Source organism: Melanerpes formicivorus, unplaced genomic scaffold (assembly GCF_026170545.1).
Source record: "Melanerpes formicivorus ecotype bairdi unplaced genomic scaffold, bMelFor1.0.p_v2 SCAF_1, whole genome shotgun sequence".
Classification (NCBI taxonomy): domain Eukaryota; kingdom Metazoa; phylum Chordata; class Aves; order Piciformes; family Picidae; genus Melanerpes; species Melanerpes formicivorus.
In genome coordinates, this window is record NW_027142353.1 from 56908428 (window position 1) to 57196785 (window position 288358).

At 42.0% G+C, this 288358-nt stretch overlaps 4 protein-coding genes across 8 annotated transcripts; 2 read left to right on the top strand and 2 right to left on the bottom strand.

Moving 5' to 3' along the window:
- The first annotated feature begins 17136 nt into the window (after window positions 1–17136).
- Window positions 17137–77490, top strand: PSPC1 (paraspeckle component 1). Of its 4 annotated transcripts, none has more exons than XM_068144461.1 (9): window positions 17137–17661; window positions 19437–19738; window positions 22174–22269; window positions 23250–23446; window positions 27161–27245; window positions 27986–28094; window positions 46250–46307; window positions 50386–50555; window positions 53810–60090. In XM_068144461.1, the coding sequence occupies exons 1-9, from the start codon at window positions 17281–17283 to the stop codon at window positions 53993–53995; spliced, it is 1584 nt and encodes a 527-aa protein (XP_068000562.1). In that variant the 5' UTR covers window positions 17137–17280; the 3' UTR covers window positions 53996–60090. The 4 variants fall into 4 exon arrangements, 2 of the variants coding, with proteins under 2 accessions (XP_068000562.1, XP_068000575.1); XR_010988088.1 differs by lacking the exons at window positions 46250–46307; window positions 50386–50555; window positions 53810–60090 and adding exons at window positions 72353–72438; window positions 75094–75204; window positions 75469–77490 and having other exon boundaries at window positions 17141–17661; XR_010988087.1 differs by lacking the exons at window positions 46250–46307; window positions 50386–50555; window positions 53810–60090 and adding exons at window positions 69223–69474; window positions 72353–72439 and having other exon boundaries at window positions 17138–17661.
- Window positions 77491–78374: 884 nt separating this feature from the next.
- MPHOSPH8 (M-phase phosphoprotein 8) lies at window positions 78375–109744 on the bottom strand. Of its 2 annotated transcripts, XM_068144446.1 has the most exons (14): window positions 109412–109744; window positions 101812–101967; window positions 98912–99751; window positions 94878–94980; window positions 93570–93818; window positions 92973–93098; window positions 92798–92886; window positions 90683–90823; window positions 89828–89914; window positions 86006–86160; window positions 83505–83659; window positions 82468–82595; window positions 81464–81547; window positions 78375–80678 (listed from the first exon to the last, which is right to left on the bottom strand). In XM_068144446.1, exons 1-14 carry the CDS (start codon window positions 109661–109663, stop codon window positions 80637–80639), a joined length of 2607 nt encoding a protein of 868 aa, XP_068000547.1. In that variant the 5' UTR covers window positions 109664–109744; the 3' UTR covers window positions 78375–80636. The 2 variants fall into 2 exon arrangements, with proteins under 2 accessions (XP_068000547.1, XP_068000548.1); XM_068144447.1 differs by lacking the exon at window positions 93570–93818 and having other exon boundaries at window positions 109412–109741.
- A 4886-nt stretch (window positions 109745–114630) lies between these two features.
- CENPJ (centromere protein J) lies at window positions 114631–134952 on the top strand. Its single transcript, XM_068144491.1, has 16 exons — window positions 114631–114649; window positions 116195–116707; window positions 118844–118967; window positions 120235–120367; window positions 121682–121787; window positions 122065–123703; window positions 125443–125575; window positions 127360–127525; window positions 128837–129076; window positions 130202–130301; window positions 131242–131339; window positions 132620–132718; window positions 132830–132970; window positions 133059–133143; window positions 133237–133357; window positions 134641–134952. Exons 2-16 carry the CDS (start codon window positions 116282–116284, stop codon window positions 134831–134833), a joined length of 3804 nt encoding a protein of 1267 aa, XP_068000592.1. The 5' UTR covers window positions 114631–114649; window positions 116195–116281; the 3' UTR covers window positions 134834–134952.
- Window positions 134953–136297: 1345 nt separating this feature from the next.
- On the bottom strand, window positions 136298–190421 carry RNF17 (ring finger protein 17). Its single transcript, XM_068147881.1, has 39 exons — window positions 190161–190421; window positions 189900–189985; window positions 189163–189254; window positions 188391–188446; window positions 187284–187339; window positions 185269–185344; window positions 182675–182755; window positions 181858–181958; window positions 180998–181169; window positions 179434–179510; window positions 176636–176710; window positions 174848–174960; window positions 173500–173580; window positions 172541–172702; window positions 170864–171050; window positions 169798–169966; window positions 167788–167975; window positions 165961–166099; window positions 164878–165031; window positions 163971–164086; window positions 161388–161508; window positions 160395–160512; window positions 158808–158870; window positions 157324–157521; window positions 155464–155614; window positions 154945–155063; window positions 154143–154233; window positions 152472–152587; window positions 151842–152149; window positions 149779–149942; window positions 147187–147306; window positions 146138–146218; window positions 145355–145480; window positions 142168–142278; window positions 141485–141641; window positions 139651–139786; window positions 138270–138459; window positions 137821–137923; window positions 136298–136934 (listed from the first exon to the last, which is right to left on the bottom strand). Exons 2-38 carry the CDS (start codon window positions 189971–189973, stop codon window positions 137825–137827), a joined length of 4638 nt encoding a protein of 1545 aa, XP_068003982.1. The 5' UTR covers window positions 189974–189985; window positions 190161–190421; the 3' UTR covers window positions 136298–136934; window positions 137821–137824.
- Between the last annotated feature and the right edge of the window lie 97937 nt (window positions 190422–288358).

Genomic DNA, 288358 nt, shown 5'->3' on the forward strand with positions numbered 1-288358 from the left:
AGGCCCCCTTCAGATACTGGAAGGCCACAATGAGGTCACCTCAGAGCCTTCTCTTCTCCAGACTGAACAGCCCCAACTCCTTCACTCTGTCCTCGTAGGAGAGGTGCTCCAGCCCTCTGCTCATCCTCGTGGTCCTTCTCTGGACACGTTCCAGCACCTCCACATCCCTCTTGTAATAGGGGCTCCAGAACTGGACACAGTACTCCAGGTGGGGTCTCATCAGAGCTGAGTAGAGGGGGAGGATCACCTCCCTCGACCTGCTAGCCACACTTCTGATGCAGCCCAGGATCTGATTGGCTTTGCGGGCTGCAAGCTCACATTGAGAGCTCATGTTGAGCTTCTCGTCCACCAGCACTCCCAAGTCTCTCTCCTCAGGGCTGCTTTCCAGCCAGTCACTGCCCAGCCTGGATTTGTGCCTGGGATTGCCTCGACCCAGATGCAGGACCCTGCACTTGCTCTTATTGAACTTCATGAGGTTGGCTTGTGCCCACCTCTCCAGCCTCTCAAGGTCCCTCTGGATGGCCTCCCTTCCCTCCAGCGTGTCTGCTGCACCACACAGCTTGGTGTCATCAGTTCTACAACTGTAGCAGCACAGTTTCTTTAGGTAAGATTGATCTGACTGGCATATTTAACTGCAGTAAATATAATATATTCCAGTGAAATAACCAGGAATTTGGGACATTTGTCTCAACTTCAGCTGAGTAAATGAAGATTTAATATTCTGCCACTTAACAGTCAATTAAGTAACCACGCTTACTTTTTACTTCCAAGTTAGTCCCATTCCGTCTCTAAGTTCAGTAGAAATGGCTCTGTAATTGTAACTAACAAGAAATGTGTAGCTTTAAAACCCACCTTGTCTGGGCACACCTGGTATTTGGAATACTAGATAGATATATCTGAGTGTTTTTGCAGGTAGATAGTTTTGCGACCAGTTCCCAAACAGATCCACACAGATCTTTAAACCTGCTCAGTGTAGGAAAATACAAAGGCAAAACACATATTCCTATAAAAATGTCAACTTGGCAGCAGCTCTTGTCTCCAGGAGTGGCAGCTAAGCAGGCTGATGGATATTCTTCCTTCCTCATTATTTCACTGTGTAGCTCAACTAGCTGATTGTATAGTGATGATCTCTGAACTACTTTTAACGCAATTCCTGTCATTCTACATCAAATAACTTTGCATATCAAGAAGACCCATGTGATCTGTGAATAGGAGACTTCAAGCTTTATCTCTCTGTGTCATTCATCCATTCATTTAAGCTACCTAGAGCCTTTCTCACACTTCTACAATGTGCTTAGTTTTCCTCTTTGTACTGTTTGCTCTTCTGATCCTCAAACATTTCTCTGGGGAAAAGAGACTTGTATCAGAATATGGAATATATGTATTTTTAATTCCTGGTTAACCAAAATTTCTGTCACACTCTCAAAATGATTTGCATCTGAGGATGCTGGGATAGGCTTCCCTGAAGTGATATTGAAATACACAAAGAATGTTTTATAACAGCAAATACAGTGCTTCTCACAGGCAGCTCTTCTCTAGGTTAAACATTCACACTGTCTGGATGGACTACAGTCTGTGTTCACAGATTTATGTGTATTTTTCAAATATAGTATCACCCATTTTGCACAGTATGGTCTTCTGAAAGTTCACTTGGCAAGAAACAGTTCTTGCTTAGTGTGAAATCTGGCAATGAAATTTTAAATTAAACCCAGCATGTTTCAGCCTACATCCTGGCAACTGATGTCTTACTAAAACGTAGCAATTTCTGTCAGTGCAAGAGAGTGTAATTGAATGCTCATCTGTCTGCATTTATTAAAATAAAATTGTGTGTAATGTTACAAGATCTTACAATGCAATCTTCAGTACTTGTATTGGTCACAGATAAACACAGTGGTATACTGATACACTTAATGTTTTACATTGCAGTATCACTTAGGAGTCATACTCCTTATAAGCATCTTAATCCCTGTTCCAAAGCATTTACATTTTAAATATGTTCAGTTGAACGTTATACAGTCTTAATTTACTAATTAATATTGGATTTAAAATCAGTTCCACGAGGTCAATCAACAGCTGCTCTCAAGTAGGTTGCAACTGCAGTTTTAAATGAAATGGAATTATAGAAATTGTATATTCACATAATATCTGACTCAGAATTCAGAAAGAAGCAATTAGTTGAGGATATATATATCTACCAAAAATGTTCCACTTAGCTTCCCCAACATACACATTGCTTCTCTCCTTCACTCTCAGGATTAGCTTGAGGCAATCTTAAATAAGAAAAACAAAATTCCTTTCCACGAGCTATTTGGATAATTCATAGAATCATAGAATCAACAAGGTTGAAAAAGACCTCAAGGATCATTCAAGTCCAACCTGTCACCCAAGACATCATGACTACTAAACCATGGCACCAAGTGCCATGTCCAATCCCCTCTTGAACACCTCCAGGGATGGCAACTCCACCACCTCCCTGGGCAGCCCATTCCAATGGCTAACAACTCTCTCAATGAAGAACTTTCTCCTCACCTCGAGCCTAAACTTCCCCTGGCACTGCTTGAGACTGTGTCCTCTTGTTCTGGTGCTGGTTGCCTGGGAGAAGAGACCAACCCCCTCCTGGCTACAACCTCCCTTCAGGTAGTTGTAGAGGGCAATAAGGTCTCCTCTAAGAATATTTCTAAGGAACATTTAATGAATGTATTTTTCAGAGTTTTTAGCTATTTTTTACATCTATCCCTTTCTGCAAAACACCACTCCAAATAGTCTCATTGCCTAAAAACTAACAGTACACATGTAGCACCTTAGAATTTATATTGTATTTGAAACTTTACAGATTTTAATTTCTAAATAAAAACCTTTAAAGATTTCCTTTTAAAGTAGTTCTGATGAGTCACACTTTAAAAAAATACAGTGTACTTAACAAGAGATATTATTAAATGGAAAAAACCAAATTAGAATAAACTTAGAATAAACCAAACCAGGTTGGAAGAGACCTTCAAGATCATCGCGTCCAACCCATCAACCAATCCAACCCACCTAAACAACTAACCCATGGCACCAAGCACCCCATCAAGTCTCCTCCTGAACACCTCCAATGATGGTGACTCCATCACCTCCCTGGGCAGCCCATTCCAATGGCCAATCACTCTTTCTGTATAGAACTTCTTCCTAACATCCAACCTAAACCTCCCCTGGTGCAGCCTGAGACTGTGTCCTCTTGTTCTGGTACTGGCTGCCTGGGAGAAGAGACCATCATCCGCCTGTCTACAGCCTCCCTTCAGGTAGTTGCTTGTTTCACCCTTCTACATCTAACTTGCAAGATGCAGTGAATATTCCTACAACTGCACCGTGAGAGCTGGTCCAAAAACTGTTACTAAAATCCAATTCCCTCATGGAGATGATGGTATGTTTGAAGCTGTATCTGAAGCATTTTCATGATCTTCCCCAGACCACCCAGCATACCAGGCAGGACTCTGTCTCACTGGGCACCTGTCCTTACAGCCTCATCCAGCAAGGTACCCACATCCACTGAGATATGACACATGACAAGGCAACGATGGATAGGCGAGGATGACTGCAACACCTCTGTTGAGGATATGGTGAATATTCCTTGTAAGAAATTTAATTAGGTCATTAAGATACTTCAATGTGTCCAGAGGAGGGCAATGAGGCTGGTAAGAGGTCTTGAGCACAAGCTCTATGAGGAGAGACTGAGGGAGCTGGGGTTGTTTAGCCTGGAGAAGAGGAGGCTCAGGGGAGACCTCATTGCTCTCTACAACTACCTGAAAGGTAGTTGTAGACAGGTGGGGGTTGGTTTCTTCTCCTAGGCAGCCAGGGACAGAGTCTCAAGCTGCAGCAGGGGAAGTTTAGGTTCAAGGTGAGGAGAAAGTTTTTCACAGAAAGAATGATTGGCCATTGGAATGTGCTGCCCAGGGAGGTGGTGGAGTCACTATCCCTAGAAGTGTTTGAAAAAGGATTGGATGTGGCACTTGGAGCCATGGTTTAGATGTCATGAAGTGTTAGGTATTAGGTAATAGGTTGGACTTTGTGATCTCTAAGGTCTTTTCCAAACTGGTTGATTCTGTGATTCTGCGAAAGGTTAAAAGGAAATCTGCAAAATGACATTATTGTCTTTCAAATATATTTCCTGTCGGAGAAGTATCTTGTAAGAGTAAACACACATTGGTTAATTTGGCCAAGCCACCATTAAGGTAAGTGATGGTCAGTCCTTACTTTTCCTCTAAGACGGAAAGGATCCTGTTTTGGGAGACAGCACTTGGCCCTGATGTTTCCAGACATGAACACACATATCAGTGTAAATTCAACTTCTTTATATATAAAACTGAGAGCATAGTTGCAAAGATTTCAGTGCTCTTGAGTACAGGGTGCCATCCCTGGAGACATTTGAGATCAGACTCAATGTGGCCCTAGGCAGCCTGATCTTCCTGGTCTGGTCTTGCCTGAAGGTGCCCCTGCTCATTGCAGGGGGGTTTAGTGTAGATGACCGTTCAGGGTCCTTTCCAGCCCAATGCAGTCTGTGAATTAAAAGTTAAAACTTGTCGTATCTTAAGTGTTTTATATTGTATATAGGCTTACTCTCATCAATTTTGTCCTAATATGGCAACAAGGAGGATATTTCAGATTCCTGCACTGTTGAAAACCACTCAGGTCTCCAGCACCATATCCTGTTCTTCATTGATGACCATTTCCCTTCTTCCCAAGCGCAAACATTCACCTTCTGCACAGGCTGAAGCTGTAGGCCCTGGCACACTGAGTGCCCTCTTTAAAAATGGCGGCCATTTCACATAGTTCTCAATGGGAGCGAAGCCACCATTGCCCTCGGGCCTCCATTTTGAGAGCTGTGGCGGCAGCTTTGTGGCTGGCAGGTGGGTTGGGCTTCTCGGGGTGGCCACAGCCGAGGCCGGCAGGCAGTGAGCTCAAGCGGCCAGGAACAATGGCAAACGGCTGTAAAATGGCAGAGAAAAGCACATCAGCCAGTGATCGCAGCCCACTGGGAAGAAGGGGAGGCACCGGCATTGTGGAAGGGATAAATTATTCATGAGGTTGCTTACAGGCGACTTTATACATCAGCCGCTGCTGACAGATAAGCTTCCAGTTAACAGGAGAAGAAAGGTAGCAATTAAATAAAGAATGAGACCATCCATGCTAAAAAAGCATAGTCTATGGTAAGAGATTGGAATGTGAAATGTGTGATGCGATGCAGGTCTATGTGGATGTGGAATAAAGGAAAGAATTACCATATACATAAAACAATGTATGTGTTTTGTGGCATACACAGAGTAACTGCATGAACGTAGTTCACTTGGGAAGCCAAGCCAGCCATTTATTGCACGTGCAGCTAGATATATTGCTGTTTGTGTAGCCCAGCTCTTTTCCCCAAGCTCATGCTGCTGTCCACTTGGACAGGTTTTGTGCAGTGTATTTTCCTTATATTGTTAATCTTTATGTCTTTTATGGTGACAATCACTGCTTCTTGGGATGGAGGGCACTAGTGCACAGCCCATGCCAGAGAGAATCATTTCAGTCCCCAATGTATTTTGACCATCTGTCTCCTCATCCTCCAAGCACTCTGTCTGGGGCATCTCCCACTAACAGCAGAAAAACAAAGTGAAGGGGATGTTGCCATGCTGTTAGATTAGGATTAAGGTTTTCATCCTTTCAGTGCACTTGCCCTGCAGGTTGGCACATGATGGTTCCATGCACTGGTCAAGCACCTCCTTTCCTTCCATTCCAGGGCAGATTATGTTGCATTACATTCTCTATTGTCCGTGTTCTAGACTTGGTCTTATCTGTCTTGACAGATGTGCTGGATGCCACCGTTCTCCCATTATTTCCATTTTGTTCCCATTTATATCTTCCTCCTATGATTCATATGATAGTGGGGCTTGGAAAGATGCCTTTTGCCACTCTTCAGTGTTACAAAGTGACAGGTGGACTCACCAAATGCTTATCTGTGTGTATTGAATAGCATTAGGTATTTGTCTCTGACTGTAGCAGAGTCTTCTTTGCCTTATCTTGTCTTGATTCAAACCTACTGTTCATGATTCTTTTGCTATTCTTATTGAAAGCAGAAAATTCATTCTCTGGCCAGTCCACTAATTATCAAATTTAAACTAATGTTTATCTCCTGAAAAGATCATGGACTCATAGAATCCTTTAAGTTGGAAGAGACCTTTAAGATCTTCAAGTCTAACCATACCTAGTGCTAAACCATTGTCCCTCAGCACAACATCTATGCATTTTTTACACACCTCCAGGGATAGTGATTCAGCCACCTCCCTGGGGAGCCTATTCCAATGTTTGATAACCCTTTCAGTGAAGAAGTTTCTTTGAATATCCAATCCAATTTCCCCTGGTGCAACTTGAGGCTATTTCTTCTGGTCCTATCACTTGTTACTAGGAAGAAGATGCATTTTGATGGCTAAGAATTGCCTAACAACACTCTAGTTCTCTGCTTAGTTTTTGATATTCAGTCTTACAGCTGTCTTTATGGCCAATTTTGCCTATGTTCAAATTCTTTTCAGGGCAAACCCTACAGGAAACAATGTATGAAGCTGCTAAGCCACTTTCCATCATATCTGAAAAGTCATGACAATGTGGAGAAGTTCCCATTGACTGGAAGAGGGGAAATATAACCCCATTTTCAGAAAGGGAAAAGAGGAATGATAGGCCAGTCATTCTCACCTCTGTGCCCAGCAAGATCACGGAGCACATCCTCCTGAAAACTCTGCTAAGGCACATGGGAAATGAGGAGGTGATTTGTGGCAGCTAACATGTTTACACTAAGGGCAAATTGTGCCTGACAAATTTGGTGGTCTTCTGTGATAGGGTAACAGCATTGATGGACAAGGGAAGAGCAAAAGATGTTGTCTACATGGACTTGTGCAAAATGCTTGATACTGTCTCTCACAACATCCTAGTCTCTAAACTGGAAGGACAACCTTCTCTTACCAGACCTATTTATGGGTAGACCACTCGGTGAATAAGGAATAGGCTTGATTATTGCACTGAAAGAGCGATGGTCAATGGTGCCATGTTTAAGTGGAGACAAGTGATGAGTGGTGCTCCTCAGGGGTCAGTACTGGGACTGCTGCCATTTAACATCTTTGTCAGCAACATGGACAGTGGGATAGAGTGTACTCACAGCATGTTTGCCACTGACACCAAGCTGTGTGGTGCAGTCATCATGCTGGAAGGAAGGGATGCTATCCAGAGGGAATTTGACAGGCTTGAGGTGTGGGCCAATGCCAACCTCATTAAGTTTAATAAAGCCAAGTGCAAGGTGCTGAACCTGGGTTGGGGTGCAGGCTTGGGTGGAGGATAAAGAGCAGTCCTGAAGAGAAGGACTTAGGAATGCTGGCTGATGAGAAGCTCAACATGAGCCAGGAATGTGCTTGCAACCTAAAACTGTATCACAGGCTACATCAAAAAAGCATGACTACCATGATGAGAGAGGAGATTCTCCCCCTCTACTCTGCTCTCATGAGACTCCATCTGGAGTACTGCATCCAGTTCTGGTGCCCCCAACACAAGAAGGACATGGAACTGTTAGAGCAGGTCCAATGGAGGGTCACAAAGGTAATCAGAAGGCTGGAGAACCTCCCCTATGGGACCAGGGTACAAGAGTTGGGGCTGTTCAGCCTGGGGAAGAGAAGGCTCTGGGGATACCTTAAAGCAGCCTTCCAGAATTCAAAGGGGGCCTACAGGAAAGATGGCTTGCAGTGATAGATTGAAGACTAATGGCTTCAAACTGGAAGAAGATTGATTTAGATTAGACATTAGGAAGAAATTCTTTATAGTGAGAGTGATGAGACACTGGAACATGCTGCCCAGAGAAGTTGTGGAGGCTCCAACCCTGGAAGAGTTCAAAGTCAGATTGGATGAGACTTTGAGCAGTCTGGTCTAGTGGAGGGTGTCCCTGCCAATGCCAAGGTGGTTGCAACTGGATAATCTTCCTTCCCTTCCAACTCAGACCATTCTATGATTTAAATTCTGCTGTGGTGTGTAGTTGTACCTTGCCAGAGTATGGCTACCAGCCAGATTTAGGTGACCTAGGCCAGGATCATCTCATACAAAGATTCCACCCGGTGATGTAAGAAAGCAAAACTCAAAATAAACTCAATTATTTCTTAATTTGTTTTGAGCCATGACAAATACTGAGAAAAAAACCCAACATTTTGCCTCAGAGAGCTTAGGCAGAAGTCATCAAGTTATTAGTAGCCAAATAGAGCAACCTTCTCTTACCAGACCTGTTTTCCATACACAGGTTCAGAGATAGCAGTATCCCATCACACCTGGATGCCAAAAAGTCTACTCTTCCTACTCACCAGCTGAGTTAGACTCTCAATTTTAGTCTTCATTGAGGTGTGACATACCTTAGAATGTCTGTGCACATATCTGAGGAGACTCTCCTTGCAACTTTCTGAATCTTATCAGCAGTTTGTCAGGATTGGGCTGTCTTCTGGTCACAGTTTTCCCTTGAGTGTGAACCAAGTAATTTCATCTGCAAAAAAGTTGAGTTAGTAACTTTCTGTGACCATATAGTTCCAATTTGGTTTGACTATGTCCAAAGGAATTGGGAACAGGACTTCAGACATTCCAGGACCATGGAACCTCACTGGGTATCAGGTACTGTTTTCAAATGTCATTTGCCCCAGAGACCAACTGAGGCATTCATGCTTAGCCACTAGACACACACCCGTAGCTCAGGCATGTGTGTGTCCTACCATGCAAACAGTACAGGTTGCTCAGGTTGTTGTTTTTACACGTGTCTTACTTTGTACATTGTACATGGCAAAGTAGGTTGTATGGAGGATGACTCTGTAAGGCATCAGATGATCATGTAAGCTGATTTGCAGAGTTGTAGTAGAAGAATCTGGCTTCAATTTATTATTTTTTTTTTCACTCTTTCCAGTCCTGCTCCTACAAGGAATACATTAAGTCTTTTGTCTGATAAAAGAAATTACCACAGTGGCCTAATTTTTCTCAGAATTGGAACATCTAATGAACATCACTTGCTTTGGGGATTTGTCCTGCTCACATTTACACCATAGGATAACAGGGATTCTGTGTGTGATAATATGCTATTAATCTTGGGAATTGATACTTGAAGAGTTCTTGTCCTTTGAGGATTCACAGTGCTTAAGAGTTAATTCATATTACATTACCCTTGCGAAGCAAATAAACAGTTCCCCCAGTGCAGCAACTGAGATATTAAGAAGATCAAGATTTTGGTGAACTGCATGTCCCATAGACAACTATATAGAAATGGATTTGGTTTTGGACGTAATAAGTTGTGGTGGGTTAACGCCCATTCTGAAAACAAAGCGGGGAGGGCTTGCGAGTGCTTAGCCCTCCCTGAAGGGCAATTTCCCCCTGGGAAACCGAGTCTGTTCCACTCCCCCCTCCCTGCCCAGCTAGGGTATAAAAGGGAAGGCATTGGGTTCATTAATTCTCCTTTTGGCTCCTGCCTCTCCTGGATGAGAGCTACTGCGGCTGCCTTCCTGCTCCTCTGCCACAGGGTTGGGCCTGATCCTTCTCCCTGCTGCCTGATAGGGTGCTCGGTGCTTAGTTGATTAAGTGGGTTGGATTAGTTGATAGGTTGGACATGATGATCTTGAAGGTCTCTTCCAACCTGGTTTATTCTATTCTATTCTCTGTGCCTCTTCAGAGAGAGAGACTGGTTTTGTATTCTTGTTTCTTTTTCCCCCTCCCATCCATCCTTGTTCCTTGCCCTTGTGAACCTTACCTGTTATTCTTATATATATATTGTTTAAAGAAAAGTCTTTACCTCTCTACTTCCAAGCCAACTCCAAATTATTGCTTGGTGCATTTGCTCCTTCCCTTTCCTTTTTTTTCCTCTCTGTTGGGAGGGAGAAGGTGGGGAGGAGGGGAGAGACTCTCAGCCTTGCCCCCATCTGAGCTCTTAACTCCCAGTTAGGCTCAAACCACTACATAAGTACTTACCACTTCCACTGATTTTAGCCTCTGTTTTTGCTCACCTGCTTTTGAAAATACTGACTTAAATAAATTGCCCTGGGTCATAGGGTCATGCATTAAATGTGTTCACAGGAAGTATCTGCCTTTGCTTGGTCTGACATTCAGATAAAACCCCAACTTTAGTCCCTTTTACAGTCTTTAGTATCAGGAGAAACCAAAACCTAACACAAACAAAACACACAAAGAAACACCAAAAAAAACCCCAACCAAACAAAGAAGGCTCTTATATTTAGTCTTATCTAGAAGCTGGCAAGATGGGAAGCTATGTTTTAGATTTCTGTATGAAACAGCACAATTCCTAACAGATTTCTTCATTGCTGGGCAACGAAGCAATCTTGCTATGCTACAGATTTAACCAGTGACTCGCAGTAATTATCATACAGTGTAAGTAGCACCATGAGGTCTTATGGGAGCAGCTTATTTTGCCTGTAACTAATCAGTTCACTGATGCAGGGAAGTGCTCAGGGCAACAGCTCCCTGATACTAGGCTTAGGTGGGGTCTCAGCAGAAGTAGAAGCTAGTTGGCTACAGAAGAGTTGTCTTCAAGTGCAAGAGATTTTCTTTGAGACCAAGCTATCACTGCAAGGCTGCCTGACCTGCAGGCATGTAGAATAGTTTATTGTATTTGTTTGATGAATGAGCTAAACTCTCATTTATTTTGGGATTAAAATTTGTTTGAGAGATTGACTGGGGAGCCTGTGGCCTTCTTTTATTCTGGTCTGAAAAGAGGTAAAATGGACCATACTGGACTATTACATGGACTATGACATTTAATGTTTCACTAGGGTAAAAGTTTATGGTTAATTTTACTATCACAATTCAGTGTGTTACACTTCTCAGCTGCATGTCTGGTAGATGAGCTACCTCCTTGCCAAGTTAACTTTACCTTAATCCCCAAAAGGGCTAGGAGCAAGAAATGTGTGTCCATGTCTTATTTACTCCAGTTCAGCCTCCTGTTTTAGCTCAAATCCACTTTGGTGAGCAGTGTACTGGAAAACTGGCAAGACTTAGAAGAGAGACAGCTGACACAGATGCAAAAATTTTAAACTGCAGCAGGATCTGCTAGGCTTCTTCCTCAAATTCCTCAGGTTGGAGTGTTTTGGGGACAGGGCACTCATTCAAACTCCAGCTTCTTTCTTACCTGGCAATGCAGTGAAATCTCTTGCTCAAAATCATTAGGGCAACAGGGAATCACTGAAAAGAATGGCCCATTATGGCAAAAAAAAAAAAGAGTCTTCATGAAAAGAAACTAAGATTGTCACTGCTTCAAACCCCATTACTTCCAAATGAATGGTGTAATAGCCAGGCATGTCTCCTGCTTATCTAGTTATTGAGAGTTAGGTGTTTACAGCATTTGCAGGCTGTCCCATGCTTCCAGCTATTGTAAGTCTTACAAAATAGGCTCGAGGTGAGGAGAAAGTGCATCCCAGGAAGAGTAATGGGTCATTGGAATGTGCTGCCCGGGGAGGTGGTGGAGTCACCGTCCCTGGAGGTCTTCAAAAAGGGATTGGATGTGGCACTTGAAGCCATGGTTTAGTCATGAGGTGTTGGGTAATAGGTTGGACTTGATGATCACTGAGGTCCTTTCCAACCTTATTGATTCTATGATTCCATGGTTCTGTGTTTACTATGATACTCTCATAAGTGTCTTTGACCAACAGCTGTTTATCACACTTCCTGTGTGTGATGCCACAGCCCTCTCCTACTCTGAACCTATGCTCCAGATGTGGTAGGTTAACACCTCCCTACTACCTGTACATAAATTTGCCCTAGAGCAGAGGAGAGGTGTTAGCTCTGCATCAGGATTTCCGCTAATTAACAGGGTTTATCCTCAACAGTTCACAGCCTACTTATCTTCATAGTGCTCTTTCTCTACTCATGTGATCCCAACAGCAAATTCTTCTTGCATCATAAATGGTGTCACAAGTACTAAGGAAGAAAATACCTTATGGATATGGGGTTAGTATTTTTAATAACCTAGCATTGTATCAATGGTATGTTTCAGTTCTGAGTGATTGCGCTGCAAAGATTTCTTCCATTACCTTAGTGTGTTTATTTGGATGGTAGCTGCTATGTGGAGGCCATAATCATGAGCAGACTGACAGGGGTTCTTCTTCATGGTATGCAAAGTATGGGATGAAGAGTAACAGGTTCTATGATTTGGTAGTACAGGCTCTGTCCAGCCTGATCTAGTGTGGGGTGTCCCTGCCCATGGCAGGGGGGTTGGAACTAGATGATCCTTGTGGTCCCTTCCAACCCTGAATGAAACTATGAAACTATGAAACTATCTCACATCAGTGTTAAAGCATCAAAGATGGTTTAAGTTTGCCTGCACACCATGAATCACAGTAAGATTTCAGAGGAATGGAGAGGCTTCCTGGGGCCAGAGAAAGACTCCTAAAGTGCAAACAGGAAAGCCTCAGGGGCCTGTGGGGTGTTTTGTTTGAGCTAATGGCCCATCTTGGTGGCAAATTGCAAACGCTCAAGTTTGTGTTAAACAGCTCGGAAGAACATTACCTGAATACAATGCACTTGTGGCACTACTCGCTTTCAGGGCTGGGAGGTCAGCCCTCCCGGGTCTTTGCCAGTTAACTGTTCCACATAAAATACCTCTTCCTAAACTAATCCCAGGGACTGTCTTTCAGGAAGCTCTACTGCCTGATGTGCTGACAGCACAGCGAATGATTGTTTAGAGATAAATTAATGCTTGAAGTGTAATTCTTCTACAGAATGGGCAAAAGACACTATGATGAAAAATACTAAAACTGAGGTGTATTGTAAGCACTAGTTATGTTAGTGGGGAGTGTAGTCTTGGATAAGCTAGGCAACTTTTGTCGAGCCTATATGTCTATCTACACTGCACACTTTCACAGACAAATATATTTGCTGATATTTTCAGACCTTGGTTCCTTGAAATCAGTGTTAATTGAATACTAACTTACCATATTTGGATAATTCTGAAACACTTTGTTTTCAGTCACATTAAAAAAAATCTACTAATAGGCTTGCATGGAGGTGAACACTAACCATGTCAGATCATATTGAAGGACATCGAAACACTTGAGCGTGTCCAGAGAAGGGCAACAAGGCTGGTGAGAGGCCTTGAGCACCTTGAGGAGAGGCTGAGGGAGCTGGGATTGTTTAGCCTGGAGAAGAGGAGGCTCAGGGGTGACCTCATTGCCCTCTACAACTACCTGAAAGGTGGATATAGCCAGGAAGGGGTTGGTCTCTTCTCCCAGGCACCAGCACCAGAACAAGGGGACACAGTCTCAAGCTGCACCAGGGGAGGTTTAGACTCGAGGTGAGGAGGAAGATCTTCATCGAGCGAGTCATTCGTCATTGGAATGGGCTGCCCAGGGAGGTGGTTGAGTCACCATCCCTGGAGGCATTCAAGAGGGGAGTGGACGTGGCACTTGGTGCCATGGTCTAGTCATGGGGTCTGTGTTGATAGGTTGGACTCGATGATCCTCGAGGTCATTTCCAACCTTAGTTATACTGTGATACTGTGATGTTTTACAAATTATTTTATAAATGTGATTAATACACATTTATCTCCATGTGTATCTTGATGAATTCTGCTAATATTGAGGAGATCAGAATAAGGAGGTTTGTCCCCCAAGTATAAAAATATAAAATCAATTGGAAACCAGAGAGGTACTATCTTTGAGGTGCCTTCCAATCCAAACAATTCTGGGATGATTGTATTATAGGTTTTCCATCTTTCTTTTTCACTCGATTTATTCTATTGAATTTCTACTTGTGATTCCAGTGCTTGCCACCAGATGGCAGTGCAATGACACGAGCTTGTAACCACTTTTAAGCGCATGACGAGAGGTCATCCTCCGATGATTACAAATAGGCATCACTTCTTCGCATTGCATTAAGCACCTTTTTCTCCACACTGTTATGTTTATACCACCAGGTCTGCTGGCATAGATATGACAGCTAGTGTTTTAAATATTCGTAGTCAGTTTAACTTTGTAAGAAAAGCTGAGTAGCGGAGACCAAAATCTACCCCAAGATGAATTTGTCCAGATATTGCCATGATTAATACTGCAAACAAACAGTGTCTTTAACGGCAACAGATGAAGAGCAACAGCAGATACCAAGTTTGTCAGGTGTGCCCTGGCTTTGCACTTCTGAACAGGATCCCAACCTCAGGGCATCATCCCCTGCCTACTGCATTCCCTACCTTTTCAGTGCAGGATTCCGTACCTTCCCATGTTTCTCCGAGGCTACATGAGTCACAGTATCACAGTATTACAGTATCACTTAGGTTGGAAAGGACCTCGAGGATCATCGAGTCCAACCTATCAACACAGACCCCATGACTAGACCATGGCACCAAGTGCCACGTCCAATCTCCCCTTGAACGCCTCCAGGGTCGATGACTCAACCACCTCCCTGGGCAACCCGTTCCAATGAGGAATTACTCGCTCGGTGAAGAACTTCCTCCTCACCTCGAGTCTAAACCTCCCCTGGCGCAGCTTGAGACTGTGTCAGAGAAGAGAGTCTCATAATATGTGTAAAGGCACTAATACAAGAAGCATTACCTTTTTAAAGTCTTAAAATAAATTTGAGGCCAAACCAAACTTTGTTAGTACAAAATTAGTGTTGTCCAGTGTGTCTTTTTGAATGACAATTTGAGTAAATTTGGGCTTAAAACAATTCTTCAAGAATTGTAGAGTGAGAACAAATTACTGTGTGATCATAACTCTTATTCCCCCACACTTGTGAAATTACTTTCATGTAGTTCAACTGCCTTCAAAGTATTAAATATAATAACACCAAACTTAGGGAGAGTGGCTGGAACCATCTGGCAGAACTCCTTCTGTGATACAAGTTTCAATTAGTAAGTCATAAGAATCTAAGTTGATGTTTCAACAGAAGGGAAACATTGGAACAAGATTTCAAGAGATCCATTTTGTCTCCTTTCAAAACACTTTCTCCTTGACTGGTGTCAGTGGCAAGGTGAAGCAATACAATCCACAAAGGTTTGGGACAGTTGGGTAGGAGATGTCTGGTGTTTTTCTGATGAACCAGCAAAATGTGAAAGACATTGTAAATGAAGGGGAGGAAGTGATTCAGCATACCAGATATCAAGTTCTTTTTGAATACCACACTAAAATGCTTGACTATAGGGCATGTGCAAATAGTTTAAAGCCAATGCAAGTATGCTTATTGTGGTTATACCATGGGTCTGACTAATGAAAGTATGCTATGGATGCATGAGCATGTTAGGTAGATAGATAGATAGAGAAGTATTTAGATATATTAATAATTTTCATGTTTCTGAGAGTTGGAATTTTATTGTTCTGTATTACTGGAACATCATTTACTATTGAGACGTTACTACAGCTAAGTTAAGGTAAGAATAGTATGGAATTTGTAAACACTGCTGCTCCTCCTATTGATTTTTCTATAGCACATAATGGTTGTAGCTTTTATTACTAGCCTGATTTGAAAAGCTGTGTCTGAACACCATGGCAATTTTATTACACAGCATTGGCAATAACTTAACAAGCAGACGACTACAGATCTAATGTTTTGCATTTGCTGTATAATGTATAGTCACGTTATTTCTAATATGTATTTTACTCCCTTTATATGCTTACTAGTTTTAAAAGCTATTGTTTTACTGTAAGTTGATTCCTTTTTTGTCTTAAGGCTAGTTATTGAATCCTAAATACACAACAAACTTTTTGGACAGGAAGGTGATTAAGCGTTAGAGGTTCCATACTACTACTTTAATACCTCCCTCATGTTCCAACACTGCCTGACTCACTGCCTTTGTTATGGATAGTTACCATTCACTTATAATCTGAATTTTCTGATTTTCAGAGGTTTACATCTGGGTTTAGTTCAATGTCCCTGAGTCTGCCTCAGGAACTGGTGGACTGATAAATAATTCATGTGGGAACTCATGTTTTCTCTGGATCTTGGTACAGATTCAGGAATAGGAAGAAAGGGATTGAGACCTTAAAATATTCCCCAATGGACAAGGAAATGCCTGAGCAATGGATTCATGCCTGTTGTCAAATGAACTTTTTCTTGAATATCATGCTTTGTTTTTTTCAAAAGAACAGCACATGCACTAGCTGAAGCACCTAGTAGCAATATGACATTGTTTGTTGGGTTTTGTTGTTTTGGTTTTTTTTTCCCCCCCAGAGCTATAGTTGTATTAACAACACAAATAATGCAGTTATTTTCTCATGAAGCCTTGCTGTATCGTCCTGGAGTTCTGCTGTGTAATGCAAAGCTATGCAGGCACTTGAAGCACAGACTGCTGTACTTTCTATGAGGCCTCAGGCAGACTGGTGAGCTTTGTCTGAGAAACCATATGCCAGTTGAATTACTCGTTGAAGAACACAGATCAGGTCAAGCAGATGTGTGTTTAGATGAGGAGAGAAAACCATAGTCTTGTGCTGTAGTTAAGAGGCATGTAGTCCTAGCTGCAAGAGGGGGTACCCAAGGAAGGAGACATTGACCTGACACCTCTCAGAAGAAATTAACTGCCTTTATAAGGAAAGGTGCTGCCCTATAAGAAATTGTTCTATGAACAGTAGAACAGGCCTCTCTCCAGACTTGTCTCCCACCCCTAACGGCGGTTTTTTTCCTGTGCGGTGCGCAGGTCCTCACTCCTTTCCAATGCCAGTGCTTGGGCATTTCTTCCCCCGGGCTATTCCCTTCCAGGCGCCTCAGCATCTCAGCAAAGGGTTCTTCTGCCGGGGGGTGTACTCTCGCAGAACTTGCAGAATATGAACATTTCTGAGACCACTACTCTGATCCAGCATGGTTGTGTTCGCAGCTGCTCTCCGGGCAGGTGGGCGGGTCGGGCACTGAGGGAGCCCGACTAGCAGAGAGCAGCAGGGAAACCTCTGGACGAGTTATCCTTTCGGGCAATGCAGCCTGCTGGTACGCGTCTGTCAGCAGACGCAAAACCCGATCTCTCACGGTTTGAGGCATACTGGAGCTGAAAGCGAATACCAACGTCGGAGGTACAGCAGAGTATATGGGACGAACGCGGCGCCCCCACCGCCGCGCGCAATAGCGCATGCGCCAGCCCCTCCCCGCGCCCAGCGACGAGCAGGAGCAGTGGCAGGGAAGGCGGCGCGGGCGGTGCCTTCCTTAGGGAACTTACAACTCGCCGAGGTGGGCGGCGGCGCCATTTTGAATTGGCTGCGGGTCGGTGGTAGTACCTGGTGAACCGAGCTCTGCGTTCCCCGAGAAAGACCAGCGAGGAGGGAGCGAGGTCTAAATATGGCAGCGAATAGGAACCTGAAACAAGTTCGGATCGAGAATAGCTCCCCAGCAGCGCCGTTGGGCATGGTGGGCGGTGGTGGCGGCGGAGGCAACCTGAAGGGATTGCGGGGCCTAGAAACGGAGAGTGAGGCATCGGCGGCCATGGCGCTGGTACCAAGTAAAGAAGGTGGAGATGAGGAGCAGGAGGTCGGGTTTACCATCGACATCAAAAGCTTTCTCAAACCTGGCGAGAAAAGCTACACGCAGCGCTGCCGGCTGTTCGTGGGGAATCTGCCTACCGATATTACCGAGGAAGATTTCAAGCGCCTCTTCGAGCGCTACGGGGAGCCCAGCGAGGTCTTCATCAACCGGGATCGTGGCTTCGGCTTCATTCGCCTGGTGAGGATTAGCGCGAGTCTCTGGCTGCGTCGTAATTCGGGGACTGCCTTTGGAAGCGGGAGGCTTCTGGCCCCTTGTTCCCCCTCCCCCCCTGCCTTTCCTCATCGAGCGGGTGTAAAAAAAGACAGCGGCTCTTCCTGCTGCTAGCGCTGTTTCTCCCTTCTTCTCCTCCCCCTTCCCCTATGTGCCTCCATACAGGCAGATCGGAGGCCTGCATTGCGAGCAGCATTCCCAGCTCCTCGCGTTTAGCTTCCCACCTCTCTGCGCGGCACTCCGCTGGCTTCAGGGCCCCTCCACCGGTTACCGGTTACGTGTTGCTAGCACGGGTGTGTAATTATTCCGTGAATGGAAGATGCGGTTGCGTGATGTTACTCGTATAGTACCTGTACAGTAACTTCCCTTATTTACCTGGGAGAATTTGTCGTATTTAAGGTCCAGAAGAAAAGACCTCCTTTATGCAATAGGAAATTTGAGCCTGCCAATTCCTTATGAAAACAGTTAAAGTCTGGATAGGATTTTGTTCAAAATACTACTACTTACACATCGGGAAAGCAGAACACGTAACCAAAGGTCCGAATTCTTTGCAATTCTAAGATTGTTTAAATTATTTGTGTCCAGAAAAGATGAGATTTTTAGGGATAATACCGCATTCAGTGCTGTATTCAGTGCTTAAATTGAGCTTGCAAAAAAGGATCACCTTGTGAAAAGTTGATGGTACTGTTTTAAAATAGCAGTGTGCAGGGTCAGTTGTCATGATTGCTGTATCTAGAATACACGCGTTTACATCATTCTGGGAATAGCTTTAGAATGCTTTGGGTGTATCTTGTTATGATTTTTCTGCATATGTTTTACTGGGTTGTCATTTTAAAGATAAGAGCTTGTGGCATTCTGCCCCTACATCATTTTATACCCTGAGATTTCTCCAGCCTGTACTAACAATTTTCTGGAGGAACTGTGAAATATTTACATGTCATTACTCAATTTGTGTGTAATATAGATTAGTTTTCACCTGAATTTCCATGTTCTGTTATGTTTAGGCAATATGTTATATTTTTAACAATTTACTTAGTCGAACTGTAGACAAAATGGCAGTGGTCTAAGGAATAATTTTTTTTTTAATTTAAGGAACGGCAATTACCAAACTCGGTGAAAATCTCTGAAAAGAGAAAAAAAGCAGTTAGAGATGCAGGCTGTTTCATGGATATGGGTGCAGAAAGCCCGTAAATGTGATAAGAATGAATACATAAGCGTAGAAGGTTATTTCCTCATCTGTTGACGTAATTCAAATTAGACATTCGTTGAGAGTTCATACAACAGTGGTAATGAGCAACTGGGCTATTTTCACTTACCTGAAAACCAACCCCCTAAACACTGTAGTGTTATCTTTGTAAGTATTGTTTCCTACTCTGTGGAGCTAGGGATGCAGAATTGAGTAGGTAAATACGAAAAACCATGACGTTTTCAACCAACCTGAAAGCTTTTATGGAGCAGAACAAATGTGTCCCTCATAATGAGAATCTAAGTCTTGTAATGCACGACAGAATTTTGTGCCATTGCAGACTTTCTTGTAGGAGAATAAATGCATATTTTTTTAAATTGGAGGATGGAAACTTTAAAGGGTGAGGTGAAAGTTTAGTGACCCTGCTGTTACTGCGTTCAAGTTGAGGAAAAAAAACTTTGCTACTTTTCTTGCAGGAGGTGGGTGGAGGAATATGAAAGTGATTACTGTTGTCTTTGAAAATCAAATACATAAAATATTTTATGTCTTGAAAAAGGAATCTAGGACTCTGGCTGAAATAGCAAAGGCAGAACTTGATGGTACTATTTTGAAGAGCAGACCGCTTCGAATTCGATTTGCTACACACGGAGCTGCCCTAACGGTCAAGAACCTTTCGCCTGTGGTTTCTAATGAGCTGCTGGAACAAGCATTCTCGCAATTTGGGCCAGTGGAAAGAGCTGTTGTTGTAGTAGATGATCGAGGGAGAGCTACAGGAAAAGGTTTTGTGGAGTTTGCAGCAAAACCTCCAGCACGGAAAGCTCTAGAAAGATGTAGTGACGGGGCATTCTTGCTAACAACGTAAGTTCACAGGCTTTTGTTTGAACTTGTGTGAGTATATATTTGTACCGTGAAAGAAAACTGCATTCATGGGTGTTTCGTAGTTATTTTTCAAGTTCTTACTCCATTTAAAGTCGTCTTTTTCAAATTACAAAGGTCATGAGATAAGAAATGGAAGTGTTGTACATGAATACCCCAAATACTCCTGGTTTGTTGTGTGTTTGTGATTGGGTTCTTCCCCCGCCCTTTTATTTGTTTTTATTGTGAGGAAAAGCACCTTTCTGCGTATCGTTTATAAGACTTGTAATTACCTTGAGAGTCTGAGATATTTTTCCTTTCCTTGTCTATATACCTTAGTTTTCCTTCTCTACACAGTAGGTTTTTTTCTAGTATTTGCATTGCTTGCACTTTTCCCAGTAAATGTGACCATATAATTTTGCTTTATTTCGTAGCAAAGCAGTGCACTGCATTGCTGATACTCCTTTAAACTCGGAATGCCTGCATTTGGTTCTATCTTAAAAGTCCTATGTATGGCTTGAAAGGCTAGAAGTGAAGATTGTGACAAGCCTCTAGAAAACTTCCTGTTCCAGGGGTGAACAAGCTTGCACGTTACAGCACTTCTCTCTTGCATCTCTTTTCTGTGCTGTGCTGAAGAGAACTATGAGCTACTGTGCTTTAACACAATCAACTAATGACAGTGTGGAAGCTTGCTGCCATCAGAGTAGGGAGCTTGTAGTATTTCTTCTCTTCCTGCCCTGGCTGTGTGTGCTTTTGATCTTATGTCTGAGAACTTTCTGATACTTCCATAAGCCACTTGCTCTTGCTAAAACAACAGGAAAGTATCCAGCTGGTTTTGTTGGGTTGATTTTTGGTCGTTTAAGCACATGAAAGTGCTTGCTAATGTGGATGCTGTGAAGATCAGGTCCAGCAGAGGATAAGGCATGAGAAAATGTCAGGAGGTGATTGCAGGTGGGGAAAGGGTCTATTGCTTTTGATAATCCTATAAACGTTGTATGCTATTGAATTGGTGGCTATATAGTAAATTCAGTCTAGTAGGCCTGTAATGGTATCACTAGGTGCCAGCAATTTGTTCTTCCCTTTCGGTTTTCTTGGCATTAGTATTTGCATGGAAGCACGGTGAGCCAGACAAGGGAACTAATCTAATTCAGTGTTACATGAGAACTCTCCTTGTTGTGAGGGAGAAAGTCCAGTGTGTGAGGGACAGCGTTCTTGTTTTACCAGCTGGATAGATTATTTGGATTGAAATAACCATTTGACTGCGGCCTGAGTGGGTAGAAAGCACTTAGTCTTTATCTTATTTAGGTGGCTGCCACAATTCCTAATGCACACAGTTGCAATCATAATTCTCATGGATCTGCTGCCTTGATACTTAGATGTTGAGCTAAATATATCAAAACTAGGCATTTGAAATGTTAATGTAGAGATTTTAAATTAGAACTTGTTAACACCACAATTCAGTTGCATTTGAGTAACAACTGCCAGTAATTGCCATGCAGATAACAGGAGAAACTGTTGCCAAGTTGTGCTCTATGATTCCAGACTTAATCTTTTTAATTCACAGTTAGTGCCTAAGGTTTTTTTGTGTGTGCTGTCAGTGGTGTTAGAATATATTGATGATTCCCCACCCCCCACCCCCCCTTTTATGTGAAAATATCTGCAAAATGAAATCAAAAATGTGTAATACAGTAAATAAGCACTGGTATTTTGAAAATAGTATGTCTAGCTCATTTCTTACTGTTTTAAGGTGTATATGATAAACTATGCTCTCAAGACTGATGCAGAGAGCTTTTTAGACAGATCAGTATCTGTATATTGCTATCCTTGGCAGTACTAGCCAATACTTGCATCTGATTACTACAGATGATGAGAGTTCTAAAAGTTATTTCCAAAGATAAATTAGGATTCTGATTTGTGAGAGTTTGGTTCAAAGACTCAGTTTTAAATAACTTAAGCAGAAAACATTTTCTAATTACCACTGGAATATTAATGAGAAATTATCAAGATATTTTCAACTTGGGAGTAACTTCCAAAATAACTTGTAACATTCTGGAAATACGAATAGGTTTCATTACTTTGTTTTGGGTTTGTTTGGTGCTTTCCTAGTATAATCATGGCCCCAGTATTGCCTCACTGATGAAAACAAAAAGGCGGTTCCTTCCTAAATATTTTGTAATTGTTTTTGGGTACTTCTGAGATTTTTATTTTTAATCTTTAAATACTTTGTGGCAAGCAGAAAGTAAATTATGGATTTCAGGTTGAATAGCTGGTTTTGGTATAGAAACAATGATTTTTCAAAGATAATTCTTAATTAGGGTAGTTCTGTGATTGAAGAATTTGCAAGAGACAGAAATTATAGATACTATTAATATACATTAGCTTTCTGGACCGTTTCCTGAAAATACTAAAACAACTTCTGCTTCATTTATGTCTTCTAGAACACCTCGACCTGTTGTTGTAGAGCCAATGGAGCAATTCGATGATGAGGATGGGCTCCCAGAGAAACTAATGCAGAAAACACAACAGTATCACAAGTAAGTTGTGTTTAGCTTTATTTTGTAAAACATGATTTATGTGCTTGCTTAGCTTGGTAAATATACACTAGGTTTTATTTTTGCATTTGTGTAACAGGAAGTTGTGTTTTGTATATTGTCCTTTGTGCAAAAGATTCAATAGAACCATGCCAAGATTTCCTTACCATAATAAAAGTTCAGACTTCTGTTGTTCATTTAATTTTCTGTACGTTTACTGAAAAAGCTGGCATGCAGTGAAATTGGAGCTTGTTGCCATGCAGACTGTAGTCTATAATGGATTAGAGGTGTGGTCTAATCCTTTAGAGATTTGTATACCCACAGTGTTTTTTGTTCTCTGAAATAGCCCCATAGCCTTTTGTGAAGTCAGTGGAGTGTAAATCTCTGCAGTTTCTCTGGCTCTGATAAAATTTTGAGCATGACATAAAGTGAGTGTTGATCATGAGGTGAAAGAAGTTGCCTAATCTGATAGTATTAATTTTTAATATTGATTTCTAAATGTCAATCAAATTTTGTGTTGCTTAAATCTAAAATGCTTATTTTGGTGAGGCTGGAGAATGCAACTCCTTAAAAATGTGTCGCTATTAGCTGCAGTATTAGTGTTAGAACATGATACAAAATGTTGGCATCTTTTAATGCTGAGACTCTGACTAATGTTCTGAGCTGTCTAGTAAGCTTTGGTATTGATCAAAACTGGTTTTATGAATTGACTGCTTTAGAAGGCTGAACACTGTTACAGCTTAGTATTTTGTACTAATGCAAATACAAATTTATATCTGAAATTACATAAATAGATGTTTATTTGGACAATTTATCTGATCATGACTTTTAACAGCTGAATTAAGCTTTGGTTTAGAATGTAGGCATCTGACAAGTTGAAGTAGATCTATACTTGAAGTGGTTGTCTATAAATTCTTTTGACTCTTACAGCTGTTGATCTAAATGTGTCCTTCTCTACATTTTAACTACAAAATTTTTATTAGGGAAAGAGAACAGCCTCCACGTTTTGCTCAGCCTGGAACATTTGAGTTTGAGTATGCTTCACGTTGGAAGGCTCTTGATGAGATGGAAAAGCAACAACGTGAACAGGTTGACAGGAACATTAGAGAAGCCAAAGAGAAACTAGAGGCAGAAATGGAAGCAGCTAGACATGAGCATCAGCTAATGCTGATGAGGCAAGGTAAAATCAGATCATCTGCTAGTATTAAATTTGTTTTGTCACAGATTTTCTTTGTGTAGAATCTTGAGCTGTGTGTTAAACCTAGAGATTTTATCAGACTAATTAAATGCATTGAACGGAGAAAAAGGAAGTAAAGTAATACTTGCCCTTACACACATTACTTGATAGTTTGGAGAGATGGATTAAGAAAATGAGATTAATAAAACTTTTGACATGCCAAATAGTTAGCACCTGAAATGACAACTCAAGCTGTTGTTGGTGTGTTTTCCAAGAACAAAATGTTACGGCTTTTGGTTTGCGTGTAAGCACAGGGTATACCTTACAAGTGAGGAACGGATGTTGAAGTAACAGCAATACCTGTAAGAGACAGGACAACCTCCTCTTTTCAACTGGACACAGATATTTATTTTTGTGTGTATCTGTGACTGATGCTGGAAAGATGGTTCAGTGCTGGAAATACAAGTTGGTTACATTCACCACTGACTTTACTGAGTGTCAATATTTGACAGTGCTAATGATCCAGTTCTAGAGCTTATATTTATCTATTTTTTTAAGAATTTATCCACCTGTTCTTGCACTTGACAGCAAGGTTAGGGATTTCATTTTCTTAAATTACAATTCCTTAATCAGATTTTTAACTGAGGCAAGGCAGAGGCATTTATTAAGATAAAAAAGGTCTTGATGGTAACACATGGGAGAACAGCTTAGGTATATTTTGTGACTACTAAGGTTTATTCTAAGGACACTGTAAGGGAAGAAATGTTCCTTCTTTTGAATATCTGTGAAGCTCCAATTTGATATGGAAAAGGAAGAATTATCCCTTCCATTAACCACTAAAGCATGAATGCTTTTGGCGTTAATACTCTGGTGAGGAAACATTTTCATTAATGTGGCAGGAAGGATTTTTCCCTTGCTGTTTGGTTAGGAGTGCCTTTTTTTGATACAAAGTAATTTGGTATTTTGTTCAGGTAATTAAACATTGGTAGATGAATAAGTAGAAATCTAATTTGCCAAACTCTAGGGATTAGTAAGCATTCTCTTTTTAGTCAACTGTACAGCTTCTGTGAGTATAAGGAAGGTGCTTTTTGTCTCTTACATTAGCTCTATCCAAATTGTGCTGGTTGGAGTGGTGTCTTGGGATAGAAGCTCAGACCATGCCAAGAATGTTACATTAACGAGCTGGCATCACAGGGATTTTAATAAAGATGACATGAAACATCTGAAGCATCGTGACCTAGAATTAATGTTTTTTGTATGTCTGATGCACAAACCACAGATATAAAGTTTTCATTGAAGTAATTATCCTGACATTGAAAATGCAACATATTGTCAAGAGCTAAACAGATGATGGAAAGAATGAGCCTGCTAGAGTCCATACACTCTTACAGGTGAAAGCTTTATAGAAGCTGCTTTTTGGAGAGCTAGTGGGACTTGAGGACATTGAGCTAATACCATACCGCAAAATCCTGAATACTTAATACTGAAGGTAGATTTCATTCTTTCGATATGTGTAATTTTTCACTTCTAAGTGTCATGTTTTGACAGATTGAGTCAGAAGTAATTTGTAAAGCAGAATATGTGTTTCCATGTGTAAGTAAATTAGCATGGTGTTTCTGATCTACTTTTGGTGGTATGCTTCAGATTTCTGTAAATACTCTGTCATAATGGTGATTAAGTAGTTCATGCAAATACTGTGAAACATGACTGAATTCAACCAGAATCTTCATTCCTCATCAGTTAACATGGAAGCTGGGTGGGTTTTTTCCCTTTCTTAGTACCTGATATATAGTATCTAAACCAACCTAAATATTTTTCTAGACTTGGTATTCCTGCTTGTAGGATTAACTTCATAGGTGATGGTACACTTTCACCTTCTGTCCTCTGCCCTGCAGGAGGTTGAGGATAGAATTAAGACTTTGCCCTTTCTTAAGGACAAGAAAGTGCAGAAGCTAATAATAATGCGTTTTGTCTGCTTTTTTCACAGCTGCTTTGGAGCACTTTTTATCTATTCAGAGAAAGGGACTGTGTCCAACATGCGTCAGTCCAGAATTGTCATCATTGCAGATCTTTTAATATGGGTGACTTTGTGCACAGCCTGAACCTGTAGATCTATATTTTTATCTGGCTTTGTGCTAAGATTCTGCTGTTGTCAAATGGTACTGGATCATGAATAGATACATTGAACTTCAAAATATTACCAGTTTCAGGAAGGGCAATATTCTGAAATATGCTGTGGAGAAAAATGAGGAGAACACTGGGAAAAGTAGAACTCTATACCTTAAGAATAAAGGAAAGTAAAAGATACATTTGTAGGGGGAAAAAAAGGAATGCTACATAAATTTGAAAGAAAATAATTGCAAAGGAAGTCTCTTTTCCCACTGTAGTCAGTATTAAGCATAGAATATATTCTTGATCTCTGTAAGACCCTGAAACAACTTAAAGGTTAATTTTAAAAGAAAAAAAATACACCTGTACTCTGAAATGATCTGAAGATGTGTGTGTGTTTGTTTTTGTTAAAACAAAATGCTTGTGGCATTCCCTGAGTATCAGGATAACAATGGCCCAGCTTTCCATGTCAGGCACAGTTGGAAAGAAGCCACCCTCAGTCTTTGTGATTTGAGTGACTCTTCAGTGTAATGATACTCTACTGAAGTGTGAAATGTGTTAATTTTGCAGAAGAGATTGAAAAAGCAAGCCTGCAAAATGTTACTTGAGAAGGGACTTCCAATGTCAATAAGGATGCTGTGGAAGTGGTAATCTTCATTGCTAGAAGACAAATCCATGATGTTTTGGCAAAGTATATAGGTCATTGTAGTTGCATTTGGTTACGAAAGAAAAAAGTTGTTGTATGTGCCAATGCAAATTTGAGAAGTGATTTGCCATAGCTAAAAAAAGATGCTTTAATTAGTATAGTGATGAAATGTGTAAAGAAAAATGTGGAGTATTTGAACTAGAGCTTACAAGGAATATTATAGGTGGTATCATGGAATGTTCTTTCTGGTGTCTATAAATATCATGTGGCTAATATGCTATGAAGATTGAAAAGGTGAACAACTGCTTCTGAGCAAAAGACAGAATTAGTACTCACTGAAGAAAGCATAAATTGCCAGGCAGAAATCAATGTTACTGGTCAGAAACTAGTACAGGAAAAGCAAATAGTATTACTTGCATCCTGCTTTTTAAGAGGATATGACTGTTTCTTTCTGTTGCTGTTAAAAGTTTAATCATTTGTGACTATAAGCCAAGTCATGATAAATCTTCACATAGGCTTAGACTGCATGCATATGAAGTTCATACTGCTTTTTTCATGCAGTGATCTCACATAAGTCTGTATATATTGTACTGATTTTCTTGCTAGTGTGATTTTTAGCAGTACACAGTACATGGCATTGTGAGGAAATTGATGCCTTGCCCTAGATGTAAAACCAGGGTGTGATTTAAGAGATGGCAGGGGTTTTTTTCTCTTTTTGTTTAAAAACTTCAAATATCTGTTTCCAATAACCTGCTTTGGAGGCTTTGCCAATCTGTATGTTTCTGTGAGCCATGGATCCAGTGTTTGTTTTTTTTCCATATGCTAGACTTTATGGGAAGAAAGAGTTAAATGCATCAAGAGATTCCTTTAGAAATCAAAACTGCTGGCAGTAACAGATTTTTTGTTGTTGCCACGTTGTTGATTGGCAGTTTTTACCTTTATTATGTTTTTAATTCTGTCAGATCTCATGCGACGTCAGGAAGAGTTAAGGCGTTTGGAAGAGCTTCGCAATCAAGAACTTCAAAAGCGCAAGCAGATACAGTTGAGGTACTTTGTCTTCTACTGTGCACAGATCTGACATGTAGCTGCTCTAGGTCTGTGTGAATTTGGGGCCTCCAGCTTGTAGAGCTTGCTTTTAGATATCAAATAAAAATAGGCTGCTAAAAGGTACATTTCGAAAGCATCATACTTGATGTTTCTGTTAACATTCTTGAAAATTGCATCACTTGCACTGATAAAAAAGAATGATGAAGTATTTTTTACTTCTTGTTCTGTTCTAAATTTCAGAGCTTTCTAAATAGCATAGAGATGTCTTAATGTAAGTTTTCTTCATAGTATTTATTTGAACTTTATGACTGAAATATGATTGTAATACAGCCAAAATTGATATGAATGTGCTCCCCAGATTTAGGGGCAGGTGATCTGCATGTGGATTAGTAATGTTGCAAATGTGAGGCTTTCAGGGGTATTTTCACCTGATATTCTGGGCTGTAGATGACAAAGAGCAAACCTCTCAGAGTTAAAAATGTGTCTTTTGGCAATATTGAAATGTTTGTTTTAACAAAATGAAAACAAACAACACCCAAACAAAGCAAAACAACAACAAAAGGAACATCCCAAACAAAAAACCCAGTGCAGTATATGAAAAAAGATTAATAATCATTGAATAATTTCAGCCGTGAAAGACCACTAAGACTGAATTTTGTTTATATGCTTGGTCTGAGAGTGAGAATAAGCCTGAGCAGGTCAACAGAATTAGTTGATACAGTTTTTGAACACTATTCTAGGCATGAAGAAGAACATAGACGTCGTGAGGAAGAGATGCTACGCCAGAGGGAGCAAGAGGAATTACGTCGACAGCAGGAAGGAGGATTTAAGCCAAATTTCATGGACAATGTAAGTAAAATTCTGTGATGAAAATCCAGATTGTAGAAGAATTTTTTTAAGTGGTAACATTTTTATAAGCTATCTGTTGAGCTGCCAGCTTCTTGTTTACTACTTTTCCTTTAAGTTTCTGATCAAGAGTGAAGTGATACAAATTTAGTAGTGTGGCCATTTATGATGGCATCACTGTTTTGTTGTGGTTTTTTTTCCCCCCTACAATCTGGTGATGTAATGCTTAAGTGAATGTGTTCAGATAATAATTGACCTTTAAATTTTAAATCAGTCTGGACTTTGTGAGCGTGTTTGAATTGCTTGGTTTGTTTTATGCTTCGTAATACACCTCAGAAACAAAATGGGCAACATTAGTTTTATATAGTGCCTATAATCTCTCTCCTCTTTGAACCTACTGTAAAACTAGATGAAGGAAACCTCAAAGTTTTTACTAGAGGAGACCAAAAGGTTATAAAGGTGGAAAAAAACCTCATGTCTTCTCCTGTAATTTATATATATTAGTAATTTAGGTGTGTTCTGCCTCTGAAGACTCATCCTGCAGGACTAGCAAAGTGATGGTGTCAGAGGAGTAAGCTTCTAAATTTTCATGATTTTAGTCAAGGGTATGATTTTTTTCCCCCTGCTTGGTCTACCAACCAAAGCAGTTGGATGAACGCAACCTGTACTGTGGATGCTTTAATTTCATATGAGAAGGATATTTACTGTTACAGCTATTCTTGGTGAGGAAGTATTTGAATAGGTGATCCACACAGTGCTCTTTTATGTTGCTACAACAGCTGTAGTCAGCAGGAGGAGATTTTGTGCTGCATTACAGATACAACTTGATAAACTGCTGTTTCCTCAGCTACTTTCTGAGTATGTGTGTTGTGGAATAAATACTTATTTTACATATTCTACCATAGCATTTTCTGTAGGGTTGAGAAGAATGTAGTACATATGTTCTGAGACATCCTAATAGAACGTAGAAAATAATAGGTTTTCTGTTCTCAAAGGATATAACTTTTCCCATCTTCTGCCCTTTAGTGTTTATAGTCAGGATGGGAATGAAGTAAAATTGTTCCTTTCATGTTGCTAACAGCTATCAGTTGATTTTGCTGATTGTGTTTTGAGAAATGTAGCAAAACCCAATAATGTATTTCCGTGTGTGCTCACAGTGTAGAAGAATATTTTCAGGCTTATCTTTTCTTTGGAGTGATGAAGATCAAGATTTCAAAACTCATAATGTCCTTTAGTGTCACACATACTATACATGCCTTGTGAAAGAGCATATAAGAGTTGTTTGATGTTATTTAGAAATAGCAGTTGCTGATTGTGACTTCTGTAGTACCAAGTGCAAAATCTCATTTCACCTTAAATGTCTTGACATGGCATCTTTGGGGTGGCCTGACTTTTCGACCCTCTAAACCACTGGGTCAAAATCTTGTGGCTGATGTGTAAGACTCATGATACTTACTGCAGGCAGCTGCAGAAAGGGAAAGCTGGGGAGCCAACCCTGAAGCTTTAGATGGCAATAGCTCCCTCAAATTCCATTACTGTTAGGAGATTGTGGCCTGGGGATGCTGGGGAAAACCAGTTAAGATTGGCCACAGTAACCTTTACTGGTTTTCTTCTTGCAGTTGTGTTGAGATAATGATGCTTATTCTCTGTTCTTAAATTGCTTGCCACAGTTTGGCTGTCCGGGTGCTTCTCTGCATCTTTAAATTCTGATCTCTGTAAACAGAAACTGTTCCAAGTTGGTGTGCTGGATAGGGCAAAAGAAGGCAAGAGGAACGGTTCAAATTGAAAGCACTTCAATCACTATGCATAATTTTTATGACTCCTATATAGTGAATTTTTGAGGGGTTAAAGTTGGAAGAATGCTTTGTAAGAGTGCAGCCTTCCCACTGGGTTGCATTACTGGATTTGTATGTTCACCTGGAACTAATTAATACACCACAAGAAAATGTAGATGTAGCAGTGCAGTGGCCACCCTACCAAAGCTGCTGTAAGTTGTATAAGGAATATCTAGTAGCAGTGGTGGTTTTTTAATGTTGTGAAATTGAAGTGGCATGTACAGTAATTTTTTATAAAAGTTTTCTCTAGTCTTTACTCTTCTGGTCATGTGTTTGCTTGTATTTGCTTGTGATGTCCTGTGAACTCTCTTAGAAGAGGAACTTGAAACAAAATTGGAAGTAGTTTGCTTGCTTTCTTTAGTCACTGTTTCTAATAAGGGCACCTATGTAACTCTAGGCATGGCCTAGCAGTTTATAGGCATTCATTATAATGTATCTTTAACTGTACTGGGGTTGTGTAGTATGAAGAGGAATTGCAAAAGCCTTTGCATTTTGCATCAGAGAAGAATTTTAAACCACTGCTTCAAATTGCAAAATGCTATATCAGATTTTTTTTTCTCAATTTCTTACACAACTACATTGTTTTTTAATTCTCACTAGTAATTTTTCCACTGCCAACAGGCTCCATCTGCTGATTACTTCTAGTCTAAGATTGCCATTGTATATGCACTGAAAAAAGGGATTATCTGTTTTAAGAGTTTAGGAATTGCCTTTTAGTGAATGTTTTATGATACTGGTGGGTAGTTCAAACTGTGATCAAGACATTCTGTTGACATAATCCACATAATGTATTGAAGTCTTGTACCAACCATATATTTAGAAGGTAAAATAATTTTTTCTAATCCTTGTTTTTGTTTCTTAAAACCTTTGAAAAGCTTTGGAAAGTAAAATTCCTGCACTTACCTTCTATCCCTTTTTACAATGCAATATAAAGAAGGACATAAATGGTAAGTGCAATGACAACCAGAACTGGAACCTCTCATATAAGACTGCAGTATTAGGCTGTTTTGTTGGAAGTTTCATTTTGTCTTTCCCCAATGTTTTAAAATTTTATTTTTCAGTATACTACCTTTTTTTTTTTAATCTTGTAATCAAGTTTAATGCAGCCACCAGTTACTTTTATTCAGTTATAGATTATAAAAATATTTTGTGTGGGGATTTTTCTTCCTGAAGCGTTCTTGTTCACAGTGATGCTGTACATGGAAGAATTTGATTAAATAGATTGTTAGTCTAATGGGGAGCCTAGTGATGCCTAAACAATTTACTTACCTAGTTGTATGATCTCTAGTAGATAAGTTACTGATAAACACTGTCATACTGATTAGGATGTTTCCCTTCCTTTGTTGGAGTCAGTTGGAATCTGCTGTTACAGCTCAATAAATACACGTTCTAATTTCATGGTAGTTTAGGAAACTTGTAATTTTGCTAATGTTTATTTTGCATACATTTCTTGCTGATGGTGACTAGAGGCAATATTCTGTTCTTCAGCAGCACAAATCTTTTTTTTTTTTTTTTTTTAATACAATCCTTATGAGTGCTAACAATATGTTAACTATTCAGACTGCTGTGGTTACTATCCAGTTGTGAATGGCTTGCATAGATTGACATTGCTAAATCTCAGTCAGAACATTTTAACAAAGTAATTCCAGTTCTAAGAACTGCTTTTAAACATTTCACCAACTTAGTCATTTGGATTTAGTGCATTTCATGTGTATACAAAAAAAGACCAAAAGATGTAGGAGTCGTCTTAGTTTTATGGTGCACTTAGTCATTTGGATTTAGTGCATTAAAATAGCTTTCATGTGTATACAAAAAAAGACCAAAAGATGTAGGAGTTGTCTTAGTTTGGTGGTGCACAGGTTTAATCCTGTAGTGGCACTGCAACATCACCAGTATCAGCCTACAGCTTTCAGATCTTCTTACTGATTGCTTAAAGAGGAAGATGAGATATGGTTGTCCTTGCCCTCTTCCCTTCAAGAAATTCCTTCTTTAGGCTTAACTTGCATGTATAAGAAACTGTTCCTTGTGCCCTCATCAGTTTAAATTTTTGAAGGCTTAGTGTTCTTTCATGTAAGACTGCACATAATTGTTTTTATTGCCAAGTCTTTTTCAATTACTTCTAGATAGTGTTCTGCTTTCCATTAATTTTTCTTGCACAGAAGCATTCTTGCTGAAGTGTAAGTATCAGCATAAAGGGGCAGCTGCTAAATCAGAGGAGACTGCCTCAACAGCAGATTGTGGTGGACTTTGAGCAAAAGTTGTCAGACAGATGAGAGCAAGTCAAAAAAAAGCACATCCCAACACGACAACAAAGCTCATAGCCTCAAGAATGTCAGGAACTTCATTAAAAAAAAATAAAAAAGCCTTGCATGTGCATTCTTCTAAGAGTTTTGTCCTTTGGGGCAATTTATAATTGTAGCTTCCTCTTTCTTTATTTTGAGCCTACTGAGGTATGTGCTGACCCTCACTTACACATTTGCTTGCGAGTTTAGTGTATGTTTTTTAAATGGCTATCAGACTTCCTTGGACTTCTGTAATACATGAATAGTTTTTTTGCTCTTCAGTGAATAGAACTATTTCTTCTTCCCCTCCACTTCTGATTCCGTTAATCGTGCAAGCCCCAGTTACGTAAGGCGTTTGAATTTTCACTGAATGCAGTTGTTTCCTGCCTTATTGCAAATCTGCCTTAGTGTATTGCTGAGTAAGTAAATTATTAACATTTCCCATGGATATTAACATAAATTGTTTTCTACTAGTAATTAGTTTTGATTATTTTATCTTGACAGCCTAATGTACTTGGCTGACGGTTGGTGAAGTTTGATGAATAAAGTCTCTGTTTCTTAAACTGTTATGAAGCTAAGCTGCTTTATAATAGCTCTATTCTAGAGCTTGGTTGGGAGAGATGGATTACTTCCTTATTGCAATTCAGAACATATACTTGTGTCAGAAATAGTTTGGCACCTTAGAAGTCTTCTAAGGTAAAACTGTCTTGGAGAAAAGCAGGATCATTAAATGTAAAACTAAAAAAAATCCAACATGACAAAACATTCCTGCTTTCTTGACTGTAGTTTACTGAAGTGTATGTATAAAACAACATAGTCTAGGCCTTTGATCAAGTGGTTTATAAATAAGCAGTTTGCATGTTTGTGAGTGGCCTTAGTTTTAGGAGTAGCACGAAATCGATTTTATTTTCACAGGGTTGCATAATGTCCACATGTCAGTGGACAGATACTTAAATCTTGCATTTCTCCTGTACCCTGGTGGCTTAGATACTAAATTTGGTCTTTAGGTAAGAATATCAACTCCTTAACAGGCCTTAAAGTACTTGCTTTGTATTATTTTCAGGAACCTTTAACTACCTTGTGACCCAGAAAACTACTTTAACTGTTATACGTACTTTCAGTATGAGAACACACTGCATAAAAATCAGTGCAGAATTGCAGCCATCTTTGTAGCATGTTACAGATTTGTATACATAAGCCAAAGCTGTTTGTGGAATAAGGTACTTGTAAGTATTTGTTTCAGTATCGTTGTAGGGTGGTTCGTAATTAACTTTGTAGGTTGGTTCTGTGTATATCAAGGTAATTCTACTTAAGGTAATTCTTCTGTAATGAAGCAAATAAACATTACCATATTACATTTCTATTCTAACTTTATCTTTCAGTATGTGTAAACTGGCTGTGATACGTTACAGATATTTAGGAGACTTTGCCATCATCTTCCAATGTTTGCACAAAGTGCTTTAGAACACAGTACTACTTACTTCATACTCAACTTGCAGACAGAGCAAGTGACAAATCATAAGTTCATTTTTATGCCTTTATGTACCTAAATGCTCAGTGTGAATTTAGGTGTTGTGGTACTGCGTGTAAGCATTTTGCAGGTTTGTTTTCTTCCACAGTAATTGATAAGGGTATTTTGTCCATGTTCTTTGTTTAAACTTAATTGTCCACGTGTTTGCTTAAACTTAATTGACTTTCAATAAGAATGGCAAATAAAGAAAGGAAGAGAACACGTTTCAGATTCTTCTAATGTGGTTGCTAAATGTCATCAGTTTCTGTCAGCCTTAGGGCTTCATAAGCCTAACATTTAGCAGATGATGTGTATGTTCAATTATAATGGAAAGACTTAAAAGCATCTGGTGTGCTTGTTTACAGAACACTCCAGTTGCATACTTAGGTTCTTCTATTGCTTTGTAGATAAGAATGAAAGAAATAATCCATTAAAGAGCAGATTTAAGTATATAATTTTTTTAGTGTAATTTCTGAAAATTGTTACTGTGTTACAAGTTTAAAAAATACACTTCCTCAAATACTGAATTTTTTGGGTTGTCATCTTCTGGCATATAAGAATGAAGCTTTTATAAATAATTTAGAAAAAGCATCTGTTAATGTGTTTGATAAATTCCCTGCATATTTTTAAGCAGCTAATATTTTTGCCTTAATTTTAATTGTTTTTTTTCTTCCTCAGCTTCTGGAATTAAGCTTGACTTGGAGTTTGTACATGTATTTACCCAGGCTAAGAAGAAACTGTCTTTCATTTTTTCTGCTTGGTACCTATTTTGGACTCATCCACCTGTCTTAAGTCTTGATCTTAATTGGTAGTCTTAAGACTTGCAGCCAAAATAAGTTCTTCTGTTTAGATAAGTTTGTCTTCATTCCAGAGGGTCTCTGTTTAAAGAATGGATAAAACACTCAAGAAGTAATAAATGATACTTCTGCAGAACTTCAGTTTTCAAACTGAAGAAACCTGTTAATGAATCTGTTGCCTCATGAAAGGAAAACTTATTTTAGACCTGGTTTCTCTTCTTGAGGAAGGCATATTTAATGAATATGAATATTCCAGATGCCTTCTGAGTGTGTTTGGGTTTTGTTTTGTTTTCTGGTGTGAGCAGTGAGCTTTTGCTTAGCTTCTAATGTTTTGCTTTAGTAGCTCTCATGAAGTGCAAAATTTAAATAGTGGCAATGCAATAAATGGAGACATAGAATTAATTTGTCTTAATGAGATTGCCTGTCTTTTCATACCAGGCTAAATGCTATTTTTCAAGTAAAATATTTAGGGTTTTTCTTACTAATATTTCACAAGCCTCCTTTCTGTTGTGTAGGCATCATCTAGGTTTGTCTCGTTATCAGAGTTAATGCTTGGTTTAGATCACTAAATCTTCCATGAGGAATATGGAATTTAAAAGATGTTTCTGTCTTCCCTCATGCCTTTCTGAGGTTTCTATTTTAATTTTCCAGAAATGAGGTGTTATTTTGAGATGAATTAACATTTTTAATAAGTAGTGTGGTTTGGAGAAAAAAGTCAAGAAGAGTTGCTGTAGAGCTGTTTTAAGTGTACAGGTGGATGGAGAGTTTGATATCATGATTAATGGAAATTAACATTTTAATTAATATGATTTACAGGTTAAAGATGTTTTTTCTGAACATCCCAGAAGCACAGAATGGTTTGGGTTGGAAGGGACCTTTAAAGGTCATCTAGTCTAACTCCCCTTCAGTGAGCAGGAACATCTTCAACCAGAGCAGGTTGCTCAGAGTCTCCTCCAACTAGACCTTTGTCGTAGGGTTGCCAGGGTAAGGCCCAAAAGCCTCCTCCCTCCCCCCTGTAAAGTAAAGGGAAAGAAAATTGAAGGGAAAGGGAAAAAAAACCTCACAGCTGAATTAGCAAAGCAGTGGAGCTGTATATTTACAAAGCAATGTAGGATATGCAGGGGAATATATACAAATTTACAATATTTACAATATATACAAAGATATACAATAAAGTAGCACAGAAATGAGAGTTCCCCCCTCTGCTGAGGGGGTTCCCACCTCCGCTCTCCCCTCTCTCCCCCCTTTCCCCAGAGTGGGTTAGAAAGAGAGAGAAAAGAGAAAAAAAGTTAGAAGCAGTTTTGTGTTAATTGGAAAGCAGTTAATACAGGCCTGGTGGCTTATCAGTTTTCAAGGCCAAAGCCTTGGCCGAAAGCCCAGGAGCTGCAAGCTGCTGCCCGAAGGAGAATCGGAAGAAAGACTGAAGATAAAGTGCCGGAATGCCCAGGATACCCTTCTGCACTCCCAGTTCAGAAGGTGCTTCCTCCCACTCTACCAATGAAATTAGTTTAGATTGTTCTTTTCATTCACCAACTTCCGTCCACCATATTCCCTTTCTTAAAGGCACAGCCTCAAACGGTCACAACCTTGAATGTTTCTAGGGACAGGGCACCTATCACCTCTGGGCACCCTTTTTTATTATTTTGCCAATCTTTTCTTAAAAGTTTTTGTCTAGTCAGAATCTACCTTCTTGGCAATTGCTTAAAACCATTGTCCTGTGCCCTGTCACTACTTGGCTCTACAGAAATGTGTTCCCCATTACAATATCCTGCCTTGGCCAATGAGCCACTAATTTAGACTTCTCATTGTGTATCATGGAGTGTTTGTATTTTTCTGCATGACGTAAAACACACTGCTTTTGCTTGTATTACTGGTGGAGTCTTGTGGCTAGGTTAGCTGGTAAGTTTCTCTTGTAAATACATTAATATGAAAGATCCCATGAAGTTACTGCAAATTTGGTTCTTCAGGCTTTGTTTCTCTCACATATGTAGTGTTGATTTTTATAATACTTACAAAATTATTTACTTAAGAAGTCTTTGTTCAGTCCCACCTGTCCTCTCTATTAAACATGAATTTCTGTAGAGAGGAACTTGCATGTTCTTACCTAGAGAACCAGCTCTTCTTTTTCGTTTGTAATCATTGTGATGCTTTGTTGTGTGCCTAACACAATTCTGACCTTTAGATCTATAGTACATTAAAAAAAAAGTAGTGTTTTGTTAGATTATCTTTTGATGAAAGCAGACACTACATCTTAAGAGGGTGCAGACTTGGGTCAGGGAATATAAATTGAAAGCAAATTTTCTTAATCCATATGGATATGTTCAGATGACCAGTTTGTTAAACTTCTTATCGAAATACTTGAATTGCCTTTAATGTCATGTGTTGTTTTCCTTAGTCAGTACACTGCTAGACATCTTGATTCATTTAAGTCTGCCTCATCATGCTCCTGTTTCACAATGAATGGCATCCAGATTGTATAAAAGTACTAGCTGGAAAATGATGGGAGTTGAGATTCATGCCAGGAAGTTTTGCTGATGCTTTGTTCCTGTTTTATATGTTCAAATACTGTATGTGTGGTCAGGCCAGAACTTTGTTGGGGAAATCTTAGACATTGGACTGCTCTGAATGTGAACAGCATTCATAGTATGCATAAAACACTGCACTTGTTTTTTCAGAAGTTTCTCCTGCAGGATATGTTTGTAGCAGTGAAAAACTGGCTTTCAGATTCTTTTTGCAAGTACTTGCTTATTCTAATTACTTAGTAACTCAGTGCAGCTATGGAGTAGTAATTAGAGTTTTTGTTACAGTTTAGTTAGCCTTTATAATACCTACTTGGTGAGAAAAAGCTAATGCACTTCTCTGGCAGAGAGTTATGTTTAGTGTACTGTGGTTATAACTAGTGCTGCTTATAAAGTGTTGATTTTATGTTGTTATGTTTGATGTTCCAATTGAGAACTAGCTAGATTTTACGTAACACTTCACGGCAAAGGATATTCTTCTAAGTGAACACTGATGACTTCTATTTCATCTCCATCCTTTGTCTTGCACTTGGGGAACATGTTTTCAATCAGTCCAGTGTTCACTCTGTTTTAATATTTACCCTACATGTGTTTCCTGTGCAAGGAAAACTTAACATCTCAGCAATCTAAAGTGCATTGTTTTATAACACTTAATTTTCGTTATGTGTTTAGTGTATTTTCGCATGATGGTACAGTTAGACCAGACTATTTTACCAGTTAAACAGCCCTTTATCTCCACACCTGTCAATGTGAATTGTGGAATTCATCTTGAATCCTTTACAACTTCTGTGAAAGAAGGGAATTCTCCATGCTCCTGTGAATGTCTGTTTTGATATTTAACCTATTCTCTTGACCTTCTTTAGCTAATATAAAACCAGAACAATTTTAAGCTGCAGCATAAAATTCTCTAATATGCCTTTGAAGAGGTGAATATATTGCTAATGTAATTGTATTACATGTATCAGTTGTGAACTTGGTGATGTGGTGGATACTGCTTTCAAAAAGTAGTTTTGCAGGTAAGGTAAGTGCCTTTAATAGCAAATTAAAAAATATTTGCATTGTGTTCAGATGTTGAACTGTATGTAGTGTTAGCTTTTAACTTCATTACTGTCACTCAAAAAATGAAGCTAATAGAAATGTGAGAAGTGGCTTTATATATTGAATGCATGGATCCAAAGTGTCTCTTAGCTATGATGGGACCAAATCCATTGACAGAAAGTTGTAATGAGAAAATTTCTATGAAGAGAGTTAACATACTTTTTTTTTTCTCTCTCTTAAAGGATTTCTAGATCTATTAATGTATTTACATTCTCTGTGCTCCTTTGTCTTCTGAAAAATGATCTTAATTCTGAATTTTAGCTTAATGTATTTGAGAAGCAGAAGATGAAAGGGAATTGCTGACAAAATGCATGTATTCTTGTTTAGCTCTCAAATGATCAAGAGCCATGGCATTTGGGGGGGGGGGGCGGGGGGGAGGGGAAGTCTTTGCAGCTATGCCCTTAGTGGTTAGCTGCAGACAGTGAAGGGACATACCTGGTGGGGTGTCCCATTACCTGAACAGATGACATACATATCATTGAATCCAGACATGGGGTGAAAAATACTTGCACTTTATTCCTATCTGCAGTTTATATGCAATTCCTTTGGGGCCACGTTTTGCCTTCTGGCCATGGAATAACAGCGAGAAGCCTTTTTAGTCAGTCTTACTCCATAGATGTATATACAGTGTTTTGTAGCAACAGGAAGTAAGAGAGGTCAGGGAAAAATCCTCAGAAATAGTTTTATATTAATGCTATGTATTTAATGCAGTATTAAAATTCAGAGAAGCAGGAAGTAACTACAAGTCAAAATATTGAAGCAGAAAAGACGTTATGTCTCAATGTAGAGCTAAGTTCCATAATCAACAGAGTAAATCTGCAGTAAATCTTCACTTCTTTTAGACTATTTTTATTAACTGTTTAGGTTGTATTTTGTTTGGTTTTGCCATCTAATAGCATTCTGAAAGTATGAGGTCTGTGTAAAACAAAACCGCAGGAGCGCATGTGATAAGTCTTTAAATAGGGCATAAGGTTTAAAAATAAAAATCATTATTCATGTTTTAATTCAAGTTATTGGCACTTCTCAGATGTGATGTCTGAGGTCAGTAGATGAAGACATTCAGAAAAATCTCTGCAGGCATGCAGAAAACATCTGTTGTGGTAATGGTCAGTTCTTAGTATTATAGGTAGGCAAATATTCCTGCATCTAAATCAGTCTGATAAAATATCTATTCCTGAACGTTTATGTTGCTACCTTTTCTGGTTCAGGCAGTAAATATTGTTTTGTTAATTTCTTTTGAGGTGAAAGCCAGTAATGATTACTAACATATTTTTCACATAATTTTGAATTTAATTTGTCTTTTGTAGTTCATTAGCCTTATGCCTGTAGTCCAGAGCAGTGATTACTTTGTTTCTCATGACAGTATTGAGGAAACATCTCCATTGTGTAGCACTTAACAAGTATTTTGAACTGTGTTCCTCATCTACTTTGCTTTCTACCTCAAACTTAAAATACTATCCAAAATTATTTCAAAACTTAACAGTGAGTGACTCTTTAGTGCAGAGAGGTTTTTCACCTTAATGTATTACACATTTTCATTTGGCTTTTTCTTGAAAGTGCAACCACCAACTCTTAACTTCTTTCACCACCTCTGTGTTTCTACAAGGTTTTATTTTTCCCCTTGCTAATTTTAAAGTAGTAGCTGAAACATATTTCAGGGCTGGAAAAAGCCCAGTGTACCCTGTTGAGATTGATGAATAGCAGAAATGTTTGTGTTGTGAAAAATTTAATTTCTTTCATGGTGATGTTTTTGTCTGTATTTTCTAACAAGAAAGTAGTTGGTTTTATTTTTAATCCACTTTCTGGGTGTGTAAGTCTATACTCTTCTCCAGGATATCATGGGTTTGGTTTTCTAGAGGTTGAATTAACTAAGCATTTTTTATTTAGGGGAAAAAAAAAATCAAATAAAAGGACACCTGAAATGTAACCAAAATCTGGTGGATAATATAATGGTGGTTCTGTATTCAAATGGAAAGAAAAATGTGTAGACTGCTGTCTTGTAAACAGCAGTCCTGTTTGGAAAGTATGAGTTACAGTTTTTCATGGCCAAAATGCAAGAACAGCAGGTATATTAATTTTTTGAGGGGGAACTTAATACACTACTAGTTATGTTGAAACTAGTCTTAAGAAAAAAGATGACTTCCATCAGTTTCTTGAGAATAATACTACAGATTAGGGGGTGATCTGCTGGAAAGCAGCTCCATAGATAAGGACCTTGAAGACAGTAAGTTACCCATGGGACAGCCATGTGCTCTTATAGCCATGAGGGCCCATGATATCCTGAGGTGCACTGCGTATGGCCAGCAGGACAAGGGAGGGTCTCCTTCCCATTTATTCTGCCCTGGTGGGACCACATCTGGAGTATTGTCTTGTTCTGGGCCTTCCCTGTTCAAGAGGGACAGGGTCTGTCTTACAAGAAAAGGCTGAGAGACCTGGAGCTGTTTGCTCTGGAAAAGAGAAGACTCAGAGATCTTCCTAGTGTTCATAAATACCTGAAGGGTGAGTGTCAAGAAGATGCTGGAGACTTTTCAGTGGTGTCCTGTGCAAGGACAAGGGACAGTGGACACTAACTGCAACACAGGATGCTCAACTTCAGTGTGAGGAAAAACTTCTTTCCTGTAAAGGTGACAGAGCACTGGAGCAGGCTGCCCACAGAGGTGCAGTCTCATCTGGAGACTTCTGAGACCTGTCTGGATGCATTCCTGTGTGACCTGCACTTGATTCTCTTTTGGCAGGGTGGTTAGACTCACTGGAGGTCCCTTCCAACCCCTGCTATTCTATTATTCTGTTACCTTTTTTTCCAACTTAGAGCTTTTACTGGAATACGTGGATCTATGTATATTACATGCAGAGATGTGATAGGTCTTTCATGTTTAGAGCTTTTTAATGGTGCTACTTGCTGAGTCATCTCCACCTCTGTTCATGACTCGATTCACCAAGGAGGAAATTAGCTTTAACTATTTGGTCTAGAGTTCTTCTCAAAGACCTAGTCCTGTTGACATCTATTAAACCTAATTAAAATTCTTTTCATTAAACTTCCTTTTTAAAATGGGACTGTTTAGTTTCCTGAACTATTTCTTTCCTAGAATGTGTATGTCTTTTATAGCTATATTGACTTTATCTAAATTATCTGTTTGCTTTGTATGGGAGCTTACTTTTTCCCTCCTCACTTCTCAAACTCCTTTGGGTAGGAGCTAACATTCAGTCCATAGCATTCTTGAATAGTTGAGGCTGGAAGAGATCTCTGGAATAATCAAGTATAGCACTGAGCTCAGAGGAGGAATTAGCTCTGGATTTAGATTGCAGTGCTCAGTAACACACAGAAATCTTGGATTTTGAAAGATCAGTATTTTTCATTTAAAATTCCTTACTATTACTGCATGTGATACTCTCCTGGGATGTTTTAACTTTCGGATCTTACATAGGAATCTTAACTGATGGATAAGCTAAAGAAAGAACTGTGACGAGGTCAGCGGAAGAGAAGGCTTTTATTACTTTCACTCCTTGCTGGCAGCTTAAGAAAAGACAAATCATGTACAATCAAAACTATCCCCCAAATTCTGTTTTTGATACTAAGCAACTTCAACTACTTCTATTATTTATCTTCTTAAAATGCAGACATCTTTCAATAAATTAGTTTTGTGTAAGGTTTAAGGGTCTTATGTCTCCTGGAGAGGCCTTTGGAAATAATTTGGGGTTGTTTTCTGGAAAGAACGTAATGGAATAAAGCACTGTAGAAAGGAGCAATGAATTCTAGTAGAAGGTACCGAAATGTCATTCCTATTTTGATAGAGTCTGCCAGAGGACAGAATCTGGCTTCCATATTAATGAAAACAAGTGGAAATTAACAGCACTGTGAATTATATTTCGATCTACATACACACAACCTAGATTGTTTATGTAAGATTGCAACCTAAAGTGCTAATTAAGTTACTGATTTTAATGTGCACATTTTCAGGTAGTGTGGTGGGTGTTCTTTTGTTTTATATGGAATTTTTTGATGTGTCTTAGCATTATTTTGGTCACCGTTCCTTAGCTGAAAGGTGAGTGAATAATCCTGTGTTGATTGGGAAGTGCATCTACTGGCCACAAAGAACTGAAGAAAACTCTATGATCTGTCATGTTAACATTTCTTGGTATTTGGTGCCATATTGGTGAGAATATTACAGTGTTATTATTAATTTATTATTGCATCTTTCTGACAGTTTTGTTACTGTGAATATTACCATCAGTATATCATTTGGAGATAAGATTTTTAATTTTCAGGGGGGGATTGCTGCAATTGCAAGGCCTGTTTCTGGGGGAGAAAATAAAGGAAATATTGGCTTGCCAGTTAAAAAACCCCAAGGCTTATGACTTCCTACATTTTGGCTCTCAGTGTGAAGAGGTAATTGCATCACATGTGTCAGTTCTGAGGTGTATTTTCGAAACAGTTAGTTTCATGGTTTAATAGAGTAAACTTAAAAATACCCTAATGTATTTTAAAAACCCTAGAAGAATCACCTTGGCAATTCTCTGCATACTTAGACTACTGGTATGAGTTATGACTGAGGTGTAAGACCACTGCACGTGATACACCTCAGATCCTCAAGAATTTTTGTGATACCTGTAAAAATGGGAAAGTCTATACTGTATTAAATGTATGGTATATGTGTAATTTGAAAACCAATGTACTCCTTTTTGTGTAGATCTGCTTTTTGCAGCTGACATTAAAATGAGTTGTAATTGTGAGAAAATGATTTTAGATACAGGCATTTAGAAACATAATAGTAAGTGCAGTGCTCTAGTTGCCATCATAGCAGGTTTTTTTAAAAGCAGATTTTCTCAGATGAATCAGATGTGTTGAGGGTTGTTTTCACTAGTGAGCCCTGAAGCATTCTACAAGAATCCTTCAACAGAAGTAATTTGGAGAGTTTTTCAAGTTGTGTGAACTTCTCTGCTTTTACAGTAGGATGTTATCCCTTGTTTGCTTCCCTTTGTTTTGTGGTTTTGTTGCTGTTTTTGTTTACCATCCCAAAGGTTAAAATACACTTTATTACCATTCTTTGTCTAACAGCTTGCTTTCCTCCCTGTAATTGCATCTCATTCATTTTTCTTGCTCTCTTGCAGTTTAAATTGCTTTCTCAGGTACCTGGTGACTTCAGAGGTTCTTAGTCATCTCCTCACATATTTCTTTAGTAAAAGTTAAGCCCTCTCTTGCTGCTTAGTTAACTCTACTTTATGGGTGGTTATGGGTGGCTTCAGGGAGGGACTGAAGCAAATTGCTACTCCACAGAGGAATGGGCAATCACATAGTGAGGAGAAGAAGCTCTGAGAAGATAATGCTATCATTGTCATGTTTATCAAAGTGCCTGAGTGTTCAAGAACAAAGCCCTCAGGTGGGCTGGAATGTCAGACAGCAGTCCTTGGGCAACTGTGTCATTGCTGCGTGTTGGTATTCCTTTGTCTGTTGCATTTTGGACAAACCCCATGGGATAGTTGACCTATCTTAACTGCGATAACTTGTTTATGCTCACACAGTGTATAGCAGTCTGGATGTGATTTGTCTGGGATTTTTATCTGGACTCCTGCAAATGCAAGTTTTCACTAATTATCCAAGTAGATTTTTAATAATTAATGTCAAGTACTCAAGTACATTAATGATATATGTTGTCATTTAATGCTTGCAATGAGTATTTTCTTTGACAGGAGATTTATCTTAAATGTGTTTATTCCTTATTAATGGTATAGAAGAATTTCCCTGTACTGAAAATTCACAACATGACAAGTTGTGAACATGCAGTATTCTTTGAAGCACATTGATAAATTAATGGCAGCAGAGATAAGGCATATTTATGGATCTTGAACCTACAGCTGAAACGTTTTTTATGTGGTAATAATGCAGCATTGCAGTTAGAGCTACAGAATGGCAAACAATTGCTTCATTATTTTTGGTACAAAGGGAAGAGTAGACTGGAAAAAAACATTACAGGTTCTGCCCCTCTCTTTTGTTGTACTTAACTGAAGAGTGGCAGCATTTCAAGCTGAGAAAAAAGCAGCTTCTTGCTAGGAGGAACTCTAGTGTGCTTGGAAAAAAAGTTAGTTTGCAAAATGCTTCAGTCCTTAATGAAGAAAATTCAGTTAAGTTCTAGTAACTAGTACAGCTTTAGAGCTGTATCTTTACCTAGCTGCTGTTGTACTTGGCCCTGTGCATATCACATAAAAAAAACCTGCCACCAGCTTGCAGTTGAACCTGAGATGGGTGCATGAAGTTAGTTAGGTGCAGTAGTTAAAAATCCAGTACTTTACCTTGTAACTAAAGAGTATCTTGCAGCTGTTTGATATGTCCTGTTTCCACACATGTACATATGTGTGCATGGAGTCTGGTTAATGTAATTGGTGGTCATGGTGGTTTTCTACCTTGTTGGGCTAGGGGTTAACATTTGGGATGATGACACCACTTTTGCTGCTTTGTATCAAGGCTGAGATGTGAAAAAGGCTGGTAAGGCTGTAGGCTCATTTTGTGACTAACTTATTGGTATCCATTTCTGGGTATGATTGACCCTAATAGGGCTGCAGATTTTAGTTAAAATGTCAGCTGACATTGCTGTAAAAGGTCTGACAAAGTAGTTACATGTTCTGTTACGAAGTTTTAACATGGGTTCTAGAGCCAGAAGAAGAGGTCTTTCCTAGTGTTCAGGGGCCTTAGGTAGACCCTTAAACCTGCCTGTGTCTTCTAATAACAAGGCCTTACTTTACCTTTTCACTATGCTTTATTCTTCTGAAAATGGTGCATAATTTTAAGTACATTTTCTGGATTAATACAAGTTATTAGAAATGAAGGTGCATACCTGAGAGCATTTTGTTGTGTGTCTTAAGATAATTTCCCATACCAGGATATTTTTACAGAACTGCTGATTCTGTTCTGCTAGATACTGGTGTCTGCTGCTTTAATTGTGTAAAGGCAGAAATCTCCTGTTTGAAACCACAAAAATGCTGTGAATGTGTTTTGATTTTACTAGTTTTTCAGTTTAAAGCTTACTTTTTAGCAATGCTGATGCAGTTGCCAAGTATATGGGATTGTTTTCAAGATGCATCTGAACTTGCACTCTTTATTAACAGTAATTCTCAGGTAATAGTTTTTGCATATGCTTATTCTCAGCATGTGTGTCCATGCAAGGGTGGAACAGACATAAATATTCTTGCAGAAAAATTGTGTCAAAACAAATTTGTGTAAGTAATTATTTTTCATTTTCAAATGTGAGTTTCTTTCTATTTCATAGTTTTGATGTAAGCAGTTATACTAAAATTCTTTGGAATTACCTGTGATAGGTGTACTTTGTTTTTCCCGAAGTGATGGTTTTGCCACTCTTGGGGAGTGTCTTTTGAGTGTTGTTTCGCAGGAGGCCGTGGTTCACGATCAGTAATGTCAGAACTGTTTTGCTGTTGGGTGAATAATCATTAATTGAATCTGAATTGATTTGGCAAGTTATGTATCTGTGTAGTATAAATGCAATGTTGCATAGGTGATGTTGCCACACTTTTATACTGATTTTAAAAGGCTGGTCAGTATCTGAAGTGACATTTCAATGACATGATACATCAAAAAATATGCCAGAACCATATTCACCACAGAAATGAACTGGCAGATTGAGTTTATATAACCAGAGTTTATATAACCATAACATATCGGAGCTGGGTTTTCAATCAATCATTTTTTTGACTTTTGAAGCCAGATTAACTGTATTACTGAACCACTGCCTTTATACAATACTGTAATAAGACCCTCTTTATTTACAGCTAAAGTGTAATTATACCTCTTATTAATGAAAAATGTGCAGATGGATTAATTTGCAGTTGATCACGTAACTATTTGTGAACTTTAGATTGCTGCATCTGATAAAATTGGGATATTTAATGAGTATTATGCAAAAATATATATAGCATTGCTATATTGCACTTACTATTCCACTTGATTTTATTACATCAAGGGGAGTATAGTGAACTTTCTTCCTTGTATGTTTTTGCAGTCAATGGAAACTTTTGAAACATGAAAATTTGTGTTTTCGTGGAGTAAACGGGAATGCTTTGAGTTCTAAGAATGACAGGTTGACCATGAAAACTATGTTTGCTTTCAGAGAGAACAGGAAATGAGAATGGGTGATATGGGTCCTCGTGGAGCAATAAACATGGGAGGTAGGGATCTGAAGGAAAAAGGCTTCTGTAATGTAAATTTTTTTTCTTTGGGACTGTACATCTTACTCAAGCACTATTAATTAGTGACAAAGACTGCTAAAAAGGAATAAACAGTATTAGGAAATAAAACATTTCACATATTTTTCTTCCCAGCAGCTGGGTGTTTTTCCCCAAGGTGAATCTGCATTATTTTGACTACTTATGGGGAGAAAAAGTACAATGCGCAAGTTAAGAGAAACGAAAAGGCAGAGGAAGGTGGTGGTCTAGAAATCATTTGATACAAAAGAGGAATTTTCTGTTCAGAAAGTATTTGGCATCGTTTTGGAGAGACTACCTATTCAGAGAAGTTTAGACTGTAATTGCATACACTGAAATGATGTTGAGTTTTAAAACTTGAAGTTTTTGCTGACATATCTGACAAAAGAGAAATGAACAATGTGTTCCACGTTCTACTAACGTATTGCAAGTTTGGTTTTGCAAATAGTCTGTTTACTTTTAGCACTGCTAAAAACTTACTGAAAAGTGTAGAAAAGTACATTTAATTATTAGTGCTTGCTCTTTATATGCAGTCTGAAACAGTTTAGCAACTTAAGTGGAATATCTGCTTTTAAACAAGACTGAAACATAGACTGTTTCTTAAAGAAACACCCTAAATCTTACTAAATTGTATTGTTAATATATATCTCTTGGAAGCTCCTTGATGTTAATTCAAAATAATTTAAAGTGATAATGTAAAGAAAAATGAATACTGTCTGTATTTAAAATTTGAAAGCACATACAAAACTTGGTAAACATTGTTGCTTGGCCTTTTGGATAATGTGATTTTTATAGACTAATGACTCTGTTTGCTCCGGATTGTACAATACCTTATTAATCATTTCCTTGACTTTATTTGTTGAGGCACATTTATAGCTGCAAAATAGAAATAGGCTTTTTCTTTCAATGAAGGCAAAAGTTTTAAAAAGAATTCTAAAGCAAGACATTGTGAAGCTATCTACAAATAATGAGCTGAAGCATAAATCATGACTAACTATTTTATAATTGTACTTCTGCATATTACTGCAGTCTGCTTGAAAATTGCATGTAATTAGGAGATTTGTTAAACACTCATGTTGTGCTAGCTCAGATCCATAACACACCCTTTTTACACACAGATTTTAATTGTGTATTCATAGCAACTTACAGCCCTGTTCTTGGCAATTTTTAATGCTTGACAGGGATGTTCTTCATTGTCTTGTTTTGTAAGCTTTGTGCCATGTTTTATTGCAAACACTCCTAGAAATAAACATGTAGATCTAAAAAGTTACAGAACAGTCAACTACTATTTTAAAAGGGGAAAAATACCCTTAGTGATCAGGTAAAGATTGTGTTTGTTGCCACAGTATCTGGCTTTTATGTTAGCTCGCTGCAGAGATTTTTTCAAAGTGCACTAACAACCCTACCAGTACAACAGAGAAAAAAACCCACCTTATTCCTGTGGTACCTCTTTAAATAATAGACATTTAATTTAGCATCCTTTCTCAATACTTCTGTTGGAGTTCTGACTTTATTTTTAGTTGGCCTTTACCTGTGCCATTTGGACATTCTTGCATGTGACACAATGGGGAGCTGAAATGCATCCAGCAATGGAAATATTTGCATGGTAGTAGAAAACATGGTACCTCTGTGATGGATTTAACTAGTGTTGGGCTGACTTATGCAGGACCATTCATTTTTACTCTGTTTTTTTTTTTTTTCTCCTGTGGCAGACAATTTCTGACAGTGTATGCCTCATAGCAGTTGACTGGTTCTGTAATGCTAAGTGTAGCAGATAAACTTCTCAAAATGGGGAAAAAAAAGGCTTTATTTGGAACTCTATGTTGATGAGCATTATCAGTGATGGCTTGTTGCCAGCTGTGTAGTTAGGCTGTGAAAGTACTTTTACAGCCTTGTGGCATGAACCCTCCCAATGACTGCTTTCCATCTTTTGCTGAATTGGGTCCAGTGAATTAACTGCTGACATCAGAGTCCCACTAAAAAAGGCATAGTCAGGTGGTTAGCTCTTAGGGTCAGCTTTGGATCTAGGAGGACTTCTCAAGTACAGCTAAAAGTACCTGGGAGGTCTCTTGCTGATACTCTGCAGGGTTGAAGTCTTTCCTTGCCATACATTCTTCAGTTGTCCTCTGGTCAGAACTGACTCTTGCCTGAAACTGGCTTAATGATACAGAGTTGCTATACATCACCCTGAAAGCAATGTGAGTGCATTTGTGTAATACATAGAACATCTTGGTTGAGGTTGAAGGATGAGCAAGCACTTCTTGCGTGTGGCCAGCTGGCTAAGTTTAGCGAGGCTGGTAAACAAGCTAGTAAGAGATAATTGAGCATTGACTGCTCTTAGTTGATGGCACTGGCATTAAGTGCTGCCATTTATGATAGTCCTGCAAGAGTGCTTTTAGCCTCTGGAAATAAAGATCTCTCCATATAGTGGCAATTTAGACTTCTTGTTTTCCTTCCATATTTAATCACTGGATGCTTGACACTAAAACCAGGTTTAGAGTACATTCAACTGTAGTTCTTTTGAAGACTAGCACAGTCTTCTACCTGCTGCTTGTGCTGAGCATGTTTGTGGGTAGGTTGGAAGTATCTGACTTGCTCATACCTTTGATTTGGCTTAGCATCATAGGGAGAGGTCTTGGAGTTTCTAATTACTAAGCTTAAATGAATTTTGCTTTTCAGAATCACAGTTTTTTTTCTCCTCTATTGCTTCTTACAACCTTACTTAGCACTTCACACATGCTACTGCGTTGCATGGATTGTTTTTGACAAGCAGCCTGCAATTTCCATAATGTATATGTGCAAGCCCAGGTCAGCAATTTTAGCAGCATTATCTTGGATGCAGTGGATTCACTGTCTGTTGTGATGTGTTCTCAGGGCAGGTAATTGAGATCAAATTTTGTGTCCCTGCAGATAGTCACTATACTTTATCTGTGCTAAGGGGCTTGCTTAACATGAGATACATTTACATATTCATTGCTGAGTAAGTTAGTTGTGATGATAGCTGAGAGGTTGATTTTCAAAATAACAACCATTTTGGACTAGAAGCAAGCCAAGCTTCTTGTGACTCTGTGTTGTCATGAATTAAATTGTAGGCTAGATTCCAAAGGCATGTCATCTTCCATTACAAAAGTTTGGATATGCACTTCTGAATGAAAAGGGTAGACTTTTTTTGGGGGGGAGCGATGCATCGCTACTAGTCTTAATGCTGATAACATTTCAAAATAGCGGATGTAAATTATATGTAACAGGTGTTTTTCTTCCTGACAGCAACATGAGGAAATGTTGTGAAGGGAGTTTACCTGAATATGTTAGTGGGTACTGGCAGGGTAGTGTTTTCTCTCTCAGTACAATATTAGAGCTAAGTTGTTTTCTCCAAAGAGGCTTTAAAAACTGTTCTGTTGCCTCTTACTGTGAATCTGGTTTGGAGGATACTGTTTTACCACTCTCAGTTCTAGCAAAGCTTCCCCTAGTTTCTGGTACTTTAAGAAATCATATTTAAATGCAAGATTTATTTATGCAATATTATAAATCATTTATTGTAAAGTTGAGTACCATCTTTGGTATGGCTTTTAGATTTAGACTAACATGCTGTAACGCTGTATACAGTTGCATAATACTGGTAGGACAGTTGGTGGAAATGTATATTTAATATGTAATGAAGAGCCATAGTTGCCTCATAGCTGCCAATTACTGCAAAATAACTTGAGATTTTTGCTAATTCATGGCATGTATATTGTGCATATATATATATGCTGTATGAACACTTCAGTTCATGCAGAGAAACTGTACAGCTATATTTAGCTGCAAAGTTCAGGAGTTGCAAATACCTGAGGCGGTTTACGTGATGCAAAATAATAGGCATTAATGAAAATCTGTTTAAAAGCAGATGATTGAGATAAATGTACAGTCTCAAAGAATACATACTTTCTTTATTTCTCATATTGGAAGTCTTGTACATCTGGATTTTTAAATATTGTAAATTGCTTGTTTATTCTTGTAAAATTCAGATAGGACAGCTCTAAGTATAGATTGTTTTGCGTAGATGCGTTTAGCCCAGCCCCTGCTGGTAACCAAGGCCCTCCTCCAATGATGGGTATGAATATGAACAACAGAGGAACTTTACCTGGCCCTGCAATGGGTCCTGGTCCTGCCATGGGACCAGAAGGAGCTGCAAATATGGGAACACCAATGATGCCAGATAATGGAACAGTGGTAACGTATCACAAATTTAATTACTTTGACTAGCTGTCATGTCTCATGGCCCATTTTTGTTGCCAAAGATATTTTCACACTGAGTAAGAACATATTGCATGTTTTGAATTTGTTAGAAGTAATTGATAAAACTTGTTCATGCAATGCAATTGCAACAGAGAAAGGCAATCTTTATTTGATGTTATTGCAATTCTGCTGCCTTTAAGAAGGGGATGAGTTCTTTGATCAGTAACCTTTAAATTGAGTTTGGAATGTGCAGCACTTGATGGAAATGTTGTGTCTGTCAGGAAGAACTCACCGTAGAAGGAAATTTTTTTTCTATGAAATGAGCAATATACTAGGTCATCAGTAAGTGTAGACATTAGCTGCTTTTTCTTTTGTGAAACTAAATTCTATGCTTTAGCTTGTTTGGGGTATTTGGACAGTTAAATGTTGGATGCTCTCTAGTGTGAAGATATCTTTGTGTAAAACTTACTTTTTTTTTTTTTTTTTAAGCAACTTCAGTAATTTCCTTTCTAACACTGTTTAAAGCATGAGATTATGACAGTAACGATGCCACTTAGAAAAACAAGTATGCCAATAGCTGTTGGGGATAACTGTCATATTAATGCAGGAAAAATAATATTGCCCAGGTGCCTGAGGTGGTAGGAAATGTCTTGTATACATCTGGAATCTTTTTATCAAGAGCAGATGGGCCATTGGGATGCAGTTAAAGCACTATCCATTTTTGCTCTGTTCTCATAGCCTGTCACTTCCTAGCTGTAATGTCTTATGTAGAGAAACAACAATACAATTTTTCATCTGATTTTTATATATATTTTTTTTAGAACTGAGTAAATAGATAATTGAGATGTCCTAGTGGTGGTATTGATATAAAGGAGTATGTACTATAAACAGTGATTCCATTATAGTCTTACTGGAACACAGAAACATTTTGTAGCAGTGTAAATTTTTTTTTATGTGCCTTCTCAACAGTATCTGTCTGCATTGGAGCAATCTGTGTAACTAATTTTGGACAAAATCCCTTTTTTTTGAGCATAAAATGCATAATGAGACTGATACTCACCGGTTAAAGTAAAGGTCTCATTTCACACTATAGAAGTCAGCTCATTTCATCAGTTGTATCATTTCTCACAAAGTGTGGGTGTTGTGGTTTAGACTCAGCCAGTGGCTGAGCTCCCACACAGCTGGTTCAGCTGGCTGTCCTGGCTTCTTGTGAAGGAGCCCTATCCCAGCCAATTCCTGGACAGAGGGCCATGCTTCTCCCAATAACTGTTTTCAGAGAAGTGTTTTCTGGATACCAGAGTGCTCTGATCACCTCTGGAACATTCTCTTGTGATTGTATCAGCACTGAAAATTAAATGTAAGGAGAAGAACACGGTACTGTAAATTGTGGTTTCTGTATCTGAAATTGTTGTTTTTCTACAAAAAGCCATTCCAGGTATGGAATTGTAAGGAATATGCTGATGCTTCAAGGTGCATGTGTTCTAAAAATAGATTTTATTTTTAAACTTAGTTTCTGCTGCATGTTGTTTGTTTTCATTTAAAAAAAAAAAAAAAGTGGTTTTGTTTTGCTGTCCCAGGTTTTTATTTTGAGGCAGAAAGGCATAGCATTAATGTATTTTTTTCCTGTTGTTGCAAAAACACTGAAAAGATCCTTTTAGGTTTGTCTGCTGAAATGCTGTGAGTGTTCATTTCCATGAAGGAAACTGAGAATGTGGTCCATAAGACCAGAAATACAGTTTTAACTTTTTTAATTGGATGTTTTTCTGAAGTCTTTTGGGGAGAGTTGAAGCAATCTATTTGTTCCACGTCAGTCTTTTGAAACAGAGGTTATCTTTGAACATAATATTTTAAAAATAGCTTTCCCCCCATACTTAGGTAGCTAATTGCTGTAGTTTTCTTGCTAGCTGGAGAGAGGGGTTTCTTGGAAAGAAGACTTAATTTCTTCCATTTTGGATAAAAAGTCATCAGGAGTATGTGCTAATTTACTTGTTGAAATTCATACCCATGACTAACAAGTTGGCATGAATTAAAGCTAATTTTTAAAACAATGCCACAGCTTTTAAGGCATTTTGGGGCAGTAGATCTTTATGCACCTGTTGAAATAACTTTGTCTTTCTTACTAAATGTCAAGTGAATTAGCAGACTTTGGAACTGTTGAGCTCCACTACTGTTGCTGGTGTTAACATTTTTAGAATTACTCTGATCTGGACATAAAGTGCCAGCCTTGAATGTTCTTGCTCAACTCCAAATACTTGGGCAGTTAATGTAGATCTCGGTATAGAATGAATGCCTTCTGAAACGATAGCTGTCCTCAGGAGGTGAATGATGAGTTATTTCATGACCTGATGGTACCATATGCTTTTAATGATTTATGTAATGTTGAGTTCATGTTTTATTTTCATCATGCAGAGTTCTGTTTTTAATCACTTCATTAAATACTTGAGTATAAGTGCCCAGATGCATGTTTTCTGTTTTAGGTCTTAATTGCTGTAGTTGAATAATTCTGTATACATATGTGTTTGTTTAATATTAGGCACAGAACTAAGGAAATGTGGAACGCTAACTGAATTTTCATCTTATATCGATATATCAGATTTCAGCTTGGGATATAGATCGAGTTTTTGAAACTAGTATAGTCCAGTTTGCATTTTGTCACTAGTTGTGTCATTATTTGGGCTGGGTTTTAAAAGTCTAACTAAATATTCTTCCAAGTGTCGTACAAAAGGCTCTGCTCCAGGTAGTACGACTGAAACATCCATAGATATGTGGGTATGTAAGTCTTCAGGTTATACTGATATAAAAAGAATAAACCTGTAGTCTCTAGAAATGAGAGCTGACTTTTTTTTTTCCCCCCTCCTACTTTGATGTTTTTGTGTCTGAGGGAGAAGCACTGTAATTGGTATGTAAGGCAGAAAAGTGCTCAGGTATAAAATAATTGTTTGATGTCTGTTCTGTGACAGAGAATATGGATTGTTTCTGATGTGCTTGAAATGGTGAAGTTGCATTCAGCACCAGAGTTGGTCTTGATACTTAAGTTTTTAATTTTTGATTTACTTGACAAAGTTGGAGCGTAACATTAGCACTCTTAATTTCCAGCTCTTTTTCAATAATAACTAATTGAATTGCTCCTTTCTTCCCTCTATGTGTGATCCTGACTCTGCTGGACTATCTGCTGAACTTCATCACAACATCACTTGTCGGTTTTGTTGTAACTCACATTTGGCATGTTCCAAATGGACTTATATTAGCATAATGAGAGATTCCCTCAAGGAGGCCCATCACAGATGGGTTCACCTCTGGTTAGTAGAACGGGCTCTGAAACTCCTCAGCCGCCAATGAGTGGTGTAGGTGCCGTGAGTGGTGGACCCGGTGGCTTTGGTAGAGGAAACCCAGGGGGCAACTTTGAAGGACCTAACAAGCGTCGCAGATACTAAAACTTACTTCATTCCTTACTGTTTAGAAATTCCAGTAAAACTATCCAGTGATATGCCTTTATAATTTTAGCTGTTATTTGGAAATGGTTTTATTGTTATTGTAGTCTTTAAAACAGTTTATTTTGTAAAACCTTTTTTGTATTCAGTCATAGGCTTTGTAGTATAGAGCAGAAATGATGCAGATCATGATGTAAGGCAATGTGTTTGTGACTCTAGCAAAATACAATGTGTGACTATGATGTAAAACGTGCAGTTATCTGATTGCAATAAAATATAAAAATTACTTGAAAGGATTTTGGGAATGTTATTACTAATACTGGGTGAGAATAATTTTATGCTTAAGTGACATAATTTTCATTCTCATGTAGTTCCTACTATGTGTCAAAAGTTCCATTCTTAATAGTGAATCTGTATAGCTTAAACTGCATGTGGCAGTACATACTATGAACAATCTATAGCACAACTGCTTTTGTTTGCTGGGTCTTCTGAAGAGCATCGAATTTTATACAAAGTGTTCTCAAGGATACTGTGTCCTTGCATCTCAGTCTCCCTTAGTAAATGTAGTCTGTTACTATAGGTTTATCACCTGAGTATATCCATTACTCAAATTATTGGAAAACTTAAGTTGGGAGAACACCCCCCCCCCAACTTTGGAAAAGGAATTTGTTTGTGTACTTTATTCATAACAGTGTGAATGAATTGACCTAAACCATACAGCTACAGAAGCAAAATTACTGTGGTGTCTGTGATCAGTAAAGCATCTTGCAAGGAAGGAGACATTTGTGCAAGCAGGTTTAAAGCCTTCCACTGTGTAATGCATTATTATAGGTATGCGTTTCCCTGGTGTTTGGTTTTAATACAAACAAGTCTGTTACCAGTAATTAATTAGGAGGAAAAGACATGTTTTTCCAGCTAAAATAAATGTTCAGTTAGAGCAATATGCATTTAGAAGGATTACACATGAGTCTTCTTGGAAAATGTTTTACAGAACGATGAATATGAAAAATACCTGTTTCGAATACAGCTGAGGCTAGATTTGCTGTTTGAGTGTTAAGATAAAATTAATAATGCTCTTAGGAAGTTCATTAGGAAGATTGAGGTTTTTTTTTTTTATTGTCAGCCATGGAAGATGATGGAAAAGACTTATTGGTTCTATTCCTGTAATGGCAACGAAGTAGGGATAATTGCAGCTGCTAATGCCTTTTTTTCCCTGTGCAAAGTAAAATGTTCTCTTTTTATCAGTTCACTCATGTTTTCAGAAATAGAACTTCCTAAAATTTCTCTGCCTAAATAGTGATACTAGACTGATCAGCAGCAGAGAGAACCTGCGTGTTAACTGCTACTTAGTGTAGCTACTTAGTGTAGCAGTGATGGTCTTAGTGAATTGCAGTGTGAGAAAATGGGCAACGGGAAGAGTGTGGCATGGCTGGCATTTTGAAAGTACACTTACTTAAATTGCCAGTGTTAAATGGTTTAAAATAGAGATTGTTTTCATACATTTCAGGAGTTATCACAGGTAGGCCCTCACTTGTGGCCTTTTCTTCTAGACTGTCTTTAATGTTGCCCTTTTTTTGCTCATGTTGAGATACGATATACTTTATAGTTTTTAATGTAGTTGTGAGTTAGGTTTAAAGTCTTCTCTGTACTTGATATGTGTCATCACATTTCAGCACTTATTCTTCAGAAAAAAACCCAAACCCTGGCAACAGGTTTTACTTAGCAAAGTGTTCATTAAACTCAGCATTTTGGAAAACTGCTGTTTTTTCATTGAGTGTAAACTAATATTTGCATATAGCAATTACTTAAGCTCTCTGCCTTGGTGTGTTGCATTCAGCTTAAAACACAGTTTACCTTGCTGACTAGTAAGATATCTAAACATTAGATTGCTTTTTCATCATCTTTTTTGCCCTTGTAAAAGGCATCTTTTTTCATGGGGATTGAGAAAATACTGGTAATTCTAAACTGTAAAGCTGTTAAAGGGAATGTGTTTTAAATAAAACTTAAATTAGATGTAGGAATTCAGTTTTTCAAAGAGGCTGTGTCATTCAGGCCTTGTGGCTAATTCTTGTGTATTTAGATATATACACTCTTATGCTTGTAGTAGCTTTTACAAGTATGCTAAACATACCAAATCTACAAAAAGTGGTTCAGTATTTCCTTGCCAGCCTCATGGTATTTTAAGTGCATGTTTGCTGCACTGTATTAGCAAGCCAGATGTATGTATGTGTTTGGAAGTTATTGTAGATTGTAATTGATATCGGTGATGTTCATTCCACAGTTTCGAGCAGCCCTTCCTAAAAACCTTGACTTGGATGGCTCTGCTGTGTGGTAGCAATTGATTTGCCTGCTACAGAAAATATATAGCAGAAAATAATCTGATATATATTAAAATATCCACGAGCCAAGCATTTTAAGCATTTTTGGACACACGTTAAAGATCTCATGACAAATGCTTTTTGTAGCTGATGACAGGTGGCCAAATTCTGCTATTAAGAAAAGCTTACTAACGACTGCCTGGCCACGTTAGCTATATATGGTTCATCTGTAAAGGCTGATTTTATTTTCACTGTATGTGGTAGTAACTGGCTCTAGCTATACAGTAAACATATAGTTTTGTTAGAAAATGGTCTGAAATTATTTATGAAACATGGTATACAGTTATGGTCAAGCAGTATGCTTACTTGAAGGTACTGCCTGTGTACTACACATGATAACTTTTCTTCTTCCTCATCTGGTTGATCAGTTCATTTTTCATAGGCAGGCATCTACTCAAGTTTTTAACTGCCTTTGGCCTGTTTTGACTGGAAAGCACACTGGAGTTTTGTCTCGTTCTGCTATATGCTGTGGTAAAACATGCGAGCTTGGAAAGCCTATGAAGCTGCAACTACAATGCACTTAATTTTGGTTATACTTACTGTGTTATTACATTATTCCTGAAATGTCAGTCTAATCTGCTTGATTGTCATGTGAGATACAGTTTTAATACCTAAAGTAAAACAAACAAAAAAAAACCCCAACAAAACCAAACACACCACTGCCAAAGTCCGGCTTTTTAAACTGCGTTCATCACATCAGTCATCTGAAGGGGTGCTGTTGGGCACTTAAAAATTCATTCTGGTTGAGTCAATCTGTAGTTCTATCCAGTGTGCTCATTAGATAAAGCACCATGATATCTTGGGAAACTCAGTGGTGATTTAAATGTACTTGGCTGTATCTATTTACTAAGAAAAAATAAAATAAAATTTCTGTGGATTCCTTAGAAAGACAATTCCTGACTTTAAGATGTTTGATTTATCGTCCACTTCTCTCTTACCCAATTGGACATGAAAGATAAACTAGAGTCATACTAAACCAAATGGTTAACCAATAGATTACAAGATGCTATGGAACTAACACATTAATTTTAACTGTAATCCAATAGGATTTTGTAGTATGCATTCTTTGAGGAGGATTCTGATCTAAAGTAGATTGTCATATTTAAAATCACACTAAACTGATTTTTTCCCTCTTGAAACTCATTTCAGATTTTTAGAACTTGTGACAAATTCTTTTGATAGATACTGGTTGTTACATGGTCACAGTCTCCCTCGAGATAATGAGGTTCAAAAATGCTGAAAGAGCCAATCCAAAAGATGATTCTCAAGTGGAAAATAAACCCCCTTGGTTGTTTTGAAGGGAGGATATGCTTTGAGGTGAGAAGCTCGTATAAGTGGTGTGTTCTGACGTTGAAGGTCATTTTACTTAAGCATCTTGTGGAAACTAATTTTTGGCATATTTTTAATATGTGAGTTTTTGTATAACAACTTAGATTGTAATTCTTCACTTCTCTGTGAACACACGTCATAATAAACTAACTATTAAAATGACATGGAAGCCACCAATAGGGTCAGTTTACATCAGTTTGAAAATATGGATGGATTCTTAATCCCATTCCTAAGACTTGAAGTGATGTGTATCTGTAGGTGGTTTATTTGAGAGAGTGTGTCCGGCATCTCTAATTACCTTGTGCTTGGGGTCAAGACTGGGTGACTTAAGAGAGCAAGTACTTGAAATACAAGTTGTCTTCTCAGGAACCCTGAGTTTATTGATTTGAGCACCTATTGACTTGGGCACTGTGCTGTCATTAAAATGCAGAACCATACTGGTGTCTGGTGATTTCCCTAGGCTGTTAGCTCACTTCTAGCCTGAGGGAATATCAGTCCGAACTTCTATTATACTGGGACAGTGATTAGTGGGATGAATTGTCACCTATGTAAAATACACAAGCTGGATATTATTCCTTTACTGCTGGTCACTGCTAGTTTAGTGGCAAATGGACTGTATTATCCCCAAAACATATGCTTTCTTAAATATCCATTCAGTGAAATCTGAGATCTTAATGACAATAGAAGGGTGCCTGAAAACGTGCAATACTGAAATGTCAGGTATAATTTTCCCCGTTGGATTGGCTTTTTGTTGCCTTTTGGGATATACTATAAAACAGTCTTAGTAGGTGGTTTTACCAATTTGGTGTTTTGCTGTTACAATGAAATCTATTTTGTTAATAGCTTTAAGCTTTTCCCCATAAAATATTTTTCAAATCATTGCAGTACGTGTTTCAGGCTTGTCCTCAGTCATACCTGAAATACTGAAGTTCATCAAATTTCTGTCTAAACTATAACTTGTAGAATAAACTGAACATTGAATTGTCATGAAAACGTCTTCTGATGACTTCAAATGCATGGAAACGTCTTCTGTGTATGTTTTCTTTGGGATAGATTTAATAGGTCTTTTCCATCTTGAACTTCCTTATGCTCTTATGAAAATCAATGTAATTGAAATTTGGAAGCATTCATATTAAGGACCTTGACCTGACTTCTGAAAGCTGTGGGAGATGGGTTTCTTCAGAGAAGCAGCTTAGAGCAGTAAAAACTTCCTGATTTGTGTGTCGTCTCTTGAATAGAGGATGAAATGCTCATATGAAGTATGAAATTCAAAAGGAACTTAACTGTTACTGCATATGTGTGTCGTTAAGGCTTTTCCCATTTGTTCTGGTAAATGGTTTGTCTAGAGCTTCGATTGTTACTGGTGTGATTATATATTTTAACTTCTGTAGAGTAAAGCATAGCCATATGTTTGATTGAATTTACATGCACACTGTATGCGGGATGTTAAGTGCTTGACTTGAAAGAAGCACAGTGAGAATAAAGATTTTGTTCTTGCCTTTAATTTCTGCATAGAGCCTTGAACCAGGAGTGTGAAGGGGTCCTGTATGTAAGCTGAAAAACTATGGGGGAGGGGGTATAAAGTAATACAAGAATGGGAGGAATGTGGGTGTGGTTTGGGGTTTTTTTTTTTTACATCTACACAGATTAACAAATACTTTAAAACTTGTCATATGCAAAAACCACGGACACGTTTAGTGGAAGAGATGGGAATACCAGTTACATGAATGTCTTGGACTTTTTAAAGTTTGAGATTAGTGTTGTGCAGATGGCCAAGTAATACCAGAAAAACTAATGAAAATGTCCTAAAAAAATGTATAGTGTTCCCGGGGTGTAGTGTGGGGTCACTGCAGTTGGCTGTATTTTCTCTATGTTCTGATACTGTTCTGTGGGACTTTGAATTTTGTGGCTAAGTACAGCAACTGTGTACAGCACACAGCCCTCATGTTGTCGTAAGTATGGAACAGATGATTGTAAGAGTGTTAGTCTTTCCTCAAAACAGAGAGAATCCAGTCTTACACTTAACGTATCATAGCTAGAGAAGCACTGAACGGAATATATTGTGAAAGAAGATAAAACGTTGCATTTTCATTAGCAGTTATGGAATAGAATTAAAATATTTCATTAGTATTTTTGCCTGAATTTCACTGTAATAATTTTTATTTATGTGAAGGGAAAGTAATATTGTTCTTGATTAATATTTGAAAGAAAAAACAAAACCCACAACCCCAATCCCCCCAGTGCCCATTACCCCCAGCAAAACAGGTTTTTTTTCACTTTAAATAACCACATATACCGAAGCAAGATGGAAGAGGAAACATAACAAATCTAAAAAGATGTAAAACCCACAAGGATTTATTATAATTCTTTTTGCAGCTGTTTGCACTTGATGTTCTGGATGTTTTATTGTTTTTCTTAAAAACAAACAACAAAACTTCCATTACTCTTCATTAATTGCTTTAAAATCATTTATTCTGCAGTACTTTTACTAAGCTTTAAATATTTTTAGTGTAAAATTGCAGGAAATAAACTCTGTATCAGCCAGCTGTTGCAGTACTATAGTGTTTCCAGCACCATCTGGAAGTGGTCTGTCAATCTGCTTATGAAGGTTTGAAATATTTGTATGCTAATGGAAATGCTGAAATCTCTGTATTCATATTTAAAACAATGATTCACTACAAGCATTGCTGCAGACAAGCCCTTTGCCCTTCTTTGGTCCTGTTTCCTGCCTTCTTTGTAGTTCGCCTTGTACTCTGTGCCCGTGCAGTGAGCAGGGTAAAAGAAACACAGTGAAATGTATTGCTTGTGTTCATTTCTATGTGGAAGGAAAGAACAGCAGGGAATGCACTGTAGAACAAGACTCTTAACTGGACGGACGGTGGTAGTTTGTGCTGTATGTACACGCCACATAGAGAAGGTAGTTTTGTAGATACTCATTAAATGGGCTTGGATGACTTCAGTACTTCTAAGAAATCCATAACTTAGAACAAGTAGGTAAGAAATACATTGATGACTTTAGATACCTGAATAGCACGGTTATGCTTTATGTTCTTCATGACAGTTGCTGCAAGAGGGGAAGTATATTAAGCAATGGAAAAAAAAGGTAAACTAAAATGTTGAGCCTAATTATGTGTGAGTTTGATCTGTCTGTTCACTTTCTGCAGTTGCCACGAAGGTTACATGCAAGCCAGTAAAACACGAAAAATTATGTTCTTCATGATTTCTCCAGGAAAGGTGATATGCACAGTTGCTTTAGAGAAGCAAGACTATTTACATGTACTTTTTTTCTTGGAAGAAAATACATAAACTGGAATTGCAAAGATGGGAAATACAGTCTTTTAAAATGCCATCTGTTGTTCTTCGTTCTTTGGTACAATGGCACTGCGTTGTTCCCTATATTGTGTTCCACTTTTAAGGGACAGAGCATGTGAAAGGTAAGATGCAGTTCCAGTTTTAATCAACTTCAAATTAAAGCCTTTTCTGGAAGGCACAGAAGGAAAGGGTTTAATAGTGACACAGTAGTTCTTCGGGTTTGTGCTTCTAGAACTTCCAGCATTGTAGTCATTCCACACCTGATATTTTCAGAACCATAGCTGTGATGAACAATACAAATAAAGTTACTGTCTTAGTGTGTAAAGAATGCAATTACTGTATTTCAAAAAATGGAAGGTTTGCAAAGAAAAGGTATGAAATAATTGTGATATATGGAATTACAGATTTAAAAGTGAAAATTATGTCAAGTTGGCAGTTGGGATGTCTGTGCTTTTAGATCCATTTTGGTATATGTGCCAGTTTATTGTTGTTGTGCTTTGTGTAACCTTTGTGATACCATGTAATGCATGTGCAGCATCAATCACCATTGTGTACAGTTTTATATTTTATTCACACTGCTGAATGCAAATGTCTCTAGAAGGAGGGTACTAAAGCATTTGTTTACTACTGTGTAACCTGGGGTAGTTTTTAATTGCTAAGCTTGTTTTCTGTTTTGTGTTCACTCTGCATGTTTTGTGCACAATAGGCTTTTTCTGTTGCATATGGGGGAAAGCAGCAAGCCAGGAAAACATGTTTTTTTTTTTTGAAAGTAAACACAAGTCCTGGGTGTCTCTTACTGACAGTTGGCTCAGGAGAATAAAATTACTTGGTGTACTTTCATGAATGATTAAATTTAGAATTTTTCCTACTTACAGCCCACTTTGGTATTAAAGAACAACTTTCAGAGTTTAGGTTCCATAGACAATCTGGTTTTAATCTCGAGCATGTGTACAAGACAGAAAGTTTGGGTTTCATAAGTTTGAGGTTTTTTAAGTGGCACTTCAGAAATTATATTGTGTGAAAGTAAGCCAGGCTTCTGGATGCTGTGGGGAAGTGCAAAAACGTGCAGAAATCATGCTCTTCTGTTGAGCTGCACTAAATTACTGGGCATGCATCTTTTACTCTTCAAATTGGGAGTGTTGTGCCAAGCTGTTTGTTATTAAGACTTTTAAAGAAATACTGTTTGTCTGGCTTTACTCAGTTATAAGTAGTAATTCTTTGTTAATATCTTAAAAGTAAAATTTAGATTAGGTGCATGTACTTTATTGGAGATCAAGGGATAGTAGTTACCAAAGACTGGTGATAATGTCTGCCTCCAAACCTAGCTGCTAAAAGCTGATCTTGAGCATTATTCTTACTACCTTTCAAATTAATTCTTTCATATGTTTTTCTTCTTCCAGTTAATCACAAACCTGAATTTCCCAGGTGTCTGATATTTTGGGGAAGTAAACACTGATTTGTAAAGCTGTGCCCAGAATCTGCATTTGCATTTCTGCTTTATTGCTGTAGTAGTCACAGGTACTCACAGGTTTGAAAATGTTCATCTAGGTATTTGGAGGAAGAGTAAGAGAGAGATTATTACATGTGCCTTAATTCTCAAGGCCCCCAATGGGAAGACTGGTAATGTAGAATAATCTTTGTTACTGTTAAAGAGCCAAAACAACACCAACAAATTAACAACAAAAAACCAAAACCACAAAAATATTTGCCCAAATTGTTTAATAATGTGTTATTTTCAAAACAGTGCATGGTCAAGGAAGCTGAAAGTTGTATCTTTAAGGAAGGTGGGGAAACTCTTACTTAAAGGTTTTACAAATTTGAAGTATTTGAGCTCTGAATCCTTCCCTGCTTTGATATTGAGGACATCATGACTCAACCCTCATCTTCTGTTATTATTAGGCTGAAAATTCTGCAGGGTTCTGCAAAGCTTTAGAAGGGATGTGAGGATGTAATGTGACATACTGACTGTAGGCTTGGGCTAAATCTTTGAAGATTGACATTGGTCTGCACTGGGTATCTGTACCTATTCCATTTAGGATTTGTTATTTATTCTGTACTCTAGGTTCTCTTATGTTGTAGGAGGCTTTTAACTTTTCCTCCTGATGTGGAAGATACCAGCTGTAGAAAACTTTATTTGGGGATTGTAATAATAAACATGGTAGAAATTTAGAGGAAAGAATCAGATGTCAGATACATAGTGAAAATAGTTTATATGATTTGGCAAGTTGCTACATACCTCTCCATGTGTCTTGTTAGTATGTGAGTATCATGTATGTATGCTTAACTTGTTACACCGTTAAAAAGGGTTTATGTCTCTTCCTGAGGAAATAAAGAACTTTTTCTAGATTAAAGTTTCTCTTGCATGTCAGTCAACACACAATAATTGAAATAATACATGAGAACTTACTGGGAAGGAAAAAAAGTACCTTTTCTTGATTCATAGATATGTTAGGAATACTAATACTGAACAAAGTAGGTAAGTACTCTTCATTGATTTACACACGGGGGAGATAGTAATGTAGAAAAGCATGAAGAAGTGGTTTCACCTGATCTTCCAGATGTCATTCCAAAAATTTGAATTCTATTACTGACTTAAAACTCCCTAATATGGCTCTAGATAACCATCTAAAAGTCTGTTTAGAGTTCTATTCTTAATGAAACTAGTTCAATGTGCAAATAAAATATATGCTTTAATGGACAAATGAAGCCTAAAAGCCTGTATTACATTAAGATATGGAAAAGACTGATGTGACTGGGGAGTTGGCTGTATTTTCCTCCTGTTTTTTGTTGTCATAACCCTGAAGGAACAAAGGTGGAACTTCATTAATGACATGCAAGGAAAGGCTAAATGTGCAAGGCAAAATTGTACTGAGAAAGAACTGAACTTCAGATACATGTAACAACATACTGATGCTTCCAATAGAGGATTTCTGTCATGAGTTTGAAGAGCTTCTGCTTTCAAAAAAAAGACTGCCTAAATCTTGTCCAGCTTGTCCAGCTCTTTGCCTTGGCTGTGACAAACAAGAATAGCACTGTCAGGATTTAAGTTTCCAAAGAATATAATTACCATGCCATGGTGTTAAATCTGAGTAGTTGAACAGTCAGCACCGGAGGTAGCTTGTCTGCGGACTGGGTACATGTACAGCTATATGACACAGCCTTCCCAGGATTTTGGGTATGGTAGTGCCTTTAGTTGTTTCAGCAGTGGTTTCACCTGCCTCAGTTCATGAAGTTCCTTTGGCTACAAGGATGCTTTTCCAAGTCTTCATTTCTCCTGCTTAGCAAACATCAGTTGCACGGTGGCAGCTGCTGCAGCTGGGGTTTGAAAGTGGTATAGTTATGGAGCACTTAAACCAGAATTTGCTCTTGCCATCTAGAACCTTCTTAGTTTACACCTTTTTAGTCACCACCATGCGCCTCCAGCTGCTACTATTCATGAATTATAAATGTGGTATTCTCTGAGGTACTGATGAGAGCAACCTCAAGTATACAAACTTTACAAAGCAATTACACTTGTACTGTCAATAGGACAAATTCCTTTGATAAGGTACGTTACAGAAAACTATGTCGGGTGATTATTTCAGTCTCACTCTAAGTTTGTAATAAAGATGTGAAGGCCTGGTTCTACCTCCAGGTGCTGAGATTCATTTTTAAACTATTTGGATACCAGTGTTTGTTTTCAGTTGACACAGTGTGGTGTAAACTAGAATCGCTCAAAACTTCTGTGTAAATATACCCTCTCAGAGCGTACTCAGCAATAAGATGTGAGATGTTTCAGAGCTCAGAATGAAAGCCAACTGAAACAGGTTGTTGAATATGGTGGGAATGAAAGTTAGGGGATGGCAAGAACAAGGGTGGGAACAAACTGAGCTCTTTGAAGATGGTCTGTAAAAAGCAGTGTGGAAATCTGATAATGGGAAATGTCTATTAACTTTTTAAAGACGTTAATGCATTAGCAGAGCTTTGGTTTGAAATGTGACTGTTGTAGGAGAAGCTGCTGCTTATGTGGAGTTTCTTTTTCTAGACATAACAATGTTTGTAGTGTTAGAATGGGTGTTTTTACCTGGTGTGCATCAGAAGTCACAGGTAACTGAAGTAACAGCTGTTATGTTTTGGTCTGTGTTCATAACCAGTTCACCATGTGCTGATATTTACAAATTTGTCACCTGAAAAAATGATAACTAATATTTAAGTATGTATTGTTAGTGTAAGAATTCTAGTATGAGCTTGCATCTTGGAATGTGACCAGTGATGGAAAGTACTGCTAACAGTCAGTCTCTTGGGTTCAAAACACTGTAGTAGTGAAAATTGTGCCAACTTTGTATGTAAGCAAATAACCAAAGGATGTTTCCTATTTATTACCATGTGGTCTTGGCTTAGTCCTGTGCAAGTGTGGTTCATCCTTAAGGCCTTTGTAATTTGTTGTTCTCAAGTGAAAAAAGTTGTAGCCAGCTGGAGTGTCTTTTAAAGGGAATAGATTGTGGTTAGTTTAAATAATATTTCTAATGCACGGAGAAACCTGATAGTTAAACCTGCTACTCAAGTTCAGAATTACTCCTAATACTCTGCTTTACAGTATTTTCCATTAGATGTTAGCAGGTGCTTCCTTAGCTTTACATATATGAGAGCTGAGGCTTAATGCTTTTAAAAATGTTCTACATGTATTTCACATGGGGTAAGAACAATCACTTTATCTTACAGGTAGTAGACACTTCTACTAAAACAAGGCAAGTAAAATGGTAGTAGGGAGCTGGGTAAAATGTTTTAGCATAGCATCAGCAGTATGTCCAGCTGTACAAGGAAAGGACAAAAAGCCAAGTTTGCATTGCATCTTGTCAGGCAATGAAGCTTGTGCAGCCATATCAAGTACAGAACCTCTGCTTCTCCGTGTGGTTGACTTCACCACATATTCTGCCTTAAAAGTTCTCCCAGGTTCCTTGAGCCCAGGTCTGAACAGTAATCTGCTTAGACTGGGCAATTGTAGGCTTGATTTGTCATGAGGACTATTTGTCATATTGAAACAGATCTGTAAATACCTTCATCTCTACAAAACACAAGTTTTCATGAGAAGTGATTCTGCATCACTTTGTGGGTTTTTATGGTGGAATCAGGTAAGTCTTTATGTCAGCAGACCGACCTGTGATAGAGCGTTTGCAGGATACCCTGCAATTTATTAATGCTGTTCTGTTGTCTTTGTTACTCTGTATTTCAAATCTAATTTTCTTTTCTCTACAAAATATAGGGGGGACAGGGGTTATGGTGGAAGCTAGAAAAGAATTTGGTGTTCTGTATTTGTCATGAAGTGATCGGAGATAAAAGTTGTCATCCATCAGAATTGGCACAGGAAGAAAATAAATTGCATGATGAATTACTAAATCTTGTAACAGGACCAGAGGCAATAGATACAAACTGAAACACAGAAGGCTCTGTCTGAACATCAGAAAACTAATTTTTTATGTGAGGGTGAATGAGCATAGGTTGCCCAGGCAGGTTGTGGAGCATCTGTCCTTGGAGATATTAAAAGCCATCTGGACATGCTCTTGGGCATTGACATTATTTGGCTCTGCTTCAATTGAGGGGTTGGACAAGATGATCTCTAGAGGTCCTTTCCAACTTCAACCTTTTTGTGATTGTTATCCAAATAAAGCTTTGACTTTATTAAACTTTATATGAACTAACATTAAAATGCTATTACATGTTAAGGTATTGGAATGCTTCCTTGATAGGTTTCATTTCCATGTAGATGTGTGTATGTATCAGTATTGTTAAATTTTACGGTTTCAAATGGAGCATGCAGAACTTGAAAGCTCGTTGAGTGAATCTCGGGTTGTTGCTCTTTATAAGGACCATGTGACCACCGCTTGCCCTGCCCTTTCCCCCAGCATCAGAGGTTTTTTTTTTTAGCCCCACAAAGATAATCAATTCTGCTGTCATTATTTTGGAAGAGGAGGTTAGGACACGGGCCTAACTTGGCACCTGCTGCAAAAATGACAGGTAAGGAATCCTGCAGGAGGGGATGGGGAGCGTTGCGTGAAGTTGTGTAAAGCAGCATTGCTGACACTTCCGAAGCAAATGCCCTGTGTATCAGTGAATTTCACAGCTCCTTAGCAACCTGCTTTTTCCATTAGAGAAAGCTGGATTGTGCACAATGGAGGAAGTTTCCCTTGAAATGAGATTATCCCCTTAGTTTATGGAGTATCTAAGATAGCCTTAAGCTAGTGGGCTCATCACATCAACTGTATAGAAGTATTTTTCTATAATACAGATTTTTGTGCTGATTTTTCTCAAGATTTTACTTCCATGCCTACAGAAAACTTCAAGGCTTGGCCTGTATGTATTTTTGCTCCTTCAAAACAATGTTTGTTAGAAATTAAATAGATAGAACTATGCTAATGTAAATGTCTAAAATTTTCTTCATAGCTCTCTTATTTCACATCTCATAATTGTAAACTCATTTGCACAGTGTGTAGTGCAATGATAACCTGATCCTTCTGTTCCAGTAGGGCAATATTGATAGTACTGAACTCAGTACTAGCTGTGCTGGTTTAACAATACCTCATTTACAGCAGATTAAATTTGTTTCAAACTCTGTATGTAAACAAGCCATACGTTTCTACGATAGGAACTTACTCAGAATTTGTAGAACCTGACATAACACAAGCTCAGGAAATTTCACTGTGACTTCTAATGTGGTGTGATGCAGTGCTTTCAGAGGCTTTTCATCTGTCAGGTTTCTTAAGCTTGCTTTGTTAATTGAAGAAGTCAGTTACACATTGTTTCTAGGTGAAAGAGATGATGAGAGTTAAAGGGCAATCCCTTGTTCCTTAACTATTTTGTACTCCTTAGTAATGTGTGGCAAAATGCTCAGGAACTTCACATCCACGTAACACAGTATGTGAGTTCTGAGTGTGGAAAACCATACTGCCAGATGTTTTTTCCAGGGTGCTTGGCATGAACACAGTTATTGAAAGTAGAAAGCTAAATAAATATCTGAAGACTGTGCTGCTGCATTAACGACAACATAAATGTATGAAAACCAGCTGGATTAGCCAACTGTGCTGGTGCTGCAGATTCCTCAACATGGGAATGTTAGTGAGCAATATAGAGGAAGGAGCTATATTCAAAGATACTACACTGAGCTGATGTTTCATACAGTAGTATTCTAATGACTTTAACTACAGCTTGACAGGTCACTATTTGGCAGAAGTATATATAAAGTACCTAACAATACAACACAATTACACTGTGCAATATAAGTCTGATCGTAAGAAACTAAAGAGTTCATTCCCTTTTGCTGATCAAATCCCAACTTTGAGGGAATCCTTCTTTAGCAAAAAAGAAGTTCCTTCTGTATTAAATAGAGAGCCTTGCATCCAGGAACATAATGACTTGCAAATGAACAATTTTTATTAAACTTAACAATTTCAGTGCCTTCAAGTTCAGACCTTGCTTAAGTTGCACAGGTGAAGTCTTTGTCCTTTCTGCTTAAGTATTTTCAGACATGCTTACCACTCCCCAAGATACTGAAAAGGTAGTTTAACTTCTGTGTGATTGAAGTTTTGCAGTCCAGGCAAACCTGAAAAGCCAATGTCCCTTGATCATAGTGCTGTCTCACTGTTACAGGTTTATTGCCTAGCCACTAGTAACTGCCATCATGTCTTTGGTTTGGTTTTTTAATCTGATTCCAGAGGAGGAATATTGCTATATTCACATTCCTCATGCTGTGCAAGATGCTAACTTTAGACACTGTGATACCTTACAAACTGGAAGCTGTGAATTAGATGGAAAACATTTTTAGTAGTCTTGTCAAGGACACTGAATGCCTTGCTGGCTCATTCCAAGTAGCGTTTGACTTTTTGTTTCTAGGAACTTAATTTTGCTAAAATACTGAGCTGTCTGCAAGTATGTGCTCTTAAGGTGGGAATTTGTGTAATCCAATATCAGGAAATTCATGTTGCAGGTTGTCTCCTTTAATCACTGGCAGCCATGCAATGATGCCTAGGTGACAATTGTTTGGCTTTATCCTTGCAAATGTGTGCTTTTGGCCTCAGCAGGGCTGCTGATGATTAAGGGGAGCAGGTTTGGCCAGAGTTGAGTAAAGATTAAGAAGAATGGGGAGTAAAGGATTGCTTGACCATTTAAAAATGTCTAGCACTGTGTCTTCTGTTAATGTGTCAGTAGCCAACATTGTTATCTGTTACCTTTTGATAGGTAAACCTGAACAAATGCAAACATGAACACAGCGCTACGGATCATCTTGGGTTCCCTTTGGAAACCCCAAATAAATGGCCACAAGGGACTGTGTTTTCCTGAGAACAGCTCAGCACTGGAGTTCTTCCTTTCTGTGTGATGGATAGTGTCTCTGCTACTCAAAGTGAAACCTGTGCCTGCTGGTGCAAAATGTCGTATGGTCCACTTGGGTAGAAGTCAAAATTTACCCATGCTGCTGTTCAGTCTTGCTAGGTAATTTCTGAAGTAGACATAAAATTAAAGGGGCAAATGGAGGGAAACGAAGGGGGGAAGCTCTTTGTTACACCAGTCACCAAAAATCCTACTGGAGGAAAAAAAAAAGCAGCATGTTGTGTCAGAGCTGCATAGCATCAGTGTGCAAGGTACATGTAAAATGTCCTTCAGTGTTGTAGATTGTCGTGGCTGTTTTTGCCTGGTATGCTGCTGTGGGAGCTTGTAGCTTGTCTCATACCAATTCCGTATTGGAAAGACAGTGGTGGATAATGTTACACTGAGTATACGTTACTGGAGGTAGGCTGCAGTGAGGAGTAGTTTCCAGTTCTCCCTGACAGTGGCCACAGCCTAGGCACTGTATTGCCCAGTTTGTACATGATGCATCTGTTCTCTCCAGAATAGGCATGAATGCTTTGATTTAAAGAGTCATCGTAGGAGTGAAGATAGAAGTGACCCTGTTACTTTGAAAATAACCTTGCTGTGTTCCTGCTCACTCTTGCAAATCCCTTTCTTCAGCACTACTTCCTAGAATACATTCAGGTCTAACAGTAATTACTGTTCATCGTAAACAGGGTTTATGTAGGGCAGAGAAATTGAAATTACTTTAACTTTCTTGGAGAGGGACTTCGGAAGCAGCAGTGCAGATGCACAGACATACTGCTTTGAAAAAACAAACCCAATAAACTAATAAAAACCCCAACCCCCCCCAACCAAACACACACAGCAGCTCCAAACCAAACACAACACAAAAAGCTTGACCAACCACCCAAAAAAAACACCCCATCAGATTTATCTAGTTACAATTTTGTCAGTAGTACCTTCTGTAACTGGCTGTTACAGAAACTGGAGACCGCCTTAGGCCCTTGTCAGCCTTGCTTTGTGTTTCTGTAGGTAGCAGAAAATGGAAGAAAAGCCTAATTACATGGGGCTTCTTGTAATACTAAAATACAACCTGAAAGGTGTACAGCTAGTAATTGTGGCTTCCTTTTAAAGATGGATCCATTCCTGGCAGTAACTGGATCGATTTCACCGTGTGAAGGCAGTGTCCCAGGACATGAATATTTGTAGAGGGGACAGTTGCAGCCTGTGCCCTGCAGCTGACAGTCAGTGCTGTGGCCACTATTGCATTTGACCTGCTAAATTATTATAGTGTACTACCACTTCCAACATATGATGGCTCTAGTTACAGAGGATTAACAAACTGAGCTCTGTCATACCTACTCTGGGAGGAAAGTATCCATCTTGTTGAACATCTGAATTAGGGAACAGATAACAGAACTTAGGAAATTTGATCTATAGCAAGCTGCACCATAGGGGAAGAAAGATGAGAAGGAAGCAAATGGGAGGACTGGTGAATTAACAGCACCTTTAATAGGACTCAGGCATTAAATTGTGCCAACTTTGAAATCTTATTTATTCTGTGCTGCTAGCCTCAGCCTTTTCCCAGACCTATCTGAAAAGCTTAATGTTACCTTTTGTAAGTGTGTGTGTGTGTTTGTCTGTTGTAATTTGCACCTATGTCACTTTTGAGTTGCTTTTTGGGGCTGTTCTGAAGTGAAGCAAGTCAGAAACTGCAATCTCTGTGTGACTTTCCAAAGTAATTCTTTCTGTAATGAACACTGCAGGGTGTGTGCAGTCTTCTGATCAAACAGGACCTCAAGGTGTTGGTAAATTGCTTGTATGCCCTCAGAGAAAGGCTTCTTAAGAGTTCATCCCCTTGTGCCTTCCAGGCGGTCTTCCTTCCTACAGACATTTCTTCAGGGCTTTTTTTGCCTCTCACATTTCTGTGTCTGCTTCCCCAGCCTGAGTAATGGATTGTTAAGAGTTTGCTACAGTACTCCCATGTTGCATTAAATCAGAGGTATCAGTGGAGAAGAGTAGATTTTAAGTGGGATGCAGGAGGAGGGAATGTGTGCATATGGGTGAGAGCTGTTTTGAAGCCTGATTGGCTGGGGCAGGGAGTTGCTGAATTTTAAGCACTGGATAATTTGCATGTGGATGCTGGGTGGAGACACACAGATGGATACCTCTCTTAACACTTCAGTTATTATTCAGGCCCTTTTGAAAATCATAACTACAGTAACTTTAGTGTGTATATAGGAATATAATTATATTCTGACCTGCCATTTGTTCTTCCAGCTGCACTTACTGCAAGATGCAAGCAGATCTATTGCAGGAGCTTTAAAATGACAAAAGCTCTAAAAGCTTGTAGAGATTTCTAATGCTTTTATTTTAAAATGTATGTCAATGCAGTTCTATTTCGAGGTGGTGTTACAAAGCAGGACAACATTTTACTGCATTTCAGTTGTATTCTTTTCATATGTAGCTTTGCCCCTTACAGCCATCTGTGAAATGTCTATACCACAGAAGGCTGCAGAACAAAGAGGAAGCTGTACCTGTGCTTCCATACCCCCAGTACAGCTACAGTGAAAACAGTTAGTTCTCAGGTTTCATTAGTAACTGTGTTGGGGGCAGGGATCCTGATTATTGTAGTGGCAATAATGTGAGAAGGATGAAATGTCACTTTGGCCACATGCATTGGCAGGCACAGAAGATGACAGTGCTGTGTGTGTTTCAAAAACCCTCTGAAGACCCAGCAGGAGCATGAAAATCTGGAAATCTGTTAATGTTCTCATAACAGCTGTTTAACTGCTGGGGTAGTAAAACTAAATTTGAAATCTTAGCTGTTACTACACAGACTTCTCTGAGTGCCAAGAATGGGTAGAGAATAAATGCTGTGGGTTTCAGTTTGTTGGGTTTTGTGTGTGATGTGAAATGTTACTATGGCTTATTTCTCCATGTGATGGGTATCTGAAAAAAGCTACTGTATTTTCTAGCTCAAGTGTCAAAGTTAGTTACTGTCTCTTTGTTTTTGTAGGTTACTATTGAAATCTTAAGATGCAGATGAAGACTGGCTTGTGCAGAATCCTTCTGCTTTCTTACGCACACAACTTTTAGTACAAGGTATGTATTGGGACATTGGGCTTTATTTGGCAGTTACCAGAATTAGGAGCCCTCTTTTTGTTCACATTGGTGGTTGGATGTAGAATAATTCTGCTTCTACACTTCAACTAATACTTGCTTCCAGATATTGTAATTCCTTGCCTAATTCCTCTTACATGTTAATATGCTGTATATATGTGCATGCAAGTGCACCAGAACAAGAGGACACAGTCTCAAGCTGCACCAAGGGAGGTTTAGGCTGGATGTTAGGAAGAAATTCTTCACAGAGAGAGTGATTGCCCATTGGAATGGGCTGCCTGGGGAGGTGGTGGAGTCACCATCACTGGAGGTATTTAGGAAGAGACTGTATGGGGTGCTTGGTGCCATGGTTTAGTTGATTAGATGGTGTTGGATGATGGGTTAGACACAATCTCAAAGGTCTCTTCCAACCTGGTTTATTCTGTATACTTGGAAGTATATATACACAGCCTTGTGCAGACAGCTCAGCATCTGGCTGGCCATAATGTGTCTTGTATCCAAAAACCATAGTGCCACATTAATATGATGCTGTGTCTGAGCTACTGGATGTTACTGATGATGTTGCTCTCAGAATCCAGATTGTATGATGAATATTGTGGTGTCTGGTTGTGAACAGTCTTTAGGATGAGCCAGGAGGGTTTGCTCTGGAAGGCTGAGGCAGAGATTAGTTTGTGTACACAGGTGTGCAGTGATGTCTGCTCTGGGTGCTGGAAGTGTCCCTGTGGGACTGACTTGCCAAAGTCTAGAGAGAGATTTATGTATCTCAGTTCAGTAGTTCTGAACCAAAGTATCAGTTGCCTTTATAAAGTAAAAATAATTGTAAACATTGGAGTTTGACTGAGATGGGCAAGTTCTGATCAAGCAAAAGGAATCTGGGCAAGTTCTTGGAGCTGTCTCTATAGCACTCTATATATATCTAGTTCTCTATTTGTTGTTAACACTAAATATAGATTGAGACATTAATGACATGGGAAAGATGTCTCTGCCCATGGCAGGGGGATTGGACTAGACAATCTTCAAAGGTTTCTTCCAGCCCAAACCATTCTGCATATGATTTATTGCAAATCAGAGAGGGGTCCTTTTACTGATTCCTAACTCAGCAGAAGTCAGGAAAATGTGGGATGCAAGCAGTGAAACTGCAGAGTTGCATGGGAGGTATGCACATGGTATGGTCTCTTGCCATTCTGTACAGAGCATGGGAAGGGCAGCACAAGAAATCTTTGTGCAGTAACACATCTCAAACTATGCTCTGAGTTACAGCTATACTGAAAAACTGCCTCTGTGGCCTTCTATTCCCAAGGCTGAAATAGTTCAAAATGTCTATCCAAGACAGGCAAACTCCTACTGTACTCTTCACAGAAGCTCTGTCTCCTTTCTTCCATCCACCTTTACTCTCATACCTGCTATGCCTTACTGTGTCTTTCACTTAGGTAGCACTGCTCTGAAGAATTAATCTGAAGAAAAACATTTCTCTATTCCAAGCTTCAGATGAAGAGTTGGAACCTTGTTCCCCTCCCTAGTGTCCAGGTCACCCCAGTAACATGCTGCACACCAGGCAGTCTGGTAGTTATGCTTGCTACTGGAAATGACGTCTCTGTGGAGCCCAGCAGTGCTAACTCCCACCCTGCCCTTGCAGCTGAAACAGGAAAATTTTTCACAGAATCCCAGAGGTGTAAGGGTGTTGCAGAGATGGCACAATCCAGCCCCCTGTTCAAAGCAGGCTGTCAGATAAAGCACATTGTCTTGGACTGTGCCTGTTTGGGTTTGGTCTCCAAGGAGACCTGCCGGCTGTACCAGTGCTTGGTTACTTTCATAGTAGAAGTTCTCTGTCATTCTGTTGTGCCCGTCGTGCCAAAGGGCCACTTGGGACCTTCCAAGCATAGTGTTTCCCAGACTATTTCTGCCCTCAATTTTCTGTGAAGGGAAGATGGCCTTGGATGGCCAAGGCCCCCTGGAGATACAAGTGGGTTTTTGACTGGCGGTTAAATAATGACTCCTTGTCTCAGTGGAGTGGTGAAATCCTTCCTTTCTCTTCCCCTGTTACTCATGTGTGTATGCACTTTAGACTGCAGTGTCAGCCTGACTGCCAAACCCTAATGGCCTGACTAAATTATGTTCAAAACTGAGGAGAGATGAGATAAAGAAGGGAGTGCAGTCATTTCATGTTTGGGGCAGGCTGTGCAATAGCAGACAGTGAAAAAGTCACTGAAGACTAGAGTGAGCCAGAACAGTCACATAAAAAAGGTTACACCTGCTCCACTTGATCTTTCATGTTGCTGAGCTGCATTTATAAAGATGAGTTGGCCCCAGTGTGTCACTGCCTTCACTTCTTCAGTTCTGTTGTACCCAAAAATGCACTGAGCTCCAACTTCATTCATAGTGAGGTCAAAATGTTCTGTCAGGCTGCCTGCTGCTGGGGTTCCTAAAGAGCAGTGAAGAATTCCAGGTAATCTCTTGGAAAGGTTATCTGGGAGAGCATTAGCACTTTCCAGCTCTTCATCTGCTCCATCTGTAGTTTGATGACTGAGTCTTGTCTGCTGTCCCTTGATTACAAAAGTATGTTTTCAAGAAGTCACCACTTAAGTATCTCAGCCTGAATCACACTTGTTTGCCTGAAAATGTTCTCTGTTGAACTAGGATGAAAACCACTGGTGGCTGTACGCCTTCAGAAGTGAAGATGGCTTTCTGCTACCCTGTGATCACATGCAAAATGCTGCTCTTCAGGTTGGAATTACAAAGACCATCAGGGTGAGAATATAATTCTGTCACTCATTAGAGCACTGAACAGTGGTGGCCATTTTTGTGATGAAATCCATTTCTTTAGTGCTCGGTTACCAGTCTCTTTGTGCTCACCATGCTTTTTATTTTCTCCATGCTCCCTGTGCTCCTGGGCACAAGTATGATGCTGTTAGCCAGCAAAATGGTCGTTAAATCTGTAGCTGCTAGCTGAAGAGTGGAGAGGGATAAATTGCTCACTCCCACTTAAGCTCTGCTCTTTCTGCTTGCATGCAGGCTTGCTCTGCAACACCTGAGGGAACAGGGCTGTTTGAAACGATGGGGAGGGGACCAGCATGGAGGTGGTGTCCCCCACCAGCACCCCAATCCGGAAGAGACATACTGGAAGAATCCAAATGCAACCCTGCTTGTGAGGTTCAAAATGCCCTTTCCTGTATGAGGAGAGGAGTTGCAGCTCTTCTGATGCTACTGTCTTCAGTCTCAGTCTCCAGCTGAGAAGGTGGAACTCAGTGATAAGCAAAGTTGAGTGTTTCACAGTAAAGCTGATGTTGACCAACTCTGATGGGTAACTGAGGTCTTGCTTTCCTTTTTATCTACAGTGTACCAGAAGCAGATTGATGGTGTTGATAAGAGGATTAGAGCTTGTACATGCTACAGCAGGCATCAGAGTAAATGACACATTTAAAATTTCTGCTTGGTTAAATGATTGGGTTTGGACTGAAAAATCCCAACTGTTAAATGAGAAAATATTTTCAGGCCCTGAAATACATGAGAAGAGACAGGAATGGGGGGGGGGGGGGGGTTACTGGAACACAAACCAATAGTGTGGATTAAATTGTGGTCTAGTTTAAGAGAGTGCAGAAGTATTAGTTACAAAGAGAAAATGAGCCAGCAAAAGCTTGAAAAGGAAATGCTAACCAATGGGGGAGGTTTAAAGCCGCAGTAAAATTTCACTGTCCATGGTCTGAGGTGGAAGTTCTGGTAAAAATGGCTTCTGTCTCACTGTAGCCTGATAAAGATCTAGGAATGAATAATGCAAAATTAGTTTTGATGCTTTGCAGAGGCTGATCTGGAAGTCCTGAGGGACAAGTGACGATGAAGGTGTCCACCCCCTTTCTAGACTCCATCAAAAGAGCAGAGATGAGCAGGGGCTAGGAAAGCAACCTTCAGTGCTTCTCAGACTGCAGCTGGAGTGCTGTGACCAGTGGTAGGCTCCTGAAGACTATCATAGATGGGAACAAGCACAGTGGAGGCCACCAAGATGATTAGGACGTTAGAGCAACAGGAGCCATGGGCACAGGCAGTAGGAGTTTGTTCAGTTTGGGAAGCAGGATATCAGGGGGTAAGAAATCTTACTTCAGCTGTGTAATGGAATCAGAATGGTCTAGGCCAGACGGGACCTCCAAAGGTCATCTAGTCTGACCTCCCCACAATCAGCAGGGACATCCCCCACTAGACTGGGTTGTCCAGGGCCTTGTCTCCAGGGAAGCAGCCTCCACCACCCTCATAGTAAGAACTTGCTGATACCCAATCTAAATCTGTCCTTCTCTAGTTGGAAGCCATTGCCCCTTGTCCTGTCTCTGCAGGGCTTTGTAAATGAGTCTCTCGCCAGCCTTCTGTAGGCCCCCTTCAGGTACTGAAAGGCTATTAAGTCTCCCCTGAGCCTCCTCTTCCCTAGACTGAACAACCCCAGCTCCCTCAGCCAGTCTATATTGATAGTGAAGACTGTTCTGGCCCAGGTGCAGAACCCTGCACTTGCTCTTGTTGAACCTCATCATGTTCACCTGAGCCCACCTCTCCAGCTTGTGCAGGTCCCTCTGGATGATATGCTATCCTCTGTGTTGACACCACCACTCAGCTTGGTGTCATCTGCAAACCTGCTGATGGTGCTCTCAATCCCCCTGTCTATGCCCTTGATAAAAATATGCAACAAAAGAAGAGGGTAGAGAAGGTAGAGGCAGGTGCACCATGGCAGGCAGAGTAGTGAGGAAGTCGTGTCTGATTTTTCACTGGAAGTGTTGCATCATACCACTAATAGAACCAGTGCAAGTCAGTACTCTCCTGTACTTCATTAGTCTCTCTGTGCTATGGACCCCTTCAGAGTTCCTGGTAACCCTTTTGTTTTGGGAAGGGTGGATGCAAGGGACCTTCTGGGGGGGTGGTTTATGGTGATACTCACTTGTGTTCCAATATTAAGACAGTAATGCTGACAGATGCAGGGAAGTAAGGGAAATGCTTGCATGTCTTCTGTGTCAGCTTCTCCCTGATCCTTCGTAGATGCTGTACTTGAGATGGTTTAAATTTATTTTACTTTTAAAAGACTCTTCCTCAATTTAGTTTTTCCTGCTGCCTCAGTCTGCTTCAATTTCCAGTCTGTGCTGTCTCCTGTCTGCTTGTAGTAATTTTTCCCTCTTGGTCCCTTTGCCTTTTACTCAAATCTATTAAGACAGGTTCAGAACCCAAAAAGCATTTCCCCATTTATGTGGAAGACAAACTGAGGAATTTTAGTGTCAAGATTCAGTGACGGGCTTGCAGTATGTACTTGTGCTACACCTGCACCTGCACAAAATGGGATGGGTCTAAGAGTCTTTTGCATTCTTCAGGGTCAAGATTCCCTTAACAGCTTCACATTACAGAGTGAAACACCAGCAAAACAAAAGCACTACTTGAGGAATATATCATGTAAGCTCATCTCAGCTCTGCGCTACTGGACTGCCACTGCTCTTACAGACTTAAAAGGTAAAAACCTTTGCACTGGAAAGAAGCTGGTACTGTATGGTAAAGGCAACGGGTGAGAACAGAACTGTAGCAGGTACAGACAGAGCATTTTAGGATGGCACTCTGAACAACTCTGGCTAAGATTGCAGTGGCACTTAGGGCTCCCTCTCCTCCATCTGTTCAAAGAGCTTGCTCCCCTGCACTCATCAAAACCCACTTTTTTTAACGGGTTCAAACAGCACAGAGGATCTGCAATAAATACAAGCTGTATCAGCCACCAACCTTTGGTATCTGTGAAAGAAGCCAGGAACTCAAGTACTGCTGACCTAGCAGAGGATAATGAATCCAGAGCTTCAGAACCAGTTGTTGGTGTGCAGTTTAGAGCAAGTGCAGCTTGGCCTTGTTGATAGGTAGCTGCAAGAAGAAACTGAGCAAGTACTTAAAAGGTATTTCTCCACAGTGCCTAAAGAAAAACTCTTTATTGTAGCTACTTTCTCTTCATCCTTTGTCCACCAAAGCCTTTTTCTTAGCAACTGGATAAAAGCCACATAAAATCAGACAAGAACCAGTTCCAAACATCTTTTCACATGCCTTTTATGCATCTTCAGTAGGAATTGTGAATTTGTATCACCAACTAACAGGAAAAGAGGGCTGCAAAATCCTTCCCTTAAAAGCATGAACCTAAATTTTATTCCTATGTCCTGGAGAGCTCTTCCTTCTCTCCCAGATGTCTCAAGGGAAAAAAACCCAACACAACCCCAAACAAAACAAATACCCCAAGTCAGTCTTTTGACAAACTACTTGCTATATGTCAACTCTTAGAGCAGTACTAGACATTGTTAGACTGGACAACAACTTCTAAGTAGCATCTCTACTCTATGGAAATTTGCTTAAAAACCTTCTGCCCCCACCTTGAACAGCTCAAACCAACATCTGCTGTGCAGAGTTTGGTACACACACTTGACACTGTCAGGTGCACAATGCAGGAGTAATCAAGGAAGGGGTAGCCACGCACACAGAAACTGTCACTCCGACACAAGGAAGCAATCGTGAAGGCCCCTTTCCTTCTTCACCTCCCAGGATTATGCACTGTGACTCCAAAGAGCTACATGAGGTACCATGTGCTGGCAGTGACAGACCTGACTCTCAGCCAGTGCTTTTCATGCATTTCAGGGGTTCACATAGCAAAATGAGGTATCCAATGTATTTCAGAGCTGGAGGTACCAAGTCTGTTCAGAACCCAGACATGTCAACATCTGATCAATACTGTTTGTGAAAAGATAGGCACCTACTGTAACTCCAAACAGAAACGAGTGTTTGTAGGGCATGTTGCTGCTCTAGGTTTGTACAGCTCCATGTGACATTCCACAAAACTCAAACAATGTGCTTCTCTACTCATTTGGCATATGAAGAGCTAAAAGTTGCAAACTGGTTAACTGAACTTTTGTATTAAAGTCACAGTTCTCAGAAGGAATTCATCTGCTCCACTTTGATGGTAAGCACTCACTACATGAATAATTTATCCACAGTAGTTCTGCTAACAATATAGGCACATAGTGGCATGTAAACTACCTGTGGCAACCAGAACTGCAAAGGCACAATCTGGGTTTCTTTTTTTTCCCTTTTCTTTAAAAAACAACTTGTTAAGCTATTGGTTAATTTACAAAGGAAAAAATATTCTGTACTTTGTGCAGAAGTATTATTACATTTGTGTTTTACAGCATGGGACTCCTGCAGAACCCCTCTCCTTGGATAAAATAGCTATTTAAATAATAATACAAAATAGCAGCTCTTTGCACTGAGGAACTGAACTTCTGAGTTAAAGGACAGTGTAAATGGTCTTGGCTGTCAGGCTGAGAACAGTGGAAATCTATCTAGCCTCTTGCCTACAAAAAGCATTGCCTGCACGTTTAAGGTACTTGTAAGGTTTCTGGTTTGCTATTTTCAGCTTGCCTTTGTTTTCCCGCATCACTTGAGTAGGAATTAAAAAACCAAGATGTCTGTTGCTTCTCTAACACAAAAGTAGCTTTAAAAGCACGGGTGAAGTAGGGAAACGACTGCCATCCTCCAGAAATTGAGCCCATTCGCATGTCTTTGTTCACACCTGCAGACCTACCTCTGTTTAAAAGGGAACCATTTTACCCATAACTGCTTTCTCAGTAGGAGACATCAGCAGGAGCAATTCCAAACCAGAACCCAGTCCTCAGCAATTCAAAATAAAATCTAATGCAGTGACTTCCACGTGTCATTTCTGCCCATGGCTCCAAGAATATGACAGTTCTGCATTTTACATAGAAATGTTACAGTTACAAGCAAGTAGAAAATTTTAGTTTACAAACAGAAAAGATCTTTCTATTAAAAAAGACATTTCATCTAGTTACCTTAAATAGTTCTTATATGCACCATTCCACATTGTGGAAAAGCTGAAATATGCAGTCTGGACTCCACAAGTTAAACAAATTATATGTATTGGCACAAATACTTACATCTACATCTGTACAAAGTAAACAACGCCGACAACCCTGTCCCACCGAGTGCAGTCTACTCAACTGCTCTCCAACACACGCCTCCCTACACGACTGCCAACAAGTGACAGAGGGATGGGAACTTTGTCTTAAGAGCGTGGTGCCAAAAAGTTCCAAACTGCTTTGTCAGTCTCTAAACAGAGGGATCAGAAGTATATCCAAAACGGTGTCAGTCCGCTCAACACGCTTGCCGCTGTGAAGTCATTGCAGCTGCACTCTGTATGCTCCTATTAGCAGCTTTACCTATGAAAGAAAACAAAGGATTCATATAAAGATTGTTCATGTGTGGCTGCTGTGTTAACGGCATGATAACGGCACACAACTGTGGGAATTGACAGAACCAGTTTATAGTAGCCCCACTGAAATACAAATGGCATGTCAATGCAGTGAGAACACTGCTGCAGTCAGGGGTGTTTCAGCCAGTCAGCCCTAAATCTGAACTAGACACATACACTTCCATCTGACTACACTCATTTTTTTCCCCCTTAAAAAACAAACCACAATAGGACATGGAAAAGCACATTTTCAGTCTGAAGACCTAAGAAATTTACTATGTGTCTTCCAAGGACAAAGTCAGTGCTACCAGCATGTGATCTGTTGTTCGTCTTGCAGCATGGCATTACTGCCCCAAACCACCTGCAAAATACAACAGACTATTTAAAAGCAGGCTGCACAGCTGTGTAGATGCCTCAAAGTTCTCTTAGGCACACAAGCAGACACATATGCATGCACAAAAATAACTGAGACTCCATTATCTGCTAGTCATTAAATTCACACTGCAGATGGGGAAAATACATAGGCTGCACCCTGTACCTTACTGTATCCACGTGCATGAATTGTTCTGACTGCAGCAGAAAATTTGTGACCAAACTAACACCCTTGGCCGTGTTCCTAAGTATTGTCCATGTCCTAGGATGGAAGTGGGATTAGTTTTACATTTGCAACATAAAACCAGAAGCCCTTAGATGACAGAAGAGTTACCCTATAACAAATTAATAATGCCATTTAATTTTGAGACCATTTTGTACCTTGGCAGTAGGCGCTTCTGCCAACCGTATAAAAAGCTTGTTAAGGCCTGCAGTAGGGCTGAAGGAATAAATAAAGTGACTGTCCTAAAAGGAAAACAAGAAAATGGACAAAGTTACTGGCAAGACATGGCTGCAAGCAAGCAAACGAGTACAGCAAGACATTTTCACTGGATATTTTTGGGAAGGAAGTTGTGTATACTGCAAATAAACCCAAGTGGTGCAACCACTTGAAAATTGTGCAGGGTGATGCTTTTAACAGATGAATAATGAATATGGTAGCTTGTTAAAGCAAATATTAGGAACTTGGATCAAAAATTTGAGAGGCCAGGTGAATTTTCAGACGAGAAACAGCTACAAATTCAGAATTCTGACCTGCCTGCTCAAACCCTCAGTTCTGAATCATAGAAAAGTAAGACTGGAGAGGACCTCTCATGGTCATCTGGCACAATCCCCTGGTGTAGGCAGGGACATCTAGAAGCCAGTATTCCAGTACTATATCCTTGCCTTTATGGAGTCTGCTACAGACAAGGTTTGTAGTTGTTTCCAGATGAAAGAGTTAAGTTTCATTATTCACAGTATCACAGTATCACTTAGGTTGGAAAGGACCTCGGGGATCATCGAGTCCAACCTATCAACACAGACCCCATGACTAGACCATGGCACCAAGTGCCACGTCCAATCTCCCCTTGAACGCCTCCAGGGTCCAGTACTATATCCTTGCCTTTATGGAGTCTGCTACAGACAAGGTTTGTAGTTATCTCCATATGAAAGACTTAAGTTTCATTATTCCAGTACTATATCCTTGCCTTTATGGAGTCTGCTACAGCCAGGGTTTGTAGTTGTCTCCACATGAAAGAGTTAAGTTTCATTTAAAGAAACTGTCAGGATAAAAAAGATTACTCATCACAGTACTGACATCTCCAAGTACTAAGATATCCCAGGCTGCTCCAGAAGGACTTCATAAGGCAGTTTCAAGAGCCTATCAGTTATATGAAGGGATTTACCAAAAATACAGGGAGCTGGAATTTGTCGTTTAAAACCACAGCTTGTACACTGCATGGTCCACAGAGCCGAGCAATGACTTCTTTTCCATGGAAATTTGCATGGAAAATGAAGAGAAGAATCCCAGATCCTGGAAGGGGGGAAGGCAAGCTTCAGTGACATGATTTGAAATGAGAGCCATTATTTACAACTGCTTACAGTGACCCTTTGTAAACATTTTCAAACATACTATAGAATATTAATGTATTTAAGTCCCAGTGGTGTATCAAAGCAATCCAACCTCCCACAACAGTGGATCCCAGCACAGAACTCAAGTGACTTGGCTGCTAAGTTAAGGTTTTCTGGCAGCAGAAACAATTTTACATGGCTGTGAGAAAGGAAAGCAAAATGGATATAACAACCCTCATTATGCTTCACCTCTGTAGCTTTAGATTTAGCTTAAATAGAGTTCTGGAATTTAATGTGGCTTGGGTTGTCTCTTGGTAAAGACAACTAGGCCCAGGTAATTACAGATCTTCATGAACTGCACTGAAATTCAATAAGCAACACACTTCAGTACCCACAGCTGTCTCATTTGAATATATGAACTTAGATAAAGTTTCTTAATTCTGTGAAGGATACCTGCCATGGAGAATTGAAAGACTTATGCAAGACTTAACAGCCAGAAGGCAGGCAGGCAAAGACTTTCATTGCAAGAAGCATTTCACAGTCATAGTAATGCATTATTTCAAGAAAAATGGGTATCAGAAGATACTTCCCTGAGAAAAGGTGAAGTAAAACGTCTCAACTCTACCAAGCATCAGAGCTTAGTATCTGGATTCTTGGAACAATGAAGAACTCCCAGCTACCTTGGGAATTTAATTCCTAGCTTTTTCAAAGGGTCTGTGGGCAGAAGAGAGTCGAGGGACGCTTGCCTTTTCTTTGGTTTTGGTAAGTCACACAGAAATACTTCAGCACAGCAGATTCTTTAAGACACGCCTCCACAGCAGTTTAATGCACTGTTCTACTTCCCAGCCCACCCCCATACCACCCCCCCTACCTTCTGGCACGTTTTGTGGAGGGTTATAGTTGAAGTCTGTAGAAAAGTCTGGCCCTTCACACAGGCGATGACAGGCAATTGGAAAGACTGGCTCCAGCAAGACAAGACGAGCTTCAAAGTAATCCCTGATGGTGTCTTCTGCTACTCTTGAGAGCCTAAAAGATCAAACACATTAGGCCTGTGCTTCACAAAGTAAAATTACTTTACCAGACACAGTGAGAGCTGACGCAAGAAGTGGACTCCAGATCACCTTTTGGCATGCCCGATTTTCAGGAGTGAGTGTCTTCATCACTAGCATTTCTGCACAGGTGAACCCCAGCTCCCAATACTTTGCTAATAAAACATTTTATCAGTGATTTGTTTGTGAAATTCAATCTCTTGGGTCCACAAAAATAAAAAGCTAAGACAAATGTACTGCAGCAGATTAAAAAGAGAAAAATCCAACCCTCTACCTATTGTGAAGGCTGTTTCAGCAGAAATACATCTCTGAAACACCACTGTGTACCTAGTGTCTGAACAGAAAAGAATTAACCAGGTTGGAAAAGACCTTCGAGATCATCAAGTCCAACCTATCATCCAACACCATCTAATCAACTAAACCATGGCACCAAGCACCCCATCCAGTCTCTTCCTAAACACCTCCAGTGATGGTGACTCCACCACCTCCCCGGGCAGCACATTCCAATGGCCAATCACTCTGTGAAGAACTTCTTCCTAACATCCAGCCTAAACCTCCCCTGGTGCAGCTTGAGACTGTGTCCTCTTGTTCTGGTGCTGGTTGCCCAGGAGAAGAGACCAACCCTCACTTGGCTACAACCTCCCTTCAGGTTCAGGTAGACAGATAACCACTTCCCCAGCACAGCTCGTTTATCAACCTGACCACAAGTACCATGTGAAAATCAGAAAGTCACTGTGTAGTTTTACTGGCAATACTACTGCAAAATGCAGTTTCCAGTTGAAGTCTAATAGTAATGAAGTGAAAAAGTAGCAGCACTACCACTGAATAGCCAAACTGCCTTTTTGGGTTTTTGGCTGGCTGGATTTGTTTTCTTGGGGAGTGGGGAGGAGGGTTTAAGTGAGCAGCCTAGCCTTCAGAAAGAGACTACAGTAACCAACAGTATTGGGCACCTTAACAAGCAGGTTACTAAGTAATCCTCTTCAGAAACTATTCTGACACAAATGGGCTTTAATTGCTTTTGCAAGGCAAAGGTCCTCTTCAGGAACTCTTTCAGCTTCATAGCTTTTTCAGCTACTATTAAGAGCACACTTCCCCTCCAAGCTAGCTGAGAAGTAACAGGAACTGCCATGCCAAAGCAAGCCTGGAAGCCTATCTAGCCAAGTTTCCAGACACTAGACAAAACTCTATTAAATATGGGAAACTGAACAGCTGCCTTTTTTTGGTACACTGCCCTAGTTCTCAGCAATTGGATTGAGAGGCATCCCAAACCAGACTGCAGCCAAATCACACTTCTCCTTAGATCTACTTAATCCCATGTAAAATTCCATACACTTCACAGCATTCTGCAATGAAATCTGTAATTCAGTTTTTCTGTGCAGAAATATTCCTCCATTTCAAACCTATCACTAAATTATTTAACAGGGTGGCCTACAGTGCCTGCCTCATGGCTGAGAGTTATTCTTCTTCTGTTGTTGCATTCCAATTTTAAACTCTGACCTTTCAATCTGCCCCAACATTTAGAGCATTCAGAGTCAGACACAGACTCGAGGTTGGAAAAGACCTCCAAGATCACAAATTCCAATTGTCCACTATCATGGACTCAGATTTTGTTTGCTGAGAGAGTTCAGCCTGGAGAAGGCTCAGAGAGAGCTTATCCACATGTATGTATCAATAAACATCTGAAGTGAAGGGGCAAAGAGAGTGAAGCCAGGCTCTTCTCTGTGGTCCCCAGCAACTGTAAATGGGCATATTGGCACAAACAGGAGGTTCCCTCAGCATCAGGAAACACATTGTTAATGTGAGAGTGACTAAGCACTGCCCAGAGAGGTTATGAGGTCTCCATCCTTGGAGATACTAAAAAACTATCAGGACAGGATCCTGAGCAACCAGCTCTAGGTGGCCTTTCTTGCGCAGTGGGATTCAACAAGTTCTTTACTATGAGGGTGGTGGAACACTGGAACAGGTTTTCCAGGGAGGTGGTTGAGGCCTCTTCCCTTGAGGTATTCAAGGTAGGGCTCAATGAGGCCCTGGGCAACCTGGTCCATTTGGGGATGTCTCTGCTGACTGCAGGGAGGTCAGACTGGATGATCTTTGGAGGTCCCTTCTGGCAGCTGCCTCTTCCTCCTTCACATCTTTCTACTCGGTGTTTATGCAAGTCTGGTAATTGCCAGCTTGCAGAGTTTTCATTTCACACCATTTATTAGCTTCCTGCTGCTAACAGAGCTGTTTTTTCCTGAAATCTCCCCCTTTTCCCCTTGACTTAAAACTCGAATGGCGAGGTGCAAACTTCACCAGAACAAACTTCACAGTGCAGTTCACTTACGTTTCCAAGTGACTCTTGAGCTGCTCGTACACCAGTACATTGTTACACTGCTTAGCAAAATGCAGGGCGCTGTTCTGATGCTTGGACAGAATGTTACAGTCCGCTCCGCTCTCAATCATCAGCCGCACTATATCAGAATTCCCTCTTTTACAAGCCTGTGCAGAAGGGGAGAAGATGGAAGGATGGACAACAGTGAGTAATTTGCCCTTGCTACCGAGCCTAATGCTGGAATAAGTAGAATTGCAGAAGATAAAATCCAACATGAGCTACAATTCAGAAAGCAGGTTCAAGTATTTGCTGGGCAACACACACCAAGAAAAACCAAACCCAAAAGTTCTGTGAAAATACCTGCTGGAGCTGACTAACTGTAAAACTTCCTTGCAACTGTCCACCTGAATAAATAGGTTTCTGCAGAAGAATTAATAATGACTACATTGTCTCAATATTGGTTCAAATGGTCCTTTAAGCCTGCAGTGAATTCACAGAATTTGTCCCCAGTTAGTACTCAGGCAAGTCAGTCACTGCTATCAGCTTTCCCCTACATTGGACAGTTTCAAGGCCCAGCTTGACAGGGTGCTAGGCCATCTCAATTAAACTGTAGTCTTACAATGGGGTCAGAGTGGCTGGAGAGCTCCCAAACAGAGAGGGACCTGGGGGTACTGATTGACAGCCACCTAAACATGAGCCAGCAGTGTGCCCAGGTGGCCAAGAAGGCCAATAGCATCCTGGCCTGCATTAGGAATAGTGTGGCCAGCAGGAGCAGGGAGGTCATTGTGCCCCTGTACACTGCATTGGTTAGGCTGCACCTTGAGTCCTGTGTCCAGTTCTGGGCCCCTCAGTTTAAGAAGGACATCGAAACACTTGAACGTGCCCAAGAGAAGGGCAACAAGGCTGGGGAGAGCCCTTGAGCACAAGCCCTATGAGGAGAGGCTGAGGGAGCTGGGACTGTTTAGTCTGGAGAGGAGGAGGCTCAGGGGTGACCTCATTGCCCTCTACAACTACCTGAAAGGTGGCTGTAGCCAGGAAGGGGTTGGTCTCTTCTCCCAGGCAACCAGCACCAGAACAAGGGGACACAGTCTCAAGCTGCGCCAGGGGAGGTTTAGATTTGAGGTGAGGAGAAAGTTCTTCACCGAGCGAGTCATTCGTCATTGGAATGTGCTGCCCAGGGAGGTGGTGGAGTCACCATCCCTGGAGGCATTCAAGAGGGGATTGGACGTGGCACTTGGTGCCATGGTCTAGTCATGAGGTCTGTGTTGATAGGCTGGACTCGATGATCCTCGAGGTCTCTTCCAACCTTAGTGATACTGTGATACTGTGAAAGGTTGGACTGTATGATCTGTGAGGTCCCTTCCAACCAGGTATTCTATGAAGCTGTGAAAAACAGCTTTGGTGTCCAAGGCTGTTCAACATTACCTAGAGAAAGAATTCTGGGGCATGTCAACTAAACATTTGACAAAGACACAGAAGGTCTAAAGAAGGCTTTAATTTGAAGAATATAACCATGTGCTCCCCTTGCTTGTTTTCAAATGCTCCATTCAGACAAAGTGGGGAAAGGCAGAAGAGAAACATTGTTATCTTCACGAGGCCTTTCAGAAGTAAGCTTCTGAAATTTATCTCTGCTCTGAATTTTCAATCCATAAACAAACCCACTCTGTTGTCCCAACACAAAACCCCACAAGAATCACACCCCACCTCTGGGGAAGGAATTAACTGCCAGAATATCTTTTTAAAAATACATTTATCTTTTAAGAAGTATGATCCAACTCCTACGGTTAAGTGAGATCCAACTCCTAGGGTTAAGTGAGATCCAACTCCTAGGGTTAAGTGAGATCCAACTCCTAGGGTTAAGTGAGATCCAACTCCTAGGGTTAAGAGGGACTTGATAAACACCTTTCTACGTTTATCTACACATGGCTAAACTTGTGAGTCACTGGAAATTCTATCTGGACAGCAACCCAAATATCCAGAATATGTTACTGGAGGCTGCCAGTTAGAAAGTATGTCCAGCTGTGCCTCAAACCACTAAAAACAATGAAGGCCAAAACCTGAGGTTCATGCAGGCAGCCAACTTATGAAGAGCTTTTTGGACTGAAGTGGCTGAGGAAGCCACAAGCATGTTACCATTTTATTTGCAGGAAACATGAATTCCCTGTACTTGTTAAGCCTTGCAGAGGGCAGAAGAGAAACAATACAACATTGGCTTGAACAGCAAAACATCCATAACCATGTCTGCAAATAAATTACCTTAAGCAATCTACATAAAAATACTGCAGGTTTATCAGGAAGGGGGACTTGGGAGAAATTCTTTTATATAAACATACAACACCAACAGGAAGGCTGGGGAGGGACTTCTCAGGATCTCAGGTAGTGATAGGACTAGGGGGAATGGAATGAAGCCGGAGGTGGGGAGATTCAGGCTGGATGTGAGGAGGAGGTTCTTCACCATGAGAGTGGTGAAGCCCTGGAATGGGCTGTCCAGGGAGGTGGTTGAGGCCCCGTCCCTGGGGGTGTTTAAGCCCAGGCTGGATGAGCCTCTGGCCAGCCTGATGTAGTGTGGGGTGTCCCTGCCCATGGCAGGGGGGTTGGAACTAGATGATCCTTGTGGTCCCTTCCAACCCTGACTGATACTATGATAACAACCACCACCTAAGAAGAGCACAGACTGTTTTAAAGGTCTTGAAATGTTCCCATTACAATGACAACAAAAAATAATAGGCATTTCCTTTGTGCTGGGGGAGTAGAACAGGTAGCAGGATGGGAGACTGCTTTATTTCCGACCATTAAAGAAATTACAAGGGTCAATCACAGCAGCACCCAAGTGGGAGATTCTGCTTTCTGAAAATTTTTTCTTCCTGCTGACAACCAGGTTATCTCAGATTTAAGAACATATCTGTTGGAGCCAAACAATGGAAGAGGACGACGAGCCACACTTAGCACTACATGCTGACAGCACCTGCTTATTGAATAGAATACAATTAACCAGGTTGGAAAAGACCTTTGAGATCACTGAGTCCAACCTATCATCCAACACTATCTAATCAACTAAACCATGGCACCAAGCACCCCATCCAGTCTCTTCCTAAACAACTCCAGTGATGGTGACTTCACCTCCTCCCTGGGCAGCTCATTTGAATGGCCAATCACTCTTTCTGTGAAGAACTTCTTCCTAACATCCAGCCTAAACCTCCCCTGGCACAGCTTGAGATTGTGTCCTCTTGTTCTGGTGCTGGTTGCCAGGGAGAAGAGACCAGCCCCCACCTGGCTACAACCTCCTTTCAGGTAGCTGTAGACAGCAATAAGGTCTGCCCTGAGCCTCCTCCAGGCTAAGCAACCCCAGCTCCCTCAGCCTCTCCTCACAGGGCTTGTGCTACAAACCCCTCACCAGCTTTGTTGCCCTTCTCTGGATTCGTTCCAGCAAGTCAACATCTTTCCTAAACTGAGGGGCCCAGAACTGGACACAGTACTCGAGGTGTGGCCTAACCAGTGATGAGTACAGGGGCACAATGACCTCCCTTGCTCCTGCTGGCCACACTGTTCTTGCTACAGGCCAGGATGGAACTTCCTGGACACGAGGCCACACTGCTGGCTCATGTTCAGCCTACTATCAATCAGTACCCTTAAGTCCCTTTATTGCTTAGATCACAGAGATAACAGTATGTTTAAAAAAAGCATTAAGACACTGCCTAGAATAAGTAAGAGTAGCATCAGTATTTCAAGTATAGTCTGGGTTCCCTAAATAAACTCTACAGAGACGTTTAAGTTTTATTAATTCACAAAAAGCTTTTACTACCAAACCCCATTCAGGGCAGACACTGAATTTACCTTCATTAAAGCCGTTTCACCACTGCTCTGCTGCATGTTCACATATGCTCCAGCTTCCAGAAGAATGGCTACTGTTGTTAGAAAATTCTGGAAAAAAACAGAACCACCACAAAACAACACACAAACCCACAGACACCGAGAGAGGTAAACAGAAAACATTCTGAAACAAAACCAGAATCAGATGTGACATGCATTTAAAAAGCCAACAGTAAAAATCCAAAGCATGAAGTATGACATAACTCAACTGCTCTCTCCTGTGGCTAACAAAGAGCTATCCAGGCACAGGCAATCAGGGAGTCATCGCAATTCTTATTTCCCCACCCCCTTAATCTTGCAATAGTGAACACCACAGGCAGAAAACAGGACACCTGCATTAATCACCAGGCTGGGATCAAGCTCCGTTTATCATTCCCATGGGAAAAAAAACATCAACCAGCTCGAAGAAGAGAGAACACAGATGATACATACTCTGACTGGTCTAGTTAGTCTTGAGCTTGCCACCATCTCCATCTCCCAACTCTCCAATAGTAAGCTCCCCTCAGAGATTCACTCTCAACATCTCCCAAGTTTGGATCCAGAGATTGTAACAAGCTCCTCATGATGAGCCCAGAGAAAGCCTTTGCCACCACTTCCCCTCTAGGTAGCCCTATGATATCTCAAGGCAGGGTTTTGGATCACAATTCATCTACGCTACCATAACCACAGCTGCTGGGATGACGCAGTTAAGCTCACCCTGTTATATCCTGCTAGGTACTTTTTAGGCATCATCCTGGGGGGGTGGGGTGGAAATCTGTACTACTTTTACACATAAGAGCCCAGAGCCACAAATACAGCAATAACCAAGCCAACCTTTACCTTTTCAGCTGCATGTATCAATGCAGTTGTTCCATTTTTCTGTCTACCGTTAACTTTAGCTCCTTTCCTGATGAGGACTCTGAGAAGATCATCATGCCCACCAGCAGCAGCAAGCATTACTAGAGTCATCCCACTGGAGTCCTGAGGAAGGAACCATTGTCATTAAATAAAACTTTAAAAATTAACTTAGAAAAATGCTGCAAGATACATCAGAGCAGGTCCTTTCCCCCTTCACTGCTCTCCAGCAGGTCAGTCCCCAACCTATACTGGTCCATGGGGTTGCTCTTTCCTAGGTGCAAGTCTCCATGCTTGCCCTTGTTGAACTTCATTAAATTTCTCCCTGTCCAGCTTTCCAGCCTGCCCAAGTCTCACTGAATGGCAGCACAACCTTCTGGTGTGTCAGCCACTCCACCCAGCTTGGTGTCATCAGCAAACTTGCTGACAGTGCTCTCTGTGCCCTCATCTAGTTTGTTGATGAATATATTGAACAGCACTGGTCCCAGTACTGACCCCTGAGGGACTCAACTAAAATAGAATAGAATTAACCAGGTTGGAAAAGACCTTTGAGATTATCGAGTCCAACCTATCACCCAACACCGTCTAATCAACTAAACCATGGCACCAACTCTCTTGGGCCCCTTTGCATCCCAGTACCCTATCCCATGAGATTTCCCTTAGCAATTGCCTGAAAAGGCAAAAATTTGCCCTGCTGAAATCCAGCATTGCAATTCTGCTCGATGCTTTCTTCCTACCACACAAGATCCTGAACTCCACCATCTCTTGGTCACTGCAACCAAGGCTGCCCTCAACCTGCACTGCTTCAAGCAGTCCCTCCTTGTTGGTGAGTATCAGGTCCAGTAACAATCCTCTCCTAGTTGGTTCCTCCACCATTTGCACCAAGAAATTGTCATCAATGCACTGGAGGAACCTCCTGGCCCATGGATGGATGGCTGTGTAGGCCTTCCAGCAAATGCTGCCTCACTAGTTCGTCCATCACCTTTTTGACTGTGCTATGAGGTCTTGGCATAACGTACAGACATGACATTATGCAACTAAGTGCACAACAGGCAACACCAATGCCAGAGACTTAATCCTCAAAAAATGGAACTACAGTACTATTTAACAGTAAAAGAAATCCTTCTAGGAAAGCAAGAACACAGCTAGTGAAGAACTGGCAGAAAACCCACAATAATTTCACAGACTGAAGCGATCCCAGTCTGCCCAACGGAGAATGCAAAATATTTGGGGTTTTTTTTGCATATACAGATGTTATACATAGTTTAGCCATTCCTTATACAGTGTAAAAGTTCTAGATTTAATATTCAGTTAAAGCCACTGAGAAAAATCTGTAAATCCAGCTCCTGGCATGCTTCTATCAGATTTTTGGTTGTTAGCCCTTGGAATGTGCTGCCCACGGAGGTGGTGGAGTCATCGTCCTAGGAGGTGTTCAAGAGGGGATTGGATGTGGCATTTGGTGCCATGGTCTAGTAGTCATGAGGTGTTGGGTGACAGGTTGGACTTGATGATCTTTGAGGTCTTTTCCAACCTTATTGATTCTATGCCCATCAAGGTCAGTGCCTGCAAGATAGGATTCTGGCTGCAGAAGGATTCAGCATGTATGAATTCTGTTAAGTAAATGATGACTCCGCCACCTCCCTGGGTGCCATGGTCTAGTAGTCATGAGGTGTTGGGTGACAGGTTGGACTTGATGATCTTTGAGGTCTTTTCCAACCTTATTGATTCTATGATTCTATGCCCACCAAGGCCAATGCCTGCAAGATAGGATTCTGGCTGCAGAAGGATTCAGCATGTATGAATTCTGTTAAATAAATGATGACTCCGCCACCTCCCTGGGCGCCATGGTCTAGTAGTCATGAGGTGTTGGGTGACAGGTTGGACTTGATGATCTTTGAGGTCTTTTCCAACCTTACTGATTCTATGGGAAAAGAAAAACCCCAACAGGTAACAGTCTCAAATTCTTTTCTCACCTTGTGCTTTTTTCCCCAAGCTCAGACAGAAATCTGTTACTAGCAAGAGGAGAAATCTTTTCAAATAACCCTAATCTGTACTCTTCCCTCATCCCCCCCCAATATTTTTATGGCAGAAAAAAATTACCTCTTGATCCAGATTATAATCCTCATTTGAAGAAAGTGCCATCTTTACTGTCATGTAATCTCCACTTTTAACAGCATCCCTCAAGAGAGCTAGAAAATAAATTCGATGCATGTATAGGATATTTTGCTTTGAAATGCCAGCTAAGAGATGCCCCTTCCTCCCAGCAGCTACTCACTACTTGATATTGGTTCTGTCGACACATGATTCGTCTCTTCTCCATCAAGATGCTTCTGGAAGTCCTCTAGCGTCAGCCACTCTAACTGCATGTCCATACCCAAACTCAAGACTTGCTGCTTGCCATCTATTGTGTATTTGATTTCATGTAAGGGAAAAAACAAAAGATAGTGAAAAATAGAATAAGTAATAAATAACATACATTTTCAAGCCATTCACTGCTTGCCACTGCCTCAATGATCAGCAGCTTAACATCCTACTGCTGTTCATTCAAAACAGACTCTGGAAGTCGCTGTGGAATGGTTCCAAACAATGAAGGTTGTGTTAGACATAAATTGCTTTCACTTCAAACAAACTGTCTGATTGTTAGCTGCACTAAATTAGGCTGAATTGGTAAGCGATGCACAGCACTCTGTTGCTACAAGAGCAGAACCACTGGAAACACACTGAAAAGCTATCAGGGAGTTTCAAAAGGAAACATCGTTTCAGGCTCCTGCAGGTATGATTTGGAGCACTGAGAGATGCAAAAACTGCAATGGAGAAAACAGTAACTGCCAGTGCACCACTCTTCCCCTGCTTTTATTTTTCTGCTGCTCACCAGAGCTCTCCATTTGACACACATCCACTACTTCTGGATCACCTTCTGCAGCAATGTAAGTCCATGTGTCTGTTTCATCTCTTATGCTCCTTCTTTCTTTGCACACCTGGCTGTCTTTTGACTTTAATTCTTCTATGAATTTATGTTCTACTGAAGAGTCTTCTCTTTTGCAGTTATTCTCAGAACAGTCACTTTTTTCTTCTGAGGCTACATTTAACAACTGAAATGCACTTTTGATGTCCTTAAAGCCTAGAATATTAAGACAGTTACCACGAGTGACTACTTGAGCCACTAAAGACTATTGCATAAGAACATTTTAGAGAGTGACCTGACCAGAGTCTATTTAGAAAAGGTCTGTCCTCTTTCTGCAAGTTAATCATTGCTGAAGTGTAGGAGCAAGTTTAACAACATGAGGCAAAAACTGAGCTAGTTCACCTCCAGCTACGCTGGCAGGTCTGGATTCTGACTACTTTCAACATGGTACCATCATCTTTTTAAGAGATTACTACCTAGAAAATATAGTTCAGCACCTGTGACAAACAGACAAAGGACACCTGCTGTTTAAGGAACAGCTGCCACTCTGTTACTCCTTTCCTTAAGCACTGTGAGCATCTATGCTACTTCCAGTGAAATACATTTCTCTAGTGGCAGCTATCTGAAGCATCATAGCTCCTCCTGTAGCCACTTATGATTGTCAAAGGTGGAGTTAGTGTTCCTCAGTTCATCCTCACTGGAGTATCCCTTACCAGGGAATTTATCCTAACTAAAACTATCCAGAATCTTCCTGAGATCAAAAGTGGTAATATTAATACCCCACTATACTATTTAGGATAGAAATACAACCTAGACTTTTTTTTCCATGTATCAAGTCACCCAGTTCTGCTGGTATTTTAAGGGCTGTATAATATAACACACAGCAGCTAAAGCAGGGGGCAAGAAGTTTGTCTGATGGGAACCTCCACTAGTCTTTTTAAACATAGAAGAAGTGTGTGCTCATACTAACATCAGATTGCTTCTGGAAACAGCCAACAGTTGGACAAGTTCCTCTAAAAAAGATCACTGACACAGGCATAGCTGACAGTATTGAACACTTTATGAAGCATGGAAGAATATGGAAGTCCCTACATGAGTGCACACAGCATTCTCACAAAGCATCTATTAACAAAATACACTCTTGCCTCCTATAATAAAAGCAGGAATTCTGGTTTCTGATGGGTTACAAAACCCCACAGCATCCACTCTTGCAGAAAGAAGAGATACCCTGAATGATCTTTCCCCCTTCTCTCTTTTAAACAGATTTTCACTTACTTTTTAGGGCATTTTGTTCTTTTCTGCTCTTTTCTTCTTTTTCAGACTCTCTTTTTTGATATTTTTCTTTTGCTTCAATTTTCTTTATTTCTTTCTCCTGGCACTGTAAACAAAGATCAAATCAAAGTGATAGAGGGGGAAAAAAAAAGGGAAAAATAAACTCCTTTCACTACTCAACCACCAAATCCAGCAAAATCCACCCAAACCCACTCTATCTGCCGAGAAGACTGGGCTTAGCAATATTCAGTATCACAGAAAATTTTATGGGTGATGTAAATGTATAATCAAATTCACCTAAATAAAACCTTGACAGGCTGGAGAGGTGGGCACAAGCCAACCTCATGGGGTTCAATAAGAGCAAGTGCAGGGTCCTGCATCTGGGTCAAGGCAATTCCAGGCACAAATCCAGGCTGGGCAGTGACTGGCTGGAAAGTAGCACTGAGGAGAGAGACTTGGGGGTGCTGGTGGACAAGAAGCTCAACATGAGCTCTCAGTGTGCATTTGCAGCCTGGAAAGCCAATCAGATCCTGGGCTGCATCAAGAGAAGTGTGGCCAGCAGGTCAAGGGAGGTGATTCTCCCCCTCTACTCAGCTCTGGTGAGACCCCACCTGGAGTACTGTGTCCAGTTCTGGAGTCGCTGGAACGTGTCCAGAGAAGGGCCAGGAGGATGATCAGAGGGCTGGAGCACCTCTCCTATGAGGACAGACTGATGGAGTTGGGGCTGTTCAGTCTGCAGAAGAGAAGGCTCCCAGGTGACCTAATTGTGGCCTTCCAGTATCTGAAGGGGGCCTACAGGAAGGCTGGGGAAGGACTTCTCAGGATCTCAGGTAGTGATAGGACTAGGGGGAATGGAATGAAGCTGGAGGTGGGGAGATTCAGGCTGGATGTGAGGAGGAGGTTCTTCACCATGTGAGTGGTGAAGCCCTGGAATGGGTTGTCCAGGGAGGTGGTCGGGGCCCCGTCCCTGGAGGTGTTTAAGGCCAGGCTGGATGAGGCTCTGGCCAGGCTGATCTAGTGTGGGGTGTCCCTGCCCATGGCAGGGGGGTTGGAACTAGATGATCCTTGTGGTCCCTTCCAACCCTGACTGATACTATGATACTACTGTGATACTAAATAGCATTCAACTGCCTCCACCAAAGGCTGCCTTTCTCCTGTAGTCCCCTCTCTTCATTCAGCCAGCAAATTCCAAACTGCAGAGTAGGTGGGACAAGGCTCCTTGGCATGGCTTTGTATCAGCCCCCAACATTAAACTGGTACGTGGAAGAGCAATGGCTTGCTGAAAAACTGCCCCAAAAGACGTCTCCACAAGCACTGCAGACTGAGTACATCATTTAAAGCTACCATTTCTTTGACATAGGAAAACTTTTAAATTAAAATAGATTTGGTGTATCACAAGATATTAGCAGAGCTGAGACATTCAGTTGTTTTATCACCTCCTGGACAAAACCTCAGCTTTTTTTTGATCAGTGTTGTAATTAACAAGTAGCACAGACAGCTGTTGAGCCCTACAGATGCCCAGTATTTTGGGGGAAAGCTGTAACTTCCTAAAGGGATACCACATACTTGCTTCCTAGTGAGGCTGCTAACAATCAGTAATCCAATAATTTCCAATACTGATCAGAGTCACAACATACACTGCACATTTATATTTGGGCAGAATCCAATGGGATGGCATTTAACAAGTCCAAGTGCTGCACTTTGGCCATGGCAATCCCATGCAGAGCTATAGGCTGGGGTCAGAGTGGCTGGAGAGCTCCCAAACAGAGAGGGACCTGGGGGTACTGATCGACAGCTGCCTGAATATGAGCCAGCAGTGTGCCCAGGTGGCCAGGAGGGCCAATGGCATCCTGGCCTGCATTAGGAATAGTGTGGCCAGCAGGAGCAGGGAAGTCATTGTGCCCCTGTACTCTGCTTTGGTTAGGCCACACCTTGAGTACTGTGTCCAGTTCTGGGCCCCTCAGTTTAAGAAGGACATTGAGACACTTGAACGTGTCCAGAGAAGGGCAACGAGGCTGGGGAGAGGCCTTGAGCACAAGCCCTATGAGGAGAGGCTGAGGGAGCTGGGATTGTTTAGCCTGGAGAAGAGGAGGCTCAGGGGTGACCTCATTGCCCTCTACAACTACCTGAAAGGTGGTTGTAGCCAGGAAGGGGTTGGTCTCTTCTCCCAGGCAACCAGCACCAGAACAAGGGGACACAGTCTCAAGCTGCGCCAGGGGAGGTTTAGACTCGAGGTGAGGAGAAAGTTCTTCACCGAGCGAGTCATTCGTCATTGGAATGTGCTGCCCAGGGAGGTGGTGGAGTCACTGTCCCTGGAGGTGTTCAAGAGGGGATTGGACGTGGCACTTGGTGCCATGGTCTAGTCATGGGGTCTGTGTTTATAGGTTGGACTTGATGATCCTCGCGGTCTCTTCCAACCTTAGTTATACTGTGATACTGTGAAGGTAAATCAAAACGAAACAATGGTTCAGCACACAAACTGACTCCAGAGAATAGTGCGTTATAAACTGATGCAAGAGTGTTCTGTAATCAGAGCTATGTAAGGAAAGACAGGTACCTGGAACAGGCAATGATTGTATTTGAAAAGAATCATCTGCTTGGGCCAACAAATTTAGTGAAGACACAGACACTTCCAGAACTCTCTGCCAAAACCACTCTCAATATATTAAGTCAACAGCTGCTCTGGAGAATAATTAACTAGTTACAGAAAATCTCCTAGAGTGAAAAGCAGAGGATAATGCCTTCCATCTTTTCTCAATACTTTGGAGCATGACCTCCCATGGAGCACAACCATGAGAAAGGCATACAGCCAACGTACTGAGAGCATTGGCTGAAGAGCCATAATCAAATGAACTTTCACCTACTATGTCTTCCTGTTTGGGGGGACAGGATTTGTAAACTACTGGTAAATAAAAGAGAATTCCAACAATTTATCTGATTGTCACCACTGATGTCCCTATACTTACGAGTGCTATAGCCTTGAACTGCAAGAAAATAAAGTAACAGAAGGCCCATAGTAATTCCTTTATCTTGTTGACAAGAGCTTTCACCACTACACTCCTGCAAAAACACTCTTTTGTGTAAGTCTACACAGATTACACCATGAAATTCTCTACCTCAATAATTATGTTTAAGTATGGTCTCAGAAGGAGAGGCACACAACCCAGTTAGTATCAAGGTGTTTTGTCTGCAATCCTGCTGCAAATCAGAAAGAGGTTTGTCTGAGCAGCCAAAGTTTTATAAACTGCAAACTGCTGTTGAAATAGTTTGAAGCAGCTGAAAAAAAATATATTCTCAGAAGCATTCAAAAAATACTACTATCTCCCCTCTTTTTTTTCTTTACCACCCTGCTTTTCTTAAAAGATTACTGTGTTAATTAAGAAAACAGGGAATGTTCTAGTATTTGCCCAGCTCATTGCTTACAACAGGTACAGCAACTGTAATTCATATGAAACCATGCCAAGAAAACAAGGCATTTAGGCAAGCCAACTGCACAATTCTCTGGGAGACCTGTGTTTAAAAGCAATTTCAGCATTCCAAATCTCAGATAGGTGCTAATGGAGTGCCTGGCTTTTGAGAGGGATCAGGCATGTGCTTTAACTCAAAAGCACACTTCATTGTGCAGGCTTGTGTGGACAGTTGCTCAAGACTAAATGTCTTGCTACACAAGTAAAAAGGAGTCAAACTGAGGCACAACTGTTGAAGGTGGGGAGGAATAAACCTAAAACCAGCAGCTTGTTGTAGAGAAACAGTGAATTTCATCCTACTGAAGTACACAGAGTAGAAATGCCAACTTTGCCACTGAAAGACACCATTCTCCCCTGAAGTGTTCCCTCCTTTATAGTGCTCAGAATCCAGAAGTTTTTCATTCTATCTTATACATTGTGCAGTTGGCCTTTCTTTAGCTTAATCCAGCTCATAACTTATCTATTTTGTTGATTCTGCCATCATGAGCAGTATCCTTCTGAGATATCTGAACCTCAAAACTGTCTGATTTAATCCTCAGTCCCCACCCCGCTGCCTTAAACGCTGCTTACCTCTCCAGCTGAATCGGTGGACTTGCGGCCTCGCTCATCAGCACTCAGCTTCAACCCCTTGTGCACTGGTGAAGGAGCAGGTGAAACTTTCTCCAACTCCACTGGCACTATTTTTACTTTTTCTTGCCCTTTTTGCTTTCTGTGCACGCTTTTCTTCTCTAAATGGGCATCCTGAGTTTCCACTTTTCTTTCTTCCTCTTTATGATCTGCAGCTTTGGGAACCTTTTTCTTTCTTCTCTTAACCTTAATATCCATGCTGTCATCCTCATTACTTGCTGACCCATCGAGATGGCCATCGGCAACGGAATCGATTTCAGCAACTTGTTGTTCCAGCCTCTCTTCATTTGGCTTCTCATCTTTATGTTCTGAATTTAAGTCTGAATTTTCCTTTTCAGTGCCTTGCAAAAGTACATTGTCTGGGGTACTCAATTCCGAGTCACACTGACCATATCCATGCTTCTCCTTTCGTGACTTTTTGTTTTCTTTAGTATCTTCTCTAGATTTTACTTTTCCGTCTTTAAGTTCTCCTTTCTTTTTCCTGACTTCTTTAGTATCCTCCTTCCTTTGCTTCTTTGGGTCCTTTGAATCCTCCTTGCTTTCTGAAGTCCTTTTTTTGGGTTTTGAATCTAAAGCCGCAGTGTCTGGGGAGTTTTCACATTCTGCTGGTTTTTCTTTGAGTTTTGCAGACTTGGGCTGCTTCTTCTTCAGATCATCTGGACATCCATCCTCTCCATCTTTTGACTTCTTTTTCTTCTTCTTTGGTGAAACATCATCTTTTGTTTCGCTTTGCCAGTCACTGTCAGATTCTGCTTCAAATATATCATCATTTAGAGACAGTTTCTAAAAGGTAGGGAAAAAAAGAAAACATTTCTTTCCCCATTAAACCACATCACTTTGGAGCCAACTATACAAAAACAGTAGTGATGGTGCTGGGGGAAAGTGCATCTTGGAACACTTCAATCTTTTTAGCACTGTAAACATTGCTCCTCGTCATATTGTAACATCTGTGAACACAATTCTAGCTCACCTACCTAATCAGAGTACGAACTGCTCAGATGAGAACCGATATACAGACAAGTGAACCAATCAGACACCCAACATCCAGCTTCCAGAAATAAATCTGAGCTATTTTTTGTGAAAAGAATCAATTAACCTGATTTTCATAGTATCATAGTATCAGTCAGGGTTGGAAGGGACCACAAGGATCATCCAGTTCCAACCCCCCTGCCATGGGCAGGGACACCCCACACTAGATCAGGCTGGCCAGAGCCTCAGCCAGCCTGGCCTTAAACACCTCCAGGGACGGGGCCTCAATCACCTCCCTGGACAACCCATTCCAGGGTCTCACCACTCTCATGGGGAAGAACTTCCTCCTCACATCCAGCCTGAATCTCCCCACCTCCAGCTTCATTCCATTCCCCCTAGTCCTATCACTACCTGAGATCCTGAGAAGTCCTTCCCCAGCCTTCCTGTAGGCCCCCTTCAGATACTGGAAGGCCACAATTAGGTCACCTGGGAGCCTTCCCTTCTGCAGACTGAACAGCCCCAACTCCTTCAGTCTGTCCTCATAGGAGAGGTGCTCCAGCCCTCTGATCATCCTCGTGGCCCTTCTCTGGACACATTCCAGCACCTCCACATCCCTCTTGTAATAGGGGCTCCAGAACTGGACACAGTACTCCAGGTGGGGTTTCACCAGAGCTGAGTAGAGGTGAAGAATCACCTCCCTTGACCTGCTAGCCACACTTCTCCTGAGGCAGCCCAGGATCTGATTGGCTTTGCGGGCTGCAAGTGCACACTGAGAGCTCATGTTGAGCTTCTCCTCCCCCAGCACCCCCAAGTCTCTCTCCTCAGGGCTGCTTTCCAGCCAGTGACTGCCCAGCCTGGATTTGTGCCTGGGATTGCCTCAACCCAGATGCAGGACCCTGCACTTGCTCTTATTGAGCCTCATGAGGTTGGCTTGTGCCCACCTCTCCAGCCTGTCAAGGTCCCTCTGGATGGCCTCCCTTCCCTCCAGCATGTCTGCTGCACCACACAGCTTGGTGTGTGGTTTGTAAAATTTACCTGAAGGTTTTGCAGAAGCAAGGTAACAGTTAAAAAAAAAATTAATTAAAAATTCTTATGCTTCCTTTCCAGACTGAGCAGAAAAAAAACCAACCAACCAACCACCAACCAAGCAAGCAGCCGCACTCTGCCTTCTTGAAATTAATTTTTCTGTATTCTTATTAAATTTAACAGCTAACATGCAAAAACTCAATCTGCTACACAAAGCAGGAGGGTGAACTGAGCAGTATCCAGCTGCAGTGACAAGGCAACAGGCATGTGGGCAGAGAAAGGGGGTTGTTTATCTTGTCAGACTCTTAAATGTGTCCACAGAAGGGCAACAAGGCTGGTGAGAGGCCTTGAGCACAAGCCCTATAAGGAGAGGCTGAGGGAGCTGGGGTTGTTTAGCCTGGAGAAGAGGAGGCTCAGGGGAGACCTTATTGCTGTCTACAACTACCTGAAGGGAGGAGGGGGTTGGTCTCTTCTCCCAGGCAACCAGCACCAGAACAAAAGGACACAGTCTCAAGCTGTGCCAGGGGAAGTTTAGGCTCAAGGTGAGGAGAAAGTTCTTCATAGAGAGGAGTTAGCCATTGGAATGTGCTGCCCAAGGAGGTGGTGGAGTCACCATCCCTGGAGGTGCTCAAGAGGGGATTGGATGTGGCACTTGGTGCCAGGGTTTAGTAGTCATGAGGTGTTGGGGTGACAGGTTGGACTTGATGATCTTTGAGGTCTTTTCCAACCTCACTGATTCTATAAAAAGCAAGCTAAAATGACCATGCATGATTTATATAGTCCCACTACAACCAGAGCACAGATAGGGAATTAAACTTCAGTATAAAACACTGGAAGGTGAAACATACCTGTATCTCCTTTTTAACTGGTTTGGGCTTATTGTCCACAATTTTATTCCTGAATTCCAGCAGCACTTCTTTGCAGTCTTCCAAATGAGCCTCTGGTTCCCAGGTATCATCATCAGAGGTATATCCTTTCCACCGTACTTTGTAGAGAATTTTACCCTGTAAGAAAAAAAAGCCAACATTTAATACCATACAGCACAGCACTGTGTCATCTACTCAAGTCTTGAGGATCTCAGTAGATAGATCATTTTGTGTACATAGGAGTGAATACAATAATTCAACTTAACATTGACATTGAGTGCACCCTCAGCAAGTTTGCTGATGACACCAAGCTGTGTGGTGCAGCAGACACGCTGGAGGGAAGGGAGGCCATCCAGAGGGACCTTGACAGGCTGGAGAGGTGGGCACAAGCCAACCTCATGAAGTTCAATAAGAGCAAGTGCAGGGTCCTGCATCTGGGTCGAGGCAATCCCAGGCACAAATACAGGCTGGGCAGTGACTGGCTGGAAAGTAGCCCTGAAGACAGAGACTTGGGGGTGCTGGTGGACAAAAAGCTCAACATGAGCTCTCAGTGTGCACTTGCAGCCCGCAAAGCCAATCAGATCCTGGGCTGCCTCAGGAGGAGTGTGGCCAGCAGGTCAAGGGAGGTGATCCTCCCCCTCTACTCAGCCCTGGTGAGACCCCACCTGGAGTACTGCGTCCAGTTCTGGAGCCCCTATTACAAGAGGGATGTGGAGGTGCTGGAATGTGTCCAGAGAAGGGCCACAAGGATGATCAGAGGGCTGGAGCACCTCTCCTATGAGGACAGACTGAAGGAGTTGGGGCTGTTCAGTCTGCAGAAGAGAAGGCTCTGAGGTGACCTCATTGTGGCCTTCCAGTATCTGAAGGGGGCCTACAGGAAGGCTGGGGAAGGACTTCTCAGGATCTCAGGTAGTGACAGGACTAGGGGGAATGGAATGAAGCTGGAGGTGGGGAGATTCAGGCTAGATGTGAGGAGGAGGTTCTTCACCATGAGAGTGGTGAAGCCCTGGAATGTGTTGTCCAGGGAGGTGGTCGAGGCCCTGTCCCTGCAGGTGTTTAAGGCCAGGCTGGCTGAGGCTCTGGCCAGGCTGATCTAGTGTGGGGTGTCCCTGCCCATGGCAGGGGGGTTGGAACTGGATGATCCTTGTGGTCCCTTCCAACCCTGAATGATACTATGATACTATGACATAGGAATTCCCAGAATTATTTCCATCTGCATCACATACTTAGACCTAAGCAGGTTGTAAAATGTTGCAGTAGCTGGAGTGGGTGTATCAAAAATATTTCTGATGTCTAAAATATATTCAAAACCACAGCTACAATGTACACATCAGGAATTCCCAGCCACTATACTGAAATAGATTATCCTGACAGTTACAAAACTGACTTAAAAGGAAGTTTTAAGATTCATTTTATTAAAAATTTAGGCTTGAATTGCTCCTCTTTGCTGAGGAAGTTGATAACCTTAAGATTTATAATGCATTAACACCATATAGTTTTATACTGAAATTTATATCTTATGTTAGATTTGTAATCAATGTCTCTTAATAAATTCAATTAGAATAGAATAGACCAGACCAGGTTGGAAGAGACCTTCACGATCATCGTGTCCAACCTATCATCCAACACCACCTAATCACTAAACCATGCAACCAAGCACCCTGTCAAGTCTCCTCCTGAATACCTCCAATGATGGCGACTCCACCACCTCCCCGGGCAGCCCATTCCAATGGGCAATCACTCTCTCTGTGTAGAATTTCTTCCTAACCGCCAGCCTAAACCTCCCCTGGCACAGCCTGAGACTGTGTCCTCTTGTTCTGGTGCTGGTTGCTCGGGAGATGAGACCAACCTCTGCCTGTCTACAACCTCCCTTCAGGTAGTTGTAGAGAGCAAGAAGGTCTCCCCTGAGTCTCCTCTTCTCCAGGCTAAGCAACCCCAGCTCCCTCAGTCTCTCCTCATAGGGCTTGTGTTCCAAGCCCCTCCCCAGCTTCGTTGCCCTTCTCTGGACTCGTTCCAGCAAGTCAACATCCTTCCTAAACTGAGGGGCCCAGAACTGGACACAGGACTCGAGGTGTGGCCTAACCAGTGCAGTGTACAGGGGCAGAATGGTCTCCCTGCTCCTGCTGGCCAGTGCTCCTGCTACAGGCCAGGATGCCATTTGCCCTCCTGGCTGCCTGGGCACACTGCAGGCTCATGTTCAGCCTACCATCAACCAGTATCCCCAGGTTCCTCTCTGCCTGGCCGCTCTCCAGCCACTCTGACCCCAGCCTGTAGCACTGCATTAGGAACAAAACACACACTGAGAAGAGCAAGTTAAATCTAGACAAAAATCTGAACCTGTGCAACTCAGCAGAGTTAGTTACAAAGATTTTTGGTAAAGGGTTACTTACAAAGTCCTAGACCAAGTGTTTCAACAGTGTTTAGCTTCCCTGGAGGATGAAATTGCACCCTTTCATCTCTTTTGTTCTTTCACTAGATTAGAATGAGTTCTAACAGTATTAAAAAAATTATTTAGATAAAGAAAAGAAGAAAGAATAAGGAAGTGCTTTCCACCATATCATCTCCTGTCTTTCTCCTAAATAAGCAGTTGGAATTTTTGTTTCTCAAGATGAACTCTCTTTCTTGCCTCAGCGAGGCTTATAAGCCTGGACTGAGCATGTTGCTGATACAAGTAGCAACTCAGGACCTCCAGCACCGAGTTTAACTGAAAAGCACAAACATGTGCTTTGAAATCAACGTGCTCACCTTCAGGGTCACCTTCATTAATTAACCCTGCATTTCTTTAAACAGATGTATGACGAAAGCTAGCACCAAATTGAAGGGCATTCCTGAACAAATACCAGCAAATGTACTAAGGAAAGCACCTTTGAAGAGGCAAAACAATAGTATTGCTTTCCTTCAAAAGTAGATTGATAATGCCCTGGAAGATCCTGCACTGCTAAGCAAGCCTGGAGAAGGAAAGCCTCAAAATAACTGTCATTGGACAGTGTTAAATGAATTTATATCCATAAGTTTATGTTTTTGTCTGAGCACTATTAGCCTTTGACCAAGAGTACATGCATGCCATTACATTTCAGCCTTAAACTTCAATTTAATCTTCTGTATTTCACTGCACAGACATATAAATAGCCCATATTCAGATACATTAGTGTAGTAGTTCTCCTCTTATAATTCAGTTTAACCATACACTCTTGATACAGGAATTGGTTTTCAAGTTAATGTTCACTTGTCCCTCTCACTTTCTTCTAATGGGCTTACTCATGAAATAAACTAGTAGCTTTCTTATTAGTCACTGCATAATTTAGGTTATAAAGGATCTCCAGAACTAATGAAATGCCCTGCAAAAGCAGGGCCAACTAGATCAGGTTGCTCAGAAATCTGCCCAGTCTCTGATCTGTTCTGAGTTCCCTGTGTTTCAGCTTGTGTCCACTGCATCTCTTATCCTTTTGCTGTGCGCCTGAGAAGGATCTGACTCTGTCATCTTTACCTCCTTCCATTAAGCAGACACAAATGCTGTGATCAACCTTGCTTCTTATAGCAGAACAAACTCAGCTCTCTCAGCCTCTGATCCTCCAGCACCCTATACATTTTCATAACCTTTCACTTCACTATGTCCATGTCTCTCCTGTCATGGGGAGCTCAGAACTTGACAGTATTTCTAACACATTTCAGTGTCGCCAAGAAGAGAGGAAAAACCACGTCCCTTGATCTGCTGGCTCCACTCTCGGATGCTGTTTGCCTTTGCTGCAAGCACTGCTGACTCATGGTCAATTTGCTTGTCTGTGGGGACTCCCAGCTCCCTTCTCACAGAGCTGCTTCTTAGCCAACTGGCTCTCACCTGTCTGGTGGTACCGGATTACGCCATTTCAGATGCAGGACTCGAGCTATAGCTGCAGAGTTACCGTTAGATCCTTGTAGCTCAGGTACAAAATGAGTTAGAAGCCCTGGGTTTAATTAATCGAGAAAGCTGGATAAAATAAAGCCTAATGCAAATGTGAAACCATGTGGCTGTTGAATGACTCTATATCCAGTATGTGAAGATAATAAAGAAGTATGGCTTAAGTGAGGATGAGATTGATCATGGTACTAACGATATGTACACAGCCTGACATTACCTCTTTCTTCTGTATCACTGTGTAGTAACAGAACATTTCAAAGCATTTTTATACTGCTGTAGCTTCTAAGAAAACTAGTGGTGGGCTAGAACCAATTTCTAGAGAAAGGGGTAGGGCCATGTCATTAAAGAGCAGAGTTAAGAGAATGTAACAGCTTCCATTGAAACTTTTTGTATTAGTATAGTTGTAGTACAGCGTGAAAGGCTTTCTGGATACACTGCAAGGAAAGACATCCAAGCTTTTATTCCTTGCTTTCTTAAGTAGGACATGTTAATGTTTCATTGATCAACAGGTTTAACTCCTCAGTCCAACTGTGAATGAAAGGGCTTCTGTGTGATGCTCTGCAGCTCTCCCACTTCTGAACTGTGACACAGGAACACACTGACTGGCCTTATGCTGTGCTGAACAGTGGCTGATTTTGGAATTTGAAGCTGGAAACCGTTGTATATGTATGTACATATATATATACACACACTCACTTGAACACAATACACAACTTTTTCAGTCATTTCAGAAGTGAGGAGTGGGTGCAAGTATCTACCTTGTGCTGTGCTTCTGAAGCGCTGCAGTATAGCCCCCCCCACTGAAGAGCAACAGACAGGTGACCTGATGCAACTGCAGTCCATGCTACAAAGCTACAACCAACACACGCTGGCTTAGGCACACGCAAACAGTAAAACTAACTGCACTCAGCACACAGTCTGGAAACCTCAAGTGCACACAGGGTTGGACTGAGCTGCAGTTAATTCTCCTCACATCATCTTTCTACTGCTGTGTTTTGCAGCACTAGCTGATAACACAGCTGTGTTTTGGCTACTGTTGAGTAAGTATCCAGGCTGTGTCCTTTCAACATTTCCCTGCCCCAAGAGTACATTGAAGGCTGGGCAACATCTTGGGAAGAGACACGGCTGAGCCAGCTGACCCAGACTGGTCAAAGAGGTATTCCGTACCGTATGATGTCAGCTCAGATATAAGAACGAAGTGAAAGATGATAGTGGGGGGATTCATCCATGGCACCTATCCTCCCAAGTAACCACCAAGCTTAGAGAGCCCTGCTTCCCGAGCCCAACCATCGTCTTGCTGATGGGAAGTAGAGACTAACATCTCTCTCTCTGCTTTTGCTTCCATGTGGACTCTTGCTTTCTTTGCTCATTATTGTTATTAAAATTGCTCCTATCCTATTACTGGCTTTTGTTGTATTTTTACCCCTCTCCCCTTGTCCATTTAAGAGGGGGAGTGATAGAGCAGCTTTGGTGGGCATCTGGCCTCCAGGGCAGGGCCAAACCACCACCACAGGTCAGACCCTGACACAGAATGCCCTGCTTGAAGGAGGATAGAAAGAGGGGGTGTAACACACCCTTTTACCAATTGCATTTTTTAGAGATGGTACTCAATATACTCTGGTATTCTTTAAAGTCTGTGGAATTCTTTCCCCTGCCAGTACACAGATTTTCAGTTCTATCGCTTTTGGGGGGAGAAGGGGAAGGGAAAATGAGGAAAGGGGAGTACTCTTGTTTTTTCAAGTCTGACTGCCTGACATTACATTGACCAATACTTCATACAGATAAAGCTATATATAAACACGGTATTACCTCCTAAGACATCAAGGTGTTTCAGGCAAGATACAGCCCAATCATGACAGCATCACAAATCAGAGAAATTCTTGGTCTGAAGGTTCTCCAACTCAAGGGTTTCAAAACACTTGTGCTTTACATGAAAGCTATCCAAATTGTATACTATCATGTGCACCCTCAGCAAGTTTGCTGATGACACCAAGCTGTGTGGTGCAGCAGACACGCTGGAGGGAAGGGAGGCCATCCAGAGGGACCTTGACAGGCTGGAGAGGTGGGCACAAGCCAACCTCATGAAGCTCAATAAGAGCAAGTGCAGGGTCCTGCATCTGGGTTGAGGCAATCCTAGGCACAAATACAGGCTGGGCAGTGACTGGCTGGAAAGTAGCCCTGAAGAGAGAGACTTGGGGGTGCTGGTGGATGAGAAGCTCAACATGAGCTCTCAGTGTGCACTTGCAGCCCGCAAAGCCAATCAGATCCTGGGCTGCGTCAGAAGTGTGGCCAGCAGGTCGAGGGAGGTGATCCTCTCCCTCTACTCAGCCCTGGTGAGACCCCACCTGGAGTACTGCCTCCAGTTCTGGAGCCCCTATTACAAGAGGGATGTGGAGGTGCTGGAATGTGTCCAGAGAAGGGCCACGAGGATGATCAGAGGGCTGGAGCACCTCTCCTATGAGGACAGACTGAAGGAGTTGGGGCTGTTCAGTCTGCAGAAGAGAAGGCTCCGAGGTGACCTAATTGTGGCCTTCCAGTATCTGAAGGGGGCCTACAGGAAGGCTGGGGAAGGACTTCTCAGGATCTCAGGTAGTGACAGGACTAGGGGGAGTGGAATGAAGCTGGAGGTGGGGAGATTCAGGCTAGATGTGAGGAGGAGGTTCTTCACCATGAGAGTGGTGAAGCCCTGGAATGGGTTGTCCAGGGAGGTGGTCGAGGCCCCATCCCTGGAGGTGTTTAAGGCCAGGCTGGCTGAGGCTCTGGCCAGCCTGATCTAGTGTGGGGTGTCCCTGCCCATGGCAGGGGGGTTGGAACTAGATGATCCTTGTGGTCCCTTCCAACCCTGAATGAAACTATGAAACTATGTACACAACTGACAACTAAAGTAATACATGAATTAGCTAAAATAAATATTTATCAGACACAGAATCAACTAAAAATAATAATAAAAATATGTATTATTTTTGGTATTTGAGGTCTTATCAACTTTTGTAACAGCTTCTACTTTCAAAGAAGAGAAGGCACAGTTATTTTAATTGGAATAAGTGTATGCACATATTTTATAAGCCAGTAAACACAGTCTCACTAAATCTCCACGTTTTCCACTCTATTCAGTCCTGTCCCTTTCGCTATTCAAACGTTTCACATCAAAACACCTCTGCGATTATCCGTACCAGGCAAAGGCTAGCTTAACGTGGACAAAACTAAAAAGATTAAATCTGGAGTATCTTTATTTAAAGCTGTGAGATACAAAAGGCTTCCTTGCAAAATCAAGCGCAAATTATCTTAAGTTACAATGACAAACGAACTCTTGGTTTTGCGTGGGTCTCGTCCAAGCGTGAGAGAACCGTGCAGGAACTGCCGGCAGAGTCGTGCCGGCCTGCACAGAAAGTGAGGGAAAGCAGGAGAGGGGCGAGCGCTCTCAGGCCCACTCTGCTGCCGGCGCTTCGGCAGCTACCTCTGCCGGCTCAGGCGCACCGCCTCAGGAAGCGGGACGAAACCCGACCCCAGAGCAGTCGTCAGCCCTGTCAGGAGCAGCCGGGCTACCCGCCAGCCCCGCCGCTGCAGGGCGCAGCAGCCTCCCTGAAGGACTTCCCGCCGCCACGCCGCCCAGGGATCCACGCCGCAGCCCCGGCGCAGCGACCGGGGACGCCACGCTGATAGGTGGCGGCGACAAGCACTCACCCCCTCGGTCTTCACGTCAAGGATCTTCTCCACCTCGAACACGTCCCCTTCTTCCTCTTCCTCGCTCTCGCCGCCGCCGGCCTCAGTGCCGGCTGCTGCCGTTGCACCCACCACCGTGGCAGTCCCGCTGCCGTCTTCCTTCCCGTCCTCCTCATCCTCCGCCGCGGCTGCCGTCCCCTCCTCTTCCTCCGCCCCCTCCAGCCTTACTGCCGCCGCCGCCTCAGACCCGCTCCCGGCCGCCGCCGCCGCCATTTTGGGCCGAATTTCAAACGACAACGGTGAAAAGCGGCTGCGACATCCACCGCCGGGCTAGGAGGGAGCGAGACGGCGGCCGCAGCCAATCGGCATGCCGCCAGCCAGTGACGCACAGGGGCGGGGCTCTGAGCCCGGAGGCTTTCGTGCCTTCAGCGCGGCGGCCCGCGGCAGCCAATGGGCGGAGGTGGCGGCGGCGGCAGCACCAGCGGCGGCAGCACCAGCGGCGGCAGCAGCAGGAGGCCCTAGCAGGGGCCGGAGGGCGGGCTGGCCTCGCTTCGCCCCGCCCCGCCCCTCGCTAGTGGCCACCGTCTTCTGCCTGGCCTTGTGAAAGCTGTGGCTCTGGTCTTCCTAGGGTGGACTGTAGTCCAGCCAGATTCTAGTTTCAGAGTGGAGTGGCGGGAACGAGGAACCTGGTGCCATCCCGCTCCGGTCGCCCGTCGGCGCTGGCGACGGATCTCGGCACTCCAGCTGCCGGGACCCCCGCTGCGGCTGGCGAGGGGTGAGCGGCGGATGACTGCTGGCCCCGTTGTATGGTTTCGCTCCGTGGCGCCGTATCGAGAACGGAAGTGGTTACCGGTGACAAGAGGCACTCAAAGGCTTGTTCACGTTGTTGACCTTTCATCCAGGAGATACGGTGCCCAAGTGGGCCCGGCTTGTCCAAACAGAGCATGCCGAACATCCCCGTACAAAGGGACTCTGCCCTCAGCTGGATGAGGTTTTGCGGAGACGCCCGAGAAACATACACCTCACTACAGGCTCCTGCTGGGGAATGGGGGTTCTTACTAGGGCAAGGAGTCCTTTAAAATTCCATAGGATTTTGTATGTTAAAGTAATTGTAGGCAAGCACAGCTTTTTTAAAATGTAACGTGCAGGAAAGAAAACAAATCTTGCAAGAAAGAGCAAACAAATCACACCCTATTTGCTTGTCCAAACGCCTTTATTATAGCCAGTGTTAATACATTGTATCTCAGAAACAGATCCTTAACACACACCGCACCAGTGAAACTCAGGCTTTAACATGAATGCACACTTTTCATACACACCCATATGGGATGTATTGTTGCAACAGGGAAAATACCAAACTATTTGAATAATTCACTGCAATGATGGACAAAAATTAGCTATCTCTTCTATTCATACTTTTGCCATCATGCACTTTATACGGTTACTCTAAAAGAGCCCTTTGAGTTAAGAAACCCATATCTTAGCTCTTCTCAAATACAGAGTGTACTATAAATCCTGCCTTAGTATTTTTACTAAAAAAGAGCCAGTACCTTACACACATGAAAACAAAGATTTGGAGCACTTTAGAAACAAGGACTTCAAGGGTATGTCTCTTAGCAGCATCCTCTACAATATCAAGTATATCTACGCCATCCTTGGCAGCTGTTTGCTTAAATTCTTGTCTTCCTTAGTAACCTCTTACAACATTTTGCTATTACTGCTAGGGAGCATTCTCCATCTGCTAGAGCAGTGCAACATGTTACCTATGGTGTCTGTGGAACCTCCTGCTTCTGAACATTTTCAATGGCTGGACAGGTAAGTGTGGAGTCTGTTCTGTACACACTTGAACCTGCCTCAGTGCAAGAAATTGCACTATGTGTCTAATTCTATTTCCCCAGATCAGAAAGCACTGAAGTGTGATTCTGTGCAGCTCCTTCATTTAGAAGAAGTCATGTGTGTCCATCTGAACGCCTGTGAAAAGCCCACTAAATTAAAATCAACCACTTTCAGTCCAGTTTTGCTATTAGGCTTCAATGTTTGGTCCAATATAAAATAACATGAATCAGCTATTTTTAAATCAGAATAGAATCAGAATACAGGGTAGCAGTAAAACAAGCAAACAAACCAACCAACCCAAACCCATTCCTTTTAACAAAACTAACCAAAAAAGGCAAAAAAGAACTGGTCTGCTGTTTGCATTTTAGGACACTCTAGGAACTACAAAACCATCCAACCAAAACCACAGAGATGTTATGAAGATACTTATTACTTCTTTGTTTATCATAATGTTGCATCTGCAAAGGATATCCTACCACTTAACTGAATCAATACATTACTCTCTCTTGATCATGCCATTAAATAAGTACATAAGATTTTAGAAGAAATCAAAACAAAGGTATTTTAAAAGTACTTCATGATGTGCAAGGAACCAAAGAGATTGATGTAAACAAATGAATCATTAAGGTATTCCTATGAGAGTTGCAGGTAAGCAAAATACTCCATACATGTAAAATCAAGACTTAGTTATTATAAGACCCTTTTGTTCTATACTTTTAAGTCTGTGACTATGAGAATTATTATTCAATAATAATAATATAAGATTGAATGTCCTCAATTTAAACCTTTTATGTAAGGCTGCAAGAAAAAAATAACTCTGCTAAAGAATAATGTTAAATAATTATGTGATTAAATGTTTTAAGTAGAAGTAGAACTGACAGATAAACTTGATACTCACTATTTTCTTGGTAGCAGAATCCCCCATCTTTCACAAACTCAAGTAGATAGCAGATAGATGGAAATCACCTCTCAACTCTTCTTACCCACTCCATTGCTTTTCTGATCAATTCAAAAGCCCAATGAACACCACTGTGTGTACAAATGAAGTTTTTACTATAATAAGAAAGGGAATTTCCAGACCCTGTATTAGAAAGGTAATAGAGCACTGGGGCATACAGAAGTGAGAGGTGCAGGGTTCAGAAGGAGCCAGGATCAATCTGCAAAGCTAAAGGGTGAAAGTTGTGCTATGAAGAATCAGCTACTCAAATAATTTTGAAAATCTTGTCCAGAGTATTTTATGGTGTATGCTTGTGAAGAACACCAAGCCATGAATATAATCCTAAAAAATGGTGCAAGCTAACAGGCACCAGTTACATGAAGGCATTTTCTGTTTTCTTAATTCCTAAAATAAATAATAGAATAGAATTAACCAGGTTGGAAAAGACCTTTGAGGTTATTGAGTCCAACCTATCATCCAACACCATCTAATCAACTAAACCATGGCACCAAGCACCCTATCAAGTCTCTTCCTAAACACCTCCAGGGATGGTGACTCCACCACCTCCCTGGGCAGCCCATTCCAATGGCCAATCACTCTTTCTGTGAATAACTTCTTCCTAACATCCAGCCTAAACTTCCCCTGGTGCAGCTTGAGACTGTGTCCTCTTGTTCTGGTGCTGGTTGCCTGGGAGAAGAGACCAACCACCACCTGGCTACAACCTCCCTTCAGGTATTTGTAAGAGAGCAACAAGGTCTCCTCTGAGCCTCCTCTTCTCCAGGCTAAACAATCCCAGCTCCCTCAGCCTCTCCTCATAGGGCTTGTGCTCCAAACCCCTCCCCAGCTTTGTTGCCCTTCTCTGGACACGTTCCAGCAAGTCAACATCTTTCGTAAATGGAAGGACCCAGAGCTGGACACATTTATATTGAACACTGGAAAAGGTTTCCCTTGAAAAAGTTTAGATTGGTGAACAACTTCTCATACATCTGAGTTGACCCTGCTTTAAGGAAGAAATAACCTCCAGAGGTCATATGCAACCTGAATTATTCAGTGATTCTGCTATGTATAAAATATCTTTTACTACTTTTTATGATTACCAGGTTCTGTATCACATTTTCAAAGTATTCCTCCATCCATCCATCTTTTAAAAAGAAACCAGTTGCCACTGATGTGATTAATACCTTCCATTCTCTTTTCTGCAGCCACATACTGTAGTATAATCCTTGACTCTCCATAATGAAAGGAATCATCTGTATGTTGAGAATATTTAGATTACCATATTACATTAAATGATAAGATTTTATTTAAAATCATCCAGTTTCACCAGTTTTGAAAACTATACCTTTCAATTCCTTTGTGCAGCCTATGGAGTACAGCACAAGAAAGTAGCGATCAACTGCAACTTTTTCTATTTGGGCCTAAGGAAGACAAAAAGGGAAACAGAGAAGTATCAAGAAGGTCTTTTTAAAGGAACAGAAACTTAGAATCAGAGAACTACTTTTGTTGGGTGCATATCCTACTGGAGGAAGTTTCTCTGGAATGGTGATTTGATTATGTATGGGCTAGAAAGAGATGATCAGGTAGCAACCGGCAAAACCATAGTGCAGAAAATATGATGGGAAGTTTAGGATAGGATAGGATAGGATAGGATAGACCAGGTTAGCAACAGGAACCCCGTGGAACCGTAGAAAGCAGCGCCACAAATTAAAACTACTAGTAGGCAACTGTGTAGGGCTGCCCAGCGTTTTTACAGCCTAGGGCTTGGTTTTGTACCTGCTCCCAACAGCTGCAAAACCACGTCCCTGCCCGCGACCTGCCACAAGTTTTCGGGGCGTGATGCTCTGCTGCTCGCTGGGGTTCAAGAAGAAAACGACAACTTCGCTTTGTGATATAGAGCACGCGTATAGCACGAAATGTTACAAAGCCAGACGATACTTCTCTCCCGTTTGTCCTTCCGTTCCTCCCTTACTGCAGCTATTTAAAGACTAAAGGGCTTTACGCGGCCGCAACAGAAGCGCGCTAACAGCCCGAAGCCCCAGTCCAGAAGGCCGACGGGCAGCTCACTAGAGCTCACGCACCGCGCCGGGAGCGACAGAGCACACACGGCGCGGGCAGGGCCTTCTGCCTCTGCGGGAGCCCTACTGTTGGGCAGAAACTCCGGCTCCTCAGAGAGCCTCCAGCGGCGCCATGGGGAGAACGCAGCAGCCTTCTCCATCTGCGAGCCGCCCTCAGAAGCGACTGCCTGAAATTATACCCTCCACCTCTTCCCGCCCCGACAGCCGCGGGCAGAAACCACGGTAGTGCACTGCAGCCGCCTATCAACGGCCTCTTCTCCGCTGGGTCTCTTGGGAGCTGTAGTTCGAGCGCTCGAGAGCCGCCTCGCAGCTGGGCGGGAAACGCGGCGTCTCGGGACTACAACTGCCAGCATGCTCGGCGCCGGGGCGGAGGCCGGCCTGTGGCGCCGGCAGGCTGTGCGATGGCGGCAGGTTTGTAATAGAAGGAGGGGATTGGCGGCTGGGGTGTTGCTGTGGCAGTACGCTGCGGAGCGGCGCCGGTGCTGGCACCGCGCTGGTGCCTGTGACGGGCCGCGGGTCGGGGCTGTCGCGGTGTGCGTGCTTCGGGGCTGGCGGCGAGCTCGAGGTACCCCCTCGGGAGGGTGTTGCGGGGCCGGGGCGGTGTCCGCGTCCGCGGCGGAAGGAAAGCGCCGAGCCGGGCCCCTCCGCTCGACAGCGGAGCGCGGTCATACTCGTCACACCACCGGCGATTCCTAAGGCGGGTGTCTTCGTCCCTCCTTACATTCCCGGGACGGGTCAGCTTCAGCTCTGACAGCTCTTTCTGCTGCCGCGAAGGTGCTGCTGCCCGTCCTCCCCCCCCCCCCCCCGCAACTATGGAGGGGAAGCTTTAAACTAGCAGGCTGCCTCCAAAGGGTCTCCAAAAAGTGACAGGAGAAACCGCCTGTGAAGCCTGTAGGCTTGAATTTGCCTATGCAGGAATCTACCTTGGTGGGAAGCTTCCAGTAGCGCCTCAAAACAGAAAGCAGATGAAGAAACCGTTTTTCTAGGGGACTTTTGCTGTTTCTCCTCGTCACAGTCAGAATCTTTGGTTGAGAATATAAGCCTTTTTATAGAGGACAAATTAAGAGACAGTTGGCATCAACAAGTCTCTTGGGAACGAGGAAGCTTAAAAGAGTTATTTCCTGATCGGCCAGACCGTTGAGCCTGGGCTGCTGTGGTTGTCTGTTCTTTGTCCCTTGTCCCATTCTCTCGTCTCTATTCCCCATGGCACAAGCTTTGCACAGGCAGAGTTAATTGCCCTGGGATTAGTTAGGGGTATCAGGGCTGCGTGGTCAGGATCTGGCTGCCACGTTAGCATGACAGCACTTCTCTTTGTTCCTAAGTAAGGAAATATTTTTCCCCTCCTACCTACATGAATTCACTTATGTCTTATGTCACTTGCAGGAATTTGGTTATCACTGCAACTTTTGCAGTCTTCAAACTGTTTTTTCCTTTTTTTTTGGGGGGTGGATTTAAAAAAAAATATAAACTGATTGGGAAGAAGAAGCTAATAGGCAGTGTGACTGTAGGGTTCCCAGGAGAAACTAAAGAAAACCCAAAAATACAGGTTGCATTGATGTATGTGCAGTAAAATGTTTGTATTTAGATGGCCACGTGTGAAACTGTGCCATTAGTATGAAGGTCTTATGCAGGAGGTCTCTCAACTACTCAAACCACCTCTTTAGTTGCAGGTGCTTGAAAAAATTCTCTCTTTCAGTACCGTGGGAGAGAATATCATACACAGCTTTACACTGTTTGAGGCAATATTAACTGAAATGGTAAGGTTTAAAGTTGGATTATGTTGATTTCCTCCACAGGAAGGGTTAATCATCATCCAAGTTGTTTCTATTGCCAAGGGAAAAGTAGATTGTGATGTGACTTTATAAATACACTAGCTTTGTTATCAAAAAGTAGCTTTCTTTTACTGGGCATCTGTTATTGTGGGTTTCTTATTTTGTTTGTCTGCTTAATTTCTAGGTGCTAAAAGTCGGTAACCGTCCGTGCCAAATACCTGGAACTTAGGAAGTTTTACTGTCCTAACTCTACATAATGTGATATATTGTGATGTTAATGCTGCACCAGCAAATAAGTTGGAATACGATTTACAAGATGCCAACTGTTGAAGATCCAAGTAGTGACCAAAACTTCATTGCGCATTGGATGTCGGATAGTTCCCGCGCTGGAGTCTTGTTAGATCCTAGTTTTATTGGTTTGAAAATCAACAGAGAAAATTTGTTGCCTGGACCTGAAAACATTACAGCTTTCCCTGTCGAAGTGTTGCATCTTTCAGACAGCTGTTCTGTAAGCAATGACTCCTTGTGTGAAGAGTCTGGCATCTCTCAGACACTTCAGCAGTATGCCACTGAAACATCATTTCCAGCAGCAGCAGCTCCCAATGTGGAAACCTCTAAAACAAACTTTGTCCATGGTGAAGTGGATGGTCAGAATAAATCTGATCACAGTGATCCACTCTTAAAAAAGCTTGAACAGGTAAAAGTCCTAGAATTCCTTGATGTACATCCATTAAGATTTATTTTGTTCCTGTGTATGATTTTTCTTACCTGGAAGTAAGCAAACTCTTTGAAAGCACAGCAAGCTTAAAAGAGAAAGTCCTAAGTCACAGTTATGCATGCAAAAAAGTTGTTGGTGTCTTCCTTACAATTTGCAGTTATTGAGTTTAACTTTTGTTGTTTCTGACTGGCACAGATTCCAGTTTAAAGTGAAATTGCATTCAGTGGTAGTGTACGTGTTCTCAAAAATCTCTTTACCTGGAAAGGTGCATACAGTCTTACCAAGTTCCACTGTTTCTTCCCTTGCAGCTGTGGAAATGGGATGCTGGGTGCTTCACCATAGATAGCTGGGGTTGCTTAGCCTGGAGAAGAGGAGACTCAGGGGTGACCTTATTGCTTTGTACAACTACCTTAAGGGGGGTTGTAGACAGGCAGAGATTGGTTTCTTCTCCCAGGCTACCAGTACCAGAACAAGAGGACACAGTCTCAGGCTGTGCCAGGGGAGGTTTAGGCTGGAGGTTAGGAGGAAGTTTTACACAGAGAGAATGATTGCCCATTTGAATGGGCTGCCTGAGGAGGTGGTGGAGTCACCATCACTGGAGGTGTTCAGGAGGAGACTTGATGGGGTGTTTGGTTGCATGGTTTAGTTGATTAGGTGGTGTTGGATGATAGGTTGGACACGATGATCTTGAAGGTGTCTTCCAACCTGGTCTGTTGTATTCTATTCTATTCACAATATGAAGTTGCATTATCTTGTATCTATAGCAGCATACGCTCTGTTAATTCCCAAAGTAGGTATATCCATCCATATTCCTGGTTCTGTTTAGGCAAAGAGATATGTTAGTGTTGAATGTGAACTATCCAAGACATTGGGACCAAATGGCCTGGGAATACAATGCTTTGATGTTATGTATTGGTTTTCTTAATAGTACAAACATGTCAGTTAAATCTACTGTAGCCTATACATTTACCCAAGCTCTTCCCCATACCACATGTAAATTGTGTTAGCTGAAAGTGTTCAGCAGCACTTTAACAGATGTTGCTGTTAAAGATTAAAAACACATGTACCTCCTTGTCCACTGCTAGCAGCTACCTCAGAGAAATCACTATGTCTGTTCACTCAGGTAGAGAGAGAGTGTGTGTGTGTGTGTGTCTAGACTAGAATTCTACAACTTACCTGACGCTCTGAAAGTTTTCTTCTGTATTTTACATAATAGGAAAATATTTATTCATCTTTTCAGTATTGTCACCAGTATCAGACAGTGGCTAAATGTGAGATACCAGCTGGTATTTTAAGAGGAATTATTATCCTTTAATCATTATGAAATACTTAACTTCTTCTATGTTGTACTTTTAGTTAAATGTAAACAATAAAAGGGCAGAATTGGGGTGGTTTTCCCATGAAGTAGAAATCAACCTTCTGATTTTTTTGTTTGCAGATTGGTAATTGAAGACCAGTGGAACTGGTAATTGTACAAACTGGAAATAGCCTTTCATAGAATCATAGAGTGCTATGGGTTGGAAGGGACACCCAGAGATTGAGTCCAGCCCCCTGCAAAGCAGGACCACCTAGAGCAGGTCACACAGGGTTGTGTTCAGGCAGGTTTTGAAGATCTCTAGAGAAGGAGACTCTACAGTCTCTCTGGGCAGCCTGTTCCAGTGCTCCATCACCCTCACAGTAAAAAGTTTTTTCTCATGTTGAGATGGAATTTTCTCTGATTGAATTTACATCCACTTCCCCATGTCTTATCACTAGGTATCACTGGAAAGAGACTGGCTTAATCCTCCTGACAGCCACCCTGCAGATATTTGTAGACAGCGATAAGGTCCCCTCTTGGTCTTCTCTTCTCCAGACTTAACAGCCCTAGGTCTCTCACTCTTTCCTCATAAGGGAGGTGCTCCAGTCCCTTAATTGTCCTCTCTCTCTCTCTCTTTCTCATATCTGTGAATAATTTATATTCATAGATGAAGGAAATTAGTATTTATGTTTTTATGTTACACTTACCTAATGGAACATCTTTAAAAGGAGAAATACCTGTTGTCTAGATGCCAGTAATTCTGTGGTACATTCTAAGTTAAGCTAACCTCTACTACACTTATTCTTTTGTTTGAAAAGCTGAAGGAATTGCAACAACAGAAACAGGAGCAGCTAAGGAAACAACAGATGGAGCAACTTCAAAGGCTAATGGAAGAACAGCAGAAGCTACTTAGCATGGTTGCTGGCCAGACAGGAGTTTGTGGTAAGTTGAGAAAGAGAGCACATGGCATACTTGGAATAAACTGAAAAAGCTAATCTCATTTTCCAGTTAAAATCTGAAAGTGTGCTCAGTGTCATTTACCTCAAAACTAATTAATTCATTAGTCAAAGATAAATGCTGCATCGCTTCAGTGCCTGACAGTTGAGTGCTGCTGGGGAAGGAATACTGTCTGTTTCTTATAAAATGCCACCTGTAATTGGAACTGGATCAATAAGTGTTGTGATGGGAGCCCCTGTTTCAAACACAATGTAAACATGAAAGACAGTGTAAACACACAGTTGCTTTTCTTTCTGATTGGCTGTTCCTGACAATGCTTTTGCTTGCTTTAAGCTCTCCCTGTACTCAGATGGAGTGGTCCCCCTCTTTTGGTGCTCACACAGCACAAATTTGTTCAGGTGGTGAACTGAACTAGACTAGGAAGATTATCTGTATTAAAACCAAACACTTGTAACCTCTATCAGTTTTCCAGTCATGTTTACCATGTCTGGGCTGGAAAAAGCTTTTAGATTCGAGCATGAATTTTTCATGTTGCAGTATCAGTCCAACCTGACTTAAATTACTGTTTTTCCTTCGCTCTGCATAACTGAGGACATGAATTTGGGGCTTACCCTTAGGAGAACAAAATCCTGATTGCCTCGTTGCTTGTTATTAAGAACTAACATAAAGCCGGTTGATCAGTCTTGACCTCCAGTGCAATTTATTCTCTCTTCTGGAACAGTGGTGGTGTAATAATACAATTGCAATGACACAGTTCTGTGTTTTGGTTTGGTTGTGTGTATGGTCTTTTCTTTTCTTTTTTTTTTTTTCCCCTTCTTTTTTTTACTTGGAGGTTGTAGACAGGCGGAGGTTGGTCTCTTCTCCCAGGCAGCCAGCACCAGAACAAGAGGACACAGTCTCAGGCTGGACCAGGGCAGGTTTAGGCTGGATGTTAGGAAGAAGTTCTACAGAGAGAGAGTGATTGGCCATTGGAATGGGCTGCCCAGGGAGGTGGTGGAGCCACCATCTTTGGAGATGTTCAGGAGGAGACTTGATAGGGTGCTTGGTTGCATGGTTTAGTTGATTAGGTGGTGGTGGATTAGTTGACAGGCTGGATGATCTTGAAGGTCTCGTCCTGTCCTATTCTATTCTATTCTATTCTACATTACTGTGAAGCTCCCATATGGTTTTAATGTGACTTGAATGCTGCTTAAAGTACAAGATGAAAACTGATTTGTTGTTGGGGAAAAACATAATTCAGTTAATTTTATAGGAAAAAATATGAGGTCTCCAGAAGAGAAGATGGAAAGTGAAGATCATCACAGGAACCCATTATGTGTGGAAAGGGTAGATCTCCCTGAAAATTCCACTGGAAGAAAACACTTGTGGGCCAATACAGAGGAAAGGTAATTGAGACCATTATTGTGTAGCTTTCATCAAATACCACTGATTTCTCATCCCTGATTGAAAGAATCTGATATTCTGAGTTTGTGAAACTTTCTCAATCAAGGATGACATTTGGCTAGGTACTGTGGGCACCTGTAGTCAGAGAGACTCTGGGTTGAAACTGCTTATGCTGTGAAAGATGAGATGTGTTGGCTGATGAGCTGTGTGCGCCCTGGGGTAATGATACTCTAGAAGCACGTTTTAGCATAGCTTAGTATATAAGGAGTTGTCATTGTCTTTTCTCTGTTTGGTTTATGACAGTCTCCTACCCACTGTTATGTGGTCACAGCAGAAATGTGAAGGAAGAGTGTAAGGCTGTGACTCTAGTTTATTACCAAAAGTTATGTTTAATTAAATAGATGATCCTTGTGGTCCCTTCCAACCCTGAATGATACTATGATATAGCAAAGAAGTAATAATAGTGCTTGTGGAGTTAATAGAATTAAAGTGGTGTTGGCATTGTTTTAAAGCCCTGTCTTGTCTGCCTGGTCATCACAACACCAAGAAAGGATCCTTCCTGGTTTTGGTGGGTTGAGCCCAGCCAGCAACTAAGCACAGACCTGACTGCTTGCTCTCAGTCCCCCAAAGCAGAATGGGAGAGGGTATCAGAGGAGCAGGCTTGGGAAAACTTGTGGGTCAAGACAAAAACACTTCAGTAAATTAAAGGAAAGAGGGGAAAAAACCTGCAAGTGATGTAAAGGCAGTCACCCTGCTGAGGGTGGGGAGCAGCAGGAAAAGCAAAGAAAGCTTCAATGGTATGCAAAAAGTGTTCAGTAATAGCTGAAACACTGGTGTGTTATCAACACTGTTGCAGTCATTAATCTGGAACACAGCACCACATGGGCTGCTGTGATGGAAGCTCACTCTGTCCCAGCCAGCACTCCTGGGAAGGAGCAGAAATATCAAAGGAGTAGATAAGGAGCACAATCTCAGTAGCATTACTGAGTGGGAAGGTGATAGTGTAGAAGCTAGGAGTATGACTAAAATGCAAGTGAAAGTTTGGTGCTGTGGGCAGAAGAAAGTGTCAGTGAAACAAGCAATGAAAGCAGAAATCCCTGCATGCAGTACCTTTTAGCAGGGATTTGGTAAGCCTTTCATCAAAAGATAAACATCTAGTGTTATAGTGCATTTCTCAGGTTAACTTTGACACTTAATGGCCAAAAGTACCTGAGAATGTATGTAACTATGTCTTAGGTCTTCAAATAGGAGTGATGTTAAATACAGTTATTTAATACAGAAATGTAAGACTGGATTTTTGCTTTGAATTGCACTAGACCTATTAAAGCTGCGATTCAGGAGAGGAAACAGACGTTTGAAGAGTTCTTGGAAGAACAGATACAACTGGAAGAGCAGCGTCGGGAGCAAAGCCAGAAGTTACAGGTTGTTTCTTTTCTAATAACACTGTGTCAAGATATGCTAGGTGCTTAGAAGATGCACAAGGAAGACTCTAGCATTAAAAGCTAACACTGAATGCAATATCCCCGTTCTTAAAAATAAAACTGGGTATTGACTGTTTCACTTCTTTAGGATGCCTTTAGAAAGCCCAGTAGAAGTGTACTATATAAATTCCTACTGACCTGTGGGGTTCATTTGAAGAAATCTTCGAACTGTGCAAGGGGCTTTTTGACATTTTGTGTTTTACTCTGCCCCTTTTCAGGAGACAAAGGGATCAGCTGTTCAAAAACCAGTGGTCAAACGATCCTTCCTGAAGAGAGGAGAAGGCCTAGCAAGGTTCACTAATGCCAAATCTAAAATTACGAAACTCGAGGAAAACACCCCAAAACTTGAACAAAGGGCTTCAGATGACAGAAATGTTATTAAAGTGGACAGATCACAAATACAGAAGAAAATTGTGCCTGCTGGCATAAAAGAGGCTTCTGGGAAACCTTTTGCACCAGCAAAGAAATATAACCACCCTGTCAAAGCAAAACGTCCTGCTCAGAAGACCCTGGGACTTGGGACTCACAAGGGGAAAAATAACTTGCTATTAGGAACAGGAGTGCAACCAGGAAAACATCATGATGGACAGATGAGAGACTCTTTCCCATCAGAAGTTAACAACAGAATAGAAAATAAAGAGAACACAGCAGAATTTGCTGAGTGTGACAGTGGCAAGGCTGGAAACAAATTAGGTGGCACAGAAAAGCCTCAGTTGTCTTGTGAGCTGCCCACTGCCTTTCCTGATTCAAAATGTCCTATGGGTCACTCTGTAAAAGATTCAGAACTCTCTTTTGAGGTTTCATTTCAGAATAAGCTGGAAAGCTGGGAAAAAGAAAGAGAAAAAGAGAATCTAGAATTAGATGAATTTTTGTTTCTAGAACAGGCTGCAGATGAAATCTCTTTCTCCAGTAATTCCTCCTTTGTTCAAAGGCTCTTGGACCAAGACCAACAAATCTCAAAAGGCCGTAGGATGTCTTCTACCCCTATCAAGGCAAAACAACAACAGATGAAGGCACTGGCTGTTGAACTTACAGATAAGAAAAACAAAAAGGCAGACTGTGTGGCACAGGGAAATACAAATGACAGAACAGTTATGCATACAGTCTCAAACTCACAACCAGCTGTAAGAATGAAGGACCCATTGAATAAAATGGACAGTGGAATGTTTTCAGCTTCTTGCGTGACAGCAGCTCCTGCTGTAAAAAGTAATCAATGGACTGTAAATGAAGATAGGGGTGAGGGTAATAGTGATACCACTACAGATTCTGAGAGTGAATTTGAGACCACATTAAAGCATGAAAATGAAGATGCTAAGGCGTCTTTTATGAACCATAGAGAAAGTGATCCAGAATTTCTTGATTATGAAGGTTCTGTTACAGACTTTGGCAAAGAAAGTGAAAAGGGGAATGCTGACCTTGGCTTATCAGACAAAGATCACACTGCACTGTCAAAGGCAACAACTAGAAAACCATCAGAGCACCAGAGAAGCATGTCTTGCATAAGTAGGAGTGAGTTTGAGTTTGATGATGAAAGAACATGGAGTGATCTCGATGAAAATTATGTTAACAGTGATTTACCTGAAAAAGGTAACAAAATACCTGTACAGGTCGACTTTTCCTGCAAGAATGAATCAGCTGTCCCAGATAAAACAATAAAGAGAAAAGTTGCCCCAAAGAGGGGAGATGAAACATCCAAAGAGTCTGCGGTGGACAGTGATCGGAATGGACCTCCTGTATCAAACTTGATGATGAAACTCTTTCCTTCACTGAAGCCAAAACAGAAAGCAGGCTCTCATGTAGAGCATGAAATCAAATCAAATGTGGAACAGGAGCCAGGAGGTGAAAGATCAGCAATGGGTAGGAAATGTTGAAGAAGGCACATATTACAAATCTAATGCTTAAACTGCAACCTGACATTGCACCAAAGACTTCTGCTGTGGGAAAAAGGCCCTGTGCTTGCTTTTCCTCTCCTTTCCTGATGGCACCTCTGATGCCAAATCTAACAGTTGTGCAGCTTGTAGAATGAGTGTGATCAGCAAAAACTTCTTTTCCCTAGAAGCTAGTTTTCTGTCAGGCCAGCTTATTGAACTAACTTTATCTGGAGCTGCTTGATGAGTGTTTCCAAGTCAAAGGAAGTATCCAAGGCATACTTATGCAACAGTAGGATAATGCTATGTGCTGTTAGGTTAGCTTGCTCACAACTATAAAATACAAGGAAGCAGCAACCCTTTCCTGTTTTTTCTGATGGTAGTATAGTAACTAGGGAACTCACATGGAATAAGAGGACACAGTCTCAGGCTGCGCCAGGGGAGGTTTAGGCTGGAGGTTAGGAGGAAGTTTTACACAGAGAGAGTGATTGCCCATTGGAATGGGCTGCCTGGGGAGGTGGTGGAGTCGCCATCACTGGAGGTGTTCAGGAGGAGACTTGATGGGGTGCTTGGTTGCATGGTTTAGTTGGTTGGGTGGTGTTGGATGATAGGTTGGACACGATGATCTTGAAGATCTCTTCTAAACTGGTCTGGTCTATTCTAGTCTATTCTATTCTAAACATGGATTCCTTTTTCTGTTTTGCCCAAGTTAATGTCAATAATATGATTCTGTTCTGGGGAAGGAAAGGATTGCCTCTAAAATCTCCTGTTGAAGCTATTGCCTTTACATAAGATCATTAAAGTACACTTGTTCTGTGAGGAATGGAATATGGCATAGCCTAGCATTGAAATCTCTTCTCTGTGAGGTAGTGAAATGTTGGTTTCAAACTTCACTCCAATTAATGTTTGGGGATTTTTTTCCCCAGTTTTTTGAGAAGTTCTTATGAACTTCTGCTTACTGTTTTGTAGAGAATTGGTTTTGCATGATTGTCTAAAGATGCCTGCTAGGTGTTGTTTCCAGAAGAGGGGTATGGATTTTTTTAGTGAATCTTGGAGCATTTAAGGGTGAATGAGGCAACTACCTACACTGCAAGATCAGTATTTAGGCACTTCTGTTGCATGCTCAGATGCAGATTATTAGAGCCCTGGGAGATTTAAATAGTGACTGAATAGGAAACTGGGATGGCAGAACCCCCCATAAATGCTGTTATTGACCTGTGCAATGGGTTTCACATTGAATAGAATAGAATAAACCAGGTTGGAAGAGACGTTCAAGATCATCGCGTCCAACCCATCAACCAATCCAACCCACCTAAACAACTAAACCATGGCACCAAGCACCCCATCAAGTCTCCATTGACATCCATTGGTGATGGGTGTGAGCAGACTTTGTGAGCAAAACTTAGAAAACCTTACAGCCATACATTTCCTTGTTTGACAATTGGCTCTTATACCTGCATTTAATTTCTCTAGCTTGATGTGAAGCCCTTCCTAATATATATTTAGTTCTAGAAAGATGACAGATATTCTTAATGTTTGAGATAGGAGTGCTTTAAAATCATAGAATCATGTCACTTCTGTGTTATTTGAATAATAGATGTTATTTTTTTTTCAGTACTTCTATCTAAAGTAGTATCAAGTTCTTGTTTGCAACTGGTGTGTGCTAATTGTTTACTTCAGTCTTGTGGATTTTGCTTAGGTAACTTGCATCTGGCTGTTCTTTGACAGGATACACTATTCCATCCCAGGTACTGAGAGAGAGACTCATTGAATTAGAAACTGAAATAGAGAGATTCAGAGCTGAGAACATGACTCTGACTAGACTCCGTGAAGAAAGAGAGCGTGCCTTGGCAAATATCAGGTAATTCGAATTGAAACATTTTGGGGCATTCACTCACATATGTTCCAGACTCTCATCGTGTTCAGTTACCAACAGCACAGGTAAATACTTGGTGTCTATCAGTTACAGTGGAGAAATACACGTTGCTGCATGTAGATACTAAACTATTACTGCTCACAGATTACAATATTAAGAAGCTCTGCAAGTTTAGTATGATAGACCAGTATCACAGTATAACTTAGGTTGGAAAGGACCTCGAGGATCATCGAGTCCAACCTATCAACACAGACCCCATGACTAGACCATGGCACCAAATGCCATGTCCAATCTCCTCTTGAACACCTCCAGGGACGATGACTCAACCACCTCCCTGGGCAGCACATTCCAATGACGAATGACTCGCTAGGTGAAGAACTTCCTCCTCACCTCGAGTCTAAACTTCCCCTGGCGCAGCTTGAGACTGTGTCCCCTTGTTCTGGTGCTGGTTGCCTGGGAGAAGAGGCCAACCCCTTCCTGGCTACAACCACCTTTCAGGTAGTTGTAGAGGGCAATGAGGTCACCCCTGAGCCTCCTCTTCTCCAGGCTAAACAATCCCAGCTCCCTCAGCCTCTCCTCATAGGGCTTGTGTTCAAGGCCTCTCACCAGCCTTGCTGCCCTTCTCTGGACACGTTCATGATATCCTTAGAGGCTACACTTAGGAGACTTTGTATACTTCCTCCTGAGGGATACCACAGCCCTGAATTGGTCTTGCAAAACAGATCTTCATGCCAACGTGACTGATGTTCATTTGGATTGGATGTTTGTATGAGAATAATTTTATTTGAACTGGAGGACTTATCAGTGACACATGGAGCAGAATAATTACCTCTGCAGACGTAGATGTGGCATACCTATTGCTAGCAAAGTCCCTTTGTTTGGAAACAGCATCGTGTTGCTGGTTAATGTTTTCATTTGGGACCTTTGGCTATTAGCAAATTCTTTCCCCCTCTACTTTAGGGGCAGTGGTGGTGTTCTGCTTTAAAGAATGCTGGAAGATGTTAGCCAAAGATTTGTAACATTAAGGGTAACTTTTGGGACTAGAAGATTAAAAAAAATAGAAATTGTTGGACTTCCAACATTAACTGTGTGGCAGTTTGTACTGCTTAAGTAACACCACCTTGAGTACTGTGTCCAGTTCTGGGCCACTCAGTTTAAGAAGGACATCGAAACAATTGAACGTGTCCAGAGAAGGGCAACAAGGCTGCTGAGAGGCCTTGAGCACAAGCCCTGTGAGGAGAGGCTGAGGGAGCTGGCATTGTTTAGCCTGGAGAAGAGGAGGCTCAGGGGTGACCTCATTGCCCTCTACAACTACCTGAAAGGTGGTTGTAGCTGGGAGGGGGTTGGTCTCTTCTCCCAGGCAACCAGCACCAGAACAAGGGGACACAGTCTCAAGCTGCGCCAGGGGAAGTTTAGACTCGAGGTGAGGAGAAAGTTCTTCACCGAGAGAGTCATTCATCATTGGAATGTGCTGCCCAGGGAGGTGGTGGAGTCACCGTCCCTGGAGGTGTTTGAGAGGAGATTGGACGTGGCACTTGGTGCCATGGTCTAGTCATGAGGTCTGTGGTGACAGGTTGGACTTGATCATCTTTGAGGTCTCTTCCAACCTTGGTGAGTCTGTGATACCATTCATAGGTCTGTCTTTCTGAGGGTAACAGATGCTGGGTTGGAACCAATGGCCACAAAATAAGAGTTTTCTTTTTTCTCCTTAAAAATCTGGATTTAAAGTAATTTAGGGCTAAAACAACAACTTTGTTTCATAATTACAGGAAAGAAATTGCGGACTTTCAACAGCAGAAAGCCCAAGAACTGGCTGAAATAGAAGACTATAAAAGGAGGGAAGTGAAAAAGCTGCAAAAGGAGCGTAAAGTTTTTGAAAAATACACCACAGAAGCTAGAGCGATTCCAGATAAAAAAGAGCGTGATGAAATTCAGGTATCAAAGTGGTTTGGGGATGTAGTCCCCACAGGAGCATGGAAATTCAGTTAGAGGCACTCAAGAACCAAATTCTATCTTCATTGAAAGGTGATTTCAAGATGGAGACTGTTAGTAAACTTGGCCTAATTGAGAAAGGAACTAGTCTTCACAATGCTGCTCTGATGATTTTTAAGGCAAAAACACACCTGATGATCAAATCTTTGTAGAATAGAAGAGAATTCACCAGGTTGGAAAAGACCTTCGAGATTGAGTCCAACCTATACAGAGAGAGTGATTGCCCACTGGAATGGGCTGCCCAAGGAGGTGGTGGAGTCACCGTCACTGGAGGTGTTCAGGAGGAGACTTGATGGGGTGCTTGGTGCCATGGTTTAGTTGTTTGGGTGGGTTGGATTGGTTGATGGGTTGGACACAATGATCTTGAAGGTCTATCCTAATCCCTATCCTATCCTAATCCCTATCCTATCCCATCCCATCCCCCAACACCATCTAATCAACTAAACCATGGCAACAAGCGTCCTATCCAGTCTCTTCCTAAACACCTCCAGTGATGGTGACTCCACCACCTTCCTGGGCAGCCCATTCCAATGGCCAATCACTCTATGAAGAACTTCTTCCTAACATCCAGCCTAAACCTCCCTGGCATAGCTTGGGACTGTGTCCTCTTGTTCTGGTGCTGGTTGCCTGGGAGAAGAGACCAACCCCCACTTGGCTACAACCTCCCTTCAGGTAGTTGCCACATTTCAAACTGCTCATGGCTATGGCAGAATGATCTTCAATTTTGATACAAAGCAGAGACTGGAACTGTACTTGAGTTTTATTCTGCCTGTAACACTTGTTAATATAGTAATCTTCTACAATTTTCAGGGTTACCTTTCACTATTACTTGCAGGTCTTATGATATGAGGGATGTAAGAAACAAGATCTGTTTGTTCCCTCGTTGTCAGGATGCATAGTACACGAGTTGTACAGACAATTCATATTAAACATCACACCTGGATTTCCCTCCTCGTTCCTTACAAATTTTCCTTACTTCAACAGACTGAAGTAGCATTTGCTAAATTGGCTAGGCAGATTCACAAGCCTTTTATGTGACTGTCCTGTGGCTAAAGTTGGGCTTATAAAGTTGGTAAGCTGAGGTCAATAATATGTCTTCCAAGGAAGAATGCTTGCCCTTTCACCTCCTGTCTCATTAAGTCGCTCTTTTTGCTGCTGTTGTGATTTTGGTGTTGTGCTTGCATTTCTAGTGGAAGGTTCAAATATTTTGCCACGTTAAATAGAAAACTCTTAATAAATATCCATTTTTCTAAGGCTTTAAAGCAGCAGGTTGCAGAGTTACAGGAAGAGTTAAAACGAAAGGAGGCAAAATGGTCAGCCACCCATCGGCGCCTGAAAGATCAAATAGAAGCCTTAATAGATGAGAATATGGAGCTAAAAGAGGAAGTGAAAATCATGGAGAGGTATCGTCTAGAGTCCTGGAAGAAAGTAGAAGCTGCTGGAAGCAAGAGGAAAACAGAAAACTCTGGGATGACTCTAAAAAGACCAGAATCTGTAAGTTACTAATCTCAGTGTCTTTAATTAACCTGTGAATACTTGAGGTTTTGGTTTATAAACTTGTAACCCATTAGCCACAATCTACATGTTTACTTGTATTTTACTCATCTTTGGACTCCACCAGTGATGATGGACAGAGACTTTTGTTAATACCACATTCTCTTAAAAAATGAATGTTCACAATATGTAGCATCCATTCTGCTGAGAAACTTACCTTAGAAATTCAAAGTGGTGCAATTACAAGAGAAAAACCATCGATGTGATCTAACCTGTGAGCTCCTGCACCTTAAGGGTCAGCCAGGCAAAGCAGGCAGTTCACCTTCGCCTCAAGCAGTTATATTTAGTTTTGAAGCTGTAACTATTATTCTGGATTGCTTGCACCAAACTAACATTCTGTAGTTGTTGATAGAGAGGCAGCAGATGGGAAGAGTTCCAAAGTATATAGCTTGGGCTATATAGAATAGAATAGAGTTAGTCAGGTTGGAAGAGACCTTCAAGATCATTAAGTCCAACCTATCATCCAACACTATCTAATCAACTAAACCATGCAACCAAGCACCCCATCAAGTCTCCTCCTGAACACCTCCAGTGATGGTGACTCCACCACCTCCCTGGGCAGCCCATTCCAATGGGCAATCACTCTTTCTGTATAGAACTTCTTCCTAACATCCAGCCTAAACCTCCCCTGGTGCAGCTTGAGACTGTGTCCTCTTGTTCTGGTGCTGGTTGCCTGGGAGAAGAGACCAGCCCCCACCTGGCTACAACCTCCTTTCAGGTAGTTGTAGAGAGCAATAAGATCTCCCCTGAGCCTCCTCTTCTCCAGGCTAAGCAACCCCAGCTCTCTCAGCCTCTCCTCATAGGGCTTGTGCTTGAAACCCCTCATCAGCTTTGTTGTCTTTCTCTGGACACATTCCAGCAAGTCAACATCTTTCCTAAACTGAGGGGCCCAGAACTGGACACAGTACTCAAGGTGTATCACACTTGTTAAGTCTCAAAAATAGCTAGTTTGTGAAGAGACCTTCCAGTAACTTCCATGTCACATGATGTATACATTCTGTTGCCACTGTATGAACAGTTATGCATAAATGTCCTGTAAACTACCTGTAACTTCCTTTATTTTAGTGTCTACCAAGTAGAGGGCCCAAAAGTCAAACTGCATCTCCTCTTCTTCCAGTACAGAAATGCAGCAAGATAAATGGCATAAGCTACCCACAGGCAAAAGGTTTGTCTAACCAGAGAATACCCTTAACCCTTTAATTAAAAATTAATGTTGGGGTTTGTTTCTATTGGAGGAGTGCATCACCACATCAAAACTAGATAGAGAATAGTTATAATGGATTCAAGTATGTGGATCAATTCCTCACAGGGCAAGATTGTGGAGAAGGCTGTGATGAGACCATTCTCACAGCAAAAGTGCATATTTGGTGGTCTGGAGCATACCAGAAGCTGTGTTCTGTAATCCAAAATGGCATTCATCACTGATGTTCTCCAAGCTGCAGATGTTGACTAGAGGACTGCATTGATAGCACTGGAACTGCGGTGTCTCTTCAGAACCTTCTGTTATCAGGACCTGTAATCATGTGGGCTATGGCATAGCAGTTGTTCCTAGTTAGGAGCAAGAGCTGTTGACAGTTTTGCCCCTTCCAAAATGCATAAAACCATACAGAAGGTAACTAGGGGGTACTTTTTTGACACCTCAGGCAACCATCATGTTATTTGTTGAAGAAGTATACCTGGAACTTAGGCCCTCATTAGTTTCATTTTGGCAATATTTCTGGTGTGCTAGGAGAGACATGGGAAAAGTCTGCTAGTCAGTTCCTGCTCAGATTGTATTAATCTTCCTTTTTTCTTTATAATGCATAAGTAGTGAAGTTGTCTAGATGTCTGGGGAGAAAAATCCTTTGTAGATTTGCAGAGGTGAAATAGCAAAGGAGCAAATATTATGCCTGTTGCAATGATTCTTCAGTTGTAGCCTCTTGCTAACACAGCTGAAGCAATGACATGCCTGAGGGAGCTGGCTTATGATGATTCTTTTCATCTATGTACTGCTTTCAGTTTCTACTGCACTTAAATGTAGATGTCCTGGTAGCTTAACCTCATATATAATGAACAGCACTTAAATTCCTGTGTCCAAATGAACTGCATTATGTGTATCTGAGTAGGAAAGCTTTCTAGAACACCTGCACCAGGACCTGCGAGTGACAGAAGCAACTCTGAGACAACGACAGCACTAGAAAACTCTACCAGGACTTCTATGGTAGTAAGTTATCTTGAACTGATTTTTAAGGGGAAGGAAAAAGCTTGAAATAAAACAATAGTTACTTGTACTTGGAGGGTGACTGGTGAAACTATTTACTCACCTTCTTATGTGCATCTGCAATTTTATTGTCATACCAGAAAATGACTGTGTAATAGTCAATGCAGAGTGCTTTTACCTATGGCTAGTGCAACATTTCTTGGCTGAGGAAAGGAAATAATCTCCTGCTCCCCTGAACTGTGCAAAATGTTTTAATCTTTTGAGAGAGGGGAGGGAAAAAGATGGATGTTTACATGCTCTGTGTAGGGCAACCATACAAGCCTCTGGTAAATGGTTCATTTCTGTATTACTTGCTGTAGGTAGCATTAAGGCTTTATGAATATTTAATTTCATACCTTGATATGGTTGACTTTAAGGCAGTTAACACAGGTGACAACACACCAAATTCCACTTTAGTCACGGTATCACCAAGGTTGGAAGAGACCTCAAAGATCATGGAGTCCAACTTGTCACCACAGACCTCATGACTAGACCATGGCACCAAGTGCCATGTCCAGTCTCCTCTTGAACACTTCCAGGGACGGTGACTCCACCACCTCCCTGGGCAGCACATTCCAATAACAAACGACTTGCTCGGTGAAGAACTTTCTCCTCACCTCGAGCCTAAACTTCCCCTGGTGCAGCTTGAGACTGTGTCCCCTTGTTCTGGTGCTGGTCGCTAGGGAGAAGAGACCAACCCCTTCCTGGCTCCAACCACCTTTCAGGTAGTTGTAGAGAGCAATGAGGTCACCCCTGAGCCTCCTCTTCACCAGGCTAAACAATCCCAGCTCCTTCAGCCTCTCCTCACAGGGTTTGTGCTCAAGGCCTCTCACTAGCCTTGCTGCCCTTCTCTGGACACGTTCAAGTGTCTTGATGTCCTTCTTAAACTGAGGGGCCCAGAACTGGACACAGGACTCAAGGTGTGGCCTAACCAGTGCTGAGTACAGGGGCACAATGACTTCCCTGCTCCTGCTGGCCACACTATTTGTGATGCAGGCCAGGATGCCATTGGCCTTCTTGGCCACCTGGGCACACTGCTGTCAGACTACAGCTGACAAACATTTATTGCCAAGTCTGTTTTACCACTTGAATTATACTAGGAATTGCATACATCCCAGATTGTGTTTATGCTTTCCTATACTTCTCTTCCACTCCTGGTGCTCCCTGTTTCTTAAAATACCTGTCACCCTAGGAAAAGAACCACAGAGTGCTTTGAGTTTCTCCTCAGATTGTTGTCATTTCAGGACGCTGCTACTAAGGAAGCTCATGTAGCACTACCAACTGAACCTGCATTTACAGGCTGTGAAGAGGTAGAGAGAGAAACTGCTTATCCTGATGGGAAGGTAAAATGAGAGCTCAGCACTCCTGAACTTCCACAAGACAGTCCTTGTAAAGAGGAACGAGCCTGTGAATGTGATGGCTCAATACTGACCTTTTGGTAATGTATTCCTTAGGTGGAAAAGGTTTTGAAAAATGGCTGTCACCTCATATTTTTCCCTAATGGGACATGCAAAAAAGTGGGTTCTGATGGGAAGACCATCACCATAACATTCTTCAACGGGGATGTGAAGCAGATGATGCCCGATGGCACAGTGGTACGTATCCTATGCCTTTGGCATTTTTCTACTCAAACTTGTGCACACAGAATTTCTCACGAGTTAACATGAAATCTCTTTTCTGCAGATTTATTATTATGCTGATGCTAAGACTACACACACTACATACCTGGATGGGTTAGAGGTCTTGCAGTTTTCAAATGGACAAATAGGTAAAGAAATCCTCCAACGCAGCCCTCAAAACTGCTGCCCCCCTCTGTCCCTGTATGCATGTAATAAGCACGCTGTCTCAACATACGTTTCAGAGAAGCATTATCCTGATGGCAAGAAAGAAATTACCTTCCCTGATCAAACCATTAAAAACTTATTTACGGATGGGCAAGAAGAAAGCATCCTTCCAGATGGCACGATTGTTCGGATTCAGCGGTAAGATTTACCTCTTGGGGGACCCTAGCCTGTGGATGGGAAAGGAGCAGGTGGGGCTCACTGATAAGAGGCAGCAACAGACCTGTTTCTGTCAGGTTACACTTGAATATCCTGTACTGTGAATATGGATTTACTGTTTGAAATGGGGTTTTGTGATGGTTTAAAGGAGACAAAGGCTGAATGTATGTGAGTGTGTGTTTTCATCTGAGAGCCTTTTCTGATTTCTGTGTAACTGTAGCTGTGAGAACCTACTGGGTGCTGCAAGCAGGTCTGACTGACAGCTGATAATGCTCAAAGCATTGTTTTAAACATTGCTGATTTATATTTAACAAGACAGGCTTTTCACAAATACTGTATTTCACATTTTTTCCTTCATTTAGGCTTGCATATTGCATGTTTTTTTTTTCCTGAGGTTAAAGCCAGGGAGGTGGTGGAGTCACCATCACTGGAGGTCTAATTCCTGTTAAACAAGCATGGCATCCACCATCAATGTTGCCATCTATAGATATCATAGTATCATTCAGGGTTGGAAGGGACCACAAGGATCATCTAGTTCCAACCCCCCTGCCATGGGCAGGGACACCCCACACTAGATCAGCCTGGCCAGAGCCTCATCCAGCCTGGGCTTAAACACCTCCAGGGATGGGGCCTCAACCACCTCCCTGGACAACCCATTCCAGGGTTTATATATATATATATTAGCTTAATAAATCTCCTCAGTTGTATTAGTTGCTTGTACAGAGTTATGCAGAGGAGGGACTCTCTTGGGGAACAACTTCATGTCCACTATGTAAATCAAGAAATGACATTTTGGTGACTGAAGCTTCCTTCTCTCACCTCTTTTTCATTTTCTATTGCTGAGTGTCTCAGCCCTTCATGAGTCCCACAGCATGCACAGCATACCTGATAGGTGAAATAGTTGGCCTAGCAGATTAGCATCAAAGAGAGCATGCCTGCATTTATTTTATTTAGAATAAACCAAACCAGGTTGGAAGAGACCTTCAAGATCATCGCATCCAACCCATCAACCAATCCAACCCACCTAAACAACTAACCCATGGCACCAAGCACCCCATCAAGTCTCCAAGTTTAAGGTGTTTAAGAAGAGCCTGGATGAGGCACTTGGTGCCAAGGTTTAGTTGTTTAGATGGTGTTGGGTGATAGGCTGGACTGGACGATCTCAAAGGTCTTTTCCAACTTGGTTAATTCTATTCTATTCCAAGCTTATCTACTGTCATTACAAGGTGCATTTTTTTCCCCCCCTATACACTTATTTAATGCAGAGATGGAAGCAAAAGTATAGAGTTCAATAATGGCCAGAGAGAACTACACACATCACAGTTCAAGAGACGGGAGTATCCAGATGGTACTGTCAAGACTGTGTACACAAATGGACAGCAGGAAACCAAGTATGTCTCTGGGAGAATCAGAATAAAGGACAAGGACGGTAACATTATCATGGACACAAAGGTGTAGGCAACAGCAAAACTGTTGGAAGAGTTAGCACACCAGCACCTCTGCTAAATGAGGCTTTGTAAACAAGGCTTTAAGCTTGTGTATATATTGTTTATAGTTTGTCCTGAAATAAATTTTTTAGTGTGTCTTTAATATATCAGAGCCTCTTCTATTATTTCCACCCCCATTTCTACCTTTAAGCAGCAGTTTGTTGATTCAGTACTCTGTTACATGTAGTTTTTCTGTAAATCCTCACTTGTCACTGAAAACTCCTCACAGCTGTAGATTGCCTTATTTTAGACATCTCAGAAGAAAATGTTCGAGGTAAAATTTTGCTGTGGGAACCCCTGCTGCAGTAAAATACAGAAGGTGTCCAGCTGTAGGCGTCTGGGTATCAGTTTCCTTAGTGCCTGACTTAAGAGCAAACAAATGGCAGTAGTCCTTTCAGTTACCCTTTGGCTATTCCTCATGATTGCTTTTTTAAATTCATCCCAAGTAAGGAGGCAACAGCAGTAGCAGACTCCAGTCTGTTCTGTAAACTGCCCTTCTGTAATATTCTTTAGGCTGGGACAGGTGAGACTGTGGGACAGAGTGATGCTCCAAGCTACTTAGAAAGGTGGGAGGAAACACCAGAAATGAGTAAAGCTGCTGCTAGGTACTGCAGAATTTTAAAAGACAAGTCAAAGTGGCACTGCTGCTGTCTGCTCTATTAGAGTTTGTGGTGGAAGAATTTGTTTATCTTCTGCTGTGCAAGACAATGACTTTCTTCCCTGTGTGTCTCCTGCCCTTTCTCCTCAATGAAAGCAAGCTCTGTAGTTACACAGGGGGTAAATCAACTTGCAGCAGTGGGACTTATGCTCACACACAAATGAGAAGGTTCTTGGGGGCTCGCTAAACAGCTCCTGGCACTATTAAGCAGCAGCTCATATGTAATTCAGGGCTAAAATACATTTTGTGATGATTAATAAGTAAGTGTGGTGGAATGGTTTTTTAAAAGGCAATAAAGAAAGAAGCCCATGTTGAAAACAGTGCACAACTGCTCTCTAGAGTGTTTGGAACAGCACAGAGCACACCTGATTAATGGCAAAACATGTACTAAAGCTGTGAAAGGATTGTTCCACTGCCAGCAGAGGCAGGCAAGCTACCCTGCAGCATGCACGGGCAGCCCTGCTGAGGTAAGTTTGGTACACTTGCCTTCATGTGTGATCGAAGGAAGAGACCAAGGTAAGGGTTCATGTCTGTGCACTACCGTGGGCACAAACTGAGGCACAGGACCTTGCCTCTGAACATCAAACACTTTTTCACTGTGAGGGGGAGTTGTGGAGTCTTCATCATGCATGTTTTTCCCTTGGTAACCCAGACAAAAGTCTCTCTGGGGAGACTGAAAGGGAGGCTGGGCTTTAAAATGTGAAGGAGAGAGTACACTAGACATCCAAAGTGACCTTACATACTATGGCAGTAAAGGAAAACAATCTTTCAGATGGATGCTGAGCAAGCTCTTGTTTATTCCAACACTTTCAAAGGAGCAGTGCAGTTCCAGGAGTAGGAAGGAGGTACAAGGACACCCAAAACACATCCCTCTCCTCCTAACTGAAAACATATGCAAACATATTCCAAAACAAAGCTAACAACACTAACTACCCCCAACTGTTTAGTCTCAGTTTCAGACTGTGATACTGAAATATGCCCCAAACAAACCAGAGTAATAAAGCTATCATCTTCCCTGGGACTCTTTTAACAAGGTCTGAGAACCAAATGCACAAGCACCAGCTTTTTTATCTATTTCTTACTCCTACATGAATTAATTCTATCTACTCTTATGAAAAGGGTATCATAGAACAATACTTAATGCTCTGAGGTCAGGAGATGGAGATGTGAAAGTATACTTTCACTATTTCAAAAAGCATTGGGAGCATTATCTACAACCATCACTAGAAGAGTGCTTATGAAAGGGGAGGGAAAAGGACAACAGACTGGGCCAAGATATTTGAAAATCCAAGTTTTCAATATTCTCTGTAGACAATCTACTTAAAATATTCAGTGTTTGACTAGATCTGCAGCAGTCTGTATGTTACCAAGGATCTGTCCCCAGCTGACTGGCACAGGCTGTCAAGATCACATGCTGAAAATGAGGAAAAACAGTTGTGATTAGGCCAGAGTATGTTGCTATGTATCAAGTTATCTTCCTCTGTTACTTAGGAGCAAAAGCTCTCTGTGTTCTATTGCCTTAAAGCTTTTTGTTTCAATACCTGTTAGTTTCTAAAGCTATACTGTGGGTGTAATGTGGAAAGAAATTACATTTGTTTAGCAACATTTAAATTTTAAAGAGAGAGTAAAAGGAGGTAAAAAAAGAGAGAGTAAAAGGAGGTAAAAAAAGAGAGAGTAAAAGGAGGTAAAAAAAGAGAGAGTAAAAGGAGGTAAAAAAAGAGAGAGTAAAAGGAGGTAAAAAAAGAGAGAGTAAAAGGAGGTAAAAAAAGAGAGAGTAAAAGGAGGTAAAAAAAGAGAGAGTAAAAGGAGGTAAAAAAAGAGAGAGTAAAAGGAGGTAAAAAAAGAGAGAGTAAAAGGAGGTAAAAAAAGAGAGAGTAAAAGGAGGTAAAAAAAGAGAGAGTAAAAGGAGGTAAAAAAAGAGAGAGTAAAAGGAGGTAAAAAAAGAGAGAGTAAAAGGAGGTAAAAAAAGAGAGAGTAAAAGGAGGTAAAAAAAGAGAGAGTAAAAGGAGGTAAAAAAAGAGAGAGTAAAAGGAGGTAAAAAAAGAGAGAGTAAAAGGAGGTAAAAAAAGAGAGAGTAAAAGGAGGTAAAAAAAGAGAGAGTAAAAGGAGGTAAAAAAAGAGAGAGTAAAAGGAGGTAAAAAAAGTAAAAGGAGGTAAAAAAAGTAAAAGGAGGTAAAAAGAGTAAAAGAAGCACCAGTTGTAGTTGTCAACATTACTAACACTTTAGACTTCACTCAAGATTTCCTAAATCATACCTTTGCCAACAGTATGGATGTGTAGTTAGCATTCCCTGTACTTACTGTGTCACTCATCCAACTCTGCAAGTCCCATCTCTATCAGTTTCATATGAATGAGACTTTTGTCATCTCCAAACAAAGAAACGGTGATCTCTGGTGAAAGAGCCTGAAAAGCAGAAGTTGACAGAGTTGTGACAGTAACAGAGTTAAAGCTCAAGCTAACCAATAGTGAAAGTAACTTTACAGGCTATACTCACTGCTTAAATAGAACTGTGAATATACAGAGTATTTCTGTACTTAGGGGAAATGGGTATAAAATAACATGCAATGCTCAGAACCCTCAGTTTGTAGGACTAAGATGATTTTCTCTCATCAGCTACCCTTCCTGGTAAATGGTTTACAAATTTTAAGTGGGAGGGTTCACAGTAAAACATACCCAGAAATTATATGCAGAGTGCTAGGAAGAGTTTTAGGCTGTGCAAGAACTAAGTGGAAAAGAGAAAATTTCTCACAAGTATGGAAGCAGAGAGCTGTTTTCCTTCAACACTCTCCATCATAGCCCACAGTGCCTCCATGCTCCATTCTGGGGAATAAGGAATCCTCTTCATATTTTCATCATACAAAGCAGGTTTAAATCCAGCCAACAGCACTCGTACTGCCTGCACAGGATACTTCATCAGGTAGTAAGGTATGTGGCGCAATCTAAAACGAAAGAAACAGTTGCCTCTACCAATCCACCTGTCAAGCTACACTGCAGGGCATGAACCTAAGCATCTCTTAATGGTTCATGTTCAGTCACAGAATCACAGAGCCCTTGCCCTACGCTAACATGCCAGTGGCAGACTAAATACTTGATTAAGTGGGGCTAGGCCCTCTGACAGACTTCAGCACAGTAGCTATCAGGAAGCAGGCCAGCATCATGCAGACCTCTGAGCCTGCCACTGGTTCTTCATTACAAAGCTTGGGGCACCTAATAAGGACAGAAATGCAAGTTGTCAGAATGCAGGCTCCAAGCCTAGTGTGTCTGGATAGACTGCTGTGGTCCAAAATGCTTCATACCTGAATGTGCTCTAGACAGTACTAGGAATATGTACCTTCATTTCATATTATCATTTCCTTATTTTTCTACCTTCCCATCCCAGAAGAAAGGGAATGGGAAAGCAGAGCAGGGAATGCAGCCCCGAAATAAACCATACAGTCTCCCATGACCCTAATAGTCTGTGAAGGAGGAAATGTCTTCAAATCCCCGTTTTGCCATTTTCAGCAAGGACCTGTAGATTCCCCAAGGAGTTTAAGAGCAAGTCAATGGTATTAAGCCATATATACATAAAGTGAATGGGCTTCAAAGAAAATTCAGACAAGGTTAAGAAATCCTTAAATTCTGGGGCACTTGAGACAGTTCCTATCTGCACAAGAGCAGTTCCTACAGTGGCTCAGCAGCAGGCAGAACAGGGATTTGAACTTCCTTTCTCCACACAAGCAGCATGGCGTGTCCCCCACTCAGATACTCCTTTATTCCCCAGCTGTCTTCTGCAGTTGCATGGTACTGGAGCATTTGTTTGTACACCTGGAGGGCTCATTCCCTATTTTGTGTAAACTTCTTGTGTGCAAAAAGATTATAAACCTGCTGTTACGATGATGTGCTTCTCAAAACAACCTGGGAAAAGGAGCAGGTGCACAACGCCATACCCAGCAGACAAATTATTCAGCAGCCAAACAACTTCCCTCCAACTGAAATCTAATGCTAAATCATTCAAAATGGCTGCTGTTATATACAACTAGATGAAAGCTAAAAGATACATACACTTACTTCTAAGTACATATTTTATATTGTAACTGTAGGCATGTGTACACACAAACATTTTAAGTGCTGGGTTTTGGGTATGTATTTACCTGTCTGTTGGGACAACTGAAAAATTACCATAGTCAACACACTGAACGAGGATCTGAGCAGGGTCCAGCTTTTCAACTGAAAGGAGCTTTGCTCTGTACCATACATCATCCCAGTACTTTACAAGGCAAGGCATTTCTGTAAACAGTTAAACAAAAATAAACCATCCCAAAATATACTCCACAGTGCAACACAAACCAGGTGAACCTGGAGATCCATTTTGCTTCTTTATTTTTTTTCCTTCTCTGAAGTTCATGTCACTATTTTGTTCTTTCTGAACTCCCAATTCACAATGGTTTGTATACTATTTAAGTCATGTTTATTTAAGTCATGTTAAGTCATGTTAAGGCTCTGCAGAGGGACCTCGACCGACTGGACAGATGGGCAGAGTCCAATGGGATGGCATTCAACAAGTCCAAGTGCCGAGTGCTGCACTTCGGCTACAGCAATCCCATGCAGAGCTATAGGCTGGGGTAGGAGTGGCTGGAGAGCTCCCAAACAGAGAGGGACCTGGGTGTGCTGATCGACAGCTGCCTGAATATGAGCCAGCAGTGTGCCCAGGTGGCCAGGAGGGCCAGTGGCATCCTGGCCTGCATTAGGAATAGTGTGGCCAGCAGGAGCAGGGAAGTCATTGTGCCCCTGCACTCTGCATTGGTTAGGCCACACCTTGAGTACTGTGTTCAGTTCTGGGCCACTCAGTTTAAGAAGGACATTGAGACACTTGAACGTGTCCAGAGAAGGGCAACAAGGCTGGGGAGAGGCCTTGAGCACAAGCCCTGTGAGGAGAGGCTGAAGGAGCTGGCATTGTTTAGCCTGGAGAAGAGGAGGCTCAGGGGTGACCTCATTGCCCTCTACAACTACCTGAAAGGTGGTTGTAGCTGGGAGGGGGTTGGTCTCTTCTCCCAGGCAACCAGCACCAGAACAAGGGGACACAGTCTCAAGCTGCGCCAGGGGAGGTTTAGACTCGAGGTGAGGAGGAAGTTCTTCACCGAGCGAGTTGTTCGTCATTGGAATGTGCTGCCCAGGGAGGTGGTGGAGTCACCATCCCTGGAGGTGTTCAAGAGGAGATTGGACGTGGCACTTGGTGCCATGGTCTAGTCATGGGGTCTGTGTTGATAGGTTGGACTCAATGATCCTTGAGGTCCTTTCCAACCTAAGTTATACTGTGATACTGTGATGGTTCTCTCTCACATGGCAATGAGGGGAATTAACAGGAATTGCTTGTTCAGGAGAGATCCAAACTGTTTAACACTTAAACTCTGCAACTTTAACTCACTTGCACTTTTCAGGTAGTAAACAGGCTAGCTGTAAGAGAACAGGCAACAGTCTGGAGGCAGAGGATACCTTAAGCCTCAACCAGAATTTTACTAGTTGCTGGAACCAAGTATTGGCAATAATTGGTTTCTTCACAAAGTTTTAAAGCCACATACATGATATTATTTTAGCCTCAGCAGCCATGGACAACTAAAGCTCATCTTTTGCCTAAATGGAGGAACACACAATTGAAGTGAAATGATGCCCTTTAGGGTTCACATAATTTCTGATTCTGTATGTTACTTGTGTCTTTTTAAGATTTAATGGCAAAATATTCAGAGCTAAAACTTTTCCCTTAAGGGGACTGCCACTGAAGCTGTATGACTGTCATATGCAAGCTAAACTCGGCTCATCAGCTTTAACTGGCATCAGAAGTCTGAGACAGAAAAGTCTCAATTTCATGGTGTAGTGTGGTTTTATTTAAAGATACAGAGAAATGGAATGATTCATATTCTTCAAGCATACTTTCAGGCTTCGTGCACATCCCCATGAAACTAAAGGAAAACAAAGGCTCTGATGTACCTTTCTGGAAGCATGTTAGTACAGGAAGGGACTCCACAGTTTCATTACACCACTTCAGGGCTTCATCAAAGCTCTCCAACTCAGAATCACAGTTGGCATCTCCCTCTGTGTCAGACTGCTTCACAATGTTCTTTGGAGGTTCAAAGCAAATGTATACCTACTCAAAGAAAAGGCTCATATTAATTTTGCTAATGACTTAGAACCTTCAAATTCCATCAGTTATCTAGAATTAATAGAAAATTACTTGTTCCCATCTTCTAAAGGTTCAGCACATCCTTGCTCTCTTCTTTACTCAATTGATGAATAACTTTGTATTGACACTTTTTTTTCCCCCAACATTAGAATAGAGTCATGACTTACTGGCATCAATCTCACTATTAAAAGAAAGAATGAAAGGAATGCACATATCAGAATGTACCCATGTGTTGCAATTCTTACAATCTTTTTTTTTGAGGGAAATGGTATTTATTTCTTTGCCCTCACCCAAGAGGTATTTTGAGTGAGAGATTATTCAGATAGTTGCATTGCACAACCATCTGCACCAACAGCTCAACAGCATTTTCAATCTTACTAATGCTTTCTTGTATTGTCTGGAATTGTTAGCCATGATTTCCTTTGCACAAGCATGATGAGACTGCAGCTTTTCCTCTCTGCAACACATGAGAGATGTTTACAAAACATACCTCCTTAGGGGACACCAAATGGGTAACTCTGACAGGAAAGGTGTCTCCTGGAACAGGTAGCTGTGGCAAGACGTATGAAGGAAAACTACGAATGTCTCCTTCAAGTAGCCCCTAGACCAAGACAGACTTTGGTCAAACACTGTATTAAGTAACAACATGCAAACTAGCTTTAGTATGATTTCTGGTTCAAAAGGAGTTATCTAATAATGTAAACACTGTGTCCCTGAGAATACAATACAATAGAATAAACCAGGTTGGAAGAGACCTTCAAGATCATAGTGTCCAACCTATCATCCAACACCACCTAAACAACTAAACCATGGCACCAAGCACCCTATCAAGTCTCCTCCTGAACACCTCCAGTGATGGTGACTCCACCACCTCCTCAGGCAGCCCATTCCAATGGGCAATCACTCTCTCTGTGTAAAACTTCCTCCTAACCTCCAGCCTAAACCCCCCCCGGCACAACCTGAGACTGTGTCCTCTTGTTCTGGTGCTGGTTGCCTGGGAGAAGAGATCAAACTTTGCCTGTCCACAACCTCCCTTCAGGTAGTTGTAGAGAGCAAGAAGGTCTCCCCTGAGCCTCCTATTCTCCAGGCTAAGCAACCCCAGCTCCCTCAGTCTCTCCTCACAGGGCTTGTGTTCCAAGCCCCTCAGCAACAAACAAACAACAAAAACAAATCAGCATTTAGGTTTGTAAAAAAGCTTTAGATAAGAGATAACCAAACCAGCGTGAGCCAGTTAATTTTCAAATATAAAGAATGCATCTTTGAAGTGTTCCTAACATACTGACTTGCTGATTTAATTTGTGTTAATTAAAAAAAAACCAACTAATCCATTAAGTATGGGATTCCCTTTAAAGAGAGAAGATATTTAGAAAGAAAACCTATAATAGCAATTAATTGGCAGAGACTAACTGAATGTCACATCCAATGTTACTGCAAACTGACAGAGCAAGTCAGCCCTTAAGAAAACAAAAGATAGTTGAACTATTTTCTGTTGAAAGTATGCACTCTTCCCACTCCTGCTTAAGGGAGTGGAACATCTTCCTTATGAGAAGAGACTGAGGGAGCTGAGTGTTTTTTAGCATGGAGGAGACTGAGGGTGACTTCATTAAGGTTTATAAGTATGTAAAGGGTGAGTGCCAAGAGGATGGGGACAGGCCCTTCTCAGTGATGCCCTACAACAAGACAAGGGGCAGAGGGTGGAAGTTGAGGCATAGGAAATTCCATGGCAACACAAGAAAAAAAGTTTTCACTGTGAGGATAACAGAACACTGGAACAGGCTGCCCAAGGGGGTTGTGGAGTCTCCCTCTCTGGAAATATTCAGAGTCTGCCTGGATGCATTCCTGTGTTATCTGGTGCAGGTGATCCTGCTCTGGTGAGGGGGTTGGACTAGATGATCTCTTGAGGTCCCTTCCAGCCCCTAACATTCTGTTATTCTGTGCTGTTCCCAAGATTCTACTTCTGGAACCAGTTCAAGCCCTGGACACCTTGCTCCTTTGCTGGTCTACAACTGAACATCTCTGATAGGCATTTCCTTACAAACTGTTCTGAACCTCTTGTTTTGGGAATGGATCTGTTCAAAGCTGTACTTCTTGTGGAAACAATCCAGGCTTTCTGAATGATTCTTGCTTACAGCCTTCTTACACAGCTTTGTTTTCCAGATTTCATTTTTGTTTTGAGTACAAATCTCCTTTCAAGATCCATATTTAGTCTGCTGAAAGTTTTCCATGCTAACTCAGTTGTAACAGAGAGATTTTTCTAACTGTATCACAAGGCCACTGGCACATGTGCCAAGACTTAGATCAGTGACAGCCGTGTGCTCTGCAAAAAGTTATTTTATGAAGCAGAGACTCCTGCTGGAAGGAGAAATACATTGGCAAGCTCAAACAGAATTAAAACACAGCAACAAAGCATGTGTAGTTTAAACTAAATCCTCTCAGACTCCAAGGGAAAAAAGTACAGAGAAGTTACTTCTCTAATTATTTTGTGTTACGACAAATGAGTTTGGTGAAAATTTGAGCCCTCTAAAGAGCAGCAGATTGATAACCCAGACACTTGGAATGAAGAACCTAGGTAACTCCCTTAGAAATCACTAGGCCTCTATTTAAATACTTAGTATCATAGTGTCAGTCAGGGCTGGAAGGGAACACAAAGATCACCTAGTTCCAACCCCCCTGCCATGGGCAGGGACACCCCACACTAGATCAGGCTGGCCAGAGCCTCAGCCAGCCTGGTCTTAAACACCTCCAGGGACGGCGCCCCACCTCCCTGGACAACCCATTCCAGGGCTTCACCACTCTCATGGTGAAGAGCTTCCTCCTCACATCTAGCCTGAATCTCCCCACCTCCAGCTTCATTCCATTCCCCCTAGTCCTATCACTACCTGAGATGTCCCTCCCCAGCCTTCCTGTAGGCCCCCTTCAGATACTGGAAGGCCACAATTAGGTCACCTCAGAGCCTTCTCTTCTCCGGACTGAATAGCCCCAACTCCTTCAGTCTGTCCTCATAGCAGAGGTGCTCCAGCCCTCTGATCATCCTTGTGGCCCTTCTCTGGACACGTTCCAGCATGTCCATATCCCTCTTGTAACAGGGGCTCCAGAACTGGACACAGTACTCCAGGTGGGGTCTCACCAGAGATGAGTAGAGGGGAAGGATCATCTCCCTTGACCTGCTGGCCACACTTCTCCTGATGCAGCCCAGGATCTGATTGGCTTTGCGGGCTGCAAGTGCACACAGAGCTCATGTTGAGCTTCTCATCCACCAGCACCCCCAAGTCTCTCTCCTCAGGGCTTGATTCAATTTACTTTTGAACATCCCCATCCTTGATCTATTTATATAATTAATTAATCCCTTTGAGTGACAAAAGTATTGCTCTATTCCTACCATTTTGTGTTTCAGGGGAACACAAAAAGTAAGTGGACTTTAAACTGAAATGCAAAAAATTGCTTTTCAGTAAGGAGTCCAAGACCAAATTCTTGGGAGTTCACTATCCCATACAACCTTATCAACACAACCTATCTGTGCTTGTTACGTGAAGAGCTGTGTACTTAGCCTTACTCTGGTTTACAGCACAAAACTGGACAGAAACACCCAAAAAAAATAGAAAAAAAATCACAACGAACACCTCAGCAATCTTTTTAATGTCAGAGTAACCACAGCAAAAGACACACACATATCCCACCTGCTTTGATATGTCCTCACAATCTTCAGCAACACAGTACTTCTGATAGGCCATGAAGGAAGAGAGCGAGGTTCCACCAAAATACAGGCTGATGGACAGCTTACCCCATGGGTTATCTGGTAATTCCTACTCAGGCAAGGCAAAAAAAGACTCTCACAGTGTGACTGAGGTTTTAGAAACAGGGACTAGGAAATTCAAACCTGTCATTCCTCTGTGCCAATATACTCATCCATCAAAGACACAAAACCAGTAAGGATGGCTATTAGGATCAGTTAATGATACAAATGGGAGTGCATCTCCTGGGTAAGGCAGCACCAACCACTCACTCTCTGAAACATCCCATGCTTGCTCACTCATCATGAAACCCTTCTCTTTCAGAAATAGCAGTAAGCAGTTAAGCTACCTGAAATTGTAGGTTTTCAGACAATACAGACTATGCCTTTCTGTGTAATTTTAAGATATTAATTTAAGCATGCCTGTATTTAATCATGCCAAAGGTTCATAGTTTAAAGATCAATAGACAAGAATGTATGCTGTTGGTGTGTAGGTTGTCAGAATATAAACACAATATAGGAGAACCAAAAAATAGTAATGAATCTAAAGGACACATTTAAGGCCTGAAAACTATATTGGAGATAAGAGTCATAGGAGAAATAACATTAGTTTGGGGTTTTGTGTAAGAAACACATTTACTGCTATATGCCTTTACCTTTGTTCTTAACCCAAGGTAGAAAAAGAACCAAAAGTAAGCCTCATCCCACACCTATGAATAAATTAAGCTACCTGAACATGTATTTCAACCTCTTCTTTTGTAAGTAGTTCTTGAAGGCAAGCTACTGCATCCTGCTGCCAAAAATTTCCAATCTATGTGATGAAAAGCAAGAATCCCCCCATTAAAATTCTGAACAAGCAATACTCTCACTATTGTTAACACAGTAAGATGAAATACATGGTTAGGATTGCAAAACTTATCTGAAAGCATAAATCATTAGTCTGATTAGTCTACAACTGTTTAAACATTATCTGCTATTTGGTACATTGAAACTTACTGTGTGACAGAGCTGAGCAGCAATTTTCAGATGTTTAAGTGGCTCAGAAATGCTGCTTGCCAACCTTTACTACATACATGGCAATGTACCTGTGCACAATTACCCAAAGCATAACCCAAAGATACAGAATTAACACAAGATAACTTAACAGACAACAGAAAGCACAGGATGCTTTAAATATTTGGTTCCCTGCAATATCTGTTTGCCTTCCAAATGTATTTATCATTGAACTGCTTCCAGTAATAAAAAGTTTTCCTTCAGTAATCAACTCACTAAATTTGAATTAGATACCATGACCTGTAAATGTTATTTACACATCAATTATAACTAACACTCCCCCCCCCCCCAACAATTCTCTTGTTTTAGTTTAGCATAACAGATTGTTTCCTACACAACTAAGTTCAGAATGATAGATACACTTTTGCAGGAAAGTTTTAACAGCTTTCTGGTCATTTAATATTAAGAAATCCAGGATTTGCTACTTGTTGCAGCTACTGAAAAACTATTACTTCAGAGTATCATCCTGCCAGCTACTGCAGTGTCCTGTCTCACAAAGATTGAACTCCAGTGACATGCTTTTGAGGCATGCACACTTATTCCACAAAGCAATTTGGCAGTTCCTGCTAAGAGGCTGCCTTGCTGAAACAATCCTCAACAACTATTCCCTGAATCCTTGTAGGCAAGAAAAAAATGCCAACATCTGATTTCAACCTGTGTATGACTAAATAGTGAATCCACATTTGAGTATCTACCTAAAGTATCTTCAAAGTCACCATTACTCACTGGCACTGTCTTGTAGAGTTGACACGGTATGCAAAAGGGAGGAATAGCAGTGTACAATGTAGTTGGATACAGATGACATGAAAGAATCTTCTCAGTGCAACCAATGTCTATGTACTGTACCTACAGCAAAAGAAAAGCTTTCCTGAAACAATTCAGGCAAGTTTAATAGAAGAAAACACTCACTCACAGTATTCACTCTTCTGGAGGAAAAAACAATGGTGTGACAGCCTTAAAGGCTGTGCCTTTAAGGAAAGGACAGCTGCAGAATCCTATAGCTGAATGATTGTGTGTAAAAAGGAAAACAAAGAATAGTTCCAAACGAATTTCATTGGTCAGATGTGAGATGTACCATAGCAAATATCACTAACATTCTTTCTCTCACTCACTTCAGCTTCAGTCTGTTCTGACTTTCATTCTTGGCCAGACTCCATGCATATCAACCCTGAACTGCAAACTGATAAGAATAACTAACTTTCTTAACAACTGCTTTGATCTAATGCATTCCCCTTAACATCCTTTTTTCTCTCTTTCTCCTTTTTCACCTAATTAACTACTAGAGGAAAGGGGAGGAGGGAGAGAGAGGTCTGGGGGGCACCCAAGGGGGAATTCTCCTTGGGAGGATCTGTGTTTGTGTTCTTTCCTGTAAATTCTTGCACAATAATGTAAATACTGTGTATTTTGTACATATTCATTGCATTTCATTATTGCTTGTAAAATACAGCTTCCCATTCGCTTCTCAGGCTGAGTTTAGCTGTGCTTTTATTGTGGGCGCCTGTGGGCTAAAGCATCCGCACCACTACAAATGGCTTGCTGCTATGCAAGTAATGTGAAAGTGGAAATGAAGAATTAAAATAAATGGTTTGGCAGATTAAAAATTCAGTTTCTAAACTTGCCTTGTAAGAAATATTATCTTTTGTGTAATAACTGAACATGAGCCTGCACTGTGCCCAGGCAGCCAGGAGGGCCAATGGCATCCTGGCCTGCATCAGGAACAGTGTGGCCAGCAGGAGCAGGGAGGTCATTCTGCCCCTGTACACTGCACTGGTTAGGCCACACCTCGAGTACTGTGTCCAGGTCTGGGCCCCTCAGTTTAGGAAGGATGTTGAGCTGCTGGAATAAGTCCAGAGAAGGGCAACAAAGCTGTGGAGGGGCTTGGAACACAAGCCCTATGAGGAGAGGCTGAGGGAGCTGGGGTTGTTTAGCCTGGAGAGGAGGAGACTCAGGGGTGACCTTATTGCTCTCTACAACTACCTGAAGGGAGATTGTGGCCAGGAGGGGGTTGGTCTTTTCTCCAAGGCAACCAGCACCAGAACAAGAGGACACAGTCTCAGGCTGCACCAGGGGAGGTTTAGGCTGGAGGTTAGGAAGAAGTTCGACACACAGAGAGTGATAGCCCATTGGAATGGGCTGCCCAGGGAGACGGTGGAGTCACCATCATTGTGGGTGTTCAGGAGGAGACTTGATAGGGTGCGTGGTTGCGTGATTTAGTTGATTAGATGGTGTTGGATGATAGGTTGGATGCAATGATCTTGAAGGTCTCTTCCAACCTGTTTTATTCTATTCTGTAACCCACAGCAGTTTAAAATTTAGAGAATTAAAAAAAATTGTGAATTAGGATGGTGTCAGGTTTACAAACCCGCATTCAGAAAGCATGCCAGACTCAAGCAGCAGAAAGAATTCAAAATGAAGACCCCCCCCTTGACTTTGAGTGGGGACAGGGCAAGGGGAGTGTAAACCTAAGTGTTTTCAAAGCATTCCACTTATAACAACATCAAAATAAGACAAAAACCTAAAAAGGATTTAGAATAGAATAGAACAGGTTGGAAGAGACCTTCAAGATCATCGTGTCCAACCTATCATCCAACACCAACCAACCAAACCACGTAACCAAGCACCCTATCAAGTCTCCTCCTGAACACCTCCAATGATGGTGACTCCACCACCTCCTCAGGCAGCCCATTCCAATGGGCCATCACTCTCTCTGTGTAAAACTTCCTCCTGACCTCCAGCCTGAACCTCCCCTGGTGCAGCCTGAGACTGTGTCCTCTTGTTCTGGTGCTGGTTGCCTGGGAGAAGAGTCCAACCTCTGCCTGTCTACAACCTCCCTTCAGGTAGTTGTAGAGAGCAATAAGGTCACCCCTGAGTCTCCTCTTTTCCAGGCTAAGCAGCCCCAGCTCCCTCAGCCTCTCCTCATAGGGCTTGTGTTCCAAGCCCCTCACTAACTTTGTTGCCCTTCTCTGGACACGCTCCAGCAAGTCAACATCCTTCCTAAACTGAGTGGCCCAGAACTGGACACAGTACTCGAGGTGTCAAGGGTAGTTTTTTACTTAAGAACATTTATGATCACTGGGCCAACTATGGGAAAAATAGTGGCAACTGAAACAGACGGTATAATCTCTAAAATAAATGTGAAAATCAGGACAACTCTCACACATTTAAGCAGAATGAGCATCTGGATAGTGAGGTCAGCTGAATGAAAAAAACTGTGATCATAAGTTTATTTTCGAGGATTATATTATTTGTTCTTTTTTTTTTTTAAGCATACATGTGCACATGTTCACACACTCACACCCTTCATAGAATCAAATTTACCTGTAGGGTACTGCCACCGACTTCTACCACTTTTCCTCGATACCACATGGTATCTGAACCTCTTACAACACAAGCTTCTCCCTTTTTCCAGTGGTATGGTCCCAGAAGACCAAGGCATCTGAATTTACTTTGTATTTCTGTCATCAATTTCTTCAGTTTAATTTCTGGGGGTAAGAGTAGTAATAAAAAATTAATACTTTCCAAATAGTGTGTTATTACTGCATATTACTTCAATCACTACAACTCAGCAGATTCAGATAAAGACACATAAACACACAATACAAGTGCTACTCCAAAATGTATTTTTCACCACTGATACAACATGTATACTCCATGTCTAGTATAAGCAAACAAGTTACTAATTTAAACAAAAAGTAAACTCCATTTCCAGTTGCAAAGCCATTAGTAATTCTGGAGTCTAATCTGAGAGGAAGGCTCCCTAAATTTTGCAACTGACACTGCAGCAGCACCAGAACAAGAGGACACAGTCTTAAACTGTGCCAGGGGAAGTTTAGGCTCGAGGTGAGGAGAAAGTTCTACACTGAGAGTGTCGGTCGCCATTGGAATGTGCTGCCCAGGGAGGTGGTGGAGTCATCGTCCCTGGAGGTGTTCAAGAAGAGACTGGATGTGACACTTGGTGCCATGGTCTAGTCAGGAGGTCTTAGGTGACAGGTTGGACTTGATCTTTGAGGTCTCTTCCAACCTTGGTGATACTGTAATATAAGAGCCTCTCCATGAGCAAGACAACACATTCCCAGAAGCAGTGGTAGGGAAACACCATGAAGGAACACCAAACAGGTGTCCAGTAGATACTCTTCTGCTATAGCTGCAGTCTACAGCAACAACTGCAAGCACAGAGTCTTAGGCAAGGGGAGTTACTGTAGGCTGCATTTCAAGTTTTTATATGATCTATTAGTTAAATGTACTTAGAGTAAAAAAATTACAATAACTCATGTTCTCATATGAAAACATTTCTCTACAGCACAATATATTATGCTGTTACTGAAGACTTGCGTGTGTCAGATCAAAACGTACCTTTCACAGTATCGCTAAGGTTGGAAGAGACCTCGAGGATCATCGAGTCCAACCTGTCACCACAGACCTCATGACTAGACCATGGCACCAAGTGCCACATCCAATCCCCTCTTGAACACTTCCAGGGATGGTGACTCCACCACCTCCCTGGGCAGCACATTCCAATGACGAATGACTCGCTCGGTGGAGAACTTTCTCCTCACCTCCAGCCTAATCTTCCTCTGCCGCAGCTTGAGACTGTGTCCACTTGTTCTGGTACTGGTTGCCTGGGAGAAGAGACCAACCCCTTCCTGGCTACAATCACCCTTCAGGTAGTTGTAGAGGGCAATGAGGTCTCCCCTGAGCCTCCTCTTCTCCAGGCTAAACAATCCCAGCTCCCTCAGCCTCTCCTCATAGGGCTTGTGCTCAAGGCCTCTCCCCAGCCTTGTTGCCCTTCTCTGGACACGTTCAAGTGTCTCAATGTCCTTCTTAAACTGAGGGGACTTTTAAACAGTACAAACAGAAAATATTAAGAGATACAGAATCTATCACAACCCAAAAGAGCCCAAGGAAACTGGGCACTGAGCTCACACTAAGGAAAACAAAATATCCAGTAATATTTGAGAACCAGGATAAATTATGAGAATCTTTAGGACTGTATCTTCATTGTTATTAGGAAAAGATACCACAATCTGAACACTGTAAGACAAAACACACACTGCTTCACCCAGTGCTGAGAAGCTGTAACCTACCTGCCTGAGCACTTGGGGTTTTGATGCCTGGGGAGGGTGGAGGACCAGAAGAGTCCTATCTAGTGGGCTTAAGGACAAGGTGCCACCTGCCAGGAAGTGCCAGACCTCTCCCCACTGCTGTAAAGCACTAGCACACATTTCTCACCCCCCACGCCACAGGTCTCACCCCCTCCCAACAGTAATCCTCCCCAGCAGGAATATCCCAGAACTGTGTTCTGATCCATAACACAAACAAGAACATGCATTGGGTGCAATCTGGTATACTGAAGCTATTAGGTTTATAATGCACTTTCTTACCATATGCTTTCGGTATTATGTAAATAGTTCCATCGCATCCAACGTAACTTACTGCAGCTTGAAAAATTCTCTCCACAGGTATAATGGGGGATGTATACATCTCACCCATTCCTGAAGGAAACGGTGACTCATGTGCTTGGTCTGATTTCTGTTCACTCTCTGAAACAACCATGCTTCCCTCCGGAGCAGTGCTGACTCTTGCATGTGGAGTGTCTGAATGACAACCATTCATTTGTGCGTTCTCTTGCTCTGAATGTGCTTCAAGATATTCCTTGGAGATTGAGCAAGTCACATCAGCTTTATCAGTTCTGGCAGATTTAATCAAATCACATCAACATATTAACTGACAAAGACTTTAAAAAGTCCAAAGAATAAAACAAAAGTAGCAAAAATCCAAACACACAAAGATGGAAAATGCATCTTAAAATGACAAACATCTAATCTACCACCACAGAGAACTGAACCATGCACTGGAATACAACTAGTAACTCAGATAAGGTCACTAAAGATGGGAGCTCTGTTGGTACATATTCTATAGAGGGCAATCCAAACTTTTGTTTTAGTTGTTAGTGTATCATAAAGTGAAGAATATGAGAGTCTGAAAGAATATAAAAGAAAAAGCATCCAAACCTTTTGTTTCTAAAGGCTAACCCCTTTTTAACAAGGTGTTCTGAAATGTCAGTCACCTTTCCTGTTTCGTCTTTGAAAAGTATTTTCACAGGCAGTGCACAAGCCACAGCACTTTCCTGGAACAAAATGACAAAATAAGAGAGATGGGCAACACAGTGCATAAGCCACAGGTGTGCTTTACATTGCATTGGTACTGACTGCAAATCAGACTTCACTGAACAACTGATGTCCACATCAGCACACACAAAATGTGTTTTATCCACATCACAGTCCCCAGCATTTTACCAACTGTTCTAGACAGTACACAGAAAAAGTAAGAGAGTCAAACTTTTCTTCTCTCAGCTATCAGAATGAATTGCCAAATACTATTTTCCTCCAGCAGGAGCTTTAAACCAATTCATAAGTAACTTTGCTTATCAGCACCAGAACAGGTTGGAAGAGACCTTCAAGCTCATTGTGTCCAACCTATCATCCAACACCACCTAATCAACTGAACCATGGCACCAAGCACCCCATCAAGTCTCTTCCTGAACGCCTCCAGTGATGGTGACTCTACCACCTCCTCAGGCAGCCCATTCCAATGGGCAATCACTCTCCCTGTGTAGAATTTCCTCCTAACATCCAGCCTAAACCTCCCCGGCGCAGCCTGAGACTGTGTCCTCTTGTTCTGGTTGCCTGGGAGAAGAGACCAACCTCTGCCTGTCTACAACCTCCCTTCAGGTAGTTGTAGAGAGCAATAAGGTCACCCTTGAGTCTCCTCTTCTCCAGGCTAAGCAACCCCAGCTCCCTCAGTCTCTCCTCATAGGGTTTGTGTTCCACGTTCCAGCAAGTCAACATCCTTCCTAAACTGAGGGGCACACTGTAAAGCCTCACTGATAGGTGTCAATAGGCAGCAAGCAAATCAAACCCTCATGACTACTATTTTTTTTTCCCCACCAGAGGAAGAAACAAATTACTCATGATGTCTGTGCATCACTGGACTGGTTCTTTCATTTTCTCAGGCTTGAAAACTAATACAGTAGCTGCTGAAATAAGCCTCACCATGAATATGACAATCTTGCTCATCTGTCCATAAAAGCTGTCAGCATCCAAAGATAGTACTTATATCCAAAGACATAAGTATTATTCTTCAGTAACAACAGGCTGGGGAGGGACTTCTCAGGATGTCAGGTAGTGATAGGACTAGGGGGAATGGAATGAAGCTGGAGGTGGGGAGATTCAGGCTGGACGTGAGAAGGAAGTTCTTCCTCATGAGAGTGGTGAAGCCCTGGAATGGGTTGTCCAGGGAGGTGGTTGAGGCCCTGTCCCTGGAGGTGTTTAAGAGCAGGCTGGCTGAGGCTCTGGCCAGCCTGATCGAGTGTGGGGTGTCCCTGCCCACGGCAGGGGGGTTGGAACTAGATGATCCTTGTGTTCCCTTCCAATCCTGACTGATACTATGATGAATATGTATCTTAGACTGTGTTCTTACCACCCTGGGCAGTCAAACAATAACAAAAGTAAAGCAGAAAAAATGAAAAGCATCTTTCCCCTACAGTAAAAAGCAATCTAAGCAACTTCCACTCAGGACTTCTGAATAGTGAAAACATTCAAGAAAAAAACCAACAAACCCAAACTACAAAAGACAGAGGGTCTGAAAGAATTTAACAAATACTGCTGGTTTTGATTACAAACCTGTATGATTATTTTCACTTGCATCCCCACTAGGTAATAGGACAAATATTCACATGCTGTTGCTGTCCACTGTGTGCTTCCACCTGTTGGTCTAACACAGAACAAAACTGATCTTTACTACAGGAGAAGCTAGCATCTCATAAGCTTAAGAGCAAACCCTTCCTCTTACTGAGATTTTTTTTTAATTGCATAAACTTCAGGAGGGAAAATAACCCACAATATTCCAGTCAACAGTAAAAAGAAGTTATTAACTAATCTCAGGATTGACATGACAGAAAGAATTAAAAAAACAGAACCCCAAAACATTAAAATGAGGGGGACTATGAGTTCCAGAAGTCTGACACCTGTCTTAGTAGAACAAAGCAAACAGGTATTACAATCTTGACTCTTTTTTCTTCACAATACAGACAGCACATAAAGTAATGCACAATACGTTGGTCCTCTTTTGTCTGCAGTCCAGCAAAGAGAAACCTCCTGCACATTTTCATGAGACCTAATTAATCTCAAATTCTGAGCCAAGGGAAAAAAAAAGACATTCAGCAAAGTAAGAGAAACCTCTATCATCTGTACAATGGTTTAGAATTCATACTGTAAGTATTCTTTCTTTCTATAGCACAGTTTCTGTGCAGAATAACTCTCAGGGGAAAAAAAAACCACTTTTATAAAGCAAATCCCAGCCACCATCCCATTTCTTCTTTATTCTCACATCTGAATCTCAGATATCTCTGCTAAATCAGGAAGACACTACATAATCTTATTATTAGGTTGCTAATACTGTCACTCAGCATGAGGGAAATGCTACCTTATGTCTGCCAAGGAGCACTCTACAGCTAATGTCTTAATTATCTTCATATTTTCGTCAAGCTTTCTTAGACAGCTGATATCTACTGCTCTTTGGGGTCCAGAATCATAAAGTACTACCTGTTACAGACAAGAAAGGAAACAAGAAAAACCCTCTTAGAATTCAAAGCATGCCTCAATAGGTCAATACAATTCAAACAAGTATTACCAGGAATCAACAAATGGCCTTTGTACTGAAGTACCACAAAGGACTACCACAGCATACCACGAGGACAAACCCCAGATCAGCTGAGATGGGGTCCAATGACTTGACAAAGGCTATTACTTGAATAAGGAGATTTCTTGTGCTTCAGTTATACTGGTGCATTTAAATTTGTAAACCTAGAATTGCTAAACAACCTCCCCTCCACACTTTGGTTTTTCATTCTGACATGGTTAAACAGCTGTTTGAGGGCTCCTAGCCATAGAAAGCAGATGATGAAAACCAGAAAGCCCCATTTCCAGTTCCTATAAAGTTTACCTCTGCACTTGTTTCAGAGACAATCCTGCTTATCTGACCTCTTTGCCACTGCTTCAAATCCTGCAGATAAACAGCACAGTGCATACTGTCTTCCCACTTCACAGACTGTGGCTCGGATTCTTTATAGATGGTGAACATCTCCTCCTGCAAACTAACATTAAGAAATCCCATTTTCCTCGAGGTAAAAATTTATCCAGTGAGCAAAGGGTTTATTTAGTCAATTACTACCTAACTAGCACACAGTAAAAGTGAAACAGACACACAGCATTGCAGACTTTCTTTATAACGTTAGAAATACATGGAGTGAGCTTCAAAACGCATCCAATATGCTGGCTCTTGAAGCCATGGTTTAGTACTCATGAGGTCTTGGATGACAGGTTGGACTTGCTGATCTTTGAGGTCTTTTCCAACCTTACTGATTCTATGAAAAATCCTCTAAAACAACCATGCTTTCTTAAACAATGTAATTAATCTAAGTGCCCCTGACCCTTCTGTATAGCACTGTTTGAAAGATGCACTATTTTCTATCAATGACTTGGGTGTGGTTTAGTGTCATGACTAGTTTAATGGGACTCCACATAGTTACAATCAAGTAAAAAAATGACAGGAGAAATAAGAGGCAGAAAATACAAATCTTGCACTAAGCACTGATATTTTAACTGTCTTCAGATAGTAGGCACTAACCTAAATCTTGCCTAAATGTCTACCAAAGGAATAGATAGAAATTGCCTTCAAACTTTCCTAATGGTGTATTAGCATGATGTTGAAAGCAATAGCTTGATTAAATTGTGATTGGGGATACCAGTATGATTTTACAAAACATCCAATAAAGGAAGGAGGAAAAAAAAGAAATAGCAGAAAGATTCAATTTTTCTGGACAGTATTGCATTTACCAGGCCCTAGTATTTAATACATTAAAACTGTTGTGAAATAGAGGTTAGATCACATGCTTAATTTGGAACCACAAACACTTAAACGACAGTGCCAATCTGTCTTCTGTTCCTATGCTTTCCTCAACAAAGCAAAATAAGCATTTGAAGGAGTAGCCAGTGTGAGATGCAACCCTAACCAGTTTGTTATAATTAGATTCATAAACCAGGTTGGAAGAGACCTTCAAGATCATCGCATCCAACCCATCAACCAATCCAACCCACCTAATCAACTAACCCATGGCACCAAGCACCCCATCAAGTCTCCTCCTGAGCACCTCCAATGATGGTGACTCCACCACCTCCCCAGGCAGCCCATTCCAAGGGCCAATCACTGTCTCTGTATAGAACTTCTTCCTAACATCCAACCTAAACCTCTCCTGGCACAGCTTGAGACTGTGTCCTCTTGTTCTGGTACTGGTTGCCTGGGAGAAGAGACCAACATCCGCCTGTCTACAACCTTCCTTCAGGTAGTTGTAAAGAGTAATAAAGTCACCCCTGAGTCTCCTCTTCTCCAGGCTAAGCAATCCCAGCTCCCTCAGTCTCTCCTCATAGGGTTCGTGTTTCAAACCCCTCACCAACTTTGTTGCCCTTCTCTGGACTCGTTCCAGCAAGTCAACATCCTTCCTAAACTGAGGGGCCCAGAACTGGACACAGCACTCCAGGTGCTGCCTAACCAGTGCAGCGTACAGGGGCAGAATGACCTCCCTGCTCCTGCTGGCCACACTGTTCCTGATGCAGGCCAGGATGCCATTGGCCCTCTTGGCTGCCGGGGCACACTGCAGGCTCATGTTCAGCCTACCATCAACTAGTACCCCCAGCTCCCTCTCTACCTGGCTGCTCTCCAGCCACTCTGATCCCAGCCTGTAGCACTATACTTCACCAGTCTGTAAGAAGGATGCCATGAGAAAAGTTGTTTGCATTTTATTACCTCTTCATTATACGTTCTGATGACAGCCACCGTATAAAAATTTTACTAGGAGATACCACATGAGTAATTCTTGCTTGTATCTCTTCCTCAGGAAGTGATTTCAAATCCCCTTCATCCACAGCTTCCAAGGTTTCAGCAATTTCTTCTACAGGAACATCCCATGTTTCATTGGGCTGTACAGTAGTACTTGCAGTGCACCTGTAAACAGTGGAAAGGAATTAGAAGGGAAAGTTCAAATCTACTTCAAACAGTGAAGAAGAGCCCAAAAAAAATCACAGGTCTACATGACAGGAATAATTCAACGTGAAGAAAAGTGAAGAATAGTAAGTAATTTAAAAAGGCAGAATAAACTCACAACAAAACACAACACTATTTCTAAATGCTACTTCTGAAACACTCATGGGAGCAACTTATTTTTATTATTCTTCAGAAAGTATCCTTGCAGATTCTATTGACAGATGAGAGCACTACGCAATGCAGCCTGCCAGCAGGAAAAGCAAGCCTAACACAAACAGGAATGCTGAACATAGTTTGTGTCTGGCTTCAAAGACATCAGTTCATTAATATCAAGCTTTTAGGAATCAAGGCTGTCTCCAAGTGAAAGCTGCAACATTGGACTTCTAAGATGTATAAATACTCTTTTCAGAAGAATATTAACATTAGCAAACATTCACCCTTCTAGCATTGCCTGAGGATACAAATAAAACACAACTGGTAGTATTACCTTCCCAAGTACTAAATGAAGTACAGCCATGAAAATCAAGTTTTCATCAAGGTTTAAGGTGTTAAGTTGCATGATCTGTACAGAATAAAGCCCAACACCAATCAAGAGTGGGCTGGTATGCGTTTAGAGCTGCACCCCAGGCCAGCACAAGGTTTGGGGAACAGTGTCAACTAGAGATGTAAGACACTGTAGCTACATACTGCTAACAATTATTTATGCAAACCTGCCAGATGCAGGTAATTGGAAAGTGCTGCCCCATAATGGACACAGCCCATTTCAGCTGTCTACAGCAGATCCTCTAGAGCCTGAGCCCTTCAGTGAAGCTGATGGCACATCTAATTTAATGAGGAGCAGAAAATGCCAGGCAGAGAGAGGAGAGAACAGAAGAGAAATAACAGAGAACATCAAGGTAAGAAGAGCATAAATTTTTCTGTAGGGGAACAGGCACACTCCTGATGGGACTGAAGGCTGTAGATGGCTCACACCAGAGCTCAGGAAGAAAACAGCAAGTAAGAATGAGTAACAGGTAAAAATTTCTGTGCTTTGACTCCCATCCCCTGCACTCTTCACAGCCTCACTGAGAGGACTGACTGTAACCTGGGAGTAGGTGGTGGTGGAGAGGTGCAGGAGGAGCCTGGGAAATGGGGAGGATAGGTGCTAGAAGTGTCGGTCTTTTATGTCCTAGTGCCTGGAGTGGTAATTAAATATTGATGCTAATTAGCAATAAATTAAATTAAGCTTAGTTTGCCCACAAGAGTACCTGGTAAGCGATTTCGCTGCCTTCTTGCTCCTGTTTCTTCTATTTTCTTTTCCCCCAGTCCAGCTGAAGAATGGTGAGTGACCAGAAAATCCATATTATTGAAGTTAGTGATACACAGTAACTGATATGATAGTAATAAACCTCTCTAAGTGCAGTGTGCAGCAATTATCTAAGCTGCAACAACATAAAATACCTTAGTGACAACAATAGAACAATTCAGCCGCACAGGTTTAAAGCAAGCTGCTTAACTTCACAAAAGTCTTACTGAAGATTGTGACTAGTACAAGAGAAGTGTTCCTAGGAATTAGCTCTATTTCTGAGAAGAGACATGAAAACCTACTTATTTGCCTCCTCCTGAAAAAAGCCAATTCAGGAATCTCCTTTTGGAATAGGAACTTTATATAAAGCAATTCAGTATTTCTTGTCAGTATTCAAACATTATTAATGAAAGAGTAAAGATCTACTTCCAGTCACACAGTACATGAATGACCTTTTTAAAAAGCCAACAAATTAAATACAGCAATGAGATCACATTATCAATCCCATCTCCTGCATCAGGCTTGCTAAATCTTCTGGCTGTTGCTGTCATAGCTGGTTACTGGAGTATTTATTTTCTAGGAAGATGACTTACCCTAGGTGCAAGTTATGCACTCAGAAGCGGTACAAGGGAAAGGGAACCTGAATGATAACCAGTTTGGAAAATTTAGCATTTAACCACACCACAAGGACGATGCAAATGTTTCATCTCCACCTTTTGAAATGATTACAATTCATTGTGTGAGCCAAGATTGAGTCTGAGAATTCAACTATGCTAAACTGCAGAGTTACGCTCTGTAACTTACCATCAGTTGATGAATGATTTGTAATGAACTGGTGAGAATTGTGGTAAATTCAAGCCACCGGAGGTGACATACTCAAGCCATTAATTTTGGTATGCAAAGTCAGTATTTCCACAGTATCACCAAGGTTGGAAGAGACCTCGAGGATCATCGAGTCCAACCTGTCACCACAGACCCATGACTAGACCATGCACCAAGTGCCACATCCAATCTCCTCTTGAACACCTCCAGGGATGGTGACTCCACCACCTCCCTGGGCAGCACATTCCAATGCCTAACAACTCTCTCAGTGAAGAGCTTTCTCCTCACCTCGAGTCTAAACCTCCCCTGGCACAGCTTGAGATTGTGTCCCCTTGTTCTGGTGCTGGTTGCCTGGGAGAAGAGACCAACCCCTTCCCGGCTACAACCACCCTTCAGGTAGTTGTAGAGGGCAATGAGGTCACCCCTGAGCCTCCTCTTCTCCAGGCTAAACAATCCCAGCTCCCTCAGCCTCTCCTCATAGGGCTTGTGCTCAAGGCCTCTCCCCAGCCTTGTTGCCCTTCTCTGGACACGTTCAAGTGTTTCAATGTCCTTCTTAAACTGAGTGGCCCAGAACTGGACACAGTACTCAAGGTGCAGCCTAACCAATGCAGAGTACAGGGGCATGATGACTTCCCTGCTCCTGCTGGCCACACTATTCCTAATGCTGGCCAGAAATGCTTGAAATTTGAAATTTTCAAATGCTTTAAGTTATGCTCAGTGTATTTACCCAGGTATGTAGGATGCTAGGTCTTCTTCGACTAGCTGACAGTTAATACTGAAGTTTCTTCCACAAACAGCAGAGGAATTGAAGAGTTCAACAGCTAAGCTGTTATTACTTAAAATTTCTGTGAATGAATAATACAAACATAATTAGTGCCACTTAATTACAGTATAAACATTATTTATGGCTTTGGAAATGGCAGTGGAAAAGAGAATTTTGTAAAGTTACATTTGACTTAGTACTGATTCTGACCATCAACAATATATAGAAGTTTATCTTTGCACATCTCTAGACAATTAACTTAAACTACACCCATAATTACAAGATACTTTACCACAAAGAAACCAACTACTACAGCTCAATTTATTAGAGGTGTTCCAAACGACCACTCTGCAGTTGCTGAAAAGTAAGTAGCTACATAATAACAAAACATGGTATTGAGAAAAGCACTACTGAGGCATCTCTCTGTGGTCTGATCCCTCCTCCATGTTTTAGAGCAGCAGCCATCACACTCTCAGCTACCAATATGTCTGGAAAAGTCAAGGACAGCTAGAACTTCTGGAATCAAGTCCATCTTCACAAACCAGGATACTTATATCACTTAAGAGCTTCTGTAGAAGATGTGTTAACTAGAGAAGGGCAGATTTAGATTGGATATTAGCAACAAGTTCTTTACTATGAAGGTGGTGGAACACTGGAACAGGTTGCCCAAGATGGTGATTGAGGCTTCTTCCCTGGACATACTCGAGGTAAGGCTCGACAAGTCCCTGCTGACTGTGGGGAGGTTGGACTACATGAGCTATGGAGGTCCCTTCCAGCACGGATCGTTCTAAGTCTCCTCCAATTAGCTCATGTTTAAGGTATCATCACTCCAGGCTACCTTTTCCATGCATGTATGTGTTTCAAATAAATACTAGTTAAAATACTAAAGCTCATGTTTCTGCATTTGAGTCAATTCCATAGTATTTAAATATAAACACATACACTTTTGATACTTACCAACAACTGAACACAACATAGTTTTATCCTCAGTGACTTCTTTAAATCTTTCCTTGGCTTTTCTGTTCCACTCCTTTGTTCCTTCATAAGGCTCAATGAAAGCCAGCTTGCACCTGATTGCCTAAAGAAGAACCCAAATTATCTTTCTATAGTCAAGATGCTCTCATTACAGCCGAATCACAGCCTTTGCTTTGCGCTCAGGCAGGACAGCAAGGCAGCACAGCAAGGCAGCACGACCTTGCCTTCTAGTTCCACATTGCTGTTACTTGGTTTGATTTAACGTGTTCCTTGCTCCCCCTGCTGGCAGCTGAGCATCAACATCAAATTCAGATAGAATACATAGAAGAGAATACACAGAATAAACCAGGTTGGAAGAGACCTTCAAGATCATCGCGTCCAACCCATCAACCAATCCAACCCACCTAAACAACTAACCCATGGCACCAAACACCCCACCAAGTCTCCTCCTGAACACCTCCAATGATGGTGACTCCACCACCTCCCCGGGCAGCCCATTCCAATGGGCAATCACTCTCTCTGTATAGAACTTCTTCCTAACATCTGACCTAAACCTCCCCTGGCGCAGCCTGAGACTGTGTTGAAACAGAAAGAGCTTATTTCTTGCCTCCCTTTAAGGTGAGGAACAGAATTAGCACAGAGATCAGTAAACATTACTACAGAAAGGTGACGAAGAAAGGCACCACAGTACCTCTGCCAAAACATTCCTGACATTTCTGAAAGGTATGAATTAGGAGACATAAAAAAACCCTAAACCAACAATACAAAACCCCCTCAGGAAATCAGATGAGATTAAGTACTTTGAATAAACTTATTTTTATCACCTTTACTGCGACCTTTGGTGGCTACACCATAGTTCAACTTTTTATCATCTGTGAATGTTACTGTTTCTTCCATCTTGTTCATTGCACCAAAAGAAAGAAGACTAACAGAGGTTACAAAAAAGGAGAGAAAAAGGAAATAGAGATAATACAAAATACGAATGTTTTGTGCAGATATTATTAGGATACAGGTAGTCAGGAATATGAGAATAAGTCTGACCAACAGGTTAAATAACCTCTAAAAAAAGAACCAACACTGCATTAAACACTGACCATTTCACAGCATCACAGCATCACCAAGGTTGGAAGAGACCTCAAAGATCAAGTCCAACTTGTCACCACAGACCTCATGACTACACTATGGCACCAAGTGCCACATCCAATCTTCTCCTGAACACCTCCAGGGACAGTGACTCCACCACCTCCCTGGGCAGCACATTCCAATGACAAACGACTCGCTCGGTGAAGAACTTTCTCCTCACCTTGAGCCTAAACTTCCCCTGGCGCAGCCTGAGACTGTGTCCCCTTGTTCTGGTGCTGGTTGCTAAAGAAAAGAGACTAACCCCTTCCTGGCTACAACCACCTTTCAGCCCTGGCCAAGATTTCTGCACCACCTAAGTCCATCAATATGTCTGCAAACTGTATTAACTAGCTGGTACAAGCCCAACTTCCCTTATAACCACCTATTTCTAACCTTGTCAATGACGACATTTGAGGCAATGCAGTATGTGATCATAAGTGAATATTTACCTATGCAAGCTCATTCTGATACTCCAACCTTGTGAATGCCTGATTTTGCAATCTTGTCTTCCATCATATTTCAAAGAATTTCAAATTCTTAAACAGTTTTAAAACAGAAGAGATCTAAACCCATAGTAACACATCACCAGATTTATGTCTACTCATCTTTCTATTACTCCTGTTAATGCTAACAGCAAAAGCAACTTGTTTTTTCTTATGCAAGCTTGCAAGTTACCAGAGTAATGGTACTTGGTGCCATGGTCTAGTCATGTGGTCTGTGGTGACAGGTTGGACTTGATCTTTGAGGTCTCTTCCAACCTTAGTGATACTGTGAAGTGAGTAAATTCCCAAGTAGGAGAGGAAATGCATAATCTGTGAATAAACTCATTCCAGGTCCTGCCTATGGAAACTGTTTGGTATACATTGACTCAAACCCCATGTTTATAAGTGTCCAAATAACTTTTATTCATCCCTTTGACAGTGTTTCATAATTTTAATAATCATACTTGAACTACTGAAACTGCTGGAATAAAGGTGAGGCGTTTATGGCAACATCTGAAAGGATGTTGTGGAGAGGCTGGTGCTGGTCTCTTCTCACAGGTAATTAGTGATAGAGCAAGAAGTGGCCTCCAGCTACAACTGGGTAGGTTTGGACTGGACAATAGGGGGAAAAAAAATTCACAGCAACAGTGGTCAGGCATTGGAATGTGCTGCTCAGGGAGGTGTTTGAGTCACCCACCCTGGATGTTTTTAAAGGTCCTTTGGAGTTGGGGATACGGTTTAGGGGTAAACTTTGTAGAGGTTATTGGGTTGGACTTGGTGATCCTGAGGGTCTCTTCCAACCTGAATGTTTCTGTGATTTCTGTATTTCATGGGAACCTACATATAGTATAAATGTATTTTTACATTTTCAGAAGACTTCCTCACCCTTGGTTTCAAAAAGGCTTCTTCCATCCACTCAGATTATACTGATTTTGAGTAATTCAGGCAAGCAGTGATTTACCTTTTCTGGAACGCTCAAGAACTCTTTCCTTATTCTGCGTATGTCTTTAAGAGTTAAGTGAGCAACGTTGCCAAAGTCAACATACTTGACAGTAACTTCTTGATCACTTGGCAGTCCTTCAAAGCAAAATAAAACCAACCCAAGTTATTAAAATAAAGAATGAGCATCTGATGACGGTTAAAAGCACCAGAATTTCAGAGTAAAATCCACATTTATACCATGTAATCATAAAATGTTTCACCTCCAAATACTCCATAATGCAGTTCAAAACCTGCATTCTTTAAAAGTCAGCTCTTTGGGGTCCCTAAAATGACAGAGCTAGTGTTTTGGTCCTTCTCCATCTAATCATTTTGAGACACTGACAAAATTAAATACACATCAAATAGACATCACTATGCAGGTAACAGAGGTCATCAGAACACCACCTCCCTGATCCCTTTTGACATTATCATAGTATCAGTCAGGATTGGAAAGGACCACAAGGATCATCTAGTTCCAACCCCCCTGCCATGGGCAGGGACACCCCACACTAGATCAGGCTGGCCAGAGCCTCAGCCAGCCTGCTCTTAAACACCTCCAGGGATAGCGCCCCAACCACCTCACTGGACAACCCATTCCAGGGCTTCACTACTCTCATGGTGAAGAGCCTCCTCCTCACATCTAACCTGAATCTCCCCACCTCCAGCTTCATTCCATTCCCCTTAGTCCTATCACTACCTGGTATCCTGAGAAGTCCCTCCCCAGCCTTCTTGTAGGCCCCCTTCAGATACTGGAAGGCCACAATGAAGTCACCTGGAAGCCTTCTCTTCTCCAGACTGAACAGCCCCAACTCCTTCAGTCTGTCCTCATAGGAGAGGTGCTCCAATTAAAACAATTAAACATTAAAGTGAAACAACCAATACTTCACCTGTAATCTGTGCTCTGTACCAATTCCCATCTTCCCGTTTTGCAATGCAGGCTTGGCCTTCAACTGGGCAGAAAATTTCCATGTGATCCCCATACTCATGTCTATATACATACTGAATTTTCTGTGAAAGAGCTAACAAATCCAGCCTATCTTCCTAAAATGAGAAAAACAAAACATACATGAACATTAGAGGGCTTTTTTCACATGTATTAATGTTATTTAAATGGTAGTTTTGCTCCCCAAGTTCAGCAGTGTCTACAAATACATAAAGCAAATTAAAGATCTGAACAAATGAGGACTGTTGCCCTGCTCAATCACAAGTCTGAACAGTAAAACACTACATGCCCACATAGGAATTAGCCATTTAACAAGACTAACCAAAAAGAGTGAACTTCATGGAATTCTGAGAATTCCTGGAATGAATAGAATAGACCAGACCAGGTTGGAAGAGACCTTCAAGATCATCGTGTCCAACCCATCAACCAATCCAACCCACCTAAACAACTAAACCATAGCACCAAGCACCCCATCAAGTCTCCTCTTGAACACCTCCAGTGATGGTGACTCCACCACCTCCCCAGGCAGCCCATTCCAATGGGCAATCACTCTCTGTATAGAACTTCTTCCTAACATCCAGCCTAAACCTCCCCTGGCACAGCCTGAGACTGTGTCCTCTTGTTCTGGTACTGGCTGCCTGGGACAAGAGACCAACCACCACCTCGCTACAACCTTCCTTCAGATAGTTGTAGAGAGCAATAAGGTCTCCCCTGAGTCTCCTCTTCTCCAGGCTAAGCAATCCCAGCTCCTTCAGCCTCTCCTCATAGGGCTTGTGTTCCAAACCCCTCACCAACTTCGTTGCCCTTCTCTGGACTCATTCCAGCAAGTCAACATCCTTCCTAAACTGAGGGGCCCAGACCAGGACACAGTTCTAGTATTGATCTAGCATTGTAGGAATGAATCTCATCCAGGAATCCTAAAACTAGTAACAAGTGATAGAATTTGCAGTTTATTTAATGGGCAATTACAAGTAGCTCAACATAAAATCCCTGTTCAGTTTTGTTTAAACAGACCTTCAAAACTTACCAACAGCACATAGAAATCACTTGGATTATTAACGTGACAAACTATGACAGAGACAACTTCACTTTCTTGTGGAATCTCAGGTGGACTATACTGCAAGACAGTATTATCTTCTAAATGACTGGGAAGCTGTGATCTAAACCTAAGGGAGGAAAAAAGCAAAATGAAATTGTAAACAAATTCTGTCCAAATCAACTGAGAAGGACCTCTTATATTAAAATGCCAAGATTCCCATTAAAAAACAGTCATATATAAATAACTTGATTCATGATTGCATGAAGAGTTTGTATTTCCCAATTGGTCCAGCCAATTCTCCCCAATGCTCCTCTGTCACACATGTAACATATGAAGAATGATTTAAGGCAGCTGGTTCCTGAGAAGATTTTGTTATTTGGGATGCAGTAACATACATTTACAATGTGCTACAAAAAAGAATCCCCCAAACTAAAAGGCTAAAACCTTCTACACTGACAAACCCACTTTCTTTCACATTTCCTTTTCCACACTTGGGAGAAAAAGGAATTGCCTAAAGAATATAGATGTAACAAAATATTATCTCCCATTGATCTCACCACTGTAGCTAGTTATGGTGCAATACAAACAAAGACCTTTTTGTGCAGCAAAATGAACTATTATTTCCCACAGATTTGCATGCCGTACTCCTGTACCCAAACACCAAAAGGCTCATGCTGATCTGTGTCTCCTGTCTCTTCCACTGACTTCAAATCCACTCTGTCTTGATGCCAACATCAATCTCCCAGTTATAGTTTCATAGTTTCATTCAGGGTTGGAAGGGACCACAAGGATCATCTAGTTCCAACCCCCCTGCCATGGGCAGGGACACCCCACACTAGATCAGGCTGGACAGAGCCCCAGCCAGCCTGCCCTTAAACACCCCCAGGGATGGGGTCTCGACCACCTCCCTGGACAACCCATTGCAGGGTTTCACCACTCTCATGGGGAAGAACCTCCTCCTCACATCTAGCCTGAATCTCCCCACCTCCAGCTTCATTCCATTCCCCCTAGTCCTATCACTACCTGAGATCTTGAGAAGTCCTTCCCCAGCCTTCCTGTAGGCCCCCTTCAGATACTGGAAGGCCACAATTAGGTCACCTCGGAGCCTTCTCTTCTGCAGACTGAACAGCCCCAACTCCTTCAGTCTGTCCTCATAGGAGAGGTGCTCCAGCCCTCTGATCATCCCTGTGGCCCTTCTCTGGACACGTTCCAGCACCTCCACATCCCTCTTGTAATAGAGGCTCCAGAACTGGACACAGTACTCCAGGTGGGGTCTCACCAGGGCTGAGTAGAGGAGGAGGATCACCTCCCTCGACCTGCTGGCCACACTTCTCCTCATGCAGCCCAGGATCTGATTGGCTTTGCGGGCTGCAAGTGCACATGCCTTATCACTGCTTCTCCTGTTTTCATTGTGCTGCATGCACCACACCATGGGGCTGGCTCAGACATGCTGACTAGCCTGTCACAGCCTACCAGTCAAACCACGCAGAGATGCAAATGGCTTCTGTATGTTTTTCTGCCTGTGGTTGACCCTACGGGCTTATCCTTTCACCCCTGTTATTCAAACTTGTAGAGAAATTTTAAATGTTATCATTTTCTAAAATAAAGTTCATTACCTAAATGAAGCCCAGGCTAGTGCTAATTGAGTATGCCACAGTACTTATCAGTAAAGGGCAATAAAGGAAACCTATACATAGTGCTGAGGATTAATACATTACACATCAATATATCACAAACCAGCTTGCTTGCTAAACTTCATTTTGTAAGTCTTATTCCATTGTTATTCAAGAGCATAAACTAAAGGAAAACACATACCTTGCTAAGTCTAAGAACACCAGTGCATCCTTGACAGAGGCTGGTATGTTATCTGACTTGCTAAATGGAGACTTCTGTAAATCCACAATGAGAATACCATCCTGTGCTCCATATATGCTCATCAAAACAACTTTGTTCTTCACCATTCCTAAAAATTGCGTCTTTACTTCCTCTCCCCAACCTTCACTCTGTGGTAGGAAGAAATTAACTGAAGTAGTCAGAGAATCTTAAAAAACACAAACAGTACTCTCATCTTTTTGTGTGTTTATACGAAATGTACAACATCACTTGCTTAATTTCCACATTTCCTTCTCAACTTCCATCTTGGCATTTTATCTACCTTGAGAAAGCTTCTCTGAATTTACCTTGTATCAAATTAATGTATTTCTCATTTGACACTGCAAATCTCTGCTTTTTAGGAGGGAAACAAATGAAAGCACATACAAGGAAGGCATTTTACTCACATCCGTAAAAACCGTTCAATACCTTTCCCACACAGCTCCACTGGACGTAGCTCAAACCATTGTGAATGCAGCAAAAGTAAAGAAAGCCTAATAGGTAACTGAATATTGAAAATAATACAGCAGTATGTCCTCTTTCTATGTGAATAAATGCTGACAGTACTTTATTTGTTGTTATAGATGTTCAGCGATTCCAGGACATGGTCCTTTATCACTATTAGATTAGAATAAACCAGGTTGGAAAAGACCTTCAAGATCATCGCATCCAACCCACCAACCAATCCAACCAACCTAAACAACTAACCCATGGCACCAAGCACCCCATCAAGTCTCCTCCTGAAAACCTCCAATGATGGCAACTCCACCACCTCCCCAGGCAGCCCATTCCAATGGGCAATCACTCTCTCTGTATAGAACTTCTTCCTGACATCCAACCTAAACCTCCCCTGGCACAGCCAGGACTGCGTCCTCTTGTTCTGGTACTGGCTGCCTGGGAGAAGAGACCATCATCAGCCTGTCTACAACCTCCCTTCAGGTAGTTGTGAAGAGTAATAAAGTCACCCCTGAGTCTCCTCTTCTCCAGGCTAAGCAATCCCAGCTCCCTCAGTCTTTCCTCATAGGGCTTGTGTTCCAAACCCCTCACCAACTTCGTTGCCCTTCTCTGGACTCGTTCCAGCAAGTCAACATCCTTCCTAAACTGAGGGGCCCAGAACTGGACACAGGACTCAAGGTGCAGCCTAACCAGTGCAGTGTACAGGGGCAGAATGACGTCCCTGCTCCTGCTGGCCACACTGCTCTTGATGCAGGCCAGGATGCCATTGGCCCTCTTGGCTGCCTGGGCACACTGCAGGCTTAATGAAGGACCATGTCCTGGAATTGCTGAACATCTACAGACAATGCAAAGGCCTGCTGCAGTAGCCTCAGATATAAGGCCAGGACACATGAGACCTTTGCTGACAGGCAATGCCAGCCATGAAAGGTAGAAAATAGAAATTCCTTCCAACCCAGTGGAAACCCAGACTACTTTACTGCCTGACTTGTTCTATTCTATACTGAAACAGAGGGAACACCACTTTTCAACACGTGGCAAAAAAACCTTAAAGTAACAAAGGACAATCACTGAAAAGATGCTCTTGAAAATTCTGGAGCTATTTCTTCCCTGTTTAGATGACTGTTGAAAATTACTACTTGCACAAAGTTAACAAATAGCTGTGAAGGAAGAGTATCAATTCTGCAATTTGATTTTACTTCTGACCAAAAGAATGTTGTCTAGAGTAGTGAGATTCAATCCTGAAATGTGTGTGTGTGTGTAAACACAGACTGCTAAAAGTTCTTATTTCCTTTCCAATGAAAGAAAGGCAACTCATCATTTTGCAAGAGATGATGTAACTGAAAAATAAGAAATCCTGTTCTCTTCTCCAGATTTCTTCTGTTTCTAAAGGAGTAAGATCACTGCAAATTACCTTGCACAAATTATTTTAAGTTCTTCAATATAAATCTTATCAAGGAAAAAAAGTATCCTGAAATAGGACAAACAGCTTTTACATACTGCATTTTTGGGAACAATATCCTTCAATGAACACTGCACTGCTAAAGGAGGAACAGCTGCAAGTTCTGCCTCCATGTGCTGATCAGGCTTCCTCACAAACAAACAAATGTCATGTGTTTCAATGGTTTGCAGAGTAGCAGCAGGTTCAGGCATTGCAGTAGGATCGTATCTGTTGGTCAATGGGAATAAAAGCAGTATTAGCTTAAAAGAACAGCAAAAAAATACCAACACCAAAAAAAACCCCAAATAAAGGTCATTATTGCAGTAACTGGCACCATGTCATGTGATTGAAGCCAAATTATAAAGTCTCAATTAAATGCTTCCTCCCTTTTTTTCAAACATTGAGGTTTGATGTGTTCTTTTTCGCAATGCAAGTTCAAGTTAAACTTCTTAGCACACAGAATAGAATAAACCAGGTTGGAAGAGACCTTCGAGATCATCATGTCCAGCCTATCATCCAACTAAACCATGGCACCAAGCACCCCATCCAGTCTCCCCCTGAACACCTCCAATGATGGTGACTCCACCACCTCCCTGGGCAGCCCATTCCAATGGCCAATCACTCTGTGTAAAACTTCCTCCTGACCTCCAGCCTAAACCTCCCCAGCACAGCCTGAGACTGTGTCCTCTTGTTCTGGTACTGGCTGCCTGGGAGAAGAGACCAACCTCTGCCTGTCTACGACCTCCCTTCAGATAGTTGTAGAGAGCAACAAGGTCACCCCTGAGTCTCCTCTTCTCCAGGCTAAGCAACCCCAGCTCCCTCAGTCTCTCCTCATAAGGCTTGTGTTCCAAGCCCCTCACCAACTTCGTTGCCTTTCTCTGGACCCGCTCCAGCAAGTCAACATCCTTCCTAAACTGAGTAGCCCATGAAAGCTTCTGTATTTGTGTGCTAACATATGCTGACACTTTTCCTGTGGGAAAGACACATGTACAGAATCTAAGTGTCATTTGGATATCTGCTTTATCTGCCTGAGGGAAGCTGATGAAGAGCTTGTTTCTTAGAGATTTTCTTGAGTGACAACAGCCAAGGAGAATTGTAAACACAAACCTTTGTCTGTAACCACACCCTGAGGAAGTCAGAACGACAGAGCTCCCAAAATCAACCAGGAATACTTCCAGCAGTGCAATATCATGAATTTTGCATCTTTTAGGACCAGAAGCCTTCTTATTTCCACTTTTTAGGGGGATTAGTTCAGTGACAGTTCCACGGCACCACTTTCCAGTTTCCTTATTCTTAATAAAAGTTTCAGCACCTATACAGAAAGAAATAGAAAAAAAACCAAGACTAAATCCAGTATTTGCAGACATTTCACACTACAGAGCTCTGCCTGATGTTTCTTTGCTGCCTACCTTCCACACAAGTAGTGAAGGTGCTACTGCTAAAATAAAGAGAGATGACATTAAAACCCCTTATCTTGAGAGACACTAGAACTTCTCTCCCAACATTCATTTATACAATGTCTGTAAGCTAAAGAGGTGTGTGGTTTGTATTACAAAGTAATTTCTGACAAACTTCCTGTATTTCTAAGTGAAGTGGCAAAGACTGAAGTTGAAGGTTATTACATACCTGTAATCAGTTTTCTAAATGTCTTTGACAAGTGAGTAATACTGGCAACATGTGGGCTGGAAACTAAGTTTACCGAATTAGCCATGTATTATCATGTATCATTTTTACTTCCAGCATAGTTTCTATCTCCTTAGTGAACTTTAATAGAATAGAATAAACCAGGTTGGAAGAGACCTTCAAGATCATCATGTCCAACCCATCAACCAATCCAACCCACCTAAACAACTAACCCATGGCACCAAGCACCCCATCAAGTCTCCTTCTGAACATCTCCAACGATGGTGACTCCACCACCTCCCCAGGCAGCCCATTCCAATGGGCAATCACTCTCTCTGTATAGAACTTCTTCCTAACATCCAACCTAAACCTCCCCCGGCGCAGCCTGAGACTGTGTACTGGCTGCCTGGGAGAAGAGACCATCATCCACCTGTCTACAACCTCCCTTCAGGTAGTTGTAGAGAGCAACAAGGTCACCCCTGAGTCTCTTCTCCAGGCTAAGCAACCCCAGCTCCCTCAGTCTTTCCTCATAGGGCTTGTGTTCCAAACCCCTCACCAACTTTGTTGCCCTTCTCTGGACTAGTTCCAGCAAGTCAACATCCTTCCTAAACTGAGGGGCCCAGAACTGGACACAGGACTCGAGGTGTGGCCTAACCAGTGCAGTGTACAGGGGCAGAATGACCTCCCTGCTCCTGCTGGCCACACTGTTCCTGATGCAGGCCAGGATGCCATTGGCCCTCTTGGCTGCCGGGGCACACTGCAGGCTCATGTTCAGCATCTATCCCCTTGAAGGGAAAATGTTGCTTGCATGAAAGAGTTGATTTTCTGAGTAACAGAAGAATTAGGCTACTCATTAAAATCAGTATACTGAAAAACTATCAGTTAACAATTATCACCACATGCTGGAAATCATTAAGTTTACAGCCAGGTGTTTCAACTGCTGGTTACTTTAAGCACTCCATTTGCTGTGGTCCAGAACTGCAGAGTCTTTCTACTGCTCTCATTTACATGATTTAATGAAAGTCTAGTTTACCAAACAATGTGTTTCTGGAAAAGCACTAGATGTAGATTTCAAAACATAAGGATTGCTTTACTAAGGGAAAAAAAAAAAAGACTATAAAGGAAGGCAAACTGCAAGTAGCATTTTAAGTTAATGCTAATTTAAGCTAATTAATTTACCTAGTTCCAGAACATCTGAAGGCAAGAGATATGAATTCTCATTACAACAGAAGTTTTCCAGTTTCTTTTCCAAAATCTCTGCTTTTTTCTTTAGCAAGAATCTCTGAACATAGAAGTGGCATGGATTTATAACATGACTTACAGTCACCAGTTCTGATGAACCTGAATAAGACAAAACAGATTATCCTTCCTCAAGTGACTCCAACAGGTATTATCAGACATGTGATTAGGTTTATGTTCCATTAATCATGGTAAAATTACCTTAAGTACTTTTTTCATCTGACAAGTCTGCTTACACTTGGTTCAAACTAGTTACTGCCTTCTGGTGCAGAACTGCTTCTGTCAACTTGTGCAGTTCCTTTCTTTCCCAATGCTGCAATCTCTACTTTTCAACTTTTAATGCTATTTACACTCAATGATAAACAAAGCTCAAAGCACAAATGGTGCCTACAGAATTTCTGAATCAAACTTAAGTTTCTTAAATCACTGTTTTGTACATTTACCTGTTCATTTGTCATTCAGAAAGCCACAGATGCAGAAAGAACAAGACAAGAGTTTGAAATTCAGTATATAAATGACTGACCTAATAAACAGACCCCACTGTTTACAGCAAGCACTGCTATTGGAATGTTAAATATCTGCCAGCTGCTGAGAAACACCTCCAGCACTGAGCTTCTGCAAGTTGCTTGGGAATTCCTGTATTGCATCTTTCAACTAAGTGGTTTTAGGGCACATCTTAAAAGACAGTGTAGTCCTTACACTAGCCAGGAGAGCAGACCAAGGACTGTTTTTGTATAGCAAAACTGCTGATGCTAAGCAGCAGGTGTGGAGTAGGAGTCACATTTCCCAATACATTTCTGATCCCAACTAGAATTATAATGTGTTGAACTCTCCAACAAATTGCAGTATCTGCTCTCACTACTTAGAGGCTAAGTTCCTGCTTGAAAAGTAAACTTTACCAGTTTTGTGTTGAAAAGGAAGCTCCTTGAAGAGATTCTCCCCCTGTTCATCGGCATGACATTCTGTGGGAAACTCCTCTTCTTTATTGGTTTAGGATAGAAGTTTAATCAAAGAGGTTAAATATTCATACATTTGTAGTGAAGCAGCAAACACAGTAAAATGAATTGCATAAGGGTACCACAAAGGCAAAAATTCTTACTGAAACAGATGCACACACAGTGACTATGTGCACCTGCCAATAACAAGACCACAAAACCATCATTAAAATCCTTAGATCCAAGATGTGCAAAACTCACATAACACAGCAGTTGAAAGGCATTTTGTTTTGACAAGAGGTCTGTGAAGTCCACTGGGATTCTGGAATATGCTGTTTTAGAGAGTTGTGTGCAAGCTCTGAAATGTAGTGCACCTTCATCACAGCTATATGCTGTAATTACTTTTATGTGTACCACCCCCTCCTCTCCTTCATCGTCCCCAAGCATTAGAATAGAATAAACCAGGTTGGAAGAGACCTTCAAGATCATCGCGTCCAACCTATCATCCAACACCACCTAATCAACTAACCCATGCAACCAAGCACCCTGTCAAGTCTCCTCCTGAACACCTCCAGTGATGGCAACTCCACCACCTCCCCGGGCAGCCCATTCCAACGGGCAATCACTCTCTCTGTGTAAAACTTCCTCCTGACCTATGATTAGTAACCATAGGGCTTTTCTCAGTATGTTGTGGGCACAGATTATTCTGAAGTCAAACATCTTAATTATGTAGGCTACCTCTATCTATACCCTCTCCTATTATTTAATTTCTTGGTCCTAACTCATTCCTAACACTTTCCAGGCCAAGAGTACAGTCTGCTGGACTTGCTTCAGCATGGCAGCAACTTGCAATGATGCAAGGTCCAAACCTGGACACACTACTGCAGATTCTGTCTTTCATGAGCCTAACAGAAGGGCAAGATCACTTCCTGCATCTCTTAGCTATGCTCTTTCCGATGTAGTCCAGGGAAAACCCAACAAGCTGAGGAACCTAACTTATTGCCAGTTAACAAAAGATAATGATCTGGGAGGAGATTCATGAAGCCAAACAGAATGCCAGGAAAGCATTCTCCAGGAGCCAATGTCAGAACCTTTGAGAGGGGCTATTAAAAACTAAGAGTCAAAGAGCATCATCCAGGTCAACAAAAGGAACTTAGGATTCTTCTTTGAGAAAACTTGTGATAAAATGAAGTACAGACATCATTAAAGAAGTCATATGAGCCATGTACAGACACACAACATAATATGACACATGTAACAAACATCACGCCCAGTAACACAACATCCAAAGTTTCAATATTAAGAAACTTACTTTCTGGATCATCTTCAATTATTTCTTCAACTATGATATCAAGGCTGAATGGAGACTTGGGTAGAGCAGGTGCATTCTGGTGATGAACTTGAGTATTTTTCACTCTTTCCAGGCTTGTTTTGGAAAAACACAGAAGTCAAAGCAGAGCTTCTATTAGGAACATATCAATGTGTTAAGAAAACTTCTCCTAAGAGCTGGCTGAAAGAAACTGTGTTATGTTTTTAAATATCAAGATGACTGTGACCATTTGAGGCTGTGCCTTTAAGAAAGGGACAGTGCTGGGACACTCTGGCTGAATGTTTTGGTGAAGACAAATGAAAACATCGATATTCTAAACGAGTTTCATTGGTAGAATGCAGTTTTAAGTTTTGTGCAGCTGGGATTTTCTCTCAGTTCGTCCCTTTCCTTCCTTCTTTCAGCTTGCCTGCTTCTGGGCTCCTTGCCAGAGTGACCTTGAATAGATAAGCAACTAATCCTACTAATAGGCCTATTAGAATTCTGCTTTATTAATAACTGCCTTTTTCTCTCTTTCTAACCCTCTTTGGGGAAAAAAGGGAGGTAAAGGGGAGAGAAGGGAGTACAGGGGGGGAACCCTCCTCCGGAGGAGGAGGGCATTTCATTCCTGTATCCTTGGTTTTTTTCACTTTGCTGTATATATATTGTAAATACTATATATTGTGTACATATTGTGCATTTTCCACACTGCTTGTAAAAATATAGCATTCCCTTTTGCTTTTCCAGCTGAGCTAGCTGTGGTTTTTCCTCTTTGTGGGGGAGAGAAAGCTAGGCCTTCTCTCTCAAGCCTCCACAACGACAAACACAGTAACACGATTTCTGAGACCTGAAATGGATTGGCACAGAATAGCTCAGTACAAGAAATACCCCTGTGCTTAGATGTTCAGAGACTATTTGAATACATTTCACAAACTATTTGGGGGAGGAAAAAGAGAGAAGAGAATAATGCAGTAGTTCCTGTTAGAAATAGAAAGGCACATCATATGCTTTTGTCCTAACAGTTGCTCTTTAGCGGAATCTACAGGATTTGCAGATATTGCAGTTATGTAAAGAGACTTTTTTTAACATAACCAGTGCTAACAGTCCTAACAGCAACTTCATTCCATTTTCTCAAGTTTTTGTCAAAAAAAGGCAGAGAAAAAACGAAGAATGGGAACTAATAAAATGAAAGCCATTGGAATTAAAACAATATAAATCAGGTTCTCTCTGGTTCATGTTTATCTGAAGTTTTGGCATTTGATGCAAGCAACCAGTATTTAGACTGTGAAGAAGGAACAATGTAAATTTTAGTATCTGCTGCTGATTTTATTTACATTTTCATCAGTAATTCTTGTATGCTGAAATAATAAACACTATCTCATATACTATGAGCCTATAGGTGTGGTGCTTAGGGACATGGTTTAGTAGTGAACGTGGCTAGCGTTAGGTTCATGAATGGAATTGATGTAAAGCTCTTTTCCAACCCAAATGATTCTATGAGTGTATCATTAAATGCCAGTCAAAGCTGAAAAGCACACAGCATAAAAAAAATAATCTTGGTAACTTCAGTGATACAGTAAAATATAGTTGAGTTAAGCACCAATGGAACTGGAATGTGAGAACTGAAACACTAACTGGAATGTTAGTGTTAACTGGAATTGAAATACCAACATCGGAAGTTCTGCTTTCTTTCACTGTGCTCTTAAGAACCCACAGCAGATATAGGTATTTTTATATCTCATCATTAGAAGAACAGATAAGTTACAGTACCTATCTTATTACAAAAATACTTACTGCTCTCTTGCTCCCCATTCCATCTTGCCCAAATTTTCTAACAAAGATATAATTTCATCAGTGTTTAGGAAGAATCTCGAGAGAAGAAACATTACACAAGGTGACATGAATACCTATATCACTCTGACAGTTTGAGATGTTAAGGCATTTTTCAGAACAATATTCATAGAGGAGCAAAATACATACTCTGGTTTCGTTTATTCTCTCCCATTAACAACAGATTTGGTTGCTTATTTATCTCCACATTCATATTTAAAAACTCTCTCACTTTCTGCTTTATCTGTCATGCAGAGACTACCACAGTATCACAGTATAACTAAGATTGGAAATGACCTATCAACACAGACCTCATGACTAGACCATGGCACCAAATGCCACGTCCAATCCCCTCTTGAACACCTCCAGGGATGGTGACTCCACCACCTCCCTGGGCAGCACATTCCAATGACGAATAACTCGCTCGGTGAAGAACTTCCTCCTCACCTCGAGCCTAAACCTCCCCTGGTGCAGCTTGAGACTGTGTCCCCTTGTTCTGGTGCTGGTTGCCTGGGAGAAGAGACCAACCCCTTCCCAGCTACAACCACCTTTCAGGAAGTTGTAGAGGGCTATGAGGTCACCCCTGAGCCTCCTCTTCTCCAGGCTAAACAACCCCAGCTCCCTCAGCCTCCCCTCATAGGGCTTGTGCTCAAGGCCTCTCACCAGCCTCGCTGCCCTTCTCTGGACACGTTCAAGTGTCTCAATGTCCATCTTAAAGTGAGTGGCCCAGAACTGGACACAGTACTCAACATTCTACATTCTACTACAACATTCACTTAGTCAGCTTTCACACATATACCCACTTTAGTTCAATAAATTAATTCTGCTTGAAGAAATTATCCAACACTCCCAAAGAATAAAACCATAACTCAAGTCCAAAACATACTTTTTTGTTCTGTTTGTCACACTAATAACCAGTTTTTACACTTACCCATGAAATACAGCAACATCTTTTAAGTTAGGCTAACAGAACTGCAAAAATAACATCATGCAATCAAATCCTTAGCTTTGCTACCCAGTTACAATGAGCTATTTATGGAAACTGAAGTGTAAGCAGCACTGAACAGCCCATCTACTCTTCTTCCCCTCACCTCCTTCAACAACACCTCTACACTTTTTTCCACAGTATTTTATATCTACAAAATGTGCCTGAACTCCTGTGCACCTCCTAGTTCTGATTCTTTCAATTTTTGGTAGTTTTTTTTGAGTGGCACCACCATGAGAGTCCTTCATAATCACCCTTCAGTAGATCTCCTTCTACACTGTTTTGTTTAAGTCCTTAAAAGGTCTTCCAATGCAAACAAATATGACTGTATAGTGGTTTAGCTTTCTTCTAGGTTGTGAGAATTTGCCATTGTGCAATTAAAGAGGCTTCCATGATATTCTTATTCACCACTCTCTTCAAAACAGTCCCTACCTGCCAAGTCACTACATTTACTAGAAGAGGATTTTAAAGATTCCTTTATCCATATTCTAATGGTTCAACTAACATATGACAGGAAGAGCTGCAACTTTGTCAAGCATTGGAACAGGCTGCCCCAAGAAGTGTCAGAGTCACCATGCCAGCAGGCATCTGGCTTTGAGATGTTCAGACTGTAGAAGGTTCCAAGGGAGATCTTACTGCAGCCTGTCAGTACTTAAGGGGGGCTTATAAAGGGGATGATTTTTTTAAGAGAGTCTGTTGCAAGAGCCCAAGGGATGATGATTTTAAACTAAAAGATTGGAGATTCACACTAGATGCAAGGGAAGTTTTTACGATGACAGTGATGAAACATTGGAATAGGTTGCCCAAGAAGGTTGTAGATGTCCCTGCAAACTTTCAAAGTCAGGCTGGATAGGACCCTGAGCAACTTGATCTAACTAAAGATCTCTGCTCTTCAGAGGGACTGGACTAGGGAACATTTAAAGGTCCCTTCCAACCAAATCATTCTGATTCTGTGATTTAAAAGACACTATGCTTAACGATATGGTTTAGTGATGAACTTGGTAGTATTAGGTTAGCAGTTGAACTCAATGATTTAAAAGGGCTTTCCCTATTTTTCACACTTTGCATCCAAGTCATTAACTTCAGAGCTTCATTTCTCTGTGCCAATCAGAACCTGATGGCATACAACCACTCTATCCCCTAGAGTGGCTCCACATCCTGAAACACATGGGGCCGCTGAGATGTTCTGATCTAACTGCATCTTTGTGCTGTCCTCCTTCCTTACACAAGAATGTGGCCTTTATACACTAGGCTTACAATACTTTGACCAGCCTTATGACCAAGCTGCAGAGGGTCTGCTGTACCATAGCAAGGACATGTTTAGTCTTAGTCATGCCTCATCTAGAAATCGTATTTCTCACTTCCACCAAGGGCAACACAGTAACTAGGATTTTCCACAGATTTCTTGCTAGACATCAGTGCCCTAAAACACCAGCAAGTCTTTCCTCAATAGGAGAAATGGATTAATAAAAGAACACTCCATTGTTTCCCCCATTTACTTCTAAGTGAAGGAGAATTAAGAATTAAGAATTGTTAAGAATTTCAGAACTGCACACAGTTTTTTACACAGCAGTAACTTGCATGTGCTCTCTCAGATGAAGGCCACTAGACATTGCTAGTGATGAGTTAACACACATCTGAACGAGTAGTTTTTCAGTAAAATCAAAATGAAAAACTCAATTTCTGCTGCTTGCCTGTTTTATGAACAGTTTTTTGTAATTAAGATAACCAGTGCATCCTTTTCCCTCCCAATATAACTCCCCCCCCAGTCATTTACCTTGAAAAGACTTTTTCATTCAAACCACGCACTCTCGAGAGTTCAGCCTCAACTGGCAACTTTAAGTGACAAATAACCTGAAATTAAGAAGTACAGTTACAGCTTCTACTACACAAAAAGCAAATTATACATCTGCATTATCCACAACTGAAGAAGCCATTCAAAGAATGACAAGATCAGTTATTATTTCTCTCAGCACAAGGACTACAAAGGCTCTACATGAAATAACTGGGTAATGCATTTACAGAGAACAGAGGGAAATATTTTATATACATCTCAAGTATTAAAAAGTGGAACTCCTTGCCACTGCATACAAATACCATTTTATGTACACACACCAATCACACACAGACACAAGCATTATGAAGTCGTTCAAGAAGTGTTTCATAGTATCATAGTATCAGTCAGGGTTGGAAGGGACCACAAGGATCATCTAGTTCCAACCCCCTGCCATGGGCAGGGACACCCCACATTAGATCAGGCTGGCCAGAGCCTCAGCCAGCCTGGGCTTAAACACCTCCAGGGACAGGGCCCCAACCACCTCCCTGGACAACACATTCCAGGGTTTCACCACTCTCATGGTGAAGAACCTCCTCCTCACATCTAGCCTGAATCTCCCCACCTCCAGCTTCATTCCATTCCCCCTAGTCCTATCACTACCTGAGATCTTGAGAAGTCCTTCCCCAGCCTTCCTGTAGGCCCCCTTCAGATACTGGAAGGCCACAATTAGGTCACCTGGGAGCCTTCTCTTCTGCAGACTGAACAGCCCCAACTCCTTCAGTCTGTCCTCACAGGAGAGGTGCTCCAGCCCTCTGATCATCCTTGTGGCCCTTCTCTGGACACGTTCCAGCACCTCCAGATCCCTCTTGTAATAGGGGCTCCAGAACTGGACACAGTACTCCAGGTGGGGTCTCACCAGGGTTGTTATACAACCTTGTAACAGAATGCTGTAATATCTGTTCAGGGTAATGACCCCTATGTAACCTACCAATTACAAAATTATTAACCTTCAAATTCCTGTATTCAATACATTCCCAGGTTCTTAGATTCTACCTCCAAGCATCTTTTCCTCTCTATTGCCAGAGACAGGAGACTTCAACAGCATGGCATATAGTGCGGGTTTCTATGAACAGCAGGTATCATGGGGAGGAAGAATCGAAGGTCTGAGACCAAGATGTTCAGGATAATGTGGCTATTAATTCTCTAGTGTCTCAGGGAAAAGATTGGAAAGCTCTGAAATAGGGAAGGCTTAGACTTCTGAACACTGCCCTTTCACTGATCAGTACTGTGTCACAGTCTCTGTTCTTCCCCTCTACTTGCCATTTCAGATAGAAAGCTCCTCAAGTCAAGGACCATCTTTTTTGTTTCGCACCAGACTCAAGTTTCTGGCCAAGGCCAAATATAAACTCTGTGTGTTTATGTACATCAAGGTGAGGTAAGAATACATTACTGCAAAAATCCCAGCATTAAGTCTGCAAACTGAAAGGCTGATCAGAAACTCTGTATTGAAAGTTGAACACACTCATTAAAAATAAATTGTTCCACAGTGCAAAAACGTAACTACCTGTGGGAGATCACAACAGGCTCTTACAGAAGGTGTAATTTTAAGTTCTTTTGCAATTCTAATGGCACCAGCCAAGCACTTTTTCTTCTCTTCAACAACTTCCTTAGCTTTTCCAATATCAGCGCTGTAGCTGCTGATGCTCTTCACTATTTCTGCACACAGTTTCTTTTTCCTGTAATTAAAATTCAGAATTTGGTATTTCAGAATTTAGTAAGCACTCAGCTACACAGATTCAGACTTCAACACGCAGTCAGCAGTTGCACTACTACACAGAGTGGACACATCACACACTGAAATACCATTTTCCTCAAACAGTGCAAAGTGTAAAAGATGAAAAATCCACTTAGTTAACTGGAACCACAGAAGTTAGGAGTTCACACTGAAAAGTCACTTTGTTTGAAGAAACATTTCATAAAGAAAATGTTTAAGCACATTTCCATTCAGGCCTCCTAGTATTTTTGTACATATCCAACTGCAAATTAAACAGCTGGATTTTACAGCTCAGTCTATTAAGATGTCAGATGCCCCCCCAGTGGTTCTTCTGAAATCCTAAGCTGTGACAACTCTTCCCCTGGCCTCCTGTGAGCTTGAAAAATCTGTCAGTTAAAAAAAAATATAAAGTTTCAGAAAAGTAACATCACTAAGTTTTATCTTTTCTTAAAGAGAGGAGGCTGTGTTTCCCAATCAAGCAAACCAGCTCCAAGATACCACTAGAAAAAGGGCAAAAAACCTGAAGACAGGTACTGGGACATACTGCTAGGGGGAAGGCCAAAGTTTTATTTAGATTGTTTTATCTGAATGAGAAACAATTCCTTGGTAAATGTAACTCCCCCCAGCCATCCTATAAACCAGATTACTACCTTGAGAGGAGAGAAGCAAGAAGTTCATCAAATATTCTCTCTGCAGTTTCTGCAACTTCTTCTCCTTCTGGATTTACCATCAGTTTCAAGTATTTCAGCGTCTGTTTGGTGTAGTGTTGAAAAATCATGCATTAACTATTCCAATACTCACTACTATTATTTTCATATTACTTTAAAAATTCAAAAGCAATGAAAAGTGATCAATACTCCAGCAGACTCACACTACACCACCTAGCAGTGACATTTAAATATATTATCACTCATTAACCCCTTTGTTTGCTCTAACTTCTAGTCAGCTCACAGCGTCTGGATCCTGATGTCAGTTGAAGTCTTCAGGTCAGTGAGACAAAAAAACCACACAAGGTCTATGAGGCTCACTGCCTCACTTGCCTTACCTGAGGCTGTTTAGGCTTGACAAGACTGAGAGGGGATATGATCAATGTCTATCAATATCTGATGGGTGGGTGTCAAGTGGATGGGGCCAAACTCTTTTCGGTGGTGCACAGTAGTAAGACAAGGAACAATGAGTACAAACTTGAACACAGAAGGTTTCACCTCAACATGAGGAGAAACTTCTTTACAGTGAGGGTGACAGAGCATGGGAGCAGGGTGTCCAGGGGTGTTGTGGAGTTTCCTTCTCTGGAGGCTTTCGAAACCCACCTGAATGCATTACTGAGTGGACTACACTAGGCGATCCTGCCTTTGACAGGAGGGTTGAACTTGATCTCTGGAGGTCCCTGTGTCAATGTGTGACTGTTCACACCAAAAAGCTTCAGGCAAGGATTTAATGTTTCATTAGTTATTCATTTCAACCCACCTTGTCTGCATCCTGTAGGTGGCTGAGATTACAAAGACCTATGCGCAGAGCTTCATCAATATCTTCCATAGTTTTGCTGTCCTGGGGGAAGATTTGCAAGTCAATGTAAAGTTGCCTATGTTAGAAGACAAGACACGCTATGCTCATTTGCCATTCTGACAAAGAGATGCTTGATATGAGTGACTGATGATCTGTGTAAGGCTTGGAGCAGCTCTGTTGCTGCAAATAGGCCCAAAATACTTAGGTCACCTGAATTACACCGAGAACATTTACACTGTATTTCTGCAACACAGACTGCTCGTTAAATACATGCCATTTATTTGCACGCACACACACACAAAAGAACACAAATGAAAAATGCAGTATGTGAAAGAAAACCAAAATAAAGTTAACAACACAGAGGAAAGAAAACATGCAAGAAAAAGGATGGGAATGCTGCAGCCTAAAAAGAAAAGCAGAATATTTAGGAATATAATTTGGGGAGGAAAAAATGATAAGTAAACATTATAAGCTCCTAGCATTATGCTGATGGCAGAAAATGAAAGAAAATACTTGAACATGAACTGCCACAGAAGTAAATGTAGACACAGAAAGGTCTAATTTTGTCACTGGCACTACTAAAGGAAGGCTTCCCTACAGGAAGGCTGGGGAAGGACTTCTCAGGAAGTGATAGGACTAGGGAGAATGGAATGAGGCTGGAGGTGGGGAGATTCAGGCTGGATGTGAGGAGGAGGTTCTTCACCATGAGAGTGGTGAAGCCCTGGAATGGGTTGTCCAGGGAGGTGGTTGAGGCCCCGTCCCTGGAGGTGTTTAAGCCCAGGCTGGATGAGGCTCTGGCCAGCCTGCTCTAGTGTGGGGCATCACTGCCCATGGCAGGGGGGTTGGAACTAGATGATCCTTGTGGTCCCTTCCAACCCTGACTGATACTATGATACTAAAGCTAGTGTTAAACAGTACTGCTTAGATTGCTGCTACTTTGCTAAAAGTGAAGTAAGATCATCAGGTGGGGATGTCCCAGAAAGTCAGGGATGGTGCTGCCTAGGTCTATCACTAATAGGCAACCAGTCTGCCTTGCCAAAGAGCAACTTAACTAACATGAAAACATCTCCAATTTCTAAAGGATTCATCACTAATGTTAAGGTAAAAAACCACAAACTAGAGAGAAATTAAAGATCAGATTAAAAAAAACCTTATTCTGTCTGTGACCAGACACTGGTCTAAGAGAAAGGAAGCACTGCCCACAGTCTGAAAGAGACCTCCGTCACACACATTGTGATGATGTTAAGGATGTTGTCATTTCCATCTCTGGAACAGTTAATGTACATGAACATCTCAGACCAACTATATTTTCTTCCTGGGAGCACAAAAAGGAAAGAAAATCCTCCTCCATTCTGTAACTTGGGTGTGAACTGTATTAGAAATACTTGCCTCTGACAACTATTCCCACTCTACTCTGAGCAGATGCAAGGAGATGTAAGAGGTGTAAAAATGTCATGGAATTCCATCCATCCCTCTCAATTTTGTGGTTCTCATTATGCTCAATGATGCATAAACAAAAATGCTTCCAAAACTCAAAAGACATGGATGTATCAATTCAGAATATATCTTTCCATTTATCCAACACCATTGCAGCCCTGAATGACCAACTTTAAAGATGTGTGGGATGAACCCTGCAGCTGTCTTGAATTTAAAGGAAAACAAAAGAGCCCCCAGACCAGGTATTGTGAAGCCTCAGGCATCTCTCAAGAAAAAGGGCAGCTGAATACACTACTCCTCCTCAGCTATGACCTGGTTGGGTTTGAGCTGCTTTCAATTTTGTCAAGTTATTTTATTAATAGAATAAACCAGGTTGGAAGAAGCCTTCAAGATCATCACGTCCAACCTATCAACCAATCTAACCCACCTAAACAACTAACCCATGGCACCAAGCACCCCATCAAGTCTCCTCCTGAACACCTCCAATGATGGTGACTCCACCACCTCCCCAGGCAGCCCATTCCAACGGGCAATCACTCTCTCTGTATAGAACTTCTTCCTGACATCCAGCCTAAACCTCCCCTGGCACAGCCTGAGACTGTGTCCTCTTGTTCTGGTACTGGCTGCCTGGGAGAAGAGACCAACATCTGCCTGTCTACAACCTCCCTTCAGATAGTTGTAGAGAGAGATAAGGTCACCCCTGAGTCTCCTCTTCTCCAGGTTAAGCAACCCCAGCTCCCTCAGCCTCTCCTCATAGGGCTCGTGTTCCAAACCCCTCACCAACTTCGTTACCCTTCTCTGGACATGTTCCAGCAAGTCAACATCCTTCCTAAACTGAGGGGCCCAGAACTGGACACAGTACTCAAGGTGCAGCCTAACCAGTGCAGTGTACAGGGGCAGAATGACCTCCCTGCTCCTGCTGGCCACACTATTCTTGATGCAGACAAGGATGCCATTGGCCCTCTTGGCTGCCTAGGCTGTAGTTGCACCTCAGTTCTGTAAGCTGGAATAACAGCACGTAATTATTAGGGCTGCAGGTTTTCTGTATTAACCTTCTGTATTAAAAGGTGATGCATAAGCTGTGAGTGAGAACATAAGGAAATTCCATATTGACATACTATGTCCGCTGCTGAAGCACCATGTGAAGAAACTACAGGCTGAACATCTTCCTCTTCACTATTGTGAATAGGGTGCCTACAAAACAAAGATTTAAGTCAAAAAAATAAACCTACACATTTGAAACAAAATATCAAACTTCCCATAAGTATTTAGACACAGTTTGCAGACTTCAAAATTTGTTATTAAATACACATATATACAAACACACCCACCCATTTTTAAACACTAGAATTACCACTGATACACTACAGATATCTCATTTTTCAAAGTTTCCTTTTCTAGCATAATTTTAAAATTCATCATCAGCAACTGTTCTTCACCTGACAATTTTGGCAAGGCTAAATAAAGTCTTAGTAGGTGGTAGTGATGTTTATCCCTCAGAGTAAAATGCATGACTACTCACATTACAAGACTCATTTTTTATTTGTTGCCCAAGTATCTTTTTTTATCCAACCCATCTGATATGGATTAGGCTGTTAAAATCTTTAGCAGATGTAACAGATTACACTAACATCATTTACTGACAACCTGCTAAGAAAGCTCTGAAAATGTTGTTGTACGGTGACCCATATCTGCCCTTCTGTCAAGTACATGTGCAGTTAAATATCTGCAAGAGTCTCAAAAAAACCCAGTCTCTAAAAGCTGGCCTAATCACAGGAGAAAGTACTATGCTCTTCCTGTGCTCAGTTTGTTGTTTCTGATGGACTGTGAGAGTTCTGGAGCCCCTATTACAAGAGGGATCTGGAGGTGCTGGAACGTGTCCAGAGAAGGGCCATGAAGATGATCAGAGGGCTGGAGCACCTCTTCTATGAGGACAGACTGAAGGAGTTGGGGCTGTTCAGTCTGCAGAAGAGAAGGCTCCCAGGTGACCTCATTGTGGCCTTCCAGTATCTGAAGGGGGCCTACAGGAAGGCTGGGGAGGGACTTCTCAGGATACCAGGCAGAGATAGGGGGAATGGAATGAAGCTGGAGGTGGGGAGATTCAGGCTGGATGTGAGGAAGAGGTTCTTCCCCATGAGAGTGGTGAAGCACTGGAATGGGTTGTCCAGGGAGGTGGTTGGGGTGCTGTCCCTGGAGGTGTTTAAGGCCAGCCTGATCTAGTGTGGGGTGTCCCTGCCCATGGCAGGGGGGTTGGAACTAGATGATCCTTGTGGTCCCTTCCAACCCTGACTGATACCATGATACTATGACTTGTAAAAAAATTGCTGCAGAGACTGACAGCCATGCATGAAATCTTGACATTGTTTTTCACTTTGAGCAAGGTTGGTGATGCACCTTCTATGTACCAATACTTCCTATACATCCCCTACACAACTATCTCATGTAACAGATCTGTAAGAATATTCTGGACCTATTCCTATTTTTTTCAATGTCACTCTCCACAGCAATAGCAGTGGGAGGAAAGCCACTAGCTTTAAGACTTCCTTTAAGTTCACATAGGCTGGACAAATATGCAAGTGAATGTAATTTAGATATGAGAATTGCTGCCATTTATAGCTGTGATTGGTTACCTAAGCAGAAGGTGCAGTGTGAGCAGCAGAGGGCTGGGAAGGGAAGGAGGCAGTTCAGTTATACAGTCCTACCTACCACAGCCTGGCACTTCAGTAGTTCTCTACTCTCCCTCTGAAGTCTTACAAGGGAGCTACCACAGTGCTTAAAACTTTCAGTTTTGAATGCTTTTAAGCCAAACCAGTCTTTTTTGTTGCATTTCAGTGAAATGCTTTCAGTACTTCAGTATCAAGCAAGCTGTGCTCCCACATTACTAGACACTCAGACTGAGGAGATGCTAGTGAAATTTAAAGAACACATTAAAAACCTCAAACGAAAACCAACACAGAAAAAGACCAAGATAAATAGCTATAAATGCTTGCTTGGTCAAGTCCTTGCTCCTGGTCTGGCATCTGAAGACAAAAAACCAAGTGTGGGGTGTCCCTGCCCATGGCAGGGGGGTTGGAACTAGATGATCCTTGTGGTCCCTTCCAACCCTGAATGAAACTATGAAATAAAGGTTTACCTTGCTAACCTTTGTGAGTTGTCACCACACAGCCCAACTTCAAAACCAGTTTTAGTCTGAATTCAGAGGGAAAGAGTAAAGTAAGTGCAAATACAGAGTTAAACCTAAGTCCTAGTTAAAAACATTCTGTAAGCTCGTTTCCACCACCAGTTCCCTCCCTGCCACTTCACTGAGATCAAGCTTCAAAGCAGTGCTGTTAAATACATCAAGCAATGCGAGGTACAAGAGAACAGCTTCCAAGCCAAAGCCCTGTAGCCATCAGTTTTTGTGGTAAACATGAAGAGTTCATACCAAAATGAATGCTGTTTTCCTGCTAGCTCTTAGCATTTCCCCCCCTGCTATGCAAAACTCAATGCATTGCATTACTGAACCTGATAACAACTTACTTTTCAATAAAGTTTAATAATGAGGCCTAATTCCAAAGATTTAGCTTACTTCTCTTTCACAATAAAGGTTAAATCTTAATTTGACAGCAGAAAAAAAAAAGGGGGGGGGGGAAATGGCCACAGCATAATTTGCATAAAATAAATGAGTTGTTATTAGCTGTCCAAAATACAGACTTTTGTTAAACAAATGGTAGTAGCATGTCATTACACAGAAGAGATTCACAAGTAGAGCACTGTTTTCAAATGCAGCCACAAAAATACATTCCCACAGCATGCACCACCACACATAAGGGTTATTTTTCTTTTAAAAAAGCCCAAACAAAACATTTTATTTGGGAGCTGACAGGAAAAGAGATGAAAAATCCCACAACCAACCAACCCCCCACACACCAAACAACCTCAACCCAACAACGTACACATGCAGCAGCTGATTTCTTGCACATGATGTGGGATGGAGCTGGCATTAATGGGAACTGTGAAGATAAACCTTCCTAAAACCAGACTTTGGACATCAGATGTGTGCTGCATAGCTACATTTCATACAGAGAAATGCTAGCAAATACTGGCTGAGAATCAGGTGGTTATGGAGCACAGGTCCCTACTTCAAGAGGGGAGCTGAGCTTGCTTGACTCAATCCCCATGTAAATGCAAAAAATCCTGTGAATATCACTATTGCAAACCATCGTGGTAACTGCTGAACAAAAACTTTACATCAACTTACTTTTGTAGAAGAGGAACAAAGAAAATCAGCGCCTTCATCCTTCACATCAAGCAATGCTGTGAAAGCAAGTATAGGAAGCACAGCTGTGAATGTTGGTAACAGTAGGGCACCTCAATGAATGAGATAAACAGGAATACACGGTCACCAGAGTAGCTTTCTAGATAGCATTCTTCACATCAATGGGAATTTGGACACTGACTTTCACAATGAGAAAAATTTAAAGCTAGGAATAGAAGTCCAGATAGATATGGAAGTTATGTGGCAATTACAGAAGCTTACTTGCATTTAATGATTAGGGCATTATCTGTGTGATTAGCTGTATTACATTGCTACATTTAGGACAGGATAAACACATGAACAGGAAAGCCAAAAGAACACATACTCAAAATGCTCACCTGTAGTACAGGAAAAGAAATTGTTACTTAGAGTGTCCACAAATATGTGTGCTCAATACAATTTTGCAACTTTTGGGAAAAAAAGAAAATATTCAAGCAGAAAGCTTCAAGGAAAAAAAGTTAGGTTGCTTTTAAAACAAACTTTTCAAGTAGCTTCATCAAGAAAAAAAGCAGCAGGATGGGAAGAGAAAGTTATTGATTGTTGTGGCCAAGTACTGGAAAACTAGTAAATAACCAACACTTAATCAAATCTGGCAGCCCATCTGTTGTCTTTAACAGCCCATAGAAACCATAAAATAACAGCGAATATTGCACACCACAAACCACCCCCCCCCCCCCCCCCCACTGCAATACAAGTCAAGATCCAAAAGCCTTACCTTTCACATCCCCTCCTTTTGACGTATGACACAAATCACTCTTTCTCTGATCTGCTTCTATAACATCCTCTTCCAGCATCTTAAGACATTGCCTTCAGAAGTACAGGTTTAAGATCATGAGAGCTACCAACCAGACATGAATTCTGATTTCCAGCTCTCTTTAATTTTAAACTTGCTCACTTTTATGACACAATGGAGAAAGTGCAGTCAATGAAACACACACCATGTGCACAAAAACTTGGTTACCCTCCCACACAGAGAAGATGAATTTTAACTCTACAATTTAACTCTACAATACTGATTTCATCCTCCATAAAGGTGATACTTATGGTACACATCATTTAAGATAACTAAACCCAGTAAGTTATTACATAACCCATTTTAATAGTATTAATTCTATTAGTCCTTTAACTAAAAATATTTATTAGGTACTTCAACAGTGATTTATTTACTTGTAAAGTATCCATACAGATCAGTATGAGCTATTGGCATCCTGGTAACTATTTGATAAGAATAATCCAGGATGCATCTGAAATGTCTTTTTCCCTGCATCTATTCCAAATGCTAAGATTTTCCCCAAACTGCATGTTTTACACACACACCTAACACATACAAGACTCGTAACAACGCAGAGTGCAAACACTGTTTTCTACATTTCACCAATAGAATTTCCTGATAATTATACTTACAACCCCAAAAATAGGGCACTTACTAGAATAATCTCACAATTCACATACCTTATAGCTTTTAGTTTTCTATTGAGGTCTCCAGTACCGTCATCCACCAGGGCAAACTCACTCTTTCTACTCATGCTGCTCTCTGGCTTTAAAATACAAAGCGACAAATCACATGCACATCTCATCACTTGAGCAAGAACTACAGGCTAGCTACCATCACTTGCTAAAGAGTAAACCACAAAAAGACACTAAATTCATTGAAAACACATGCCTATTTTTCTCCTTGAAAACCAAAGCTTTCAAATGCACAAAACCACTTACCACTTTTGCACTATCCAGCTAGGCTATTCAACTGCTAACCAGTCTCAGCAGCAGAAGCTGCTGGCCTCCAAACCTCCCTACTGACCAAATATCCTCAGTATGATGACTTCTCTTTTCTGAAGTATCTCAGTGTTGCAGGTTCACGTCCTGTTTGCAATCCACCGTGCACACTGACCCCAACCCCGTTCTTTTAAGGCCTCCTATCTAGCCTTCTGTATTTGCTGATGTGCAGCACCTACACCTCTCCGACAATCCCTACCTTCCAGGACCCTCCCCCCCCTTTCTTTTGCCTTTTCCTCTCAGCCACGGCCCCAAGTCCCGCTGTCGCTGCAGGTCCTACGAAGCCGCCGGTGAACAGGCTGGCGCAGGGACATACCGAAACGAAACCTAACAGAAGGCACCGAAACAGAACGGGTCGGGTAGGGTCGGGTCGGGTCGGGGTGGGGTGGCGTGGCGCGCCGCGCGGGTGACGCCGTGCGGGAGGCGCCGCTCTGCCCTCAAGAAGCAACACAGCTCCGCTAATCGACAGCCACGCGACGCGCGCCAAACCCAGCCACCTAAATCGCCAATCAGCAAGCCCTTCGCCTGCTTTCGTTCTTATCGCAGCCAATCACGTCGAGGCCGGAGAGCGCGGGCAGTGATTGCTGTGGCGGGCGCGGGCAGTTTTCGCCACCATTTTGGAGCCTTAAGGTGGAGCTGTGTTACAGCGGTCTGGGGAGCGCTGCCTCGCCTGACCGCTCTCGACCACTCCCGACGTCCTTCCTTCCTGATAGGGTTTTTCGTGGGCTAGATAGAAGCTATACTTCGGTGTTTCATTATTCTATATGCATTCACTATTTGCAGAATAAGAGTTGTTTTTGCAGTGCTTTACTCTTCCTGTTGTAGATGCCTGAATGGAGCATGACGCTGTATAGTTTTAATAATAAAAAATAAAAAGAGTTTTAATAGTTTTAATAATAAAAAATAAAAAGAGAGTGATTTCCCCCCACAAGTTTTAGACACCAAATCATGAACTAGGGCAGATTGCCGAGAGGCAAGTTTTCTAACAAAGCCTACAGTATCCATATTTCTGCACTGCTCACACAGTAGACTCAGACTCTTTGATTTTCAGTGTATTAAGTCTTTTTAAACCTGTGATTGTGACTTGGGTAACAAGGTAGAATGTAAAAGTATGCACAAATTCCACACTAGGTTTTAAGAATGGGGAATAAGAATAGAATAGAATAGAATAGAATAGAATAGAATAGAATAGAATAGAATAGAATAGAATAGAATAGACCCGGTTGGAAGAGAGCTTTGAGATTATCAAGTCCAACCTGTGAGAAATGAACTCACTGCTGAAAATTTATAACCAGTTTATTATAAAATAAAGGTAACACAGCACTGGGCACATAGCGAGTTTGCTAGAGGTGCACCCTAACAACACGAGGTGAACTTATATAGACGGCAAACATACATATTCATATATTAAAACGTACCTATTCATATATTCCCCAGCACGCTCCCACCCCTCTCCATCAGGACTAAGACAAAACCTGTGCTTTTGACCGGAACAGTCTTTAGACCTGTTGGTGCCTCACCTTTCTTTCCCAATACCCCACACAATACAGACCATCAGCCCAACCATCCAGCCCAACGATCGAGCCCCACTGTGCTCAGTAATTCCCCTTGCGAAAGCCAAATATTTTAACCAGTTTCTCACAAACCTATCATCCAACACTAGCTAATCAACTAAACCATTGCACCAAGCACCCTATCCAGTCTCTTCCTAAACACCTCCAGTGATGGTGACTCCACCACCTCCCTGGGAGCCCATTCCAATGACAAATTGCTCTTTCTGTGAAGAACTTCCTAACACCCAGCCTAAACCTCCCAAACCTCCCCTGGCGCAGCTTGAGACTGCATCCTCTGTGTAAGGCTGCTGAGAGGAGAGATGAAGATGACAGCAGTCATGTCTGCTGAAAGAGCAGAATTTCAGAAGTAATGGGCAAGAAAACATGTAGAAAGTAGCAGTAAAGTTAAAAAATTCGCCAACTCTGTGGAGCTAGGCCCTCACTTTTTTTTTTTTTTAATTGTAAAGCACCCAAATCAGACAAGCTTGCACTGGTGTTGTTTATCTACACTCCATATGTTTGTGACAGAACGTTTCAGAAGTTATCCTCAAACTGATTAATTCTGTAAATAATTTCCTGCAGAGCCCTTGTTGTTAACCAGACCCGACCTTAAATAGAATCCTTGTGGAGGTCTGTCGTCAAATTTTGCAGTTGTATCTTATGTACTGGGTCCATTTAGGTGTGCTTTGGCCCACAGAAAGTGTGGGAAACCCTGTTTGTGAGACTGATGAATCAGTATGTACCAGGTTGAACTTGTACATACAATATAACTACCCATTACTAGTAGTGTGTTGTCCAGAAACAACTCAGTTTAGGAAGGATGTTGACTTGCTGGAATGAGTCCAGAGAAGGGCAATGAAGTTGATGAGGGGTTTGGAACACAAGCCCTATGAGGAGAGACTGAGGGAGCTGGGATTGCTTAGCCTGGAGAGGAGGAGACTCAGGGGAGACCTTATTGCTTTCTACAACTACCTGAAGGGAGGTTGTGGACAGGCAGATGTTGGTCTCTTCTCCCAGGCAGCTGGTACCAGAACAAGAGGACACACTCTCAGGCTGTGCCAGGGAAGGTTTAGGTTGACTGTTAGGAAGAAGTTCTATACAGGGAGAGTGTTGCCCATTGGAATAGGCTGCCCGGGGAGGTGGTGGAGTCACCATCATTGGAGGTGTTCAGGAGGAGACTTGATGGGGTGCTTGGTGCCATGGGTTAGTTGTTTAGGTGGGTTGGATTGGTTGATAGGTTGGACACGATGATCTTGAAGGTCTCTTCCAACCTGGTCTGGTCTATTCTATTCTATTCTATTCTATTCTATTCTATTCTATTCTATTCTATTCTATCCTCTGAAGAAATCCTGTAAAGTGCTGTCAAAAGACAAGTACTGAAATTCTCATTTCCCCTTAACATGAAAATTTATATACTCAAGTTAGATACTGGTTCTATAGCATATTATCATCAGCTATAGGCAACAAATTAACCACCTCTCTCTCTGCCCTATAAGAGCTAAACACCCTTCTCCTGCTCTCTAAATACCAGAATCTTCAGCCAGTTTTTGCAGTCCCAGGATCTGTAAAATCTGAGGCATTTTCTCAACTTGTATTTAGCTTTGGAAATGGGTTGCTCTCTTTCAAAGGTGATGAAAGGATTGTGCACCAAGAATTTTGTCTTTATCTTATGTATTCTGTGTAAAACACTGCTTAAAAAAATAACTTCAATAAACATTACTTAAGAGCATAGTAGAAGCAGAGGGTTAAAACATAGAGTGAGTGATGGCAGACCTGTTGTGAATGTAGCAGAGAAAGGGAAATGGTGGTAAGGATTGCCTTGGTTAAAGGCCTGAATACAGTTTTAAACAAACAGTGTACAGGATTGTCTAAAAGGAAGCCTAACCAGCTCTTTGATGAGAAGCCTAATTAGGCCTAATTAGCTAATTGATGGGAAGATAGCTCATTCTTGCTTACATTTGAACTTCAGCTCCATTTAATAATTACATGAATAGCATAATGTTATCATTTTCTGCTTATGGATTTGTCAAAATTAATAAAGATATATGTTACAGAGTTACAGAATTAACCAGGTTGGAAAAGACCTTCAAGATCATCAAGTCCAACCTATCATCCAACACCATCTAATCAACTAAACTATGGCACTAAGTGCCTCATCCAGTCTTATTTTAAACACTTCCAGGGACAGTGACTCCACCACCTCCCTGGGCAGTCCAATCCAATGGCCAGTCTCTCTTACTGTGAAGAATTTCTTCCTAACATCCAGCCTAAACTGCAAAATTGTTTTAGAATCATAGAGTTGTTGGGGTTGAAAGGGACCTCAAGGATCATCCTGCTCCAACCCCCCTACCATGGGCAGGGACACCTCACTCTAGATCAGGTTGCCCAGAGCCACATCCAGCCCGGCCTTAAAAACTCCCAGGAATGGGGCTTCAAACATCTTCCTGGGCAACCTGTTCCAGTGTCTCACCACCCTCACAGGGAAGAATTTCTTCCTATCATCCAGTCTGAATCTACTCATTTCTATTTTTTTTTCCATTCCCCCTAGTCTTAGACTTGACACCCTAGAAGTCCTTTACCTGCCCTATTTTTCCCCTTTTCCCCTCAAATCCCAGAGCACCTGGGCTCTGTTGGAGTCTCCTCCTACCCCAGGTGTGGCCACTTGGCCCTCCTCACCCACTCCCCTATTTAATCTCCCCCAAAGAAAGGCAGAAGCCCTAAGCTGAGCCCATCTGGGCTGAGGATCCTCCTCTCATCACTGGTGAGTGCCCATGGTGCACACTGGGTGATGGTGGTGGTGACAACAAAGGCCGGGGGGCCTGGTGGCCCCCCGGCTGTTAGGACCAGGATTGATGATTACTCCAATATCATTCACTGGTACTGGCTGTGCCTTCTCACTGGGGCTGAGCTCCTCTGTGTGGTATCTTGGCTGGTGAGGGTCTTGCTCCCAGCTCTGGGATGGGTGCAAAAATGGTGGTTGTGGAGCATGTTGTCAATTACTACAACACACTCCTGAAAAGCATGTTTGTGACCTTTGGTAGCACTCTGAAAAAGAAACAGATACCCTACTACAATGTGGTTTTCCCCTAAGAAGCAGTAGATCTGTAGCAATGGCCACTTAAAGTTATTTATAGGAGCATAACCTGTTTCTTCTTTCTTTCCAAACCCACACATTTATGTGAATGAAATTACTGTAATATAGAATCATAGAAGCACAGAGTGTTAGTGGGGTTGGAAGGGACCTCTAGAGATTGTCAAGTCCAGCCCTCCTGCCAATGCAGGATTGCCTAGGGCAGGCCTCACAGGGATGCATCCAGGTGGGGTTAGAAAGACTCCAGAGAAGGAGAGCCCACAGCCTCTCTGGGCAGTCTGTTCCAAGGCTTTGTCACCCTTACCAAGCAGTGTCTCCTCATGTTGAGGCACCTCTTAATGTTCTGGCTTGTACCGGTTGTTCCTTGTCCTGTCACTGGGCACCAGTGAAAAGAGCCTGGAACCTTCATCTTGACAGTCACCCCTCAGATATTTAGAAACGTTAATAAGATCCTCACTCAGCCTTCTCTTCTCCAGGCTCATTCAAGTGGAGAAACTGAATTGTAGTTTAAAGGTCTAACCACACCTGTACACATACTCCAGCATTTTTAAACTGAAGATAGAAAAGCAAACCCTAAAATTAAATACCAGATGAAACCATTCAACTTGGTTACACGGTCTATGAGTTGGTCCTCACCCAAGCAATCTCAGAGTGACAGGCATAGGAAGGACATGGACCTGATGGAGTGGGGCCACAAGAATGATCAGGGAGCTGGAACACCTCTGTTGCAAGGACAGGATGAGGGAGCTGGAGTTTTTCAGCTTAGAGAAGAGGAGGCTCTGGGGAGACCTAACAGCAGCCTGCCAGTAACTGAATGGGGCTACAAGAAGGCTGCAGAGGGACTGTTTGTGAAGGCCTGGAGTGACAGGATAAGGGACAGTGGTTTGAAATGACAGAAGAGCGGATTTAGATTGGATGGGAGGAACAAGTTCTTTCGCAGGACGGTGGTAGAAGACTAGAACAGGTTGCCCCTTAAGGAGGCAGTTGAGCCCCCATCCCTGGAGGTATTCAAGATCAGGCTCAACAAAGCTCTGAGCAATCTGATTCGGTGGAGGATGTCCTTGCTGCCTGCACGGTGTCTGGACCAGATGACCCTCAGAGGTCCCTCCAACCCAGATCACCCTGATTCTATGAGAACACTAAATTCTGTAGTGTAACTATGTTTGATATTGAGTGCCATTTAAGCTCTTGAACCTGGCTAAGTGCCTAGTGGGGTGTTAAAAAAATATCAGAAGACATGTTGCATTTGCTAGGATGATTAGAACCATGTCAAACACCTGACTTCCATTACACATACAAATTTGAAAACCTGGTCCTATGTCATTTAGATTCTCTTAAAAAAGTAAATCAATCAATCTTTAGTGTTCTATCTTGTGCCAGATCTGTATGAGAGCAGGCAAAGTAGTAGTAAAAGGCTAGAAGGAAATAAAGTACTGATATGCTCAGATAAAAACTACTTGCAGGTGTATTTTCTGAAGGAGGTGTTGCAGAAGGATTTTTCACGCAGCATGCATCTTGAAGCCATGGTTTAGTTGTCATGAGGTGTTAGGTAGTAGCCTGGACCCAATGATTCCCTGAGGTCCCTTCCAACCTGGTTGATTCTGTGATTCTAATCTTTGTTACCAGCACACATGCTTTCAGGCTTTTGGTTCACAATAGAATAGAATTAACCAGGTTGGAAAAGACCCTCGAGATCACAGAGCCCAACCCATCATCCAACGCCACCTAATCAGGTAAACCATGGCAGCAAGTGCCCCATCCAGTCTCTTCCTAAACACCTCCAGTGATGGTGACTCCACCACCTCCCCGGGCAGCCCATTCCAATGGCCAATCACTCTTTCTACAAAGAACTTCTTCCTAACCTCCAGCCTAAACCTCCCCTGGCACAGCCTGAGACTGTGTCCTCTTGTTCTGGTGCTGGTTGCCTGGGAGAAGAGAAAAGACGTAACACCTTCTGCCTGTATCATTAGCTATTCAGAGAACATCAATGACTTTTCTATTTAAAATGCAGCCAGTGTAAAAGTCAGTGTTTCTGATGTGGATAACCATAAGATGGCAGCATGGATTAAGCTTGGGTGGACTCGGCCCTTTCTACTTAGACCTGAGCCACTTAGTCTCTGTTAGAAAGTACACTGTATTAGGCAGACTATTGTTTTTGGGGTGAACAATGTAGTTGTATTTAAAATTCAAGTCAAATGCAAGTTGAAAACACACATACACACATCTATATGATCTATATCAACTATATATATCTATATATATTTATGTCTCTATATATTTCAATCTATATCCATATTGATATCTATATGTCTGTATCTATAACCTATATCTCTATCTCTTTATCTATATCTCTGTATCTATATTCTGGATTGTCCTTCCATCCAGTTGTTATTTCTGCAAATGTATGCTGTTGTCTGTAGTTTGCCTTTTCTCAGCAAGAATTTCTGCTTTTCACATTTAATGGCTAAGAGTGCTAAAACTAACCATTGTCAGGGTTTTGGATTTGGTTTGGGTTTTGTGTGTTTGTTTGCTTGGTTGCTTGTTTGGTTTGGTTTGTTTTCTGGGGGGAGTTGTTGTTTGTTTGGGGTTTTGTTTGTTTGGGTTTGCTTCCTCTGTCATTTAGAAGATAAATATTTGCAGAGTTTATCTTGGTTATTTGGTATGTAATCACTATTGAATTTTTTCTGTAGTATAGTGTCCTGGTTTGAGGCCAGACAGATCCTCTGTTGCCCCAAGTGGGATGAAAGAATGACACTCACACAATTGGACTGCAAAGTGATGAAAAGTTTAAATGGAAAAGCAATTAGTATTTTACAGAAACTACAAAGCATGCTGGCAAAGATATCCCAAAGCATACAGAGTCCCTTACAGCACACTCAAGGGCCTCCAGCACTTCCCTTCTCCCCACCTGAGGGTATACCCAAAAAAACCCGGGGCTCTTTCTTTCTTGCCCCGGGGCTCTTTCTTTCTTGCCCCGGGGCTCTTTCTTTCTTGCCCCGGGGCTCTTTCTTTCTTGCCCCGGGGCTCTTTCTTTCTTGCCCCGGGGCTCTTTCTTTCTTGCCCCGGGGCTCTTTCTTTCTTGCCCCGGGGCTCTTTCTTTCTTGCCCCGGGGCTCTTTCTTTCTTGCCCCGGGGCTCTTTCTTTCTTGCCCCGGGGCTCTTTCTTTCTTGCCCCGGGGCTCTTTCTTTCTTGCCCCGGGGCTCTTTCTTTCTTGCCCCGGGGCTCTTTCTTTCTTGCCCCGGGGCTCTTTCTTTCTTGCCCCGGGGCTCTTTCTTTCTTGCCCCGGGGCTCTTTCTTTCTTGCCCCGGGGCTCTTTCTTTCTTGCCCCGGGGCTCTTTCTTTCTTGCCCCGGGGCTCTTTCTTTCTTGCCCCGGGGCTCTTTCTTTCTTGCCCCGGGGCTCTTTCTTTCTTGCCCCGGGGCTCTTTCTTTCTTGCCCCGGGGCTCTTTCTTTCTTGCCCCGGGGCTCTTTCTTTCTTGCCCCGGGGCTCTTTCTTTCTTGCCCCGGGGCTCTTTCTTTCTTGCCCCGGGGCTCTTTCTTTCTTGCCCCGGGGCTCTTTCTTTCTTGCCCCGGGGCTCTTTCTTTCTTGCCCCGGGGCTCTTTCTTTCTTGCCCCGGGGCTCTTTCTTTCTTGCCCCGGGGCTCTTTCTTTCTTGCCCCGGGGCTCTTTCTTTCTTGCCCCGGGGCTCTTTCTTTCTTGCCCCGGGGCTCTTTCTTTCTTGCCCCGGGGCTCTTTCTTTCTTGCCCCGGGGCTCTTTCTTTCTTGCCCCGGGGCTCTTTCTTTCTTGCCCCGGGGCTCTTTCTTTCTTGCCCCGGGGCTCTTTCTTTCTTGCCCCGGGGCTCTTTCTTTCTTGCCCCGGGGCTCTTTCTTTCTTGCCCCGGGGCTCTTTCTTTCTTGCCCCTCCCCCCCTGCCCTGCTAGGCTAGTCTCAGGCTTGCCATGTCTGAGCATTAGGCCTAAGAGGACTTGAGATACTCCCTCACCATTACCCAATAGATAGTAAGTAGAAAACTAGTTTTCCCCTAAATATTGTATGAGGGAGTGCATGTGTGTTTTGGGAAGGATGGAGACCTGTTATAATTACTGCAGTCAGGGCCAGATGCAGTGATTCAGAAAAGCTTGTAGACAGGGGATATGGTGCTGTACTGGAAGTGTGATTGATCAATGAAATGCTAATTGCATAGCATTAACAACTGGATTATCTGGTTTCTAAAGTTCACATGAGTTAGACAAGCAGTTTCAAAATGTGGTTTAACAGAGACACTGATACCTGAGTAACATGCTGTAATCTTACCTCTTCACCTACAGTTTCTGGCTCATAATTGTGTTTCTTAACTATCCAAGATTCATGTTACTTACATTATGAAAGGGGTTTAGAATTTTCAAGATCATCAGGGTTTTGTTGCTAGGTTGTACATATTGATGATTTCTACAATTACTCGATGTTCATAATTTCCAACGCTTAACACTATAGTTGATAATTTCTTCAGTGAAAACAGTTAACTTTTACAACTGTAGTATCTAGCAACAGCTGTTCAAGGAAAAGATATTATTTATCACCTGTTTAACATCCTTATTAATGGCCTTGATGAGGGGATTGAATGCACCTGCATTAAGTTTGCAGCTGACATGAGGCTGGGTGGGAGTGTCAATCTGCTGGAGGTGAGGAAGGGTCTACAGATGGATCTGGACAGGCTGGATTGAGGGGCTGAGGTCAACTGTGTGATGCTCAACGAGGACAAGTGCCAAATCTTGCACTTGCTGTCTACAACTACCTGAAGGGAGGTTGTAGCCAGGTGGGGGCTGGTCTCTTCTCCCAGGCAACCAGCACCAGAACAAGAGGACATAGTCTCAGGCTGCACCAGGGGAGGTTTAGGCTGGATGTTAGGAAGAAGTTCTTCACAGAAAGAGTGATTGGCCATTGGAATGGGCTGCCTGGGGAGGTGGTGGAGTCACCATCACTGGAGGTGTTTAGGAAGAGACTTGATGTGGTGCTTGTTGCCCTGGTTTATTTGATTAGATGGTGTTGGATGATAGGTTGGACTCAATGATCTCGAAGGTTTCTTCTAACCAGGTTAATTCTATTCTAGTTTTGGTCACAAAACCCCCATGCACTGCTATGGGCTTGGGGAAGCATGGCTTTAAAGTTGTTTGGCAGAGAGAAATCTAGGGATACTGGTCAACAGCTGGCTGAATACGAGCCAACAGTGTGCTCAGATGGCCAAGAAGGCCTGTATCAGGAATAGTGTGGCCAGTAGGACCAGGGAAGTGATTGTACCCCTGTATTTGCACTGATGAGTCCACACCTTGAGTGCAGTGTTTACTTTTGGGCCCCTCACTACAAGAAGGACATTGAAGTGCTTCAGTGTGTCCAGAAAAGTGAAACAAGGGTGGTGAGGAGCAGCTGAGGGAGCTGGGGCTGTTCAGCCTGAAGAGGATGAGGTTGAGGAGAGACTATCACTCTTTATGGTTACCCTGAAAAGAGGTTCTAGAGAGACGGGGGACTGGCCTCTTCTCCCAGGTAACAAGTGATAGGATGAGAGGAAATGGTTTATTAGCTGCTTATATTTATCAAATTTTCTACAAATGAAATTAATTGTGAAGTATGCCAGATAGTTTTTTCTCATCCGCTCTGTTGGTTAAAGCCAACAAACTATCTGTAAAGGCAATGGTGGATAGTTTAGTCCTAGGTACTTTTGTGACATTGGTGCTGAGCTCACACTACTTTATTTTCTCTGCAGAATCTCTTTTTCTGTCTGAAGCACAGTGCAGATTTGCTGAGTCTGTCTTTAGGTTTATTAATAGTAGAAATATGACATGAAAATTCATAGGTATAAAAGCACTTAATTTAAAATGTTACTGTGATTCTTATAAGGCACCTCTAATGCTTGAATCAAGCTTTCATCCTCTAAACTTTCTTTTACAAGCCTTTTACTGTGAGCATAGCACAGTACTTTATGTTTAAACTCTTTTCCTAGCTTGTAGGGAAACAGCAGCCAGAGTTTGGACTGTGTGTTAGCGTTGTCTGTTGTGTTCAACTGCTGAATGTGGGAGCCTGACTGAAGTGAGGCTGTTGGAACTCCTTCCCTCCAGGTCAGCCAGTAGCAAGATTAAGCATGTATCTCAGTTTTAATTTACTACTGAAAAAACTACAATGCATCTTGACCACATAGTTTAAATAGGGACATCTGGAAATAAAGACTTGCTAAACAAGCAGCAAATCTTTGTCTGACTTCAGCTTTGCGCTTCTGAAGCGCATTGGGCCCTCATGCAGAAATGAGTATCAGAGACCATGGTATCCTATGAGATTTGACTGAAGGCTCTGTGTAGGCACTGCAGTTTGTTTGGAGCTCTTTCAGTTATATTTGTGTGTATGGAGGTATATAAAAGGCGTTGAAGTCTTTCTGAAATGCGTGTTGCAGATCAGCCAGTTAGACTCATTGAAGATGAAATTCTGCCTCTAGGCAAACCAAGCTTTCTCTTTTGTTCTTAAAATCTTTAAGAAATCTGGTTTCACAGCAGAAGTTCAATCTGAAATTCATAAAATGTTATTTCTAGTCCAAATTTTGGACCATAAATTATTGTTTAGTTGGTACAACAGGGGAAAAAAGTCTGCATTTTTAGGGTCTAAAACACCTAGGTGAGGGGAACATGCTGGTGTGCACAGGCTCATTATTTGTTTTTAATCCTATCATATAATGTAGTTCCAAGTTCCTCTGTTGTTGCTCATGCAGTTTTGAAACACAGCTTCAAAAATGTTGAAGGTAGTACATGAAGCCTTGAGGATACATTATTGGAACCTAAGGAATAGCAGTATTCAAAACACATGAGAACCCAACTGTAACAAATACTAAGCTATGCTTTTTAGAAGTGAATATTTCAGCTGTGTACATGCTTGTGTAGTCCAGAATTACTACAGAAAACCCAGAATGTCTGTGCCAGTGCCTTCAGAAACTAAATGAGATGACATACAGGCTGGGCAGTGACTGGCTGGAGAGCAGCCCTGAGGAGAGAGACTTGGGGGTGCTGGTGAACAGGAAGCTCAACATGAGCTCTCAGTATGCGCTTGCAGCCCAGAAAGCCAATCAGATCCTGGGCTGCATTAGAAGTGTGGCCAGCAGGTCAAGGGAGGTGATCCTCCCCCTCTACTCAGCTCTGGTGAGACCCCACCTGGAGTACTGCAGCCAGTTCTGGAGTCCCTATTACAAGAGGGATGTGGAGGTGCTGGAACGTGTCCAGAGAAGGGCCCCAAGGATGATCAGAGGGCTGGAGCACCTCTTCTATGAGGACAGACTGAAGGAGTTGGGGCTGTTCAGTCTGGAGAAGAGAAGGCTCCGAGGTGACCTAATTGTGGCCTTCTAGTATCTGAAGGGGGCCTACAGGAAGGCTGGGGAGGGACTTCTCAGGATGTCAGGTAGTGATAGGACTAGGGGGAATGGAATGAAGCTGGAGGTGGGGAGATTCAGGCTGGACATGAGGGGGAAGTTCTTCCCCATGAGAGTGGTAAAGCCCTGGAATGGGTTGTCCAGGGAGGTGGTTGGGGTGCTATCCCTGGAGGTGTTTAAGCCCATTCTGGACGAGGCTCTGGCCATCCTGATGTAGTGTGGGGTGTCCCTGCCCATGGCAGGGGGGTTGGAACTAGATGATCCTTGTGGTCCCTTCTAACCCTGACTGATACTATGATACATACTATACTAGTGGCAATTGCATAGTCTGTAGGATATAATATTTCAGAAGATAGTACAACACACTGCTGCAAAGGCCACATGTGGTAGTTTTGACTGACATATTTCTGCTCGTGCATAGGCAGAACAACTGGAGTTATGTTTTGTGGAGCTTGCTCGTGAGAGAGTGAATATGTGGTAACCTGGGCAACCAGACTTGCTGGTGAGCTTTACAGTGCACACTGAGGCTTATAGTGTCATCTTCTCATGTACTGCTGTTGGAACTAGCTGGATCCAAGGTAGTTATGTGTACCACAACTGCATCCCTCTCTGCATTATGTTATTCAGTGGGAAAGATAAAAATAATTGCCAGTCACAGACAGAGGTGATGGGAGCAAAGGCTTAGGAAGAGCATAACCACTCTAGAAAACAGATGTGGTCTCTTCATAGAGATCATACACTGAGAAGATGCTGAAGGGAGATTCGGCTCATGACCCACATTGAGACTGTCTGCAAAGGCTATGGGTTATCATAATGCCTCACCTGCAATGGACAGAGAAGACATTCCTTCTCTCAGTTCTCCTTTAGAGTCTTAAGTCAATAGCTATGCACTATAGGCTGCAATGGATGCTCAGCTAAATGCAGCAATATTGAGAGTGCTCTCAACAAATTATCCTCTTTTTTTAAAGAACCAAACTTGTTAGATGATCTTCTTGAATCACCTATGTGAGATGAAAGTGTGTCTGTATAAGCCCCTCAGCATCCTGCTGGGCTGCTCAGCTCTAGTGTCTTACTGTACCACTCCATAAGACAATGCTGCCAGCTTCTTTGTACTTTGTAACCACTATACAGAAAATAGTTGATTTCTTAAGAAGACATTTAGAGGATTTGCTAGTTAGAATTCTTCACAATGCAAATGGGTATTGATGAAGGGACAATATGGATTATTCCCACGGTTAATAAGGCTTTGTCTGATGAGCTTGGATATCGAAATGACCATTTAGTACAGTAATCCTCCACTAACTCCTTATGTTACCGTGATGTAGTTACTTTGTCATCAATTCTCCTGGCCTGTTTTGGTTGTTTTGTGATGTTTTGTCCAAAACTGTAGACAAAGTAGTAGCTATTAGGGGTTATAATACCTGTAAGAAACATCACATAGCATTGGTTTCAAATGCTCTTGCTTTACCAATAAAAGTGATGTTGTTTGAAACCAGGGTTACCCCCCCATGGCATGCCCCTTCCAATCCCTGGCATTGTAATTGCTATCAAATTGATTCTGCTTGTTTAGGAAAGCTATGTAAATACATAAAATCAGGAGTGTGCTTTAAATTTAATATCTTTCTCTACACAAGTTATAATATGAAAAATCCAAGAAACACAATGTTTGTGGTCCCAGAGAAAGCTGTGAGTTTATGCTTATTGTACCTACTGTTCCCAGAAGTGATTTTGTATTGATCATTTTTTTGGATACACGTGTGCTACTTGAGGAAAGTGCAAAGTGTTGCTGCTATGTATACAGCATATGAGAATTAATATACCCAGAGCTTTTGTTGAATGAATAACAATAATAATTCATGTTTTAAGTTGCACTTCCTTTCAAAATACAAGAAAATATCCTGAATAGAAAATCTCTTTATTTACCTTGGCTGGTACAACTGGCTGCTTCATCTTTCATGTACATACTAATATAATATACTAATATAATATAATAATAATATATTCTGGACTATATAATAATGATCAGAGGGCTGGAGCACCTCTCCTATGAGGACAGACTGAAGGAGTTGGGGCTGTTCAGTCTGGAGAAGAGAAGGCTCCCAGGTGACCTAATTGTGGCCTTCCAGTATCTGAAGGGGGCCTACAGGAAGGCTGGGGAAGGACTTCTCAGCATCTCAGGTAGTGATAGGACTAGGGGGAATGGAATGAAGCTGGAGGTGGGGAGATTCAGGCTGGATGTGAGGAGGAAGTTCTTCCCCATGAGAGTGGTGAAACCCTGGAATGGGTTGTCCAGGGAGGTGGTCGAGGCCCCGTCCCTGGAGGTGTTTAAGAGCAGGCTGGCTGAGGCTCTGGCCAGCCTGATCTAGTGTGGGGTGTCCCTGTGCATGGCAGGGGGGCTGGAACTAGATGATCCTTGTGGTCCCTTCCAACCCTGAATGATACTATGATACTACGATTTCTGAGATTTTTTTTTTTCTGGACTAATAATTGAAATATGTATTTAATAACTTTTATTGGTGAAAAGGCTGTGCTTTAGCACATTCATATGCAGCTTAGCATAAAGTGAAGGTTGATAATCACACTGTGAGGAAAAAATACTCCAAATCACTCACAGGAGCATAGATTTTTGTTCTTGGTATTTGAGGTTAGAGATAAAAATTACTGTGAATGATTAAAAACATGTAAAAGTCACAGAAGTTTCCACAGGGGGGAAAAAAGTGCAGGGGCTATAAATCCTAGGATGGATGTTGCTGAAGAATGGAGTATAGGATAGAGTTTTCTGTATGAACATGGACAGGATGGTGGTTCATTCCTTCTAAGTAACATAAGAACCAGAAGGCATCTGATGAAAGGATACAATGACAGATATAAGTTAAGCAAGAAGTATTTCTGAAAACAATCCATAATTTAACAACAACAACAAAGTCTCCCACAGGATTATACATTTATTAAAATAAGATCAATTTTATGCTGCATGAGTTAGACAGAACTGTTAAAAAGGATGGTGCACACATGATGTATTGTGGCTCTGTAAGTCTCTCATTGCTCATAGTGAGAGAATAACACCATTCCACATGTGGCTATTTTCATGTTTGCTCTAAGCATCTACTTTTGGCCACAGTAAGAGATACACTTCTCTCAAATTGTCCTTTGCTAAGGACCAGTATATTTTTGCCTTTATTTCCAAGCCAGTAGATTCTGACCCTAAGAATCCAATAAATGTATAATACAGAGTTAATATTGTAGAGTATTACTGTGGTGTGGTGCCTCTCTTCCTGGAGAACTAAATTCAGCCACAGCACAAGATAATTCAGTGTACATACAATCATTTGTTTGTACACATACACTTATTTCAGGTGTGTGATTACTTTTTTATACATGGTTTAAACACATTTATGATAACAGTGACTAAGTGTCTACACATTTTCTATTTGGTAGTGTCACTAAAATATGTTTTACATATTTTGTTTTGTATGTTTTGAGTTTTAGTGTACACCCTGGTTGGGTAAACATCTCAATTAACATTTTGGTGAATACATTAGCTTTAGCAAGGTTGCAGCTGAGGTGAGAATGGCAAAAGCATTCTTCTACATGGAGATAATCTTTCCAGTATAGGCTGATGGCTAAGGGCCCCGAGGATGATCAGAAGGCTGGAGCACCTCTCCTATGAGGGCAGACTGAAGGAGTTGGGGCTGTTCAGTCTGGAGAAGAGAAGGCTCCGAGGTGACCTAATTGTGGCCTTCCAGTATCTGAAGAGGGCCTACAAGAAGGCTGGGGAGGGACTTCTCAGGATGTCAGGTAGTGATAGGACTAGGGGGAATGGAATGAAGCTGGAGGTGGGGAGATTCAGGCTAGATGTGAGGAGGAGGTTCTTCACCATGAGAGTGGTGAGGCACTGGAATGTGTTGTCCAGGGAGGTGGTCGAGGTCCCCTGTCCCTGGAGGTGTTTAGGACCAGGCTGGATGAGTCTCTGTCCAGCCTGATGTAGTGTGGGGTGTCCCTGCCCATGGCAGGGGGGTTGGAACTAGATGATCCTTGTGGTCCCTTCCAACCCTGACTGATACTATGATACTATGGCTTGCTGATGGAGTGCAGTGGGGAATGATGAAGAGCAGTTGAAGCACAGACTTACATTCCTGTGATAGGCACTCTGACACCTTACTTCCTTCTCATTAGAGCTTTTTTTGTGTGAATACTTACAGGATAGACCAGGTTGGAAGAGACCTTCAAGATCATCATGTCCAACCCATCATCCACCACCATCTAATCAACTAAACCATGGCACCAATCACCCCATCAAATCTCCTTCCGAACACCCCCAATGATGGCAACTCCACCACCTCCCCGTGCAGCCCATTCCAATACCTCAAGCTTGTAGAACTTGAGATAATACATAATGAGAAATTATAGCATAGTAATCAAGGGACAAAAAACTCAAGCATTTTCATTGTTTGTCTTCTGCGAAGAGAGGACTTTGCTGGATTTTTCTCTCTGTGTTGCCTTCTCTGTTGCTTTAGTCAACACTTGTCAGACTAAAATAATATGTGGAAGCTCTTCCCTGTAAATCACATATATTCCAGGAATCACTGGAGTTCTAAATGGAAAATGTGAAACCTGTTCTTCCAAACTGAACCACATAGGCAGCCAGATTGGAGTGGCAGAGCAGTGGCTGGAATAAGGAGAAAAACAAATCCAAATTTTTCAAGCAGACTTCAGTTGAAATTATGAAAAATACTAGGATAGAATCAGAAATGTTAGAAATCCCAGAAAGTATATTTCCATGTATTTACAAAGGGGAGCTTAGTCACATTCCAGACACAAACTGATCAGTTCATCCCTGGCCAGTTGTTTTCAGTCTTTCCAAGCAGGTCATAGGTCCATGAGTCCTGGGCACGTGTTTAGAAACCAAGATCAGGTTGTTCTTATCCTGGAGCTGCAGATGAGTCCATGAAAGATCTAATAGATTGGTTTGGAAGTGTATGGTTTGATTTTTAATATAGTATTTTAACACTTCTAAACCCCCATCTGTCTCAGATAAGGTTCTGTGTGGAGTTGGAAGTTGAGGAATGTTATTAAGTAATATGAGTTGGTTCAGCAGCTTCTGGATATGGATTTGAAAGGAGATTACTTGAGAATGTAGAAGAAAAGAGCTATGGTGTTTGTGAAAATGTAGGTGGGAGCAGAAGCTCTTTCTAGACCTGGTAAAAGCCTCTAAGTTTTAGTGGCTCTTGAGGCTATTATGAACATTGTATTTTCCAGGTTTCCTGTAGTGTTGTTAAAAGGTTCACCTTCAAAAGGAGTTCCAGAGCTTGTACAGAGTATTATTAAGCTATATTGGTCCCCATTATAAGCTATCTCAGTAAGGCTGTGAAGAAATAAAGACAGCAAAACAGCAGTATGGCTGCACCAGATTCTTCCTTGAAGATTCTCAAAGGCATCAGAAGAAAAGGTTTGAAAACATGTCCGGATAAATTATTATTCTCCCTCCTGTTACCCATTTGACACCCTCTAAAGGAAGTCAAGGACAGAAACATTCTGAGCAGAAGTGAATATGCAGAATAGCATTTTCCAGGTGGGGCTGGTTCCCTGCAAAACTCCATGACTGCAGTTTCAAGCCTGTTTAGACCTAATTGTGAATAAACTGATTTGGCTAACGATTACTGGCAAGAATGACATGCCCAGGGAAGGGGAGAATGCATGATCTCTGCTGTTTGTGATGAAGAGCGGTCATGACTGCAACCATAGCAGGCATTTTCTATGTCACCTCAAGGGTCAGTTTATAAGCATAGGGCTTCCTAGACCTTTGCAACCTGGACATGATTTATCTGACCACCCTCTTGTGGCTAGCAAAGAGAAATAGGTACTTCTAGAATACCAGTCCTTGCATTCTCGAGGAGATGTTTAAAACAGATGAATCAAACAAGTGTCTTTTTTTTCTCCACTGACCTTAAAGGGAACTCAGACTGGCTGACGTTGGAACATCTGCATTACAACCTTTTGCTGAGGTGGATTCCACCCAAATGATTCTGATACCTAATATTGTGTCAGGAAGAGTTTCCTCTCCAACCTGTATAAGTTCTCTGGTATTCTGTGTCCATGCACATTAGCCAAATACTGGGTTTGGGATTTGTTAGTGGTTTCAAGCACAACTGAGAGAAGACCAAAGTGCAATCGTTTACCACAAGTGAAACTTCGAAGAAATGTGTGTAAGTGCCAGGAGCACGTGAAATTTCCGTCCCTAGGCAAGAAGCAAAGGTTTCATTTCATGCTCATCTAGCAACGGACTTTTCAAAGTGGAATGAATTCAACCCTAACAGTAAGATAATTTGACTACAGAACATACACAATTTTCATGCTGCTGTATTGAAACGAGCAACCCCCATTCTCTTGAAGTCATGTATTTTTATCCACTCTGATGGCAAGCATTAGAATTTTTGATCTGGTATGAGAATTTATTGAACTTTATTTTTTGAAAGATTCACAGAATCCCAGATTGTTGTGGGGTGGAAGTGACCTCCAGACATCATTGAGTCCAACCCCCCTGCCAAAACCAGGATCAGTTAGGGTAGACTGCGCAGGAATACATCCAGGTGGATTTTGAAAGTCTCTGGAGAAAGAGGCTCCACAACCTTTCTGGGCAGCCTGTTCAGTGCTCTGTCACCCTCACTGTAAAGAAGGTTCTCCTCATGTTGAGGTGAAACCGTCTATATTTAAGTTTGTACCCATTGTTCCTTGTCCTATTGCTGTGCACCACCACAGAGACTGGTCCCATCCACTTGACATCCATCAGAAACTTATAGACATTGATCAGATCCCGTCTTAGTATTCTCTTCTCAGAACTAAGCACCCCCAGGGCTCTCAGTCTCTATTTATAGAAGAGATACTCAAGTTCCATAATCATCCTTGTGGCTCTCCATTGGACTTTCTCTAGCAGATCCCTGACTCTCTTGAATTGTGCATGTCATATACCTTGCCTTCAGTAAAGCTTTAATAATATCACAGTATAACTTAGGTTGGAAAGGACCTCGAGGATCATCGAGTCCAACCTATCACCACAGACCTCATGACTAGACCATGACACCAAGTGCCACGTCCAATCTCCTCTTGAATGCCTCCAGGAACGGTGACTCCACCACCTCCCTGGGCAGCCCGTTCCAATGACGAATGGCTCGCTCGGTGAAGAACTTTCTCCTCACCTCGAGTCTAAACCTCCCCTGGCGCAGCTTGAGACTGTCCCCTTGTTCTGGTGCTGGTTGCCTGGGAGAAGAGACCAACCCCTTCCTGGCTACAACCACCTTTCAGGTAGTTGTAGAGGGCAATGAGGTCACTCCTGAGCCTCCTCTTCTCCAGGCTAAACAATCCCAGCTCCCTCAGCCTTTCCTCATAGGGCTTGTGCTCAAGGCCTCTCCCCAGCCTCATTGCCCTTCTCTGGACACGTTCAAGTGTTTCGATGTCCTTCTTAAACTGAGGGGCCCAGAACTGGACACAGGACTCAAGGTGTGGCCCAAGCAATGCAGAGTACAGGGGCACAATGACTTCCCTGCTCCTGCTGGCCACACTATTCCTAATGCAGGCCAGGATGCCATTTGCCCTCTTGGCCACCTGGGCACACTGCTGGCTCATATTCAGGCGGCTGTCAATCAGCACCCCCAGGTCCCTCTCTGTTTGGGATCTCTCCAGCCACTCCGACCCCAGCCTATAGCTCTGCATGGGATTGCCGTAGCCAAAGTGCAGCACTCGGCACTTGGACTTGTTGAATGCCATCCCATTGGACTCTGCCCATCTGTCCAGTCGGTCAAGGTCCCTCTGCAGAGCCTTTCTACCCTCTAACTAACATCTGCTCCTAATATCTTACTTCAAAAACAATAAGGGGCACCATGATGATGCTACTACTGGTTTCTCTCCATTCAGTTTAAAAACTAGGGCCTACAGTGTAAATTTATTTGCAAATTGCTGTAAATTGAATTAATATCTCTAAAGTACTAGAGGCATTCAGTTAAATTAATAGCATTAACTGAAATTACATGCCATTTTTTTTGCCAGATATTGCAAAGATGGTACAAATTAGTTCTGTCAGTTTGGGTTTTACTTTGTTTCTTTGGTTTACTGTTATTCCTGTTTGTAATTATTACTGTAATTAATTGATAAAGGCTTGCAGCAAAGAATTAAAAAGCCATGGACAAGAAAAGCTTGGCTTTGTTTTTCTAGCAAGACATAGCATTTGCTTTCTGATGATTCAAGTGGCAGGTTATGTAAACATTTCTATTTCTGATCCTCCTAAAGCTTTTGTCTCTTGTCTGTTAAGTATTTTGTGGGGGAAAACAGGATCATCAGGTCGGCAGTCTGCCTAGGATTTCAGAATGGCATGAACATAAATAATTACACACGATGAAAACATTTAGGATATTACATTGTGATCATTTCATATCACTGGCAGATGCATTTCAGGAGGAAAAATAACATTGCATAAAGTCTAGTGGTACAGTAAACAAGGGGATTTAAAGGCTGATGGATATTGCTGTCTGTTCTCTGCCTAAGATAAAGTATCAACTGTAATACTTTAAAAATTAGGTTTGGGGGTTTGGGTTGGGGTTTCTTTGTTTTGTTGTTTTGTTTTGTCCACAACAAAGAAATCTGCAGGTGGCTGTTAATAAATAGTAGGACTTTGGCAATTTGTGAGAGATCTTATTGAAAAGAGTAAACTAGAGGGAATGGAGGACCTAATTTCATAGAAAGATTTCCTTCCAAGATCACTGAATTTGTAAACAATTTCCCTTCATCATCTGCCTAATCATTAGCAGGAGCAATGCTACTCAGTTCTGAGTTCCAGGCCTGAATACTACGGTGTCTTTGTAATACTTGTGATTCCCTTCAGAATCCACACGTAGCTGATATTCCCCTGTATTTATTTCTTTTATCCTTGCTCTGACTATAATGCTAATACTCATCTAAGCTTCTGTTCAGAAAGGAAGTTTGAATTACAAGCTGCATCAAAGGAGGAAGCGAAAATGATCATTAAAAGACAAGGTGACCTAATTTAATGTCACTTATCTGCTGTGCTAAAAATAGCTTAGACATGTCTGGTTTTCAGAAGTGCTACACTACCAGAAGGCCAGTAGAACGCAGAGGCATTAGCACTTTGATAAAATGATTCCTATACCCATATGTATGCAGGAACAGAAGCTTTTGACAGCTCCTATGGAGATATATATGTATCTATACTTTTAAATATCCATCTTTCCTCCCTGGTCTTATAGACGGAATGTACTTTAGAAATGAAGCAGATTGAAGACCTTTTTAAACACAATTCAAGAGATGTTGTTACATCCTTGAGTTTTGTCAGCTCTTGTATCTGAAACAGTTGAAGTAAGGAGTGCCACTTCCACTCCTCTTGTCAACCTGCTTTTTTTATTAAAGGAGGTCTCTTGGCTTCTCCCCCACGGGGAACTACGTGATCACTGCATACTACTGAATGAGTGATAGAGGGTTTGTCATTCACATTGCTCTTAGCCTGAATTAATGGGAGAAAGTAGAGTCACTGAACACATTCTGTCTTTGAAAGAAACAGAGAAACTGCCTAGTCAATAAGAGTCAATGCAAAAAGCAGGCTATTCATAATGAGAATTTTTTGGTAGTGATTTGTGACAAGTGCCTGACAACATCTTTTATTTACAGAGTGGCTTGTGCAGTTTTTATCTTCAACAACAGTATAGAAGGTAATAGCTATTACACACAGTGTTCATGCAAGGTGATATAGTTAGACTCACTTGAAAGGAAGGCAGGAAGTGTTCAGGTTTGGGTGCTTAATGGTGCTATAGGCTTCTGGGAAAGACAAATATTTTGCTGTATGGCAGTACCACATCCTCTTCTGCCAGTGCTATATCTCCTCTGTGATTGCTAATCCACCTCTTCTCTGAATAGCTGCCTTTTTCAGATGCTGTTAGGAGAGAAAGTCATGTCCCAGGACTATTAGTGCCACCTGATGGGAGGGAGCAAAGAAGATGGAGCAAGTGTGTTCTCAGTAGTATCCAGTGACAGGATAAGAGGCAGGGCACGCAAATGGAAAAATGGAGAATTCTGTTTGAACATGAGAAAGAGATTTCTTACTCTAAAGATGGTCAAATGCTGGAAAAACGTTAACCAGACAGACTGTGGAGGTTCCCTCCTTGAAGATACTGAAAATCCAGCTGTGAACAATCTAGGTGACCCCTGGCCTTGAGCAGAGGTGTTGGATTAGATGATCCAGAAGTCCCTTCCAGCCTTAGTGAATCTGTGATTCTGATAGTAGTGTTAAATAGTGGATGTACAGAGAAACAGAGGTATAGATTGCTCCTGCTCCTAGTTTGAGTTCATTATTAATCATGTTTAATAGTGATTGATTGATCTTCTTAACAGAAATCTGTTTCATTACTGTGAAACTATTTATGCATGTAATTTCTTTGGCATGCTGTGATAATGAATGCCACAATTGGAGTGCCGCAAGTATAACAGTTCACACATCCATGAACTAACTCAGTGAATTCTGGCCAAATCAGAATTAAAATCAGGCCAGTGAATTTTCCAAAGCACAACACTTTTGGCCATTGATACTGGTAAGAAGATTGCATGGGAATCAGGAGGAGAATATGACTTTCTGTAGTAATTAAAAACATAGGTCCTTGTGATATATTCAGTGCCTTCTGCTTACATTTGCAAAACACTGAAAAAATCTGTTCTACTGTAGGCTGCTGCTGCATTTTATTCACTTTTCTCTCCCAGCTCCTTCTTTCCCTTCCCTGTCTTTGGAAGGTTTTTGTCTTGTTTTTGTAACATTTTCCTTCCATGGTGCAAAATAGCTATTTTCACCCCAGTGCTTACCCAGGTAGAACAGCTAAGAGGACCGCTTATTGATGAGGAAGTTTTTGGTTCCAGATGACTTTTATGTGCTTTAAAGCAGATAGTCTGGCATAGGAGGACTCTGTAGTTGGGTGGACACTTTTGCTTCATGCTTGTAGGGGTCTCTGCAACCATGAGAGAGGTTAAAATATAGAGAAGGTGACAGATGGATCTCTAGAGATCATTATGTGTATGAGTTGTTTAGGAAGAGACTGGATGGAGTGCTTGGTGCCATGGTTTAGTTGATGATCTCAAAGGTCACTTCCAACCTGATCTATTCTATGGCTATGTAAATGTATTGTTCCATCTCACTCATTTGACAGCCTTTCAGTAAAGCCATGTGAATTTAAGAAGACTACAGTGCAAAGACCAATATTAGAGTATGTTTATAATTTGACAACACAATTTAATTCATATATTGAGTTAGTCTCATAAAACTTTTAAAGTTTTCCTCGAACAGTACAAAATGAATGACTCATGGATTGTCAATACTGCAAAAAGTAAATTGTGCTTTTAAAAATCCTTGAGATGTCATTTAAATTACTAAAGCTGGGTGGGGTGGGTTTATTTTTGTTACTGCTACTGTCACTGCCAAAAATAACAAAGCTTTATAACTTGTCCAGTTCGGTTGAAGTAAAGATGGTGGTTGTGTGGAAAAGAATCCCTAGCTGAGGATTACCTTGAGTTACATTGGGTGCAATTCATACTGTTTTTTAAAATGAGTCACCATTATGAACTTAGTTTCTTGGTTTTTGTCTTCAGTAGTTGTCTCAGTCCGGAGACACAGTTAAATAGTCCCATGTTGTGAAATTAGAGGCACAAACGAGGCCAAAATATCAACAGCTAGACTATTACCTAAACAAAGTGGAAATAAGAAGGGGAGAGGGAGAAAATGGAGAGAGAAGAGGGAAGGAATTAGTGGGAGAGAGAGAGAATAGGGAGAAAAAGGAGAAAGTAGGAAAGAGACTATATTACCAATGGTCAGGGGTGGAGAGAGTCCAAGATGCATTGTGTTGCCCCGTGATGTTTCCAGCGTGTGGTGCTGTCTTCTTTCTTCTGCGTTTTTCTTCCTAAGTAGCCAGTAGTGGCTCTAGTCTTTTATACTGTTTTTAGTCCTTAGGTATGTGTCCCAAGTATTGTCCCTCAGGAATTCCAGGGCCAGGAAATCATCCTTAGGTAAATGTCCAGGTATCGTTCCTGAGGAAATCTTTCTGTGCCTTCCTGTGTGTTTTGGCAGGGGTCTGGATGGAGCTGGGGGGGTTCCGCCTCCTCCGTCTCCATCCAGACAAGCCCCCACACTCATTACACATCAGGAAACAGGTGGTGAATCCATTGTGTCACCCTCCCCAGGGTACTTGATGGGTGGAGATTGTCTTGTCTCATGCATATTCCCGAAGGTGGCCTTGGTCCATTGTTGTCCAGCCAGCTGTGGCCCAGTGAGCAATGTTATCTTTGCACCTTCCAAGAGTCGTTCTAGTGGCTCTGCCCAACACACATCAGCTATTGTCTGGGCAAGCAGCAAGTGATTTTATCTTTGAGTCACACCAAGAGAGACAAACATTTAGTCTCTCACAGTAGTTCAGCACTTTATCATGTCAGACTACTCAAAATTGTAAAAGTCTTGCCTCATTTCTCAAAAAAAAAAAAACATTTTGGGACAAATGTTCCCTAGGTACTATTTTGTTTTGTTTTGAGCTTAATGAATTGAGAAGTACTCCAGCTCTTTTTCTGTACTTTTGAAATTGTCTAAATTATAGAAAAAAATTAGAAAATAAGAAGCAAAGCTGTGAAATAGAACAAGACAGAAAAAGTACAGTAGATAGGCCAGGTTCTGAATGGGTTCAATTCACTATGTGTGAGATGTCTGCCTGGCTACCAAAGTTAAATCTGCTCTTTTGGCCTTTAGGTCAGGCATGTAGACAGGCAGAGGTTGGTCTCTTCTCCCAGGTAACCAGCACCAGAACAAGAGGACACAGTCTCAGGCTGTGCCAGGGGAGGTTTAGGCTGGAGGTTATGAGGAAGTTCTACACAGAAAGAGTGATTGCCCATTGGAATGGGCTGCCTGAGGAGGTTGTGGAGTCACCATCATTGGAGGTGTTCAGGAGGAGACTTGATAGGGTGCTTGGTGCCATGGTTTAGTTGATTGGGTGGTGTTGGATGATAGGTTGGACGTGATGATCTTGAAGATCTCTTCCAACCTGGTCTGGTCTGTTCCTCTTCAGCCATAGCTCTTGTGGCTCAGGCCATTTCTATAATAAATTTTAGGTTTCATTGCCTGTCCCTGCCTGACTGTCTTAGGTGGCTGTTTATGGTGTCATGAGTTAGGCTGCATGTGTGATACATGACCTGCTTCATCTCCTTCCCTGTTACATCCACATGTGGTAGGTTCTACCTGCTTTGAGGCCAATGGAATGAGAGGCAGAAGGGCCTGTCTATGTGAGAATGTTACTCTAGAGAAGATGTAGCATGCTTCAAAGACTGCACTTCAACATTTATATGTCCACTCACAAAATTGAAGTGTCCACAGAGGCAGCTTTGGAGAAAGAGGTTTAGCTAGCATAAATGACAAAATCAGAGAAATTTGGATTAGGAATATTTCCCATGAAAATCTTTCCCCTCATTGCATTGACAAAGGTGCAAGGTGCAGATAGAACAGACAAAACCAGATGCAGAGGTGGTAAACCAGTGTCCTCCTGAGCCAGAGAGCATAAAGAGCATTATCTCCACATCCATATCTGCAGCCCCTGCCCCTTCATGAATCTGCAGATGGATATTTTCAGCACAAGGGGTGTGGGGAGACCTAGAGTGACTATCTTGCTGTGTCTACATGGAAAAGGTCGGGAAGCATCTCTCAGCATTTTTGTTGTGACAGCCTTCCCTGTGGGAGCTCTGCTGCTTGGACTGCAGTTGAAGGCTGACCTGCTATGCTGCATTGAAGGGAAGAGCACTCACAGATTCAACAACATGCTGGCACCCACTGTCAGATCTCACAGGTTTCACATGGGATATATTTGGTATGCTCTTGTAGTTCAGGACAGTGCACTGCATACACTAAGAACACTACTGTGCACAAGGCCCTGGAGAAGACCCTTGTGAACAGACTTTTGAAGGCCAACTTGGAAGGAGACTAGGTTAGGAGGGATCAGTACTGAGAATTAATCTACTCTAATCCTTAACATGGGGTTTTCATTTTAAAAAACAGGAAGAAGAAAACCACCTTTCCTGTGATGATATCAACCATGCAAGGATGGACTGTGTAAGGAAAAAACCAATCGTCACTGCCAAAAATGGTGGAATGTTTTTCCTTGCTCTGCAAAGAAGTTTGCTTCATTTTATTCTCTATACCTTTTTGTCATCTTACATAACTCATGTAAAATAGTTTTATTTGTGGCAAAATATGAACACAGGACTGAGAGGAGGTTTAGGAAGAAAAGTAAATAAACAGAAGATTCAGCATAAATCATTTTAATACCAGGCAGGCCACATTAAGTGGTAACTGTAGAAGCATAAAGAAATTAATTCCAAATGGAGTGGCGTACTCCTTACTCTATGAAGGTGGAAGTGTTCTTGAAACATTGGGCCTGCCAGAGGCTACAAGCCACTCAGGAATTAACAACTGCCCTCTAGAAAAATGTGCAATGCACAAAGATATATAAAATATTGTCAGATCAAGGCAGTCCCACTGGGATCAGATTCTTGTCCTGCTGATGTAGAATTGCCCCTCTGTAAGCCAGCAGGGGATTTGCCTCCAGCAGTTTGATTATGGCTGTTCCCAGCAGACTTATGAAGAGCACTGGATTTGTGTGCCTAGTTAGATAGCTTATAGTGTCCTTCTCAGTAGGTTACTGTCTGTGGTCTCACTACTCCTGCTACATTAATATGTAACATTTTGTAAGCATTCCCCATACACTTAAGAATTTAGAAGTAAACCTTTTATCAGAATGATGAATTTGGTAATGAGCTGGCTGAATGTCAGCATCCATGATAAAGACAGTCCAAGTGAGTTTTATTGGATTTGTGCACAACTGTGCAAAGCTAAGCAACAATATGTAATCATGTTAGCAAGAGCTCACTGTTAGCGGTGCAGTGGTCAAATACTAAACTGGATCTGTGGTTTTGACATTTGATATGAGAAATGGTTCCTCTCTGTGTGCCAGAATGGATATCCTGAAAATGATGAAATAGATGAAGTGTGGGAGATAGAAAATGCATGAGGAAGAAAGAATTCTTTATGCAGAAGTATTCTCATCATAATTTAAAATGTCTTTTAAAATGTGCTTGGAAGGCATTGGATGTTCCTGTCTCCTTTTTACTAACAAGCAATGGAGTTTCTGAGAAGGATGCTAGAAATGTATGAGGATACATACCTGCCAGTGATACAAACTCTTCCAAATAATACCATTAATCATAGAATCAATAAGGTTGGAAAAGACCTCAAAGATCAAGTCAAACCTGTCACCTAACACCTCATGACCACTAAACCGTGGCACCAAGTGCCACGTCCAGTCCCCTCTTGGACACCTCCAGGGATGGTGACTCCACCACCTCCCTGGGCAGCACATTCCAATGGGCAATTACTCTTTCTGTGAAGAACTTTCTCCTCACCTCAAGCCTAAACTACCCCTGGCACAGTTTGTGACTGTGTCCTTTTGTTCTGGTGCTGCTTGCCTGGGAGAAGGGAGCAACCCCCACCTGTTTGCAACTTCCCTTCAGGTAGTTGTAGACAGCAATGAGGTCTCCCCTTAGTCTCCTCTTCTCCAGGCTAAACAATCCCAGCTCCCTTAGCCTCTCCTCATATGTTAGGAAATTATTAATTAAACTATTTTTCTGAATGCTGTACTTTAGCAGTTATTTGTATTTTTATTTCTGTGTTCACCACAGTCTATTAAATTGCAGGTATCAGTAACAATCTTTTTAACAAAAAGAATTTTGAAGTCAACTGTTACGACACCATACAAAATAAAGAGCAGGTAAAGCTTTCATCTTAATATCATGCTAATATAGAATCATAGAATCAATAAGGTTGGAAAAGACCTCAAAGATCATCAAGTCCAACCTGTCACCCAACACCTCATGACTACTAGACCATGGCTTCAAGTGCCACGTCCAATCCCCTCTTGAACACCTCCAGGGTCATATCTCAGAAGTACCATTTATTCCAAGCAAATTTAATTTGAAAAGATCAGGCTCATTGTACAAGAGAAATACACTTTACCTAAGGAAGCAAGGACAAGTGACTGCCCACAGTTCTTGCTTTTCTAGTGGTGAAATTTCAATGTGCCTGAACTATGATACCTGTGCAAGCTGCTGAGATGTGTCCAGCTGTTGGGGAGGTGAAGTTTTGTATCAGACCATAATTAACTTGGCTGGATTTTCTTCCTCTTCTTATTTACTCCATTGCCTTACCTGGAAATGGACATTTTCTTCTTGATCTCTGTACACAATGTGACTGCTTATAGTCTATTACTAGTGGTTAACATCAACAGAGAAAGCATATTTGAGCAGTTGTGTGTGGGAAATACTCTTGCAATGTGTGATTTTCTTTAAATGGTGAAAAAACAAGTATTTCTAGGTCAACTCATGTAACCTGAATACTATGGTTTTGAAATGTCTTGCAAAAATTTGTAGGTCTTGTAACTTCTGTTACCAGTTATGTTGGCCACGTTTTAAATGTGCTGAATTAAAGCAGCTGGTTATGTATGGAAAAAAAAGCACTCTCGCTGTTCTTCACTGTCTTTTGTGCTAGTGCCTAACTGCCATGGGTATTAATAGCCTTTAGAATACCATCCAGTTTTGCTTTAAACATTGTAAATTAAAGATTTATAAGAAAATTGTTGAATGTTGTGTTCATTGTTTCTGCCTGCTTTTAGGCCAAAATCTCCAATTCCCATGTCTACATATTGAATCTCATGCCTTTCCTCTGCTAGCGAAAAGGATCATAGGATGTTAGGGGTTGGAAGGGACCTCTGAAAGTCAGAGTCCAACTGCCTTGTCAGAGCAGGACCATAGAATCTAGCACAGGTCACATAGGAACACATCCAGCTGGGTCTTGAAAATCTCCAGAGGAGGAGACTTCCCTGAGCATCCTGTTCCAGGGCTCTGTGACCCTCACAGTGAAGAAGTTCCTCCTCATGTTGAGTTGGAACCTCCTGTGCTGTAGTTCATATCCATTGCTCCTTGTCCTGTCACAGGGTGCAACTGAGCAGGGCCTGTCACCTACCTCTTGACACGAACCCTCGTTTTTATAAACATCTATTAAATCGCCTCTCTGTCTTCTCCAGACTGAACACCCCCAGGTCTCTCAGCTTCTCCTCATAGGGCAGTGCTCCTGTCCCTTAATCATCCTGGTAGCTCTCCATTGGACTTTCTCCAGCAGATCCCTGTCCTCCTTGAACTGGGCAGCCCAAAACTGGATGTGATATTCCAGGTGTGGCCTTACCAGGGCAGAGCAGAAGGGGAGGAGAACCTCACTCTCCAAGAGACAGATGGCCACTTCCACAGGACACTACCTATCCATTTCATTTTCCACTCTTGTGTTGGCCTCAGGCATATTCAGAAATTTCTCTTCTGTGTAGGCCTACACCGTGTAGACCATGCTGTTAATTCTTCAGTAACAAAGCTGTATCTATATGTGCTACTTGGCACATCTGGATGAACAACTTTCTGAACCTGAGGACTGTACAAAATGCTATGCACCAAATGAGTACCACTTTACCGTTTCTGCTGTGCTGTGTTTGTTAATGCACTGTAAGGTTGCATTTCTGCTCTCAGCTAAAATTAAATTGCTCTCAGCTAAAATTACACTACTTTCAGCTGCAATTAAATCACTCACCTCACATTCAGTTGGTTACCTTGTCACACCCTTGTCATTTTCTCTGCTTTCTAAAGTAAAGTTTCTCATCTGCCAAATTACACAGATTTGTTTTTTCACTCCTTTGCAGATGCATGAGTTTGTCAAAGCTGTTTATGTATGTATTTATGCATGTATTCACGTAATTATACCTTTGAAAAGGTGCTCAAAGGACAAATATCATGAGAGTATGAAAGAATGGGGGGAGTCAAGCAGAGATCTAAAACTCAAGTGCTTCCTTATTACTCCCCCTCCTTGTGCAACAGGTTCTGACTCTAATCCTGTGATGTGCCAAAGACAAAAAAAATATCAATAAGGAGCCAGAGATAGTGCGAGCTTTTGCATGTGATATGACAGGTGGCCTTAGCAGTATAGCTCCTCTGACTGTCCACATGGCCATATCATAGAATCAGTAAGGTTGGAAGAGACCTCAAAGATCATCAAGTCCAACCTGTCACCCAAGACCTCACAACTACTAAATCATGGCACCAGGTGCCACGTCCAACCCCCTCTTGAACACCTCCAGCACCTCCCCGGGCAGCCTATTCCAAAAGCTGACAATTCTCTCTGTGAAGAACTTTCTCCTCACCTCGAGCCTAAACTTCCTCTGGCACTGTCTGATATTTTCAACCAGTATTCTGAATTGATTGTGTTGAAGGGTATGCATCAGTATTTTAGAGGTGGATTCTTTCTCTTTGGTTTGCTCTTTTCATTTTCTGATTGCTGGTTTATTAATGTCCTGCAAGCCTAATTAAAAATTTCAGGGTAATTTACAGAGGTACGAAGTACCAGGCAAAGTGTCAGTTTTGGCTTACATCTGAGCAGAGCCCCAAACATTGTGCTGCTTGAAATACTAGAGGATGGCTGAGCTATCTTCTTCCTGAAACATAACAATCTTTGCAGCTGTTACCATGTCCCAGATATCTTACTTAAGGAAACGTTTGCCACAGAAATTTGGAAATTGTTACTGGTTCCATCCCTCTGCTGTGTTCCTCTTTTTAAACTTTTGTTTCTTTGCTTCCTTTTTGGGGTGTGTGTGTAGGTGTTTTCTTTTAAAACAATTCTGTTAATCTAAGTGAAGTCAAACCAATGTAAAACTGATGTGAGGGAATGAAAGACCAGATCATGCACAAATACAAATGCATGATGACTGTTGTCCTGCGTTCTGTCATTTAGAGAGGACAACTGTGAAAATGTCACGTTTATTACCAAGAGCTGAATGTCATCGTCTTTTGACCTCAAACTTCTGTAAAGATTGGTAACTCTCAAGAAAAGCTGCTGTGTTTTCCTTCCCCACTTGCCTTCTGTGTTGAGAATGGCACTGGCATTTGTTTGAGAACTTCGTGGCAGGCACAGAATCACATCCTGAAACATACGTAAACTTGTTGAGACTACTGGCAGACAAATACTTTCAACTGTTTTGCTTTTCAGATCTCCACAGGCTGATATTTTGTAGGAAATGGGCATCACATAAGAGATGTGAGATATGGTTAATGCTGACTTCTTGGTGCTCATGAAATTCTTGATTTCTGTTATATTCTGCTTTAAGTCTAATCAGGAATGAATGCAAGAAGGATGATGAGTTCTTTATGTGTTAGCTAGTCTGGCAGGTGACTGACTTGCATAACCTCTAGAAAAAACTGCTGTATTGCAAATGCTAATGCAATCTGTGACCTTTGCATAATAAGAACATTGATAATGGGTTTTCCAATGGTGCTCTCATTAATAAAGTGTAGGGAATAGGGCTGGTACAGTGGGTGTGAGGCAAACAGGATTAGTCAGTGTCTTTAATCATGTCTTCTTGATGACTGAACTGCTTCACACACATTTATCTTGGAGGCATGGGCTAGAGTTATACATCAGTTATACATCAGATCTCTACAACCTCATTAATATCCAAGTAAAGACTAACATGCTTTTCAAGATGATGCTAGACACTTTCCTACATCGCCTGATCTCTCAGAGGCCACAGGTGCTGAAGTTTAACACAATTAGGATATACTTCTTAGCGTATCCAGTTTCCTGTGAGGATGAAGGGTTATACCTTACAGAGTGTTTTCTAGAGTTCTGCCCATTTCTAGAAGTCACTGGTAACACAATCCACTTTGAGCAAGACATAGAATCATAGAATTGTCAGGGTTGGGAGGGACCTCAAGGATCATCTAGTTCCAAGCCCCCTGCCATGGGCAGGGACACCTCATGCTAGATCAGGTTGCCCAGAGCCACATCCAGCCTCGCCTTAAAAACCTCCAGGGATGGGGCTTCTACCACTTCCCTAGGCAACCTGTTCCAGCATCTCATCACTCTCATGGTGAAGAACTTCTTCCTAACATCCTAGCTTTCTTTTTGGCCCCCTTCAGATACTGGAAGTCCACAATAAGGTCTGCTTGGAGCCTTCTCTTCTCCAGACTGAATAGCCCCAATTCTCCCAGTCTGTCCCCATAGGAGAGGTGCTCCAGCCTTCTGATCATCCTCATGGCCCTTCTCTGGGCATGCTGCAGCATGTTCATATCTTTCTTGTAATAGTGACTCCAGAGCTGGACACTGCTCCAGGTGGAGTCACACCAGAACAGAGTAGAGGGGGAGAATCACCTCCCTCATCCTGCTGGCTATACTTCTCTCGATGAAGCCATAAATTAATTTTCATTTAAGTGTTCTGTGAGAGAGCTGCTAATTTGTACTGAATTTTCCCAAGAAGAAGCAGAATACTGACTCTTTGTTAACCTGGCAAGGAGGTCACTCTGCTGCTGGGGACAGTGCTGGCAAGCTTACCAGGGGAAAAGTAAAATATGCTCCTACAGGAATGTGGCAAACACCATGTATTAGGCAAGACTTAGAAGCATTAGTAGTATATTAGTACTGTACAAGAGACTCTTTCCCTGGCTGAGTTAACCTGGAAGGGAGCACTGGGCCATGCAAGATTTGAGACAGATCCAAAAAATAATGCAGTAAATGAAGGAAACACATTCTGCAATCATCATATGCAATTATCCTTCATTTAGACAAGAATGAGGCCATCGCTAGAGGCCTTGTAAATCCCACTGGTATCATAGAAATAGCCCAGGAAAGTAAATATTAATCTGTAAAGCACTAAAGAGGCCATTTAGTCTAACTATAGAAATCTGTGAGAAGGCTGAACTCAGCCACACTGCTTTTGTTAAAAGATGTTTGGTGCTGCTTTAGAAATGTGGATCTGAGACCCTTGGTAGAGAGTTCTGTGGTCTCGTAGTCACTTCATTTCTTACTTCACTACAGACTTATTTTGGTGACTGTTTAGTGGTGCAAGGCTTTGCAGTCAATCAGATGTTTCCTGGAAGAGGTTCAAAATTAAGTTCAGGAGTGGACTGAGTAATTATCTGAGGCTGGGGATGTTGATAGTGATCTTTCTGTTGACAGGGTTGAAATGTATAATTATTATTTTTGGAATTAGTTTAGATACTGTCAATTTGTTGCCAGTGTGGCATAGACAGTGTGTTTTAATGAAATAAATGTTGCCATGGACACATATTAAAAATATGTATTACCTGTCAGCCCTCCTAAAGACTGCAATGCAATCTGTAATGAGGAAAAAGGTCCAAAGTAAAGAATAAAGAAATGCACAAGGGATTTCAGATGCTATGGGATCTGCTTTGAATTTCTCCAAGTAACACCTATTGCTTCAGCTTCATGTTTCAGTTACCTATATGAGAGAGAGAAGTAACTGCTGAAAATCTATGTTTTTTTGGGAAATAAAACTGTCAAAAAGTAAAAAGGAGTAAAATTATGAATAGGAGGCCTGTTTCTTATTAACCATAAAGCTTATGTGCTACCATGGTCCCATTCCTCAAGCATCCATAGTGCCTTGCTCTGGGAGACATCATGAGCTGTTTACTTTGAATGGCAGATCCAAAACACCTAGGCTGGCCCTTAGCTCATGTATACATACATCCTTCATCCACTAAGTATGTATGATGCATCACCTTGCTCTGATACCACAGTGGGATATCTGAGGTGGAGTTGCCACACGGCCCTGTTGTGTCTGGCAACTAGCCAAATTGGAGGCTGGAATGGTCCCAGGACATTTGGATGGTCTTTACCAGTACTGTGCATACTTCAATGAAGTAGATTGGTCTTTTAGCTTATACTGTATATAGTTGGAACCACCGTGGGCTTAGGTCTTTTGCCCCTTTCTCATTAGACAGCAAAAGTTTCCCTAGCAAGCTACTGCGTTGCAATGAAGCATCAGTCTCACCACATGTATATAGGAGACACACGTCTCCTCCTGGATGCAGTGTTCTCATGTTTCCTCATTGCTGCAGCCCTGCCTCTTCTGCTACTTGTGCCAGAGTCAGTCTGCCTCCTCTTGTCACTCCCTAAATGCCCTATCCTGTGTCCATTTACATTCACACTTGGGTTTTCATGTTGAAGGGAGAGAAATAGCTTGGTCTCGGTGTTCTGCAGATCAACACCTTAAAGAGATGAGACATACTCTTGCCATGGTGTTCTTGAGGGGAAAGAAACAAATAGGGTGTTGGGGGAAGCTAGTCATATGTATAACTGAGGAAAAACCCAAATGAGCCCCTAAACTTAACCCTTTGTACTTCCAAAGCCAGCTAGCCAGAGGTGTAGTCCTGAGAGGGCTTTCAGACTCACATCTTTCAGGTGGTGTTTGGGCAATGGTGGCAGCAGGTAACAGGCCTGGACTTCTCCACTGAGGTCCGGGGATGATGGTTCATGTTGAAATTTTGAATGTATAGGGTGCTGGCCATCCTTTGTCTGGCTTGGTTGGCTGAGTTGCCAGGGTAGATACTCCCTTGTCCAGATTTTGGCAAGCAGCTTTTGGTCTTATCTATGCTTTATGAAGTCTTGTCAGAGGATCCCAGAGAGGTGGCAGGCTTCCCTCCATGAAGCAGCCTTTGCAAGGGGACTGACAGACATCTTAAAGCTGAAAGAGAAGCTCATGAAATCAGGAAAACCAGCCAGCCATTTACATCTTAAACACACTTATCACTAACACCCACATTTTCCTTCTGTCATTAAAGACATTTAAAGTCTCCCTGTATATCTGTCAGGACACAAACCAGTCCCTCCTTCAGTGCAACTTTCAGGCAACAGTATTTCTTTACAGATTCCCTCTAAGAAGTAGGTAGCATCTACTGGTTCTTCAGCATGTCTCTTACTTGATTTTTTTCTACAGCAATTCAAGTTTTTACCCCACTTGCATCTACAAACCTCTGACTTTCAAAAAATTATTATTAAAAAACTTACAAAAATCATATTTCCCCTTTTATTCCAAAGGGTATTTTGCCTAACTTCAGACAGCAGTTTCAGGCTGGGCATTTATAATTCTCACAGATGTCTTCACCATGTGCAAGGACTAGAAATTACAGTGACAAAACCTCCGGGAAATGACACAAGCTCTATTAACCATAGGAAAATGTCTCTTAGGAATTCAGCAGCAGAAAAAAAAGTGAGAAATTGTACTGTCATGAGAAAATGTGAACTGGCATAAAAACAGAGAGTGTCATGCATCTTCCTTTCTAAGTTCTGCTGTTTTGTTTGTTCAAGCTTGTGTATACACAAAAAGCTCTGCTACGTTAAATGGATTTGTGATAAAACTGAAATCGTTATCTCACCAGTCACCAGGACTTGAAGTGTTACTGTTACAGTGCTTACTGGATTTGAAGTATTATTTTGAAGTGGTAGAAAGAACAAATTTTCTTAGGCATAGAAACTGAAAGATAGGAGAGAATAAAAGTAATATTTGTTAGATCATAGCAGGCCCATGAAACCCTGCTAACCCTAAGAGGGATCAACAGCAGATGCTTAGTTAAGAATATAAGAAACAAAACAGCATTTAGTGATGCATCTTCCTACCATTGGGGTACTGGTTGACAGTAGGCTGAACATGAGCCTGCAGTGTGCCCAGGGCGCCAAGAAAGCCAATGGCATCCTGGCCTGGATCAGGAACAGTGTGGCCAGCAGGAGCAGGGAGGTCATTCTGCCCCTCTGCACCACACTGGTTAGGCCACACCTTGAGTACTGTGTCCAGTTCTGGGCCCCTCAGTTTAGGAAGGATGTTGACTTGCTGGAACGTGTCCAGAGAAGGGCAACAAAGTTGGTGAGGGATTTGGAGCACAGCCCTGTGAGGAAAGGCTGAGGGAGCTGGGGTTGCTTAGCCTGGAGAAGAGGATGCTCAGGGGAGATGTTATTGCTGTCTGCAACTACCTGAAGGGAGTTTGTAACCAGGTGGGGGCTGGTCTTTTCTCCCAGGCAACCAGCACCAGAACAAGAGGACACAGTCTCAAGCTGTGCCAGGGGAGGTTCAGACTGGATGTGAGGAAGAAGTTCTTCATAGAGAGAGTGATTTGCCATTGGAATGTGCTGCCCAGGGAGGTGGTGGAGTCACCATCACTGCAGGTGTTTAGGAGGAGACTTGATGGAATGCTTGGTGCCATGGTTTAGTTGATTAGATGGTGTTGGATGATGGGTTGGATGCAATGATCTTGAAGGTCTTTTCCAACCTGGTTTATTCTGTTGTAGTCACTTGTGATACCTTTTCTATCTTCTAGGAATTTCAAAATAATATTTTGTATTTCTTATCATGCTATCAAGCTATTGCATGTAGCCCCAGCAGAGCTTCATAGTGATCTCCCACAATGTGAAAACAGTAAATATTCTTATTGTTTGTTTTCTAGCAATGTAGCCATGTGAGGACCATTTAAAGCTGAGAGCCCTGGGGCTGGTTAGTCTGGAAAAGAGAAGGCTGAAATGAGATCTTATTAATGTTTATAAATATCTGATGGGTGGCTGCCATAAGTTGGTACCAGTGTAATTTCAATGGTGTCCTCTGATAGGACAAGGGCCAATGGATAAAAACTAGAGCAGGGTAAGTTCCACCTCCACAGGAGGAAAAAGTTCTTTACTGTGAAGGTGACAGAGCACAGGAACAGGCTGCACAGAGAGGTTGCAGAGTCTCCTCTAGAAATTTTCGAGACCCATCTGGATGCATTCCTGTTTGACCTGCCCTAGGTGATTCTGCTTTGGCAGGAGGGTTGGATTTGAGAGGTGCCTTCCAATGCCTACCATTCTATGATTCTGCAAGCTTTCTCCTTGTCCACTTTCGTTTGCTTCTTTAGAGGTGTCTCACAGGATACCACAATCGAGAGATGGAGACAAAGCTTGATGCAAGCAAAGTGTCTACTAACATAATCAAAAGCAACTCGTGATTGGTAATTAGATGTGTCCGTGCGACAGTTACAGATTCGTGATTGACTGCCGAGAAAATGCCAGGGAGCACACATCCCTTGGCAAGGCTCAGACAGGTGTTAGACAAAAGACAAACAATCACACATCTCTTATCTAAGTTCAGACAGAAGACAAAAGACTCTCTTGCAATGTTTACCAGCTCTTATTCTCAGCTCGTTGTGTGGCTTCCCTGAGTCACAATGGCTGTTGGCAATCAGCTAAATGCTTTTTTCTCTCTACACAGCTGCAGTTTTTTTCCCAAGGTTTGTGGCCCACAAGAGCTAAAACATTTCATTCTATCAGTTGAGCATTTCTTGAGGTTCTACTCCCTAAATTCAGTCCGTCAACAGGAAGCCTTTTGAAATGTGGATAGAGGATATCAAATCCATCTTCTTTGTCCACATGTTTATTAAAAGTATAACCATAGAATTTCAGCAGCTATGTGATGTTTTACTGCGTTGATGAATGCTGTGTTGATCTTCCCCACTTTGTACCTGCTAATTCTAATCCTTTGAAGAGTTCCTACCGATTTCCCCAATGTAGATCATAGTATCATAGTATCATTCAGGGTTGGAAGGGACCACAAGGATCATCTAGTTCCAACCCCCCTGCCATGGGCAGGGACACCCCACACTAGATCGGGCTGGCCACAGCCTCATTCAGCCTGGGCTTAAACACCTCCAGGGATAGCACCCCAACCACCTCCCTGGACAACCCATTCCAGGGTTTCACCACTCTCATGGTGAAGAACCTCCTCCTCACATCTAGCCTGAATCTCCCCACCTCCAGCTTCGTTCCATTCCCCCTAGTCCTATCACTACCGGAGATCCTGAGAAGTCCTTCCCCAGCCTTCCTGTAGGCCCCCTTCAGATACTGGAAGGCCACAATTAGGTCACCTGGGAGCCTTCTCTTCTGCAGACTGAACAGCCCCAACTCCTTCAGTCTGTCCTCATAGGAGAGGTGCTCCAGCCCTCTGATCATCCTTGTGGCCCTTCTCTGGACACGTTCCAGCACCTCCACATCCCTCTTGTAATAGGGGCTCCAGAACTGGATGCAGTACTCCAGGTGGGGTCTCACCAGAGCTGAGTAGAGGGGGAGGATCACCTCCCTCGACCTGCTGGCCACACTTCTCCTGATGCAGCCCAGGATCTGATTGGCTTTGCGGGCTGCAAGTGCACACTGAGAGCTCATGTTGAGCTTCTTGGATGTTGAGGTTTTTTTCTTTTAGTTCAAATTCTTTTGCTTATATATAGTTCAAATGATTTTGCTTATAGCTCAAATTCTTTTGAAAGCCTGTGTAAAAACTTTGTAGAAAATGATGAGTTCCTGACATCTTGTTGCATTGAGTTGTTACCACTTCTTTTTTTCTTTTCATATTTTAACTACTTCTATTGACATCTGAAATTTGTACAGATCTTCCATGTGCTTAACCATAAAACAAGTGCTCTGATTGGTACTAACACACATTTGTATCTTTCCCCCCAGCAAATTAAGTTGCAAAATACACTTCATTTTTCTGCTATGGCTTCATTTTGTTCTGAGCCTTTCTTTTGCAACTTCATCATCTATTGTCTCTGCAGAGTCTCTGAAATATTTCTTGCTCTTACTATATTTGAAGATTTATGGTGTTTTAATACCTTATGTTTCAGCTCCAGTTATTTAGTTTCTGTCTACTTACCTGAACTCCAACAAAACATTGGAGCTGTCATCACAGGAGCTGTTGTTTGAGGAAATGCTGGGGTTTCATTCTTTGCTCGTTTACGAAAGGTCAAACTATGAACAACAATAAAATCAGTATAGCTAGTCAGTGATCTTTTCAAGGGAAAAGAAGAGAAACAAACCTTGAATTTACCAAAGCATTTCTGTGACCTCTAGGTCCAAGAATAGAATAGAATAGAATAGAATAGAATAGAATAGAATAGAATAGAATAGAATAGACCAGACCAGACCAGACCAGACCAGACCAGGTTGGAAGAGACCTTCGAGATCATCGTGTCCAACCTATCATCCAGCACCACCTAATCAACTAAACCATGCAACCAAGCACCCCATCAAGTCTCCTTCTAAACACCTCCAGTGATGGTGACTCCACCACCTCCCCAGGCAGCCCATTCCAATGGGCAATCACTCCCTCTCTGTAGAATTTCTTCCTAACCTCCAGCCTAAACCTTCCCTGGCATAGCTTGAGACTGTGTCCTCTTGTTCTGGTGCTTCCCAGCATGTGATCCTACCTCAATTTCTAATAAGTAAATAACAGTAAATAGGATTTTAGCCTGATGCCCTTTTTGGTCCCTATTCAGATCATAAAAAATGTCTGACACATGTTCAAGGCTACAGTCTTGCTTCTCTAAGACTGTGTACCCAAATGCTCCTGAAACCAGGTGAGGGGAGCATGCACCCTTTGGCAAAGAAACTCTGGTTCACATACTCACTGGAATCAATCAGAGTCAAATCAGTTCTGTTGTTCTAGACACACAGTTTTATGGAAAACCCTGCTCTTTAGTTTTTGAGTATCTTGCTGTTCACTGTAGTCATCCAGATAACTTCCAAAATATGGGCTACAAAATTATCAGAAGCATTGTTAAGTTCTAGGCCTGTAGTTCTTGCTTTCATCTAGAGGAATACCAGCAAGAATAATGTTATTAAAACCCCCCATCAACATGTCCCAGTACATCACATAATGTACTTAGCCAAATGTCTCCCTGTCTTCAGGCAATACCAGCATTTCAGGCTTTCCTTTTCTATGGCCCATCCGTGAACATGATTCTGAACTGATTAATCTAGTTTGAAAGGCTGAAGCATCTGTTTTTTTGCTTATAAGCTTTTACTTCAAGCCCAGAAGTTGAACAAAGTATTCTAAATTTAAAATAGCAAAATGGAAAGAATTGAGAAAGCTTTTTTGTTTCCTAAGTCACCTTTCAGACCTCTGGAGATAGTCAATCTATTCTGAATCACAGAGGGAAAAGATCTAAACTAGGACAATGTGAGAATGTAATATACACTGTGAGGATATAAGCAGAATTCAGAAATTAAAGGTATTAAAATTCTCAGATACTTTGTCACTTGCAAAATTTACAATTAGTGAGGCAAAGCAAACAAAATTGTACATCTTTTACAAAGAGTATAGGTCAGCTGCTTTTGAGCAGAGATGAGTGGCAGTGAGCTCTGATGTTTGAACTACAGGGAAGCAAAACAGTTGGGATGCTATGCTGTTCATGATGGGTGAGTAGATTTCATGATGAAAAAGAAAGGTTCCAATACTAATGTAGCTCCACACTGGAACCTTGTTTAACACACTGCAGAAGTAACTGCAGAGCCACAGTAAGGAGGGAAGAGCCACAGCTTTCTTGTCTCTGAAAGTTGGGTATATAATACAGAATAGGCAAAACTTCTCTGAAGTAAGCAGCAACTGAGATAGATATAACAAGAGTCAACTGACTTCTCTTAATAGAATGAAGCTGGAGGTGGGGAGATTCAGGCTGGATGTGAGGAGGAGGTTCTTCCCCATGAGAGTGGTGAAGCCCTGGAATGGGTTGTCCAGGGAGGTGGTTGAGGCCCCGTCCCTGGAGGTGTTTAAGCCCAGGCTGGCTGAGGCTCCGGCCAGCCTGATCTAGTGTGGGGTGTCCCTGCCCATGGCAGGGGGGTTGGAACTAGATGATCCTTGTGGTCCCTTCCAACCCTGACTGATACTATGATACTATGATATCATGCTCACATGGTAAGAAGGAATCCTTTGTGGGAATGAGAACTGTTAGGTTACAGAATCACTTCTGAAAACAATCAGGAACAGGAGGAACACTGAGACCTGCAACATTCATAATTGGCAGGCTATAAAATGCACTGAAACTGTAAATAAGAAAATGCAAATATAATCATATAGTTGTAGGATGGTAGACGTCATTGCCCACTTTCTTCCTCTCAGTCTTTTGTGATTCTTATCTAAGTTGTTTCTCTTCCCATTATTCCTGACCGTAGGATTCATTCAGATACTAAAAAAGGGTCACATTATGACACAGGGTGAGGAGAAATTGGTGGCAATATGAGGACAAGAATTTTTTTTAAAGTAGGTAAAGCTTGCTTAAGTCTCATTTGACTGTTAGCAGATGGCAATGCACTCCCATTCTTGGCAAATTATTTTAGCAGGCTCTCTGAGCAACTGCATACGGGGGCGGAAGTTATGATGCCGTTCTAAAGCAGAAAAATAACTTACAACCCAAGTTTTGTGTATTTTATGCTATTATGAGCAGCTGTGAAAACACATATTTATTTTGACTATTTGCCTTAGCTTCAAAATTTGTAATTGGAATGAAAAAATCACAGGGTGTTCCCTTTCTGTTTTCTTTTGAAAGGACTTGCGTGCAGGGCTTCTTTACACCTGTGGATTCCAGAGCTATAAGTAATGCAATAAAAATCTGATCCAAATCTCAGTGAAATTCACAAGTGGCTTTCCATGGGCTTTATGGGGCTTTCTGATGGACCTTCTCTAGCTTTGGATCAAGCCAGAAGCTTTAATGTTTTCACACCTACCTGACAAACTTTGGCTATTTTGAAGGTCTTGTTTTGAAGCTGAGGTGAGACATCTCACCCTCAGGGTCTGACTAGTCTGAAAAAGTTGCATATGTGCAACTTTGCAAAGCTACAACTCTGTTTACTGAGGTGTAAACCAAAGTATAAGTAACAGCACGAGGGGCCTCGTGTCTGACCTGAAAGGGGTTTTAAGAAAGTACTGAGCTGCAGAAGATGCAGGAAGATGCTAAGGACTGTACTACTATAAGCATGCACCAGAACACAGGGTGCCAGGAGAACTTAGGTTCCCACCATCTAACTGGGAAGTTTTGGCAGTGATAGACTTGAGCTTTCTGACTTGTTTCTTGGATCCTGTAGCACTAGATTGCTCCACTATCCCAGTGTGAACACTTTTGCATCTTGCTATTTTTGTATTTCCCTCATATAGACTTTCATTTGCTTCACCTCCTTTGCTTAGCAACTAAATGAAAGAGCTGCTTTAAAATCCAGACTGTGGAGTGATTCATGACCAGATATAACAGGAATAGCTCATTCTTATCTCATTTGAGAGTTGGTTTAAATTTTGGGGGTACCTTTTCAGAACATACAGGAACCTACAAATTCAGATCATGAAAAGACATTCATGCCATAAGAAGGAACTATAGATTAATGCTGAGGGGTTCCATATAAATGACTTCATCACCTATGGATGAAAAAAAAGGAAAGTTGTCTTCTGCAACAATTTCCTGGGGCCATATGGATACCTTGAGGGAGTGAAAGCCAATAGATGGATCTACCTGGAAACACTTGCTGATGCTGGAGTGATTGATCTTTCAAATGGTATGGGGTTTCCCACTGAATGCTTGACAACTGTAGGCTTCACTTGTGTTTTCTAGTCCTCTAAATATGTAGGAAGACCTCCCTTAAAAAATGAACACACTCTGTGGTATCCATGACTATGAGATGCTAATCTCTGTAATTATAAACCACTGTGAATCACTATGTACATTTTGCCGCTCAGTAGGAAAGAGTTTATGTTACTTAGCTGTGGTTGATGAGATCAAATCTTCTCCCTACAGTGGCTTTAAGGTACTCTGAGGAGGGTTGATTATATCCACACTCTGCTTACTTTAAGCTCATTAAGCGGCAATTAAAATGATATCTGTAAAGCTTATTGAAAAATTAAATTGCTTTTAAGGTTGCTGATTAAGTTCTCCTTTGTAGGATATAGTATTTACTTTGAAGAAATCATGTGTTTTAAGACCATAGAAAATCAGTGAGATAACATATAATACTATTCTTTTCTTCAGTAGTAATGAGACAGCTTCATATGCATCAGAAGGACTGCTCTTTGTGTTTATGTTAAACTGTGAAGAGGAGGCTCAGAGGAGACCTGAAGGGAGGTTGTAGCCAGGTGGGGATTGGTCTCTTCTCCCAGGCAACCAGCACCAGAACAAGAGGACACAGTCTCAAGCTGCACCAGGGGAGGTTTAGGGTGGATGTTAGGAAGAAGTTCTTCACAGGAGTGATTGGCCATTGGAATGGGCTGCCCAGGGAGGTGGTGGAGTCACCATCACTGGAGGTGTTTAGGAAGAGACTGGATGGAGCGCTTGGTGCCATGGTTTAGTTGTTTGGATGGTGTTGGATGATAGGTTGGACTCAATGATCTCAAAGGTCTTTTCCAAGCTGGTTAATTCTATTCTGTTCTAATCCTCTCTTTCAGAGGAAGTGTAGAATGAGAAAGTAACTGGTCGGTGAACTTCTTTCTCCAGCACTATTTGTGGTGTGCGGAGTCCCTGTGTGGCCTAATTGTGCCAATGCAGAAGATTCAAGTTCAAGTTTTGCTTCAGGCTTCATACAGGTATTTGTTAGATCAGAATTGGTTTATATAATTCTATACAAATAAGGTAGGCACAAAATTGGAGGAAGGGTCAAGCTGAAAAAGCAAGCACTGGCACTTAGTAAAACCCTGTGTCCTTTAAAAAGATTTCATTTAATTTACAGACTACATGCCATATGAATTGAATTAAGGTTGACCACGTATGCTGAATTCTGAAATATTCTGGTTTTCAGTCATAATTCAGGTCACAATTTTAGGCACCTTGATTTCACAGAGTAGGGTGATAGGTGTTCTGTTAGAGTTCTTGCCTACATCTTTCCCATGTAGAGATCTCATTTGCTTTGAGAGAGGGGTGAGACAGGAACTAAAGGGTTTCATATTGGTTAAGTCTTCCACACCTTGTAAGATGAATCCACTACTCAGAAGAGCTAGAGATTGCCTCCATCATGGATTTTTCTCTGGACTGATCTTAAATACATTTGCCTGCAATGTAAGATCTGTGACTTTAACGTTGGAGAGGCTTATGTTAGCCTTTACATTTCTTGTTAGTGCTCTGATTTCCTTGTTTGTTTGTTACCTGCCCCCCCGTCTTGATTTGCTTTCTTCTTTTCCTCCTATCACATATTGCTCTCCTCTCACTCCCCATCCTCATCTGTCCCTGAATGAGGGTGTTGGAGTCCAAATTGTGTGTGTAAGGTGGCAGCCATGGAGAAGGGCTGAGTGAGGCACCAATGGAGATATCTGCTTGCATGCCTGACCTTTTGTACAACTGACTCCTACCCTTTTCTTGTTGGGAGTTTGAAAAAGTGAAGTTATGCAGAGGGTGCCTAGGCTTCTTACAAAGCCAATGGTCAAACAAAACATCTCATTCAACTGCTTGCAAGCCCTTAGAATATGTCTTGACCTCTTAATTTACTGTATGGAAAGTCTTATCAAGTGGTGGCAATTTTTTTTGGAGGTCTGAAGACCAATCTAATAAAAAATCAACTTTCCTGTAAGTAGAGGTACTAAGGCAAGTAGCTGGTATATTGTGGTGGTTTAGACTACACTTAAAATTTAGTTACAAATTTCACAGTATCACAGTCACAGTATCACAGTATAACTAAGGTTGAAAGAGACCTCGAGGATCATCGAGTCCAACCTATAAATACAGACCTTATGACTAGGCCATGGCACCAAATGCCACATCCAATCTCCTCCTGAACACCTCCAGGGATGGGGACTCCACCACCTTCCTGGGCAGCACATTCCAATGACGAACAACTCGCTCGGTGAAGAACTTTCTCCTCACCTCGAGTCTAAACCTCCCCTGGCACAGCTTGAGACTGTGTCCCCTTGTTCTGGTGCTGGTTGCCTGGGAGAAGAGACCAACCCTTTCCTGGCTACAACCCCCTTTCAGGTAGTTGTAGAGGGCAATGAGGTCACCCCTGAGCCTTCTCTTCTCCAGGCTAAACAATCCCAGCAGAAATGTAGAAAAATACAAATAAATCACTATTGGGTGTAAAAGGGAAAACAAATGATTATTCTTAACAAATTTATTGGATAAATATCTAGAATACGATGAGCTGTACCATAACAATTCTCACCTTTTCTGATCTTGGCTGTTTTGCTTCACTTGGGAGAGAGAATCTGCTTGTTGGCGGGCCTTAGCTAAGTCTCACCCACTGCTTTTCTCTCCACTCCTCTTTCTCTCTTGAAACAGGGTGGTAGGGGGTAGGGGCAGTGGAACAGCTTCCCTGGTCTCTGACCAGGGGGGGTTTCATGTTGTTTGCTAATTGTAAATACCTGTGTAATATTGTAAATACTGTATATTTTGTACATATTCATTGCATTCCATTGTAGAGTGTAGATTTTGCTTGTAAACAAAGCTTCATTTGCTTCTAACTGAGTTGGTCTGGCAAAGTTAATGCTGGGGTGAAACTTCAACCCACCACAGTAATATAGAGATTGAAAGTGATGCCTGATAATGCAGATGGATGTCCCTACATAATCCTGTAACTAGAATGTGGCTATGTTGAGAATTACAAGTGTCATGCTCATTTACTCCTATTATGTTCCACTATTCCTGACAGCATGGTTGTGGAAGTGCTCTCATCTTATAAAAGTAGAATCAGTAATAGGAAGCATTTGAATTTTTCAAATGTAATCATAGAATCAAAGAATGCATTGTGTTGGAAGAAATCTTTAAAGGTCATCTTATCCAACCCCGCTGCAGTAAGCAAGAACACCTCCAACTAGATCCAGTCACTCAATGCCCCATTGAGCATGATCTTTAATGTCTCCTTGAATAGGGCCTCCACCACCTCCCTGGGCAACCTGTTCCAGTATTCCACCCCCCCCACAGTAAAGAACTTCTAATGTCCAATCTAAATCTACCCTTTTCTAGTTTAAGATCATGGCCTCGTGTCCTAGTGCTGCATGCCTTGGTAAACAGTCCCTCCCCAGCTTTATTGTAGCCACCCTACAAGTACTGGAAAGCCATTGTAAGGTTTCTCCAGAGCCTTCTCTTCTCCTGGATGAACAATTCCAACCCTCTCAGCCTGTCTTCATAGGAGAGGTGGTCTAGCCCTCTGATGATTTTTGTGGCCCTCCTCTGGACTCACTCCATCAGGTCTATGTCCTCGTGTTGAGGGCCCCAGAGCTGGACACAGTACTGCAGGAGAGGTCTCATGAGAGCAGAGTGGAGTGGCAGAATCATCTCTGTCAATCTGCTGGCCACACTTCTTTTGATGCAGCCTGGGATACAATTTGCCTTCTGGCCTGAAAGTGTGCATTGCTGGCTCACGTTCAGCTTTTTGTCCATTGGTACCCTTAAGTCCTTTTCCACAGTGCTGCTTTCTGCTGATTAGGAAACTAAACCTTGAAAATAGTTTCTCATGAGGCTTGAGCATGCTTTGCACATAATTTTTCCATGATCTTGAAATAGATGTTTTGACAGCAAGATTAGAATTAGTAAAACACATCAAGCCTGTTGGCTACTGCTGATAACATAGTTATGTATAATTCTGGCCAGTGGAGGTTAGCCATAGTATTACCTCTTCCAAAGTCTGAACAAACACTTGCATATGACTAAATTGTCCCATAATTTTATTCATCAACATCACTGGATACCATGAACTCTCTTTTCCAGAATTCTCTTGAATGAGTGGTTTTCAGTATTTGTGTAGCAATTTAATTTGTATTTTCTTCATGATTTTCACATATTTGTTATGTTTAATAATTTTTAGTCTTAAGTGTGCCCAGGTGGCCAGGAGGGCCAATAGCATCCTGGCCTGCATTAGGAATAGTGTGGCCAGCAGGAGCAGGGAAGTCATTCTGCCCCTGTACTCTGCATTGCTTGGGCCGCACCTTGAGTACTGTGTCCAGTTCTGGGCCCCTCAGTTTAAGAAGGACATCGAAACACTTGAACGTGTCCAGAGAAAGGCAATAAGGCTGGGGAGAGGCCTATGAGGAGAGGCTGAGGGAGCTGGGATTGTTTAGCCTGGAGAAGAGGAGGCTCAGGGGTGACCTCATTGCCCTCTACAACTACCTGAAAGGTGGTTGTAGCCAGGAAGGGGTTGGCCTCTTCTCCCAGGCAACCAGCACCAGAACAAGAGGACACAGTCTCAAGCTGTGCCAGGGGAGGTTTAGACTCGAGGTGAGGAGGAAGTTCTTCACCGAGCGAGTCATTCGTCATTGGAATGGGTTGCCCAGGGAGGTGGTTGAGTCATCGACCCTGTAGGCATTCAAGGGGAGATTGGACGTGGCACTTGGTGCCATGGTCTAGTCATGGGGTCTGTGTTGATAGGTTGGACTCGATGATCCTCGAGGTCCTTTCCAACCTAAGCGATACTGTGTGATACTGTGATCTGAACTGCTTCCTATGTGGCAGTGAAATGCCAGCTGAATACCCAGCTACTTTTTTCATAAGGGTAAGAGTTCACAAATATCTCAGGTTTGGTTCACCATTTGCTAGGAAATACAGATATAACAAATCAATCTCAGGCACTAAGTTCACAAGCATCTTTGATTTTGTTGTTCATGGGGCTTAGTTACCCTTTTAATACCATATGAATTTATTTCCATTTGATTTCTGCAGCCATTGTCCCTTATAAATGTCTGGACAATAGAATAATAAACCAGGTTGGAAAAGACCTTCAAGATCATCGTGTCCAACCCATCAACCAATCCAACCCACCTAAACAACTAACCCATGGCACCAAGCACCCCATCAAGTCTCCTCCTGAACACCTCCAATGATGGTGACTCCACCACCTCCTTGGGCAGCCCATTCCAATAGGATACAGACATTTAACTGTAATTGTCAGTATTGGCTTTGATCTCTTTCATCTAAACAAGATGCAGTCTGCAGAAGAGAAGGCTCCCAGGTGACCTAATTGTGGCCTTCCAGTATCTGAAAGGGGCCTACAGGAAGGCTGGGGAAGGACTTCTCAGGATCTCAGGTAGTGATAGGACTAGGGGGAATGGAATGAAGCTGGAGGTGGGGAGATTCAGGCTAGATGTGAGGAGGAGGTTCTTCACCATGAGAGTGGTGAAACCCTGGAATATGTTGTCCAGGGAGGTGGTCGAGGCCCCGTCCCTGGGGGTGTTTAAGAGCAGGCTGGCTGAGGCTCTGTCCAGCCTGATCTAGTGTGGGGTGTCCCTGCCCATGGCAGGGGGGTTGGAACTAGATGATCCTTGTGGTCCCTTCCAACCCTGAATGAAACTATGAAACTATGAAACTATAAGATGTACTTATCCTCACCCAAATTATTTTTTAGTAGATTTGTAATATATCTGAGGGTACTGATTTTTTCCTGCTGCATATTTTTGATGCATTCAATGCTGATAAACCTAAATCTTCAAGAATGACATTGCAGAAGGCAGTGTAGTTTCTTCCCCCCCCCCCCCCGCCCAGTTTTTGTCAGATAGGAGCTTTTCATATTGAATAGTAGAACACACCACCTAATAATTTATTAAATAATTAAGTTGAATGTAGTAATTGTTTATGTGCATCCTGCCAAAGTCAATTGTGAGCTTTGGAGACAATCACAAATCAGTTAAAAAAAAAAAGAACCCATTCTTCTTCTCAGAATACTGTGGTATCACATTACTTCAGCCAAACATGTTATCTCCTGTGCATATTGCTCAAGTAATAAGCATTCTTCTTCCTTCCACTTCAAAACAATAAACATTCTATAAAAGCTTTTTATTTTAATGTGTTTTCTCTTTAATAATGCTTTGCTCTTTCATTGAATCACTACGTGCTTGACTATAGGCTCAAGGTGAGGAGAAAGTTCTTCACTGAGAGAGTTGTTAGCCGTTGGAATGGGCTGCCCAGGGAGGTGGTGGAGTCACCGTCCCTGGAGGTGTTCAAGAGGGGATTGGACATGGCACTTGGTGCCATGGTCTAGTAAGTATGAGGTCTTGGGTGATGGGTTGGCCTTAATGATCTTTGAAGTCTTTTCCAACCTGGTTGATTCTATGATTCCATCTATAATTTTTGAAAACATCTACCAGCACTTACTTGATTTTACTTTTTCACCTCTAAGCTTCACTGTTATTAAGCGAAACAGTTTAAGGGTCATGGTGTATGCATATTAGACTTCACAATTAAAAGACTTATTTTAGGCTCTTTAAACTTCATTAATCAATATATTTTCCCAGCATTTAGATCATCATGTCAATATTATTGAGACAGGTGCTACAGCTGCATCTGAAGTGGGATGCAGGTGAGACTTGGCACTAACTCTCGCACAGAAATAGCCCCTAGATTATGCCATTCCGTCAGAGTCTTCATTCTTTCTCTTCAGAACATTTGCATGTAGGGAAGCTTTGTGTGGATGTTTTAGGAAATAAACCTAGATATTACTATTACCCACCCAGATCTCACTGGGTGCTCATGGAGCTGCTGGTCTATATGTCTGCTGCAGAGTGTGAGGGTCCATCAGATTTTGTAGCACTGAAGTGAGGTGTCTGAAGCTGATGTACGGAAGCTTCTCTTTTCTGTTCCTTCTACTTCTGTCTGTCTCAACACCATTTGGTTGTTATTTTCCATTTAATTTCTGGTGATGTTCTTTATGCCACTTCAGATATCATTGTAGGTCTACAGTCCTCTAGCCCAATCATCTTTAGCTCTCTCAAAGTAAGCTCTTCAGATCATCTAAGTAAAGCACTTCTACCAACCATTTTATTTCTTATTTCTTGTTCTTTATAAGATTAAGGTCTTCAAGTAAGTATAAAGGGATAAATCAGAATGCAAATAAACACAGATTGAGCAAATGGTTGGTCTTGGAATTAAACAAGTGGCACTGAACTTGCAAATAATCTTACAAGTTGTTGGAGTTTTACACTGGTATAATTTTAGCTAAATTTAAACAGTGACTGATGTCAGTCTAACTCCGCAGCATCAGGAATTCCTCGGAGCTGATGTCAGCAAGGGACTCTCAATAATTTTTAATATGTTTATTACTAGTATTATTACTGGGATTAAGACAAAGACACCTGTTATCCCAAAGCCTGTTTTAAAAATGCAGTTGCATGGTATTGAGACAAAACAGAAAGGAACTTTTGTGAAGTAACAGAAAATCCAGATGCATTCTTGCCCAATGACAAATTTGGTATCTAAAGCATAACTCCCTTGGACTGTTTCTATGACAGCAGAAGAACACTTTTTATTCTTGCACCTTGAAGTACACAGATGGCCTGTGTCAATGCAATCACCTTTCTTGCTTACCAGAGAAGAGAACAGATGATAGAAGTTAAATTAGAAATGTGAAAGTGCCAAGTAAGAAAGTGTGTGAGTGAGATCTGTTAATTTATCTCACCTCCAAGTCTGCAGTGTCCTCTATGTACAAAATGTGGAGGCCTGTGGTCTGCAGAAACACAAAGGGTGTTCACTGGAGCTCCTGGAGGCTATGAAAAGGCAAGCTGGAAGGCACTTACTTCAAAGAGACCTCTACATGTCTAACAAGAAGAAGATAGTCTTTAAAAGTGCAGTAATAGAAATGAAAGAAAACCACCAAAACCAGAACTGTGTAATTAGAAAGTAGTAGAAAATCATCTGCAGCAATGTTTATCACTAAGAAAGACCTGACCAGAAAAAGAGCTGAGTTAGTAAGTGCTGGATGTAATTAGCAGCAAAATCATGGGACCAGTATGAGCAACAACTGTGTTACTGCCATGAAATACACAAATATATTCCCATGATGAACAAAGAAAGATATTTCCATTGGATGTAATCTCATCAACAAGTGTTTCCCTGGAGTGTTGCTCTCTGCTCTGGCTGTGAATGCTCAAGGAAGAGTTAATTGCAGAGGAGCAGATGCAGGGAAAGGTTGTTTGCACAGTGTGGGGGAGCAGAGAGGATCTTCCTGGAGACAAATAAAGAGCTTACTTTCTTCTGGTGAGCTGAAGTTAGCAAGTGAACATAATTTCTCTCTGTAATTTAACTGGAGGTGGTAGAAAGGAGAGGAGAGAAGGAAATGAAAGCACACCATAAATGTGGGAGAAGAAACGGGACTATTTAAATGGTATCGACAATTTTGGCACACGACCTTGAAAATTCTCAATCACATAGACAAAATATTTTGCTGGAAATAGGATCCTTTAGGTGATAATTCAGTTTGGCAGTAATGGCAGATTAGATGCCACAGAAGAACAGGAAAGGATGAGCACCGGGAGACCAGGGGAGGTTCTGGAGTCTCATGGTGGGTCAGGAGGAGGCTGGGAAGGAGAAGGAAGGCTGGCCACTTCTTGTGGGGCTGTTGGAGGCAGGGCTAAAAAATTTATTAAGGGGAGCTTTCTGTCCTGGGACCTATCTTATTCAACATCTTTGCGGGGGACATGGACAGTGGCATTGAGTGCACCCTCAGCAAGTTTGCTGATGACACCAAGCTGTGTGGTGCAGCAGACACGCTGGAGGGAAGGGAGGCCATCCAGAGGGACCTTGACAGGCTGGAGAGGTGGGCACAGGCCAACCTCATGAAGTTCAATAAGAGCAAGTGCAGGGTCCTGCATCTGGGTCGAGGCAATCCCAGGCACAAATACAGGCTAGGCAGTGACTGGCTGGAGGATAGCCCTGAGGAGAGAGACTTGGGGGTGCTGGTGGACAAAAAGCTCAACATGAGCTCTCAGTGTGCACTTGCAGCCCGCAAAGCCAATCAGATCCTGGGCTGCATCAGGAGAAGTGTGGCTAGCAGGTCGAGGGAGGTGATCCTCCCCCTCTACTCAGCCCTGGTGAGACCCCACCTGGAGTACTGTGTCCAGTTCTGGAGCCCCTATTACAAGAGGGATGTGGAGGTGCTGGAACGTGTCCAGAGAAGGGCCACGAGGATGATCAGAGGGCTGGAGCACCTCTCCTATGAGGACAGACTGAAGGAGTTGGGGCTGTACAGTCTGCAGAAGAGAAGGCTCCGAGGTGACCTAATTGTCGCCTTCCAGTATCTGAAGGGGGCCTACAGGAAGGCTGGGGAAGGACTTCTCAGGATATCAGGTAGTGATAGGACTAGGGGGAATGGAATGAAGCTGGAGGTGGGGAGATTCAGGCTGGATGTGAGGAGGAGGTTCTTCACCATGAGAGTGGTGAAGCCCTGGAATGGGTTGTCCAGGGAGGTGGTCGAGGCCCCGTCCCTGGGGGTGTTTAGGACAGGCTGGCTGAGGCTCTGTCCAGCCTGATCTAGTGTGGGGTGTCCCTGCCCATGGCAGGGGGGTTGGAACTAGATGATCCTTGTGGTCCCTTCCAACCCTGAATGAAACTATGAAACTATGAAACTATAAAAATTAAGCCAGTCTCTCTCTCTAGGAAGCACTGGTTAAGTTGGTTGACTAAGAGGGCTAGTCACAGCTTGATGGGGAACTTTGAATATGAGTAAGGTGATGTGAGACATAAATTGCTGTGGAAGGCTTTGAATGTAAATAGGGATTTGTTTGTTTGTTTTCTGTTTTCCTTCTGTGCTTTTCAGGAGAAAGGAAAACCTTAGCACATCTCTCTACCAAGGTTCAACAGAGCCTCCCCTACCTCTTCATCTGCCTACTTACTCCCTATTGTGCTCCAAGAATAATTTAAGTGGGAAATGAGAAGAATATTTTTTGCCATCACAGAATGGAGGCTCTGGAACAAGAACAGTGGACACAAAATAACTAACAAATTTGAAGGTGAAATTTGTTTACTTTAAGGTCTTTTACAGCAGAACAAGGAAAGATCCAGTGACCCTGGACACTCTGTATTTCTGTGAAAAAATATATCCTGAAGTTTTATTTTCTGTTTCTTTAAATACATAAATGGTTAATGCTTAAAGACACAAGACAGTGAAAGCACTGCCAAGGTCTCTATACATCAGTGGTTTCTACAGAAAAATCACAAGGCACAGGCAGGCAAAGGAGTGCCCTGGAAGTTAAAGTGCTTTTATGAGAATAGCTGACCCCCTGTGTGACTCTCTTTTCTATCTTGCTCCACTACAGATCTGATTTATAACATACTGGAGACATTCTGGATAAGTTTAAGCAGGAGCAGAGAAATAAAACTTTATTAAGTGATGCTACCTTGAGCTAGGTTTTCTGTTCATATTGTAGCAAAGGACTGAAGGGCCAGAATTCACCAAATCACTTTTGCTTTTCATCAGGTCACTCCAAAATATCGTTATGATTTTATTCTGACTCACATGATGAGGTAGTGAAAAAATGTCTTTAGATTCAAATCTCTGTAGTTTTTATTAAACAGAATGCATGCAGTGACAAGAATGCAAGATGATTGTGTCTGTGAAGGTAAATATTAACAGCATGGAACTGAGCAACAACTATCAGTCAAATCTGTCATTTTTATCTGCACCATTAAATAAAATGGGTTTTGCCAGAAAGAAGGCTGTGGTTGAATGGTCATGATTAAAGCTTTTGACATCTATTCTGATGAATAGCTACCCTGAATTTTCAAGAGACAGCTCTTTTCTCCTGTCAGAAGTAATTCTTCCAGAACCAACAAATATGCTTTGAGTATATATTGTGGAAGGAGGTCAGCTGTGCTGTGAAATAGCAACCACTGCTAATGCTAGACTTGCCTTCCTTCTGTCATGCCAAGAATAGAGCTTTATCATCCACAACCTTCAGAAAACATTCTTAGAAAGAGGCTTTCAGGTTCTTTTCATAAGGAGGCCTTCTCCCATTCCCCAGTAAAGTCTGCCTCCCCATTTAAAGTACCTGCCCAAGTGTAGATTGAAGAACTTTAAAGAAAGAAGAGGAAAAGCTGCCACGGGTGTTGAAGTGTTCAGTGCTTCTTTAGCCAGAAAGCTTTCCACAAGGCAATTGGCGTTGGCAAGGAGTGCAGACTCCACCCCAAGCTATTCCTTGCACAGTTAAACAAGCTATTGGACTCTTTTCCAGGCAGCATATGAAATTTCACTTGGAAAGAGAAAATCATGGTCAATTAATCTAGACCATGAGCAATCAATAGTGGATTTTGTGTTAGGGAGATGGGCTGAGTGGTTACAGTGCAATACCCCAATCCACAAACTTTGCACAACTGAGGTCAAGAGGATTGTTTTATTTTTCTTTTTTAACTTGAAGAGGGAGGATAAAGGTCATGCAGAAATCCCAGCTCTTCTTCTTTATGAATGCAATCCATAGATCTGCTTTAAATTAGTGAACCAGTCCTTGTTTTCTGCTGTCAAAGATAAATGTCAGCATTAATGAGGCCAAGCTTCTTTTTGGAAAATAGTCTCTCCCAAATCAGCAACTGAGACATGAATCAAACCCATGACTGTTTTGTACTCCAGTGACACTCTTTACCTTTCTTTCTTTAAACACTGGAAAAACCAATCTGATTATGTGCTAAACATCAAGAAACACGTATTCAGATGCAGTTAGAGATGTGTCAAGTATGGTTTTCGAAAGGGCAGAGCATCCACAGCACAGATTGAGGTTCAACCTTGACACTGCTGAAGAAACCAAGGCCAACTTATTTTGACTGAGCTTCTCACTAGTGGTCAGTCTGAAAATGTGTATGCCAGTGATTTTTCCATGTACACACTGAATCTGATAAAGTATTTGAACTACCAGAAGCAATTTAGTCAGTCTGGCATTGTAGAGATTTTTTTCTGCTAAACAGTAGAGATTAACTTTATATTGCTAAAAGGAAATATATAGCATACAACACAAGTTGCATCAAGAAGTGAACCATGAAGATTAGCCTTTGAAAGAGAAAGCCAAACACCTTCTGTTTTCTCATATTGCAAGAAGCATGGCAAGACGATGGAGGTATGTGGTCTCCTGTACTGAAACAAAGTGTTTAGATCAAGTTGGAACAAGTAAACAAGCCTGAGAAACAGCTTGTGCTGCTATGTGACAGAGCCCACTGTTGTGCGTAGATAGTAAGAGCAAAAAGATACCTGTTTGTCTGAGTAGCTGCAGAAGTGCTAAAATACAGCCCTGAAAATAGCCAAGAACTTCCTTTTACATCACACCAGATCTCATAAACCTTGTTCTCAATCTGTGCTTCATACTAGATTTATGAGAAATAAGTGCACAGCTGCAGGCCAGTAATGTGTACTGATTTTTCTTACTCTGAGAACTCATTAGCCGCTGGGATGGCTGTCCTGCTGCAAAGTCTTGGTGCAGACACAACTTGCAGTACCATTAGGCAGGTCATTCAGTGCTGGTGTAGGCTATGCTTACCTGAGAATTGCTTCAACACAGTTACACCAATGGCAGACGTGGCTCCAGGCAAGTAGTGGGTTACAGACTTGACTGACCTCCATCTATGGAGCTGCCAGCTTTCAAAACCTGCATTTTGTGCTGGCTGGGACATCTGCAGCATGTGCTTCTTGCACATTGTGTGTTAATACCACATCAAACAGAATTAGACTCTTTTGTCTTGACAAATGCAGGTACCTGTGATTACCATAAAGCAATCATGTGGCAAAGCCTGAGCCGTGTGTCCCCCACATCGCACTCCCCACTGATTCTGTTGTCCCCATTGAACTGTACCCACATCTCACCTGGCAGCCTTCAAGCTGCTGCGTGCTCTGCTTTCTGGGGCCAAGGCTGCTCTCCCATAAATCTGTGTAGGCACAGAATTATGACATTATGTGTCTAGCACAGTGTGCTGTGAAGCTCATTTTACAGTAACTTGCACCACGCTCCCACCATTGGCAGCCTGTAAGACAAAGAAACATATGGGTCATTATCGTTGTCATCACTGTAATGATGATTACCCAGGAAAAAGGGGAATATAGTTAAGTGCAAAACCTAAATGACAAGATTCTTAGGTTAACTTGCCATTCTAATCAAGTAATCTGGTTTAAGTAATTACATTACAATTACTCAGAAGGTACTCATTTTAAGATCCAGAAATCTGAACTTATGTATGGTCAAAACCCTGTATCATCTGCATTATTACTGCAATGCACATGCCATTGTCTGGACTAGAGTTGGGAAGACTTTTCCAGAACATTTGCTTTGCATTGAGAGTAGGTTTCTTTGCCATGTATAAATAATTTAAATCAATCCCTTCCTCTAAATTAAGAATTTTCCTTTCCTCTTTTGACATTTTGAAGACAGATGTATTTAAATGTCTATGGTAAAATTCTCTAGGTTTTTTTCTGTGTTAAAAGGGAGACAGCAAAAACTTCTATATAAATTCTGGGCCCCATCCTCTTTAGTGTCTTCATTGATGATCCGGATGAGGGGATTGAGTCAGTCATCAGCAAATTTGCAGATGACACCAAGTTGGGAGCAGATGTTGATCTGTTAAAGGGTAAAAGGGCTCTGCAGAGGGACCTTGACTGACAGGGCAGATGGGCAGAGTCCAACAAGATGACATTCAACAAGTCCAAGTGCCAGGTGCTGTACTTTGGCCACAACAACCCCATGCAGGGCTATAGGCTGTGGTTGGAGTGGCTGGAGAGCTGCCAAACAGAGAGGGAGCTGGGGGTGCTGATCGACAGCTGCCTAAACATGAGCCAGCAGTGTGCCCAGGTAGCCAAGAAGACCAATGGCATTTCTGGCCTGCATCAGGAACAGTGTGGCCAGCAGGAGCAGGGAAGTCATTGTACCCCTGTACTCTGCACTTGTTAGGCCACACTTTGATTACTGTGTCCAGTTCTGGGTCCCTCAGTTCAAGAAGGACATTAAGACTCTTGAATGTGTCCAGAGAAGGGCAACAACGCTGGGGAGAGGCCTTGAGCACAAGCCCTATGAGGAGAGGCTGAGAGAGCTGGGATTGTTTAGCCTGGAGAAGAGGAGGCTCAGGGGAGACCTCATTGCCCTCTACAACTACCTGAAGGGTAGTTGTGCCCAGGAGGGGGTTGGTCTCTTCTCCCAGCAACCTGTGACAGAACAAGGGGACACAGTCTCAAGCTGTGCCAGGGGAAGTTTAGGCTTGAGGTGAGGAGAAAGTTCTTCACTGAGAGAGTTGTTAGCTGTTGGAATGGGTTGGCCAGGGAGGTGGTGGAGTCGCTGTCCCTGGAGGTGTTCAAGAGGGGATTGGATGTGGCACTTGGTGCCATGGTTTAGTCATGAGGTCTGTGGTGACAGGTTGGACTTGATGATCTTTGAGGTCTCTTCCAGCCTTGGTGATTCTTCTGTGATTCTGAAATGTGCAATAGTTAAATATACTCAATATTTTCCCTAATGTACTGAAATCTACAGAAGCCATCAAGATCAACTAAAGAATTTTCCTTTTATGCTTAAGTGACATGTAACATTCCACAGTATCTGAATAAATCTAATTTAGTGTTGCTCTACTGTTTTTTCAATACCTATTCACTAATAGTTTGTTGTGCATTCCCAATGGCAGTCATAGTAAACTTAGGCTGTTCCGTTCCTTTACTATCTCACCTAATTAGTTTAAGCATATGGCGAGGAGCAGAACCCACAGTTAGTAGTAGAACACATTTCTGAATTCACAGCTGCATAATTAATTTCATTTATTGCTGCAAAAATGCAAGTATGATACAGCTGCCTTTATTAGTTGACATTAGATGGCTTATTTGAAAAGTAGTTTCCCTTTACTTTTTGCTCTGCTTCATCTGAACCCTTCTCAAGTATGTCCAGCCAGCTTGATCTGCTGTGATCTTCAAGGCAGCCCATGTTCTCGGTGAAATACTTTTCAAGAAGTGTTGGTATGACATAAGGTAACACCATAGGTTTAGGATTTCTGTTAAGCTTACATGAACCTTTTCCCTCACTTGTATGCAGAGGCTCTTCCCTAGCTGTTGTCCTTCTGACTGTTAACCTCTGTAGTGACTGCCTCAAGGAACACCTGCATCTGTTTGCCTCTTAGTCTCCTCTTCTGCTCCTTTTTACTTCTCTCTGCTATTTTCCCCTATAGCTGTATATTTACTCCTACAAAGCCTTTTGGACAGAATTTACATATAAAATATGAGACAAAATAAGACCATTACTACATGAAGCTTGTGTTTACTCTGCATCCACACCTGGTAGTAATGGAAATACTGAGACATTATCAAGTTGATTGTGATACTGATTGAATAAAAAGCTGTGGTTTCATACAGAATCTCAAGTATTTTTTTTTAATAGAAAGCTTTGTCATATCTTTTTGTGCCATTTCACTGAAAAAACACATACTTCAGTTTTGCTTGGCAGGAAACAACGGGCACTAATAGCCCAGTGACCAGCATTTGGCGAGGACCCTGTCCAGAACACGTTATTTGCTGGGTAAACAAACTATATGGAGTTAGGAAACTGCTGATTTGATGCTGCAAAACCTGTGAATATCTCCTCATGTCGAAAGTATGTGCTGCCTTTCTCATAAACCCTACAGGTAGAGTGTGTGTCATTGGGGAAAATTGCAAAATGGAAAAAATACTAATAAGCTTTTCCAGACGGCAGTATAAAAACATTATTGCTTCTGCTACTATGTCTGCTATTTATTATATCTCCTGTTACTCAAGCATGCCTTAACTCTATCAGAAGTTTCCCTCAGAACAGTTCTGTTGGGAATGCCTTGGAAAGAAATGTGCAGGTCTTCTGCTGGAGGTAGATTAAGAGTATACTTCATTTTCAGAATTTTGTGTTAAAATTCTAGGGGTTTTTGTTTGTTTTTGGGGTTTTTTTTGGCAGTTTATCTGGTTCTCAGATTTGCAGTTCACCTTTTTAGCTTGATTCTAATTCATGTATTTGCTATTCCTGCAGTTCTGAATTACACTTGGCCTCAGGTGGCCAAGAAGGTCAATGGCATCCTGGCCTGGATCAGGAACAGTGTGGCCAGCAAGAGCAGGGAGGTCATTCTGCCCCTGTACTCAGCGCTGGTTAGGCCACACCTTGAGTCCTGTGTCCAGTTCTGGGCCCCCCAGTTTAGGAAAGATGTTGAGTTGCTGGAATGTGTCCAGAGAAGGGCAACAAAGCTGGTGAGGGGTTTGGAACACAAGCCCTATGAGGAGAGGCTGAGGGAGTGGGGTTGCTTAGCCTAGAGAAGAGGATACTCAGGGGAGACCTTATTGCTCTCTACAACTACCTGAAGGGAGGTTGTAGCCAGGTGGGGGTTGGTGTCTTCTCCCAGGCAACCAGCACCAGAACAAGAGGACAGAGTCTCAAGCTGCGCCAGGGGAAGGTTAGGCTGGATGTTAGGAAGAAGTTCTCCACAGAAAGAGTGATTGGCCATTGGAATATGCTGCCCGGGGAGGTGGTGGAGTCACCATCACTGGAGGTGTTAAGGAAGAGACTAGATGGGGCTTTTGGTGCCCTGGTTTAGTTGATTAGATAGTGTTGGGTGATAGGTTGGACTCGATGATCTCAAAGGTCTTTTCCAATGTGGTTAATTCTATTCTGCTCTACTCTGTTCTATTCTATTTGGAAAGGAAATGAAGGCCACAAAGCATAAAGATATGGAAATACTTTTAAAGTTACAGGTCAGCTAAACTGTTAAACTCAGGTCTTTCGTTGGTGTGACATTAAGTATGACATTAAGTATGCTTAATCAGGGATAAGTCAGGCACTTTCCTTAGGAAATCTCATTGAAAACCATTGATGAATAAGGACTGATGGCCAAGAGCGGCCCATTGAGGTACTCAAGAGGAAGCAGAGGCTCCAAAGAAGTCTATAGGTTGCAGGAGGAATCATCCTCATCACCAGAAGCCTGCAGCCTCCTGTCAACTTTCCTGCTAGCCCCTCAGCCACAACATCTTTTGTACCTGGAAATTAGGAGAAGGTTCTTCACTGAGAGAGTGGTTGGCCATTGGAATGGGCTGCTCAGGGCAGTGCTGGGGTCCCCATCCCTGGAGGTGTTCAAGAGGGGATTGGACGTGGCAGTTGGTGCCATGGTCTAGTAGTCATGAGGTGTTGGGTGACAGGTTGGACTTGATGATCTTTGAGGTCTTTTCCAACCTTGGTGATTCTGATTCTGTATTCACTACATGATGTGCCCTGCTTCACAGTAGGTCCACATACACATCTGTGTTAAGGGTTGTGAACATACTACAGTTGTAATAGTGGTCTAGCTGTGCTAATAATTGTTCCTTCAACATAAAAATGACTCAGACCAGTACTATCCAGAGAATGGGCATCGGTGTGCTAGAAAATATATGTCAACCAAATTAACTGCTGGGAAAGTCAGTGGAATCTTACTGAGACATTTTGAATTCACAATGAGAAATTAAGCTTGAATTAAGCTTATATTTGTTTGTTTGTTTGTTTGTTTTCCCTAGAGCCTTTTTATCATGGGGAGAAGGATCTGCTTGACAGATATTGGAATGGGAAGAGCTAAACAAGTGCTAAATATATGGTAACTGGGTACTGTTTCAAAAGTCAAGGTTAAAATCAGAGCTACCATTTTTCTATGCAAGAGACTTATGAGGTGAATAGCCTGAGAGCCTGGATGCAATTTTCTGCTGTGGACTCTTCTGCTTGGTGAATGCTTCCTCTACAAGCGTTGTGAAAGAGTCAAAAACTAGTGCCATGTAGCTCCCCAGGAGGGAGGAGATTGTGGCTCATGGTGCACAGAATGAACCAAAACATGGTGGCTGAAATGTACAGGAAATCATAAGGAAGGATTTCTTTCCAGAAAAAAAGGGTATTTACCTGTAGGTATTAAAGACCTGGAATCTGTGAGAATTGTTGAAGACCACAAGGGGAATCTACCTATTTTGGAGTAATTCTGTTGAATACTCGTAGAAACAACATTCTGAGCAAGACTTGTATATTTTTCTGGTATCTCTGAATACTTGTCATTGCAAAAGCTGCCTGGGATTCTTTCCCCCAGATTTATGAGGATTTGCTTTTCCCAAGTATGTGCTGATGTTATATGTATTTGGCATTAATAATTTTGAATCGAGTCATTTATGAGTGTAAGAGCTGGCTCATCTGCATTTTGCTGTCTTGCTTGCTCTTACTGTATTTCTGGTTTGGATTTTGAGAGTTTCTGGAAGAACATCTTCTGGGAAATCTAGTCCTTCATCTCTCCCAGGGTAGATGAATGTTTGCCATATTTGACAATCCTCTTCTCTTAATGGCTTGAAATTTGTGTGCCTCTAGGTCAGTCAGTTACTTCTTCTTGTCTCCTGCTTGGAGGAGTCCATCATTCCCCGAGGTGCTGAAGGACTTTCTCTTAACATGCATGTGGACTGTCATAAAAACCTAGTACTTAAGACAAAAAAAAATTGACCTCATCTTAACTCCCCCAATCAAAATTAATTTCTTTCTATATAATTAATAATTCCTAATTATCCAGTGTTCTCTTAAAAGCTCTGATTGTAGAGTCACAGTATCTCAGTATCGCTAAGGTTGGAAGAGACCTCGAGGATCATTGAGTCCAACCTGTCACCACAGACCTCATGACTAGACCATGGCACCAAGTGCCACGTCCCATCTCCTCTTGAACACCTCGAGGGATGGTGACTCCACCACCTCCCCGGGCAGCTCATTCCAATGACCAGTGACTCTCTCGGTGAAGAACTTTCTCCTCACCTCGAGCCTAAACTTCCCCTGGTGCAGCTTGAGACTGTGTCCCACAGTCTACACAGGCTTCTTAGCTGTTTTCTTCCAGTGCCTCAAAATGCCTGTAAGTATGAAGTTTTCTCCAGCCTGCTCTTTTCTGGCTTTCCAGTGATGAACATTTCTTCACATACAGTTCCCAAACCAGGACACAGTGCTCCAATCAAAGTTTCACCAAAACTCTCAATATGTTGCACGTTACAGTCCTTGTGATCATTTGAAAATGCCAAAAGTTCCTCAAACTACTTGAGCTCTCACATTCTTGGAAATGAGTTTGTATTTCTTAATAAATGGGATGTTGACTCTTCAGATGTTAGTTTTGAGGTCTTAAATGGTGTCTTATGTTTTTACAGAAACTCTAAACCCAAAATTTCTGGTCGAATGGCCTAAACCTGTGGCAACCTAATGTGTTTTGTTTCCCTTTTCTCTAGTCTAAGTCTAGACTCAGTATGATCCCATATATTCATTATATTTCTAGGCTTCCTAAAAATTTATAGTTAGTTTTCTTGTTTATTAGGGATATAATGTCCAGTGTTTGAAAAAAAACCCTATGTGTTTATACCCTTTCTTTGTATTTCAGATTTAAAAGAACACTTCATCTCTCTGTGGCTTAGTGATTTGCTCATACTCAGTCAAATACTGGAGTTATATTTAGCAGCTTTTGTGAAGTGTTCAGCACATGATGCTTCCAACCAACTAACCCCAAAGGATATTTTCAAAGCTGGGAAGTCCTGATAGTGGCATTGGGGCAGGCAGGTTGAAAAATCTTTATTGAAGATTAAGAAATCCAAATAAAAATGAATCCTGATAACTCTCTGGGTTTGCCCTGGGATCTAAAAGCTAGCTTTTCTTCTGTGGAAGCAGTCTGAGAACGTAATAGAAATAAAATCCCCATTCATTTGGTCACAAAGCCTATGCAAAACACTAAAGAGAATACGATGGAAACACACCGAGCTGCCTGTCCAACCTGCTCTGTGTGTATTTTCATATGATGCTTCTGTAAATGTCAGTGTAAACAATGATCCTAAATTTCTACCACTAAAAAGTTTCCTTCCTTCTCTGTGAGAATCAGAACTCATGTGGTCCCTAAACAGATTAACAACTTTGCAGTAATGTATATACCAAGAGCCCCATCTGAGTTCCTGTTAACCAGCACTGGGAGCTGGAATAGGATTTCTGTAGAGGACATGAAGAATGTCTGCTTTAGGACCTTTTTTTTAGTTACAAATACATGTTACTTGGGCCTTTATGGGAAATGTCCTCAGCTTCACTAGTCCAAAAATGGTTTGGGCAGGGAGAAAGTTTCATATGGGGACAGATTATAGAGACAGATGACCAGTCTCTGTGTTATTTTGCTAGGCATAATTCCATTTAGCATCAAAAACCAGGCATTACCTGCAAGACCTAATGCACTTTGGCCCAGTATTTGTAGTGCTACAAAAATACAAACAGGAGATACAAGAATGACAAACTTGTAAACTAAAGAGCAGCAATGTTTGAATACCATACACTACTAGTCCTGGCTGATGGAGTCCACACCAAAATTAAGGGTCAGTGTTAGCAAACGAAGAATTAGGGCAAGGAGATAGGTTGGTCATCTGTGAGAGTCTAATAAGTTTGTCTCTATGTGAGTCAACAAAGATAAAGTGATAGCAGAGCCACTGGAAAGAAGGTGGAAAGAATCCTGTCCACCAATCCTGGATGCAAATCAGCTTGTGATTGCATCGTGATAACACGGGACTACAACAATGGACCCAAGGACCCAGCCATCACACCTTTAGGGCAAGATAATCTCCACCTGTTTCCTGAGCCTTGTCTGGATGGAGACAGGGTAGACGGAGATTCCCCCCTCCTCCAGCCAGGGTCTTGCCCAAACACACAGATTTCCTGCCACTGGAATTCCTGAGGGACAATATTTGACTACATACCTAAGGACTAAAAAACTGTATAAAAGACTTGAGCAACTACTGGTTTGTAGAGAGAAACACAGGAGAGAAACAGAGGAGAGAAACAGAGGAGAAAAACGGGGAGAAAAACGGAGATGAAGGAAAACACAGGAGACGGGCCAGGCCGCTGAGAAGAGAAAACCGGGACGATGCTGCTCCGGAGAAAAGAAGCTGCCCGGAGGACCACAGCTCCAGCCAAATCCTCAGCACCCCTTCTCTACAGACCCAGGCTGCCCAAAGGAGCCTCAGCACTGTTCCTGTATCAACCCAACATCTCCCCAGAGGACCACAGCTGTTCTCCAGCAAAAGCCTCACCACGGTGTCTCTACAAACCCAACATCTCCTGCAGCACCTTTCCTCCACAGACTTTATCTTGGGGGGGATGAGGGGTGTGGTAATATAATTCCTTTCCTCTTCTATCTCTCGTCCCTCTCTCTCTCTCTCTTTTCTCCCTTTCCCTTCTTATGTCCACTTTCTCTATTTTCTCCCTCTTCCTTTCTTATGTCCACTTTCTTTATGTAATAAATAGTCTAGCTGTTGATACTTTGGCCTCGTTTGTGCCTTTAATTTCACAACACGGGAATATTTAAAAGAACTGTGTCTCCGGACCGAGACATCTAATGTCTCCGGACCTTGACATCATCCCCACAGAAACATGCAAGACCATCACCTTCTGTGCCTGTGCCTCTCTCCCCAGGTCTAGCACAAGGTGAAATTGTGCAGTGTGGAATTGCTGGTGGAAAAGGGCAGTGCCATGGAATCATAGAATCAATAAGGTCGGAAAAGACCTCCAAGATCATCAAGTCCAACCTACCACCCAACAACTCGTGACTAACTAAACCATGTCTTCAAGTGCCATGTCCAATCCCCTCTTGAACAACTCCAGCGATGGTGACTCCACCACCTTCCTTGGCAGTACATTCCACTGGCCAATTACCCTTTCTGTGAAGAACTTTCTCCTCATGACTACTCATGACACACCAGTGTGACATTAATAGCAGGAAAAGGGAAGTAAAGTCAAGATGAGGAGGAAGAAATACAATTATCCTCTTCTGTACCAGTCTGCCTGGTCCTTTGCACTGGATGTAAACTAATACTTGTCACAAATGACTAGAAAGTTGCTTATGCAGTTTCTAGCAGTGAGGCAGTGCATTTGTTCTGGTAAATGCTTTAAACATATATAATTGTAATTAGAATACATAAACCACTGATACATGTTAATCTCAAAGGAATGAATTTAATGACAGTGTTGTTGTGTCAGAGCCAAGTACTTTGACTGAACCGGCATACTCAGCTCTTCAAAGAGAGTTTGCTCTGAGTATGGCTTTGTTTGCAGGAAGCTTGGTGTTCTGCCATGGTCTTGGGTACAGGCAGGTTCAGTCACAAGCATTAAAGACTTATCTCTTTCTATAATCTTTCTTCCTTGTTTAGGTGTTGAGATCTATGCAGACGGATGACTGTGCTGTGGACCCCAACAGAAAGAAATATGTCTGAGACAGGGTAAATGAAAATAGACCAAAAGTGAGAATAATAAAAATATAAGTAATTACAGGAAAAACCACCTGATACAACTCTTTATCCAAGTTTCCCACCAACATTAAACCAGCTATTTCTTTCGCTTGCTGCCATACCTGGTTTTTTGAAGCAGGCAAAAGTTTCAGAAGTAATTTTAATCAAGAAATCTGGACAGCTCAAAAACTGGGAGACTATCTACTTTTGACTTGCTTTCCTAGGTCCACATGGCTGCCTAGAAAAGAGCAGCAGCTGGCCAGAGAGAGACGTTTAGTGAAACACAGGAGCACAAAGAAAAGTAAGCCTAGCCTTTGGAGGAGTGGAAACAAGCTTCCCCGTGGACTTCAGAGTTGCAAACATCAAGTGTGTTTCTTTTTGATGTGATTAATGGCACAGTCTTTCAAAGGGCTCTGTGAACTGGTCAAGAATTGGCAAGTGATAAAACATTATTGGGCTTATCAGAGCCACTGCCAAAACATATGACTGTTAATGCAAGGCAACTCGTGAGATAACTGGATGGCTGTCTGTGCTGCTGGGGAGGACTCAAGCATTTCTTCCTCAGCAGCTTTGGCTGTTTGGAATAAGGCTGCTGGTGTGGTCTACAGTGTAGACCACACTGAAGCCTCACCTGAGCTACAACAGCAGTGCTCTGTAGAGTGATTGCTGTCTCTTTTTAGATGCTTTATTAGAATTATCTGGGACAAGGAAATGACCCTCAGCATGGGCTGTCACTAATACTGTCCTCTCAGCATAGCTAGGCTCTGATCTGTACCATGGCAACAGTAATGTTGATTCTATTGCTTTCAATCTTTTCATACTCTTGTTGTACTTTCTTTTGATTTTCTGACACATGCTGTCACTTACTAATAGTAAAGCTGTCAATGGTATGAACAACTGATCAAGATATGATACCAAGAATCCTCACAAGAGCAGAGGGGATGCCAGATTTATTGCAGAAGGTTAATTTATTTAAAAACTCAGAAAATAATGCAAGTTCCTTTCATATGCAGATGATGCATATGCATATTTATATGCAGATGATAAAGGGAGGTTGTAGCCAGGAGGGGGTTGGTCTCTTCTCCCAGGCAACCAGCACCAGAACAATAGGACACAGTCTCAAGCTGTGACATGTGGCTCGAGGTGAGGAGAAAGTTCTTCACAGAGAGAATTATTGGCCATTGGAATGGGCTGCCCAGGGAGGTGGTGGAGTCACCGTCCCTGGAGGTGTTCAAGATGGGATCGGATGTGGCACTTGGTTCCGTGGCTTAGAGGTCATGAGGTGTTGGGTGACAAGTTGGACTTGATGATCTTTGAGGTCTTTCCCAACCTTATTGATTCTATGATTCTATGCCCATCAAGGCCAGTGCCTGCAAGATAGGATTCTGGCTGCAGAAAGATTCAGCATGTATGAATTCTGTTAAGTAAATGATTTAGCTACAAGTGAAGCTAATAGCTAAAAGCTGTCTGCTAAATATCCTGAGGCAGAGCCTATAGGAATAAGTTGCAATTGCTATTTATTTAAATAGGCTGTGAATCAAATTTTCAATTCCCAGTCTATATTCCTAGGTGGTCTCTGCACATAGATAAGCTGTTTCAGAAGAGCCAGGCTCAGTGGCAGGCTTTCCTGGACTGGGAGGACTGATTTCTAGAGGATGCTGGGTGCTGCTTTGTGCTGGAGGATACAACACTGTTTGTTTTAATCAATATTTTTCAGGTCTGCTACAAGCAGATCTGTCTCTTCTCCCAGGCAAGAGGACACAGACTCAAGCTGCACCAGGGGAGGTTTAGACTGAATGCTAGGAAGAAATTCTTCATAGAGAAAGTGATTTGCCATTGGAATGGTCTGTCCAGCGAGGTGGTGGAGTCACCATCATTGGAGGTGTTTCAGAGGAGATTTGATGGGGTGCTTGGTGCCATGGTTTAGTTGATTAGGTGGTGTTGGATGATGGGTTGGATGCAATGATCTTGAAGATCTCTTCCAATCTGGTCTGGTCTGGTCTGGTCTGGTCTGGTCTGGTCTATTCTATTCTATTCTATTCTATTCTATTCTATTCTATTCCCCAGGAAAGAGTTCATTTTTCACTGGAGAGAATTATTTTGCTTTGGTAAATTAGTACTGTAGCTGTAATACTTCTTGTAGGGGGTTTTGTTTTCTTTTTAAAAGTTATTAGCAATTTTAAGCCTGTCTTTTATGTCCAGTAAACACATACAGCACCTACTTTAGAGAGGGTAGAGTTTATCACTTTCTGAAAGGAGGCATCTTTAACTACCCCCAAAATGAGGCATTCGAACCCACTAGTCATTCAAAATATCTAGAAAACCATGCCTAGGAGATGCCAAACAGTTTGAAAATGTGTTGTATATTGCTTCAGGATTAAGAGGGCATTTTCCCTGAGGATTAAGAGGGCCTTTGCCCTGTGGTTGGATTCAAATCATCAGAAAAAGAGTTTCCTGTAATTTGCAGAGGAAGACCTGAGTAGCTCTCATTGATTTTTGTTTTTAATGTTCCTTTGACAAGTTTTCCTTGTCATCAAGGAGGGCAAACAGCGGACAGTAATGGTTTTCAGCTGAAGTGAAAGGTGAAACATTGATTATGTTTTGATATATGGTAAATGTTGTTTATTTCTGTAAATTGTTTTTTGAGCCAGGAGGGTACAAGAGAGCAAGAATAATATAGAAAATGAGGCCATCTGTGAGTTAAAAAAAAAAGCATTCCGCTATCTTTATGCTTCACTGCATAGGCCAGTGACAGGTCATAGGAAGATTATATCATCATTTTATTTCCTCTGAAACATCAGGTAATTAATTAAATTGGACTGATTTATTCCACTATGTCAACTCCTGTGTTCATGTGGCAGATAAAGACTGGGCATAGCAAATCATGCATTTAAAAATCAACTTGACAAAAGACATTATTTTCACCTCTTAGTCTCCTCCTTCCTCTTGTGACCCTCAGAACACTGTCCTAAACAACACTGTGCACTTCCCAGGATTTCCTCCATGACCCAGTCCGTCCAAGACACTTTTCAGCGTCTCAGCTAGGGTCAGCTGCAAGCTGTTGTCACAAGCACGGCTGGAGATCAGGTGCTGCAGCGGAATCTGGCTTCAGCTCTGCCCATCCTAACCTTTCTTTTCCTGTATCTTAACCAGGCAGAGTGAATGCTTACTTCTGATTCCTTGTAGTGCCTTTTGGCATTCAGGAGACCTTCTGCAAGGCATGGAGCAGCAGAGCTGAGGTTATGCTGTCTGACTCTGTACATTACTCAGTAAACTTTCCTCATCTACCCACTGTACTGTTGTTACACACTTACCTACCAAATCCTGGCTGGCATTGTTTTGTGTGCCTGCTGTCAGGGACATGGTTATTTTTGTTCTGTTTACAACAGCGAAGAATTCAGCCTTTGGTATTGTTGGCTTTTGAGGATATTCACAATTAATTACTGTTCCTTTGGCTGAAAGCTGAATTAAATCATTAGTATGAAGAGAAGATGCAGATCCATGCCTTTATATCCTCTTGTACCAGAGGAAATACTCCAGCTGGTAGTGCATCTTCTCCCACAGGCCTGATATCAGTTTACTTCTCTGAGCATATCAGTCCAGTTTTAGAGGACCACCATTCCTCCTGGTCTGAAAAAAAGCCTTTATTCCATAACTCCTGTAACTTTTGGCTGATCACAACGTGGCACTGCAAACTGAAAGCCTCTTCTCTGCACCCTTTCTGCTTCTATTGTTGAAAACTCACCATGTGCAATCCATGTGACCATATGTGACCGTTTGAGGCTGTCCCCTTAAGAAAGGGAATATGGTGGTCGGATATTTATAAATGAAAAGATGGATCTAAACTAATTTCATTGGTAGATTGGGAGGAAGCACCTTCTGAACTGGGAGTGCAGCAGAGTATCCTGGGCATTCCTGCACTTTTCTGGTCAGTCTGTCTTGCCCTCCTCCGGTGGCTTGCAGCACGCAGCTCCTGGGCTTTCGGCCAAGGCTTGACCTTGAAACTGATAAACTGCAAGGCCTGTATTAACTGCTTTCCAATTAACACATAACTGCTTCTCATTTTTTTCTCTTTTCTCTCTTTCTAACCCTCTCTGGAGAAAGGGGGAGAGAAGGGGGAGCAGAGGTGGGGAACCCCCTCAGCAGAGGGGGGAACTCTCATTTCTGTGCTACTTTGTTGTGTATTTCTGTATATATTGTAAATACTGTAAATCCTGTATATATATTCCCCTGCATGTCCTATATTGCTTTGTAAATATACAGCACCCATTGCTTTGCTAATTCAGCTGTGAGTTTTTTTTCCTTTCCCTTCAATTTTCTTTCCCTTTACTTTACAGGGGGGAGGGAGGAGGCTTTTTGGCCTTACCCTTCCAACCCTACGACACCATATAATTTTTTTTTCCCCACAAAAAAGAGAATTAAAGAGGAAATGCAAAAATAAATCTCGTAACCATCAGAAGCTCAGGTTGTCAAAGATGATTTACAAACATATAATCTAAGTCTTCCTGAAAGGTCAGTAAAGGACTAGGACCCCTGAAGGTGAAGGACTGTGACATTTGACTGATCCTTTTGAAAACTCTGTGTACTGTGATTATAAAGGAACATGACCAGACAGGTCCTTAGCCATAATTTTTGTTATGTGATTAGACATAATTTTGTTTTAAGGATTGATAAATGACTGTGTCTAAGGAGGAACAAGTCCCCTGAACAAACATGAAGGGATCACAGAGCACTGGAATGGGCTTCCCAGGGAGGTTGTGGAGTCTCCTTCTCTGGAGACTTTCAAGACCCATCTGTATGCATTCCTGTGCAACCTGTGCTAGATTCAATAGTCCTGCTCTGGCAGGGGGGTTGGACTCGATGATCTCCAGAGGGCCCTTCCAACCCCTAACATTCTGTAATCCCATGGATCATTACAGTCCTATAGTCAAATAATCATGGAGGGCAATAATACTGGTCAGTGAAAAAGGTGTCAAAGAGTATTAATGGGTAGATTTGCAAACACCACCAGTGCTGTGTTGTTCAAAGTACACATATTAAAATCTACTAAATTTGGTGACAGTTCCCAAGGTCACCATGTGACAGGGAGGTGTTTATCACAAGGCTGTGGTGACCTGTTTGGGTTCTAATCATATTCAGAGACCATTACAGGACAAGCTTTTCAGAAAAGATGGAGAGTAGCAGACAGAGGTGAGTCCTCTGGGAACTGGTATTTAATTTGTTTCTTCAACACCAGACTTCTGTGCCATGTATGAGCAAACTGCTATGAAAAAAGTAATTTCTAATTACAGTAATTTATTAAACTTAAATGAAAAATTATGCTGTATTTAACTGCTCCCATGAAGTTTATACTGTACTCATTCAAGGTATTCTTCCTATCATCTCATTGATCTGGGAAAAGATCTCTCAGAAATAGTAGGACAGTTCATAGTATCATAGTATCAGTCAGGGTTGGGAGGGACCACAAGGATCATCTAGTTCCAACCCCCCTGCCATGGGCAGGGACACCCCACACTAGATCAGGCTGGCCAGAGCCTCAGCCAGCCTGCTCTTAAACACCTCCAGGGACGGGGCCTCAACCACCTCCCTGGACAGCCCATTCCAGGGCTTCACCACTCTCATGGTGAAGAACCTCCTCCTCACATCCAGCCTGAATCTCTCCACCCCCAGCTTCATTCCATTCCCCCTAGTCCTATCACTACCTGAGATCCTGAGAAGTCCCTCCCCAGCCGTCCTGTAGGCTCCCTTCAGATACTGGAAGGCCACAATTAGGTCACCTGGGAGCCTTTATTTTGAATAAACCTTTATTTAGAATAAACCAAACCAGGTTGGAAGAGACCTTCAAGATCATCGCGTCCAACCCATCAACCAATCCAACCCACCTAAACAACTAACCCATGGCACCAAGCACCCCATCAAGTCTCCTCCTGAACACCTCCAATGACGGCGACTCCACCACCTCCTTGGGCAGCCCATTCCAGTGGGCAATCACTCTCTCTGTATAGAACTTCTTCCTAACATCCAACCTAAACGTCCCCTGGCACAGCCTGAGACTGTGTCCTCTTGTTCTGGTGCTGGCTGCCTGGAAGAAGAGACCATCATCTGCCTGTCTACAACCTCCCTTCAGGTAGTTGTAGAGAGCAATAAGGTCACCCCTGAGTCTCCTCTTCTCCAGGCTGAGCAATCCCAGCTCCCTCAGTCTTTCCTCATAGGGCTTGTGTTCCAAGCCCCTCACCAACTTTGTTGCCCTTCTTCGTTGCCTTCTCTTCTCCGGACTGAACAGCCCCAACTTAATCTGAAAGAGAAGTGATCAAAACGTTCCTTTTAATTACTTTAAATGGACATGAGAAAACAATGAAGTCTGTTCCCCCTCTTCCTTAGTCTTTTAATTTTTCATTTAAAGGATTTGTGTATACTGTTTTTCAGCTCATATGAATCTGCAAATCCAGTTCATAATTATATTAATTGCTGTCAATCATTATAGAGAGAATACACCTCTGTATTGCACAAACACTGTTGGGTTCATCTCCAATATCATCTAGCCATCTGCAATGGCATGCAAACATTGACTGCCTCAGGAATCTGCTGGCCAAAGTATCGTGGGACAAAGCCCCAGAGGGAAGGGGGCCCAGGATAGCTGCTCCATATTCAAGGATCACCTTCTCTGGGCCCAGGAGCAAAGTACACTGACAAAGAGGAAGACAGGAAAGAATGTTAGAAGACTTGCCTGGATTACCAAGTAGCTCCTAGACACAATGTCACAGAAAAAGAAATGCTACAAGGAGTGGAAGAAAGGATAGATGGAATGGGGGGCATGTAAGGAAGCTGCCCAAGCAGGATGAGACCTGGTTAGAAAATCTAAAGTCAGAATTAAATCTAGCCAAGGAGATCAAAGGGAATAGCAAAAGTTTCTATAGGTACATTAATGGCAAAAGGAACACTAAAGAAGGTATGGGCCCCCTCAGAAAGGAAATGAGAGAAATAGTGGCCCTGCCCATGGCAGGGGGATTGGAACTGATCCTTGAGGTCCCTTCCAACCCTAACAATTCTGCGATTCTGTAAAATATATGATATGTTTTAAGCTAGTCATCAAGGCTTTCTCATTTCCTCTTCTGGATTCACTCCTCCGAGGAGTGAATCATCCCATTGTAAGACAGGTCTTTGATCCTATTTTGTCTCATTTTCCTTTAATTTTCCACAAAAGGTAATAGCACTTCAGCAAATATCAGTGCTGAAGTCAGTGGTGTCAGGAGAGCTCCTGCTTCATGAGCCCCAGATTCCTGGGATCCTAAATCTGTCTTCCTTTGGAGCAGACCTAACCTCTATCTGTAAGAGCTGATGTCAGTGTTAGCACAATGCCTAAGAGATAACAATAATTGTGACTTATTTTTCTTTTATTTCACTTGCCTTGTACATGATTGCTTCACTAAAATAGGATAATTCTATCTTCTCACATGTGACTGTCTCTGCTTTCTTCCCCACTGCTTTACACTGGAATAATTCTGCTGCTAATATGCACTCACAATTACTTTGTGCTTCATACACAAAAGGAAAGATAGGCCACCTTCCTGAACATCAAGCAATACTCAGTGAAACTGTTATTCCCTTCAGCCTCAGGATATATTTAATTTCTCTGCAGGAGTCACAAACCTCTGCTTTGTTCTGTATGTACAGCTCTCACTGCAATGACAAGGCTTTCAGTCACACAAAGTTTAGCCCAAGGTGTATTCTGCCACCGGGAGATGACATGTTTTATTTTCACATTAATATTCAGCCTGTTGCAAGATGAAATACTTCTGGGACTTTTTTTTTTTTTCTTTTTTAATTAATCAAACATAGAACCATAGAATCAATAAGGCTCAAAAACACCTCAAAGATCATCAAGTCCAACCTGTCACCCAACACCTCATGACTACTAAACCATGGCTTCAAATGCCACGTCCAATCCTTTTTTGAACACCTCCAGGGACGGTGACTCCACCACCTCCCTGGGCAGCACATTCCAATGGCTAACAACTCTGTCAGTGAAGAACTTTCTCCTCACCTTGAGTATAAACTTCCCCTGGCGCAGCTTGAGACTGTGTCCTCTTGTTCTGGTGCTGGTTGCCTGGGAGAAGAGACCAACCCCCACCTGGCAAGAGTCTCAATGTCCTTCTTAAACTGAGGGGCCCAGAACTGGACACAGTACACAAGGTGTGGTGTAATCAGTGCTGAGTACAGGGGCAGAATGACTTCCCTGCTCCTGCTGGCCACATTATTTCTGATGCAGGCCAGGATGCCACTGGCCTTCTTGATCACCTGGGCACACTGCTGGCTCATGTTCAGCTGGCTGTCAATCAGTACCCCTAGGTCCCTTTCTGTCTGGCTGCTCTCCAGCCACTCCAATCCCACTCTTCACTTTTCACTGCTGGACTTAGTATTCCTTTAAGTTCTTAAAAAAAGGAATGGGTAGATTTTATATAGCTTTGTGCACGAGAGTAAATTTCATGCCATGTGACTGTCCTCCAACCACATGTGCACAGGCAGAAGTGATTTCTCTTCATGCCTTTATACGAACCCTCTGTTAAAATCATTACTTGCCTCATGGGTTGGGATGTGCCCTTTTGACACTAACTTTGTTCATGCTCCTTCAGTGCTCTATTTGCATATAAATGCATGTATGTGTCTACATGTATGTGTTATAACTTCAAAACTGCAAGACAGACCCATAGTTCTGTTGCAAAGTAAAGGAAGGTAAGTAATTTCTACGATCTCTGTGACAATGTCGCTGCTCTCCTGGAGAGCCCTGTGGACAGCTGGGACTCTGTGCAGATGCATGGCACTGTCTGATGTATCTGTACCTTTGCTAACTGTAACTAATGACAATGCAGCAAACCTGGTGGTCAGGACAGATGATGAGTTGCTTACTCTTGCCTGCAGTGAAGCCAGAACCAACATTTGGATATGAAAGATTATCCCCTTATCTGTGTTTCTGCCTATGGATCCACATAGGCTGTTCGAGTTTATGGCAGATGCTCTGACATCAACAATATACAAATTAAAGCCAGAAGGGGATATCCTTTAGTCCAACTTTTTCATGCTGTAAATCATAAGATTTTACTGGCTTCATGTATGATCTAGAGCAGCATTTCTGGAGAAGCAATTAATCCCAGTTTTCAAATATGCACAGGGGAGGACTCCACTGTAATCACTAGGGAGACATTCCTAGGGGTAATTGCTCATGCATTTAAATTCAACTTCCACCTATTGGATCCTCAGTTCCTGTGGGCTTTTTTTCAGTGCAACGAAAAAAAAGAAGTAGCAAGAGCTGTCAAAAATCCCATTATGACATTTTCTGAGGTATTAAAAAATTGATCATCAATTATCTCTAAAATATCCCCTTTGAAAACATGAGAGATTATGCTTTTATCAGTTTGGCAGCTCTTAGTGCATATAAAACATACCATGTTGATATTCTGTGGTTATACTTTGTTTAAAATGTCATGCAGTCTTAAGTCAGCTTGCTTACTTAAGTCTGCTGTTACTACAACAGCACTAGTCTTTCTATCATTCAGATACATACACATCACTCTGCTGTTTCATCAAATCTGGTTTCTATAAATCCACACTGATATTACAAGGTTGCATTAACTTCTGTCTTTCTGTACTTAATGAGTGCTTGTCACATGCATTCTTAACTTTTCTGGGCATCAATGTCAAGCAAGCAAGTCTGTAAATGCACAGGTCACACTAGCTCAACACTGTTTCTCTGAATATCAGTACTTCTAAAAAGTCCCTTAGAATGTCCACGTTTCTTAAGGACTGAATGAAAAATGTCAGCATCAATCACAGACTCACCAAGGTGGGAAGAGACCTTGAGGATCATCAAGTCCAACCTGTCACCACAGACCTCATGACTAAACCATGGCTTCGAATGCCACGTCCAATCCTCTCTTGAACACCTCCAGGGATGGTGACCCCACCACCTCCCTGGGCAGCACATTCCAATGGCTAGCAACTCTCTCTGTGAAGAACTTTCTCCTCACCTCGAGTTTAAACTTCCCCTGGCGCAGCTTGAGGCTGTATCCTCTTGTTCTGGTGCTGGTTGCCTGGGAGAAGAGACCAAACCCCTCCTGGCTACAACCACCTTTCAGGTAATTGTAGACAGCAATGAGGTCTCCCCTGAGCCTCCTCTTCTCCAGGCTAAACATCCAAGCTCCCTCAGCCTCTCCTCGTAGGGCTTGTGCTCAAGGCCTCTCACCAGCCTTGTTGCCCTTCTCTGGACACATTCAAGTGTCTCAATGTCCTTATTAAACTGAGGGACCCAGAACTGGACTCAGGACTCAAGGTGTGGCCTAACCAGTGCAGAGTACAGGGGTACAATGACTTCCCTGCTCCTGCTGGCCACACTATTCCTAATGCAGGCCAGGATGCCATTGGCCTTCTTGGCCACCTGGGCACACTGCTGGCTCATGTTTAGGTGGCTGTCAATCAGCACCCCCAGGTCCCTTTCTGTTTAGCAGCTCTCCAGCCACTCTGACCCCAGCCTGTAGCTCTGCATGAGGTTGTTGTGGCCAAAGTGCAGCATCTGGCACTTGGACTTGTTGCATGTCATCTTGTTGGACTCTGCCCATCTGTCCAGTTGGTCGAGGTCCTTCTGCAGAGCCCTTCCACCCTCAAACAGATCAACATCTGCTCCCAACTTGGTTTCATCTGCAAATTTGCTGATGACTGACTCAATCCCCTCATCCAGATCATCAGTGAAGATATTAAAGAGGATGGGGCCCAGCACTGATCCCTGGGGGACACCACTAGTGACTGGAATGATCCAGAAAACTCCTGGGCCAGCTCCTTCAAACCCTTACATATGCTTAAATAAATGTTTCATAACTGCTGATTGACACTGTCACTTGTTGCTCTGCTGAGATGATATTTGGTCATCATTCAATGGCAATACACATTTTTACCCAAAGAAGAATGAAAACATTTATTGGATGCTCTCTGTGTTCTGTAATTGCCCAAGACTAACATTTATATACAGTACAGGAATTTATTTTTAAAGTTTATGTTATAGCTGAGATACTTAAAGCCCGCCATATTATTCATAAGCCTGAAGCTCAGGGAAGCATCTTTGTGGCTTTGCTTGCCTTTTAAATTTTCTTAAATGTCTGGGTTATTTGCATTGATAATGTTTCCCCAGCTGTACTTCTCTAAGCTAGGCTGACATGCTAATCAATTAAGTCTTATTTTATGTTCAGGCATTGGCCATTTGTGCACCTGGGGAAGTGTTCTAAACTTCTCCCAGTGGTCATTCACGTATTTCCACTTAAATCCATTCTCATAACCAATTTAGGGCATAACAATCTTCAGCTTTATGAAACTAGCCCTTTCAAGAAGCCAAGCACAGTGATCAGGACAGTTGCTATATGAATTGTAAACAATGCACAAGAGCTTTTCCTGAGGCAGCCAGCCCATTTGCAGCAAGCTTTTCTATAATCAGTTGGATTTTCGGTGTCATGATGAAGCCTGATATAGCTTTTGCTCGCCCACATTTTCCATGAGTTAGGAAAGTGAGATACGTTTTTTTTTGGTAGAAATGTTAGGCATCACTTCATACTGGCAGCATCAAAAATTGACTGCACCTTTATTCCCACTGCATGAATTATAATGCTTTTAAAGGAGCTGCTATGGAGCAGACATCGGCCTTTGTCATCTTATATATGCTTTATATAGTAGAATATGGATTTCTAATTGAAAACGACTTGCTTATGAGCCATTACAGCTGCAAGGACAGATAGTGCTGATTTTTGAAACAAAGGGAGGAATTTATGTGACCAAATATAATACTGACCATGTAGATATTGGAATCTGCACTACTTACTACCATCATGCCTTCTTTGTAGCCAGTCGACAGGCACATTAAGGCCACACTCTTTTCATCATAAATCTGAAGCAAGTGAAGGGAATCATGCCTTAAAATCACCTCTGTCTCTGCCCTTGGAATAGAATAGAATAGAATAGAATAGAATAGAATAGAATAGAATAGAATAGAATAGAATAGAATAGAATAGAATAGAACAGAATAGAATAGGAATAGAATAGACCAGGTTGGAAGAGACCTTTGAGATCATTGAGTCCAACCTATCATCCAACACTATCTAATCAACTAAACCATGGCACCAAGCACCCATCCAGTCTCTTCCTAAACACCTCCAGTGATGGTGACTCCACCACCTCCCTGGGGCAGCCTGTTCCAATTGCCAATAACACTTTCTGTGAAGAACTCCTCCCTAACATCCAGCCTAAACCTCCCCGGGGCACCAAAAGAGCTGAATTCAGCAGAGAGGAATTTCACCTAGAGCATCATTCCCTGTTTAAGAGAGCTCAGCCCATCCCACCATGACAGGTTTTTGTTTATGGTGCAGGTGCTTGCTGTGAAAATACATGGGTAGGACTGAGCTATACCAGGAGGGATTTTTGCTGCTGTAATTTTATCAAGGTAGCTGAAACAGCAATTTCTGCACATGCACTGAAGATTTGGCAGGTTGCACTCCAGCACATGCTCTAAGTACAAGTAGCCCAGCATGGCCTGGTATATACTGCAGTTTTAGGTAATAGAGTTTCAGGTTATATCTTCACTGCTGAATGAGGTGAGCTTTTGCTTTAGAAGCTCCTAAGGGAAAAGGAGAGACTACCATTGTGTAGGTAGTTCTTCAGTTCTTACCCTTCTTTCTCAGAAAGGGACTGTTTTTAAATAGAATTAACTAACTATCTGAAATGTCTGTGAAGTCAGTTTACAGTTTGTCTGTTTTTGTTGGGTACTCAGGTTGAGACAGAGTTAGCCTCTTCTAATTATTTTCCATAGTAAAGATAATTGTTTTATTAAGAGAGGGTCCCTGTCTGTAGCTGGTTTGCAGAGGTGGGTGGGAAGTGTCTGCTTTCTCCATTAGTAAAAGTGACAAGCAGATGTTTCTGTCATCAGGAAAACCAGTGTTGTGGATTTAAGATGCCAGGTTTTGAGTAAATTTGTCTTTTGATTGTAACTACATAATCTACCTAGAGACACACAGAATGTTTTACACAATGCTTCATTTGGTGTGGTTAAAAACTGTGTTTGTTTTCCTACCTGTTATGTTCCTTCTGAATTTGCTATCCAAAAGTACAAGTCTGTGATTTTACTTCCTGAGCCACTCCAGTCTTTGCTTTGCTCAAAGAGCATTTTCTTTCCCCAGTCCTTTTGTTCCTGGTGCTTTTCAATGCATTGGTAGTTACCTATAGTGTTTCTGCTTCAAAGCACACAAGTTTGGAGAAAAAGTCTTGCTCTTAATTCTTAAAAACAAAGTTGCAGTTCATGTTAGTATTTTAGATTCCCATATTGGCTGTTACCAGGCAATAAAATCCCTTTTGTTCCTTTCATCTACTCTGACAAAGCAGGCTTTCCTGTAACACCCAGAGCAGTAAATTGGTTAGACTTGCCTTCCAAAATCTGCAGTCCTGTAAGTGGATTCTTTCTTCAGACTTTGATCTTTGTGGAACAGCACTAGGAGATGCTACAGTCTGTTCCTTACAGATTATTTGAGATAAGAAATAATTCAAGGAAAGCTCAAGGCCCACAGCTACATCAACTTTCTGCATCACATTGAAGTCAGTGGGGCTGCTGACTGAATGAATTTCTTTGGCAGACCATGCTGACTTTAAACTGAAGGGCAGCTTCCTCTGGACCAAATTTCTCCATATCCCTTATGAGCTCATAGTCTCCATTTCTAGTGAGCTTCTTCTGACCAGGATCCTTGTACCATATTCCTCATACCCCTGTGATTGATGCCTTATTTTTTCCCCCTTCCTGTGTCCTAAATAAAATGTTCCTGTTGGAGCCCTTGCTGTAATGGTCAGGCAGATACCTGCCTTGTGTGAGGAGCCTGACCCATAATAGAGCTAGGAGAGCCATGTTGTGTAACTATGATGCAGAGATGGAGTTAAGGGGGAACAAGAAGGAAGTGAAGCATCTAAACTTATAAAACTGGACCCAGCAGATAAATATTGCACTCAGCAGCTGTGTATGCCCCAAAGAACAGTGTGGCATTGTGCAGTGCAGGAAGAGCCAAAGGAGGTAATGCTCACATCTCTATGCTTGCTTGCATCTATTTGTATCTGCCAGCTGTACTGGTGAGAAATGACAGAGCTTGAGGTTCAGAAATAAGTAATTGGGGTGTTTCTAAGAACAGACATACAAGGCCAATCCAGCCGTCTTTATTAGAACCAACTAACCCACCCAGTGTTTTTACCTGCTCTCGTGGTCAGTTGGGCAGCAGCTGCTGGCATTGTCTAAAAAAACCCATTAAGATTAAATCACAAACTTGCCATGGATGAGTAATAACTTACTAATTAACTACTCACTAATTAACTAACTAACTTCTTATATGGTTTTGTTTCTTCTCAGTTTGAAATTGTTTTACAGGAATGGTCACCAGCAACCCCAAGTCCTTTTCTTCAGGACTGCTCTCAAGCCACTTGCTGCCCAGCCTATATTAGTGTTTGGGATCGCCCCAACCCAGATGCAGGACCTTGCATTTGGTCTTGTTGAACCTCATGAGGTTGTCATGGGCCCACCTATCCAGAGTGTCAAAGTCCCTCTGGACGCCATCCCTTCCCTCCAGTGTGTCTGCTGCACCACACAAGCTGCAGCTTGGTGTTGTCAGCAAACTTGCTGAGGGTGCACTCAATGCCACTGTCCATGGCACCCACATAGATGTTAAACAAGACTGGTCCCGGTGCTGATCCCTGAGATACTCCACTTGTCAATGGCCTCCTCTTGGACATGGACCCATTGACAGCCACCCTTTGGGTGTGGCTATCAAGCCAGTTCTTTATCCACTGAATGGTCCATCCATGGAATCCATACTGCACCAGTTTGGAGACCAGGATGTGGTGTGGCACAGTGTTGAAGGCTTTAGAATAACCTTTATTAGAATAAACCAAACCAGGTTGGAAGAGACCTTCAAGATCATCGTGTCCAACCCATCAACCAATCCAACCCACCTAAACAACTAACCCATGGCACCAAGCACCCCATCAAGTCTCCTTCTGAACACCTTCAATGACGGCGACTCCACCACCTCCCCGGGCAGCCCATTCCAATGGGCAATCACTCTTTCTGTATAGAACTTCTTCCTAACATCCAACCTGAACCTCCCCTGGTGCAGCCTGAGACTGTGTCCTCTTGTTCTGGTACTGGCTGCCTGGGAGAAGAGACCAACCTCTGCCTGTCTACAACCTCCCTTCAGGTAGTTGTAGAGAGTGATAAGGTCACCCCTGAGTCTCCTCTTCTCCAGGCTGAGCAACCCCAGCTCGCTCAGTCTTTCCTCATAGGGCTTGTGTTCCAAACCCCTCACCAACTTTGTTGCCCTTCTCTGGACTCGTTCCAGCAAGTCAACATCCTTCCTAAACTGAGGGGCCCAGAACTGGACACAGTACTCGAGGTGTGGCCTAACCAGTGCAGTATACAGGGGCAGAATGACCTCCCTGCTCCTGCTGGCCACACTGTTCTTGATGCAGGCCAGGATGCCATTGGCCCTCTTGGCTGCCTGGGCACACTGCAGGCTCATGTTCATCCTACCATCAACCAGCACCCCCAGGTCCCTCTCTGCCTGGCTGCTCTCCAGCCACTCTGACCCCAGCCTGTAGCACTGCATGGGGTTGTTGTGGCCAATGTGCAGAACCCAGCACTTGGATGTGTTCAATCTCATGCCGTTGGATTCTGCCCATCTGTCCAGCCTGTCGAGGTCTCTCTGCAGAGCCTCTCTACCCTCTAGCAGATCAACTCCTGCCCCCAGCTTGGTGTCATCAGCAAATTTACTGATGACACTCAATGCCCTCATCCAGATCATCAATAAAGATGTTAAAGAGCACAGGGCCCAGCACTGATCCTTGGGGCACACCACTAGTGACTGGCCGCCAGCTGGATGTGCTCAGGTCCAGGTAAATGACATCAGTTGCTTGGCCTTCATCTATTAATGTTGTAACCTTGTCATAGAAGGCCACCAGGTTTGTCAGGCAGGATCTGCCCTTGCTGGAGTCCTGTTGATTATATGAAATCACCTCTTTGTTATTCTTCTGCCTCAGCAGTGCCTCCAGGAGGATCTGCTCCATGATCTTACCAGGCACAGAGGTGAGACTGCCTGGCCTCTAGCTCCCTGGGCTGTCCCTCTTTCCCTTTTGGAAAATGGGAGTTATGTTTCCTCTTTTCTAGTCAGTGGGGACCTCCCCAGACTGCCATGACATTTGGAATGATGGAGAGCAGTTTAGCGACCTCCTCCCATCAGTTCCCTTGGCACCTGTGCATGTCTCCCATCAGGTCCCATGGACTTGAACACTTTCAGGTTCTTCAGATGGTCATGAACCTGATCTTCACTCACAATGGGCAATTCTTTCTTCCAGTCTCTGTCATTATCTTCTGTGATTTTGGGAGTGTGGCTGGAGCCCTTGCCAGTGAAGTCTGAGGTAAAGAAGTCATTGAGAACCTCAGCTTTCACCGTGTCACTTGTCACTAGTTCTCCCATTTCCTTTCTGAGGGGGCCACACCTTCCCTACTCTTTTTACCATTAATATATCTATAGAAATTTTTACTATTTCCCTTGATCTCCCTGGCTAGATTTAATTCTAACTGAGCTTTTCTTGTACATTACCTAAATACTTGGCTTTTTGTTGCCTTTTCTTTACTGTTGCCTGTTCTGCTTTGGAGTCCAGTTAAAACAGAGTTGCGAGCAACTGCTGGTGGCTTTCTAGATTGTTGTCATCACCTTCTTGCCTTCCCAAACAGGGAACTGAAGGAAATGGCTTTAGATGTCCTATACTTAGTAGCTATTGAAAAATGTCAGGAGCACCATTGAGCTGTCTATGATAACAGGCTTCTTACACCAGCCCACACAGAGAGAGTTTCCAGTACTGTGATTTCTGTAAGTATATAACTGTTTAAGTAAATATCTCACTGGGCATGAAACTACCCTGGCCTGTGCAAACTGACATTTAACAAAGGTAATAGCTACAGCTATAACTGTGGTAGTATTTCAGCTGGAAGCCTTCATTTTCCTAGAATTCAAGGCAGAAGCAGCTGGACAGATAATTTAATAACCTTCCTGCACATAAACAATGAACCTATTCTTAATGCAGCTGTATTTCTATTGTACAAGTACTTACATTAAAGAAAAGAAAAGAAAAGAAAAGAAAAGAAAAGAAAAGAAAAGAAAAGAAAAGAAAAGAAAAGAAAAGAAAAGAAAAGAAAAGAAAAGAAAAGAAAGGATAAGAAAAGAAAAGAAAAGAGAGAAGAGAAGAGAAGAGAAAAGAGAAGAGAAGAGAAGAGAAGAGAAGAGAAGAGAAGAGAAGAGAAGAGAAGAGAAGAGAAGAGAAGAGAAGAGAAGAGAAGAGAAGAGAAGAGAAGAGAAGAGAAGAGAAGAGAAGAGAGAAGAGTTGAGTTGATTCTATGATTCTATGGAACTATAAATGTACTCTGTCCAGGGAGGAGCAGTAGTAGTTTTAATGCAAATGCCCCTCAGCATTTAATGCTCTCTCCTGAGAAAGTTCAAGGATTTTTTTTGCCCTGTACAGAGAAGCTTTTATTCTTTTCTTATTGTGCTGCAGACATTAAGCATCAGATGGAGATTTTATCTACAAGTAGGTGCAGGCAGCAGTGTGCCTTAGAGACCTGTCCAGAATCTTGATTTCAGATTTATTACTCAGGCATGCCTAGGAAAAATTTGTGGGGCAGTCAGGGGAGTTTGATTTGTTTCTTAGAGCTAGAGTGTCTGTGGATATCACAGACATGAAGCTTGTGTGCTCAATGCAATCTTCCAAGTGCTGAAGAGGGTCACATCCAATGTATTGTTTATTTAACACGTCTCATTAACAATGTTGCTAATATTGATGCTATTCTATCTTAATCCAGCAAGGAGGTAACAAAGCTGTAGAAGCCAATGGCCAGACCACATCATGCAAGGAATGGAATCCTCTGGCCAAGCACAGAAGATTAAGTGATTTGGGGCCTGTCGATGCTTTTCTTGTTTTCAGGAAGTCACGTTTTCATTTCTTGCACCACAACGTGATCATATTGAGTTTCTGGAGAGTTGACAGTAGAATATATTTTAACTTCAGCAAGGAATTTATTGTTGATATCACACCATAGAAACTGGAAAAAAAAAATATGAACTGGATGGTTTAAAAAAAAAAAAAGAAAGAAAGAGAGCACAATTATCCTTACAAATGAAAATATGCATATCAAATAACTTTGCTACTTGGATGGAGGTGAACAACTGCTTAAAGGAAGTGTTAGTTAAAACCACAAGTTCAGAACAGCAGCCATGCAATTCTTCTTGGTGAAAGTGCTCCACTTGCAGTGCATGGTAGGACTGGAGAATTTGGCACGGACTTTGCGTATCTGGAAGAGTGTATACGGAAACGTGCTGCAGAGAGCAAAGTGTCAAGCAGCACACTTCAGCTCACTTTAAAGACTTCAATTACCACAGTGAGTTCAAGCCTCAGAGTTGAAAATACTGCTCATGCAGGGCTCAGAATTGTTTCCTCTGAAGGATGAAAGGCAACGTTCTGCTTGGGGAAATGTCTTGAATTGACTTAAGTTCTCGTGAAAACTGAAATTATGAACCTCCAAAAGGCTCTGCAGCAGCTAGACCAAATTCAGTCTTCTTGATAAAACTCAGCAGTCATTTTCACTGAGAGGGACAGAGAGTAGAAATGAGTATGTTTTTGCTGTCATGAATTAATCTATCAGATTTCCTTCTTGTCCCTTGCACAGTTGTCTAAGCGCTGTTATCCAGCCCTGTATTCAGTGCAATGAGAGAAAAATCCTCCATAAATGTCTCATATACTATTGCAGTGTAGTGAGCTTTCAAATGAGTTAATAGCTGCTAAAATTCAGGCTCTTTTTTTTTTTCATTTCAAGATCCATATGGTGATAAACATAGCTTTATGATCTGCAGCCCAAGCTTACACAGAACTTCAGGGATATTAATAGAGCTGGCCAAAATGCAGAATTCCCATCTGTGGGCCTATTTCTTACTGTGGTGGTTGATTTTGTTCTGAGCTTGGAACTGCAGAAGGTCTGAACACGCTTGTGGTAGTTTTAGGCGATGCCTTTAAATTTTTGTCACAGATCTTGAACAGAAAGTGGTAAAATGCAAAGAAATCGCTATTGGGTGTAAAAAAGGGAAATAATGATAGTTCTAAACAATCCCATTGCAAGAGATAATGGATTTAAACTACTTGTGCAAAACAATCTCTCTCTCTTCTTTCTCCCACGGGCTGGGAGATACTTACTGGCTTTATTGACCTTAGCTGCATTGCTTTTATTGTGACTGGTATTAACTTCTCTGCTCTGTCTCTTGCCCCTTTTGTATACAGGAGGGTAGGAAAGGAGGCAGGGAAGGGAGAAGCTATTAGCTTCCCCCAGCCCTTGGCCAGGGGGATCCTTGTGCTGTTTATGAGTTGTAAATACCTGCAAATATTCAGTATTCAGTACTCCTAAGGTTGGAAGGGACCTCAAAGATCATTGAGTCCAACCTGTCACCACAGACCTCATGACTAGAGTAGGGAGGACACTACTGCCCACTGCAGGCTTGAACTCACGACCTTCCCATTAAGGGTGTTATGCGCTACCAATATTGTAAATACTGTATATTTTGTACATATTCATTGCATTTCATTGCAGATTGTAGTTTTGCTTTCGTCTGCTTCCAGCTGAGCTGGTCTGGCAAATGTAATGCTGGGGTGGGGGGAAGAATTTTCAACCCACCACAATACTTTATTATACATAACAAAAGAAAATATTAAATTCATTTCTTATTGTTTTGAAATATATTTTTTGCCTGGCTTCCTGTTCATGTGTTAATGAAATGGTGCCATACTCTGAATGAGGGTAAAGGAATAAGTGCTGTGTAACAGAGTCACACAGAATCACAGAATCACCAAGGCTGGAAGAGACCTCAAAGATCACCAAGTCCAACCTGTCACCACAAACCTCATGACGAAACCATTGCACCAAGTGCCACGTCCAATCCCCTCTTGAACACCTCCAGGGATGGTGACTCCACCACCTCCCTGGGCAGCACATTCCTGGGCAGCACATTCCAATGGCTAACAACTCTCTCTGTGAAGAACTTTCTCCTCACCTCGAGCCTAAACTTCCCCTGGCGCAGCTTGAGACTGTGTCCTTTTGTTCTGGTGCTGGTTGCCTGGGAGAAGAGACCAACCCCCACCTGGCTACAACCTCCTTTCAGGTAATTGTAGACAGCAATAAGGTCTCCCCTGAGCCTCCTCTTCTCCAGGCTAAACAATCCCAGCTCCCTCAGCCTTTCCTTGTAGGGCTTGTGCTTGAGGCCTCTCCCCAGCCTCATTGTCCTTCTCTGGACACATTCAAGTGTCTCAATGTCTTTCTTAAACTGAGTGGCCCAGAACTGGACACAGGACTCAAGGTGTGGCCTAACCAGTGCAGTATACAGGGTCACAATGACTTCCCTGCTCCTGGTGGCTGCACTGTTCTTGATGCATTGCAGGATGCCATTGTCCTTCTTGGCCACTTGGTCACACTGCTGGCTCATGTTTAGGCGCAACTGCTTTCATTATTGATGTCCTCTATACTGAAAGTCCTTGATCCTACCACAGGATATAGTGCTAAGTGAATGAGATTTCATGAACAAATGTTCAAAACTTTTAAAATTTATTTATTTATTTATTTATTTATTTAATTTCTTCCCTGAGAAGCCGGTCCCACAAGGTTTTGACTAGAACTTGTGACAACCAGGTTTGGGATATGCATCTTTCCACTGAGTGAAATAAGTGTAACTTGGCAGGACAGAGAAGTTTTGTCCTGTTTCTTCCAAGCACTGATTCCTCTCTGACTTGCACTGCTGTTAATCAGTAATCACTGAAATCGGTGCAGTTATAAACAGAAATGATTGGTGAAGTGAGTTCTGGGTCCTCAATTCACAGAAGCTAAGTTGACTTACAAGGGTGCAATAATACCCTGAACAAACAAAGTAGACAATGGCTTGTGGATGTAGCAAGGGACACACCTGGTACCTACCTCCACAAAAGGCTTCTTGGGGATGATGGAGATGTAAAGAGTGAACTTCAGCTGAAATGGAAATTCTGTTACATTGAATTTCTGTAATCTATATATTCTAGGGTCTGTGTAAAAATATATAGTATTTTCTTCTTGGATGTCTTCTGTTATGTTGCAAGCACATAGTTCATCCCTTTTAACTACATTCTACTAATTTAAATAATCTGCTAGCATTGACTCTAGAGTGTTTGATTACAATAAAAACCTGTTTGGTCTAGATAATTCTCCCTTTGGTCACCTATTTTCAGTTCAACAGCTAACACATTAGTCATCATTTTAAAATCTGTGATGAAGTATGGGATGGGTAGAATGAATACCACCTAGCTGACATCTTTGCTTTCCTGCTGAGAGATAGCCACACAACATCAGTGTAGCAGATCTGGAGCTGTGTAATCTGTCTAAAAAGTGAGAGAAACAGCACTGACATTCAAGTACTGGCACATGATCTTTAAAGATTGTGAAGAAAATTATCAGTATCTGGAGACTTCCTCAAGGGCCTAATAATATTTCTGTAGTTAATGTTCATATTAAAGGGCAAAGGGAATATCTACAGTCATTCTTGGGAGAAGAGAACCAAATGTGCCCCTCAGTATGTTCACTTTTACAAAGGATCTCAGTAAGACCAGAACTAACACCCACAATCATTTGCATGGAAAACATCTACCTGTGAGGCCAGATGACATAGTGTGCTATAAATTCCCTAAGTCCCCTTTTAATTAATAAGTCCAACATTCATATGGAGATAATTGCATGTAACACCTTATTTGTGTTCCATTAAATCAGACTGAGCCATTTTTGTCTGAGAAAAGAATCCAAACATCTGCTTATAGAAAGCTTTATTATTGCTTGTTTGTACAGGACTAACTGTGTGCCAGCTGCTTTACCAGCAGATAGAAGTCAGGTCCTGGCTCCAAAAAGTTTGCAAATGAAATAACCTGCTTGGGGACCAAGGGGGATTAAGATGCAGGAAAGACAGCAATACTGTTGAAACAAAGAGTTTGCCTGGATCCCACCAGATCTCTGATTTTTGCAGTGAGAGTAATAAAAAAAACTTGTGTGTTGAATATATGTTACCCCTACGCAGGCTGAAGAATGCCAGGAGTATCCTCATCCAAATTTAGCCACTTGAAGGAGAATCTAAACACATTTGATCTCATCTAATTACTGGGGAGAGAGAGGCTCTACCAGAGGATGATCCATCCTATCTGGAAATCAGAGAGGAAGGATGAGTTCAGGGTCCTTCTCTAGCCTTTTCTCTCTATTAGCATGGCAGGATCCTAATGGCCAACTTAAACTAGCATCCTAACCTTCAGATGGTTGAAGCTGGATAAACCAAGTCCTACCCTGAAACCTCACTCTGTGAGTGGTCCTCTTGCTCAGACCAGTCACTGCATTGTAAGCTTGAAATGGCTCCACTACTCTGAACCAGAGGCTGAAAGAGATATTGTCTGGAATGGCCAACAGAGCCCACGTCCCAGCACGCACCACTTGTGCCATTGAGACTCTGCTCCCTGGCTCCACACATGCTCTTCATAGTGTGGTGTCTACATTTAGCCCATATCTGGGGCTAAAGTACAGCAGTTACTCTATCATTAGATGACCCCTCCCCAGCAGAAAAGGGAAATCAGGAAAAGGAGGAAAGAACCACAGGCTGAAATGAAAACAGATTTAATGAAACAGCCAAAGTAATACAAATGTCAGTGCAAAGAACACAAAGTCATGCTCAGCCCAGCAAAAGTGCAGCAGTCACAGTATCTCCTCCTCAGGAGCAGGAGAAAGAAACCAAAGCTCAAGCAGAAAGCTACCCTCTCCCTTGCAAGCTCCCTCCTTTGTACTGAATGTGATGTTCATGGCACAGTATACACCTGTGAGCCAACTTGAATCAGCTTCACTAGCTGACTCAGAACTACTAATGGCCTGCAGCCTGTGGCTGGCCTGGGATTGTGTCCCAGCAAAAGAGGGACATGCTGCCATGCTCAGCCTGGCCAGAGAGGGAGTGCCTGGAGAGGGGTTCAGTTTGCACTGCACTTCCAGCCGTATGGGCCTTTGGAGTCTCCTATGTCTCAGTGGGCAGCTGCCTCTGACACATCTAGTGCTGTTTTCCACTGGCACACACTGGCACCTGCACAGAGGAAGCACAGCTCTCATTTATTTCACCATGACATATGGCAGAAAATATCACATGGCAAGAACATTGGAATAAACACACTGGGAACACAACAGATATGAAAGAAACACGTGGGAGTACAGCTGTACTCTAGTGTGAAAGAGAATTTGGGATGGAACACAGAATGGGCACTGACATAAAAAACACATGGGATGCTCAGCCTGAGATCACAGGTAGCCACCCCAGCTGAGGCTGGAGAAAGGCTGTCACCGGAGCCAGGTGGACCTGTCAGTTGTGCTGTGGACAAGCAACGGGATGTACAGCTCACCTATTTAGAATAAAACCTTTATTTAGAATAAACCAAACCAGATTGGAAGAGACCTTCAAGATCATCGTGTCCAACCCATCAACCAATCCAACACACCCAAACAGCTAACCCATGGCACCAAGCACCCTGTCAAGTCTCCTTCTGAACACCTTCAATGACGGCGACTCCACCACCTCCCCGGGCAACCCATTCCAATGGGCAATCACTCTTTCTGTATAGAACTTCTTCCTAACATCCAACCTGAACCTCCCCTGGCGCAGCCTGAGACTGTGTCCTCTTGTTCTGGTACTGGGTGCCTGGGAGAAGAGATCGTCATCTGCCTGTCTACAACCTCCCTTCAGGTAGTTGTAGAGAGTGATAAGGTCACTCCTGAGTCTCCTCTTCTCCAGGCTGAGCAACCCCAGCTCCCTCAGTCTCTCCTCATAGGGCTTGTGTTCCAAACCCCTCACCAACTTTGTTGCTCTTCTCTGGACTCGTTCCAGCAAGTCAACATCCTTCCTAAACTGAAGGGCCCAGAACTGGACACAGTACTCAGGTGATGGTGGTGTGCATTTTGTCAGCTTTATAGTGGACCGTAGAGACTTGTTTAGGTCATACCTGGAGGTGGGCATTACCCTAGCTTATGTGAAAAGGGGTCAGCAGTTGTAGGTTTCCATGTGTTACGTAGCAGGACACAAAAGCCAGGCTATAGTTTCTCCCTCAGTTGTGTTTTTTCTTATTAATAGCTTTTAATAGTTTTGACATTTTGTTGGTGGGTTTTTTCCCCCTTTCTTTTAGAGCCCAGCTCATGTAACCAGTTCTCCAATGTCCTAGGATGAACTGGTGATTACAATTTTATCTGCTTCAACTCAGAATATTCTCTCATATCTGTACACGTTGTGTGCAGTTTTGCACAAGATCTACTGTTCCTGAGTTGGTTGGTTGGTTGTTGTTGTTTTTTCCCCAAGGAACAGGGCTTTAACTTCTCCCCCAAAATGAAAATTTGCCAAAATTTCCATTCAGGGACCATTAAGATATTTTATTTCAATAGTATCGCTTTGATTCATTTTGGTTTGCCTTTAACATTAAACACAGAACAGCTAATTGAACATTAAATATTATGTACTGTATAACACATCATTAGTGCAGTGGTTTATTACAGTAAACAAACTGAAATGACTCAAAGCTACTCACTTGGAAGGAAAAAAGTAACAGTGGTCATAGTGGAGCATTTGCCTTTGTCTAAACAACACCTGCAACCCTTTTTGTGGTGAAAGACTTCATGGGATGGACATATGTGGCAAGAGAGGATCTTTCTGGCCTCAAACTAGGACAACATATGGAACACAAGCCCTATGAGGAAAGACTGAGGGAGCTGGGGTTGCTCAGCCTGGAGAAGAGGAGACTCAGGGGTGATCTTATCACTCTCTACAACTACCTGAAGGGAGGTTGTAGACAGGCGGATGATGGTCTCTTCTCCCAGGCAGCCAGTACCAGAACAAGAGGACACAGTCTCAGGCTGCGCCAGGGGAGGTTCAGGTTGGATGTTAGGAAGAAGTTCTATACAGAGAGAGTGATTGCCCATTGGAATGGGCTGCCCAGGGAGGTGGTGGAGTCGCCGTCATTGGAGGTGTTCAGGAGGAGACTTGACAGGGTGCTTGGTGCCATGGGTTAGTTGTTTGGGTGGGTTGGATTGGTTGATGGGTTGGACACGATGATCTTGAAGGTCTCTTCCAACTGGTTTGGTTTATTCTAAATATTCTAAAAAATCGAAATGCTCCTCTTACAGGTGCAGCATTAGCAGAAAAGAAGATTAAAACAATAAATAATGTTTGGAGCAGCTCCTTGTTATTGTCATGTCCAGTAGCAACCGGAATTAAAATGCAAGGGCTACTCACCATGGGAAATGTCCAGCCGTATGCAGAACTGAAATAAAAAACCACAGACATTATCCTAACAGTCATGAGTTTGTCTGATCCTGTGATGGGAGATGGCCTTCCAAGTTAGGCAGTGAAATGCTGGCAAAGCACAGTGTACAGTGCCAAACAATGGGCTCATGGTCCTCATCAGCAGTTTCTGATCTAAAATCCATCATCTTTGTCCTGCTCTGTCCCAGAGGCAAACTTGAGTCCTCCCTGGACTGACACAGAAATTAAATGCGAAGGGATACTTTGAAAGATTCCAGTCTGGACTTCAATGAAATGTAAACCATCAGGTGGAACAAAGAGCACTAGAGAAATGGAATTGGATTCCTACTTGCAAGCAAAACACACTTGCCAGCTCAGGCTGAGGCTGAGATTTTCTCCCTGTGACACAGTGCTGCTCAGCTGTCTGGTTGCATTATGGAGCATGCTTTTACTCCTCCTGATGCCAGAAGCAGGCAGCTGAACTAGATGAACCTCTGGTCTGTTTTGGTGGAGCATTTTCCACATGTAGTTTGAAGAACAATGTGTTGCCTCTTTTGGGCCCCCTAGTAAATAAAATCATTTGCTGTTCATGATGTAGTTCTGTATTTCATTGAAAGGGCATTTTTTTTGCCAAAAGTGTAAATGTACAAATGCTAACAACTCTGTGACTCTCTCTGCTGTAATAGATCTATGATTAAGAGGTTGCTAAATTATGTTAATGTTTATTTATGCTTTCTGTTAATCACCTCTGATCTACATTTTCAGACCATTCTTTGCTTGGGGTGCTTGGTGCCATGGTTTAGTTGTTTGGGTGGGTTGGATTGGTTGATGGGTTGGACGTGATGATCTTGAAGGTCTCTTCCAACCTGGATTATTCTATGTATTCTATGTTCAAGCTATTCCTAGACAACCTAATTTACACACATGCCTTCAGCTATTTTCTCTTGTTTTGGTGGCTCACAAATATGGCCAGATAAATTGAATTCTGTTCCTTTGCAAATAACTGTTCACAGTGGAAGTTTTTTGTTGAAATTCTAAATCAGACTGAACTTCAATTTCTGGCCACAAAATCAATGATGTACCTCATATGCAGCTGGCATTTCACCAGATATTGCTTACCTTCCATCCTCTGTGCAGGTTCTTGTAGCTCTGTCTCTGCTGAATTATTCTAGATTTCTCTTGCCTTAAAATTGGATTGCTGTGGTTCTCTCTCAATCCTGTAAGGGGTCACCATGTCAGCCAAAGCTCTGAAGTGAATTTCCATAGACATTTTTCATAAGGTATGCACTACATTAAAAACAGCCAGGACTTACCAACTCAAATGAGTGGCTGACCTCCCCATATGCAGGTTTCCTCTAATTTTCTTCCACATATGCATTCATTTCTTTTTTTTTCTTTTCAGTGTTTCCTCCTTAATTCTGCAACTTTGCCAGATGCTAAAAGCCTAGCTGTCTCCTTCTTCTCACCTTCCACTTGCAGCCAGACTATAATCAATCTATGAACTGCTACTGGAGGCGGGGAGATTCAGGCTAGATGTGAGGAGGAGGTTCTTCACCATGAGAGTGGTGAAGCCCTGGAATGGGTTGTCCAGGGAGGTGGTCGAGGCCCCGTTCCTGGAGGTGTTTAAGCCCAGGCTGGCTGAGTCTCTGGCCAGCCTGCTCTAGTGTGGGGTGTCCCTGCCCATGGCAGGGGGGTTGGAACTAGATGATCCTTGTGGTCCCTTCCAACCCTGAATGATACTATGATACTCGCTTACTTGCCAGTGGAATGGGATTCTGCTTACCTGCTGTTGGACAAGAAGATTTTCTAGGTAGGATCCATTGTGTGTCAAGCATAATAAAATGCTATAAAGTTGCGATAAAAAATTGCAATAATTTAATCTTCCAGAATTTAATTTCAGCAGCCTATCCCACCTATTAGTTTTGGCACATTTATATTCTTGGAACCAGTTGCAGAGATCTTTGAAATTAACTGAAGATTTTTGAAGGAAAAGAGGTTATGGTTGGATTTTGGCTTTAAGTCGTTGTGTCCCCGTACTCAGCACTGGCTAGGCCACACGTTGAGTATTGTGTCCAGTTCTGGGCCACTCAGTTTAGGAAGGACATTGAGACACTTGAACGTGTCCAGAGAAGGGCAACGAGGCTGAGGAGAGGCCTCAAGCACAGACCCTATGAGGAGAGGCTGAGGGAGCTGGGATTGTTTAGCCTGGAGAAGAGGAGGCTCAGGGGAGACCTTATTGCCCTCTACAACTACCTGAAGGGAGGTTGCAGACAGGTAGGGTTTGGTCTCTTCTCCCAGGCAACCAGGGACAGAACAAGAGGACAGAGTCTCAAGCTGCACCAGGGGTAGTTTAGGCTTGAGTTGAGGAGAAAGTTCTTCACAGAAAGAGTAATTGGCCATTGGAATGTGCTGCCCAAGGAGGTGGTGGAGTCACCATCCCTGGAGGTGTTCAAAAAGGGATTGGACGTGGCACTTGGTGCCATGGTTTAGGAGTCATGAGGTGGGTGACAGGTTGCACTTGATGATCTTTGAGGTCTTTTCCATCCCTATTCATTCTATGATTAAGAAGGTGGTAAATGTCATTTTTTTCTTGTCTAAGTGGAGCAGAAGAAAGATGTCAATACCTTTGTTACATCTCCTGCTTACAAGTGTGTTCTCTTTAAATGTATCTATGCCACCATTATGAATCCTAGCAGCCTTTACTGAGAACTTGCATGATGAAAGGCAGGAATAGATTTTACATTTTTCTGTTTGTTTTGGTAATTTTTGGAACAGAACTGTAGACAACCTCTATATGACATAAAATTTATTGTAAAGCCAACTGATGTTGGCACCTTTTTCATTCGTCTCTTAAAAGTAGAAGGTAACACTTCCATGAAAATACATTTCCATTTTCCTATTTACAAAACAACTATAACTTTCTATGATGCAGAAAGAAAGATGTCCTGTGGATTAGTAACCTCTTCCATATGTGATATGCGAGATTAATATATATGGAGTTGTTTTTAATGGGATTCTTACAATTAAACTCTGGAATGCTTGAAAAAGATGGTGGTAGACATGCAGAAACATGGGCTGGAGCATACCTAGCAGCAGTGTTAAGAGGTTAGAAGAAACTTGTTTTTCATGCTCTGTACAATATTATTTACCTTTCTGTCTGAAGGATTCTGGAGCTGACCCTTAAATCTCAGCAGTGGAGCTGCTGGAATTCAGCGTGAATGCTAGCATGGAATTCTGTAGATTAAACTTGAGTGTCTGTTGCTGATTTAGATGTCCAAGAGTATTCAAGAGTGTGGCATGGGACTGGTGGATATTATAGAGTACCTGTGAAAAGCCCTTGTCTTTTGGGATAGACACTGAGTTGGGATACTTAAGAGCATTTCAAGATAATTTCTGGAGGCAGGAGGGAAGCCCCTGGTCAATACAGTCAGTACGGTTGAGATAACTGTGTAGGTCTGTATCTGTTTTATAGTGAGCCTGACTCTCTCTGGGCTCCTAGACTGACTTGATTATATCTCCATTGATGACAAAAGGAGCAGAGATACCTAGTGTGCTTCTAGACTTCTAAATTTAGCTATATTAGTCTCTAAGCTGAATCCTACCTGAAGCGTTCTAAACATAGCTGTGCCAGAACTGGTATACCCAGGTTTCCATTGTCAGTTTTCATCAGCCAGCACTGGAATAGCTTTCTTTCATGTACCCAGAGCAACAGGTGAAAAATGTACCATGGGTCTCTACTAAATGCTGTCATTTTTCCATTTGTTCTCAGGTGAGATATGGCTACTGCTGTTTGATTTTTATTCTGGGAATCCACAAATAATTGCTTTTCTTCTTTTTCTCTTCTTCCTGCCCATCTCTCCAAACATAGACTCATAGAATCATGAAAGCATTTAAGTAGGAAAAGGCTCTTAGGATCATCAAGTCCAACTATAAATCTAACTGTGCCAAGTCCATCATTAAACTACGATCCTGAGTGCCACATTTACACATTTACACCTACCTCCAGGTAGGGTGACTCAAGCACACCCTTGGGCAGTTCCAGTGCTTGGCAACCCTTTCAGTGAAGACATTTTTCCCAATATTGAACCCTAACCTCCCCTGGCACAACCTGAGGCCACTCCCACTTTTCCAGTTTCTTGTTACCTGAGAGAACAGACTGACATCCACCTTGTTACAATCTCCTTTCAAGTAGTTGTAGAGGGCAATAACATCTCCTCTCAGCCTTTTCTCCAGGCTGAATAGATCCAGTTCCCTTATGAGACTTTTCTCTAGACTCTTCAGCAGTTTTTTTGCCCTTCTTTGGACATGTTCCAGCATCTTCTTGTAGTGAGGAGTCCAAAACTGAACACAGTGTTTGAGGTGCAGCTCACCAGTGCTGAGTACAGGTGCATGATCACTTCCCTACTCCTTCTGGCTACACCGTTCCTGATACAGGCCAGGATGCTGTTGGCCTTCTTGGCCAACTGCTAGCTCATGTTCAGCTGACTATCAAACAATATTCCCAGGTCCTTTTTTCTGGGCAGCTTTCCAGCCTCTCTTCCCCAAGCCTGGAACTTTACATGGTATTTTTATGACCCAAGTGCAAGACCCTTGTTGAACCTCATGCAACTGGCCTTGGCCCATCAATCCAGTCTGTCCAAATTGCTCTGTAGAACCTCCTTACCTTCAGGTAGATCAAGATTCCCACTCAACTTGATGTTATCTGCAAACTTACTGAGAGTGCACTCAATTTCCTTGTCCAGATTGTTGATGAAGATACTAACCAGGACTAGCTCAAATACTGAGCCCTGGGGAACATCACTTGTGATACATCCTTCTCATCCTTCTCTTTTTTGGCTCTATTATTCTCTCTCTCTATCATATATACAAGTGGATGATGTTTGTTTTAAGTTCACACTGTGTGTTAATGATTATCAGGTGCTTATATTGACTGAGGCCATTGTTTGCCATGTCTGTCCGAGTGACATCCAATGTTTTAAAATACCATTGTGCTGTCAGGGGAAGATACTGGCTGGCAGAGAGCAGGTTTGGTAAAAGTGCACTGGAACATCTGACAGAGAACTGCAGAGAACTGCATTAACCCTCATCCATTTTACTATAAGCTTCTTGTTTCAAACTATGCACTGTTCAGAGGAGCACTAGGATAGATGGAGAAGAAAGGCCAGAAAAGCCTGAGGCACTTACTGCAGTGCTGTAGACACAACCACCTACCAGGTGATATTGCTGTTGCACTAAATGCATTTTTCAGCTCAGTGTTTGTTAAACAAAACCAGAAGCTCTTTTATTTAGCGGCTCATTTTTGTGGAGCTTTTTGTTCACAAGGCACAAAGATGCTGTTGATGTTCTGGGTAACATTTTCTCTGCCTCTGAGGAAATTGCTCTAATGTAAAAGGCTGGGTACAAGCTATTCCAGAGATCATAATAGCTGCCATACTGGCTCACACAGGCAGAGCACTATCCCTGTAACAGTCTTGAAAGCTTCTTAATAGGTAATGCCAACCAAACTTAAATGTGTTAGATCTCCCTGCATTACCATTACATTGCCATCAAAAAGTTGGTAGCAACGAGTGAGAATGGGATCAAAATACTCTACCAGTTCTACCAGGGTTTGGTTTTTTTTTCTCCTTCCTTTATACAAAATAATTCCCCTTGAATGTCATCTAGGCACATGAATATTGCAGATTTCATGCAGATTGATGAAGGCTTGATTCATGTCTTTATAATTCAATTTCTTCTCAGCTGCTGATGTGAGGAGGGAATTCTGTTTGTGTACATAGTCTGCTCAGCATATGGTCCACAGCCAGCAGCAGATAACACCTCCCAGCTGTTGTATCCTTCAGGACTGCTCCCACGGAGTCGGTCTGTTCAGAGTCTATTTTCCATAAAGCTTGTCCATAAAGGGGTGAAAACCCTGGCTGTTTGCCACAGACACAACAGCAGGTAGCAGGGTTTTAAAAAGGTATCTGTAACACAGCACACAACAAGTTGTATCTCAGTACCCTCCATTATGCTGGTGTAAACACGGAGGAACTGTTGACCTCAGTAGCATCTATTTTAACCTCACCTCTGATTAGGGAAGAGGGGAAAAATTGTTATGCTTGGAACTTGAAAAGCAGGGTCTTTAGTCTGCTGTGAACTGCAGGAGAGGATTATACCTCTTTTCCCAGTTTGCAGTAATGGGTACCAGTAAGAAGGATGGCTGTTTCTTTCGCTGGGGCACACCTGTACCAGCTCAAAACCACAGTGAAACTGCAGTGCACTCTCTCATGTGTGTCTGCCTGGTCATAGCATCATAGCAAGCTGCAGTTGCTACAGATCAGATTCAAAGTGGTGACTCAAAATCCTATTTTCTCTGCTGGTATCTTCCTTCCAAGATCTAGCACATGATGTTATGTGTCAGTTATAGGTTCAGCAAAACAAGTTTACCCTTCTTATTTGTAACACTTTTAACGGTCACCAAGGGTTGAGTAAATCTGCTGGCATCCTGTGTTCTGCAGCTGCCTATTATGACTAGCTCAAGTTTGGTATGGCTCTTGCTGGCTTCCTTAGTGCATTGCTTTGTTTAAATTGGAGAGTTATATTACTTCTTATTGGCAAAAGTTTACATCTTCAAAACACCGTACACTGGCTGAGACTAATCAAATTTACTCCTTGCTGACAGGAATAGGGGAGGGGCTGTCATTTACTAGTCTCAATATGAAATGCAATTTTGTGCTGACTCTCCCCAAAAATGCAAAGCCAAACAAGAGCATTACAGAATGGAGATATTTTAAAGATCCTGACAATTTGGAGAGGTTTGCATTTTGCTCAGACTCTGATGCCTTTGTTGCCTTTGCAGTTTTAATACACCCTCACTGATCTGTCATTCTTGTTGGATTTAACTCTCTAGGGTCTAATATTTGCAGTCCTGGAGAGCTCATATGATTTAGTAATTGTTTTAATTGAAGGAGATTCATCATGTTGTGACACTGGAGTAGCCTTTTTGTAGAGTAAAAAAATTGAGTCAGGCTGTAAATAAAAGATTAGCTTAAAATCTCATCCTTATGACCAGTGTACATTTGTCTACTTCCTTGACTCACTGATGCCTTTCATAAGAAGGGCACTTTCTCTTGATGGGGTGCTTGGTGTCATGGTTTAGTTGATTAGATAGTGTTGGGTAATAGATTGGACTTGATGATCTGAAAGGTCTCTTCCAACCTGGTCTGGTCTGGTCTGGTCTATTCTATTCTATTCTATTCTATTCTATTCTATTCTATTCTATTCTATTCTATTCTATTCTATTCTATTCTATTCTATTCTACTCTACTCTACTCTACTCTACTCTACTCTACTCCTATTCTACTCTACTCCTATTCTACTCTACTTCTATTCTATTCTATTCTATTCTATTCTATTCTATTCTATTCTATTCTATTCTATTCTATTCTATTCTATTCTATTCTATTCTATTCTATTCTATTCTTCCATTTGCTTCCAACTGAGCTGGTCTGGCAAAGTTAATGTTGGGGGGGGAATCCCACCACACCTGACTAATCTGCTGTCATTCAATGGAGTGACTGCATCAGTGGACAAGAGAAGAGCTATGGGTGTCATCTCTATGGACTTCTGTAAGGTCTTTAGTAGAGTTTCCCCACAACATTTCTGCTGCTAAATGGGGGAGATAACAGGTTGACTGGTGGATTGTTAGAAGCAGGACTGGATGGCTACATCCAAAGGGTCAGTCAATAGCTCAATATTCAGGTGGACACCAGTAACAAGTGGGGTCCCTCAAGGATCCATACTGTGGCCAGTACTGTTTTGTATCTTCAGCAATAACATAGGCAATGGAATTGAATGCACACTCAGCAAATTTGCCAATGACACCAAACTGAGTGGTGCAGTTGATACACTGAAAGGAAGGGATGCCATCCATACAGGCAGACTGGACTAGCAGGCACCTGTAAACCTCATGAAGTTCAGTGCTCTCTTTCAGTACTTTATTATCTCTCAGATACTGCAAAGATGCT

Excerpts from the sequence above, each read along its gene's own strand:
- MPHOSPH8 (XM_068144446.1), bottom strand. The coding sequence starts at position 109,663 with ATGGCGGCGGCGGCGGCCGGGAGCGGGTCTGAGGCGGCGGCGGCAGTA. Across the intron at positions 99,752-101,811 it reads CAGTTAAAAAGGAGATACAG|AAACTGTCTCTAAATGATGA; the intron begins GTATGTTTCACC and ends CCTACCTTTTAG. Across the intron at positions 89,915-90,682 it reads TGATACATGCAGCTGAAAAG|AATTTTCTAACAACAGTAGC; the intron begins GTAAAGGTTGGC and ends GTTTTTTTCCAG.
- CENPJ (XM_068144491.1), top strand. The coding sequence starts at position 116,282 with ATGTTAATGCTGCACCAGCAAATAAGTTGGAATACGATTTACAAGATG. Across the intron at positions 123,704-125,442 it reads AGGTGAAAGATCAGCAATGG|GATACACTATTCCATCCCAG; the intron begins GTAGGAAATGTT and ends GTTCTTTGACAG. Across the intron at positions 132,971-133,058 it reads TGATGCCCGATGGCACAGTG|ATTTATTATTATGCTGATGC; the intron begins GTACGTATCCTA and ends TCTTTTCTGCAG.
- PSPC1 (XM_068144461.1), top strand. The coding sequence starts at position 17,281 with ATGGCAGCGAATAGGAACCTGAAACAAGTTCGGATCGAGAATAGCTCC. Across the intron at positions 17,662-19,436 it reads GCTTCGGCTTCATTCGCCTG|GAATCTAGGACTCTGGCTGA; the intron begins GTGAGGATTAGC and ends GTCTTGAAAAAG. Across the intron at positions 19,739-22,173 it reads GGGGCATTCTTGCTAACAAC|AACACCTCGACCTGTTGTTG; the intron begins GTAAGTTCACAG and ends TATGTCTTCTAG.
- RNF17 (XM_068147881.1), bottom strand. The coding sequence starts at position 189,973 with ATGAGTAGAAAGAGTGAGTTTGCCCTGGTGGATGACGGTACTGGAGAC. Across the intron at positions 167,976-169,797 it reads ATATTGTTCCCAAAAATGCA|AGTGAAGGTTGGGGAGAGGA; the intron begins GTATGTAAAAGC and ends TTCCTACCACAG. Across the intron at positions 138,460-139,650 it reads TCAGTTGTCCCAACAGACAG|ATTGCGCCACATACCTTACT; the intron begins GTAAATACATAC and ends CTTTCGTTTTAG.